Source organism: Buteo buteo, chromosome 24 (assembly GCF_964188355.1).
Source record: "Buteo buteo chromosome 24, bButBut1.hap1.1, whole genome shotgun sequence".
NCBI classification, from domain to species: Eukaryota; Metazoa; Chordata; class Aves; order Accipitriformes; family Accipitridae; genus Buteo; species Buteo buteo.
The window spans coordinates 21,445,717-21,721,850 of NC_134194.1; the positions used below are offsets into that span (position 1 = coordinate 21,445,717).

The following is a 276,134-nucleotide window of genomic DNA, read 5'->3' on the forward strand; positions in this document are numbered from 1 at the left end:
TTGTTACCTTCTCTGGGGAGCCTGTTCCAGTGACTGGCCATCCTCTCAGTGAAGAACCTTTTCCTAATGTCCAGTCAAACTTCCTCTGACAAAGCTTCCAACCATTTCCTCGTGGCTGATTGCTGGTCACCAGAGAGATGAGATCAGCACTTCCCCCTCCAAATGACCCCCTTGAGGAAGTTGTAGACTGTGATAAGGGCACCCCTCAGCCTTCTCTTCTCCAAGCTGAACAAACCAAGTGACCTCAGCCGATCCTCATATGTCTTGCACTCAGACCTTTCATTATCTTGCTCGTCCTACTCTGGACGCACTCTAGGAATATGACATCCTTCTTATGTTGAGATGCCCAAAACTGCACAAGTACTTCATGTGGGGCCACAGCAATGCAGGGTATAGTGGGACAATCACCTCCCTCAAGCAGCTAGCGGTGCTGTGCTTGATGCACCCCAGGCACAGTTGGCCCGCTTGGCTGCCAGGGCACACTGCTGACTCATATTCAGCTTGCCATCAACCCAAACCCCCAGATCTCTTTCCGTGGGGTTGCTCTCCTGCCTCTTGATCCCCAATTTGTAGGGATAAGCAAGATTACCCCATCCCACACACCGAATCCGGCACTTGCTCTTATTACATTTCATACGGTTGGGGATTGCCCAGCTCTCTAGTCTATCCAGATCCATCTGAAAGGTCTCCCTATCCTCGAGGGAGTCCACAGCTCCTCCTAATTTAGTGTCATCGGGAAACTTACTTAATGTTCATTCGACTCCTGCGTCCACATCATCTATAAAAACATTCAAGAGCACTGGCCCTAAAACTCAGCCCTGTGGAACCCCACCGGTGAACTGGCTGCCAGCCTCATGTAATCCCATTTAGTATACCTCTTTGACCCCAACCCACCAGCCAATTGCTCACCCAACACATTCTGCACTTTCTTATCACAAGTAGTATGACAGCTGCATGCTGGACATTTTATCCAGAAGGATACTACAAGAGACAGGGCCAAAAGCTTTGCTAAATTCCAAAAAACCCTAACATCTACTGGCTTCCCTTCGTCAACTAGATGGGTGACCTTGTCACAAAAGGAAATTAAGTTAGCTAACAAGGACTTGCACCTCGTGAACCCATGCTGGCTATGGCCAATGACTGCAGTGTCTCTCAAGTGGTTTTCAATAACTCCCAGAATAACCTTCTCCATAATTTCACCAGGCATTGAAGTGAGACTGACAGGCCTGTAACTACCAGGCTCTTCTCTCTTACCCTTCTGGAAAACTGGGACAACATTTGCCAGCTTCCAGTTGCCTGGCACCTCTCCAGACTCCCAAGACCATTGAAAGATAATGGAAAGAAGTCCCGCAATGACATCGGCCAGCTCTTTCAGTACCCTGTGATGAATCCCATCGGGCTCCATAGACTTCCATGTCTCCAGCTGGAGCAGCAAGTCTCAAACAAAGTCAGAGTTCACTGGAAGTTCATCATTGCCCCAGTCACAATCTTCCAACTCAGGGCTCCAGGTGTCCCAGGGCCCATCATCAGTGTTAAAGTACAGAGGTGAAGAAGGCATTAAACATCTCTGCTTTGTCTACATCCCTATTTGTGAGGTGGCCAACCTCATCCAGTAACAGACCAATGTTATCTCTCATCCTCCTTTTGCTGTTAACATGTTTGAAAAAGCCCTTTTGGTTGTCCTTCACAGTGCTGGACAGCTTGAACTCTGCTGGAGCTTTGGCCACACAAACTTTCTCCCTACAGGGGCAAACAGCATCTCTGTAGTCCTCCCGTGTCACCTGTCCTTCTTTCCAATGTCCGTACACTTTCCTTTTCCACCTAAGTTCTAGATGGTCCCTGCTCAGCTAAGCCAGCCTTCTGCCCCGCTTATTTGACCTCCGACACCCTGGAATTGCCTGCTCCTGCACTCTTACGAGATGGCTCTTCAAAAGTGAACAGCGTTCATGCACCCCAATACCTTCAAAAGCAGATTCCTATGGGACCTTACTAACTAGTTCCTTCAGCAGCCAAAGTCTGCTCTCCCTATATCCAGAGTTGAAGTTATGCTGGCAGTTTTTCTCCTGTTGACAACCATTTGAAACTCAACTACTTTGTGGTCACTGTGACCAAGACAGCCACCATCACCTCTTCGTCCACGAGTCACCCTCTGGTTACAAACAACAAAGCCAGGAGGGCACATTTGCTAGTCAGCTCCCTTACTACCTGCCCCAAGAAGTTCTCTTCAACGTGCTCCAGGAATTTCCCAGACCTGTTTCTGTCGCTCTATGATATTCCCAGCTGACATCCAGGAAGTTAAAAGCACCCATAAGGACAAGGGCAGCTGATCTAGAGATATCCCTTGACTCCTTGTAGAATAATTCATCAATGTGGTCATCCTGGCTGGGTGGTCCAGAGTAGACTCCCACAACAACATCTGCTTTATTCGCTTTTCCCTTATTCCTTACCCAGAGGCTCTCAACCGTATCCTCGCCTACTGCAAGCACCATACAGTCCAGCCCCTTCTTTATGAACAGCACCACCCACCCTGCCTAACCCTCCAGAAAAGCCTGTAACTGACCATCATGGCACACCCGTCACAGGACTCATCCCACCATGTTTCCCTTATGCCAGTGATGCCGTAGCTCTGGCAATGGGACAAAGCTTCTAGCTCCTCCTGTTTATTCCTCATGCTCCACGCATTAGCATGGAGACATTTCAAATGTGTACCAGTGTCCTCAGCATGTCATGGAGCAGACTGAAGGACCTCGCTAGCACACCGTCACTCAAATGCTGACGTGCCACCCTGTGGCTTATCACTAGCAAGCCTAGTTTTACCCCTTTCCCCTTCAAATCTAGTTTACAGCTCTTTCAAGAAGCCCTGCTAGCTGGGTTTTTTTAACAATATCAACAGCTTTGGAAGCTGCTACAGATGCCCACCACTACACAGGGACAGCAGATTGAAGCGCTACCCTCCCATAACACATTTCCCAAAACAAGAGGGAAAAGGTTCATCAGAAAAAATTCAGCAGCCTGCATCTCACCCCCTCCTACCAACACCTTCCCTATGTCAATCAGGCAGCAGCACAAGGGTCTGTGACTGGTGAGAGATACTCATAACCTCAAAAGAATCCCAGTCCACTATATAGAAATGCAAGAAGAGAACACCAGGGCACAAGGACATGCAGAACTTCTGGAGGTCCTGACAGGATTCGGGCCAAGTAGCACTCTGTGCCAGAACTCTGCTCAAGGTTTTCTACTCACATCCTCTTCCCCATGCCCTAGGAAATGGCATCTCCAGCTAAGCACACACTCTCCGGTTCTTCCCCAATGACACCATATGTGTTCTGTCCTGCACCTCCATTTCCTCAGGCAAGATTTTTTCCCTGCTCAAGGTCACCCTCCCCGTAATGGATCCCTCCAATGCAAGTCATGCCCTTCTGTGACAGAAGGCCTCCAACTCCAGACCCTTGGAAGCCTGGGAAAGGATCCTGCAAAAGAACACTCTCTGCCCTTCCTGCCTCATGCTTTCCTCTAGGCAGCCTCCATTCCCCACGCCGAGACATGTGTCCTCAAGACAAGCACATCATCTCCCATTCTTGTCTTCATATGACATGGCCCATGGTCTTCCCAAGGATTTCCAGTTCCCGCTGACAAGTCTTCCAGCTGCTCACATTCACTCTTCACAGCAAGAGATGGCCAGGCCCTACTCAGTGCCACATTCACCTCCGTGACATGCCATAGTTTCCTTGCCCACCTCAAGGCTCACTCTGGCTTTTACAGACCCTTCCATCAACAACAGCAGCATCGAAAAACACACAGGTGGTATTGTGTGCACGGTGCCCACCCGACACTCTGCAGCTGACCCATCATGTTTGGCAATGCTTCAGCTCTCTCCCATGGAAATGTTACACACTATGGTGCAATACTCTTTCTAAAGGTGATGTCGGGACAGCTCTAATGGCAATGGCATTGATTTCATGCTGTGAGACAACCACCCAAATTTTGATGAGCACAGCACTGTAATGGATGGTATCTTCTGTGTTGGACAATTTGATATGGATTTGGGGTTTTTAATTGTTTGGTTGTTTTTTTCATCAAACTGAAGATTTCTGAGTCTCTGGTACGGTTGTGCCTGCTGATGCAAATATTGAAAGAGCATCCAAACAGGCCAGCGTACATCACGCTACTTCTCTGGCCAGGAACACAAGTTGACTGTTTTGTCTCCTTTAACAAAATTTTTTCTCAAGGACTACACCACGCTCGACATGAAGCACAGGCATGCCCTTTGGCAAGAGCTCTCATTCCTCTTCCCTGCCACCTTCCAACCCTCCAGGTGAATAACAACCTCCCTGCTTTCCTCCAGCCTATACAAGACAGACAGACTACCCCTGCACCTCCCCATCCCTCCCTTCTGCAAGAAGTCCACACTCGTCAGCCCCCCAGTCCTCTCAAGGACACACCAAATAACAGAGCAAGGCAATCACATGGCAAAGAAAGATCATCACTGCTACATCAGAAAAGAATCCCCCACCCTCTGAAACACAACCCTAAGCCCCACGGACATGGACATCTCTGCCAGCAGGCTCCAAAGAGTCCAAACAACACATGCAGGGGATTTTCTTTGGGAACTCAAACCCATCACAGCCCAGCATGACGACCCTCCAGGAAGGCTGAAAAAGCAGGGGCCAACCACAGCTCCCGAGCACTCTTCATATACCTTGTGGAAGAGCTATTCTTACTGACCCTTTCTCCACCTGCACGCTGAATGGCCAGCTCATGCTTCCCCTTTCAGGTAGGCATGCTCTGCCTGAACAACGCAGCAAGAGCCTTGTTACCCAAGGGATTTAGTACCCATGGAATACCTCTCCTTCATTAGCATGACCCACGCATCACGCACCCAAACAAAAGCCACGAAGGAAACGCCACAACTTGTTCACTGAGTACGTCTCCTCAATGCCCAACACAACCACACAAAGAAAGTCATTGGGGTCCCTCCCACATATCTCCTTGCTGCCGACTGCTCACGCTGTGCCTGGAAGCAGCAGGAAAGCAACGAGAGCAGGCAGTGGTGCTTTGCTGCTTCAAACCTACAGGCATTATAATCCAGGCAACGATTGTTGATCCAACATAAAGATACCACAATTGAACAGGAACAAATGTACAGCTGTCTCTCAAACACATCCACTTCAGGTGCTGAGATACTTACCTATAGCATCACTGGTTGCCTCTTCAGAAAAGAAACTTTTTCAGGGGAGGGGAATTGCTTTTCAAGGACATTTTAAATTAACATCATAGCATTTCTGGGGGAACTGGGCAGGAAAAAACAACTCTTGTTCTGCAAAAAACTGGACAGTGCACAGTGCCCCTTATGAACTTCTATCACAGGGGAAGCAGGAAGGAGCCCTGAAAGCTAAGGACGGTCTTTCAATGCGGAACTTAGCTCAGGAGACTGGAAAAGCCATCTCCTACACTGATGGGAAATCGCCCAAACATCTGCCACCTGACAGCTGCCAAAATTCAGCACTCCGCATCTCATCCACTGTTACCAACACATTGCCAATGTGACAGAAATAAAACCAAAAGGGTGGGCGGTTTTGGTGAGGGGAGAGAAGAAAACCGAAGGATCCCATTCCGCTGTAGTGAAATGCAAATTCTGGCAGTATCTTGAATACGGAGACCCCTTCTTCCCCTCCCTAGCAAGACTAAGAGCAGAGAAGTAACCAAGGAGAAATTCAGAAAAGGCTGGCGGCATGATCCAAATTTGGAAAAGCTTCTCTTTGAGCAACAACATTCCACACCAGAAACAAGTGATTAAAGTCATGAGCAGTAGATGTCTTTGCAAGCAGTAATACCACAAAGAACAACAGCGCCCTAAGCTATGCCAAACTTCAGGAGGTTCTGAGAGGATCCCGGGCAAGCACCACTGTGTGCTGGGACGCTTTCTGAGGTTTTCTGCTGGAACCCACTATCTCGAGCCTTGGGAAATGGAATCTCCACAGCTAAGCAGACATTCTCCAGTCCTTCCCCAATGACGCAGACCGTCTTCTAACCGGCATCTCCATTTCCATCAGACAAGACTGTCCCCAGCTCAGGGCCACCCTCCCTGTGATGCTTGCCCAGGCCCTACTGGATGCCACTTGCAGGATCACTGCCACAACACTCAGATATTGCTCCAACACAGTAACATGCTCCAGCTCTAAACCCCGCTCCAAGCATGACCCAGGCCTTTGCACATCCGCACCTTCCCTCCTGATCAGCACAAAGAACGGAGGGAGGCATGCAAACCCACTCACTCTCTGGCAGACTCTTCCCAGCTGCGTGAACTCCACCCAGAATGCTTTTGCTTTTCAGCAATCTCAGGTGGAAGCACCACAGAGCTGCACATTAGAGTGCTTGAACAGTCTGTGGTTAGAGCTGTGACAGCTCTGATCCCAGTCCACACGGATTTTACTCTTTCAGAAAACCACACCAAACGCTGAAGCACAAGCGGTCTCACGATGGCCACTGGGTGAGAGAACTTCTATGATAGAAAACGCAGTGCTGGGCTGCTGTGCAGGGTTTGCCGTGCACATGCATGTATCTGAACATGTTAATACTGACAAGACAATACACCATCTCTACCGCGGCCACCTGTGCATGTGCACAAATACGGGAAGTCCAAAGATTACACTCAACTCCTCATGTGCCCTTACAAATCCCGCCTGGTGAGGTTGCCATCATGGCAACACCAACAGCTGCGGAAGCTCCTGCAGGTACCCACCACAACACAAGGACAGAAGATTGAAGCACTATCCTCCCAAAACACCCTTCCCAAAACAGCAGCAAAAATATTCATCAGAACAAATTCAGCAGTCTGCATCTCAACCCCCCTTACCAACAACACATTGCCTATGTCAATCAGGCAGCAGCACAAGGGACTGTCTCTGCTGGGAGACACTCATAACCCCAAAAGAGACACTGTGGGCACTTCAGTACCACATACTATCTCAAGATCCACAAGGCCTCATACTCCAGACCCTTGGAACCTGCAAAAAGATCCTGGGCAAGAACACTTTCTGACCTTCCTGCCTCATGCTTTTCCTCTAGGCAGCCTCCATTCCCCAATCCAAGACACGTGTCCTCAAGACAAGCACATCATCTCCCGTTCTTGTCTTCTTACACCATGCCCCATGCTCTTCCCACTTCCCTCCCACACAAGTCCTCCTGCTGCTCAAGGTCACCCTTCACATCAGCAGATGCCCAGGCCCTACTCAATGCCACTGCCACATTCACCTCCAGGAACATGCAACAGTTTCCTTGCCCACCTCAGGCCTCACTCCAGATTTTCCAGACCCTTCCCACCAAAGACAGCACCATAAATAAACATACAGATGGTATCACACACACAGCACCCAGCAGAGTCTCTGCAGCTGACCCTTCATGTTTGGCAATGCTTCAGCATTCTCAGAAGGAAATGTGGCAGACCTGGGACCAATACTCTTTATAAAGGACAGCTCGAGATGACCATGGCACTGATTTCATGCTCTGAGGGAAAAACGAACATGTTGACACGCACAGCACTGTAACGGATGATATTGACTGAGTAGGAGCATTTGGTTTAGGTTTTGTTGGGGGGGGCTGGTTTTTTGGCTTTGGGTTAGTTTGTTTATTTCTCTTTTCTTGTAAAAAAAGATGATTTTCAGTGCTTGTGAAATGATGTGACTTCTGATCTAAATATTGAAGCAACATCGAAACAGGCCAGCGTACTTCATGACACTTCACTGGTGAGGCATGCACTCCAGAACCTGGGGGGAAGGGAGAGAAGGAAAAGAAAAAGAAAATTCCCGTCTCTAACACCTACCTTGTTGGGTGACACTCCTCTCCCTGAACACTTTACACTAGCAACTAGCGTTACAACGCACTTGGAAAAAAAAACATAGGAAAAGTCTGTATTGCCTTCCCTACTTTCATAATTCCTCCAGTTGGTGAATAAAAATGCAGAAATTACACCACGGGGAGAGAACACCCTGAACACCCAACTGTCACCTTCCATCACAGCTCTCGCAGAAGGGAATCAAATCAGGACGAGGACAGAGTTTGCGACAAGAAACCACAGTTCATACCAGCATGGTCAGCAAAAAGCAACTCTAAGAAGCAGTACATAGTGCCTGCGGGACTGCCACCACCACAGCCTGCATGCCTGGCACGCCTTCAGCAAGCTCGGGTGGAAATGCTGCACACCAGCAAGCCCGAGAGTCCGCAAAGCTGATGTCGTGGCACCTCACATCGCAGTCGGCAGGGACTTCATTCCACGGGACAACAGCCCACACCCACAACAGCAAAGCTCAGCTGCGGACGGCCACCGCTGCGGGGTGCGGCAACACCTTGCTTGCTTGCTTGCTCGCTTCCCCCCCCCCCCCCCCAGCGAGAGCCCGGGGGCTCCGGCAAGGACGCCAAGGTCCCGTGAACACCCTGAAGAAGCACCCGCCAGGCCCCCACCGCCCGCGGGCCCCGGCGGCGGAGCCCGGCTCCCACCAGCGCCTGCCCAGGGCCCGGGCGACAAGGGCCACAAGAAGGGGGAAGGGGCGAGAGGCGACAAAGGGGGGGGCACTGACCGTGTCCACGAGAGCGGGCGCCTCCGGCTGCGTCTCCTTCGCCGCGGGGCCGGGCGGCGGCGGGAAGTTGGGGCTGAAAACCATCAGGTCGCTCTTGCCCGCGCCCTCCGCCACGCACAGGCTCCGGCTCTGGCGCTGCGAGTACGACCAGCTCCCCACTTCGCTGGCGCACACCAGCGTCGCCGGCCCGGGCCCCGACAGCACGGCCGCCCGCGGCGCCCACCGCGACGCCCCGTACAGCACCACCGCCAGCAGGAACAGGCTCGACACCGCGCAGATGGCCACCACCAGCCACACGTTCGTCGCCGTCGCCGCCGCCGCCGCCGCGCCGCCCTCCGCGCCCGCCGCCGGCCGCAGCCCCGCCCCCGACGAGGACGAGCCCGAGCCCGCGGCCGCCAGCGCCGCCTCGGCGCCCTCCACCAGCGACACGCTCAGCGTGGCCGTGGCCGAGCGCGCCGGCTCCCCGTGGTCCCGCACCACGATCACCAGCCTCTGCCGCGGGCCGTCCGCCTCCTCCAGCGCCCGCGCCGTGCTCACCTCGCCGCTGTACAGCCCCACGCGGAACGGGCCCTTCCCCCGCGGCTCCCACAGCTCGTAGCGCAGCCACGCGTTGTAGCCCGAGTCCGCGTCCACCGCGCGGATCTTCGCCACCACCTGCCCCGCCGGCGCCCCCCACGCCGCCCACGCCCACAGCGCCCCCGAGCCCGAGCTCGAGCCCGGCCCCGACGAGCCCGCCGCCCCGCCACCCGGCCCGCCCCCGGCAGGAGCAGGCGGGAGCAGCGCCGGCGCGTTGTCGTTCTCGTCCACCACGAAGAGCTGCACCGTGGCGTTGCCGCACAGCGGCGGCTCCCCCGCGTCCACCGCCCGCACCTCGAACTGCAGCACCTGCACCTCCTCGTAGTCCAACGGCTGCAGCGCCCACAGCCGCCCGCTCTCCGCGTCCACCGACACGTAGCTCGACGCCGCCCGCCACCCCCCGCCTGCCACCGCGCCCCCGCCGACGCCCTCCGCCACCGAGTAGCTCACGCGCCCGTTGCCCGCCTCGTCCGGGTCCCGCGCCCACAGCCGCGCCAGCTCCGCGCCCGCCGCGTTGTTCTCCCGCGCCAGCACCGTGTACACGGCCTGCGCGAACGCCGGCGCGTTGTCGTTCACGTCCGACACCGGCACCCGCACCCCGCGGCTGGCGCGCAGCGCCGGCGCCCCGCCGTCCTCCGCCCGCACCTCCACCTCGTACTCCGACACCCGCTCCCGGTCCAGCGCCTCCCGCAGCACCAGCGAGTACGAGCCCGCGAACGTCGCCACCAGCCCGAACGGCGCCGCCGGCCACACCGCGCAGCGCACCCGACCGTTCGCCCCCGAGTCCCGGTCCGACACGCTCAGCAGCGCCACCACCGTCCCCACCGCCGCGTCCTCCGGCACCGGCACCGACAGCGACGTCACCCACACCTCCGGCGCGTTGTCGTTCACGTCCAGCACTTCCACCACCACCTTGCAGTGGCCCGACAGCGGGGGCGTCCCCTTATCTGTCGCTTCGATTTGTATCTCGTATGAAGGGACGTCTTCGAAGTCCAGGGCGCCCGTGAGACGGATCTCCCCCGTCTTCGCATCTAAAATGAAAAGGTTTAATCCATTTGAGGGAAAAGTATTGCTCGCAGTGAACGTCACTGCGCTATTGCTTCCCACGTCCGGATCCGTGGCATTCACCCGCACAACTAGCGTTCCATCTGCAGCGCTCTCCGGCAGCTGCACTTTATACACCGACTGGTTGAACTGGGGCGCGTTGTCGTTGGCGTCCAGCACCGAGATCACCAGCTCCGTCGTGCCCGTCAGCGACGGACGGCCCCCGTCACTCGCCGACAACACCAAACGGTGCTCAGGCATCGTCTCGCGGTCCAGCGGTTTCCTGAGCACCAGAAACAAGGATTCTCGGTATTCTTCACTGCGCTGTAAATCCAGAGAGAAGTGCTCGCTGGGGCTGAGGGTATAGGAGAGCTGCGCGTTGGCTCCGACATCTGCATCCGACGCGCCCTCCAGCGGGAACCGAGACCCTGGGGGGGAGTTCTCCGGTAAACTGAGGTTTTTCCGGGCGGCGGGGAAGAGCGGCGCGTTGTCGTTGATGTCGGTCACCTCCAGCTCCACGTGGAAGACGCGCAGCGGCCGCTCCACCAGCACCTCCAGGCGCAGGGCGCACGGCGCGCTCTTCCCGCACAGCTCCTCCCGGTCCAGCCGCGAGCTCACCACCAGCGCCCCGCTCGCCCCGCTCACCTCCACGCTCGCCCGCCGGCCCTGCGCCACCAGACGCAGCCGACGCGCCTCCGGCTCGCCCGCCTCCAGGCCCAGGTCCTGCGCCAGCCGGCCCACCACCGTCCCGGCCTTGGCTTCCTCCGGCACCGAGTAGCGCACCTGCCCGCCGCCCAGCGCCCAGGCCGCCTGCAGCACCAGCACCCGCACCACGGGCCCCCAGCACACGCCCATCGCCGCCGCCGCCCGCACGGGCCCCGCACGGCTCCCCGCCGCCGCCCGGACGCACCGGCTCTCCTGCCCGCCCCGCGCCGCCCCCCGCGCTCACAGCCGGGCTCTCCGCCGCACCGGGGCGGAGCCGCCTCCCCGCTCCGACCCCGTTCCTGAGCCTGCAGCGACACCGTGTGCTGCTCCGACGCCTCGCACGCTCCCCACCATCGCCAGCCCGCCGCCTCTCGCCTCGCTTCCTTCCGTGCTCCTCCTGCTTTGCCCCCTTCCTTCCTTTTTCCCCTCCTCCTCGCGTCTTTGCTCTTGCCCTCGTCCTTTCTTCTTTCCTCCTTCAGTTATCTCTTCTTATGTGTTTATCGCCTTCTTCCTTCCTTTCCTGACATTTTCCTTCTCTTTTATTCTTTCTCTTTCGTCTTCTCTTTCCAACTCCTTTCTGCTTTCTTCTCTTTCCAACTTCGAGGTCCTCTTTCTGCACTTCCTTCATTTTATCATTCTTGCCCTGACGTGCCCAAGTCTTTACTCCCCTTTCCCTTCTCCTTCCATCCTTCGCTCTTCTTTACCGCCGCTGGCAGCTCGCCAGCCGCCTCCGGCGCCGCGGCGGAGACCGTCAAAGACGGAGCCAGCAGCGCTAATTACGGGCCAGCAGCGCCGGAGCGCGGTACTCTAACCACGGCGGAGGCTGTTAGGGACCAACTCTCTTCAGCGTCTACAGGTGACGTCGTGCTCGTCATCTCCTCTATCGTCTCTTCTTTCCTTCCTTTCTTCCTCTTTGCTTTCTTTTTACTTCCACCAATTCCTTCCTTGTCTTCTTCCTTCCCTTCTGCCATTTTCTCTTTCCTTTTCTCCCTTTTTTCCGTTACCCTTTCTTCTCCTGATTCTTCTTCCTTCTGCCTTTCCTTAGCTCTGTCCCTAGCTCTTCCCTTTTTCCCTGCCCTGCCTCATCTTTGCCTCCTAATCCTTTCTGTTTATACACAAACAGCCGAGCCATTGTATCTTCCTTTCTTTTTCTCCTTCAACAAAATAATTTCTAAATGGCTACAACACACTCACAATGAAGCATGGACACCCCTTCAGGCAAGACCTCTCCTTCCTCTTCCTCACCACTTTTCAACAAGCCTTACACAGCACCCTGAGTACTCAGGGTGCTGAGGACTTCCACCTCATTCATCGTGTCGATACAACGTTGGTGCATGCTGGTAATCTCCACTATCGTCTCTTCCTTCTTTCTTGTTTCTTCTTTCTTTCATTCTTTCTCGGTTTCTTTCTTGCTTGCTTGCTTCTTACTTGCATAGATTACTTCCTGTCCTTCTTCCTTTTCCTCTTCCTTCCCGTCTCATCTCCCTTTTAGTTTTTTTTTTGTCCTGCCCTATCCTTGCCTCCCATTCTTTTCTACTTCCATCCTTGCATCTTCTGTTTCGTTTTTCCGTTACCAAGAAGTTTTAAAAATGTCTACACTACACTCACCATGAAGCACAGACGTGCCCTTTGGCAAGAGCTCTCATTCACCATCCCTATCACCTTCTATCCTTCCATATAGTAAACAACCGTCCTGTTTTCCTCCAGTCTATGAATCTGCACCTGCCCTTATCTTCCTGAAGAAGAACACACCCTTCGGCATACCAGCCATCTCAAGGACCCAGCAAATCACAGAGTGAGGCAATCAAATGGCAAAGAACATCTCTGCCTCATCTGTTATGGGTTTGTGTGGCATGGGGGGTTTTGCTAGCGGGGGAGGGGTCGCAGGGGTGGCTCCTGTGAGAAGCTGCTAGAAGCTCCCCTGGCTCCAAGCCGGACCCTCCTCTGGCCCAGGCCGACCCAATCAGTGACAGTGGTAGCACCTCTGGGAGAAGGTATTAAAGAAGGGGAACCTGCAGTGAGTGGGGGTATTGGAATGTGAGAGGAACACCTCTGTGGATACCGAGGTCAGTGAAGGAGGGGGAGGAGGGGCGCCTGACAAGGTTGATGCCCCTGCAGCCCGTGGTGAGACGGCAGGCTGTCCCCCTGCAGCCCGTGGAGGTGAGCAGGAGAGCACATGCCCCTGAAGATGGCCGTCACTCCATCCAAAAGCCGACACTGGAGCAGTGCGTGGCTGAAGATCGGCCCGCGGAAAGGACCCACGCCAGGGAAGTTTGTGAGGAACTGCAGCCCGCGGAACTCACGTTGGAGAAGTTCGTGAAGGACTGTCTCCCGTGGGAGGGACCCCACGGTGGAGCAGGGGAAGAGTGAGGGGTCCTCCCCCGTGAGCAGGAAGGAGTGGCAGAGACAAGGTGTGGCAACCTGACCCCAACACCCATCCCCTGTTCCCCTGCGCCGCCAGAGGGAGGGGATAGAGAGAAACGGGAGTGGGGTTGAGCCGGGAAGGAGGGAGGGCTGGGGGGAAGGTGATCTAAGATTTCGTTTTACTTCCTAATATCCTTGTTTTGATTTGACTTGTAGTCAATTAAGTTGATTTTGTTTCTTCCCAAAACTGAGCCTACATTTTACCCGTGACCGTAAGGGGTGAGTGATCCCTCACTGTCCTTCTCTCGACCCATGAGACTGCCTTTATATTTTCTCCTCAACCCACAGTAGCTGGGGGGGGGGGGGGGGGGGCCGTGAGGAGCGGCTGCATGGTGCTTTGTTACCGGCTGGGCTGAAACCACGACACTCATCAGAACACAATCCACCACTCTCTGAAACACAAGCCCCAGATACAGGGATGTCTCATTAAAAAAAGGCTCCACAGAGCCCAAACAATACAGACAATGCAGGCGTGTCTCTCATTCAGGAACTCAAACCCAGCACAGGCGAGCAGAACCTTCCAGGAGGGCTGAAAAAGCACAGGGCAACCACAGCTCCCAAGCACTCTCCATATACCTCCATCCTTCCAGACTCATTTTCTACATGCACGCTGAATGGCAAGCTCTTGCTTCCCATTCAGGCAGGCATGCACTGCAAGAACAACACAGCAAGAACCTCAGTACCCAGGGGCATTAGTCCCCTCGGAATAGCATGACCCACCCATCACACAGCCAAACAAAAGCCACAAGGGTAACACCATGGCATTTTTACAGACAACATCTGCTCAATGCCCAAAACATCCACCCCATGAAATGGACTGTGATCGCTCCTTCATATACGCTTGCTGCCACACACTCGGGTTATGCCTCGAAGCAGCAGGAAAGCTACAAGAGCAGGCAGTGGTTCCTTGCTGCTCCAAACCTACAGGCATTACAATCCTGGCAACATACGGTTGATTCAACAGCAAGATACCACGACAAAACAGGAAGAACATTACATCTGTCTCTCAGACTCATCCACTTCAGGTATGAACAACTTAGCTGTAGAATCATTAGCTGCTTCTTCAAAATAAAAAACATTTTCAGGACAGCAGAAACAATGGCTTTAAGAGACATTTGCAACTAACATTATGAGATATTCCTGGGGAAAGTGGCCACAAAAAAATTACTCATATTCTGCAAAAGCCTGGAAAACGATACACAGTGCACAGTGCTCCCTTATGCACTTCTATCACAAGGAGAGTAGGAGGGAGACCTGAAAGCCAAGGACATTCTGTCAATGTCAAGCTCAGCTCAAGAGAGTGGAAAAGCCATCCCCCACACTGATGACAAACCGCCCAAATGTCTGCAACCTGACAGCTGCCACAATTCCGCCTCCTGCATCTCATCTGCTGTTACCAACACATTGCCAATGCGAGAGAAGAGAAAACAAAACAACGGGAGTTTTTGGTAAGAGGAAGGAAGAAAACCAAAGGAACCTCTTGCACTGTATTGAAACACAAGAGGACAACAACGGGCACAAGGCTATGCAGAAATTCTGGAGGCCCCGAAAGGATCCCAGGCAAGTAGCACTGTCTGTGGAGCCTCTTCTTGAGGTTTTCTAATGGCATCCTCTATCCCACACCCGAGGCAATGGCATCTCCAGCTAAGTGGACATTCTCCACTTCTTCCCCAATGACACAGACCATGTTCTAACCAGCATCTCCATTTCCCTCACGCAAGACTTTTCCCCACTCAAGGTCACACTCCCCATGACGCATGCCCAGGCCACACTTCAGCCACTCAAAGGATTGCAGCCACAGCACCCGGGGACTGCTCCAGCCCAACAACATGCCCCACCTCTAAGCCCCACTCTCAACATGACCCAGGCCTTTGCACATCCTCACTTTCCCTCACAAATGGCACAGAAAACATACAGAGGGCTGCAACTCCGCACAGTGTCTGACAGACTCTTCCCAGCTGCCTGAACTTCACCCTGAATGTTTTCTGGCTTTTCAAGCAATCTCAGAGGGAAACAACACTGCTGTGCATTAGAATGTAAAGATTCTTTGATTACAGCTGGACAGCTCTGACTCCTCTCCAAACAAATTTATTTTTTTTCTGCAGACAACCACACCAAATACTGAAGCAGAAGCACACTCACAATGTCGACCGCATGGGAGAATTTGTACCAGAGAAAACCACAGCTGGGCAGGCTTTGGCGTGTAAGTGCACATCTCTGAATGACTTAAGCATAACAGGACACACCATCTCTACCAAGGCCAACTGTGCAAGTGAACAGGTACAGGGAGTCAAGCACAGAAAGATTACACCCACCTCCCTACATCCCCTTACAAATCCTCCCCAAGGAGGATCAAGGAACCATCATGGCAACGCCCAACGGCTATGGAAGCTGCTATAGATGCCCACCTCTGCACAAGGACAGCAGGGTGAAGCACTACCCTCCCACAACACCCTGCCAAAACACAGGAGCAAAAAAGTTCATCAGACAGCATTCACCAGTCTGCATGTCACCCCCTCTTAACAACACATTGCCTACATCAGGCAGGCTGCAGGGGAACCTACTGACCCTGGTGGGAGACATTCATAAACTCAAAACACATTGCAGGCATTTCAGTTTCACATACTGTCCCAAGATCCAGAAGGCCTCATACTCCAGACCCTTGGAGCCTGGAAAGGATCCTGGGCAGCAACACTCTCTGCCCATCCTGCCTCATGCTTTCCTCTAGGCAGCCTCCACTCCCCACTCTGCAACATGTGTTCTCAAGACAAGCACATCACCTCCCATTCTTGCCTTCTTACAACACGGCCCACGGTCTTCCCAAGGATTTCCACTTCCCTCTGACAAGTCTTCCCACTGCTCAAGGTCAACCTTCACATCCAGAAATGGCCAGGCCCTACTCAGTACCACTGCCACGTTCACCTCCGCAACATGCCACACTCTCCTGTGGCTTCAGCAACCTTGGACGGAAACGTTACACAACTGGGAGCAATAATAGTTATAGGGGTGATATCGGAACAGCTCTAATGGCAATGGGCATAAATTGCATGCTGTGCAAGAAGAACCCAAATGCTGACAAACACACCAGTGTCACCAATGATATCTTCTGTATACAAAAACTTTCTCTCGAGTTTTTGGAGTGAGCTGTTTAGCTTGTTGGGGTTGTTTTCATTTGGTTCTTTTTCTGAAAAAAGGTTTCTCCATCGGTTTTGTAATGGTATGGCTGGTGATGCAAATATTGAAGGAACATCAAAACAGGCCAGTGTACAGTCACGCCTCCTCTCGGGCCAGGAACTCAAGTCCAAAACCCAGCATGGAGGGCAGGACAAGAAAAAGGAGATACCTGCCTTGGGCCACATGCTTCTGCCTCAATATTTTATGCGACTCACTACAGTTAAAATACACTTGGAAAAAGAACACTTGGAAAAGTCCATACAGCCTTCCCTACTTTTATAATAACTCTGTTGGGCAAATAAAAATGGAGAAACTATGCTATAGGGTAGACTCCCGATTGTCACCTTGCATCACATCTCTTGCGGAACAGAATCAAACAGGGTGAGGACAGAGTTTACAACAGGAAACCACAGCCGATACCAGCACGATCTGCAGTCAGCAAAGGTAATAAGTTCTCCCGCTGCTCAAGGTCACCCTTCACATCAGCAGATGCCCAGGCCCTACTCAATGCCACTGCCACATTCACCTCCAGGAACATGCAACAGTTTCCTTGCCCACCTCAGGCCTCACTCCAGATTTTCCAGACCCTTCCCACCAAAGACAGCACCATAAATAAACATACAGATGGCATCACACACACAGCACCCAGCAGAGTTTCTGCAGCTGACCCTTCATGTTTGGCAATGCTTCAGCATTCTCAGAAGGAAATATGGCAGACCTGGGACCAATACTCTTTATAAAGGTGACGCTGGGACAGCTCGAGAGGGCCATGGCATTGATTTCATGCTCTGAGGGAAGAACGAACACGTTGACACGCACAGCACTGTAACAGATGATATCGACTGTGTAGGGGAATTTTTTTTCAGTTTTGTTGGGGGGGGCGGTTCCTTGGATTTGGGTGGGGTTTTGTTTCTTTGTTTTTTCTTGTAAGAAAAGAAGATTTCCAGGGCTTGTGCAATGATGTGACTTCTGGTCCAAATATTGAAAGAACATCGAAACAGGCCAGCGTACTTCATGACACTTCACTGGCGAGGAATGCACTCCAGATCCTGGGGGAAAGGGGAAGCAAGAAAAGAAAAAGAAAATTCCCGTTCCTAACACCTACCTTGTGGGGTGACACTCCTCTCCCTCAACACTTTATCATACTAACTATGGTTACAACACACGTGGAGAAAGAACACTGGATTACAGCCACCTCCTTATCACTTCCGCTTACAAATCCTGCCTGAGGAGGAGAAGGAACCATCATGGCAGCATCAACGGAGGTGGAAGCTACTATGGATACCCACCACTACGTAAGGACAGCAGGCTGAAGCGCTACCCTCCCACAACACCCTGCTCAAAACAAGCGGGAAATGGATCAACAGACAACATTCAGCAGTCTGCATCTCAACCCCTCTTACCAACACATTGCCTAGGTCAGGAAGGCAGCAGCACAAATGACTGTCTCTGGTGGGAGATATTCATCAACTCAAAACACATTGTGGGCATTTCGATACCATGTAACTGTCTCACAACCCAAAAGGCCTCATACTCCAGGCCCCTGGGAGCCTGGAAAAGATCCTTGGCAAAAACACTCTGGGCCCTTCCTGCCTCATGCTTTCCTCTAGGCAGCCTCCACTCCCCACTCTGCAAAATGTGTCCTCAAGAAAAGCACATCATCTCCCATTACTGTCTGCTTATGACATGGCCCATGGTCATCCCAAGGATTTCCACTTCCTTCACACAAGCCTTCCCACTGCTCAAGGTCACCCTTCACATCAGGAGACGCCCAGGCATTACTCAACGCCACTCCCACAATCACGTCCATGAATATGCCACACTTCCCTTTCAGTCCAGCTGTTGTGGACACTTCTGTCAACGAGAGCACCACAGAAAAACATACAGATGCTATCGTATACACCGTGTCCAGCAGACTCTCCGCAGCTTACTCCTCATGGTTTGCAGTGCTTCAGCAACCTCACATGGAAACCTTACACATCTCGGAGCAATACTATTTCTAGAGGTGATCATAGAGTCATTATGTTGGAGAAGATCCTTCAGACCATCAAGTCCAACCATTAACCTAACACTGCCAAGTCCACCACTAAACCATGTCCCTAAGCACTACGTCTTCTAAATATCCCCAGGGATGGTGACTCAAGTACTTCCCTGGCCAGCCTGTCCCAATGCTTGACAACCCTTTGAGGGGAGAATTTTTTCCTAATATCCAATCTAAACCTCCCCTGGCACAACTTGAGGCCATTTCCTCTCGTCCTATCACTTGCTACTTGGGAAAACAGACCAGCAACCACCTAGTTACAATCTCCTTTCAGGCAGTTGTAGAGGTCTCCCCTCAGCCTCCTTTTCTCCAGACCAAACAACCCCGGTTCCCTCAGCTGCTCCTTGTACATCCTGTTCTCTAGAGCCTTCATCAGCTTCAGTGCTCTTCTTTGGACACGCTCCAGCACCTCAGTGTCTTTCTTGGGGTGAGGGGCCCAAAACCAAACACAGTATTCGAGGTGCGGTCTCACCAATGCCATGTACAAAGGGATGATCACTTCCCTACTCCTGCTGACCACATGATTTCTGATACAAGCCAGGAGGCTATTGGATGCCTCGGCCATCCGGGCACGCTGCCGGCTCATATTCAGCTGGCTGTTGACCAACACCCCCAGGCCCTTTTCCTCCAGGCAGCTTTCCAGTCACTCTTCCCCAAGCCTGTAGCCTTGCACTGGGTTGTTATGACCCACATGCAGGACCTGGCACTTAGCCTTCTTGAAGCTCATCCAGTTGGCCTCGGCCCATCGATCCAGCCTCTCCAGACCCCTCTGCACAGTCTCTACCCTCAAGCAGATCAACACTCCCGCACAGCTTGGTGTCGTCTGCAAACTTACTGAGGGTGCGCTCGACTCCCTCATCCAGATCACTGATAAAGATATTAAACAGAACTGCCCCAAGAATGAACCCTGGGGAACACCGCTTGTGACCGGCCGCCATCTGGATTTACCTCTCTTCACTACAACTCTTTGGGCCTGGCCAGCCAGCCAGTTGTTTACAAGGCAAACAGTACACCCGCCCAAGCCATGAGCAGCCAGTTTCTCCAGGAGAACCCTGTGGGAAACAGTGTCAAAGACTTTACTAATTCCAGGCAAACAACATCCACAGCCTTTCTCTCATCCACTAAGCGGGTCATCTTGTCAAAGAAGGAGATCAGGTTAGTCAAGCAGGACCCGCCTTTCCTAAACTCATGATATTGGGACAGCTCTAATGGTAGTGGGCATTGATTTCATGCTGTGAGAGAGCAACCCAAATGCTGACGAGCACATCACTGCCATGGATGAGATCTAACGTGTCGGACAATTTGGGGATGGTTGGGGCTTGAGGGTTGAAAAGAAGGCTTACGTGGATTCTTTAAGGTTGTCGCTGCTGATCCAAATATTGAAGGAACATCAAATTCTTTCAATTTGATGGGGGAAAGGGGGAGCAGCAAAAGAAAATTCCCATTTCTAACACCTGCCTTATTCGGTCACACCTGTCTCCCTGAAAAATTTATCTTATGAACTAGACTTACAACACAGTTGGAAGAAAACCATAGGAAAAGCCCGCATTGCCTTCCCTACTTTCATAATGACTCTGGTCAGCCAACCAAAATGGAGAAATTACACCATGGGAAGAGAAATCCCTGAAGTCTCAACTGTCACCTTCCATCACATCTCTTCCACACGACAATCAAAGAGAAGGACGACAGAGTTTGTGACAAGAAAGCACATCCGATCCAAGCACAGTCAGCAGTCGGCAACGGAAATGGCAGAAAACAGTGCCTGGGGGGCTTCCACCACCACAGCCTGCATGTCTCGCCGTTCTTCATCAATCTTGAGTGGAAATGCTACACGCCAGCAAGCAAGAGCATCTGCAAAGCTGGTGGTGTGGCACCTCTAACGCAATCGGCAGTGATTTTATTCTACGGAAGAACAATTCACACCCACAACAGCAAACCTCAGCTGGGAGAATGAAGTACTGCCCACCGCAGAAGAAGATGAGGTTGGAGACTGTGAATGTGCGCAAGTCCATGGAACCTCATGAGATACATCTGAGGGTCCTGAGGGAACTGGCAGGTGAAGTTGCCAAGCCACTATCCCTTCATATTTGAAAAGTCATGACAGACTGGTGAAGTTCCCAGTGACTGCAAAAGGGGAAACATAACCCCCATTTTGCAAAAGGGGAAAAAAGGAAGACCTGGGCAACTACAGGCCAGCCAGTCTCCCTTCTGTGCCCGGCAAGACCGTGAAGCAGATCCTCCTGGAAATTATGCTAAGGCACATGGAAAACAGAGAGGTGACTGGTGACAGCCAACGTGCCTTCACTAACGGCAAGTCGTGCCTGACAAATTTCTGGTTATCTTCTATTGCAGGGTTACAGCATTGGTGGATAAGGGAAGATGACTGACATCACCTACCTGGACCTGTGCAAAGCATTTGATACTGCCCCACACAACATCCCTGCCTCTAAAATGGAGAGACGTGGATTTGACGTGTGGACCATTTGGTGGATAAGGAATTGGATGGATGGTCACACTCAAACAGTTGCGCTTAGCGCCTCAATGTCTGGGTGGAGATCAGCAATGACTGCTGTCCTTCAGGGGTCTGTATTCAGAACAGTATTACTTAACATCTTTGTCGGGGCCATGGACAGTGGGATTGAGTGAATCCTCAGCAAGTTTGCAGATGACACCAAGCTGAGTGCTGTGGTTCGTACTCCAGAGGGAAGGGATGCCATCCAGAGGGACCATGACAGCCTTGAGAGCTGGGCCCGTGCAAACCTCATGAAGCTCAACAAGGCCAAGCACAAGGTCCTGCACCTGGGTCGGGGCAATTCCAAACATGGATACAGCCCTGGCAATGAGTGGATTGAGAGCAGCCCTGTGGACACGGACTTGGGGGTACGGGTGGATGAAAATGTGAATATGAGCCAGCAACGTGTGCTCACAGCCTAGAAAGCCAATCATGTCCACGGCGGCATTCAAAAGAAGTGTGGCTCACAGGTTGAGGAAGCTGATTCTCTCCCCCAACTCTGCTCTTGTGATGCCCCTCCTGGAGTACTCTGTTCAGCTCTGGGGCACACAGCATAAGAAAGACATGGTCCTGCTCGAGCGGGTCCAGACGAGGCCCACAAAGATGATCAGGGGGCTGCAGCACCTGCCCTATGACAGGTTGAGAGACTTGGGGTTGTTTAGCCTGGAGAAGAGAAGGCTCCACAGAGACCTTATAGCGTCCTTCCACTACTTAAAGGGGGCATACACCAAAGATAGGGAGGGACTTTCTACAAGGGAGTGTAGTGATAAGATGAAGCGTAATGGTTTTACACTGAAAGAGGGTAGTTTTAGATTAGATACTAGGAAGAAATTACCTGCTGGGAGGGTGGTGAGACACTGGAACAGGTGCCCAGAGGAGCTGTGGATGCCCCTTGCCTGGAAGTGTCCAAGGCCAGGTTGGATGGGGCTTTGAGCAACCTGATATACTGGAAAATGTCCCTGCTCATTGCAAGGGGTTTGAAACTAGATCATCTTTAAGGTGCCCGCCAACCCAAACCATTCTGTGATTCTACAATCATGGCAACATCAACAGCTGTGGAAGCTGCTACAGATACCCACCACTACACAAGGACAGCAGGTTGAAACATTACCCTCCCACAACGTCTTTCCCAAAACAGGAGCAAAAAGGTTCATCAGACAGTATTCAGCAGTCTGCATGTCACCCCCTCTTACAAACACATTGCCTACAGCAATCAGGCAGCAGCACAAGGGACTATCTTTGCTGGCAGATAGTCGTACAACACTGTGTGCGTTTCAATACCATGTAACTATCTCAAGAACCAGAAGGCCTCCAGATTCTTGGAGCCTGGAAAAGAATCCTGGGCAAAAACACTCTCTGCCCATCCTGCCTCATGCTTTCCTCTAGGCAGCCTCCACTCCCCACTCTCCAACATGCATTCTCAAGAAAAGCACACATCTCCCATTCTTGTCTTCTTACGGCATAGGCCATGGAATTCCCAAGGATTTCCGGTTCCCACAGACAAGTCTTCCCACTGCTCAGAATCACCCTTCACATCAGGAAATGCCCAGGCCCTGCTCAATGCCAGGGCCACAATCACCTCCACGACATGCCACAGTTTCCTTTCCCGGCTCAATCCATCTTTTGCTTATGCTTCCCATCAATGAGATCACCGTAGAAAACACACAGAGGTATCACGTACACAGCGTCGGCAAACTCTCTGCTGATGACCCGTCATGTCTGGCAATGTTTTGTGGGATATTTGAAAAACAAAGGACATATAGTGAACAATCCAGGCACAATGGAACTGATTATTCCATGAGCCAGAGGCCTCTGCACGCAGCAGGCCTCAAGGACATAGCAAAGATTAACTGTTGCTACAAGTTTGATGAAGCGAGCACGAAAAGTAGAACAAGGCTAACTGTTGCTACAAAGTTTGATGAAATAAGCACAAAAAGCTGAACAAAGTTGGACCTATGTGACTGAAAGAAGGACACAAGACAAGATACAGGCGGAGGGAACCATTCGCGTGATCAGAAGGCCTTATCCTATCAAATTATTGTTTTAGGCACGTGGACAGCACATGTTAACCAATCAACAGATGGCTTACGCATGAGCAGGAACTAAAATACTTATATACACCAAGCTATTTGGGCAATGAAGTGGCATCTGCTTTGATCATATTGATTGCGTGCAGTGTCCGTGACTTCTGCGTTGACAATGTTGCAGCTATCTCACAGGGAAATGTTGCAGACCTGAGAGCAAGACTATTTCTACAGGTGACATTGTGACAGCTCTAAATGGCAACAGCATCAATTTCTTGCTCTGAAAAAACAACCCAACGGTTGATGAGCACCCCACTGCAACACATGATATTGACTACATAGGAAAATCTGGTTTGGGTTTTGTTTTGTTGGGTTTATTTTGTCTGGGTTTGTTCTGCTTGTTAGGTTTTGCTTCTTTGGTGATTTTGGGTTTGTTGGGGTTTTTTTCCCCAAGAAGATGTTTCCAGAGCTTCTGCAACCATGAGGCTGTTGTTTCAAATATTAGAAGAACATCAAAACAGACCAGTGTATGTCACGTGACTTCTTTGGCCACGAACAAGAGACCAAAAACTGGGGGATGCTGGAAAAAAACAAAATGAAAAGGAAATTCCTGTCTCTAACACCTACCTTGTTGGGTGACGCTCCTCTCCCTGAACACCTTACACTAGCAACTAGCATTACAACGCACTTGGAAAAAAAAACATGGGAAAAGTCTGTATTGCCTTCCCTACTTTCATAATTCCTCCAGTTGGTGAATAAAAATGCAGAAATTACACCACGGGGAGAGAACACCCTGAACACCCAACTGTCACCTTCCATCACAGCTCTCACAGAAGGGAATCAAATCAGGATGAGGACAGAGTTTGCGACAAGAAACCACAGTTCATACCAGCATGGTCAGCAAAAAGCAACTCTAAGAAGCAGTACATAGTGCCTGCGGGACTGCCACCACCACAGCCTGCATGCCTGGCACGCCTTCAGCAAGCTCGGGTGGAAATGCTGCACACCAGCAAGTCCGGGCGTCCGCAAAGCTGATGTCGTGGCACTTCACATCGCAGTCGGCAGGGACTTCATTCCACGGGACAACAGCCCACACCCACAACAGCAAAGCTCAGCTGCGGACGGCCACCGCTGCGGGGTGCGGCAACACCTTGCTTGCTTGCTTGCTCGCTTCCCCCCCCCCACAGCGAGAGCCCGGGGGCTCCGGCAAGGACGCCAAGGTCCCGTGAACACCCTGAAGAAGCACCCGCCAGGCCCCCACCGCCCGCGGGCCCCGGCGGCGGAGCCCGGCTCCCACCAGCGCCTGCCCAGGGCCCGGGCGACAAGGGCCACAAGAAGGGGGAAGGGGCGAGAGGCGACAAAGGGGGGGGCACTGACCGTGTCCACGAGAGCGGGCGCCTCCGGCTGCGTCTCCTTCGCCGCGGGGCCGGGCGGCGGCGGGAAGTTGGGGCTGAAAACCATCAGGTCGCTCTTGCCCGCGCCCTCCGCCACGCACAGGCTCCGGCTCTGGCGCTGCGAGTACGACCAGCTCCCCACTTCGCTGGCGCACACCAGCGTCGCCGGCCCGGGCCCCGACAGCACGGCCGCCCGCGGCGCCCACCGCGACGCCCCGTACAGCACCACCGCCAGCAGGAACAGGCTCGACACCGCGCAGATGGCCACCACCAGCCACACGTTCGTCGCCGCCGCCGCCGCCGCGCCGCCCTCCGCGCCCGCCGCCGGCCGCAGCCCCGCCCCCGACGAGGACGAGCCCGAGCCCGCGGCCGCCAGCGCCGCCTCGGCGCCCTCCACCAGCGACACGCTCAGCGTGGCCGTGGCCGAGCGCGCCGGCTCCCCGTGGTCCCGCACCACGATCACCAGCCTCTGCCGCGGGCCGTCCGCCTCCTCCAGCGCCCGCGCCGTGCTCACCTCGCCGCTGTACAGCCCCACGCGGAACGGGCCCTTCCCCCGCGGCTCCCACAGCTCGTAGCGCAGCCACGCGTTGTAGCCCGAGTCCGCGTCCACCGCGCGGATCTTCGCCACCACCTGCCCCGCCGGCGCCCCCCACGCCGCCCACGCCCACAGCGCCCCCGAGCCCGAGCTCGAGCCCGGCCCCGACGAGCCCGCCGCCCCGCCACCCGGCCCGCCCCCGGCAGGAGCAGGCGGGAGCAGCGCCGGCGCGTTGTCGTTCTCGTCCACCACGAAGAGCTGCACCGTGGCGTTGCCGCACAGCGGCGGCTCCCCCGCGTCCACCGCCCGCACCTCGAACTGCAGCACCTGCACCTCCTCGTAGTCCAACGGCTGCAGCGCCCACAGCCGCCCGCTCTCCGCGTCCACCGACACGTAGCTCGACGCCGCCCGCCACCCCCCGCCCGCCACCGCGCCCCCGCCGACGCCCTCCGCCACCGAGTAGCTCACGCGCCCGTTGCCCGCCTCGTCCGGGTCCCGCGCCCACAGCCGCGCCAGCTCCGCGCCCGCCGCGTTGTTCTCCCGCGCCAGCACCGTGTACACGGCCTGCGCGAACGCCGGCGCGTTGTCGTTCACGTCCGACACCGGCACCCGCACCCCGCGGCTGGCGCGCAGCGCCGGCGCCCCGCCGTCCTCCGCCCGCACCTCCACCTCGTACTCCGACACCCGCTCCCGGTCCAGCGCCTCCCGCAGCACCAGCGAGTACGAGCCCGCGAACGTCGCCACCAGCCCGAACGGCGCCGCCGGCCACACCGCGCAGCGCACCCGACCGTTCGCCCCCGAGTCCCGGTCCGACACGCTCAGCAGCGCCACCACCGTCCCCACCGCCGCGTCCTCCGGCACCGGCACCGACAGCGACGTCACCCACACCTCCGGCGCGTTGTCGTTCACGTCCAGCACCTCTACCACCACCTTACAGTGGCCCGACAGCGGGGGCCAACCTTTATCTTTCGCCTTAACATGCAGGTCGTACAACGTTTCTGTCTCAAAGTCCAGGACGCCCGTCAGTCTGATCTCGCCGCTGTTCATGTCGATGCTGAACACATCTGAGGCCGAGGGAGGCACAAAAGTATCAATTTCATAAAGCACCTCGCCATATATTCCCAAGTCCGGATCCGTGGCGTTCACGCGCGCCACCAGCGTCCCCTCTGCAGCGCTCTCCGGCAGCTGCACTTTGTACACCGACTGGTTGAACTGGGGCGCGTTGTCATTCACGTCCAGCACCGAGATCACCAGCTCCATCGTGCCCGTCAGCGACGGACGGCCCCCGTCACTCGCCGTCAACACCAAACGGTGCTCAGGCATCGTCTCGCGGTCCAGCGGTTTCCTGAGCACCAGAAACAAAGATTCTCGGTATTCTTCAGTGCGCTGTAAATCCAGAGAGAAGTGCTCGCTGGGGCTGAGGGTATAGGAGAGCTGCGCGTTGGCTCCGACATCTGCATCCGACGCGCCCTCCAGCGGGAACCGAGAACCGGGCACCGTGGTTAATTCCGCAAGGCTGAGGTTTTTCCGGGCGGCGGGGAAGAGCGGCGCGTTGTCGTTGATGTCGGTCACCTCCAGCTCCACGTGGAAGACGCGCAGCGGCCGCTCCACCAGCACCTCCAGGCGCAGGGCGCACGGCGCGCTCTTCCCGCACAGCTCCTCCCGGTCCAGCCGCGAGCTCACCACCAGCGCCCCGCTCGCCCCGCTCACCTCCACGCTCGCCCGCCGGCCCTGCGCCACCAGACGCAGCCGACGCGCCTCCGGCTCGCCCGCCTCCAGGCCCAGGTCCTGCGCCAGCCGGCCCACCACCGTCCCGGCCTTGGCTTCCTCCGGCACCGAGTAGCGCACCTGCCCGCCGCCCAGCGCCCAGGCCGCCTGCAGCACCAGCACCCGCACCACGGGCCCCCAGCACACGCCCATCGCCGCCGCCGCCCGCACGGGCCCCGCACGGCTCCCCGCCGCCGCCCGGACGCACCGGCTCTCCTGCCCGCCCCGCGCCGCCCCCCGCGCTCACAGCCGGGCTCTCCGCCGCACCGGGGCGGAGCCGCCTCCCCGCTCCGACCCCGTTCCTGAGCCTGCAGCGACACCGTGTGCTGCTCCGACGCCTCGCACGCTCCCCACCATCGCCAGCCCGCCGCCTCTCGCCTCGCTTCCTTCCGTGCTCCTCCTGCTTTGCCCCCTTCCTTCCTTTTTCCCCTCCTCCTCGCGTCTTTGCTCTTGCCCTCGTCCTTTCTTCTTTCCTCCTTCAGTTATCTCTTCTTATGCGTTTATCGCCTTCTTCTTTCCTTTCCTGACATTTTCCTTCTCTTTTATTCTTTCTCTTTCGTCTTCTCTTTCCAACTCCTTTCTGCTTTCTTCTCTTTCCACCTTCGAGGTCCTCTTTCTGCTCTTCCTTCTCCTTTTCGTTCCTGCCCTGACGTGCCCAAGTCTTTACTCCCCTTTCCCTTCTCCTTCCATCCTTCGCTCTTCTTTACCGCCGCTGGCAGCTCGCCAGCCGCCTCCGGCGCCGCGGCGGAGACCGTCAAAGACGGAGCCAGCAGCGCTAATTACGGGCCAGCAGCGCCGGAGCGCGGTACTCTAACCACGGCGGAGGCTGTTAGGGACCAACTCTCTTCAGCGTCTACAGGTGACGTCGTGCTCGTCATCTCCTCTATCGTCTCTTCTTTCCTTCCTTTCTTCCTCTTTGCTTTCTTTTTACTTCCACCAATTCTTTCCTTGTCTTCTTCCTTCCCTTCTGCCATTTTCTCTTTCCTTTTCTCCCTTTTTTCCGTTACCCTTTCTTCTCCTGATTCTTCTTCCTTCTGCCTTTCCTTAGCTCTATCCCTAGCTCTTTCCTTTTTCCCCTGCCCTGCCTCATCTTTGCCTCCTAATCCTTTCTGTTTATACACAAACAGCCGAGCCATTGTATCTTCCTTTCTTTTTCTCCTTCACCAAAATAATTTCTAAATGGCTACAACACACTCACAATGAAGCATGGACACCCCTTCAGGCAAGGCCTCTCCTTCCTCTTCCTCACCACTTTTCACCAAGCCTGACACAGCACCCTGAGTACTCAGGGTGCTGAGGACTTCCACCTCATTCATCCTGTCAATACAACGTTGGTGCATGCTGGTAATCTCCACTATCATCTCTTCCTTCTTTCTTGTTTCTTCTTTCTTTCATTCTTTCTCGTTTTCTTGCTTGCTTGCTTGCTTCTTACTTGCATAGATTACTTCCTGTCCTTCTTCCTTTTCCTCTTCCTTCCCGTCTCATCTCCCTTTTAGTTTTTTTTTTTGTCCTGCCCTATCCTTGCCTCCCATTCTTTTCTACTTCCATCCTTGCATCTTCTATTTCGTTTTTCCGTTACCAAGAAGTTTTAAAAATGTCTACACCACACTCACCATGAAGCACAGATGTGCCCTTTGGCAAGAGCTCTCATTCACCATCCCTATCACCTTCTATCCTTCCATATAGTAAACAACCGTCCTGTTTTCCTCCAGTCTATGAATCTGCACCTGCCCTTATCTTCCTGAAGAAGAACACACCCTTTGGCATACCAGCCATCTCAAGGACCCAGCAAATCACAGAGTGAGGCAATCAAATGGCAAAGAACATCTCTGCCTCATCAGAACACAATCCACCACTCTCTGAAACACAAGCCCCGGGTACAGGGATGCCTCATTAAAAAAAAGGCTCCACAGAGTCCAATCAACACAGACAAGTCTCTCATTCGGGAACTCAAACACCAGCACAGCCGAGCACAACAACCCTCCAGGAGGGCTGAAAAAGCACAGGGCAACCACAGCTCCCAAGCACTCTCCATATACCTCCATCCTTCCAGACTCATTTTCTACATGCACGCTGAATGGCAAGCTCTTGCTTCCCATTCAGGCAGGCATGCACTGCAAGAACAACACAGCAAGAACCTCAGTACCCAGGGGCATTAGTCCCCTCGGAATAGCATGACCCACCCATCACACAGCCAAACAAAAGCCACGAGTTTAACACCATGGCATTTTTACAGACAACATCCGCTCAATGCCCAAAACATCCACCCCATGAAATGGATTGTGATCCCTCCTCCATATGTGCTTGCTGCCTCGAAGCTGTGCCTCGAAGCAGCAGGAAAGCTACGAGAGCAGGCAGCGGTGCTTTGCTGCTCCAAACCTACAGGCATTACAATCCTGGCAACATTTGGTTGATCCAACACGAAGATACCATGACATAACAGGAACAACAGTACATCTGCCTCGCAAACTCATCCTCTTCAGGTATGAACAACTTAACTGTAGAATCACTGGTTGCTTCTTCAAATTAAAAAACGTTTTCAGAAAAGCAGAAACAATGGCTTTAAGGGACATTTGCAATTAACATTATGAGAGATTCTTGGGGAAGCTGGACACAAAAAAATTACTCATCTTCTGCAAAACCTTATGCACTTCTATCACAAGGAGAGTAGGAGGGAGACCTGAAAGCCAAGGACATTCTGTCAATGTCAAGCTCAGCTCAAGAGAGTGGAAAAGCCATCCCCTGCACTGATGACAAACCGCCCAAATGTCTGCAACCTGACAGCTGCCACAATTCCGCCTCCTGCATCTCATCCGCTGTTACCAACACATTGCCAATGCGAGAGAAGAGAAAACAAAACAATGGGAGGTTTTGGTAAGAGGAAGGAAGAAAACCAAAGGAACCCCTTGCACTGTATTGAAACACAAGAGGACAACAACGGGCACAAGGCTATGCAGAAATTCTGGAGGCCCCGAAAGGATCCCAGGCAAGTAGCACTGTCTGTGGAGCCTCTTCCTGAGGTTTTCTAATGGCATCCTCTATCCCACACCCGAGGCAATGGCATCTCCAGCTAAGTGGACATTCTCCACTTCTTCCCCAATGACACAGACCACGTTCTAACCAGCATCTCCATTTCCCTCATGCAAGACTTTTCCCCACTCAAGGTCACACTCCCTATGACGCATGCCCAGGCCACACTTCAGCCACTCACAGGATTAAAGCCACAGCACCCGGGGACTGCTCCAGCCCAACAACAAGCCCCACCTCTAAGCCCCATTCTCAACATGACCCAGGCCTTTGCACATCCTCACTTTCCCTCACAAATGGCACAGAAAACATACAGAGGGCTGCAAAGCCGCACAGTGTCTGGCACACTCTTCCCAGCTGCCTGAACTTCACCCTGAATGTTTTCTGGCTTTTCAAGCAATCTCAGAGGGAAACTGTTGAGGATTTCTTGGCTGGGCAAAGGCATATGAGCAATCCAGCAGGTATTTGGGGGCGAAGCATAAGTTTACAAAGTGCTGAAACAGACAAGGACGCTGTGTCCTTGTACGCTGGGAAAAAGGAAGATAAGAAGAGCCTGATTAACAACACCTGGATGCTGAAGGATGAGATCAGTAACTGCTGGACCCCTCATGAAGAAGTTTTCACAGCCAATAGAGGATAAGATAGTGTCGCGTGAAACGGGGTATTGTACCAATTAGAGTAATGATCAAGGCGCGTGGACATAGAAGCTTAGCCAATAATAACACTGTAGTTAGCGCGTGTTATCACCTTTTTCTATATAAACCCTGTAAAAACCTTTAATAAAGGAGAACGACTATACTCATGTTGAGATTTCATCGTTACTCCGGTACTGACCCCCACTCCGACATCTGGTAGCAGAGGATGGTTGCGCCTGAGTCAATTCTCCGAGGCTGCGGTAAGCAGCGAGAGAAGGGGACTGGGGGACTAATCGGCTGGGAGAAGTGCTGCTTGGGTGCATAGTCAGAGCAGACAACGGCGCGAGTTGGCCCCTCGCCTCCCAGAAGGTAAAGCACAGCAAGGGAAATAGAAGCTGTAGCAGGATAAACCGCAGCAATGGAAGTGGAAGCTGCGGCAATGTTGCTCGCAAGTATCCTCTCTAAGAGAGGGATCGAGACAACGGTAAAACAACTTAACAAGTTGATTAAATTAGGACAGCGATGGGATCGCTTTAAAGACACGTACATGCTGTTCTCTGTTACGGAATGGCGCAAATTCGGGGAGATAATGTGGCAGAAAACTATAACTGGAGATGAGAAAGACGAAAAGGAAATAAAAGCTGTCCGCGAGTTGTGGCGAACAGTATTAGAGACTCTGAAAGCCATGAAAGCAGAACGGGAAGTAGCCTGCGCCGCGGCCCAAATGTTAGCTCCTGAGCCAGCCCCAGAGAAATCTAAAGACAATGATCCTAACCCCGGGCTTTTGCGCGAATTTTTGGGTTACCCGCGGTAAAAGGGATGACCGGGACTACATGTAAGACGGTTGCCGAGATTCGTGCAAGTGCCGACTCTGTCCCGGTCCCACAAAAGGCGGAAGAGCCATCGGACCCGCCGCAGCGCATTGAAAAACCGGAAGTTGCTGCCACTAGACCGAAACAGAGATGTGAGCCGCATGCGGAAGTAGTGCCCAAGGGAACTCCTCAGGAGGAGTGGCCGGCGCCGCTCCGTCCGCCTCCTGAGTTGGGAGGAGAAGGATGTCGGCCCCCGCCTTCGGCTCCACCTCGATACCCGCCTTTGCCGCCCTCCTCTGATTCATCCGCTCCAGTGACTCCACCTAACGGCGGCCGTGAAAAACCTTTCCAAGAAAATACAGATAAACTACTACAAACAATCTTACAGCGTCTCGATAATTTAGATCTGCGTCTAAAACAAGGATCGTCAACAACAAAACCCTTTTCACGACAAGAAGAAGCCAACCCCCCACCTTGTCCTGTAGGCCCACCGGCACCAGTAAGGCTTACACGATGGAGCGGCATCATAAGAGACGCTATCCTAGAAGGACAGTGGGGTGCAGCCGCCAACCTGGGAGGTGCCCCACCACTAGCCTTCCCGGTAGTGCAAGAAAATGGCACTGCAAAGTGGGAACCACACGACTGGAAAATTTTACAACAAGCCCGAAATACCATCTCACAATATGGAGTAAAATCTGAAGCTACTCGACAGATCATCAGTTGGATTTTTTCTGCTGATTTAATGTGTCCACATGACTGTCGAAGCCTAATGAGGCTGTTGTTAACCCCTACACAATTCTTGTTATGGGGATCTTCGTGGACCCAACGAGCAGTAAATGAGGCAGCTCGACGACAAGAACAAGGAGATCCACTCTATGGAGTGACAGCAGAAATGCTTACAGGAGAGGGACGTTATGCAAATTTGGAAGTACAATTAACATTTCCTGCTAATTTGCTACAACGATCAGCACAACTTGCTCTAGACGCCTTTCTTAGTTTACCCGGATCTTCTCTTCCTTCATTTGGGACTGTGATACAAGGAGCCACCGGAAAATATAGCAATTTTATCAACAGACTGTGGGATGCAGTGATGAATCATCCGGACTTAGGTGACGAAAATAAACAGCAAATGTTTAGAACATTGGCTTTTGACAATGCTAACAAAACTACAAAACAAATCCTAGTTAGTCTGCCAAAAGGTGCCGGGGTAGAAGAAATGTTATTGAGAGTAGAAAGAGCTAGTGCGCAAAAACAAAATGAGACAGTTGCAGCAGCAGTGCAGGGTGCAGTCAGAGAAGCTATCCGACCTTTTGCAGCTGTCGTTCAACAAAATCAACAAAAGCGCCCTCAGCGCTTGAATCAACCTTTCCGTGGAATTTGTTTTCGTTGTGGAGAAACTGGACATGCCAGGCGTAATTGTCGTAATGCGGTGTGGTGTGAAAAATGTCAGAAGAACTCCCATTTAACAAAAACCTGTGAGGGAAACTGGAAACCGAGCGCGGAGAGAGGCCGCGTGCGGAAACAAATGACTCCTCTAAGCGAAACAAAGGTTTTTTACAACAGCACCAAGCCGCAACCAGAGGTAGCCTGGGAGTCGACATGGAAACCGCAGTAGACACCACTCTCACCAGTACTGAAGTTCATAAAATTCCCAGTAATGCAATGGGGCCTTTAATTAGCCAAGACAGTGTAGTAGGAGGACTTTTGCTAGGGCGTTCCTCTGCAGGTATTAAAGGACTGCTTGTCATCCCTGGAGTTATCGATGCTGATTATACAGGATGTATCTATATTATGGCTTATACTATCTGCCCCCCTCTGTTTGTTCCGAAGGGAAGCAGAATAGCCCAAATAGTGGCATTGAACAACCCGCTTTGTCATTCGCCGGAATCAAAGAGTTATCGTGGAGATCAAGGCTTTGGCTCCACTGGACCTGCAGTGTGTTTTACTACCAGGATGGATCATCGACCCACCATGAATATAGTTCTGTCCCAAAACAACTCGTCTAAGCAAATTGTCGCCATGTTAGACACCGGAGCTGATGTCACAATTATCAACAAATCTATCTGGCCGGTGTGCTGGCCTGTAGAATTGCCCACGTCACCAATCGCAGGCGTCGGAGGACAGTCTACACCCTATGTGAGTAAACATCCTGTGTGCCTACAATTCCCTGAGGGACAAGAAGTAAGTCTTAAAGTATATGTATTACAATTACCGGGAACACTAGAAGTCTTAATTGGCCGAGATGTTCTAAGTCAAATTGGAGCCGTACTGACTACGAACCATTTTTAGTCATGGCCACTGGAGAGCAGTCGCCCAACCCACCATTGACTTGGTTTACTAATGAGCCCGTGTGGGTTGACCAGTGGCCCATGACAGAAGAGCGACTGCAAATAACGAAACAATTAGTAGCTGAACAGCTTGCAATTGGTCATATCAAACCCTCTGTTAGTCCATGGAATACTCCTATTTTTGTAATTCCAAAAAAGAATGGAAAATGGCGCCTCTTGCATGATTTACGCAGAATAAATGACCAAATGCAATCTATGGGAGCCCTACAGCCAGGCATGCCCTCCCCCGCCGTGTTGCCAGAAGGATGGCACATACTTATTGTAGATTCAAAGGACTGTTTCTTTACCATTCCTTTGCATCCTCAAGACACTCAGCGATTTGCCTTTTCTGTACCAGCTATAAACAAGGCAGCACCTGCAGACCGCTACGAGTGGGTAGTTCTACCACAAGGCATGAAAAATTCACCAACGTTGTGTCAACTATATGTAGCCTGGGCGTTACAGCCACTCAGAGCACAATGGCCTAACACAATAATCTACCATTATATGGACGATATTCTTTGTTGTCAACAAGAACCTTTTACAGGGAACTCTTTGAAGCAACTAACTACCATTTTATCGAGCAAGGGACTTGTAGTCGCTCCAGAAAAAATACAGCAAACCGCCCCCTGGAAATATCTTGGGTGGTCCATATCTGATGCGAAAATCCGACCGCAGAAATTAGAGTTAACGACCCAGTTGCATACATTAACTGACGTACAAACACTGCTTGGAGACATCCAATGGGTGCGCAATTGTGTTGGTATTTCGAACACTGAAATTGCACCCTTGACAGAACTTTTACGAGGACAACATCCTAGCACCGTCATCAGCTTGTCTGTGATACAACAAGCGGCATTACAACACATTGTACAGAAGTTACAAGCAGCTTGGTCAGCCAGACGCATTTTGGCCCTCCCTCTATCTCTACTAATATGTAATGCCAGTGAATCACCATATGCCATCATTTGCCAGTGGCAAAGCAAGAAGAAGGAACTACCATTCTGCAGTTCGTCTATCCGTGCCAATGACAAATGCACTAATACCCCTGATGAGTCTAGTGACAATTTATTTCATGTGTTAGAATGGGTATTTTTATGCGTACAACCAAAATCTAGCATTCAAACATGGCCAGAAGCAGTAGGTGAACTAATACGGAAAGGCAGAACAAGAATTATTGAAATGACGGGACAGGAACCAGATGATATCAGTATACCGGTCAACGCTGTGGATTTGGAATGGTGGCTACGGAATGCATCTCCCATACAGGAGGCCTTGTTAGGCTATGGTGGGAAGGTGCATTCACAGCAACCGAAAGGAAAGTTATGGCAAATCTTGAAACGTAATCAATGGCTAGAGAAAACTAAGGTTCAAAAGGAGCCATTAGCTGAAGGGATTACAGTATATACAGATGCAGGAAAACGTTTGCACCGAGCAGCTTGTGTCTGGCAAGAGAAGGGTCGATGGTGCCAACATATATTGCAAGGGCAGATCCACGATTCACTTCAAATGTTAGAACTAACTGCAGTGGTCTGGACTTTAACCAACTGGTTGAATGATCCTTTAAACGTAGTAACTGATTCTTTATATGTAGCTGGCGTGGTACCACGACTAGAAGATGCTCTGCTTAGGGAAACAACTAACCCTAGGCTAGGAAGATTGTTTATCCAGTTACAATCTACACTGGCTCAACGAACAGCGGCCTGCTGTATCATTCACATGCGTAGTCACCAGTGGAATCTTGGACTAGGGCAAGGTAATCAGCTTGCCAATAGCCTGGTCAGTCCAGTGTGTCATGCGCCTCCTATAGACAAATTCCAACAAGCCAGACAGAGTCATGAAAACTTTCACCAAAATGCTAAAGGCTTAAAAAGGCAATTTGAATTGACAGAAAATGAAGCCCGCTCTATTATCCAAGCTTGTCCTAAATGTGGGAATCATGGTCCAGGAATAGGACAAGGAGTAAACCCAAAAGGGTTAAAGGCATTAGAATTATGGCAAATGGATGTCACACATGTCCCAGAATTTGGGCGTTTACAGTATGTACACGTCACCATTGATACCTTTTCAAAAATGATATGGGCTACTGCCTTGCCTGGTGAGAAGGCACATTATGTTTGTAAACATTTGCTTGCTTGTTTTGCTGTATTGGGAGTACCTGAGCAAATCAAAACAGATAATGGGCCTGCGTATATTAGTCAAAAATTAAGGACATTTTTGTTGAAGTGGGGTGTTAAACACACCACAGGAATTCCACATTCACCAACAGGGCAAGGGCTTATTGAACGTACTCATCAAGTATTAAAGGACTATTTGAACAAACAAAAGGGAGCAGAGACCGATGCGCAACAGAGATTATATCGGACACTTTTCACATTGAATTATTTGTGTCTGATGGGTGATCGAGAGGAACCGCCAGTGGTTGTACATCATCAAAACCTGAAGTTTAATAATGCAACAACCCTGCCTCATTTTAAAGTGATATACCGAGACCCGGCCACCGAAGTCTGGGAGGGACCTGTTCCTGTAATCTTTAATGGTCGAGGTTATATGTGTGTTTCCACAGATCGCGGTCCAGTGTGGGTGCCCAGCCGAGCAGTGAAGCCTGCATTGGATCACCAAGGCCAGCTGTCTGAGCAGCAAAGTGAAGAATCTCTTGAAAAGAACCAAGACAACAGAGAAGTAGTACCATAAGTAGAGAAGGACTCTATGAGCGGGTACAAGGAAACGCCTATTAGCTTGTACCTCCTGTACAACCTGTGAACCCTGGGTCTTGTGTATTTGTTATACTTGTAAAAGGGAATGTTGGCATCGGGCGTCGCTTGCTAGACGCTGGTGTGACAACTGTTTGCAAAAAGAAGTTAATGTAGCTAAAGTTCTGTTTCTCACAGGGCACGAACCATTGGGGAGTAGTCGTTATTTGCATAGTTGTGGAGACTGGGCAAATTTGGTGTTTAAAAAGGGCAGAAGAAGTGTCTATTTATAAACTTAGTGCCACTATATGGGCCGTTCCCAAACCAGATTGGACTCAAATGAAAGAAAAATGCCGGAAGCAATTTGCGTGAAAATTAAAAAAGGGCAAGAAGTTATTTTAATGACCAGGATTTTGATTATCGGCATGATGGTTCCAGTGACAATGACCCTCCATCACATTGAACCCAAACAAAACATGTGGGTTACCTGGGCGAACATGACAGGTCAATCCGCTTTTTGTCTGTCTCTTGCTTCTGCAACCAAGCCTTTTCGAACCTGTTTAATAGGAGTGCCTGGCTTTCAAGCAGAAAAATTCGCCGCTTATAGCACAACAAACTGTAGTGCCACAATAAGTGTTAGTCATTGTTCTGCTATGCTTTTGAATAACTTGAACCGCACGTTACCGTGGGACCCCCAAGAATTGGACTTGTTAGGCTCAATGCGCATTGGTAACACTTCACAGAATTGGACCCAAACCTGTGTAATTTTTGGAGGACCTGGCTTCACTGGTTTGAACTATTATCGATCTTATAATTGGTCAGGATGGACGAATATCACCCCAGCTGCCACCTATTACGACTATATGGACATAGGCAGCTTTTGTGGTACAAATGACACCTCACGGCCACAGGAACTAGGAGCCCTTGGGGGAGAAGCTAGAGGTGGTCTACCCATCTGGAACAATGGTACCCCCAAGGCCCTGCCACCTGATGTCTTTTTAATATGCGGCGACAGAGCATGGCAGGGAATTCCAAAAAATGTATTTGGCGGACCGTGTTATCTGGGCAAGTTAACATTGCTGGCTCCAAACCAAAATTGGTGGAAAAGTTTAAACAGAATTAATATATCTGGTCGTCAGAAGCGAAGCGTCACAGGTCTTGCTCCTGACTGTAATGATCAGGTCACTCTACTTAGCCCCACAGAACGGGTGTTTTTATCATTGTTTGTTCCAGGTGCAGCTGCAGGAAGAGCGCTAAATGAACTAGGAAAACTAGCTTGCTGGGCAGAAAAGCAAGCCAATGTTACCATGGAAGTGTTGGAAGCACTCTTAGATGATCAAAAGAGCCTACGCCATGCAATTTTACAAAATAGAGCAGCAATAGATTTTTTATTATTGGCTCAAGGACATGGTTGTGACGATTTTGAAGGTATGTGTTGTATGAACCTGTCTGACCACAGTGAATCCATACATAAACAGTTGCAATGGTTAAAGACGCATGCCAATCGGATTCGTCAGGACCATGGCCTTCTTGACGGATGGCTGACTAACATTTTTGGGAACTTGCCAACTTGGCTGTTAGGGTTGTTTACTGAAGGCTTATGTATTTTAATTATTTTTGTAATTTTGGGTATTTTTGTGTGTGTGGCACTTAGCTGTGTTAAAAAGGCCATGATGAAAATAATAGACCAAGCCTGGATTGCTCAAAAACAAGAAAGGGGGATTGTGGAAACATGGTTGAGCGAGAACGGACACGATTTCATACCACTGAGCAAGCCAGGCGTTGAACAAGAGTTAGGCCCGAAGGAAGTGACCTTAGACTCACTTTGAAAAGTAAGATATAAAGAAATAAGTGCATGCGTCATAGATTGCAACAGAGGCAGACTTTTGGCACCCGCTGCCCACGTGTGCCAAAACCCATGCCTCTGCAAATGTATAAATACCGGGATTTTTCCAAAGAGCATCGGCTGGTGTACAGTGAGGCCATCGTTGCCTCTGTGGGGACGCCCACGAAAAGACTGGCACCTACCGATTGCTAAGCTGAGTTTGCGGAACAAGAAGACACAAGAATGTATGAATGGTTCATCTTCCTCATAATCCTCCTGGTTCGGGTCATTGGGGGTAACAAGTTAACTTAAAGAGTTATGGCCATTGTTGTAGTTATTGTAATTTTAGCTATTGTAATAATTTTATTTTGTTCAGCTTGTTGAGAAAAAATGACATCCCAAGTTATTAAGCAAGCCTGCATTGCTCAAAAAAAAAAGGGGGAATTGTTGAGGATTTCTTGGCTGGGCAAAGGCATATGAGCAATCCAGCAGGTATTTGGGAGCGAAGCATAAGTTTACAAAGTGCTGAAACGGACAAGGATGCTGTGTCCTTGTACGCTGGGAAAAAGGAAGATAAGAAGAGCCTGATTAACAACACCTGGATGCTGAAGGATGAGATCAGTAACTGCTGGACACCTCATGAAGAAGTTTTCACAGCCAATAGAGGATAAGATAGTGTCGCGTGAAACGGGGTATTGTACCAATTAGAGTAATGATCAAGGCGCGTGGACATAGAAGCTTAGCCAATAATAACACTGTAGTTAGCGCGTGTTATCACCTTTTTCTATATAAACCCTGTAAAAACCTTTAATAAAGGAGAACGACTATACTCATGTTGAGATTTCATCGTTACTCCGGTACCGACCCCCACTCCGACAGGAAACAACACTGCTGTGCATTAGAATGTAAAGACTCTTTGATTAGAGATTGACAGCTCTGACTCCTGTCCCAACAAATTTATTTTTTTTCTTCAAACAACCACACCAAATACTGAAGCAGAAGTGCAATCACAATGTCGACCACATGGGAGAATTTGTACCAGAGAAAACCACAGCTGGGCAGGCTTTGGCGTGTAAGTGCACATCTCTGAATGACTTAAGCATAACAGGACACACCATCTCTACCAAGGCCAACTGTGCAAGTGAACAGGTACAGGGAGTCAAGCACAGAAAGATTACACCCACCTCCTTACATCCCGTTACAAATCCTCCCCAAGGAGGATCAAGGAACCATCATGGCAACATCAACGGCTGTGGAAGCTGCTATAGATGCCCACCTCTGCACAAGGACAGCAGGGTGAAGCACTACCCTCCCAAAACACAGGAGCAAAAAAGTTCATCAGACAGCATTCACCCGTCTGCATGTCACCCCCTCTTAACAACACATTGCCTACATCAGGCAGGCTGCAGGGGAACCTACTGACCCTGGTGGGAGACATTCATAAACTCAAAACACATTGCAGGCATTTCAGTTTCACTGTCCCAAGATCCAGAAGGCCTCATACTCCAGACCCTTGGAGCCTGGAAAGGATCCTGGGCAGCAACACTCTCTGCCCATCCTGCCTCATGCTTTCCTCTAGGCAGCCTCCACTCCCCACTCCGCAACATGTGTTCTCAAGACAAGCACATCATCTCCCATTCTTGTCTTGTTACGACACGGCCCACGGTCTTCCCGAGGATTTCCACTTCCCTCTGACAAGTCTTCCCACTGCTCAAGGTCAAACTTCACATCCAGAAATGGCCAGGCCCTACTCAGTACAACTGCCACATTCACCTCCGCGACATGCCACACTCTCCTGTGGCTTCAGCAACCTTGGACAGAAACGTTACACAACTGGGAGCAATAATAGTTATAGGGATGATATCGGAACAGCTCTAATGGCAATGGGGATAAATTGCATGCTGTGCAAGAGGAACCCAAATGCTGACAAACACATCAGTGTCACCAATGATATCTTCTGTATACAAAAACTTTCTCTTGAGTTTTGGGGGTGAGCTGTTTAGCTTGTTGGGGTTGTTTTCATTTGGTTCTTTTTCTGAAAAGAGGTTTCTCCATCGGTTTTGTAATGGTATGGCTGGTGATGCAAATATTGAAGGAACATCAAAACAGGCCAGTGTACAGTCACGCCTCCTCTCGGGCCAGGAACTCAAGTCCAAAACCCAGCATGGAGGGCAGGACAAGAAAAAGGAGATATCTGCCTTGGGCCACACGCTTCTGCCTCAACATTTTATGCGACTCACTACAGTTAAAATACACTTGGAAAAAGAACACTTGGAAAAGTCCATACAGCCTTCCCTACTTTTATAATAAACCTGTTGGGCAAATAAAAATGGAGAAACTACGCTATAGGGTAGACTGGCGATTGTCACCTTGCATCACATCTCTTGCGGAACAGAATCAAACAGGGTGAGGACAGAGTTTACAACAGGAAACCACAACCGATACCAGCACGATCTGCAGTCAGCAAAGGTAATAAGTTCTCCTGCTGCTCAAGGTCACCCTTCACATCAGCAGATGCCCAGGCCCTACTCAATGCCACTGCCACATTCACCTCCATGAACATGCCACACTTTCCTTTCAGTCCAGATTTTGTGGACCCTTCTGTCAAGGAGAGCACCACAGAAAAACATACAGATGCTATCGCATACACCGTGTCCAGCAGACTCTCCGCAGCTTACTCCTCATGGTTTGCAGTGCTTCAGCAACCTCACATGGAAACCTTACACATCTCGGAGCAATACTATTTCCAGAGGTGATCATAGAGTCATTGATGTTGGAGAAGATCCTTCAGACCATCAAGTCCAACCATTAACCTAACACTGCCAAGTCCACCACTAAACCATGTCCCTAAGCACTACGTCTTCTAAATATCCCCAGGGATGGTGACTCAAGTACTTCCCTGGCCAGCCTGTCCCAATGCTTGACAACCCTTTGAGGGGAGAATTTTTTCCTAATATTCAATTTAAACCTCCCCTGGCACAACTTGAGGCCATTTCCTCTCATCCTATCACTTGCTACTTGGGAAAACAGACCAGCAACCACCTAGTTACAATCTCCTTTCAGGCAGTTGTAGAGGTCTCCCCTCAGCCTCCTTTTCTCCAGACCAAACAACCCCGGTTCCCTCAGCTGCTCCTTGTACATCCTGTTCTCTAGAGCCTTCATCAGCTTCAGTGCTCTTCTTTGGACACGCTCCAGCACCTCAGTGTCTTTCTTGGGGTGAGGGGCCCAAAACCAAACACAGTATTCGAGGTGCGGTCTCACCAATGCCATGTACAAAGGGATGATCACTTCCCTACTCCTGCTGACCACATGATTTCTGATACAAGCCAGGAGGCTATTGGATGCCTCGGCCATCCGGGCACGCTGCCGGCTCATATTCAGCTGGCTGTTGACCAACACCCCCAGGCCCTTTTCCTCCAGGCAGCTTTCCAGTCACTCTTCCCCAAGCCTGTAGCCTTGCACTGGGTTGTTATGACCCACATGCAGGACCTGGCACTTAGCCTTCTTGAAGCTCATCCAGTTGGCCTCGGCCCATCGATCCAGCCTCTCCAGACCCCTCTGCACAGTCTCTACCCTCAAGCAGATCAACACTCCCGCACAGCTTGGTGTCGTCTGCAAACGTACTGAGGGTGCGCTCGACTCCCTCATCCAGATCACTGATAAAGATATTAAACAGAACTGCCCCAAGAATGAACCCTGGGGAACACCGCTTGTGACCGGCCGCCATCTGGATTTACCTCTCTTCACTACAACTCTTTGGGCCTGGCCAGCCAGCCAGTTGTTTACCCGGCAAACAGTACACCCGCCCAAGCCATGAGCAGCCAGTTTCTCCAGGAGAACCCTGTGGGAAACAGTGTCAAAGACTTTACTAAATCCAGGCAAACAACATCCACAGGTTTTCTTTCATCCACTAAGCGGGTCATCTTGTCAAAGAAGGAGATCAGGTTAGTCAAGCAGGACACGCCTTTCCTAAACCCATGATATTGGGACAGCTCTAATGGTAGTGGGCATTGATTTCATGCTGTGAGAGAGCAACCCAAATGCTGACGAGCACATCACTGCCATGGATGAGATCTAATGTGTCGGACAATTTGGGGATGGTTGGCGTTTGGGGGTTGAAGAGAAGGCTTACGTGGATTCTTTAAGGTTGTCGCTGCTGATCCAAATATTGAAGGAACATCAAATTCTTTCAATTTGATGGGGGGAAAGGGGGAGCAGCAAAAGAAAATTCCCATTTCTAACACCTGCCTTATTCGGTCACACCTCTCTCCCTGAAAAATTTATCTTATGAACTAGACTTACAACACAGTTGGAAAAAAACATAGGAAAAGCCCGCATTGCCTTCCCTACTTTCATAATGACTCTGGTCAGCCAACCAAAATGGAGAAATTACACCATGGGAAGAGAAATCCCTGAAGTCTCAACTGTCACCTTCCATCACATCTCTTCCACACGACAATCAAAGAGGAGGACGACAGAGTTTGTGACAAGAAAGCACATCTAATCCAAGCACAGTCAGCAGTCGGCAACGGAAATGGCAGAAAACAGTGCCTGGGGGGCTTCCACCACCACAGCCTGCATGTCTCGCCGTTCTTCATCAATCTTGAGTGGAAATGCTACACGCCAGCAAGCAAGAGCATCTGCAAAGCTGGTGGTGTGGCACCTCTAACGCAATCGGCAGTGATTTTATTCTACGGAAGAACAATTCACACCCACAACAGCAAACCTCAGCTGGGAGAATGAAGTACTGCCCACCGCAGAAGAAGATGAGGTTGGAGACTGTGAATGTGCGCAAGTCCATGGAACCTCATGAGATACATCTGAGGGTCCTGAGGAAACTGGCAGGTGAAGTTGCCAAGCCACTATCCCTCATATTCGAAAAGTCATGACAGACTGGTGAAGTTCCCAGTGACTGCAAAAGGGGAAACATAACCCCCATTTTGCAAAAGGGGAAAAAAGGAAGACCTGGGCAACTACAGGCCAGCCAGTCTCCCTTCTGTGCCCTGCAGGACCATTGACGTGTGGACCATTTGGTGGATAAGGAATTGGATGGATGGTCACACTCAAACAGTTGCGCTTAGCGCCTCAATGTCTGGGTGGAGATCAGCAATGACTGCTGTCCTTCAGGGGTCTGTATTCAGAACAGTATTACTTAACATCTTTGTCGGGGCCATGGACAGTGGGATTGAGTGAATCCTCAGCAAGTTTGCAGATGACACCAAGCTGAGTGCTGTGGTTCGTACTCCAGAGGGAAGGGATGCCATCCAGAGGGACCATGACAGCCTTGAGAGCTGGGCCCGTGCAAACCTCATGAAGCTCAACAAGGCCAAGCACAAGGTCCTGCACCTGGGTCAGGGCAATTCCAAACATGGATACAGCCCTGGCAATGAGTGGATTGAGAGCAGCCCTGTGGACACGGACTTGGGGGTACGGGTGGATGAAAATGTGAATATGAGCCAGCAACGTGTGCTCACAGCCTAGAAAGCCAATCATGTCCACGGCGGCATTCAAAAGAAGTGTGGCTCACAGGTTGAGGAAGCTGATTCTCTCCCTCAACTCTGCTCTTGTGATGCCCCTCCTGGAGTACTCTGTTCAGCTCTGGGGCACACAGCATAAGAAAGACATGGTCCTGCTCGAGCGGGTCCAGACGAGGCCCACAAAGATGATCAGGGGGCTGCAGCACCTGCCCTATGACAGGTTGAGAGACTTGGGGTTGTTTAGCCTGGAGAAGAGAAGGCTCCACAGAGACCTTATAGCGTCCTTCCACTACTTAAAGGGGGCATACACCAAAGATAGGGAGGGACTTTCTACAAGGGAGTGTAGTGATAAGATGAAGCGTAATGGTTTTACACTGAAAGAGGGTAGTTTTAGATTAGATACTAGGAAGAAATTACCTGCTGGGAGGGTGGTGAGACACTGGAACAGGTGCCCAGAGGAGCTGTGGATGCCCCTTGCCTGGAAGTGTCCAAGGCCAGGTTGGATGGGGCTTTGAGCAACCTGATATACTGGAAAATGTCCCTGCTCATTGCAAGGGGTTTGAAACTAGATCATCTTTAAGGTGCCCGCCAACCCAAACCATTCTGTGATTCTACAATCATGGCAACATCAACAGCTGTGGAAGCTGCTACAGATACCCACCACTACACAAGGACAGCAGGTTGAAACATTACCCTCCCACAACGTCTTTCCCAAAACAGGAGCAAAAAGGTTCATCAGACAGTATTCAGCAGTCTGCATGTCACCCCCTCTTACAAACACATTGCCTACAGCAATCAGGCAGCAGCACAAGGGACTATCTTTGCTGGCAGATAGTCGTACAACACTGTGTGCGTTTCAATACCATGTAACTATCTCAAGAACCAGAAGGCCTCCAGCTCCAGATTCTTGCAGCCTGGAAAAGAATCCTGGGCAAAAACACTCTCTGCCCATCCTGCCTCATGCTTTCCTCTAGGCAGCCTCCACTCCCCACTCTCCAACATGCATTCTCAAGAAAAGCACACATCTCCCATTCTTGTCTTCTTACGGCATAGGCCATGGAATTCCCAAGGATTTCCGGTTCCCACAGACAAGTCTTCCCACTGCTCAGAATCACCCTTCACATCAGGAAATGCCCAGGCCCTGCTCAATGCCAGGGCCACAATCACCTCCACGACATGCCACAGTTTCCTTTCCCGGCTCAATCCATCTTTTGCTTATGCTTCCCATCAATGAGATCACCGTAGAAAACACACAGAGGTATCACGTACACAGCGTCGGCAAACTCTCTGCTGATGACCCGTCATGTCTGGCAATGTTTTGTGGGATATTTGAAAAACAAAGGACATATAGTGAACAATCCAGGCACAATGGAACTGATTATTCCATGAGCCAGAGGCCTCTGCACGCAGCAGGCCTCAAGGACATAGCAAAGATTAACTGTTGCTACAAGTTTGATGAAGCGAGCACGAAAAGTAGAACAAGGCTAACTGTTGCTACAAAGTTTGATGAAATAAGCACAAAAAGCTGAACAAAGTTGGACCTATGTGACTGAAAGAAGGACACAAGACAAGATACAGGCGGAGGGAACCATTCGCGTGATCAGAAGGCCTTATCCTATCAAATTATTGTTTTAGGCACGTGGACAGCACATGTTAACCAATCAACAGATGGCTTACGCATGAGCAGGAACTAAAATACTTATATACACCAAGCTATTTGGGCAATGAAGTGGCATCTGCTTTGATCATATTGATTGCGTGCAGTGTCCGTGACTTCTGCGTTGACAATGTTGCAGCTATCTCACAGGGAAATGTTGCAGACCTGAGAGCAAGACTATTTCTACAGGTGACATTGTGACAGCTCTAAATGGCAACAGCATCAATTTCTTGCTCTGAAAAAACAACCCAACGGTTGATGAGCACCCCACTGCAACACATGATATTGACTACATAGGAAAATCTGGTTTGGGTTTTGTTTTGTTGGGTTTATTTTGTCTGGGTTTGTTCTGCTTGTTAGGTTTTGCTTCTTTGGTGATTTTGGGTTTGTTGGGGTTTTTTTCCCCAAGAAGATGTTTCCAGAGCTTCTGCAACCATGAGGCTGTTGTTTCAAATATTAGAAGAACATCAAAACAGACCAGTGTATGTCACGTGACTTCTTTGGCCACGAACAAGAGACCAAAAACTGGGGGATGCTGGAAAAAAACAAAATGAAAAGGAAACTCCTGTCTCTAACACCTACCTTGTTGGGTGACGCTCCTCTCCCTGAACACCTTACACTAGCAACTAGCATTACAACGCACTTGGAAAAAAAAACATGGGAAAAGTCTGTATTGCCTTCCCTACTTTCATAATTCCTCCAGTTGGTGAATAAAAATGCAGAAATTACACCACGGGGAGAGAACACCCTGAACACCCAACTGTCACCTTCCATCACAGCTCTCGCAGAAGGGAATCAAATCAGGACGAGGACAGAGTTTGCGACAAGAAACCACAGTTCATACCAGCATGGTCAGCAAAAAGCAACTCTAAGAAGCAGTACATAGTGCCTGCGGGACTGCCACCACCACAGCCTGCATGCCTGGCACGCCTTCAGCAAGCTCGGGTGGAAATGCTGCACACCAGCAAGCCCGAGAGTCCGCAAAGCTGATGTCGTGGCACCTCACATCGCAGTCGGCAGGGACTTCATTCCACGGGACAACAGCCCACACCCACAACAGCAAAGCTCAGCTGCGGACGGCCACCGCTGCGGGGTGCGGCAACACCTTGCTTGCTTGCTTGCTCGCTTCCCCCCCCCCACAGCGAGAGCCCGGGGGCTCCGGCAAGGACGCCAAGGTCCCGTGAACACCCTGAAGAAGCACCCGCCAGGCCCCCACCGCCCGCGGGCCCCGGCGGCGGAGCCCGGCTCCCACCAGCGCCTGCCCAGGGCCCGGGCGACAAGGGCCACAAGAAGGGGGAAGGGGCGAGAGGCGACAAAGGGGGGGGCACTGACCGTGTCCACGAGAGCGGGCGCCTCCGGCTGCGTCTCCTTCGCCGCGGGGCCGGGCGGCGGCGGGAAGTTGGGGCTGAAAACCATCAGGTCGCTCTTGCCCGCGCCCTCCGCCACGCACAGGCTCCGGCTCTGGCGCTGCGAGTACGACCAGCTCCCCACTTCGCTGGCGCACACCAGCGTCGCCGGCCCGGGCCCCGACAGCACGGCCGCCCGCGGCGCCCACCGCGACGCCCCGTACAGCACCACCGCCAGCAGGAACAGGCTCGACACCGCGCAGATGGCCACCACCAGCCACACGTTCGTCGCCGCCGCCGCCGCCGCCGCCGCGCCGCCCTCCGCGCCCGCCGCCGGCCGCAGCCCCGCCCCCGACGAGGACGAGCCCGAGCCCGCGGCCGCCAGCGCCGCCTCGGCGCCCTCCACCAGCGACACGCTCAGCGTGGCCGTGGCCGAGCGCGCCGGCTCCCCGTGGTCCCGCACCACGATCACCAGCCTCTGCCGCGGGCCGTCCGCCTCCTCCAGCGCCCGCGCCGTGCTCACCTCGCCGCTGTACAGCCCCACGCGGAACGGGCCCTTCCCCCGCGGCTCCCACAGCTCGTAGCGCAGCCACGCGTTGTAGCCCGAGTCCGCGTCCACCGCGCGGATCTTCGCCACCACCTGCCCCGCCGGCGCCCCCCACGCCGCCCACGCCCACAGCGCCCCCGAGCCCGAGCTCGAGCCCGGCCCCGACGAGCCCGCCGCCCCGCCACCCGGCCCGCCCCCGGCAGGAGCAGGCGGGAGCAGCGCCGGCGCGTTGTCGTTCTCGTCCACCACGAAGAGCTGCACCGTGGCGTTGCCGCACAGCGGCGGCTCCCCCGCGTCCACCGCCCGCACCTCGAACTGCAGCACCTGCACCTCCTCGTAGTCCAACGGCTGCAGCGCCCACAGCCGCCCGCTCTCCGCGTCCACCGACACGTAGCTCGACGCCGCCCGCCACCCCCCGCCCGCCACCGCGCCCCCGCCGACGCCCTCCGCCACCGAGTAGCTCACGCGCCCGTTGCCCGCCTCGTCCGGGTCCCGCGCCCACAGCCGCGCCAGCTCCGCGCCCGCCGCGTTGTTCTCCCGCGCCAGCACCGTGTACACGGCCTGCGCGAACGCCGGCGCGTTGTCGTTCACGTCCGACACCGGCACCCGCACCCCGCGGCTGGCGCGCAGCGCCGGCGCCCCGCCGTCCTCCGCCCGCACCTCCACCTCGTACTCCGACACCCGCTCCCGGTCCAGCGCCTCCCGCAGCACCAGCGAGTACGAGCCCGCGAACGTCGCCACCAGCCCGAACGGCGCCGCCGGCCACACCGCGCAGCGCACCCGACCGTTCGCCCCCGAGTCCCGGTCCGACACGCTCAGCAGCGCCACCACCGTCCCCACCGCCGCGTCCTCCGGCACCGGCACCGACAGCGACGTCACCCACACCTCCGGCGCGTTATCGTTCACGTCCAGCACCTCCAGCTCCACGCTGCAGTGACCTGACAGCGGGGGCGAGCCTTTGTCTCTCGCCTCGATTTGTATCTCGTGTAAACGGACGTTTTCAAAGTCCAGGGCGCCCGTCAGTCTGATCTCGCCCGTCTTGGGATCAATGGTGAAGACATCTCTGTCAACAGCAGGAAGGGAACTAACCATGCTGTACGAGAACTCATTATTGAGACCTTCGTCTGGATCCGTGGCGTTCACCCGCACAACTAGCGTCCCCTCTGCAGCGCTCTCCGGCAGCTGCACTTTATACACCGACTGGTTGAACTGGGGCGCGTTGTCGTTGGCGTCCAGCACCGAGATCACCAGCTCCGTCGTGCCCGTCAGCGACGGACGGCCCCCGTCACTCGCCGACAACACCAAACGGTGCTCAGGCATCGTCTCGCGGTCCAGAGATTTCGCGAGCACCAGGAACAGGGATTTCCTGTTCTCGTCAGAGGATTTAACATCGAGCGTAAAATACTCGCTGGGGCTGAGGGTATAGGAGAGCTGCGCGTTGGCTCCGACATCTGCATCCGACGCGCCCTCCAGCGGGAACCGAGACCCTGGGGGGGAGTTCTCCGGTAAACTGAGGTTTTTCCGGGCGGCGGGGAAGAGCGGCGCGTTGTCGTTGATGTCGGTCACCTCCAGCTCCACGTGGAAGACGCGCAGCGGCCGCTCCACCAGCACCTCCAGGCGCAGGGCGCACGGCGCGCTCTTCCCGCACAGCTCCTCCCGGTCCAGCCGCGAGCTCACCACCAGCGCCCCGCTCGCCCCGCTCACCTCCACGCTCGCCCGCCGGCCCTGCGCCACCAGACGCAGCCGACGCGCCTCCGGCTCGCCCGCCTCCAGGCCCAGGTCCTGCGCCAGCCGGCCCACCACCGTCCCGGCCTTGGCTTCCTCCGGCACCGAGTAGCGCACCTGCCCGCCGCCCAGCGCCCAGGCCGCCTGCAGCACCAGCACCCGCACCACGGGCCCCCAGCACACGCCCATCGCCGCCGCCGCCCGCACGGGCCCCGCACGGCTCCCCGCCGCCGCCCGGACGCACCGGCTCTCCTGCCCGCCCCGCGCCGCCCCCCGCGCTCACAGCCGGGCTCTCCGCCGCACCGGGGCGGAGCCGCCTCCCCGCTCCGACCCCGTTCCTGAGCCTGCAGCGACACCGTGTGCTGCTCCGACGCCTCGCACGCTCCCCACCATCGCCAGCCCGCCGCCTCTCGCCTCGCTTCCTTCCGTGCTCCTCCTGCTTTGCCCCCTTCCTTCCTTTTTCCCCTCCTCCTCGCGTCTTTGCTCTTGCCCTCGTCCTTTCTTCTTTCCTCCTTCAGTTATCTCTTCTTATGCGTTTATCGCCTTCTTCTTTCCTTTCCTGACATTTTCCTTCTCTTTTATTCTTTCTCTTTCGTCTTCTCTTTCCAACTCCTTTCTGCTTTCTTCTCTTTCCACCTTCGAGGTCCTCTTTCTGCTCTTCCTTCTCCTTTTCGTTCCTGCCCTGACGTGCCCAAGTCTTTACTCCCCTTTCCCTTCTCCTTCCATCCTTCGCTCTTCTTTACCGCCGCTGGCAGCTCGCCAGCCGCCTCCGGCGCCGCGGCGGAGACCGTCAAAGACGGAGCCAGCAGCGCTAATTACGGGCCAGCAGCGCCGGAGCGCGGTACTCTAACCACGGCGGAGGCTGTTAGGGACCAACTCTCTTCAGCGTCTACAGGTGACGTCGTGCTCGTCATCTCCTCTATCGTCTCTTCTTTCCTTCCTTTCTTCCTCTTTGCTTTCTTTTTACTTCCACCAATTCTTTCCTTGTCTTCTTCCTTCCCTTCTGCCATTTTCTCTTTCCTTTTCTCCCTTTTTTCCGTTACCCTTTCTTCTCCTGATTCTTCTTCCTTCTGCCTTTCCTTAGCTCTATCCCTAGCTCTTTCCTTTTTCCCCTGCCCTGCCTCATCTTTGCCTCCTAATCCTTTCTGTTTATACACAAACAGCCGAGCCATTGTATCTTCCTTTCTTTTTCTCCTTCACCAAAATAATTTCTAAATGGCTACAACACACTCACAATGAAGCATGGACACCCCTTCAGGCAAGGCCTCTCCTTCCTCTTCCTCACCACTTTTCACCAAGCCTGACACAGCACCCTGAGTACTCAGGGTGCTGAGGACTTCCACCTCATTCATCCTGTCAATACAACGTTGGTGCATGCTGGTAATCTCCACTATCATCTCTTCCTTCTTTCTTGTTTCTTCTTTCTTTCATTCTTTCTCGTTTTCTTGCTTGCTTGCTTGCTTCTTACTTGCATAGATTACTTCCTGTCCTTCTTCCTTTTCCTCTTCCTTCCCGTCTCATCTCCCTTTTAGTTTTTTTTTTTGTCCTGCCCTATCCTTGCCTCCCATTCTTTTCTACTTCCATCCTTGCATCTTCTATTTCGTTTTTCCGTTACCAAGAAGTTTTAAAAATGTCTACACCACACTCACCATGAAGCACAGATGTGCCCTTTGGCAAGAGCTCTCATTCACCATCCCTATCACCTTCTATCCTTCCATATAGTAAACAACCGTCCTGTTTTCCTCCAGTCTATGAATCTGCACCTGCCCTTATCTTCCTGAAGAAGAACACACCCTTTGGCATACCAGCCATCTCAAGGACCCAGCAAATCACAGAGTGAGGCAATCAAATGGCAAAGAACATCTCTGCCTCATCAGAACACAATCCACCACTCTCTGAAACACAAGCCCCGGGTACAGGGATGCCTCATTAAAAAAAAGGCTCCACAGAGTCCAATCAACACAGACAAGTCTCTCATTCGGGAACTCAAACACCAGCACAGCCGAGCACAACAACCCTCCAGGAGGGCTGAAAAAGCACAGGGCAACCACAGCTCCCAAGCACTCTCCATATACCTCCATCCTTCCAGACTCATTTTCTACATGCACGCTGAATGGCAAGCTCTTGCTTCCCATTCAGGCAGGCATGCACTGCAAGAACAACACAGCAAGAACCTCAGTACCCAGGGGCATTAGTCCCCTCGGAATAGCATGACCCACCCATCACACAGCCAAACAAAAGCCACGAGTTTAACACCATGGCATTTTTACAGACAACATCCGCTCAATGCCCAAAACATCCACCCCATGAAATGGATTGTGATCCCTCCTCCATATGTGCTTGCTGCCTCGAAGCTGTGCCTCGAAGCAGCAGGAAAGCTACGAGAGCAGGCAGCGGTGCTTTGCTGCTCCAAACCTACAGGCATTACAATCCTGGCAACATTTGGTTGATCCAACACGAAGATACCATGACATAACAGGAACAACAGTACATCTGCCTCGCAAACTCATCCTCTTCAGGTATGAACAACTTAACTGTAGAATCACTGGTTGCTTCTTCAAATTAAAAAACGTTTTCAGAAAAGCAGAAACAATGGCTTTAAGGGACATTTGCAATTAACATTATGAGAGATTCTTGGGGAAGCTGGACACAAAAAAATTACTCATCTTCTGCAAAACCTTATGCACTTCTATCACAAGGAGAGTAGGAGGGAGACCTGAAAGCCAAGGACATTCTGTCAATGTCAAGCTCAGCTCAAGAGAGTGGAAAAGCCATCCCCTGCACTGATGACAAACCGCCCAAATGTCTGCAACCTGACAGCTGCCACAATTCCGCCTCCTGCATCTCATCCGCTGTTACCAACACATTGCCAATGCGAGAGAAGAGAAAACAAAACAATGGGAGGTTTTGGTAAGAGGAAGGAAGAAAACCAAAGGAACCCCTTGCACTGTATTGAAACACAAGAGGACAACAACGGGCACAAGGCTATGCAGAAATTCTGGAGGCCCCGAAAGGATCCCAGGCAAGTAGCACTGTCTGTGGAGCCTCTTCCTGAGGTTTTCTAATGGCATCCTCTATCCCACACCCGAGGCAATGGCATCTCCAGCTAAGTGGACATTCTCCACTTCTTCCCCAATGACACAGACCACGTTCTAACCAGCATCTCCATTTCCCTCATGCAAGACTTTTCCCCACTCAAGGTCACACTCCCTATGACGCATGCCCAGGCCACACTTCAGCCACTCACAGGATTAAAGCCACAGCACCCGGGGACTGCTCCAGCCCAACAACAAGCCCCACCTCTAAGCCCCATTCTCAACATGACCCAGGCCTTTGCACATCCTCACTTTCCCTCACAAATGGCACAGAAAACATACAGAGGGCTGCAAAGCCGCACAGTGTCTGGCACACTCTTCCCAGCTGCCTGAACTTCACCCTGAATGTTTTCTGGCTTTTCAAGCAATCTCAGAGGGAAACTGTTGAGGATTTCTTGGCTGGGCAAAGGCATATGAGCAATCCAGCAGGTATTTGGGGGCGAAGCATAAGTTTACAAAGTGCTGAAACAGACAAGGACGCTGTGTCCTTGTACGCTGGGAAAAAGGAAGATAAGAAGAGCCTGATTAACAACACCTGGATGCTGAAGGATGAGATCAGTAACTGCTGGACCCCTCATGAAGAAGTTTTCACAGCCAATAGAGGATAAGATAGTGTCGCGTGAAACGGGGTATTGTACCAATTAGAGTAATGATCAAGGCGCGTGGACATAGAAGCTTAGCCAATAATAACACTGTAGTTAGCGCGTGTTATCACCTTTTTCTATATAAACCCTGTAAAAACCTTTAATAAAGGAGAACGACTATACTCATGTTGAGATTTCATCGTTACTCCGGTACCGACCCCCACTCCGACATCTGGTAGCAGAGGATGGTTGCGCCTGAGTCAATTCTCCGAGGCTGCGGTAAGCAGCGAGAGAAGGGGACTGGGGGACTAATCGGCTGGGAGAAGTGCTGCTTGGGTGCATAGTCAGAGCAGACAACGGCGCGAGTTGGCCCCTCGCCTCCCAGAAGGTAAAGCACAGCAAGGGAAATAGAAGCTGTAGCAGGATAAACCGCAGCAATGGAAGTGGAAGCTGCGGCAATGTTGCTCGCAAGTATCCTCTCTAAGAGAGGGATCGAGACAACGGTAAAACAACTTAACAAGTTGATTAAATTAGGACAGCGATGGGATCGCTTTAAAGACACGTACATGCTGTTCTCTGTTACGGAATGGCGCAAATTCGGGGAGATAATGTGGCAGAAAACTATAACTGGAGATGAGAAAGACGAAAAGGAAATAAAAGCTGTCCGCGAGTTGTGGCGAACAGTATTAGAGACTCTGAAAGCCATGAAAGCAGAACGGGAAGTAGCCTGCGCCGCGGCCCAAATGTTAGCTCCTGAGCCAGCCCCAGAGAAATCTAAAGACAATGATCCTAACCCCGGGCTTTTGCGCGAATTTTTGGGTTACCCGCGGTAAAAGGGATGACCGGGACTACATGTAAGACGGTTGCCGAGATTCGTGCAAGTGCCGACTCTGTCCCGGTCCCACAAAAGGCGGAAGAGCCATCGGACCCGCCGCAGCGCATTGAAAAACCGGAAGTTGCTGCCACTAGACCGAAACAGAGATGTGAGCCGCATGCGGAAGTAGTGCCCAAGGGAACTCCTCAGGAGGAGTGGCCGGCGCCGCTCCGTCCGCCTCCTGAGTTGGGAGGAGAAGGATGTCGGCCCCCGCCTTCGGCTCCACCTCGATACCCGCCTTTGCCGCCCTCCTCTGATTCATCCGCTCCAGTGACTCCACCTAACGGCGGCCGTGAAAAACCTTTCCAAGAAAATACAGATAAACTACTACAAACAATCTTACAGCGTCTCGATAATTTAGATCTGCGTCTAAAACAAGGATCGTCAACAACAAAACCCTTTTCACGACAAGAAGAAGCCAACCCCCCACCTTGTCCTGTAGGCCCACCGGCACCAGTAAGGCTTACACGATGGAGCGGCATCATAAGAGACGCTATCCTAGAAGGACAGTGGGGTGCAGCCGCCAACCTGGGAGGTGCCCCACCACTAGCCTTCCCGGTAGTGCAAGAAAATGGCACTGCAAAGTGGGAACCACACGACTGGAAAATTTTACAACAAGCCCGAAATACCATCTCACAATATGGAGTAAAATCTGAAGCTACTCGACAGATCATCAGTTGGATTTTTTCTGCTGATTTAATGTGTCCACATGACTGTCGAAGCCTAATGAGGCTGTTGTTAACCCCTACACAATTCTTGTTATGGGGATCTTCGTGGACCCAACGAGCAGTAAATGAGGCAGCTCGACGACAAGAACAAGGAGATCCACTCTATGGAGTGACAGCAGAAATGCTTACAGGAGAGGGACGTTATGCAAATTTGGAAGTACAATTAACATTTCCTGCTAATTTGCTACAACGATCAGCACAACTTGCTCTAGACGCCTTTCTTAGTTTACCCGGATCTTCTCTTCCTTCATTTGGGACTGTGATACAAGGAGCCACCGGAAAATATAGCAATTTTATCAACAGACTGTGGGATGCAGTGATGAATCATCCGGACTTAGGTGACGAAAATAAACAGCAAATGTTTAGAACATTGGCTTTTGACAATGCTAACAAAACTACAAAACAAATCCTAGTTAGTCTGCCAAAAGGTGCCGGGGTAGAAGAAATGTTATTGAGAGTAGAAAGAGCTAGTGCGCAAAAACAAAATGAGACAGTTGCAGCAGCAGTGCAGGGTGCAGTCAGAGAAGCTATCCGACCTTTTGCAGCTGTCGTTCAACAAAATCAACAAAAGCGCCCTCAGCGCTTGAATCAACCTTTCCGTGGAATTTGTTTTCGTTGTGGAGAAACTGGACATGCCAGGCGTAATTGTCGTAATGCGGTGTGGTGTGAAAAATGTCAGAAGAACTCCCATTTAACAAAAACCTGTGAGGGAAACTGGAAACCGAGCGCGGAGAGAGGCCGCGTGCGGAAACAAATGACTCCTCTAAGCGAAACAAAGGTTTTTTACAACAGCACCAAGCCGCAACCAGAGGTAGCCTGGGAGTCGACATGGAAACCGCAGTAGACACCACTCTCACCAGTACTGAAGTTCATAAAATTCCCAGTAATGCAATGGGGCCTTTAATTAGCCAAGACAGTGTAGTAGGAGGACTTTTGCTAGGGCGTTCCTCTGCAGGTATTAAAGGACTGCTTGTCATCCCTGGAGTTATCGATGCTGATTATACAGGATGTATCTATATTATGGCTTATACTATCTGCCCCCCTCTGTTTGTTCCGAAGGGAAGCAGAATAGCCCAAATAGTGGCATTGAACAACCCGCTTTGTCATTCGCCGGAATCAAAGAGTTATCGTGGAGATCAAGGCTTTGGCTCCACTGGACCTGCAGTGTGTTTTACTACCAGGATGGATCATCGACCCACCATGAATATAGTTCTGTCCCAAAACAACTCGTCTAAGCAAATTGTCGCCATGTTAGACACCGGAGCTGATGTCACAATTATCAACAAATCTATCTGGCCGGTGTGCTGGCCTGTAGAATTGCCCACGTCACCAATCGCAGGCGTCGGAGGACAGTCTACACCCTATGTGAGTAAACATCCTGTGTGCCTACAATTCCCTGAGGGACAAGAAGTAAGTCTTAAAGTATATGTATTACAATTACCGGGAACACTAGAAGTCTTAATTGGCCGAGATGTTCTAAGTCAAATTGGAGCCGTACTGACTACGAACCATTTTTAGTCATGGCCACTGGAGAGCAGTCGCCCAACCCACCATTGACTTGGTTTACTAATGAGCCCGTGTGGGTTGACCAGTGGCCCATGACAGAAGAGCGACTGCAAATAACGAAACAATTAGTAGCTGAACAGCTTGCAATTGGTCATATCAAACCCTCTGTTAGTCCATGGAATACTCCTATTTTTGTAATTCCAAAAAAGAATGGAAAATGGCGCCTCTTGCATGATTTACGCAGAATAAATGACCAAATGCAATCTATGGGAGCCCTACAGCCAGGCATGCCCTCCCCCGCCGTGTTGCCAGAAGGATGGCACATACTTATTGTAGATTCAAAGGACTGTTTCTTTACCATTCCTTTGCATCCTCAAGACACTCAGCGATTTGCCTTTTCTGTACCAGCTATAAACAAGGCAGCACCTGCAGACCGCTACGAGTGGGTAGTTCTACCACAAGGCATGAAAAATTCACCAACGTTGTGTCAACTATATGTAGCCTGGGCGTTACAGCCACTCAGAGCACAATGGCCTAACACAATAATCTACCATTATATGGACGATATTCTTTGTTGTCAACAAGAACCTTTTACAGGGAACTCTTTGAAGCAACTAACTACCATTTTATCGAGCAAGGGACTTGTAGTCGCTCCAGAAAAAATACAGCAAACCGCCCCCTGGAAATATCTTGGGTGGTCCATATCTGATGCGAAAATCCGACCGCAGAAATTAGAGTTAACGACCCAGTTGCATACATTAACTGACGTACAAACACTGCTTGGAGACATCCAATGGGTGCGCAATTGTGTTGGTATTTCGAACACTGAAATTGCACCCTTGACAGAACTTTTACGAGGACAACATCCTAGCACCGTCATCAGCTTGTCTGTGATACAACAAGCGGCATTACAACACATTGTACAGAAGTTACAAGCAGCTTGGTCAGCCAGACGCATTTTGGCCCTCCCTCTATCTCTACTAATATGTAATGCCAGTGAATCACCATATGCCATCATTTGCCAGTGGCAAAGCAAGAAGAAGGAACTACCATTCTGCAGTTCGTCTATCCGTGCCAATGACAAATGCACTAATACCCCTGATGAGTCTAGTGACAATTTATTTCATGTGTTAGAATGGGTATTTTTATGCGTACAACCAAAATCTAGCATTCAAACATGGCCAGAAGCAGTAGGTGAACTAATACGGAAAGGCAGAACAAGAATTATTGAAATGACGGGACAGGAACCAGATGATATCAGTATACCGGTCAACGCTGTGGATTTGGAATGGTGGCTACGGAATGCATCTCCCATACAGGAGGCCTTGTTAGGCTATGGTGGGAAGGTGCATTCACAGCAACCGAAAGGAAAGTTATGGCAAATCTTGAAACGTAATCAATGGCTAGAGAAAACTAAGGTTCAAAAGGAGCCATTAGCTGAAGGGATTACAGTATATACAGATGCAGGAAAACGTTTGCACCGAGCAGCTTGTGTCTGGCAAGAGAAGGGTCGATGGTGCCAACATATATTGCAAGGGCAGATCCACGATTCACTTCAAATGTTAGAACTAACTGCAGTGGTCTGGACTTTAACCAACTGGTTGAATGATCCTTTAAACGTAGTAACTGATTCTTTATATGTAGCTGGCGTGGTACCACGACTAGAAGATGCTCTGCTTAGGGAAACAACTAACCCTAGGCTAGGAAGATTGTTTATCCAGTTACAATCTACACTGGCTCAACGAACAGCGGCCTGCTGTATCATTCACATGCGTAGTCACCAGTGGAATCTTGGACTAGGGCAAGGTAATCAGCTTGCCAATAGCCTGGTCAGTCCAGTGTGTCATGCGCCTCCTATAGACAAATTCCAACAAGCCAGACAGAGTCATGAAAACTTTCACCAAAATGCTAAAGGCTTAAAAAGGCAATTTGAATTGACAGAAAATGAAGCCCGCTCTATTATCCAAGCTTGTCCTAAATGTGGGAATCATGGTCCAGGAATAGGACAAGGAGTAAACCCAAAAGGGTTAAAGGCATTAGAATTATGGCAAATGGATGTCACACATGTCCCAGAATTTGGGCGTTTACAGTATGTACACGTCACCATTGATACCTTTTCAAAAATGATATGGGCTACTGCCTTGCCTGGTGAGAAGGCACATTATGTTTGTAAACATTTGCTTGCTTGTTTTGCTGTATTGGGAGTACCTGAGCAAATCAAAACAGATAATGGGCCTGCGTATATTAGTCAAAAATTAAGGACATTTTTGTTGAAGTGGGGTGTTAAACACACCACAGGAATTCCACATTCACCAACAGGGCAAGGGCTTATTGAACGTACTCATCAAGTATTAAAGGACTATTTGAACAAACAAAAGGGAGCAGAGACCGATGCGCAACAGAGATTATATCGGACACTTTTCACATTGAATTATTTGTGTCTGATGGGTGATCGAGAGGAACCGCCAGTGGTTGTACATCATCAAAACCTGAAGTTTAATAATGCAACAACCCTGCCTCATTTTAAAGTGATATACCGAGACCCGGCCACCGAAGTCTGGGAGGGACCTGTTCCTGTAATCTTTAATGGTCGAGGTTATATGTGTGTTTCCACAGATCGCGGTCCAGTGTGGGTGCCCAGCCGAGCAGTGAAGCCTGCATTGGATCACCAAGGCCAGCTGTCTGAGCAGCAAAGTGAAGAATCTCTTGAAAAGAACCAAGACAACAGAGAAGTAGTACCATAAGTAGAGAAGGACTCTATGAGCGGGTACAAGGAAACGCCTATTAGCTTGTACCTCCTGTACAACCTGTGAACCCTGGGTCTTGTGTATTTGTTATACTTGTAAAAGGGAATGTTGGCATCGGGCGTCGCTTGCTAGACGCTGGTGTGACAACTGTTTGCAAAAAGAAGTTAATGTAGCTAAAGTTCTGTTTCTCACAGGGCACGAACCATTGGGGAGTAGTCGTTATTTGCATAGTTGTGGAGACTGGGCAAATTTGGTGTTTAAAAAGGGCAGAAGAAGTGTCTATTTATAAACTTAGTGCCACTATATGGGCCGTTCCCAAACCAGATTGGACTCAAATGAAAGAAAAATGCCGGAAGCAATTTGCGTGAAAATTAAAAAAGGGCAAGAAGTTATTTTAATGACCAGGATTTTGATTATCGGCATGATGGTTCCAGTGACAATGACCCTCCATCACATTGAACCCAAACAAAACATGTGGGTTACCTGGGCGAACATGACAGGTCAATCCGCTTTTTGTCTGTCTCTTGCTTCTGCAACCAAGCCTTTTCGAACCTGTTTAATAGGAGTGCCTGGCTTTCAAGCAGAAAAATTCGCCGCTTATAGCACAACAAACTGTAGTGCCACAATAAGTGTTAGTCATTGTTCTGCTATGCTTTTGAATAACTTGAACCGCACGTTACCGTGGGACCCCCAAGAATTGGACTTGTTAGGCTCAATGCGCATTGGTAACACTTCACAGAATTGGACCCAAACCTGTGTAATTTTTGGAGGACCTGGCTTCACTGGTTTGAACTATTATCGATCTTATAATTGGTCAGGATGGACGAATATCACCCCAGCTGCCACCTATTACGACTATATGGACATAGGCAGCTTTTGTGGTACAAATGACACCTCACGGCCACAGGAACTAGGAGCCCTTGGGGGAGAAGCTAGAGGTGGTCTACCCATCTGGAACAATGGTACCCCCAAGGCCCTGCCACCTGATGTCTTTTTAATATGCGGCGACAGAGCATGGCAGGGAATTCCAAAAAATGTATTTGGCGGACCGTGTTATCTGGGCAAGTTAACATTGCTGGCTCCAAACCAAAATTGGTGGAAAAGTTTAAACAGAATTAATATATCTGGTCGTCAGAAGCGAAGCGTCACAGGTCTTGCTCCTGACTGTAATGATCAGGTCACTCTACTTAGCCCCACAGAACGGGTGTTTTTATCATTGTTTGTTCCAGGTGCAGCTGCAGGAAGAGCGCTAAATGAACTAGGAAAACTAGCTTGCTGGGCAGAAAAGCAAGCCAATGTTACCATGGAAGTGTTGGAAGCACTCTTAGATGATCAAAAGAGCCTACGCCATGCAATTTTACAAAATAGAGCAGCAATAGATTTTTTATTATTGGCTCAAGGACATGGTTGTGACGATTTTGAAGGTATGTGTTGTATGAACCTGTCTGACCACAGTGAATCCATACATAAACAGTTGCAATGGTTAAAGACGCATGCCAATCGGATTCGTCAGGACCATGGCCTTCTTGACGGATGGCTGACTAACATTTTTGGGAACTTGCCAACTTGGCTGTTAGGGTTGTTTACTGAAGGCTTATGTATTTTAATTATTTTTGTAATTTTGGGTATTTTTGTGTGTGTGGCACTTAGCTGTGTTAAAAAGGCCATGATGAAAATAATAGACCAAGCCTGGATTGCTCAAAAACAAGAAAGGGGGATTGTGGAAACATGGTTGAGCGAGAACGGACACGATTTCATACCACTGAGCAAGCCAGGCGTTGAACAAGAGTTAGGCCCGAAGGAAGTGACCTTAGACTCACTTTGAAAAGTAAGATATAAAGAAATAAGTGCATGCGTCATAGATTGCAACAGAGGCAGACTTTTGGCACCCGCTGCCCACGTGTGCCAAAACCCATGCCTCTGCAAATGTATAAATACCGGGATTTTTCCAAAGAGCATCGGCTGGTGTACAGTGAGGCCATCGTTGCCTCTGTGGGGACGCCCACGAAAAGACTGGCACCTACCGATTGCTAAGCTGAGTTTGCGGAACAAGAAGACACAAGAATGTATGAATGGTTCATCTTCCTCATAATCCTCCTGGTTCGGGTCATTGGGGGTAACAAGTTAACTTAAAGAGTTATGGCCATTGTTGTAGTTATTGTAATTTTAGCTATTGTAATAATTTTATTTTGTTCAGCTTGTTGAGAAAAAATGACATCCCAAGTTATTAAGCAAGCCTGCATTGCTCAAAAAAAAAAGGGGGAATTGTTGAGGATTTCTTGGCTGGGCAAAGGCATATGAGCAATCCAGCAGGTATTTGGGAGCGAAGCATAAGTTTACAAAGTGCTGAAACGGACAAGGATGCTGTGTCCTTGTACGCTGGGAAAAAGGAAGATAAGAAGAGCCTGATTAACAACACCTGGATGCTGAAGGATGAGATCAGTAACTGCTGGACACCTCATGAAGAAGTTTTCACAGCCAATAGAGGATAAGATAGTGTCGCGTGAAACGGGGTATTGTACCAATTAGAGTAATGATCAAGGCGCGTGGACATAGAAGCTTAGCCAATAATAACACTGTAGTTAGCGCGTGTTATCACCTTTTTCTATATAAACCCTGTAAAAACCTTTAATAAAGGAGAACGACTATACTCATGTTGAGATTTCATCGTTACTCCGGTACCGACCCCCACTCCGACAGGAAACAACACTGCTGTGCATTAGAATGTAAAGACTCTTTGATTAGAGATTGACAGCTCTGACTCCTGTCCCAACAAATTTATTTTTTTTCTTCAAACAACCACACCAAATACTGAAGCAGAAGTGCAATCACAATGTCGACCACATGGGAGAATTTGTACCAGAGAAAACCACAGCTGGGCAGGCTTTGGCGTGTAAGTGCACATCTCTGAATGACTTAAGCATAACAGGACACACCATCTCTACCAAGGCCAACTGTGCAAGTGAACAGGTACAGGGAGTCAAGCACAGAAAGATTACACCCACCTCCTTACATCCCCTTACAAATCCTCCCCAAGGAGGATCAAGGAACCATCATGGCAACATCAACGGCTGTGGAAGCTGCTATAGATGCCCACCTCTGCACAAGGACAGCAGGGTGAAGCACTACCCTCCCAAAACACAGGAGCAAAAAAGTTCATCAGACAGCATTCACCCGTCTGCATGTCACCCCCTCTTAACAACACATTGCCTACATCAGGCAGGCTGCAGGGGAACCTACTGACCCTGGTGGGAGACATTCATAAACTCAAAACACATTGCAGGCATTTCAGTTTCACTGTCCCAAGATCCAGAAGGCCTCATACTCCAGACCCTTGGAGCCTGGAAAGGATCCTGGGCAGCAACACTCTCTGCCCATCCTGCCTCATGCTTTCCTCTAGGCAGCCTCCACTCCCCACTCCGCAACATGTGTTCTCAAGACAAGCACATCATCTCCCATTCTTGTCTTGTTACGACACGGCCCACGGTCTTCCCGAGGATTTCCACTTCCCTCTGACAAGTCTTCCCACTGCTCAAGGTCAAACTTCACATCCAGAAATGGCCAGGCCCTACTCAGTACAACTGCCACATTCACCTCCGCGACATGCCACACTCTCCTGTGGCTTCAGCAACCTTGGACAGAAACGTTACACAACTGGGAGCAATAATAGTTATAGGGATGATATCGGAACAGCTCTAATGGCAATGGGGATAAATTGCATGCTGTGCAAGAGGAACCCAAATGCTGACAAACACATCAGTGTCACCAATGATATCTTCTGTATACAAAAACTTTCTCTTGAGTTTTGGGGGTGAGCTGTTTAGCTTGTTGGGGTTGTTTTCATTTGGTTCTTTTTCTGAAAAGAGGTTTCTCCATCGGTTTTGTAATGGTATGGCTGGTGATGCAAATATTGAAGGAACATCAAAACAGGCCAGTGTACAGTCACGCCTCCTCTCGGGCCAGGAACTCAAGTCCAAAACCCAGCATGGAGGGCAGGACAAGAAAAAGGAGATATCTGCCTTGGGCCACACGCTTCTGCCTCAACATTTTATGCGACTCACTACAGTTAAAATACACTTGGAAAAAGAACACTTGGAAAAGTCCATACAGCCTTCCCTACTTTTATAATAAACCTGTTGGGCAAATAAAAATGGAGAAACTACGCTATAGGGTAGACTGGCGATTGTCACCTTGCATCACATCTCTTGCGGAACAGAATCAAACAGGGTGAGGACAGAGTTTACAACAGGAAACCACAACCGATACCAGCACGATCTGCAGTCAGCAAAGGTAATAAGTTCTCCTGCTGCTCAAGGTCACCCTTCACATCAGCAGATGCCCAGGCCCTACTCAATGCCACTGCCACATTCACCTCCATGAACATGCCACACTTTCCTTTCAGTCCAGATTTTGTGGACCCTTCTGTCAAGGAGAGCACCACAGAAAAACATACAGATGCTATCGCATACACCGTGTCCAGCAGACTCTCCGCAGCTTACTCCTCATGGTTTGCAGTGCTTCAGCAACCTCACATGGAAACCTTACACATCTCGGAGCAATACTATTTCCAGAGGTGATCATAGAGTCATTGATGTTGGAGAAGATCCTTCAGACCATCAAGTCCAACCATTAACCTAACACTGCCAAGTCCACCACTAAACCATGTCCCTAAGCACTACGTCTTCTAAATATCCCCAGGGATGGTGACTCAAGTACTTCCCTGGCCAGCCTGTCCCAATGCTTGACAACCCTTTGAGGGGAGAATTTTTTCCTAATATTCAATTTAAACCTCCCCTGGCACAACTTGAGGCCATTTCCTCTCATCCTATCACTTGCTACTTGGGAAAACAGACCAGCAACCACCTAGTTACAATCTCCTTTCAGGCAGTTGTAGAGGTCTCCCCTCAGCCTCCTTTTCTCCACACCAAACAACCCCGGTTCCCTCAGCTGCTCCTTGTACATCCTGTTCTCTAGAGCCTTCATCAGCTTCAGTGCTCTTCTTTGGACACGCTCCAGCACCTCAGTGTCTTTCTTGGGGTGAGGGGCCCAAAACCAAACACAGTATTCGAGGTGCGGTCTCACCAATGCCATGTACAAAGGGATGATCACTTCCCTACTCCTGCTGACCACATGATTTCTGATACAAGCCAGGAGGCTATTGGATGCCTCGGCCATCCGGGCACGCTGCCGGCTCATATTCAGCTGGCTGTTGACCAACACCCCCAGGCCCTTTTCCTCCAGGCAGCTTTCCAGTCACTCTTCCCCAAGCCTGTAGCCTTGCACTGGGTTGTTATGACCCACATGCAGGACCTGGCACTTAGCCTTCTTGAAGCTCATCCAGTTGGCCTCGGCCCATCGATCCAGCCTCTCCAGACCCCTCTGCACAGTCTCTACCCTCAAGCAGATCAACACTCCCGCACAGCTTGGTGTCGTCTGCAAACGTACTGAGGGTGCGCTCGACTCCCTCATCCAGATCACTGATAAAGATATTAAACAGAACTGCCCCAAGAATGAACCCTGGGGAACACCGCTTGTGACCGGCCGCCATCTGGATTTACCTCTCTTCACTACAACTCTTTGGGCCTGGCCAGCCAGCCAGTTGTTTACCCGGCAAACAGTACACCCGCCCAAGCCATGAGCAGCCAGTTTCTCCAGGAGAACCCTGTGGGAAACAGTGTCAAAGACTTTACTAAATCCAGGCAAACAACATCCACAGGTTTTCTTTCATCCACTAAGCGGGTCATCTTGTCAAAGAAGGAGATCAGGTTAGTCAAGCAGGACACGCCTTTCCTAAACCCATGATATTGGGACAGCTCTAATGGTAGTGGGCATTGATTTCATGCTGTGAGAGAGCAACCCAAATGCTGACGAGCACATCACTGCCATGGATGAGATCTAATGTGTCGGACAATTTGGGGATGGTTGGCGTTTGGGGGTTGAAGAGAAGGCTTACGTGGATTCTTTAAGGTTGTCGCTGCTGATCCAAATATTGAAGGAACATCAAATTCTTTCAATTTGATGGGGGGAAAGGGGGAGCAGCAAAAGAAAATTCCCATTTCTAACACCTGCCTTATTCGGTCACACCTCTCTCCCTGAAAAATTTATCTTATGAACTAGACTTACAACACAGTTGGAAAAAAACATAGGAAAAGCCCGCATTGCCTTCCCTACTTTCATAATGACTCTGGTCAGCCAACCAAAATGGAGAAATTACACCATGGGAAGAGAAATCCCTGAAGTCTCAACTGTCACCTTCCATCACATCTCTTCCACACGACAATCAAAGAGGAGGACGACAGAGTTTGTGACAAGAAAGCACATCTAATCCAAGCACAGTCAGCAGTCGGCAACGGAAATGGCAGAAAACAGTGCCTGGGGGGCTTCCACCACCACAGCCTGCATGTCTCGCCGTTCTTCATCAATCTTGAGTGGAAATGCTACACGCCAGCAAGCAAGAGCATCTGCAAAGCTGGTGGTGTGGCACCTCTAACGCAATCGGCAGTGATTTTATTCTACGGAAGAACAATTCACACCCACAACAGCAAACCTCAGCTGGGAGAATGAAGTACTGCCCACCGCAGAAGAAGATGAGGTTGGAGACTGTGAATGTGCGCAAGTCCATGGAACCTCATGAGATACATCTGAGGGTCCTGAGGAAACTGGCAGGTGAAGTTGCCAAGCCACTATCCCTCATATTCGAAAAGTCATGACAGACTGGTGAAGTTCCCAGTGACTGCAAAAGGGGAAACATAACCCCCATTTTGCAAAAGGGGAAAAAAGGAAGACCTGGGCAACTACAGGCCAGCCAGTCTCCCTTCTGTGCCCTGCAGGACCATTGACGTGTGGACCATTTGGTGGATAAGGAATTGGATGGATGGTCACACTCAAACAGTTGCGCTTAGCGCCTCAATGTCTGGGTGGAGATCAGCAATGACTGCTGTCCTTCAGGGGTCTGTATTCAGAACAGTATTACTTAACATCTTTGTCGGGGCCATGGACAGTGGGATTGAGTGAATCCTCAGCAAGTTTGCAGATGACACCAAGCTGAGTGCTGTGGTTCGTACTCCAGAGGGAAGGGATGCCATCCAGAGGGACCATGACAGCCTTGAGAGCTGGGCCCATGCAAACCTCATGAAGCTCAACAAGGCCAAGCACAAGGTCCTGCACCTGGGTCGGGGCAATTCCAAACATGGATACAGCCCTGGCAATGAGTGGATTGAGAGCAGCCCTGTGGACACGGACTTGGGGGTACGGGTGGATGAAAATGTGAATATGAGCCAGCAACGTGTGCTCACAGCCTAGAAAGCCAATCATGTCCACGGCGGCATTCAAAAGAAGTGTGGCTCACAGGTTGAGGAAGCTGATTCTCTCCCTCAACTCTGCTCTTGTGATGCCCCTCCTGGAGTACTCTGTTCAGCTCTGGGGCACACAGCATAAGAAAGACATGGTCCTGCTCGAGCGGGTCCAGACGAGGCCCACAAAGATGATCAGGGGGCTGCAGCACCTGCCCTATGACAGGTTGAGAGACTTGGGGTTGTTTAGCCTGGAGAAGAGAAGGCTCCACAGAGACCTTATAGCGTCCTTCCACTACTTAAAGGGGGCATACACCAAAGATAGGGAGGGACTTTCTACAAGGGAGTGTAGTGATAAGATGAAGCGTAATGGTTTTACACTGAAAGAGGGTAGTTTTAGATTAGATACTAGGAAGAAATTACCTGCTGGGAGGGTGGTGAGACACTGGAACAGGTGCCCAGAGGAGCTGTGGATGCCCCTTGCCTGGAAGTGTCCAAGGCCAGGTTGGATGGGGCTTTGAGCAACCTGATATACTGGAAAATGTCCCTGCTCATTGCAAGGGGTTTGAAACTAGATCATCTTTAAGGTGCCCGCCAACCCAAACCATTCTGTGATTCTACAATCATGGCAACATCAACAGCTGTGGAAGCTGCTACAGATACCCACCACTACACAAGGACAGCAGGTTGAAACATTACCCTCCCACAACGTCTTTCCCAAAACAGGAGCAAAAAGGTTCATCAGACAGTATTCAGCAGTCTGCATGTCACCCCCTCTTACAAACACATTGCCTACAGCAATCAGGCAGCAGCACAAGGGACTATCTTTGCTGGCAGATAGTCGTACAACACTGTGTGCGTTTCAATACCATGTAACTATCTCAAGAACCAGAAGGCCTCCAGCTCCAGATTCTTGCAGCCTGGAAAAGAATCCTGGGCAAAAACACTCTCTGCCCATCCTGCCTCATGCTTTCCTCTAGGCAGCCTCCACTCCCCACTCTCCAACATGCATTCTCAAGAAAAGCACACATCTCCCATTCTTGTCTTCTTACGGCATAGGCCATGGAATTCCCAAGGATTTCCGGTTCCCACAGACAAGTCTTCCCACTGCTCAGAATCACCCTTCACATCAGGAAATGCCCAGGCCCTGCTCAATGCCAGGGCCACAATCACCTCCACGACATGCCACAGTTTCCTTTCCCGGCTCAATCCATCTTTTGCTTATGCTTCCCATCAATGAGATCACCGTAGAAAACACACAGAGGTATCACGTACACAGCGTCGGCAAACTCTCTGCTGATGACCCGTCATGTCTGGCAATGTTTTGTGGGATATTTGAAAAACAAAGGACATATAGTGAACAATCCAGGCACAATGGAACTGATTATTCCATGAGCCAGAGGCCTCTGCACGCAGCAGGCCTCAAGGACATAGCAAAGATTAACTGTTGCTACAAGTTTGATGAAGCGAGCACGAAAAGTAGAACAAGGCTAACTGTTGCTACAAAGTTTGATGAAATAAGCACAAAAAGCTGAACAAAGTTGGACCTATGTGACTGAAAGAAGGACACAAGACAAGATACAGGCGGAGGGAACCATTCGCGTGATCAGAAGGCCTTATCCTATCAAATTATTGTTTTAGGCACGTGGACAGCACATGTTAACCAATCAACAGATGGCTTACGCATGAGCAGGAACTAAAATACTTATATACACCAAGCTATTTGGGCAATGAAGTGGCATCTGCTTTGATCATATTGATTGCGTGCAGTGTCCGTGACTTCTGCGTTGACAATGTTGCAGCTATCTCACAGGGAAATGTTGCAGACCTGAGAGCAAGACTATTTCTACAGGTGACATTGTGACAGCTCTAAATGGCAACAGCATCAATTTCTTGCTCTGAAAAAACAACCCAACGGTTGATGAGCACCCCACTGCAACACATGATATTGACTACATAGGAAAATCTGGTTTGGGTTTTGTTTTGTTGGGTTTATTTTGTCTGGGTTTGTTCTGCTTGTTAGGTTTTGCTTCTTTGGTGATTTTGGGTTTGTTGGGGTTTTTTTCCCCAAGAAGATGTTTCCAGAGCTTCTGCAACCATGAGGCTGTTGTTTCAAATATTAGAAGAACATCAAAACAGACCAGTGTATGTCACGTGACTTCTTTGGCCACGAACAAGAGACCAAAAACTGGGGGATGCTGGAAAAAAACAAAATGAAAAGGAAACTCCTGTCTCTAACACCTACCTTGTTGGGTGACGCTCCTCTCCCTGAACACCTTACACTAGCAACTAGCATTACAACGCACTTGGAAAAAAAAACATGGGAAAAGTCTGTATTGCCTTCCCTACTTTCATAATTCCTCCAGTTGGTGAATAAAAATGCAGAAATTACACCACGGGGAGAGAACACCCTGAACACCCAACTGTCACCTTCCATCACAGCTCTCGCAGAAGGGAATCAAATCAGGACGAGGACAGAGTTTGCGACAAGAAACCACAGTTCATACCAGCATGGTCAGCAAAAAGCAACTCTAAGAAGCAGTACATAGTGCCTGCGGGACTGCCACCACCACAGCCTGCATGCCTGGCACGCCTTCAGCAAGCTCGGGTGGAAATGCTGCACACCAGCAAGCCCGAGAGTCCGCAAAGCTGATGTCGTGGCACCTCACATCGCAGTCGGCAGGGACTTCATTCCACGGGACAACAGCCCACACCCACAACAGCAAAGCTCAGCTGCGGACGGCCACCGCTGCGGGGTGCGGCAACACCTTGCTTGCTTGCTTGCTCGCTTCCCCCCCCCCACAGCGAGAGCCCGGGGGCTCCGGCAAGGACGCCAAGGTCCCGTGAACACCCTGAAGAAGCACCCGCCAGGCCCCCACCGCCCGCGGGCCCCGGCGGCGGAGCCCGGCTCCCACCAGCGCCTGCCCAGGGCCCGGGCGACAAGGGCCACAAGAAGGGGGAAGGGGCGAGAGGCGACAAAGGGGGGGGCACTGACCGTGTCCACGAGAGCGGGCGCCTCCGGCTGCGTCTCCTTCGCCGCGGGGCCGGGCGGCGGCGGGAAGTTGGGGCTGAAAACCATCAGGTCGCTCTTGCCCGCGCCCTCCGCCACGCACAGGCTCCGGCTCTGGCGCTGCGAGTACGACCAGCTCCCCACTTCGCTGGCGCACACCAGCGTCGCCGGCCCGGGCCCCGACAGCACGGCCGCCCGCGGCGCCCACCGCGACGCCCCGTACAGCACCACCGCCAGCAGGAACAGGCTCGACACCGCGCAGATGGCCACCACCAGCCACACGTTCGTCGCCGCCGCCGCCGCCGCCGCCGCGCCGCCCTCCGCGCCCGCCGCCGGCCGCAGCCCCGCCCCCGACGAGGACGAGCCCGAGCCCGCGGCCGCCAGCGCCGCCTCGGCGCCCTCCACCAGCGACACGCTCAGCGTGGCCGTGGCCGAGCGCGCCGGCTCCCCGTGGTCCCGCACCACGATCACCAGCCTCTGCCGCGGGCCGTCCGCCTCCTCCAGCGCCCGCGCCGTGCTCACCTCGCCGCTGTACAGCCCCACGCGGAACGGGCCCTTCCCCCGCGGCTCCCACAGCTCGTAGCGCAGCCACGCGTTGTAGCCCGAGTCCGCGTCCACCGCGCGGATCTTCGCCACCACCTGCCCCGCCGGCGCCCCCCACGCCGCCCACGCCCACAGCGCCCCCGAGCCCGAGCTCGAGCCCGGCCCCGACGAGCCCGCCGCCCCGCCACCCGGCCCGCCCCCGGCAGGAGCAGGCGGGAGCAGCGCCGGCGCGTTGTCGTTCTCGTCCACCACGAAGAGCTGCACCGTGGCGTTGCCGCACAGCGGCGGCTCCCCCGCGTCCACCGCCCGCACCTCGAACTGCAGCACCTGCACCTCCTCGTAGTCCAACGGCTGCAGCGCCCACAGCCGCCCGCTCTCCGCGTCCACCGACACGTAGCTCGACGCCGCCCGCCACCCCCCGCCCGCCACCGCGCCCCCGCCGACGCCCTCCGCCACCGAGTAGCTCACGCGCCCGTTGCCCGCCTCGTCCGGGTCCCGCGCCCACAGCCGCGCCAGCTCCGCGCCCGCCGCGTTGTTCTCCCGCGCCAGCACCGTGTACACGGCCTGCGCGAACGCCGGCGCGTTGTCGTTCACGTCCGACACCGGCACCCGCACCCCGCGGCTGGCGCGCAGCGCCGGCGCCCCGCCGTCCTCCGCCCGCACCTCCACCTCGTACTCCGACACCCGCTCCCGGTCCAGCGCCTCCCGCAGCACCAGCGAGTACGAGCCCGCGAACGTCGCCACCAGCCCGAACGGCGCCGCCGGCCACACCGCGCAGCGCACCCGACCGTTCGCCCCCGAGTCCCGGTCCGACACGCTCAGCAGCGCCACCACCGTCCCCACCGCCGCGTCCTCCGGCACCGGCACCGACAGCGACGTCACCCACACCTCCGGCGCGTTATCGTTCACGTCCAGCACCTCCAGCTCCACGCTGCAGTGACCTGACAGCGGGGGCGAGCCTTTGTCTCTCGCCTCGATTTGTATCTCGTGTAAACGGACGTTTTCAAAGTCCAGGGCGCCCGTCAGTCTGATCTCGCCCGTCTTGGGATCAATGGTGAAGACATCTCTGTCAACAGCAGGAAGGGAACTAACCATGCTGTACGAGAACTCATTATTGAGACCTTCGTCTGGATCCGTGGCGTTCACCCGCACAACTAGCGTCCCCTCTGCAGCGCTCTCCGGCAGCTGCACTTTATACACCGACTGGTTGAACTGGGGCGCGTTGTCGTTGGCGTCCAGCACCGAGATCACCAGCTCCGTCGTGCCCGTCAGCGACGGACGGCCCCCGTCACTCGCCGACAACACCAAACGGTGCTCAGGCATCGTCTCGCGGTCCAGAGATTTCGCGAGCACCAGGAACAGGGATTTCCTGTTCTCGTCAGAGGATTTAACATCGAGCGTAAAATACTCGCTGGGGCTGAGGGTATAGGAGAGCTGCGCGTTGGCTCCGACATCTGCATCCGACGCGCCCTCCAGCGGGAACCGAGACCCTGGGGGGGAGTTCTCCGGTAAACTGAGGTTTTTCCGGGCGGCGGGGAAGAGCGGCGCGTTGTCGTTGATGTCGGTCACCTCCAGCTCCACGTGGAAGACGCGCAGCGGCCGCTCCACCAGCACCTCCAGGCGCAGGGCGCACGGCGCGCTCTTCCCGCACAGCTCCTCCCGGTCCAGCCGCGAGCTCACCACCAGCGCCCCGCTCGCCCCGCTCACCTCCACGCTCGCCCGCCGGCCCTGCGCCACCAGACGCAGCCGACGCGCCTCCGGCTCGCCCGCCTCCAGGCCCAGGTCCTGCGCCAGCCGGCCCACCACCGTCCCGGCCTTGGCTTCCTCCGGCACCGAGTAGCGCACCTGCCCGCCGCCCAGCGCCCAGGCCGCCTGCAGCACCAGCACCCGCACCACGGGCCCCCAGCACACGCCCATCGCCGCCGCCGCCCGCACGGGCCCCGCACGGCTCCCCGCCGCCGCCCGGACGCACCGGCTCTCCTGCCCGCCCCGCGCCGCCCCCCGCGCTCACAGCCGGGCTCTCCGCCGCACCGGGGCGGAGCCGCCTCCCCGCTCCGACCCCGTTCCTGAGCCTGCAGCGACACCGTGTGCTGCTCCGACGCCTCGCACGCTCCCCACCATCGCCAGCCCGCCTCCTCTCGCCTCGCTTCCTTCCGTGCTCCTCCTGCTTTGCCCCCTTCCTTCCTTTTTCCCCTCCTCCTCGCGTCTTTGCTCTTGCCCTCGTCCTTTCTTCTTTCCTCCTTCAGTTATCTCTTCTTATGTGTTTATCGCCTTCTTCCTTCCTTTCCTGACATTTTCCTTCTCTTTTATTCTTTCTCTTTCGTCTTCTCTTTCCAACTCCTTTCTGCTTTCTTCTCTTTCCACCTTCGAGGTCCTCTTTCTGCTCTTCCTTCTCCTTTTCGTTCCTGCCCTGACGTGCCCAAGTCTTTACTCCCCTTTCCCTTCTCCTTCCATCCTTCGCTCTTCTTTACCGCCGCTGGCAGCTCGCCAGCCGCCTCCGGCGCCGCGGCGGAGACCGTCAAAGACGGAGCCAGCAGCGCTAATTACGGGCCAGCAGCGCCGGAGCGCGGTACTCTAACCACGGCGGAGGCTGTTAGGGACCAACTCTCTTCAGCGTCTACAGGTGACGTCGTGCTCGTCATCTCCTCTATCGTCTCTTCTTTCCTTCCTTTCTTCCTCTTTGCTTTCTTTTTACTTCCACCAATTCCTTCCTTGTCTTCTTCCTTCCCTTCTGCCATTTTCTCTTTCCTTTTCTCCCTTTTTTCCGTTACCCTTTCTTCTCCTGATTCTTCTTCCTTCTGCCTTTCCTTAGCTCTATCCCTAGCTCTTCCCTTTTTCCCCTGCCCTGCCTCATCTTTGCCTCCTAATCCTTTCTGTTTATACACAAACAGCCGAGCCATTGTATCTTCCTTTCTTTTTCTCCTTCACCAAAATAATTTCTAAATGGCTACAACACACTCACAATGAAGCATGGACACCCCTTCAGGCAAGGCCTCTCCTTCCTCTTCCTCACCACTTTTCAACAAGCCTGACACAGCACCCTGAGTACTCAGGGTGCTGAGGACTTCCACCTCACTCATCCTGTCAATACAACGTTGGTGCATGCTGGTAATCTCCACTATCGTCTCTTCCTTCTTTCTTGTTTCTTCTTTCTTTCATTCTTTCTCGTTTTCTTGCTTGCTTGCTTGCTTCTTACTTGCATAGATTACTTCCTGTCCTTCGTCCTTTTCCTCTTCCTTCCCGTCTCATCTCCCTTTTAGTTTTTTTTTTGTCCTGCCCTATCCTTGCCTCCCATTCTTTTCTACTTCCATCCTTGTATCTTCTGTTTCATTTTTCCGTTACCAAGAAGTTTTAAAAATGTCTACACCACACTCACCATGAAGCACAGACGTGCCCTTTGGCAAGAGCTCTCATTCACCATCCCTATCACCTTCCATCCTTCCATACAGTAAACAACCCTCCTGTTTTCCTCCAGTCTATGAATCTGCACCTGCCCTCATCTTCCTGAAGAAGAACACACCCTTCGGCATACCAGCCATCTCAAGGATCCAGCAAATCACAGAGTGACACAATCAAATGGCAAAGAACACCTCTGCCTCATCTGTTATGGGTTTGTGTGGCATGGGGGGTTTTGCTAGCGGGGGAGGGGTGGCTCCTGTGAGAAGCTGCTAGAAGCTCCCCTGGCTCCAAGCCAGACCCTCCTCTGGCCAAGGCCGACCCAGTCAGTGACGGTGGTAGCACCTCTGGGAGAAGGTATTAAAGAAGGGGAACCTGCAGTGAGTGGGGGTATTGGAATGTGAGAGGAACACCTCTGTGGATACCGAGGTCAGTGAAGGAGGGGGAGGAGGGGCGCCTGACAAGGTTGATGCCCCTGCAGCCCGTGGTGAGACGGCAGGCTGTCCCCCTGCAGCCCGTGGAGGTGAGCAGGGGAGCACATGCCCCTGAAGATGGCCGTCACTCCATCCGAAAGCCCACACTGGAGCAGTGCGTGGCTGAAGATCGGCCCGCGGAAAGGACCCACGCCAGGGAAGTTTGTGAGGAACTGCAGCCCGCGGAACTCACGTTGGAGAAGTTCGTGAAGGACTGTCTCCCGTGGGAGGGACCCCACGGTGGAGCAGGGGAAGAGTGAGCAGGAAGGAGTGGCAGAGACAAGGTGTGGCAACCTGACCCCAACACCCATCCCCTGTTCCCCTGCGCCGCCAGAGGGAGGGGATAGAGAGAAACGGGAGTGGGGTTGAGCCGGGAAGGAGGGAGGGCTGGGGGGAAGGTGTTCTAAGATTTCGTTTTACTTCCTATAATCCTCGTTTTGATTTGACTTGTAGTCAATTAAGTTGATTTTGTTTCTTCCCCAAACTAAGCCTGTCTTTTACCCGTGACTGTAAGGGGTGAGTGATCCCTCACTGTCCTTCTCCTGACCCATGAGCCTGCCTTTATATTCTCTCCCTCAACCCACCATACCTGGGGGGAGGGCAGTGAGTGAGCGGCTGCATGGTGCTTTGTTACCGCCTGGGCTGAAACCACGACACTCATCAGAACACAATCCACCACTCTCTGAAACACAAGCCCCAGATACAGGGATGTCTCATAAAAAAAGGCTCCACAGAGTCCAGACAACACAGGTGAGTCTCATTCGGGAACTCAAACCCAGCACAGCCGAGCACAACAACCCTCCAGGAGGGCTGAAAAAGCACAGGGCAACCACAGCTCCCAAGCACTCTCCATATACCTCCATCCTTCCAGACTCATTTTCTACCTGCACGCTGAATGGCAAGCTCTTGCTTCCCATTCAGGCAGGCATGCACTGCAAGAACAACACAGCAAGAACCTCAGTACCCAGGGGCATTAGTCCCCTCGGAATAGCATGACCCACCCATCACACAGCCAAACAAAAGCCACGAGTTTAACACCATGGCATTTTTACAGACAACATCCGCTCAATGCCCAAAACATCCACCCCATGAAATGGATTGTGATCCCTCCTCCATATGTGCTTGCTGCCTCGAAGCTGTGCCTCGAAGCAGCAGGAAAGCTACGAGAGCAGGCAGTGGTGCTTTGCTGCTCCAAACCTACAGGCATTACAATCCTGGCAACATACGGTTGATCCAACATGAAGATACCATGACATAACAGGAACAACAGTACATCTGCCTCGCAAACTCATCCTCTTCAGGTATGAGCAACTTAGCGGTAGAATCACTGGTTCCTTCTTCAAAATAAAAAACGTTTTCAGGACAGCAGAAACAATGGCTTTAACGGACATTTGAAATTAGGATTACGAGAGATTCCTGCAGAAGCTGGACACAAAAAAATTACTCATGTTCTGCAAAAGCCTGGAAAATGCTACACAGTGCACAGTTCTTCCTTTCTTTTTCCCTTCCTCCTCGCGTCTTTGCTCTTGCCTTCGTCCTTTCTTCTTTTCTCCTTCAGTTATCTCTTCTTATGTGTTTATCGCCTTCTTCCTTCCTTTCCTGACACTTTTCTTCTCTTTCTTCTTTCTTCTCTTCCATCTTCTTCCTCTGTCTTCTCTTTCCAACTCCTTTCTGCTTTCTTCTCTTTCCACATTCGATGTCCTCTTTCTGCTCTTCCTTCTCCTTTTCGTTCCCGCCCTGACGTGCCCAAGTCTTTACTCCCCTTTCCCTTCTCCTTCCATCCTTCGCTCTTCTCTACCCACGCTGGCGGCTTGCCAATCGCCTCCGGCACCGCGGCAGAGACCGTCAAAGACGGAGCCAGCAGCGCTAATTACGGGCCAGCAGCGCCGGAGCGCGGTACTCTAACCAAGGCGGAGGCTGTTAGGGACCAACTCTCTTCAGCGTCTAGAGGTAAGGTCGGTGCCTTTTGGTAATCTCCTCTACCGATCCTTCTTTCCTTCCTTGCTCTCCCTCACTACCTTTCTGTATACAAGTCATAGCGTCCGTGCATGCTAGCAATCTCAATTATCCTTTCTTGTTTTCTTTATCTTTCTCTCCATTGCTTGCTTCCTTCTTGTTTGATTTTCTTTCTCTCCGTTGTGTGTGCCTTCCTTCTCTGCTTTCTCTTTCTCCCTTCCCCTCTTTGCCCTGTCCGTCCCTCCCCTTTTCTTCTTCTTCCCTCTTTGCTTCTTCCTTGTCTCTTTTACCAACATGTTTTCCATATGACTACCTCACCCTCCCCATGAAGCACGGACATGCCCTCTGGCAAGAGCTATCATTTCCCTTCCTCGCCACTTCTCATCAAGCCTTGCACAGCGTCCCTTGGTCCCAAGGATGCCAAGGTCCTCACCTCCATTCGACATGTAGAGATAGCATCAGTGCATCCTGGTAATATCCTCTACCGCCTCTTCCTTACTTCTTGTCCTTCTATCTTTCTTCATTGCATACAGTCCTTTTCTTCCATCTTCCTCTCTCTTTCATTCCTTCCTATTTCCTGCTTCCTTTCTCATTACTTTTTCATCCATTTTCTTTCATCTCTTCTTTTCATCTTTTTTCTTTCCTACTTCCCTTCCTTCGCTTCCTTTTCATTTTTGTCTCACCCTGCCCTATCCTTGCTTCCCCTTCTCTTCTGCTTCCATCCTTATCTCTTCTATTCCTTTTCCCCTTTACCAAAAGATTTTCTACATGTCTACGCCACACTCGACATGAAGCACGGGCATGCCCTTTGGCAAGAGATCTCATTCCTCTTCCCTGCCACCTTCCAACCCTCCAGGTGAATAACAACCTTCCTGCTTTCCTCCAGCCGATGCAAGACACAGACACTGCTCCTGCACTTCCCCATCCCTCCCTTCTGGAAGAAGACCACACTCGTCAGCCCCCAGTCCTGTCAAGGACACAGCAAATAACAGAGCAAGCCAATCACATGGCAAAGAAAGATCATCACTGCTACATCAGAAAAGAATCCCCCACCCTCTCAAACATAAGCCCAAGCCCCATGGACTTGGACATCTCTGCCAGCAGGCTCCAAAGAGTCCAAACAATCCAGGGGAGTCTTTCTTTAGGGAAATCAAACCCATCACAGGCCAGCACAACAATCCTTCAAGAATGCTGAAAAAACACAGGGCAAACACAGCTCCCAAGCACTCTTCATGTATCTCGATGAAGAGCTATTCTTCCAGCCTCCTTTTCCACCTGCACGTGAATGGCAAACTCTTGCATTCCCTTTCAGGCAGGCATGTTCTACCAGAACAACATAGGGGCATTAGCCCCCACGGAATACCTCTCACTCATTAGCATGATCCACCTGTCACATAGGCAAACAAAAGCCACAACAGTAACACCGCAGGACTCTCACTGAGAACATCCCCTTGACTCCCCACACAGCCACTCCGTGAAAGGGATTGAGATCCCTTCTCCATCCATGCTTGCTGCCACACACTCGGGCTGTGCCTGGAAGCAGCAGAAAAGCAGTGAGAGCAGGCAGTGGTGCTTTGCTGCTCCAAACCTACAGACATTACCATCCAGGCAACATTCGGTCGATCCGACATGAAGACACCACGACTAAACAAGAATAAAAGTACAGCAGCCTCTCAAAACATATCTTCTTTCTGTACGAGCAACTTACCTGTAACATCACTACGTGCTTCTTCAGAAAACAAACATTTTCAGGACACAAGAATTGGTTTTAAAGGATATTTTTCCCTTAACAGTATGAGAGATTTTGGGGGTTGCTGGACAGAAAATAATTACTCCCGTTCTGCCAACATTTTGCAACCATTGTACAGTCTGCTCCTTGACCTCTCACAGGCTTGGTGCCTTGACCCCTTCCCTGGGGAGCCTGTTCCAGTGACTGGCCATCCTCTCAGTGAAGAACCTTTTCCTAATATCAAACCGAACTTCCTCTGACACAGCTTCCAACCATTTCCTCGTGGCTGATTGCTGGTCACCAGAGAGATGAGATCAGCACTTCCCCCTCCAAATGCCCCCCTTGAGGAAGTTGTAGACTGGGATAAGGGCACTGTAGGGGTCGGCGTTCGGAAGATCTCGCGTTGTCATGGAAAGTTAGAGGGTTAGTCGCAGCTTTGTGATGTACCTGTAACCCCACCTCCCCTTGTTAGTATAAAAGGAATTAACTGCGCAATAAAAGCCGGAAGTTGGCGCTCACACTGTGTGTGTTATCTGTCTCTTTCCCTGGTCCGGGCCGACCAGTGATCTAAGCGTGGCACCTTGATATGTAGCGAATGCTACATAGTGGTGACCCCGACGTGATCGGTTGCCATGGCGACGATGGAACTTGCGCAAGTGATTAAGGTGTTGAAAGGGTTGGCTAATGAGGTGGGTGCCCGAGGAACGATTAGGAGGGGCCCCACGGGCGAATGCATCCAATGGGTGCTGCGCCGGGGAGGGATGAGTTCTCCCACAGAAGTTTTTAGTCCCCCAAATTGGGGAGTGGTTCGGGAGATGTTGCTTCAGTCGGCGCTCGAGGGTGAGCACGGCGCTGCGGAACGATTACGAGCTTGGGACATGGTGGAGGGGGTAGTTAAGGTGGGACAAAAGGCTAGGGAGTGCAGGTCGGCGGCGCGAGCTATCCTGTTTGCGGATGAAGCGCCGGTTCGAAAACAACGGGGGATAGTGCCCCCAGAGACGGTGGGACAAGATCAGACGGAGTGGGTGGTTGTGGAGCGGGGCTCGCGGAGCGGCTCCTCTCTGACTGATAGCGTGGACTCAGAGGGTGCGGCGGAGATAGGGGTTTTTCCGGTGGAGACGGTACCTCCGAGACTGGATGGGCCCTCTCTGCGGCGGGCATGGGAGGTGTTACGGCAGGATCTTCTGAAGGAGTTGCGGGAATGCCTCCTGGACTGGGTTCCAGGCGGGGATGTTAAGGGGGAATTGTACCGTCAGGTGAAGGAATGGGAGGAAAGAACGCCCCCGGAGGGGGAGCTCAAGAAGCTGAGAGAGTTAAAAACTGTAGTAGCGGGGGAACCACCCCCCGGTGAGGGAAACCAGGCGCCCTTGCCGGGAGAGCAGGCGGAGTTTCTGCCTGCCGAGCCTATGCAGGTTGACTCTGTGCCTGCCGAGCCTATGCAGGTTGAGCCTTTGCCTGCTGAGCCTATGCAGGTTGAGCCTTTGCCTGCGCAGGCTGCGCCAGTGCCTGTGGCGGCCGAGCCTCTGCCTGCGCAGGCTGCGCCAGTGCCTGTGGAGGCTGCGCCAGTGCCTGTGGCGGCCGAGCCTCTGCCTGCGCAGGCTGCGCCAGTGCCTGTGGAGGCTGCGCCAGTGCCTGTGGCGGCTGAGCCTCTGCCTGCGCAGGCTGCGCCAGTGCCTGTGGCGGCCGAGCCTTTGCCTGTGGCGGCCGAGCCTTTGCCTGTGGCGGCCGAGCCTTTGCCTGTGGCGGCCGAGCCTTTGCCTGCGGAGGCTGCGCCAGTGCCTGCGGCGGCCGAGCCTTTGCCTGTGGCGGCCGCGCCAGTGCCTGTGGCGGCTGAGCCTATACCTGCGGCGGTCGGGCCCGTGCCTGTGAGGGCCGGGCCGTTGCCTGCGGCGGTCGGGCCCGTGCCTGTGAGGGCCGGGCCGTTGCCTGCGCGGGCCGGGCCTACTGAGCCTGTGCTGGCTGCGCCTTTGCCTGCGGGGCCTGGCCCTGTTGTGCCTATTCTTGCTGCGCCATCAACTGCGCCATCTGCCGCTCCTGGGCCGGAACGGGTTAATCCTTCGGCTGGGCCCTTCCGAAACTGGCGCTCGGTACCAGCAGCTATAGACTCCGATTATTCCGATGAGGTGAGGATGGATAGTGCGATACGGCGGTCATCAAGAAGCGCGCCACAGAGACAGGCAAGGGAGGGACAAGACACCTTACAGAGGCATTGGAGGGGAGTAAAAAAAAAAAAAAAAAAGAGAGAGAGAGGGAGAGAGAGAGAGGCGTTTCACTGGAAAGTCCTTGAGAACTTAAAGAATGCTGTGAGTCAGTGCGGAATCCACTTACTGATAAAGCCAGTAAGTGTATGTAGAACTTGCTTTAGGGAACAAGTGTGTTAAGCATACTTTGATTAAACATAGCATGAGCGAGGGTATGCCTGTGTACAAACACGTGAAGGGCTCCTGAAATGGGTTCCTAGTCGTATGATTCGTCCTGCCTTAACCTCGTAGTGTTTGAGTTTTCTTACAGATTGCTGTTATCCTGTCCTGGCTTATGACACCTTGGGTATCCGGATGACATCCCTCTCAGAGTCCATCAATACGTGCCTTTATGGGATCTGACTGTCGGAACTCGCGGCCAGGAATCTAGGTGCCTCGGACATTCAGCCTTAACATCAACACACCAACGATAAGCCTTATAGAGTAATAGAAGTAACTCTTTCCAAGTCTTAACTTTCAATCTACCTCTTGTGTGAATTTCTATAAAGGAGCTTTTTGCTCTGCAGGGTAAATGGGATATTTACGGGTGTTTAAGATAGAGTGTTTTAAAGTAGTTGTAGAGATATGTTTCTACTCATGGCACTTTATATAGTTATTTCTTTGTGTGGAATTGTTCATAACAATAGAAGCCAACTCGTCATGGGGAGGGGAGAGATGTAGGGGTCGGCGTTCGGAAGATCTCGCGTTGTCACGGAAAGTTAGAGGGTTAGTCGCAGCTTTGTGATGTACCTGTAACCCCACCTCCCCTTGTTAGTATAAAAGGAATTAACTGCGCAATAAAAGCCGGAAGTTGGCGCTCACACTATGTGTGTTATCTGTCTCTTTCCCTGGTCCGGGCTGACCAGTGATCTAAGCGTGGCACCTTGATATGTAGCGAATGCTACAGGGCACCCCTCAGCCTTCTCTTCTTCAAGCTGAACAAACCAAGTGACCTCAGCCAATCCTCATACATCTTGCACTCAGACCTTTCATTATCTTGCTCATCCTACTCTGGACGCACTCTAGGAATATGACATCTTATGTTGAGGTGCCCAAAACTGCACACAGTACTTCATGTGGGGCCACACCAGTGCAGGGTATAGTGGGAAAATCACCTCCCTCAACCAGCTAGCGGTGCTGTGCTTGATGCAGCCCAGGACACAGTTGGCCTTCTTGGCTGCCAGGGCACACTGCTGACTCATATTCAGCTTGCCATCAACCCAAACCCCCAGATGTCTTTCCGTGGGGTTGCTCTCCTGCCTCTGGATCCCCAATTTGTAGGGATAACCAAGATTACCCCATCCCACATGCAGAATCTGGCACTTGCTTTTATCACATTTCATATGGTTGAGGATTGCCCAGCTCTCTAGTTTATCCAGATCCATCTGAAAGGTCTCCCTATCCTCGAGAGTCCACAGCTGCTTCTAATTTAGTGCCATTGACAAACTTACTTAATGTGCATTTGACTCCTGCATCCACATCATCTATAAAAACATTCAAGAGCACTGGACCTAAAACTCAGCCCAGTGGAACCCCACCAGTGAACTGGCCGCCAGCCTCACGTAACCCCATTTACTATACCTGTTTGACCCCAACCCACCAGCCAATTGCTCACCCAACACATTCTGCACTTTCTTATGACAAGTAGTATGACAGCTGTATGCTGGACATTTTATCCAGAAGGATACTATGAGAGACAGGGTCAAAAGCTTTGCTAAAATCCAAAAAACCCAACATCTACTGGCTTCCCTTCGTCAACTAGATGGGTGACCTTGTCACAAAAGGAAATTAAGTTAGCTAAACAGGACTTGCCCCTCGTGAACCCATGCTGGCTATGGCCAATGACTACAATGTCTCTCAAGTGGTTTTCAATAACTCCCAGAATAACCTTCTCCATAATTTCACCAGGCATTGAAGTGAGACTGACAGGCCTGTAATTACCAGGCTCTTCTCTCTCACCCTTCTGGAAAACTGGGACAACATTTGCCAGCTTCCAGTTGCCTGGCACCTCTCCAGACTCCCAAGACCATGGAAAGAAGTCCCACAATGTCATCGGCCAGCTCTTTCAGTACCCTGTGATGAATCCCATCGGGCTCCATAGACTTTCATGCCTCCAGCTGGAGCAGCAAGTCTCAAACAAAGTCAGAGTTCACTGGGAGTTCATCATTGCCCCAGTCACAATCTTCCAACACAGGGCTCCAGGTGTCCCAGGGCCCATCATCAGTGTTAAAGTACAGAGGTGAAGAAGCATTAAACATCTCTGCTTTGTCTACATCCCTATTTGTGGGGTGGCCAACCTCATCCAGTAACAGACCAATGTTATCTCTCATCCTCCTTTTGCTGTTAACATGTTTTAAAAAGCCCTTTTGGTTGTCCTTCACAGTGCTGGACAGCTTGAACTCTGCTGGAGCTTTGGCCACACAAACTTTCTCCCTACAGGGGCAAACAGCATCTCTGTAGTCCTCCCGTGTCACCTGTCCTTCTTTCCAATGTCCGTACACTTTCCTTTTCCACCTAAGTTCTAGATGGTCCCTGCTCAGCTAAGCCAGCCTTCTGCCCCGCTTATTTGACCTCCGACACCCTGGAATTGCCTGCTCCTGCACTCTTACGAGATGGCTCTTCAAAAGTGAACAGCGTTCATGCACCCCAATACCTTCAAAAGCAGATTCCCATGGGACCTTACTAACTAGTTCCTTCAGCAGCCAAAGTCTGCTCTCCCTATATCCAGGGTTGAAGTTATGCTGGCAGTTTTTCTCCTGTTGACAGCCATTTGAAACTCAACTACTTTGTGGTCACTGTGACCAAGACAGCCACCATCACCTCTTCGCCCATGAGTCGCCCTCTGGTTACAAACAACAAAGCCAGGAGGGCACATTTGCTAGTCAGCTCCCTTACTACCTGCCCCAAGAAGTTCTCTTCAACGTGCTCCAGGAATTTCCCAGACCTGTTTGTGTCTGCTCTATGATATTCCCAGCTGATGTCCGGGAAGTTAAAGGCAACACAAGGACAAGGGCAGCTGATCTAGAGATATCCCTAGACTTCTTGTAGAATAATTCATCAGTGTGGTCATCCTGGCTGGGTGGTCCAGAGTAGACTCCCACAACAACATCTGCTTTAGTTGCTTTTCCCTTATTCCTTACCCAGAGGCTCTCAACCGTATCCTCGCCTACTGCAAGCACCATACAGTCCAGCCCCTCCTTCATGTACACCACTGCCCGCCCTGCCTAACCCTCCAGAAAAGCCTGTAGCTGTCCATCATGGCACACCCATCACAGGACTCTTCCCACCACGTTTCCCTTATGCCAGTGATGCCGTAGCTCTGGCACTGGGACAAAGCTTCTAGCTCCTCCTGTTTATTCCTCATGCTCCACACATTAGCATGGAGACATTTCAAACGTGTACCACTGTCCTCAGCATGTCGTGGAGCAGACTGAAGGACCTCGCTAGCACACCGTCCCTCAAATGCTGACGTGCCACCATGTGGCTACCACTAGCAAGCCTGGTTTTACCCCTTTCCCCTTCAAATCTAGTTTACAGCTCTTTCAAGAAGCCCTGCTAGCTGGGTTTTTTTAACAACGTCAACAGCTTTGGAAGCTGCTACAGATGCCCACCACTACACAGGGACAGCAGATTGAAGCGCTACCCTCCCATAACACATTTCCCAAAACAAGAGGGAAAAGGTTCATCAGAAAAAATTCAGCAGCCTGCATCTCACCCCCTCCTACCAACACCTTTCCTATGTCAATCAGGCAGCAGCACAAGGGTCTGTGACTGGTGAGAGATAATCATAACCTCAAAAGAATCCCAGTCCACTGTAGAGAAATGCAAGAAGAGAACACCAGGGCACAAGGATATACAGAACTTCTGGAGGTCCTGACAGGATTCGGGCCAAGTAGCACTCTGTGCCAGAACTCCACTCAAGGTTTTCTACTCACATCCTCTTCCCCATGCCCTAGGAAATGGCATCTCCAGCTAAGCACACACTCTCCGGTTCTTCCCCAATGACACCGTATGTGTTCTGTCCTGCACCTCCATTTCCTCAGGCAAGATTTTTCCCTGCTCAAGGTCACCCTCCCCGTAATGGATCCCTCCAATGCAAGTCATGCCCTTCTGTGACAGAAGGCCTCCAACTCCAGACCCTTGGAAGCCTGGGAAAGGATCCTGCAAAAGAACACTCTCTGCCCATCCTGCCTCATGCTTTCCTCTAGGCAGCCTCCATTCCCCACGCCGAGACATGTGTCCTCAAGACAAGCACATCATCTCCCATTCTTGTCTTCATATGACATGGCCCATGGTCTTCCCAAGGATTTCCAGTTCCTGCTGACAAGTCTTCCAGCTGCTCACAGTCACTCTTCACAGCAAGAGATGGCCAGGCCCTACTCAGTGCCACATTCACCTCCGTGACATGCCATAGTTTCCTTGCCCACCTCAAGGCTCACTCTGGCTTTTACAGACCCTTCCATCAACAACAGCAGCATCGAAAAACACACAGGTGGTATTGTGTGCACGGTGCCCACCCGACACTCTGCAGCTGACCCATCATGTTTGGCAATGCTTCAGCTCTCTCCCATGGAAATGTTACACACTATGGTGCAATACTCTTTCTAAAGGTGATGTCGGGACAGCTCTAATGGCAATGGCATTGATTTCATGCTGTGAGACAACCACCCAAATTTTGATGAGCACAGCACTGTAATGGATGGTATCTTCTGTGTTGGACAATTTGATATGGATTTGGGGTTTTTAATTGTTTGGTTGTTTTTTTCATCAAACTGAAGATTTCTGAGTCTCTGGTACGGTTGTGCCTGCCGATGCAAATATTGAAAGAACTTCCAAACAGGCCAGCATACACAACGCTACTTCTCTGGCCAGGAACACAAGTCGACTGTTTTGTCTCCTTTAACAAAATTTTTTCTCAAGGACTACACCATGCTCGACACGAAGCACGGGCATGCCCTTTGGCAAGAGCTCTCATTCCTCTTCCCTGCCACCTTCCAACCCTCCAGGTGAATAACAACCTCCCTGCTTTCCTCCAGCCTATACAAGACAGACAGACTACCCCTGCACCTCCCCATCCCTCCCTTCTGGAAGAAGACTACACTCGTCAGCCCCCCAGTCCTCTCAAGGACACACCAAATAACAGAGCAAGGCAATCACATGGCAAAGAAAGATCATCACTGCTACATCAGAAAAGAATCCCCCACCCTCTGAAACACAACCCTAAGCCCCACGGATATGGACATCTCTGCCAGCAGGCTCCAAAGAGTCCAAACAACACATGCAGGGGATTTTCTTTGGGAACTCAAACCCATCACAGCCCAGCATGACGACCCTCCAGGAAGGCTGAAAAAGCAGGGGCCAGCCACAGCTCCCGAGCACTCTTCATATACCTTGTGGAAGAGCTATTCTTACTGACGCTTTCTCCACCTGCACGCTGAATGGCCAGCTCATGCTTCCCCTTTCAGGTAGGCATGCTCTGCCTGAACAACACAGCAAGAGCCTTGTCACCCAAGGGATTTAGTACCCATGGAATACCTCTCCTTCATTAGCATGACCCACGCATCACACACCCAAACAAAAGCCACGAAGGAAACGCCACAACTTGTTCACTGAGTACGTCTCCTCAATGCCCAACACAACCACACAAAGAAAGGCATTGGGGTCCCTCCCACATATCTCCTTGCTGCTGACTGCTCACACTGTGCCTGGAAGCAGCAGGAAAGCAACGAGAGCAGGCAGTGGTGCTTTGCTGCTTCAAACCTACAGGCATTACAATCCAGGCAACGTTTGCTGATCCAACATAAAGATACCACAACTGAACAGGAACAAATGTACAGCTGTCTCTCAAACACATCCACTTCAGGTGCTGAGATACTTACCTGTAGCATCACTGGTTGCCTCTTCAGAAAAGAAACTTTTTCAGGGGAGGGGAATTGCTTTTCAAGGACATTTTAAATTAACATCATAGCATTTCTGGGGAAACTGGGCAGGAAAAAATGACTCATGTTCTGCACAAACTGGACAGTGCACAGTGCCCCTTATGAACTTCTATCACAGGGGAAGCAGGAAGGAGCCCTGAAAGCTAAGGACGGTCTTTCAATGCGGAACTTAGCTCAGGAGACTGGAAAAGCCATCTCCTACACTGATGGGAAATCGCCCAAACATCTGCCACCTGACAGCTGCCAAAATTCAGCACTCCGCCTCTCATCCACTGTTACCAACACATTGCCAATGTGACAGAAATAAAACCAAAAGGGTGGGCGGTTTTGGTGAGGGGAGAGAAGGAAACCAAAGGATCCCATTCTGCTGTAGTGAAATGCAAATTCTGGCAGTGTCTTGAATACGGAGACCCCTTCTTCCCCTCCCTAGCAAGACTAAGAGCAGAGAAGTAACCAAGGAGAAGTTCAGAAAAGGCTGGCAGCATGATCCAAATTTGGAAAAGCTTCTCTTTGAGCAACAGCATTCCACACCAGAAACAAGTGATTGAAGTCATGAGCAGTAGATGTCTTTGCAAGCAGTAATACCACAAGGAATAACAGCACCCTAAGCTATGCCAAACTTCAGGAGGTTCTGAGAGGATCCTGGGCAAGCACCACTGTGTGCTGGGACGCTTCCTGAGGTTTTCTACTGGAACTCACTATCTCGAGCCTTGGGAAATGGAATCTCCACAGCTAAGCAGACATTCTCCAGTCCTTCCCCAATGACGCAGACCATCTTCTAACCAGCATCTCCATTTCCATCAGACAAGACTGTCCCCAGCTCAGGGCCACCCTCCCTGTGATGCTTGCCCAGGCCCTACTGGATGCCACTTGCAGGATCACTGCCACAACACTCAGATATTGCTCCAACACAGTAACATGCTCCAGCTCTAAACCCCGCTCCAAGCATGACCCAGGCCTTTGCACATCCGCACCTTCCCTCCTGATCAGCACAAAGAACGGAGGGAGGCATGCAAACCCACTCACTCTCTGGCAGACTCTTCCCAGCTGCGTGAACTCCACCCAGAATGCTTTTGCTTTTCAGCAATCTCAGGTGGAAACACCACAGAGCTGCACATTAGAGTGCTTGAACAGTCTGTGATCAGAGCTGTGACAGCTCTGATCCCAGTCCACACGGATTTTACTCTTTCAGAAAACCACACCAAACGCTGAAGCACAAGCAGTCTCACGATGTCCAATGGTTGAGAAATTTTCTACGACAGAAAACACAGTGCGGGGTTTGCCGTGCACATGCATGTATCTGAACATGTTAATAATAACAAGACAACACACCACCTCTACCGCAGCCACCTGTGCAAGTGCACAAGTAGGGGAAGTCCAAAGATTACAAAGATTACACTCACCTCCTCATGTGCCCTTACAAATCCTGCCTGGTGAGGTTGCCATCATGGCAACACCAACAGCTGCGGAAGCTCCTGCAGGTACCCACCACAACACAAGGACAGAAGATTGAAGCACTATCCTCCCAAAACACCCTTCCCAAAACAGCAGCAAAAATATTCATCAGAACAAATTCAGCAGTCTGCATCTCAACCCCCCTTACCAACAACACATTGCCTATGTCAATCAGGCAGCAGCACAAGGGACTGTCTCTGCTGGGAGATACTCATAACCCCAAAAGAGACACTGTGGGCATTTCAGTACCACATACTATCTCAAGATCCACAAGGCCTCATACTCCAGACCCTTGGAACCTGCAAAAAGATCCTGGGCAAGAACACTCTCTGCCCTTCCTGCCTCATGCGTTCCTCTAGGCAGCCTCCATTCCCCAATCCAAGACATGTGTCCTCAAGACAAGCACATCATCTCCCGTTCTTATCTTCTTACACCATGCCCCATGCTCTTCCCACTTCCCTCCCACACAAGTCCTCCCGCTGCTCAAGGTCACCCTTCACATCAGCAGATGCCCAGGCCCTACTCAATGCCACTGCCACATTCACCTCCAGGAACATGCAACAGTTTCCTTGCCCACCTCAGGCCTCACTCCAGATTTTCCAGAGCCTTCCCACCAAAGATAGCACCATAAATAAACATACAGATGGTATCACACACACAGCACCCAGCAGAGTTTCTGCAGCTGACCCTTCATGTTTGGCAATGCTTCAGCATTCTCAGAAGGAAACGTGGCAGACCTGGGACCAATACTCTTTATAAAGGTGACGCTGGGACAGCTCGAGAGGACCATGGCACTGATTTCATGCTCTGAGGGAAAAACAAAAATGTTGACACGTACAGCACTGTAATGGATGATATCGACTGAGTAGGAGCATTTGGTTTGGGTTTTGTTGGGGGGGCTGGTTTTTTGGCTTTGGGTTAGTTTGTTTATTTCTCTTTTCTTGTAAAAAAAGATGATTTTCAATGCTTGTGAAATGATGTGACTTCTGATCTAAATATTGAAGCAACATCAAAACAGGCCAGCGTACTTCATGACACTTCACTGGTGAGGCATGCACTCCAGAACCTGGGGGGAAGGGAGAGAAGGAAAAGAAAAAGAAAATTCCCGTCTCTAACACCTACCTTGTTGGGTGACGCTCCTCTCCCTGAACACTTTACACTAGCAACTAGCATTACAACGCACTTGGAAAAACAACATGGGAAAAGTACGTATTGCCTTCCCTACTTTCATAATTCCTCCAGTTGGTGAATAAAAATGCAGAAATTACACCACGGGGAGAGAACACCCTGAACACCCAACTGTCACCTTCCATCACAGCTCTCGCAGAAGGGAATCAAATCAGGACGAGGACAGAGTTTGCGACAAGAAACCACAGTTCATACCAGCATGGTCAGCAAAAAGCAACTCTAAGAAGCAGTACATAGTGCCTGCGGGACTGCCACCACCACAGCCTGCATGCCTGGCACGCCTTCAGCAAGCTCGGGTGGAAATGCTGCACACCAGCAAGCCTGAACGTCCGCAAAGCTGATGTCGTGGCACCTCACATCGCAGTCGGCAGGGACTTCATTCCACGGGACAACAGCCCACACCCACAACAGCAAAGCTCAGCTGCGGACGGCCACCGCTGCGGGGTGCGGCAACACCTTGCTTGCTTGCTTGCTCGCTTCCCCCCCCCCCACAGCGAGAGCCCGGGGGCTCCGGCAAGGACGCCAAGGTCCCGTGAACACCCTGAAGAAGCACCCGCCAGGCCCCCACCGCCCGCGGGCCCCGGCGGCGGAGCCCGGCTCCCACCAGCGCCTGCCCAGGGCCCGGGCGACAAGGGCCACAAGAAGGGGGAAGGGGCGAGAGGCGACAAAGGGGGGGGCACTGACCGTGTCCACGAGAGCGGGCGCCTCCGGCTGCGTCTCCTTCGCCGCGGGGCCGGGCGGCGGCGGGAAGTTGGGGCTGAAAACCATCAGGTCGCTCTTGCCCGCGCCCTCCGCCACGCACAGGCTCCGGCTCTGGCGCTGCGAGTACGACCAGCTCCCCACTTCGCTGGCGCACACCAGCGTCGCCGGCCCGGGCCCCGACAGCACGGCCGCCCGCGGCGCCCACCGCGACGCCCCGTACAGCACCACCGCCAGCAGGAACAGGCTCGACACCGCGCAGATGGCCACCACCAGCCACACGTTCGTCGCCGCCGCCGCCGCCGCCGCCGCGCCGCCCTCCGCGCCCGCCGCCGGCCGCAGCCCCGCCCCCGACGAGGACGAGCCCGAGCCCGCGGCCGCCAGCGCCGCCTCGGCGCCCTCCACCAGCGACACGCTCAGCGTGGCCGTGGCCGAGCGCGCCGGCTCCCCGTGGTCCCGCACCACGATCACCAGCCTCTGCCGCGGGCCGTCCGCCTCCTCCAGCGCCCGCGCCGTGCTCACCTCGCCGCTGTACAGCCCCACGCGGAACGGGCCCTTCCCCCGCGGCTCCCACAGCTCGTAGCGCAGCCACGCGTTGTAGCCCGAGTCCGCGTCCACCGCGCGGATCTTCGCCACCACCTGCCCCGCCGGCGCCCCCCACGCCGCCCACGCCCACAGCGCCCCCGAGCCCGAGCTCGAGCCCGGCCCCGACGAGCCCGCCGCCCCGCCACCCGGCCCGCCCCCGGCAGGAGCAGGCGGGAGCAGCGCCGGCGCGTTGTCGTTCTCGTCCACCACGAAGAGCTGCACCGTGGCGTTGCCGCACAGCGGCGGCTCCCCCGCGTCCACCGCCCGCACCTCGAACTGCAGCACCTGCACCTCCTCGTAGTCCAACGGCTGCAGCGCCCACAGCCGCCCGCTCTCCGCGTCCACCGACACGTAGCTCGACGCCGCCCGCCACCCCCCGCCCGCCACCGCGCCCCCGCCGACGCCCTCCGCCACCGAGTAGCTCACGCGCCCGTTGCCCGCCTCGTCCGGGTCCCGCGCCCACAGCCGCGCCAGCTCCGCGCCCGCCGCGTTGTTCTCCCGCGCCAGCACCGTGTACACGGCCTGCGCGAACGCCGGCGCGTTGTCGTTCACGTCCGACACCGGCACCCGCACCCCGCGGCTGGCGCGCAGCGCCGGCGCCCCGCCGTCCTCCGCCCGCACCTCCACCTCGTACTCCGACACCCGCTCCCGGTCCAGCGCCTCCCGCAGCACCAGCGAGTACGAGCCCGCGAACGTCGCCACCAGCCCGAACGGCGCCGCCGGCCACACCGCGCAGCGCACCCGACCGTTCGCCCCCGAGTCCCGGTCCGACACGCTCAGCAGCGCCACCACCGTCCCCACCGCCGCGTCCTCCGGCACCGGCACCGACAGCGACGTCACCCACACCTCCGGCGCGTTGTCGTTCACGTCCAGCACCTCCAGCTCCACGCTGCAGTGACCTGACAGCGGGGGCCAACCTTTGTCTCTCGCTTCGACCTCCAGGTCATACGACTGAACGTCCTCGAAATCCAGGTCACCAGCAGTCCGTATTTCCCCGGATTTCATGTCAATTATGAAAAGTTCCTGAACTTTGCCAGAAACAGTGTCGCTAAACGAATAATATATCTCCTGATTAATTCCTTCGTCTTTATCTGTCGCTGTTAGCTGGTAAAACACAGTTCCCGGGGCAGTGCTCTCTGGCAGCTGCACTTTATAAACTGACTGGTTAAACTGGGGGGCGTTATCGTTGGCGTCCAGCACCGAGATCACCAGCTCCATCGTGCTCGTCAGCGACGGACGGCCCCCGTCACTCGCCGACAACACCAAACGGTGCTCAGGCATCGTCTCGCGGTCCAGCGGTCTCCTTAAAACAAGGACTACGAGAATTTTATTTTCGTCTTTGGATTTCACTTCCAAACCGAAGTGCTCGCTGGGGCTGAGGGTATAGGAGAGCTGCGCGTTGGCTCCGACATCTGCATCCGACGCGCCCTCCAGCGGGAACCGAGACCCTGGGGGGGAGTTCTCCGGTAAACTGAGGTTTTTCCGGGCGGCGGGGAAGAGCGGCGCGTTGTCGTTGATGTCGGTCACCTCCAGCTCCACGTGGAAGACGCGCAGCGGCCGCTCCACCAGCACCTCCAGGCGCAGGGCGCACGGCGCGCTCTTCCCGCACAGCTCCTCCCGGTCCAGCCGCGAGCTCACCACCAGCGCCCCGCTCGCCCCGCTCACCTCCACGCTCGCCCGCCGGCCCTGCGCCACCAGACGCAGCCGACGCGCCTCCGGCTCGCCCGCCTCCAGGCCCAGGTCCTGCGCCAGCCGGCCCACCACCGTCCCGGCCTTGGCTTCCTCCGGCACCGAGTAGCGCACCTGCCCGCCGCCCAGCGCCCAGGCCGCCTGCAGCACCAGCACCCGCACCACGGGCCCCCAGCACACGCCCATCGCCGCCGCCGCCCGCACGGGCCCCGCACGGCTCCCCGCCGCCGCCCGGACGCACCGGCTCTCCTGCCCGCCCCGCGCCGCCCCCCGCGCTCACAGCCGGGCTCTCCGCCGCACCGGGGCGGAGCCGCCTCCCCGCTCCGACCCCGTTCCTGAGCCTGCAGCGACACCGTGTGCTGCTCCGACGCCTCGCACGCTCCCCACCATCGCCAGCCCGCCGCCTCTCGCCTCGCTTCCTTCCGTGCTCCTCCTGCTTTGCCCCCTTCCTTCCTTTTTCCCCTCCTCCTCGCGTCTTTGCTCTTGCCTTCGTCCATTCTTCTTTCCTCCTTCAGTTATCTCTTCTTATGCGTTTATCGCCTTCTTCCTTCCTTTCCTGACACTTCTCTTCTTTCTTCCGTTCCGTCTTCTCTTTCCAACTCCTTTCTGCTTTCTTCTCTTTCCACCTTCGAGGTCCTCTTTCTGCTCTTCCTTCTCCTTTTCGTTCCCGCCCTGACGTGCCCAAGTCTTTACTCCCCTTTCCCTTCTCCTTCCATCCTTCGCTCTTCTTTACCGCCGCTGGCAGCTCGCCAGCCGCCTCCGGCGCCGCGGCGGAGACCGTCAAAGACGGAGCCAGCAGCGCTAATTACGGGCCAGCAGCGCCGGAGCGCGGTACTCTAACCAAGGCGGAGACTGTTAGGGACCAACTCTCTTCAGCGTCTAGAGGTAAGGTCGGTGCCTTTTGGTAATCTCCTCTTCCGATCCTTCTTTCCTTCCTTGCTCTCCCTCACCACCTTTCTGTATACAAGTCATAGCGTCCGTGCATGCTAGTAAACTCAATTATCCTTTCTTGTTTTCTTTATCTTTCTCTCCATTGCTTGCTTCCTTCTTGTTTGATTTTCTTTCTCTCTGTTGTGTGTGCCTTCCTTCTCTGCTTTCTCTTTCTCCCTTCCCCTCTCTGCCCTGTCCGTCCTTCCCCTTCTCTTCTTCCCTCTTTGCTTCTTCATCGTCTCCTTTACCAACATGCTTTCCATATGACTACCTCACCCTCACCACGAAGCACGGACATGCCCTGTGGCAAGAGCTATCATTTCCCTTCCTCACCAATTCTCATCAAGCCTTGCACAGCGTCCCTTGGTCCCAAGGATGCCGAGGTCCTCACCTCCATTCACCATGTAGAGATGGCATCAGTGCATCCTGGTAATATCCTCTATCGCCTCTTACTCACTTTCTTTCTTTGTCCTTCTATCTTTCTTCATTGCATACAGTCCTTTTCTTCCATCTTCCTCTCTCTTTCACTCCTTATTTCCTGCTTCCTTTCTCATTACTTTTTCATCCTTTTTCTTTCATCTCTTCTTTTCATCTTTTTTCTTTCCTACTTCTCTTCGTTTGCTTCCTTTTCCTTTTTTGCCTCACCCTGCCCTATCCTTGCTTCCCCTTCTCTTCTGTTTCCACGCTTATCTCTTCTATTCTTTTTCCCCTTTACCAAAAGATTTTCTACATGTCTACACCGCACTCGACATGAAGCACGGGCATGCCCTTTGGCAAAGGCTCTCATTCCTCTTCCCTGCCACCTTCCAACCCTCCAGGTGAATAACAACCTCCCTGCTTTCCTCCAGCCAATGCAAGACACAGGCACTGCTCCTGCATCTCCCCATCCCTCCCTTCTGCAAGAAGTCTACACTCGTCAGCCCCCAGTCCTCTCAAGGACACACCAAATAACAGAGCAAGGCAATCACATGGCAAAGAAAGATCATCACTGCTACATCAGAAAAGAATCCCCCACCCTCTCAAACATAAGCCCAAGCCCCATGGACTTGGACATCTCTGCCAGCAGGCTCCAAAGAGTCCAAACAACCCAGGGAAGACTTTCTTTAGGGAAATCAAACCCATCACAGGCCAGCACAACAATCCTTCAAGAACACTGAAGAAGCACAGGGCAAACACAGCTCCCAAGCACTCTTCATGTATCTCGATGAAGAGCTATTCTTCCAGCCTCCTTTTCCACCTGCACGTGAATGGCAAACTCTTGCATTCCCTTTCAGGCAGGCATCCACTGCCAGAACAACACAGGGGCATTAGCCCCCACGGAATACCTCTCACTCATTAGCATGATCCACCTGTCACACAGACAAACAAAAGCCACAACAGTAACACCACAGCATTCTCACTGAGAACATCCCCTTGACTCCCCACACAGCCACTCCGTGAAAAGGATTGAGATCCCTTCTCCATCCGTGATTGCTGCCACCCACTCAGGCTGTGCCTGGAAGCAGCAGAAAAGCAGTGAGAGCAGGCAGTGGTGCTTTGCTGCTCCAAACCTACAGACATTACCATCCAGGCAACATTCGGTCGATCCGACATGAAGACACCACGACTAAACAAGAACAAAACTACAGCAGCCTCTCAAAACATATCTTCTTTCTGTACGAGCAACTTACCTGTAACATCACTATGTGCTTCTTCAGAAAACAAATATTTTCAGGACACAAGAATTGGTTTTAAAGGATATTTTTCCCTTAACAGTATGAGAGATTTGGGGGGTTGCTGGACAGAAAATAATTACTCCCGTTCTCCCAACATTTTGCAACCATTGTACAGTCCGCTCCTTGACCTCTCACAGGCTTGGTGCCTTGAACCCTTCCCTGGGGAGCCTGTTCCAGTGACTGGCCATCCTCTCAGTAAAGAAGCTTTTCCTAATGTCCAGTCAAACTTCCTCTGACAAAGCTTCCAACCATTTCCTCGTGGCCAATTGCTGGTCACCAGAGAGATGAGATCAGCACTTCCCCCTCCACTGCCCGCCTTGAGGAAGTTGTAGACTGTGATAAGGGCACCCCTCAGCCTTCTCTTCTCCAAGCTGAACAAACCAAGTGACCTCAGCCGATCCTCATAGTCTTGCACTCAGACCTTTCATTATCTTGCTCATCCTACTCTGGACACACTCTAGGAATATGATATCCTTCTTATGTTGAGATGCCCAAAACCACACAGTACTTCATGTGGGGCCACACCAGTGCAGGGTACAGTGGGAAAATCACCTCCCTCAAGCAGCTAGCAGTGCTGGGCTTGATGCACCCCAAGACACATTTGGCCCGCTTGGCTGCCAGGGCACACTGCTGACTCATATTCAGCTTGCCATCAACCCAAACCCCCAGATCTCTTTCCGTGGGGTTGCTCTCCTGCCTCTTGATCCCCAATTTGTAGTGATAAGCAAGATTACCCCATCCCACACACTAAATTCGGCACTTGCTCTTTTTACATTAAATACAGTTGAGGATTGCACAGCTCTCTAGTCTATCCAGATCTCTCTGTAAGGCCTCTCTATCGTTGAGGGAGTCCACAGCTCCTCCTAATTTAGTGTCATCAGCAAACTTACTTAATGTTCATTCACATCCTGCGTCCATATCATCTATAAAAACATTCAAGAGCACTGGCCCTAAAATTCAGCCCTGCAGAACCCCACCGGTGAACTGGCCACCAGCCTCATATAATCCCATTTACTACACCTCTTTGACCCCAACCCACCAGCCAATTGCTCACCCAACACATTCTGCACTTTCTTATGACAAGTAGTATGACAGCTGTATGCTGGACATTTTATCCAGAAGGATACTATGAGAGACAGGGTCAAAAGCTTTGCTAAATTCCAAAAAACCCCAACATCTACTGGCTTAACTTCGTCAACTAGATGGGTAACCTTGTCACAAAAGGAAATTAAGTTAGCTAACGAGGACGTGCCCCTCGTGAACCCATGCTGGCTATGGCCAATGACTGCAGTGTCTCTCAAGTGGTTTTCAATAACTCCCAGAATAACCTTCTCCATAATTTCACCAGGCATTGAAGTGAGACTGACAGGCCTGTAATTACCAGGCTCTTCTCTCTTACCCTTCTGGAAAACTGGGACAACATTTGCCAGCTTCCAGTTGCCTGGCACCTCTCCAGACTCCCAAGACCATGGAAAGATAATGGAAAGAAGTCCCGCAATGACATCGGCCAGCTCTTTCAGTACCCTGCGATGAATCCCATCGGGCTCCATAGACTTTCACGCCTCCAGCTGGAGCAGCATGTCTCAAACAAAGTCAGAGTTCACTGGGAGTTCATCATTGCCCCAGTCACGATCTTCCAACACAGGGCTCCAGGTGTCCCAGGGCCCATCATCAGTGTTAAAGTACAGAGGTGAAGAAGCATTAAACATCTCTGCTTTGTCTACATCCCTATTTGTGAGGTGGCCAACCTCATCCAGTAACAGACCGATGTTATCTCTCAACCTCCTTTTGCTGTTAACATGTTTGAAAAAGCCCTTTTGGTTGTCCTTCACAGTGCTGGAGAGCTTGAACTCTAGTGGAGCTCTGGCCACACAAATTTTCTCCCTACAGGGGCAAACAGCATCTCTGTAGTCCTCCCGTGTCACCTGTCCTTCTTTCCAATGTCCATACACTTTCCTTTTCCACCTAAGTTCTAGATGGTCCCTGCTCAGCCAAGCCAGCCTTCTGTCCTGCTTATTTGACCTCTGACACCCTGGAATTGCCTGCTCCTGTGCTCTTACGAGATGGCTCTTGAAAAGTGAACAGCGTTCATGCACCCCAATACCTTCAAAAGCAGATTCCCATGGGACCTTACTAACTAGTTCCTTCAGCAGCCAAAGTCTGCTCTCCCTATATCCAGGTTGAAGTTATGCTGGCAGTTTTTCTCCTGTTGACAGCCATTTGAAACTCAACTACTTTGTGGTCACTGTGACCAAGACAGCCACCATCACCTCTTCATCCACGAGTCACCCTCTGGTTACAAACAACAAAGCCAGGAGGGCACATTTGCTAGTCAGCTCCCTTACTACCTGCCCCAAGAAGTTCTCTTCAACATACTCCAGGAATTTCCTGGACCTGTTTGCTCTATGATATTCCCAGCTGACGTCCAGGAAGTTAAAAACACCCATAAGGACAAGGGCAGCTGATCTAGAGATATCCCTTGACTCCTTGTAGAATAATTCATCAGTGTGGTCATCCTGGCTGGGTGGTCCAGAGTAGACTCCCACAACAACATCTGCTTTAGTTGCTTTTCCCTTATTCCTTACCCAGAGGCTCTCAACCGTATCCTCGCCTACTGCAAGCACCATACAGTCCAGCCCCTCCTTTATGTACAGCACCACCCGCCCTGCCTACCCCTCCACAAAAGCCTGTAACTGACCATCATGGCACACCCGTCACAGGACTCATCCCACCACGTTTCCCTTATGCCAGTGATGCCGTAGCTCTGGCAATGGGACAAAGCTTCTAGCTCCTCCTGTTTATTCCTCATCCTCCACGCATTACCATGGAGACATTTCAAATGTGTACCAGTGTCCTCAGCATGTCGTGGAACAGACTGAAGGACCTCGCTAGCACACCGTCCCTCAAATGCTGACGTGCCACCCTGTGGCTTATCGCTAGCAAGCCTGGTTTTACCCCTTTCCCCTTCAAATCTAGTTTACAGCTCTTTCAAGAAGCCCTGCTAGCTGGGTTTTTTTAACAACATCAACAGCTTTGGAAGCTGCTACAGATGCCCACCACTACACAGGGACAGCAGATTGAAGCGCTACCCTCCCATAACACATTTCCCAAAACAAGAGGGAAAAGGTTCATCAGAAAAAATTCAGCAGCCTGCATCTCACCCCCTCCTACCAACACCCTCCCTATGTCAATCAGGCAGCAGCACAAGGGTCTGTGATTGGTGAGAGATACTCATAACCTCAAAAGAATCCCAGTCCACTGTAGAGAAATGCAAGAAGAGAACACCAGGGCACAAGGATATGCAGAACTTCTGGAGGTCCTGACAGGATTCAGGCCAAGTAGCACTCTGTGCCAGAACTCTGCTCAAGGTTTTCTACTCGCATCCTCTTCCCCATGCCCTAGGAAATGGCATCTCCAGCTAAGCACACACTCTCCGGTTCTTCCCCAATGACACCGTATGTGTTCTGTCCTGCACCTCCATTTCCTCAGGCAAGACTCTTCCCTGCTCAAGGTCACCCTCCCTGTAATGGATCCCTCCAATGCAAGTCATGCCCTTCTGTGACAGAAGGCCTCCAACTCCAGACCCTTGGAAGCCTGGGAAAGGATCCTGCAAAAGAACACTCTCTGCCCTTCCTGCCTCATGCGTTCCTCTAGGCAGCCTCCATTCCCCACGCCGAGACATGTGTCCTCAAGACAAGCACATCATCTCCCATTCTGGTCTTCATGACATGGCCCATGGTCCTCCCAAGGATTTCCAGTTCCCGTTGACAAGTCTTCCAGCTGCTCACAGTCACTCTTCACAGCAAGAGATGGCCAGGCCCTACTCAGTGCCACATTCACCTCCGTGACATGCCATAGTTTCCTTGCCCACCTCCAGGCTCACTCTGGCTTTAACGGTCCATTCCATCAACAACACCACCATCGAAAAACACACAGGTGGTATCGTGTGCGCGGTGCCCACCCGACACTCTGCAGCTGGCCCATCATGTTTGGCAATGCTTCAGCTCTCTCCCATGGAAATGTTACACACTATGGTGCAACACTCTTTCTAAAGGTGATGTCAGGACAGCTCTAATGGCAATGGCATTGATTTCATGCTGTGAGACAACCACCCAAATTTTGATGAGCACAGCACTGTAATGGATGGTATCTTCTGTGTTGGACAATTTGATATGGATTTGGGGTTTTTAATTGTTTGGTTGTTTTTTTCATCAAACTGAAGATTTCTGAGTCTCTGGTACGGTTGTGCCTGCCGATGCAAATATTGAAAGAGCATCCAAACAGGCCAGCGTACATCACGCTACTTCTCTGGCCAGGAACACAAGTCGACTGTTTTGTCTCCTTTAACAAAATTTTTTCTCAAGGACTACACCACGCTCGACATGAAGCACAGGCATGCCCTTTGGAAAAGGCTCTCATTCCTCTTCCCTGCCACCTTCCAACCCTCCAGGTGAATAACAACCTCCCTGCTTTCCTCCAGTCTATACAAGACAGACAGACTACTGCTGCATCTCCCCATCCCTCCCTTCTGCAAGAAGTCCACACTCGTCAGCCCCCCAGTCCTCTCAAGGACACACCAAATAACAGAGCAAGGCAATCACATGGCAAAGAAAGATCATCACTGCTACATCAGAAAAGAATCCCCCACCCTCTGAAACACAACCCTAAGCCCCACGGATATGGACATCTCTGCCAGCAGGCTCCAAAGAGTCCAAACAACACATGCAGGGGATTTTCTTTGGGAACTCAAACCCATCACAGCCCAGCATGACGACCCTCCAGGAAGGCTGAAAAAGCAGGGGCCAACCATAGCTCCCGAGCACTCTTCATATACCTTGTGGAAGAGCTATTCTTACTGACGCTTTCTCCACCTGCACGCTGAATGGCCAGCTCATGCTTCCCCTTTCAGGTAGGCATGCTCTGCCTGAACAACGCAGCAAGAGCCTTGTTACCCAAGGGATTTAGTACCCATGGAATACCTCTCCTTCATTAGCATGACCCACGCATCACACACCCAAACAAAAGCCACGAAGGAAACGCCACAACTTGTTCACTGAGTACGTCTCCTCAATGCCCAACACAACCACACAAAGAAAGGCATTGGGGTCCCTCCCACATATGTCCTTGCTGCAGACTGCTCACGCTGTGCCTGGAAGCAGCAGGAAAGCAACGAGAGCAGGCAGTGGTGCTTTGCTGCTTCAAACCTACAGGCATTATAATCCAGGCAACGATTGTTGATCCAACATAAAGATACCACAACTGAACAGGAACAAATGTACAGCTGTCTCTCAAACACATCCACTTCAGGTGCTGAGCTACTTACCTATAGCATCACTGGTTGCCTCTTCAGAAAAGAAACTTTTTCAGGGGAGGGGAATTGCTTTTCAAGGACATTTTAAATTAACATCATAGCATTTCTGGGGAAACTGGGCAGGAAAAAATGACTCATGTTCTGCACAAACTGGACAGTGCACAGTGCCCCTTATGAACTTCTATCACAGGGGAAGCAGGAAGGAGCCCTGAAAGCTAAGGACGGTCTTTCAATGCGGAACTTAGCTCAGGAGACTGGAAGAGCCATCTCCTACACTGATGGGAAATCGCCCAAACATCTGCCACCTGACAGCTGCCAAAATTCAGCACTCCGCATCTCATCCACTGTTACCAACACATTGCCAATGTGACAGAAATAAAACCAAAAGGGTGGGCGGTTTTGGTGAGGGGAGAGAAGAAAACCGAAGGATCCCATTCCGCTGTAGTGAAATGCAAATTCTGGCAGTATCTTGAATACGGAGACCCCTTCTTCCCCTCCCTAGCAAGACTAAGAGCAGAGAAGTAACCAAGGAGAAGTTCAGAAAAGGCTGGCGGCATGATCCAAATTTGGAAAAGCTTCTCTTTGAGCAACAACATTCCACACCAGAAACAAGTGATTAAAGTCATGAGCAGTAGATGTCTTTGCAAGCAGTAATACGACAAAGAACAACAGCGCCCTAAGCTATGCCAAACTTCAGGAGGTTCTGAGAGGATCCCGGGCAAGCACCACTGTGTGCTGGGACGCTTTCTGAGGTTTTCTGCTGGAACCCACTATCTCGAGCCTTGGGAAATGGAATCTCCACAGCTAAGCAGACATTCTCCAGTCCTTCCCCAATGACGCAGACCGTCTTCTAACCGGCATCTCCATTTCCATCAGACAAGACTGTCCCCAGCTCAGGGCCACCCTCCCTGTGATGCTTGCCCAAGCCCTACTGGATGCCACTTGCAGGATCACTGCCACAACACTCAGATATTGCTCCAACACAGTAACATGCTCCAGCTCTAAACCCCGCTCCAAGCATGACCCAGGCCTTTGCACATCCGCACCTTCCCTCCTGATCAGCACAAAGAACGGAGGGAGGCATGCAAACCCACTCACTCTCTGGCAGACTCTTCCCAGCTGCGTGAACTCCACCCAGAATGCTTTTGCTTTTCAGCAATCTCAGGTGGAAGCACCACAGAGCTGCACATTAGAGTGCTTGAACAGTCTGTGGTTAGAGCTGTGACAGCTCTGATCCCAGTCCACACGGATTTTACTCTTTCAGAAAACCACACCAAACGCTGAAGCACAAGCGGTCTCACGATGGCCACTGGGTGAGAGAACTTCTATGATAGAAAACGCAGTGCTGGGCTGCTGTGCAGGGTTTGCCGTGCACATGCATGTATCTGAACATGTTAATACTGACAAGACAATACACCATCTCTACCGCGGCCACCTGTGCATGTGCACAAATACGGGAAGTCCAAAGATTACACTCAACTCCTCATGTGCCCTTACAAATCCCGCCTGGTGAGGTTGCCATCATGGCAACACCAACAGCTGCGGAAGCTCCTGCAGGTACCCACCACAACACAAGGACAGAAGATTGAAGCACTATCCTCCCAAAACACCCTTCCCAAAACAGCAGCAAAAATATTCATCAGAACAAATTCAGCAGTCTGCATCTCAACCCCCCTTACCAACAACACATTGCCTATGTCAATCAGGCAGCAGCACAAGGGACTGTCTCTGCTGGGAGACACTCATAACCCCAAAAGAGACACTGTGGGCACTTCAGTACCACATACTATCTCAAGATCCACAAGGCCTCATACTCCAGACCCTTGGAACCTGCAAAAAGATCCTGGGCAAGAACACTCTCTGACCTTCCTGCCTCATGCTTTTCCTCTAGGCAGCCTCCATTCCCCAATCCAAGACACGTGTCCTCAAGACAAGCACATCATCTCCCGTTCTTGTCTTCTTACACCATGCCCCATGCTCTTCCCACTTCCCTCCCACACAAGTCCTCCCGCTGCTCAAGGTCACCCTTCACATCAGCAGATGCCCAGGCCCTACTCAATGCCACTGCCACATTCACCTCCAGGAACATGCAACAGTTTCCTTGCCCACCTCAGGGCTCACTCCAGATTTTCCAGACCCTTCCCACCAAAGACAGCACCATAAATAAACATACAGATGGTATCACACACACAGCACCCAGCAGAGTTTCTGCAGCTGACCCTTCATGTTTGGCAATGCTTCAGCATTCTCAGAAGGAAATGTGGCAGATCTGGGACCAATACTCTTTATAAAGGACAGCTCGAGATGACCATGGCACTGATTTCATGCTCTGAGGGAAAAACAAAAATGTTGACACGCACAGCACTGTAACGGATGATATTGACTGAGTAGGAGCATTTGGTTTAGGTTTTGTTGGGGGGGGCTGGTTTTTTGGCTTTGGGTTAGTTTGTTTATTTCTCTTTTCTTGTAAAAAAAGATGATTTTCAATGCTTGTGAAATGATGTGACTTCTGATCTAAATATTGAAGCAACATCGAAACAGGCCAGCGTACTTCATGACACTTCACTGGTGAGGCATGCACTCCAGAACCTGGGGGGAAAGGAGAGAAGGAAAAGAAAAAGAAAATTCCCGTCTCTAACACCTACCTTGTTGGGTGACGCTCCTCTCCCTGAACACTTTACACTAGCAACTAGCGTTACAATGCACTTGGAAAAACAACATGGGAAAAGTCTGTATTGCCTTCCCTACTTTCATAATTCCTCCAGTTGGTGAATAAAAATGCAGAAATTACACCACGGGGAGAGAACACCCTGAACACCCAACTGTCACCTTCCATCACAGCTCTCGCAGAAGGGAATCAAATCAGGACGAGGACAGAGTTTGCGACAAGAAACCACAGTTCATACCAGCATGGTCAGCAAAAAGCAACTCTAAGAAGCAGTACATAGTGCCTGCGGGACTGCCACCACCACAGCCTGCATGCCTGGCACGCCTTCAGCAAGCTCGGGTGGAAATGCTGCACACCAGCAAGCCTGAACGTCCACAAAGCTGATGTCGTGGCACCTCACATCGCAGTCGGCAGGGACTTCATTCCACGGGACAACAGCCCACACCCACAACAGCAAAGCTCAGCTGCGGACGGCCACCGCTGCGGGGTGCGGCAACACCTTGCTTGCTTGCTTGCTCGCTTCCCCCCCCCCCACAGCGAGAGCCCGGGGGCTCCGGCAAGGACGCCAAGGTCCCGTGAACACCCTGAAGAAGCACCCGCCAGGCCCCCACCGCCCGCGGGCCCCGGCGGCGGAGCCCGGCTCCCACCAGCGCCTGCCCAGGGCCCGGGCGACAAGGGCCACAAGAAGGGGGAAGGGGCGAGAGGCGACAAAGGGGGGGGCACTGACCGTGTCCACGAGAGCGGGCGCCTCCGGCTGCGTCTCCTTCGCCGCGGGGCCGGGCGGCGGCGGGAAGTTGGGGCTGAAAACCATCAGGTCGCTCTTGCCCGCGCCCTCCGCCACGCACAGGCTCCGGCTCTGGCGCTGCGAGTACGACCAGCTCCCCACTTCGCTGGCGCACACCAGCGTCGCCGGCCCGGGCCCCGACAGCACGGCCGCCCGCGGCGCCCACCGCGACGCCCCGTACAGCACCACCGCCAGCAGGAACAGGCTCGACACCGCGCAGATGGCCACCACCAGCCACACGTTCGTCGCCGCCGCCGCCGCCGCCGCCGCGCCGCCCTCCGCGCCCGCCGCCGGCCGCAGCCCCGCCCCCGACGAGGACGAGCCCGAGCCCGCGGCCGCCAGCGCCGCCTCGGCGCCCTCCACCAGCGACACGCTCAGCGTGGCCGTGGCCGAGCGCGCCGGCTCCCCGTGGTCCCGCACCACGATCACCAGCCTCTGCCGCGGGCCGTCCGCCTCCTCCAGCGCCCGCGCCGTGCTCACCTCGCCGCTGTACAGCCCCACGCGGAACGGGCCCTTCCCCCGCGGCTCCCACAGCTCGTAGCGCAGCCACGCGTTGTAGCCCGAGTCCGCGTCCACCGCGCGGATCTTCGCCACCACCTGCCCCGCCGGCGCCCCCCACGCCGCCCACGCCCACAGCGCCCCCGAGCCCGAGCTCGAGCCCGGCCCCGACGAGCCCGCCGCCCCGCCACCCGGCCCGCCCCCGGCAGGAGCAGGCGGGAGCAGCGCCGGCGCGTTGTCGTTCTCGTCCACCACGAAGAGCTGCACCGTGGCGTTGCCGCACAGCGGCGGCTCCCCCGCGTCCACCGCCCGCACCTCGAACTGCAGCACCTGCACCTCCTCGTAGTCCAACGGCTGCAGCGCCCACAGCCGCCCGCTCTCCGCGTCCACCGACACGTAGCTCGACGCCGCCCGCCACCCCCCGCCCGCCACCGCGCCCCCGCCGACGCCCTCCGCCACCGAGTAGCTCACGCGCCCGTTGCCCGCCTCGTCCGGGTCCCGCGCCCACAGCCGCGCCAGCTCCGCGCCCGCCGCGTTGTTCTCCCGCGCCAGCACCGTGTACACGGCCTGCGCGAACGCCGGCGCGTTGTCGTTCACGTCCGACACCGGCACCCGCACCCCGCGGCTGGCGCGCAGCGCCGGCGCCCCGCCGTCCTCCGCCCGCACCTCCACCTCGTACTCCGACACCCGCTCCCGGTCCAGCGCCTCCCGCAGCACCAGCGAGTACGAGCCCGCGAACGTCGCCACCAGCCCGAACGGCGCCGCCGGCCACACCGCGCAGCGCACCCGACCGTTCGCCCCCGAGTCCCGGTCCGACACGCTCAGCAGCGCCACCACCGTCCCCACCGCCGCGTCCTCCGGCACCGGCACCGACAGCGACGTCACCCACACCTCCGGCGCGTTGTCGTTCACGTCCAGCACCTCCAGCTCCACGCTGCAGTGACCTGACAGCGGGGGCGAGCCTTTGTCTCTCGCCTCGATTTGTATCTCGTGTAAACGGACGTTTTCAAAGTCCAGGGCGCCCGTCAGTCTGATCTCGCCCGTCTTGGGATCAATGGTGAAGACATCTCTGTCAACAGCAGGAAGGGAACTAACCATGCTGTACGAGAACTCATTATTGAGACCTTCGTCTGGATCCGTGGCGTTCACCCGCACAACTAGCGTCCCCTCTGCAGCGCTCTCCGGCAGCTGCACTTTATACACCGACTGGTTGAACTGGGGCGCGTTGTCGTTGGCGTCCAGCACCGAGATCACCAGCTCCGTCGTGCCCGTCAGCGACGGACGGCCCCCGTCACTCGCCGACAACACCAAACGGTGCTCAGGCATCGTCTCGCGGTCCAGAGATTTCGCGAGCACCAGGAACAGGGATTTCCTGTTCTCGTCAGAGGATTTAACATCGAGCGTAAAATACTCGCTGGGGCTGAGGGTATAGGAGAGCTGCGCGTTGGCTCCGACATCTGCATCCGACGCGCCCTCCAGCGGGAACCGAGACCCTGGGGGGGAGTTCTCCGATAAACTGAGGTTTTTCCGGGCGGCGGGGAAGAGCGGCGCGTTGTCGTTGATGTCGGTCACCTCCAGCTCCACGTGGAAGACGCGCAGCGGCCGCTCCACCAGCACCTCCAGGCGCAGGGCGCACGGCGCGCTCTTCCCGCACAGCTCCTCCCGGTCCAGCCGCGAGCTCACCACCAGCGCCCCGCTCGCCCCGCTCACCTCCACGCTCGCCCGCCGGCCCTGCGCCACCAGACGCAGCCGACGCGCCTCCGGCTCGCCCGCCTCCAGGCCCAGGTCCTGCGCCAGCCGGCCCACCACCGTCCCGGCCTTGGCTTCCTCCGGCACCGAGTAGCGCACCTGCCCGCCGCCCAGCGCCCAGGCCGCCTGCAGCACCAGCACCCGCACCACGGGCCCCCAGCAGTGCCGTGGTGGTCCACAAATGCCCATCGCCGTCACCGATTCCTTTTTCTCCTCACCGTCTCGTTACGGATCTTTGTATGGAACCGGGTTAATTGTGCAGTGTGCAGTAATGGTTTCTCAGGGGCTGCACATCCTCTTCTGCGCTGCTCTTTTTTTCACCTGCGTTCTTTTTTACGTGTACTGGGAGGTGTTTTCCCCGCCCTTCTCTCGCTTTTATGATACGGTTTTTTAGGTCAGAGCGCCATCATGTGGCTCTCTGCACGAATTGCCTCTTACGGTATCGTGCTCTTTTGCTTCATCTTTGTCATTTTTCATTCCATGCACTGAAGTTCTTTCTCGCTTTGTTTCCGATATCTTATCCCCAGCATTTTCACTGTATTGGTTTAGGAGAAGTGCATAGGATTCCCCTCAGCTTCTTCGTAGAGCACCCTTCTGCCAGTTTGAAACATGGTGCTTTTTGCTAGCTGCCACTAATTTTGAGGCCTGAATTTTGTTCTTCAGTTAAAACAGGCAGAAAAATCCCATCCACCTTTAATTCTTCTCGGAGACGCTTTATTTTCTTTTAAACTTGTGTTTATTGTCACCTGTATTCATCTTGGAGTTTTAGCCCGTCATCAGTTTAAGTAGCCAGAAATTAATTTGTCACACTTGTTTTCCTAATGAAATGGTCTTGCCATAAGTTATATTGAACATATTTTTCAATTAATAGTATAGGTCCCACATTGACCATGATTGGGGTTCCTCTATCAGAAACACTGAGGTTTAATTAAAGTGTTTCCAAAAACAGGGGCGTTCCACATGCAGTTCTATACATTTCCAGGTATATTTTGTTGCAAGAAGTGTTTCCTAACCAAGCCATCGGGATGAGGGCGTTCACACGTTGGTGCTGTGAGCAAGTCTTGTAAGGATTGAGGGTAGAAGGAAGAGGGAAAACGGGGAAACAGATCCCCTTCCTGCGGTCGTTGCCCCCCCCCCCCCAGCATTCCTCTGAGAGAACAGGAGGGTCAAATTGTTCGGCGGTAACTCCCCCACAGGAGATACTCCCTGTTACCCATCAGGTCTGCTGACAGTGCAGGTGACCACCCTACTATGAAACACTGAGAGAAAGGGGACACAGAAGCAGAGCAGACTCTGAGAAACGCAGGTTACTCCACACTTCCTTCTACTCGGAGCCGAGGGGGACACGGGAGGGCAGAGGTAAGAGGAGACGCAGTCAACACGCGTGGTGACTCCAGTCCCTTGGGAGGAGCCAGCAAAGAGCCCAGTCATGGGCGAGATCTTCCTTTAAATGAGACAGGGCTGAGTTTTTCTATCCATTCGTGCTTGCCTCCTGCCGGAGGCTCGTCTGTGTCGCAGGATACTGGAATAAATGTTACCGTCCTCCGCTCCCCCACCTCAGCAAAGCCGGGTGCGCGGCTACGGGAGGATTTTCGACCACCATTTGAAGCTTCAGGGTAAAATCCGCCGCCTGCCCACACAGCTTTCGTCCGCCCCCGTTTGAATTCACAACCACCGGCCCCGCGGCCACTGCGCTTCCCACAGCAGGACTAAGGATGAGAGCAACTTCTGCCGTTACCTCTGCAGCTCACGTACACAGACCACAGTTCAAAAGATTATTCAACACGATTGTGCCTACTGACCTTTTTGTATTCCTGCCCGACTGATCTCCACAGCACCGCCGATTCATATGGGAATCTGCTGCTGAAGGTAGTCAGGCTTTCCGTGGACAGCAATGATGTCTTCATTCCAGATCCGTTCCGAATGCCATTTCTGTATGGCCTATGCCATCAAAACGCAAAGACAAACTCTTCCTATCCGTCTTTGTAACTTACCTGCATTTCCTTATCCCGACCAGTGACAGGGTTTTCTCTCCGAGGAAGAAATTCAGACAGATCATGTTTCATATCCCAAATCCTTGTGGAAGTTCAGCCTTTGAAGATGAAGACTGGTCTTTCCCTCCAGCGCTGCTCTTGAGCAGAGCAGCCCACGGTAAACAGCAAAAGGGACCTCTGGCAGACACTGCCGCTGTCGGGGACTTGGATTTATTAAGCCCATTAGCATCTTATCCCATTGATAACACCCACATAAGTTTTGTCATTGTCTTCCATTGTTTAGGTCTACACACGGATTTTCTGCAGTTTCACAGTCATTACCATAGACCACAGGTAAACAGACAAATCTATCCTATCAAGTGGAACAGCATTTGTTAACTTTTTCCAGGTGCAGGTGACAGAAGTGATCTTTTTGATAACAGAGGACCAACAAGTAAGATTCTACAAGGCACGATTTTTGCCAAGTTAATCTGGAGACACATTCCCGACCTCTGAGTTTCCTGAGTTTTCTGGCAGTTTAATTCCTGTAGCAAAAGGAAATAAAGGTTTGGGTAGAGATCACTGTCTTGACTCGTGGACAGGAAGAGATGCCAGGACAGATCTTCTATCAACAAATTCCTCACACTCACTCCATGTGAGTCCAGGATGAGAGGTGTTTAAGCAGGATAGGTTTGGTTTGGTTTTCTCTACTTATCCGCTTGCTAAATTAATCCACTTACCTGGAATAAGTAGATCTTCTCTGGAGGAATATTTCATGCCATATTCATAGGGATGAAAATATAATGCCAATGTCAGCAAAAAGAGCACCATTTTATTTTCAAATGTCTTAGAGCCATGCTAGGGTCTAAGTTAAGCTTGCTGTAAAATGTAGTAGGATATTTTAAATCAGTAAACAGCTCTTAATGAGATGACAAGCACTGACGTCAAGGATGTCTATTAGTGTCCCTTTTCCTGTGGTCTGAACACTTGCCTGCACTATTTCTACATCCACCAAGCAGCACTAGAATAAATGGTCCCACAACAATCTGAGCTTAGCTAGGGATAAAGGTGTTTCTGTATGCAAAGAAACAGATAAAGAATCCAGGATAACCTAGACATTGAAAGAGTTGTTTCTTGCTTACTCAAATCTAGTCCATGTGAAAGTCTCACATTCTGATGAAATCTAGCTACAACCTGAGCAGCAGTTGGTGGCATTGGCAAATCCTTAAGCATTGTAGCATTGCACTGCTATCACAGATGTACAACTAAATTGCCCTTTATAGCACCTGTATCTATAATGAGAAGCCACAAAGGTTATAAGAAAAAGCCAAGATGATCCTGCAAAAAGCACTCGAGTTAGTGGAAGGCTTAGTTTAGCTACTCCAACTTTGGTCAGTCTCAGAGTATGCCCTATGCCTCTGACTAAGCAGCAAGACGTGAGGAGTGGTGATCTACATCAAGAAAAAAATCTGTACAGAAAAATCAGTAAAAGCTACTCACCTTTACACCCCGACAGCCCACCAAGTGCCCAGGCGTTACTTTGAGCCTCCTTCAATAGACAGGAAGGGCTGAAAGCCTAGTTAAACTTGCAAAAAAATAACCACGAGTTTCGACATCCCAAGTTCAGTTCATCCATCAGAGCTCACAGAGTGAATCCTGGATTCTTAGAAAAGCAAGTACAGCCCAATAGCAGATACCAGCTGAAAGGTTCGTCTCCTGTCATTCCTCAGGCAGCAGAGGGACAAATACACTTTTCCAGGCGTATTTGGAAAGCTCTAGTTCGATCCCCGCTGAACTCAAAGCATGAGTTCAGTTACACTTTGAGACAAGAATGGGAGAATCGGCAAGAGGGAGAAAAGCAGCAGCTCCGGCAGAATCGCTGCCGTGACACAGGACGCTTCCAGCTCTACCAGCCCCGAGGTGGAAAGGGCCGCACGGCAGCTCCAGATCAGCCGGCTCAGGGCGACTGTCCCCGTCGGCGGGGCTGCGGAGGCAAGAGCCCGTCCCCTCCTGAAGGGCAGGCGAGCACCGAGCTCACCTTGTCGGATTTGCCTTCCCGCGAAGCGGGTCCTTCACGCCTCTTTAAGGCAGTTTAGCGGTTAGGGCACGGCACAGAAAAGCCGAGGTCTGGTTTCAAAGCCCTCCTGAGACCGAAAGCTTTCAAAACAGCCTCTCCCACCATTCAAGAGTGCCCTAATCACCGAGAGAGGAGGGACCACCCGTACGGGACCTCAGCGGTCCTCCAGCGGGACGTTCCGCCCTGGGCGGTGCCGGCGGTGAGGCCGGTGAAGGGGGTGACCTGGTCACTCAGCGGCCGGAGCACACACCGCCGCGGGGTTTAGTCCCCGCTTCTTCTGCGGGTCACCTTCAGCAACCACCGAACATAACGGGGGCAGGCTCAGAGAGCGGGGAACGGACACCAGACCCGTCCCATTCCACCTCCGACTTCAGGACGCTGGCAGAGCTGCAGCCTCCCTCTCCCGGCGTTTCTGGGGAAGCCGCCGGCGACGTCCCTCGCCGTGGCCCCAACCGCTGCTGGCACCCAGGCTGTCACCCGGGCGGTGACAGGACCCGTCGCGGGGTCACACAAAAACCTTCCCGCGGGCGTCCTGCTGCCGGCCCCACGCCGCCCAGCTCTCCCCGGCGAGCCCAGCGCCTGCCTTAGCGAGCCCGGCTCCTTCGGCCTGGCGCCGCTCGCCCGGGGAGCGGCCCAGCTCCCGGCTCGGTCGGGCTCCCCCGCCGCCACCCTCGGGAAGCGAATAGAGGTCCCGGTCGGAAAGCGCATTAAAAATAAAATAAAGAAAAATGATAATAATTTTTAAAAAAAGCCACTTCCAAACGGCTCCCACGCCAGCTCGTCTGTCCCCGGGAGCGGCACGGAGCTCTGCACCGCTCTCAGCCGCTCCTGCACCCCGGCCTCCCGCCTCTTCCTCCCCGCCGCCGGAAGTACCCGCCAGCCTTTCCGCCCGCCGGGCCCGGTTCCAGGCTCCAGCGGGGCGATAGCGACCAGGGGAGCGACCAGCGGCCACCCCCCGGGAGCCGGTCAGCGGGTGCTGTCGCCCCCAGCGGGTCTAGGCTCTCGCTTTCCCCCCCCTCGAAGAGGGAAGGGACGGTTTTGCCCGCTCTCGGCCGCCGGTGGGGCAAGGCTGTGCAGAGCCAGCAAGCCCGCCGGAGAGGCGGCCCTTGTTCCCTTTCTGCCTCTCTGTCCCGTCGCTGTAGGTTTTATCCTCAACTGGCCTTTAATTTAGGCAGGAGTTCCTCCGAGTGGGATTTATGGGAGCCCGGGTTTTCTCATGTGTTAGGTGTTTTAGGGGCACGGTGCCCGCGGGCTGCCCGATCATGGGTTCTTCCTCTAAAGGAATGCACGTCTGCTGGCACGGACCACCCCCCCACCCCCCCCCCGATGGCGGTCAGGGGGGATACCCTCCAGCAATAAACATTTTGGCTATTCATCCCGCGATGAGAGCTCGTATGATAACCCCTCCGCGCCCCCAGCCTTCCTCAATTAACATAACTGACATCTAGGCGTTCGCAGCACCCTACGAGTCCCCATTTTGCCGGGGGATAGCGGGTACCGACAGCCGGCGGTGGGCTGCAAGTTCGCTGCTGCCTTGCCCACCGCGCTGGCTTACAGCCAGCCCAGCCTTTCCTTCAGGCTGGCCAGCGCTGGGAGGAGCTGAACTGGAAATCCTCGCCAGCTGCTCCGAGAACACACATCAGGCATCGTTAGAAGTGGAGGATAAAACGTGGAGAATAATATTTATGGGCAGCTATTAGCACTGACGGAGAGGAAAGGCGGGTAAAACCGGCTTCCCCGCCCGGAGGTGGGGACACAAGGCAGCCCCTGGGAGCGGGGCTCTCCCTGGCTCAGGACCCTTTAATTTCTGGAACGGCTCTCGAAAGTGAGGGCGAGTTCCCCGGGGGCTGGCCGAGCCTGTGAGGTTGGACAGATGATGCCCACGCTCGGCCTGAATCCCAGTTCTCTGCGCATCCGTGCGGGATCCTGTCCCGGGGGTGGGGGACCCCCCGTCTTGTCCCACCCTGGAAAAGCTGTGCGGACACCAGGCACCCCGGGAGCCCGGCTGGCCGATCCCATTGCTTTTCATTTGCTAAATTCATTCCCCAGACACCATTAGAGCTACCGCTCGGGAGCAGATGGTTCCCCTCCGTCCCGAGGTTCATCCCGGACAGATTGCATACAATTTATTAATAACCCAACAGATGCTCGGGCACTTTCCAGCTCAGATTATATTTCCTGATTGCTCAAATCCCGGCCCGGGGGAGCTGCTCATTTATCTGCCGCCGCTCCTCTTTGTGCCTTACCAGCACCGACCTGACAAGAAGGGAAAAGGTGAAGTTCGTGTCCTCCCCGCCCCGATGCTGCCTGTAAGGGTCCGGGAGCAGAACTAGCTCTGATGCCAGCCTTAGTTTGGCCCTCCCAGCCCCCGTGTCCCGGAGAGAACCGCCTCTGCGTGTTGCCGGGGCCGCCCCGCTCCCCGCGGGCACAGCACAGACGAGCCGTCGGGGCCCTCCGGTGCCGCTCTCCGCGACGGGGCTGGAAGCCGAGGAGCCCGTTAGCAGCCCGTCTCGCCGGTGCCTGGCAGGGAGCGACATGCCGTGACTCCTAGTAAAACAGCCCGAGTCGGGACTTACGCCCTTTACTTCCCAGGGTTATGCTAATTGGGTCGCGGAGAGTCGGGTTCCGCCCCCGGAGCTGCTGTCCGAACGGTGGGGATGGCTGTATCGAGGTGAAATTAAAACAACCCCATGAAGAAAAGCGATACTGCCCTCGACGCGAACTCCCCCAGCCTTGGGCAGTACAGGCAGCGAGACAGGCAGAGCTGAGGGGCGGTGACCTCATCTCTCTCCCGGACACGGGGTCTTTAAGTGAGGAGGGGGGTGTACGGGGAGAAACTGCTTACGCCCTGTGAGACCCCTTGTGGAACTACATAAGCTGCTCTGAGGTCCAGAAAAAGCCATCACAGATCTTTCAGAAACGCTACGTTCAATTTTAATGTATAAAATGGGCTTTTCTTTGCTCTGTAGGGAGAAGCACGAAAGCAGCAGGTTGTTTATACTACTGAATAAACTAAATGCAGGTCTCTGAGGCATCTTATGCAAACCACTTACCTTGAAACACAACCTCACGGGAAAGTGAGCTATGGAGAGATGCATCATTAATGTTTTACATCTTCAGAACAACATCCAAGTGGCTGGCTCAGCACCAGTTAGCATTAGGTATCACAAAAGGTAGGGGATGTGGTTGTAATTCGCAACGTAGAAGTTGCTTGTAAGATGTAAGTAGCAGGATATTTGGGGTTGAAGTTTAGTGGAGCATGATGGATTTCACTTTAAAGGCTGAGGGCTTAAATTAAGTCTTGGAGCTGAAGGTTAATCATTAAAGAGAGAATTTGGAGGGAAAGTGCATTTATTATTAGGATGCACACCATAGTGTATTTTTTAAATAAAAATAGGAAGCGTGGCAATCTTTTCTGCTCAGTGGCAGCTGGGCTCAGTAAAAGGCACTTCACTTTCTGTGAATGCAGGTGAGAGACACTCTCAGCAGTAACAGCAGAAGAATATTAAAGTCTGTTACATTTTTCATAGCTCCTGACATTTGCAATATAATTCCACTTCCTTGCTTTCACCATGCTCCCCATGGCCAACAGATTTAGTGCAAGGGTGAGTTTTCTTAATTTCAGCCTCTGTAAATAAAGTGAGAGAATTATGCAGCTGCAGGAAAAAGAATTCCTTCCTCCTTGCTCTACAGCAATAGGGAAGAACTGCGTGAAATGATGCCAGCCACACTTGCTGTGAAAAGGAGAATCAGGATGTAAAAGCTGGGGACATTGTGTTAGGATGGCCAGTGAGCATGAGATGAAGGGGAGTTGTGGGCTATCAGACACTGAGCTTTTTGTGATTTCAGGTGGAAACTATCTAATATATTGCACCCTGCTTACATAGCAATTTTCTTTCCTATCCATAGGTTCCACTAATACCACAGATTCCCTGAAATGTCCACCAGAAAGGGAATGGAGGGAAATTCCAATGCTGGTACAGGGTTCCTGGTCAGATAGTGGCTATTTTATCCAGCTTTCAATGTTCTGCCTAACTTTCTTCCTTCTTTCTGTAACAACAACTGCAAATATTATCCCATGGCAGAAATTCTCATAGGCTGTGAAATTAGACAAATCCCCCACCATAATTTTTTTCTTTCACTTTCCTTTGCTGCACATCAGCTGTGCAGGTCCTGAATGCCATCTTCTTTTTTCTTTCACAGACCTCCCAAATACATATGTCCTCAATGCGTTTCCTAGGCCAGGTCACAGAATAAATCAGAGAATGAGCAAAACGAGCAACAGCAACAAAAATATTTTCTGCCTTGATAAAAGTTCTTCAATCACTCACCACTTTGTGCTTCTGACAAATTGTCACCACAATGAGTAAATCTTCTTAAATAACATACATATTTTAAAGCAATATATAATTATGCGATATATAGAATTATGTGATCTGTTGATGTTTTGCTAATTTTTCAGTCCCAACCTCCTCATTGTTGAACTCAGAAAAGGGGAAATATGAGGCAAATCCAAAAGAACAAAAGTTGTAAAGTAGAACCTTGTAACAAAACCAACAAACAAACAAACAAAGAAAAGTCAGAAGGATTCACTTCCTTCATTTTTTCCCTTTTTTTTCCCACCACAATTGCCTTAAGAGTGAAAAGATCAGCCACACTCTTCATCACTTGGAGAACAGACATCCCAATAAAGACAAAATGGACATGTGCTCTGATGATCAGCCAGCATATGCATGCAAAAGAGAACTTATTGGGGAACTTCAGCTCTCCCCAGAGCAAGGACATATGGAAATGTTTGGGGAAGAGAGAAAGCGATGGCACACCAGGGCTCATGGGGCAGCTATTCAAAGTAGGAAAAAACATTCATTACCTGCAAACTCTGCTTTTGCCTGTACAGATTTCTAAACAGGTACCAGAAGTGACAAGGGTGCAGAGTCGGGCCCTGGGAGTTGTCCTTGTACAATCTGAGAGGAAGGCACAAGCCTCCCATCACACAAGTTTTCTCTAAGGTACAAATCTGGTACAAACCTCTGCCCACATTGCAGGCAGAAACGGTTGAATTGTCATCACTGATTCCAGGGGCTTGGGCAGTTTGGAAAACTGCTGGGACCAGCTGGTGCTCTTCCACTTCTCTTAGGTCACGCCACAGTCTTAGCTAAAACCTCTTCTCTTCTCAATGCTTCATATTCCCCAAACTTCCAAAGTTTAAGCTTAGGTGAATGATCCTGGGCATTGTCATGGAAAGACACTTACTTCTGCTCAAGCTGTACCAAAATTACAAGGTTGCCTGATGTTTGAGGTGGGAGGCCAAAAAGCCGGGGCAGTCAGCAGAGGCCAGCTGGTGTGCAACCGGTAGCAAGGCATAGTTAGTTCAGGGTACATCCAGGCTTTGCGAGGCTTCTGGAAAGCTTGGCTCCAAATGAGAGAAACAGAAACTGGTTTGCTTGATAGCTATGCAGAATATTGCACCGGGCTATGTGTTGTAAGCAAATGTGATGCAAATACGGAAATGTCCCAGTTGTCTCCTTTCTTGCTGTGGCCACAGTGGCATGTCCATCTCTTTTGGGTTAAGGAAAGGAAAAAGCTGTGATCACAGAATCACAGAATAGTTGTGTTTGGAAGAGGTCTCTGGACAACATCTCATCCACTCCCCTCTGCTCAAAGCAGATTGCCCAGGACTGAGTCCAATCAGTGATTTTACTCCGCGTGTTGGTTTCAGCTTTCAGTGTTTGGAAGCTGAAAAAGTGGATTTGTTTGAAGAATTTTGCTTGGTTTGTTTTGTTAGAGATATGTCTGTATCATTCTTGTTTTGGAGGTCTTTCTGTGCACATGAGCTTAAAAATGTTCTCTGCCTTTGTCAAGCCTGCTGTTCTCTACTCATCTGTAAGGCAACAACCAGCTGTATGCATGCCAAAAGATTTTACTGAAAAAAACCCCCATAACGCAGCAAGCAATCCGGTTAAGCCAATGAATGACAGCACAGCAACCCCAACTTAGAAAACACTGAAAGCTGCATCTAGATTGATACTTAATTTGCCACCAAAATAAATAAATAAATCAAGCCTTAAGCACCATGACGTTCATCAGGGAAACAAAAGCTAGTGCAGATTAGCAGCTTCCTCGCTTGGAACTGAGGAAATAAAAAAAAAAGCTAACTGAAGCCTGACTCACAGTCTCAGTTCTTGTAACAAATCCAGATAACAAGGTCCACTATATTCTGCAAACTGCAGGATACCAGGGACTGCAAATTTCCATCAGCTACCCTGGTTAGACTTGCGGCATGGACACCTGTCCCTGGTCTCTAATTTTTTTTGCTTTCCTCAACCTTTCGGTCTCTTTTGGGCAGAAGCACACTCAGGCCCACCCCACGTGAAAACACCTGCTTATGAGAAAATCTGCCGTCTCTGGTTCCTGCCCAAGGCCTTAGTTTGGCCAAAGGGCTCACTAGAAAACTGTAGCTTGAGGGATTCTGCAGCTGCTTTATTTGTTCCCAAGGACATTGGGAAATGCTGTTCTCTCAATTTTTTGATAATATAAACTCCTTGTCAGGCTTAGTCCACTGCCTTGTTTACCACTTCGTGGCTTTTCTACTGAATCCCAGAAAGAACCCAGACACAATCCTAATGAAAAGCTCGGCCTGTAAAGGGAGAATTTATATTTCACTTCTTGCCTTTGCTATTGGTTTTACAAGTGATTGCTCATCAGAAACCAATTACCCCAGAAAGGCTTGGGTTTGGGTCCCTACTGATGTTAGCAGGATGAATAGCCTCATTTACAATCTCTCAACTGGAAAACAAAAAGTAATGATAATAAAAAAAAAAAGTCTTTTTCTAATCCTCTCTGCCTCTGTTGTAATTCACAAGAAAATTAAACTAATAACTCTCTCCATGAGCGTGTTATGCAGATGCCAGGAGTCAGGGATAAATGGATGAAACTATCCCAGGCAAAGTCCCAAGGGAAGGAACCTCTGAGCAGACAATTGTTATGCCTTGCAAAATTCAGAGCTTCTCCAGCAATGCAATCTATGCAGAGGGGTGTTGAATTTTTCTTTCTTCTTCCCCTCCCCCACCCCTCTTTTTCACTTGAATTCCACCTGCAGGTAGCAAAAATCTTCCATGATTTTTTGCTGGGCTCATTTCCTACTCCATCTCAATTTCCCATTTGCATGTAGTGGTCCTCTGTGAAGAAAATTCTCCATGCCAACAGGATCAAGCTTTTCACAAGTGGGTCCCAGAGTTGTCTTCCCTCCTCATTCCTTCAGCAGACAGACTGTGCTTTACTAGCAAAAGGCTTGGGGGAAAACACAAGGGTCCCCATTGTGTTCCCAAGCTCTGTGCTGTGATTTGTCCCTGCAGCTCAGATCCATGTTTTTAATTTATTTTTTATCTAAGAAGATATAACATTACAACAAAGTCTGTAACTTGCCCCTGCTGGTCTCCAAGATAGGAGGAGCAGAAATTATCTTCTAACTCCTCCCTTGCAAGATTGGAAGTGTCTTGCTGGTCAGCCTTGATACCACATGTAGATCCACCCTGGTTTTCGAACACCACAACGCTGCACCCAAGGTGGCTCAGTAGACACAAGCACAGCAGATAGGACGGTTTTGTCCCAGCTGGGTGCTGGTGGTGGTGTGCATCGTGTGGGTAACATGGAGGGGTCACAATTTCACTAAGGATTTGGCAGGTTGCAGCATGGGATCTTCACAGATTCATATGATGACTGAGACTGAAAGGGATGCCTGGAAACGATTGGGTCAGCCTTCTACTCAAAGCAGGGTCAGATTTGATCCAACCTCACTAGGAAACTATAGCAGATATAAAACTTGAGCCAAAAGAGAGGCAGAAAAGAGGGCATGAGGGTGGACCCTGCAGCAACAGCAGGAGCAAACTGAAGTCTGTTCACATGTCAAAGGAACATGACCATCACAGTGAGCACCATCTGATAGGTACTGCAGGAGTCAGATGGCTCATGTCATGTGGCACAACCAGCCAAGAGGACTCTTGGGGAACACGGGAAAAGGATTCAACACACACACACACACACACACACACCGGTAGATATCCTTACATACTGGGGCAACTACCAGACTATTTTGCAGGGGGAAACTAAGAGGAAGAAAAGGTGTTTGCAGGGGGAAACAAAGAGGAAGAAAAGATGGTTCAGGTAAACAAACTGAATATAACACTGCATTTCCTGGCAACAGAAAAATTAAGCTTCAGTTTTAGGATCTGATTTCAGGATTACATTCCTGACGTTTGGTCTTCTAGGGGAGACTCAAAGCAAATAGCAAATCTGTTCCTCTGGTCTCTGATAAAATGCCACTGACAGACAGGTGCTGGGCATGTATGGCTTTATCTCCAATTCTGGTAAATGATATTAAAGGAAGATCAAGGAGGAGACTGGGGACAAGAGGGATTCTGCAGGTGGGATTCAGCCCCAGTTCAAACTCCTTATATTTTGATACCTGGGTGGATATGTTCCGTCTGTACTCAAGGGAGCTTTGGAGATTTAGTCAATCCAGACTGAACGACTGCAGAGCAATAGCAGTCATAAACTGGGTGCAAAAGAGCAGCAGCTCTTTGACAGAAAAATTAAGCCTAGAGCCCTCAGCCCTCACCCTTGGCATTATGAAAAAAAACTTTCTGTTAGTTAAAACACCAAGAATTATGGACATGGACATGAGGAGACTCATCAATCCAGCTAGGCTTCCCTGTGATGCTAGAATCTAAACTAACCTCTGAATTTCAGATAGACTTGGGCTCAAAAAATCCCTGTGTAGAGATCTGCGTTATTGTTTGCACCACAATGAACTCCAGTGCTTTTTATGGGAAGATTTGGATACAGAAATTCAGTGACTCATTGCAATAGAAGAGAACAAATTCAGGCAGCTCTTCTTTTCCCTGGGTTCACATAGCAATTTAACCCCAATTTTTCTATTTCACATGCAGCCTGCTATCACAGAGTCTCTGCATCCTGGCCTATCAGAAATGTTACTAATGCTCGTAATAATATTCTTGATTGATGGTTGCTTTTCCTGCTTCTCCTTCTTTTGTATAAGTATGATTTATTTTCTGTGCAGGAAAAACGTATGATAAGACATTTCTGGAGCTATTTAATGATATTTTCTGTTGTAGACATTATTGAAATGAACAGATTTGATGTGAAGGCCTTAGTGACCCTTCTGGGAATCTTCACTCTCTCTACATTTCTTCTGATGCATTTTTTTCACCTGTTGTTGCAGATATTCCTAGCAATGAATTAAAATAAGTATCTCATCACAAATGCCTGCAGATCCTCTGGATGTATTTCTGATGGTTGACTGCACAAATGTTTTATTTTTCAATCCGTTTAACATGAACTTGTTTGCCCTGCTTCCTGGCATTGGAGAAACACTTTGAATTCTGAATGCTGAAATAAAAATCACTGCTATTGTTTAAAACATGCAAAAATGTATCATTTATTCAAATGTAAGATTTGTAAATCATTGAATTTCATGGGAGATGAATCATTAGTCAAAGTGCAGGCTGCACTAGAGGTCATATTTAATTTATTTTCAAAGCCTTCACTCATGCTTTTTTGTCCAGTATGTCATAAGTTATTCAATACACAAAGGTGTCTACTTATGTCTTACAATAATTAAGCTGATTAAGTCATATTATCACTAACAAGAAGCATTAATTCCACTTGAGTGAATGCTACAAACAGAGTCAGTGACATTTCCACCACTTAGACTGAAAACACATTATAGGCAAACTGGGGAGGCAAAAGCTTCGCTTAGCCCAGGCGTGTTTCTTCCTCTGATCTCTGTGGAAGACTTGGCAACTAATGTTTTCAGAGCAGTAAAAAAAAGAAAAGGTGCAAAGGAACAGAGAAAATGAGCATGTGACAATCATGTAGACCATTTTTCAGTGTGGCAGAGGCTAAATTATTATGACAAAAGCTAAAGGATATTTATTTCTACAAAAAACCTACTGAGATCAAGAAGGAAGCAGGAGGAGGGGATCCAGCCAAGAACAGCAGGCTGTTCTGTAAGGTGAGTCTAGGGACATATTTAAGACACTGAGGCAATTTGAAAAGAAATCAGCATGGACCTTGACCCAGTCTTGGCTAAATTAAGGTGCGTTTGTTCCAGCATCATCTTCAAGTGAGAAGAGAGCTCAGGAAAACAAAGCCCTAGCATCTTTGGAGACTGTAATTAACCACCAAGTGCCACAGATTTCACTGTTAATTAACCACTGAGTGCCACAGACTTTGGGCTGGATCCAGAACCCTGCAAGGTCAATGCACAGACTCCCACTGGTCCCCATGGATTTTAGCTCTGTCCTGCCGATACTGACCCCTCTGGGGAGCTGACACCACCTGTATTCAGGGCTCTACCCAGCCTAACCTGACCACATGCAGAGTGCTGCATCCCCGCTAAGGTTTCCTGTGGGCTTCATTGGCTGCTACTTGACTCCATGCATGGCGGACTGGAGTAGAGCTGAGCACCAGCCCTTCTAGGTCCTTCTCTCTGGCCTCTTTTCTTTCTACCTTTGGATTCATTTTGTCTCTTTGGTATACACTTTCAAGTCATTACAGAGATGTAAGTAATGTTTCCATCCAAAGAGTCTAGTCAGCAATAGCAAGAGCACACAAAACCCCCCCGACTTGTGCTGGTGCCCAGCAGCGCTATGTGCCTGTCTAGCATGGCCTGCAACATTTTGCAGCCAACTGCACCACATGGCAGCTTTCCTGCTGTTGTAGAAGCAAATCTCAAGCTGGCTGGCAGGTCCCTGAAAGCCAGATTTGCCTCTGGATCTCTGAGAGAGCTGGAATGTATGAGAGCAGCATATAGAGAGTGTTCTGTTGAGTATGTCTCCAAAGCAGCTCTCATGCCCAGTGCATTACCAGACTACAGAAACCAGCTAATGCTCATGAACTGTGCAGGAGTGTAAGCACAGGAAGAGTTGTAAAAATAACTGGTTGTAGGGCAAAGACCTTGCATTTTTAATGACAACCTGTCCCTGCGGGAGATCTTCAAAGGAGATCTCATCTATTAGATGGACGATTCTGACCAGGCATGCCCTTTGAAGAAGGGATAGTAGTGTTGTTGAATTAGGTTTAAGCAAGTGCTCTCTCCCCTAAAGCAAGTCCCTTTTTATTGTCCTTTTTCTCACTATGTTGATCAAGAAGAAAGATTGAAACTGAGCTCTTGTCAGTGCAGGGTTTCCTTCAACTAACCAAAAGGAGATCCTCAGGGAATGTGGGGTGTTGGGGCCAGGGCTGGGCACTGCGTTGACCCTCAAATCCCTTTTGGAAGAGGCCTGACCCGAACATGCAAACCTGGGGATCAGCAAGAGGTCCAGACGTGTGTGTGTATCTGTCTCATCTCCTGGGCTGAGGACAGCCAGGAGTAATGGAGAGGAAAGGGAGGCAATTTACTGGGCGTCAGTTGAGCCTTAGTAGTAGGGGTTAAAAAATGCCAAGAAAATACACTGCAGAGTGACACACTGCGGGGCCATGGCAAAAGCTGGCCACTTGATTGCTCATCCCCACGAAATTCCAAAGACAGGGATACAAAGTGTCGCTTTCAAATGCCTATGGTTTGGTGGATCAATTTTGAGATCAATTTCCCTTTGGGAAGCCACACCTGGGAATCTGATACAAAGCGCCAGCTCCATGTGTTCCTGTAGATTCTGGATACCATGAAGCACATGCACTGAGTGCTTTTGCTGCGTGAGCTAAAACACAGCAAATGGCTTGGCCCTGCTGCAGAGGGGATGTGGCTGAGCGCCTCTGCTGAACTTGGGCTGCAGTCCTCTCCTAATGCCTGGCCAACACCACCTGAAAATGGCAGAGAACATGTTGCAAGAGCTAATCTGGGAAAAGGAGATGCTTGCTGCCCCACAGGGAGTCAGGTCCATTTGATGCTTTTTTTACTTCTTGAGGCTGTTATTAAATTTATTGTATCACTTTACATAATTCTTTTGTTCTTTTGAAGCAGTGAAACAAGCTAATGCTGTACAGAGGTCTCAGGCAGTGGCTGTTTGGGATTCTTTTTTTAACCTTAATGCTCTGTAGAGACCATTGAAGAATGCATTCAGCAGCATAAAATCCTCCATCCTACCATCTGATTGGGACAGGGAATATTTCATCTATTCACATTCAGGCAGATGTGAGCAGGGACTGAAGTCACCAGAAGCAGCGAGGTCCCTTTCATGTCCAAAGCACTGTCCTCCTGGGTCCCTGACTCCCATGGGGTCCCTTTAAGTGTTCCCTGCGCCCCGCCTCTCCCCCCTGCTTCCACTAAAGAGCATGTTACCCACTTGTAGACAAGGACTTTCTTGGGCTAATCCCAAAAGCCACATTGCAGTCTCTCCAAGCCAGTCGCTGAGCAAGTGGGGGGTTAAGAGAAGGACAGCCATGGCGTAGCCATCTCAGGACTTCATCCAGAAGTGAACTGCTTCCCACATCAAGTCAAGAGTCATCCCACCAGCAGATACAGGCTTGCCTATTCCCAGGCAGTTGGTCCCTACACCTGGCACACATCCAGGTTATCTCTGCGACTCCCAAGGCAAGCTGGTGGGTGGCAAGCATCCAGGGGAAAGCTTAAATGAACCATAGAAAGCAATGCATGATAACAACAATAAGCCATTACTGCCAGATCCAGCCCCTCTCCCCAGCATTTCAAAGCCCTTTATGTCCATGCCTTGGTGCAAATCCCTGCAGAGTCTCTCCCCAAGCTGGAGCATGGAGCAAGGATCTGTGTGACATCTCCAGCACACGGCTCCTCCTGGCCATGACCCCAAAGTGCTCCTGAGTCCAGGGAAGGACGGAAGGGGACCTTGAGCCCCCAGCATGCAGGTGAAGTGAATAAAATGGGCTCTCCTGGGCTACTCCAGCAACTAAGGAGGCCAGAGGGACACGTGTGTCTCCTGGAGTTGTAGAGCTCTGCTCCAAGAACTGAGCAGCAATTCCTGCTGTCATGTGCAGCTCAGGGACAGCCAGGAGCCAGAGTGAGCTATTAAAATACAATTTATTGGTACAAATCAGACATTGTGAAACAAACTTGCTTTAGAAAGAGCTGTCATGTTCTGCACAGATGGATTGGAAATGAACTGTCCCGTGACAGAAGCGATTGGCAATGGTGGCAGACAGACCGGGTGGACAGGTGTAGGGTGAGCAGGGCAGGGAAGAGACGGTTCCAGGGCTGAAGTCCTGCCCTTGAGGGCTCCTGAGAGCCAGCTAAAAGTCCTCAAAGAGAAGCAGGGCACAGTGGGAGATGTCTGTCCTATGCAGGTGGGGACCCCAGTGCAGGGGTTCCCCCAGGCATTCAGGACTTGGGGAAAACAGAGAATCTGTGTGAGGGCAGAGGGAGGAGGGAAAAGGGCTGTCACCTGTGTTGGGGCCCCTCCAATGGCTGGAAACTGTCTTTCATTCAGATGATGTTGCCTTGGGCTACAGAGTTAGCCAGAAGGGCCTCACCTTGTGCATCCCTCAGCTGCGTAAGCTAACAGCTCTTCTGGCCATCCAATCTGTATGTGCTCCAGCCCATGCTGCTCCCAAAGCAAAGACCGGCTGTGTCCTAGACCCAGGCTGTTTCCCAGACTTCGGGTCTCCAGCCCTGCAAGTGTTGGGTCAGGGTTTGAAGGGAAGCACCCATAATGGCTGGGTTTTGCACTCACTTCCTGGAGAAGACAGACACCACCAGCTGCTCTAGACATGCAACACAACCCACTGGATCTCAAGGGCAGAGCAATGGTCACTGCCCCAGTATGCAGGGTCAGGTTTGACTGAACCAGACTTGGTCTGCATACATTTTCCATGCCTACTGGGACAGAAATACAGGCATGCAGCTCAGTACATTCACACAGCCAGACAAGACAAAGAAGTGACAATGTTTACAGAGATGGATGGTCCCTAAGGGGACATGGGAATGGGTAAACTCAAGGCAGATTTGCTTAAATCTGGTCATATGGACCCCCAAGAGCACCTGCTGCCAACACAGCTCTGCAGGATAAGATGGGAGAAATGCCCCCTCCCCCCTTCCCCTGCCCATCCCTATCACTTTTCAGTCTCTTGCTCCTTAAATCCTTTCCCCACACTCTGGTGAGCCACTACCCCAGCAGCCCCGCAAAGTTGAGTGATCCATACAGCAAGCTGTGTGCTGCTGGTGGACCTAGCAGCTGAAATAATGCAAGTGATTCCCAGGGCCTTGGGCAGAGCCATCCAGGCCCAGCACTGGTCACTATTTCAGGTCGTTGTTGATAACCACACTGTCATGCATGTCACAGTAAGTTGTCATCTTCTTCCTCTTGCCAAAGGTGGAGAAGCTGTTCTTGTTCTCCCGGTCCAGGAAGAGGGGCCCATCTTTGCTGGAAAGCAGAGTGGGGGTGCCGGGGATGTAGACATTGTGCTGATAATCTAGGGCTGGGATGTGGCTTGGGTACAAGGGGCTGTACTGTGGTGTCCAGATGCTGTTGGTGCCTGCTGAAGCCTTCTGAAACTCTGGAGGAAAGATGAGTGTGAGACTGGCTCAGGGGAGGTCATATCCATAGTTCAGTGGAACAGTGACATCCATGTCCCAGGGTGGAAGCCCATGGCCATGTGTCGCCAACCTTCCTTCTGGAGCCTGGATGCCCATTCCATGCCACAAACTCTGCCACTGCTAGGAACAGGGATGTGTCGTCCCCCCCCCACTGCACCTCCACCAAGCAACAAGAGGGTCTGGTCTTCCCAGCCCAGCAACCCAATACTAACCAGAGACAGGGGTCACCAGTGTGCACAGCCTCTCATGCTCCTTCTGGAGGGCCCTGCGGATTTCCCCCACATCCTCCAGGCTCTGGGAGCTAAAGAGAAGAGATCAATTCAAATCTGCGTTGGAGATAACCTCCCTGTCCCCACATCCCCCTTCCACCCGCTCCTTCTGTTCCCACAGTGCCAGATTTAGTACCTCTTCAGGGCAGGTCGTTGCATGCTTGGAGGCACCCAGTCTGTGTTGGGCTGCTTGATCTGGAAAACACAGGGAAAGGCAAGGCTGGTTATTGGGACCCTCTGTTAATCAGCCCAGCCCTGCCAGCACCAGGCTTCAGTAGCCAGGGATGCAGGACTCCATCTCCTTCCTTGTGGAGAAGCAAGCAGCACATTCCCATTTTAGGGAAACTGAGGCAGTGTTGAACCAGCCTGTTCCCTTCTGGACCTTCCCTACCTTCCTGAGACATCGGAGTTGTCTGGGGCTTGCTTTCTGTCTCTGAGAGTTTAATTGCCAAAGTCTGTCCTTCTGGGGAGAAAGAGGAGCTTTTCCTATTTCTGTTAATTTTAAAAAGCCTTTTTTGCCAGTGCGATGGTAACTTAGCCCAGGTCTCAGACACCAGAGGGTGAGAGGTGCAGAAGTTGGCTGCATACTCAATGTTGCAGGGGAGTTGCAAACAACTAGGGGAAAATCCCATTAACGTATTAGAGAAGTGAGTCCAGTGGTGCAAGGACACATGCAGGGAGAGCCTCTTGGCAGCGAGTCTTGGACTCTCCTTGGAAAGGCTGTTTTATTAAAAGAAGTCAAATGTAAGTGGATTAGACGCCTCATCACTCTCCATCCTTGTAATCGTGTTTCAGAAAGAGTCTTTCATTGGGAAAATTAGACGTTCCTTATTTCAATACCTAACAAATATTGACATCAAAATCCCACCCCAAATACCCTGCTCCCTCCCCTAAGGTGCAGCCCAGTGTGGCACAGCAGCCAGGCCTGGGTGCCAGAACTGGGGGCATGAGCAATGCTGGCAGGGCTGGGACCAGCCCCAGGTGCAGCAGCAGGACACTGCGGACCCCCGCCAGCACAGGGAAAGCAGAGCCGCAGCGATGCTCAGGCTGTCCCAGTGTGAATTGTTCACCCACATGAAGGAGATGCCACCCCCACCATCCCACCCCTCTGGGCCACCGGAGCACCCCCTTTAATGGGTGCAAAAAGGTGGCAGGAAGGGATTTCCTCTGCCTCAGCTGAGCCTGACACTTCCCCGGTAATTATATCGGTGGAGAGTTTCCCGCTGCCTGACGGCTCCTAATTCCTGCACTGATCAAAGGCACCCGTTATTCTCTGGGAAAAGCCGTGCCTGGTTTCTCTCACGGCAGAGGCTGAGGGAGGGGGCGGGGGGGACCCGTGGAGCGACGGTAAGCACTACCGGGCACGGTGTTACCTGCTTGGAGACCTGGAGATGCTGTCCCGGCTGGGACAGCTTCCCGGGATCCTTCTCATTATTCCTGGGGGGGCTGCAGGGTTTGAGGAACATGAAGTCACTCTGGGCAGACTCAGGACCAAGGCAGACCTTGTAGCAGTAGCCTGGGGGGCCGCCCCCGGGTACATCGAGGCAGGTGGCAGCTGTGGTCCCGGCGGGGGGCTGCACCATCAGGTTGGATGTCTTCAGGCCATCAGAGGAGGGTCTGGACCCGGGGCAGCAGTGGCAGCAGGGTGGTGAGCAGCCGTCACCCTGGCAGGAGCGCTGCTCTCTGCGGCACCGAATGGCTGTGAGGATGAGGATGGCGAGGAGGAAGGTGAAGGAGATGGAGCCCAGGGAAACAAGGAGGTAGAGGGTGAGTGGGGAGGATGAGGACGCCTCTGGGGGGAGGCTGAACTCCCTGAAGTCAGAGAGAGTCTGAGGCATGGTCTCCACCACCGAAAGGAGGAGAGACACGGTGGCAGAGAGGGCTGGCTGCCCACCGTCCCGCACTTGCACCACCAGCCGCTGCTGGGTTGCATCCTGCTCCAGAAAGGAGCGGAGGGTGCGCAGCTCGCCCGTGTCTGGTGCCACACTGAAGAGGGTGAAGTCAGTGGCCTGGAGGAGCTGGTAGGAGAGACGGGAGTTCAGCCCTGCATCCGCATCCACTGCTGACACTGTGCCCACGAGGTAGCCAGGCCTGGCTGATCGCGGCACCAGCTCGGTGGCCACGGAGCCGTTGCGGGGCATGGGGGAAACGATGACTGGAGCATTGTCATTCTGGTCCAGCACAAAGATGTGGACAGTGACGTTGGCGCTGAGTGGTGGGAAACCCGCGTCCTGTGCTTGTACCTCGATCTGGAAGCTGCGGATTTGCTCATAATCGAGGGAGCGCAGGGCATACATGTGCCCACTGTCCGAGTTGATAGACACATAGGTGCCCACAGGCATGCCATGGATGTGCCCATCAGCAATGGAGTAGGACAGGTAGGCGTTTTGTTGGCAGTCGGGGTCCAATGCACTGACGGAGCAGATGGAGGCACCTGGCGCATTATTCTCCATCACGTAGACGCTGTAGGAGGGCTGGAGGAAGTGTGGGGCATTGTCATTCACATCGGACACCGGGACAGTGAGGGTGCTGCGGGTCAGCAGGGCGGGGGAGCCCATGTCCCGTGCTGTGATGCTTACGTTGTACTCAGGCACAACCTCCCGGTCCAGCGCTTGCGTGGTGACCAGCGTGTAGTAGTTGCGGAAGGAGGAGCGGAGCTCAAAGGGTACATCGGGGCCAACCTCGCAGCTCACACGCCCGTTGTCCCCAGAGTCCCGGTCCAGAACACTGATGACAGCGATGACGGTGCCTGGTGGGGCATCCTCCAGCACAGGCGTAGACACAGAGGTGAGGGTCACCTCTGGCGCATTGTCATTCACATCGAGGAGGTGCACAAGCACCCGGCAGTGCACTGCCACAGCCGAGGGTCCACGGTCCTTGGCTTGCACATAGAGCTCATGGAGGCTTGCCCGCTCATAGTCCAGGGAGCCCTTCAGCAGCACCTGCCCACTCCGGGGCTCTATGTGGAAGAGCTCCCGGACATGCGGTGGTGCATGCCCACTGAAGGAGTACTCGATCTCTCCGTTGGGGCCCTCATCCAGGTCAGTGGCATTGAGCTGGATGACCAGGGTGCCAGCAGGGGCGTCCTCAGGAAGGCTCACTCCGTACGAGGGCTGGTCAAAGGCAGGCACATTGTCGTTTGCATCCAGCACAGTGACGAGGATGTGAGCTGTGCCTGAGCGCTCAGGGACACCGCCGTCAAGAGCGGTGAGCAGCACTCGGTGCACACGTTGCTGCTCGCGGTCAAGGGCGCGCTCCAGCACCAGCTCTGCAAACTTGCTGGTGTCACTGCGCGTCTGCACCTTGAGCGAAAAGAAACCGTTGGGGCTGAGCCGGTAGGTGTGCACCGAGTTGGTACCCACGTCAGGATCCTGGGCGCTCTCCAGTGGGAAGCGGGCACCGAGCACGGCGGACTCAGCCACCTCCAGCACATACTCTTGCCAGGGGAAGGTGGGCGCATGGTCATTGATGTCCAGTACCTCCACCTCGACCCGGTAGAGCTCCAGTGGGCTCTCGACGAGGAGCTGCAGGTGGAGCAGGCAGGTTCCCCTGGCTTCACACACCTCCTCCCGGTCAATCCGCTCGTTCACGAAGAGGATCCCGTTCTCCAGGTTCACCTCCAGGTGCTGCCTGGCCCCGGCCCGCGACACGATGCGGAACCGCCGTGCTGACAGGGTGGACACGTCCAGCCCCAGGTCCTCGCCCAGATTGGCCACGAAGGCTCCATGCTCCAGCTCCTCCGGCACGGCGTAGCGCAGCTGCCCGCTCGCCGGGCGCGGTGCCGGGGCCCCGGCCAGCAGGAGGAAGAGGAGGGAGCGGAGGAAGAGCTGCCCCCACGGCCCGGAGCCTGGCCCGGTCCCCATGGCCCCGCAGCCCTCCCGGGGACGCGGGGTCCCACCCGCACCGCCGGGTCCCCCCTCACCTTTGCTCATCCCTTGCACTTCCAAAGAGTTTCGGGCTCCCGGGGGCGGCGGGGGAGGGCCCTGCCCGGAGCTGGGGGGCCGAGCCGCAGCCACCGGCAGCCGCTTAACCCTTTCCCTGCTGGCCCCGGGGAGAGGACGCAGTCCGGGCCCCGGTGCCACACCAGAATCGGTCTGCTGGAGCCGGGCGCACCTGGGAAGGTGGCTAGCCCCGGGGAGGTCCCGTTAACGGCGGTGGGAGCTCCAGCGAGACCGATCGCTGCCCGGGGCACCGGTATTACCCCGCAGATGCTGCGTTCGTCCCCGCGGTAGATTAAGAGGAGCCCGGATCGCGGCGGCTGCCAAATCCCCCGGCCGCGTCCCCCGCCGTGCCGGTCCTAACCTTTACCAGATGGTTAAGCCCCTCCAGACTTGATTACATTTCCCTGCACACCGTTTTCCTTGTAATGCGGAGTTTTTAATTACCGGAGCAGGGGGGATTACAGCCCTGGATAATGCTGAGCCCATCCGTGCGGAGGCACAGAGAGAGCCCCCACCCCCCGCTCCTTCCTCGCCTGCTCCCACCCCCGACACCCCGCCTGCCCACAGCCCCGCGCCCCTAATCCCGGTCCCCCGCCGGGCACGCCAGCGTCAGCCCCCTCGGGCTCTCGGGGCACGATCCCGCCGGACACCCCAGGACCGGTCCCCCCACCCCTACGCCCCCACCCTGGCGGCAGCTCCCCCCCCCCGCGGGCACAAACTTTCCGCCCCCCGCAGAAGGCGAGGGGGAGGCGGGCGCGGACGGAGCCTCGGGTCCCCCACCGGTCCCCGGAGGGCGACAGACGGAGCCCCCTGCGACCCCCCCGCTCCCTCCCCCCGCTCCCCTGCCCGGTACCGATCACGGTCCCTCCGCTGGCCGATCCGTTCTCCCCGCAGACCGGGCTCCAGCCGCCGCCGCGCCCGGGCAGCTCCGCCCGTCACCTCCCACCGGCGCCGTCCTCGGGGGCGCTCGGTAACGGGACGGGGCGGCCGCCCCCCCCCCCGCCCCGCGGCTACTTAGGGTGCGGATAATCCCCTAACGATCTAGTTAAGGGCTCGGCGGGGCTCGGAGCGGCTTTAGCCGTGCGGTGATATCTCACCGCCTTTGTCTCTGCCTCCCGGTCCCCGGTGGGAAGGGAACCGCCGGCCCCAACCGTCCCCCCCCCCCCCGCTCCCCACGGGGACACGCGTGGGAGGCAGGATCCAGAGGCGGCCGGGAGACCGGAGGAAGCAGGAGGCGGAGGGGCTGGAGGGGTTTGTCGGGCTGGGGAAAGGGGATTTGGTCCCTGGGAGGGCAGCGCCACCCACGCGGGACGTGCCGCGCTCGTGGGGCCGCCCGTTGGGGAGAGGGGCGGGCGGGGGTTGGGTGGAGGCCGGGGCGGGGAGCAGGTGGAAGGAGGGGGGCGGCTGGGTCATGCGTGGGCTCGGGCCGCTCACGGGTGGAATCGGGACGGCAGCCGGTAAGCGAAGCCCAGGCTGCATCGGAAGCGCCGGTCACGACCGGCCCGGCCCCCGCACCATCTCCCACGCCAGGGTCACCCCTGGCGTCGTCGCTGTCACCCCCCGCCCCGATCTGTTTCTTTTCTCACCCCACAACCCCCTGTTCCTCCCCCCCAATCCCCGATCCGTCCCCCCCCCTCCCCGCCCTGTATGACCGCCCAGCCCTGCCCGGGGCTGGGACCCCGGAGGTGGGATGGTTGGGGTAGGGCTGCTCCGGGACCCCCCGGAGGGTGGCTCAGGCCAGAGGGGAATGGGGGGGGGGACACTGGACACAGAGATTTTCGGGGTCTCGTTTCCCTCCCTCCAGACCTTCCCCGTCTCCGACCAAGTGCGTTCCAGGAAATCCTCGGAGCGGCTCTCGCTCTTTTGTTTGATTCAGATTAAAATATCCATTCCCCTCCTCCCAAAAGTGCAACCCGTTCCCGGCAGGATCCGTGCCCCCCCGGCCCCCTGCCCTGTCCTGCCTGCCCTTTTTCGGCTCAGCTCGGCAATGCCCCCCCCCGCCCCGCAGCTCTCCATCCTCGCTTCCTTGGGAGGTATCTGTCCATCCCCCACCCCCTTGCTTCCCTCCCCTAAGGGAGGTCACAGAATAGTCTCATTCTGTTTCTTTTCCCCAACCCTTGCGGTCCCTTCCTGCCCCCCCCCCCCCGCAGCCCCCACGATTCCAGGGGACCAAGGTCAAAAGTGGGGGGCTTCAGAGGGGGCATAGGCTTGTTCCGAGGATCCCTTTCCTGAAGGAAACAGCACAGGTTAGGGGTGCTGCAGAGGGTTGGGGAATCCAAAAAAGAGCCTTGTTTGGGGGGGCACAGCAGAGGAGGCTGAACAGCAGGATGGGGGAGATGGCATGGGAACAGTCCAGCACCCCAGCTAACACCCCACTTCATGTCCTGTAGATTTTAAGTCCCCTCTTGTGATGCAGGGGAGTGTTCAGCTGCCAGCCCTGTTCTCTTGGGGTAAGGAATCAGGACGCAGCTAGAAGCTTGTTTTTGGAAGATGCTGGAAGCTAGAAGAAATGGGGGGGTCTCTCTGAGATGTCTTGGCACAGGCGGGTGGGTGGCCAGTTGCCACAGGTCAGTACTGATGTGCCTTGGCAAGGCCAGCCGGAGAGATCAGGGTGGGATGTAGTGGGAGATGCCACAGGCTGAGCTGCCTTGGAAAAGCCATGCAGAGAGCAAAGGGTTGGGGGACCGTCACCCAGCTGCCTGCAGGCACCAAACCTTGCCCAGCCACCACCATCACTCTGTTTTCCTGCCCGCTGCATTCTAGGGCAGCAGAAGGGTCTGCCAGAAATGCTGTCCCTGCCAGACCGCACATCCCTTCCCCCAGCTCCCCAAGGCACCCGTCTGCCCAGCCGTGCATGTGGGTTCACTGCTCCCTTGCTCAAAGCGAGAGCACTTATAGTTTGCAGTGCCCAAGAGGACAACCACAGTGGGGGGGGGGGTCTCCTGGCTGAAGATGAGAGCAGCCCTGGCCCCGCGGCTGGTAAGTCAGTCCTGGGTTGCTTGTGCGGGGTCAGGTGCTGGGGGCTCAGTCTTTGAAGCCACAAAGCTCTGTGCAGCAGGATGCCCTGATCAGTGCTCCTTCCCCTCCGAAGCTTTGGCTCCCTGCCTTCCCCAGAGGAAAAACCAGTGCCCTGAAGGGGATGGTGGCCGTCTTGGTGTGTTTATCAGGGCTGGTGAGGCACTCTGCCTGACCTTGGGTGCTGGGATGCAAAACATGAAACATGCCCAATCTCCTTTCAGAGGCGCACAGGGATGGGATAAGAAGGTATGAGCATAAGCTGGAAGAGGGAAATTCTTATTAGATGTTAAGGAAAAAATCTTCACTCTGAGGGTGGTAAAACACTGGCACAAAGACCAGACTGTGGCAGGAATTGCCATCCTTGGAGATCCTCCTGAGTGACCCGATCTACTGGCCCTGCTCTGAGCATGGATGCACCAGGGACCTCCAGAGCTCCTGACCGATCAAAACTATTGTGTGATTTGGAAAGCCCCCATCTGTAGCAACCCACAGTGAGCAGAGGTGAAGTAGTCACCAAGGCGAGGGAGACCGCTGTCCAGAGGGCCTTGGTTTCAAGAAAGTGCAGGTCCTGTGTTTGTCAAGAAGCCATTTCTTTTCACAGACCAGATGTGCGGTATGGAACAATGAAGGATTCTGGGGCTCCATTCCCACTGGAAGTCCTAGTCCATGGTCTCTGTCCTGCAAGGTGCTTGAGTTGCTCAGCACCCTCATATTCCCTGGCAGCAGTGCAGGTAGACCTTTCGCACCGGGCAGGTTTGGAGCCAGGGTGTGCCCGTAAAGTTTTCCTGACGTTCCATGTGGTTCGTAGGTGACAAGATGTAGCCGAGGTGACCAACTCAAGGGCCACTACTGGTAGAGTACATTGGATTCTCTTGGCCAGCAACACATAGGAACAAATCCCCCAACCCCTCTGCCTGTGATAGATGGAGGCCAAAACACGGCCTCAGCTCCAAGCAAACCCTCTGTAGTTGTCATCTACTTTTGAGCATTTTCAGGACATGGGGGGCCAGTCCCACTCAGCTTCTGGGTGAGCCAGTTCTGGCTCTCTGTAGGACACAGACTTCACCAGCAGCTCAGGAAGCCAACGCCTCTACTCCTGCTTCAGAGTGGGGGGATTTTCTTGCAAACCCAAGCCCACAAAGGGACCTTTTGTTCCTCTTGAAGTAAGAGACCTTGGTCGCAAAGCAGAAGAAGGGCTGTGTCCTCATTATCCTGAGGGCTGGGACTTGTACTGCCCTGGGCATCCTCTTAGAGGGTCTCCCCTAAAATGTCCTGTGGGAATGTCTCCTCTCCTCTGGGAAGGACTGAGAAGGAATGGGGGGTCAGTGAGCAGGCAAGTAAGGGTGGGCAATAGTGTGATGCTTGCATGGGGGAAGAGCAGAGGCTTTGGGACAGAGAAGATAACACTTCTCCTCTATCAGGCACCAGTGTGACTAATCTTGGAATACTGTGCAGAGTGCCTGAGACTGAAGTTTTGAAAAAAGACTAAAAAAATGACTTAAGGCTTGTAAAAATACCTTACAGGGAGAAGTGTAAGTGAAACTGCTTGAACTCTGTGCAAAAAACAAGTCGGAAGAGGTCTGATGGTAGGGCCAGGGAGGTGCCACAAGGAGGAAAAGCTGGGTGCAGCAGGACAGTTAAAGGCATCCAGACCCATGGCTTGAGCCAAGCAGCTTCACACATTGAGAGGGGATCAAGCTGTCAGAACTGTTGATGGTGTCTATGTCTCTTGGTGTCTGCAAATCCATGTGGAACAGAAGGTGTGAGTTCATCAAGCCCAAGTTCCCCAGTGTATCTTGATGAAATGGGAAGACTGGCCCTGGGAAGAGGGGTTCCAATTGACTTTACCTCCTCCAGCAGAGAAACAACTGCAGCTCTCCGCTCCATCTGGGTGATGCTACAAGAAATTTGAACTGCTCTTTCCTATGAGAAGAAGGTCCTGTAGCCACAAGGGAGTATCTCCTCTCCTCTCCTCTCCTCTCCTCTCCTCTCCTCTCCTCTCCTCTCCTCTCCTCTCCTCTCCTCTCCTCTCCTCTCCTCTCCCGCTAAATAGCAGCTGGAAATGTTGGAGTTGGGACCCCAACGAGGACGCCAAGGGGTCGGAGATGGTGTGGATGTTTTGTTGTCCTCTCCCCTGGGCATACCCTTGCATCAATGCCCAAACAACAAATGGGTGCCTGCATTTTACTTTGAAGTCCCACATCTCTGGGCTAGATCAGTGGTTTCAGAAGGGAAAGGTAGAAAAAGGCACATTCTCCTTCGTCCCCATTTCTGCTTTTTAGCTATCTGCTTCTATGGAGCCATCCTGGATCTCTGGGGATGCATCTCTGGAGAAGAAATTCCAGTTCTTCCAGTCCTGGACAGATATGTGGATCCTGCTTCCCTGTCCCCACTTTCACTTCATTTCTCTGTCCCCATTCCCAGGATAGGGACCACCTATACCTTCCCACCCTCCCCTAGCCCCTGCTGGGGACTGTGTGGCCCCTGAGACACCCACCAACATCCCCATCTGCTCCCAGGAGCTTTGCAGATCCTCCAGGTCTCCCTTTTCTCCCCCACCAGCCCTACTTCTTTCCTCTCTGTCTGGGAGATCAGTCATCGAGGGTGTCAACACGCACGCACCCGACTCCCCCGGGAGGATGGGGAGCGTGAAGCTGGGGGTGGTGTTCTGCTGCGAGAAGGCAAAGCTGCCATCAGCAGGCGCTTTGATCTACAGACAATTACAGACGAGTGTAGGACCTCGCTCTGCTCAGCCAATAAATAATGGAATTTGTGTGTTGACACAGACAGATTTCCCCCAAACTGTCAGAGAAGGGGAGACAGAGAGTGAGCGAATGGGAGCCCAAGCAGCTGGAGGGAAGGAAGAGGAGCGGGCAGGGGAAGGGACAAGGAGGGCCTGTGGGAAAACAGGGAGAGGGGGCAAGGGAGGAAAAAAAAGGACAAGTTGACAAGTTTGGGGAGGCAATGCTGATGAGGGGTGCTGGGCAGGGAGGATAAGGAGCCTAAGGAACACATATTTGTAGAGGGGAAGGAAAATCAAGACAGGAACTGTGGGTGGAAAGGCGGGGGGGGGGGAGTGCTGCATACGCATCAGGCTGGAAGCAGAGGGGAAAAAAAAATCTGAAGGTGGAAAAGAAAGAGAAGGAGGAACAAAGGCATGGCAGTGCCCCCGGGGCTCCCCGGCTGCCTGGCAGATCACATGCTTTTGAGCAGGGACCATATTCCTGCAGCCCTCCACAGAGCGGCCCTGGCCCCCCCAGGCACTCAGCACGGCGAAGCTGGCGATGGGGAGCCACGCGTGAGTTGGCGAAATGGTGCCGCTGGTGCACAGCCAACAGCAGGAATTTGTTCTGAGATCACAAGTCCCCGAAAAACCTCCTGCAGATGCCCTGTCCCTGTGCTCCCCCTGCTCCTCCCCATCACCCTCCCCATCTCGCCCTCTCCCTGATCCTTCTCCAGCCTGGAGCTGTTTGTTCTCTGGCTGATGATGGTTTTTTACTTTGCTTGCTACAAAGCAATACCTCCCCCTCGCTCAGGAGCCCCACCACTGAGCCCAGCAGAAACCATCCATCCTGCCAACAACCCTCCAGCCCAGCCTGACTATGGCAGCAGATCTGACAGGGATGGGGGGAGCCACTGGGGCTGTCTCCTTCCTCCCAATTTGGAGCATTCAAGAACACTGTTCCCTCTTGGCCCCATCTGTGGCCTGACCTGGCTCAGCCCTGAATATTGTGTAGAGAGTGGCCCAACTTGCCGACGTCTCCAAACCAAGCAGCACTTTCCTGTAGGTGTCTCCCACTCCTTGCTTGGTCCTTTTAGAAAAAATGGGTGTCCAAGTTTCCCATCCAAGCTCCAGATGGGAAGCAAACACCTCCCAGCCCAGGGACAGCCCCCCCAAGTCTACCTTCTCCTACCCCAACCCTTCCTGCTCCCTTCTGCAGAAACACCACCTCCCAACAGGGTTTGGACCTTTGCCCTTGCACAGATTGGGCTCTTCCTTGGGGAGACCTTGTCCCCCCATGTGAGGAAAGCAGGACAGGTTACAGGTTGGGCCAAGGGTTGACTCATCGAGGTGGCACTTAGTAAACGGGGTGTCCATAGAGCCGGGGGGCAGAGGAGGGCAGAGCAAAACTGGCTCCAGGGTTGCATGGGATGATACCACAGCAGAAGGTCATTGGACAGGGCATGGGAGACCCAGGAGCCCCACAGCCCGTCCTCAGCAGAGCAGGGGTTTGATGGTAACATCCTCCTGGCACTGCCATATACCAGGTGAAAGCGAAGCAGGAGAGGGGGGTTTCCAGGGATATCACCTATGGATGTTGTTTAGCTTAATGATGGCAAGTGGCAAGAACAGCTGCCTAACTGGGGCAGCAGTTGCTTATGGCCTGAGCAGAGGGAGGACTGGAGCTCCTGCCAAGCTCTTAAACCTCTCTTTCAGGATAGTGGGATGTAAAACTGGTGTAAATCACTAAAAAGCTGGGTCTTTTTGCTAATAAAGTCACTGAAGCAGGTAATGATTCAGCTGGCCCAGGCAGAGTAACACATGGGGCCAGGCTGGGACCTCTTCCTCTCCAGAATCACTCCGGGTCCCTGATCCCAGTCATTTTACCAGGATAGTGGGGATGCTGGGCTGGATCCAGCTGCTGCTGCCCTAGTCCCAAGCAGGACCTGAAGAGACTGAGGGGAAGGTGGGCCAGCAGGAGAGGGCAGGGTTGAGGGGGTGTCCAACAGTGTCCTACATCCCTCTGAAGGAAGGAAAGGGGAAAAGCAGCTGGGTGTTGGTGCTTAGCCACTCCATGAGGCTCAGTCCTCCTTCCCAGGATAAGGCCAGGGAGGAAGATGGCTGGGAGAGAAGTGGTGGGGGCAAGATCGATTTGTGTTTTCTCTAGGGTCTTCTGTGGTGCCCGAGTGTTACTCCAAACACTGCCATCACTATTTAATGGGATGGAGCCATAGCAGTCTGGCTTAGGCTGAGCACAGTCCCCAGCACAGCTGGGACAGAGGGGGTGCAGGCAGGTCTGCTGAACCAGGAGATCCTTCCCCCAGGTCCTCAGAGCTGCATGCTGTGAGGAACTGCTCTGTGGACAGGGCAGAGCCTTGCACCCTCTGCCCAGGCACTGAGAACAAGCACCAAGCCGGCTCCAGGCACCTCAAAACACTTTCACTGTGAGACCAGGCAGGATACCCCAGCCTGGATGCGAGAACCATGAGAAACACCCCTCCTTACTCCACCAGTTTTAACTCGTGCAAGAGCTGCATCCCCTTTTGGCAAGAGTAAAGTGGGAATCAGCAGGCACAGAGCACGCCGGCCCTGTTTGCTGCTGGGGGGAAGCAGGAAGGAGAGCTGCACAGCTGGGGCCTCCCTCTCTCCAATTAAAACCCCAAGCCCTGACATACATAGGCACATCCAGCACCAGCAGCCTTACAATTCAGCATGGAGATGGCAAGCACTAATGAAGTCACAGAGAACCACTGCTCCAGCGTTGTGGGCAGCAAGCAAGGGGTTAACGCAGCGGGTGCAGGGAATGTTATCTGTCTCTTCTCTAAATATTATTTCCTCCCATGAAACCAGCTTTTCATCCTTGGCTAGAGGCAGCTCCCGCTGCTGGGAATCCAGCAAGAGCTTGTATCTGCTGCCGCACACACCACTGCTCCCAGCAAGCTGCTGAGACAAAGAGCCGGGCTCCCCTGGCGAGAGCAGCCCCAGCGCTGGGACCAGGCGGAAGCAGCAGCACAGAGATGCTGGGGCTGGGGATTCAGCCCAGAGGATGCAGATGGCCTCGGGATGGAGTTTGGGTATGACAGGCTTTTTACCAAAGAGGAATCTCGTTAATGAAAGCCCTCTGCCACTCTGCTGTGCCGCGGAGGGATTTCCTCCCCGGACCGAAAGCAGCAGGCAGAGAAGAGCAGGGCGCTCGGAGAGGCTGGGTCAGGCCTGGGCAGGCTCCAGCCCGGGGGCAGGAGGCTGCACAACCCGGCAGCCTCCCTGGGAAGGTTTTTCAGGGGCTGCCCATTTCACACCTTGCCCCTTGTGAGCACCAGGATGGACAAGAATGGCTGGATGCTCTGTGGGGAAACCAAGGTCACTGGCTCCAAGGTCACAACCTGAGAAAGAGGGAGGGTGCAGGGCAGTCGCTGCCCCTACCCCAGAAGCACAAACCAAATTCAGGATGCAGCGAGGGTCTGGTTGTCTGCAGAGCTGGTGGCTGGGATTAAATGGCTGCTGCTAAATCTTCTCTGAAACATCCTAAACTTTTAATGTGTATGAAACCACGGCAGCATCCCTTTCACACCCCGGAGGGCACAAAGGCACAAGCATCTCCTCTCTCCCATTCGGCCGGAGCCACGTGCTGCAGTCTGAACAGCACTAGGTACGTGGCTGGAATGAAAGTCGCCCTTCCAGCTTGTGTGCTCAGAGAGCGTTTGCCGAAGTCAAAGGATTGCCAAGTTAAAAGGGTCAAACCTCCAAGGACAGTTGTATCTGACTGGCTATATATCATTTCAATAGCATCTTCAACGGGGATTATAATCTGAATTGAAGCGGAAAGACCTGAGGCAATGAAGCTGTCAGCAGTCTAAGATTAAGGAATTAAAACAGCAGCACAACATTACAGGATTTGTTCTAGACATATTAGAAAGAGCAGGCTAAACACACTGCAGCCTTCCTTGGGTTGGAAATTTCATACAAGTACAGAGAAGGGCAAGAGCGAGGATTTCATCAATATACATAAAAAGAGAGAGGAGAGTGAGACAGAGCTACAAAAGCCCAGCCACACAAAATATAAATCCTAACTGTAGATGGAAATGAGTCACACAAGGTTTGACTGAAGTAAATAAAAGCAGAAATGAAGTGGATTTAGGGGAGGGCAGAGGTGAAAAGACACTGATAGCCAGTAGACAGGAAAAAAATGGCCCTTAATATACTAAGGCTGGTAAATTCTGGAACGCGACCCAGGCTGCTCTTGCATTGCCTGATGGAAATGCAGGTCTCCGGTCCTGTCCTCCCTTTCCCTTTCCCCTCTCATGTTCTTACACTCATCTCCAGAATTACTTTAAAAAGACAATAATGATGGCAATTGCCTGCATAGGGCAGCTGAGCCACGAGAGAGGAGGGCACAAGCCTTGCCTTGGCCTCTGTTGAGGTCCCCAGAAAGCCACCACCAGCTCTGCACAGCTTGGGAGATATCAGCAGCTCTTCTCAGTGGGAGGCAGAAGCTCTCGAAACAAAGAAGGAATCAAACTCCCACCAAGGGACCCATTAAAACAATCCATTTATTTCTGGCAAATTGCACACACCTTTCTTTCATTCGCTCTATCCTAGATCAGTTGTGGGGAGGAATTTCTCCCCTGCCTTAAAGATACCAAAGTTATGGGATGAAACACAAAGAAAAGCAGGGAAGTATCCCTTGCAGATAAAATACACAGGAAAGTGTCGGCAACCCAGACTCCATGCAGCCACCAGCTCTGCTCAGCACAAGCCATAAAGATGCAGGTTGTACCACTCAACACCACTTGCCGCAGCACATTTCCTTCAGTTACATGGTCCAAAAAGAAACTGAATCACTCCCTGCGTCTCAAACACACAGCCCAGTTGACAATTAAAACAACTAGGGCCCAGAACAATGATGCCTGGTTGACAACTAGATTAATCCTGAACCAGGCCATCTGTACAGAACTGTTGCACTTTATTGACACAAAAACGTACCCAGCAGAACACTTCCCTGCACACACAAGGCCATAGAGCAGTGATGAGCAGCCAGATCTAGGACACAGAAGGAGATGGGAAGCTAATGACAGGCGGAGCTTGTTCTGCAGCACAGGTAGAGCATGGAATCACTTTTTGACTCCTCCAGCCAACTTCTACTGGGAGATTTACATACAAGTCCTCAATCAAGTCTTTTAAGAGTTATCCAGAGTCCCCTGGGTAAAAACAATCTGTTTCAAGAAAGAGGAGAGTCCAGAGCTGCTCAGTGATTCTTTTTGGTTGAGCCGAAACCAGAGAAACCCATCACAGCTGCCATTTCATCATCCTCTTCAAATGTCAAATCTTCCTCTGCCCGCCTTTTCTTCTCTCTCTGCTTCTCCTTCTTGTAGGCTTTGGCCTTCTCCTCCTGCAGCAAGGAACAGAAGAGCAAAGTAATTTGAACCTCCTGAGCTGAGTAAGCTTTTGAGACACCAAGCACCGCACAGTTAACCCAAGTCCTACCAACAGCACCCAAGTTGCGTCTGAGAAGATAAAAAAGCCGGCAGAAATCCTGGCCTGCAGTCTCCCAGGAGGAAGTTTCCCACTGTTTCCAGACCACCCCACAGACCACCCCAAGAGCAGAGTCACACACACAAGATGTAGCCAAAAAGAAGTGTTCTGATACTCTCTCTTCTGAATAGACATCAAAATTTCATCTAGAAGACTGAGGCAAGAAGGAGCTGTTTTTAAAGTAGGAGGCCTTTCCTTCATACGATGCCCTGTTCCCGTGACTGTGATGCCAAATGTTGCTGCCTGTTGGCTTTCAGCCTGGCAGAGTGACAGCTGCTCACTGGAACAGAAGCTGAAGCTCTGAGCAGCTTTGGGGGGTTTTGGCATCAAAGAGTTTGCACTGCTCTAATCAAAGTGTTTTGCTCTGCAAGGATCACAAGCCCTGGAACAGTGCCAGGCTTGTACCAGGCGACATAGAAGCATGGCTTCGGCTCCCAACTTAGCAACTGCTCCTGCCATTCCCATCACCGTCCGCTGTGCTGCAGCTACTGAAGACAGCCGTGCCCTGGAGAAAGCTACACCAGAAGTTGCTGCTGCTTTCTTTGTTGCCATACATTGACTGGCAGTAGCTTTTCAACCCATAGCACTCCCTGCACTGCTGGGGCACCTGTCTCCTACCTCCCCCAAACAGATCAGGCTCAGCAGCACCAAAGTCTGCTCAAGAGCAAAGCACAGGGCTGCTCTGTGTGCACTCCAACAGAGCGCCCCTATGGTGAAGCAAAGCTCAGGACTTGGGCAGGGAGACTTAAATGGGCAGCAATTTTTAACATTTGGTTGTTATGTGACTGCTGATGGAGGAGAAGCATCCGTAGAACCTCCTCGACTGTCAGAACCTTGACAGATTTTCAAATAAACTCAATCTCGGTGTCAGGTAGCTGACACCTAAGCCCAGGTTTGAGAGGAATCTACTGTCTTTCATTGCCTCCACACACATCTCACACCACAGCATGCTGCTCACAAAGCCCTTCCACACTCAGGGAGGCCACATAGAAACAACTATGCCACATGGAGAAGGATCCCAGCAATCCTGAGAACCATGGAAGATAAGGAACAAAGACACAGATCTGCTTATCAGAGCACACAAGTTCAAACACAACTCATGGGAGACAAAAAATGGGTGCATTGTCAGGCTTGTGCTGCTCTCAATGGAAATCTGAAGCATCAGAAGTTATCCTCACACAGGAAGAGGGGAAAAGGGACAGCAGCAGAAAACTTTTTCAAAAGCAAACAGCAAAGAAAAAAAACCACTCATAGCAGCAGACGAGAAGCCCATGCTACCAAGAACAAGGCTTCTGTGGAACAAGATTAGGAACCAGGGTTGATTTCCTCACAAAAACATATTTCTGGGGGTCTTTGCTTCATCAGCCGTTGCCCAGACTCACCTCCTCGCGGAGTTCCTTCATCCTCTCCTCAAAGTCATAGTCCTTTTGCTTCTCCTCCATCTTCTTCTTGTTCACCTCAAAGCGTTTCTTCACCTGGTCCAGTGTGGAGCGCTCCACCCGCATGGACATGCCCAGATTTCTCTGGTCTAGAAAACAGGAGTGGAATCAGCCGTGTTCAGCAACACTCGTAGCCTTTGACAGTCTGCACATAGTCCCCGTCCCTAATCCCAATTTAAATATCTCAGCACAGCAGCCTCTTCCTACCTGTCATCCATCCCCTCAAAGCAGCTTCCAGGGCCAGACTACACTCATGCAACAAGGCCATACGCCCTCAAGGCTCAGTGCTCCAACCTGACTCGCAGGCCACCCACCACTCAAAACACAGGGAGCAGCGCTATCCCCCGTATTCCCGAGCGACAGAGCCTGGCACAGCCCAGCCTTCAGGCACTCCTCTCCACACCACGTCTCACCACAGACATGCCGGGTAACCCAGAAACAGCTTGAGGAGTGTGACACAGCAGTGCCTCCTCCCCCAGAGAGGAACGCACTTTCTGTCCTCATCTGGTCCCATATTCCTAAAAAGACTGGGATTTCTTATGTTAGAGGGGATGGGCTTTAGGGAGACACCATGACATAAACCAGCCAGTGACTAAAACAATCCGTACATTACTTATAACAAGAAGGAGGACACAGTCTATTCTTTTAAGGTTCCCTGTTAGGATGCTCCCCATCACCTTGGTGTTCTGAAACTTCAGGAAATTTAATCTTGGACGAGTGGGAAAAAAAGGTTGGAGTGTTGAAGAAGGGGCCAGAATAAAACTGGAAAGCTGGCATCTCTCAGCTGCAGCAGAAGCTAAACAAGACATCAGTGGCTCTCAGTAAGAGTTCACGCTTGCATAGGACATTTCTAGCTAAAGCAGAGACAAGAAATATTAAGCCAGGCCTCTGTTTCAGTGGCTGTTTAGAGCAGATTCCCAAGTTTCTGCTCGTGAGTGAGCTTAGGTTGAAGGGGCTGCCCCTGGCAATGCCTCCAACCTGCATTGCCTGGTGGATCCAAACAGCCTGTTGACCCCAGCAGCTGTGCACAGGTTTGTCCCAGGGATGCAAGCAGCACTTGGAAGCTCAAACTACACACCAGGAACTAGCAAAAGGGCTGCCAAGAACAAGCAGGTTTCAGGCAGGTTTATGGACCAGATCGAAAGCTCCCAAACTTACTCTGTAAAGCATATTGTAGCAAAGAGCTATGCATCAGCCACTTTCCAATTCCAGCTCAACCCTTCATCTCAGGCCCAAGCACAAAGTCATGCCAGGATTTTTGATTCCAGATTCTCTTATATGGGCTTATTGGTAATCTCCCAACATGCCAAACATGGTACTTCAGTGTCCTCCTCCCATTCACATAAAAGCACAGGGCTTTAATGCGTTGGGTTTTCTTCTCCTAGCTACAGAAAACTGGCCCTCAGGTCCTCTTCTGAACTCCCCATTTCTCAAAGGTTCAAGCAGCCAAGTGTGGAGGTCTGGATCGCATTCACCACTGCCTTTTTGTAAAGGGGCCATTTGTTGACTTCCACAAAGAGCCAAAATCACCTTCAGGAGCAGAACAACAGGGCAAGAGTGTGTCAGTGTGTCCTGCTGCTCCTTTACTTTCTCCACTTTCCCCACTCTCTGAAGATGTTAAGGACAAGCAATGCCCACAGTAATGAAATGAAAGTCAGTTCAACGAGGGTACAGTCCTCTTTTTCAAGTTAAACACAGTAAGGGAACAGACTGATAAACTGGGAATTCTTTTCTCTTGTCTTCATCTTGGCCTAAGTTAACTGCATCATTACAGCAATGGAGAGAAGAACTAGAGATAGGTACAGGACAATAACACCAGCACACTGCTGGATCCAACTCCGGGGTCAAACCGCCCCACTCCTGTCTCTGCTCATCCTCAGCAAACCACAGCCTCCACCCTTCTAAACTCTGATCCGTACCCTGGAGCTCCGGGACCAGCTAGTTTTGAGCTTCATACTCAACTTCTACAAAGAGAAGCTTCCAATCCAAAAATGGGCTAGTCCCATACCTTTTACTTGTCTAAGAATATCTTTAAAGTTTCGGTGCTGTAAAAAAGCCTCTCTCCAGATTTTCAGAGCAGACATCAGGATTTGCTGAGCCTAGGCTTCTTGCAGTGCAGACACTGTGAGTGGAGAAAATACATACTCTAACCTGAGTAAAACAACCACTATTTCTACCGGGCTTTTTCCATGAAAATGGTCCACCAGCCTGGAAGGTGCCAGGAGATAAAGACAGCACCTCCACAGCTCTCATGAGCAAACATTGCCTCAATCCTGATCTCCAAAGCACACTTTGATCCACGTGTAAGTGTTCAGCCCTCAGGCATGAAGGGATGCATGAAGGGAACAGCCCAGAGCCTTGCAGCAGCCCTCCAACTCAACCAACCCTCCAACAAGGCAGAAAAGTTATCCTTACGTTTTTTGCCATTGATGTGATCCAAGAAGTTAATAGAATCTTTCACCACGCAGTCGCATACGTTACAGTAATATCTGGCAGGAGAGAGAGGAAAAATTAACTACAAAGCATGAGACAAACCTCATCTCACAGAACAACTATTTGAGATAATCTACAGTGTGAAATCTGCATGTCACTTGGGATACGGGTCCTTTCTCCAGTGCAAGAGGCAAGCTACTTCCATTACAGAGAGCCCCAGTGAAAAGAAATGTGCAAGTGCATACCCCAGACTGACAGAGCTGCCCCAGTTAACACTGGAGGTACCAACCCTTATGCTGATGCCACTCTGACAGATGACAGAAACCAAATTATGAGCTGATCTGTAATATGTCAGCCACAGCATCTTCCCCTTCCAGCCACAACAGGGTGGGATGGACTCCGTGACACCGCAGGACTTGGCTGCCCTCCTCCAAGGCAGGACTGGCCATGCAGCTCAGGCTTCTGGACTGCAGCCTGCTGAAGGCTCTGACCTGGCTGCAAGGTAAGTCCTCCCATCCCCATCACCTCACAGCAGCAACTCCCTGCTTTATACAGCAGTGCTTTCTGCCCATCTTAAGAGCTGTTGTAAAAACCCAGCCAGAGCCTGCACTTCCATCCCTGGATGCTGTTCAGGGCTGCGCATCTCACTGGCACTGCTGGCTATTAGGCTACAACAGTGAGACACTAACAGGCTTACTCTTACGATGGCACAAACTTAATTTATTCTTTTCAACCTCTCGAGAGCTTAGGATGAGCTAAGAATCTTTCAGCCTTCGGCCAAACATGATCCGCACAAGCAGTGGCCAAATACCATTCCTAAGGACAGGTATTTGGATGTTTCTCCCATTCCCAGTGCGCAGATATCCAAATTAGAAACTCAAATCAACAGCTGGGTCTCACTGCAAGCAGGCCTCCTGGCTAACAAAACCCAAGTGGGCAGCAGAGATCTGCCTCAGTTGTTTCTACAGGTGGGCAAAGCAACACTGATGTCAAGTAACAGTGTCAGAAGGGGCTCAGCCTGCTGCATGTCTTCCATGCGTTACCCCAGAAGAGCCAGTTTTGGTGCAATACTGTGCAGCACCATTGCACCAGGCTTAAAACACAGGAGGAAATCACCACCTGGTGCACCGTAAGGGCTCGCTGCCGTATCACAGCCCCTGGTCTCACCAGCACAACTCTGAGACTCCAAACAAAAAGACCATGACCTACCCTCCCATCTCTGACTGAGGGGTAGTTTTGGTGATGACAATGGTTTTCCCCAGCTTTGATTCCAGGTCCACTTTGTAGTCTCGGTGCCGCAGAAGTTCCCTTTTGACAGGCTGAGCTGGTTTGCCTGGAACATACGCAAAAAAACGAAGTGTTTATCAGAAAAGCTCAAGCTCAACATGCTGGATTTCACATTGCCCGTGATGAAGAGGGGCCTGCCAGGAACCTGGGAACTACCTGATTCATGCAGAAATTGCACCTTTTTTTTAAAAATCAGTAAAGGATATGATTTCCTCCTCACTATTTCCAGTTCCTATTAGAACCAGGTAGATCTGTGAGGTATCTCCAGCTCTGACTTGGGTCATACTCTGAGATCTCCTTGTGTCCAAGGGCTGATTGTTCCTCTCCCTCTCCAAAGAACAGGCAGGCAGAGGCAAAGGTTCTCAGTAATTACTTTTGTCAAAAAAATATATTCGGTGGGAAGCACAGGAAAAGGGATTGGAACAAGCCAGCCTTGAATTGCTGCTATTTCCCTCCGGGATTTCACTTCTAGCTGCTCTCTCCCTCTTAAACTCAAAGGGTTTGGGTGACTCACTGCCAAATGAGCAAAGCTTGCCTGGAGTCAGTACACTACGCACCATCTTTCTTTTCTCTCTCTTCTGTGAGCCGCTTCTCTGCAAGTTTCTCATATTCATCTTTGTCCCACTTTCGGCGGAAGTCCAAGTTCTTAGTCTGAGAAGGAAACAAAGTGTATTAACATTTATTATACTAGCTATATATTTGACTAGCTCTGAGGGGAGACTGGGGAAAGAGGTGGAATCACTTGGCCTGTGAGGCCACAGTAGTAAATTAGGGGGACTATGTTATATCCCCATGCCCTCTGTTTTCGTATCTAGGAACTAAGGATATAGCTTAAGAGAATAACACTCAGCATGCCTACATCTACTTCTTCTAGAAGGATTTCAAAGCAGAAAGAAAAGGAACGAGTTTATCTTAATAGCTCCTGAGATGATCACCCAGGCTTTCGCTTTGAAAACCAGACACAAACGGGATTTAAACCCATTGATCTAAGACTGCAGAAGTGCCACCTGACAAACACAGCACAGTCGTTAGCAGATTACACATACTTCTTCCAAAAGTCAATTAAACCCAAGTTGCAAAGATCAGATGAGGAAGCCGTGAAACACAACATGAGCTATAAAGAGTTTGGTTAAAATGCAGGAGTACAGAAGGCTGCGTATACCTGCTCTCAAAGAGATCAGCAGTATGTCTATGCATTACAGGAATCAAGGCGCTGAGTTTGCTATGAAATCATAGGAACCAGTATGAGTTTTTCAAGCAAACCAGAAAAAGCTCTGAAATGCCCATCTGTCAAGGCAGGGCGTGGAGACACCAGGGAAGCACCTGTACAAAATGCAGGGTAAGATGTCCCACTCCCGCAGCTTCACAGGGAAGGGAAAAAACCCCTCTGAGGCAGACTGGCCCTTTGTCAGCTCACCAGAGTGCTCTACACTGGCAGCGACAGGATAAGTTGCAGGAAGAGAAGCTGAATTCAGGTGAAGCCAGCACCGAAGAATACAAAACCTGTTCTTTTTAGGGGGGATTTTTACCTTGTCACCAACGCTGAGGGTAGAACTGACTGGGCAAGAATCCCATTTCCATTCAAGTCTACTCTCACCAAACCAGGATAGCCTCTTCGCAGTGCCTGCCTCATGTGCAGTTAAGGCCCCTGCACCTGGTAACCGTCATGGCTTATAACTCAGTCACTCTTTTTTTTTTTCTAGGGAGGTAACTCTAGTTTGGTTAGAAAGCTGCCTTTCAATCAGCATGGCAGTGAGAGGCTCTCGGTTTCATATTAAAAAAAAGGTTGTATGTATTTTAAAACACCTCCGGGAAAGATGGACCCCCCCATACCCCACCGCCTTCTCTGTTCAGCCAAATCAAGAATCCAATCACAATCCAAAGGAAATAAATCCCATTTGAAGCTATAGCAGCAGCACAGTCATTTAACGTTTTCTCCTCTGGCAATCCTTCAAATGGAACGAACAACTACTGATAGGAATGAAAATGCCTTAGGGAGGCGTAGAAAAATTCTCATTTATTCCCAGAGCTTCTTAAACACTTTAAGCATGTCATAACAGGTTTTATTAACCACCCTGAGCAAAAGAAAAGAAAATATCACGGACTGTAAATTAACGTTTGGGGGTATTTTCCAGAATCTAGACTCTCCTGCATACCAGCGCATTATCACAAATCATAGCTGGTGGGAGCCCAGGGACGAGGCAATTTACTTGCTGCTTCATTCTCCTGTTGTAATAAAAGGGAAAGAGTCTTTTGCAGCTTTTACCAATCTCCCTCATCGATGCACACGACAAGAAATTAAACCCAGCTGTGTAACAAGATCTTGGCTAGACATTATCCAAAGGAACTTTTCTTAACTAGTCTTGTGGAAGCGAGGGTGGCTGCAAGCCCTAAAATTTTTATCTAAGAACTTCTTTGGGCAACAGAGAGTATTTCCCAAATAAGTAACAACAAATAAAAACCAGAAGTGTCCCACAGCCTCCTGTTCCCTCTGGAGGTGAACACTGAACGATCTGGCCAGTATCAGCATCAAAGCCTGTAAAATAACACAGGAGGCTCAAGTCTGGCTCAGTCTAACAGGAACACAACTGCCAGCAGCTGAGAATAAACCACAGGCCCCAACTCAGTCCCGGGCAGACATCCTGCTCTTGACCTTTCAGCACCGCTCACATCTCAACAAGTGGCTTCAAGTGAAGGAAAGATCAGCCAAGAAAGCAGAAAAGCACAGTCCCTGCAGTGCTGACAGCTGTCTGGGGTATTACTGGTGGTGTTTAAACCAGCCTGGCTCTCCAGTCAGGCTACACCAATGGCATCCACCTTACTCATCCGATCTCAGCATTCCCAACACCAAATCCTGTACGATCCACAAAGGCAGAAAGACCTCACTGCCACACTACACAAGCTGAGCAACACCAATAAAATAATCAAGTTACACAGGAGCCATCAGAGATTCCAGAATGACAGTCACGGAAAGGGCAGTTTCACTATCCAGGGCAGATGGCAGCAAGCAGCAACTTCAGCAGGACAGCGTGAGAGACAGCCGGTGAACAAGCAAACATTTTCCAGAGGAGCTAAGAAGCAACAGGGCAGGACAAGAAGGGGAACGGAAGGAGGGAGCTGCCTGAGTGCACCATCACCCAGCTCCAGGAGGCCCCTGGGATGGGCTGGTCCGCCCCGGGGGGCTGAAGGTGGGTGGGCATCCCCACCCCGGAGGGTTGGGGCAGGTTCAGATCTCCTTACACCGCCTGGCTGAAACAGGGGCTCGCACGGTGGTGGCCTGGCCCTAGGAAGGGAAGATCGGGGTGGGGTCCAGCCCCCTTCTAGCCCGGAAGGCATCGGGGCCTCTCAGGAGGGCCCCAAATCTCCCACCGCCCATACACAGAGGGCACGGCGGTATGAAAAGCAGGGATGGGGCCTCCCCCGGGGGCCCCTGCTCACCCGGGCATCCCCGGCCCCGCCACGTCTCCCCCGGAGGGGTCCCTCACCCCGCGGCCTGGCAGCAGGCCCCGAGCGCGGCCCGGCCGAGCGGTGCAGCCCTGCTCCTCCAGACCGGCCCCAGCCGCCGCGGCCCTGCCCCCGGCACGGCCCAGGGCCTACCGAGGAAAAGAGAAAACGACGGGCTCGGCCCCGCCGCCGCCGCCAGCACCTACCCCGCTGCCCGACGCCATGTTGAGGGTGCGAGCGACGAGGGAACGGAAACTGTCGCGCGGTGGCGCCCGGGCCGTAAAGCGAGGCAGTCCGCCGGAGCACCAACGAGTGCCCGCCGCTGTGGCCTAGAGCGCCGCGAGGCAGCGGCGCCGGGTGGTCACGTGGAGTTCGGCCGCTTCCGGGTTCCCCGGGACCGGCCATGCTGCGGATGGGTCCGCTCGCCGCCGCCGGGCGCCTGCTGCCCGCGGGTCCCCGCCTCGGGCCGCCGCGCCCCTCTGGGGGCCGGGTAAGCCTCTCCCGGTCCCGGCCGCCGGGGCCGGTCGGTGACCGCGGCCTCCTGGCCCGGCAGGTGCGGGCGGCTGCGGGCTCAGCCGGCGGCGGGCGGAGCCCGGCTCTGAAGACGCCCAAGGTAACGGGGGGAGCGGGGGCCGCGCCGGCGGTTACCGGGCGTTGTTCCCCCGCCTCGCCTGGTCCTCGTCGCTAACGGCCGCTCTCCGTCCCGGGCCAGGGCACCCGCGACCACCCCCCCGCCCACGTAGCCCTCCGTGACCGGCTCCTCGCCGCCGTGGTGACCTGTTTCAAGAGGCACGGGGCGGCCGCCATCGACACCCCCGTGCTGGAGCTGCGGGTGAGGCGGCGCCGGGGGGTCCCCTTGTTGGGGGGGTGACTCCCGCCGGGGCTGTGGGGCCCCCCCTTCAGCTCCCCCGGGAGTCTCTCCTCCTGCGGGACTGGGGAACACCCCCTTTCTCCGGGGCTGAGGGGATCCCCCCTCCGTGTGGGACATGGGGGGGGGCGGCCGTGACCGTCCCTCTTGGGCCCCTGTTGAGGGGGGGGACGACAGGGCCCCCCTTTTCTACCCCAGGTCAGATGGGGCTGGAGGGGAGATGTGTGTCATGCTACTCCCATCCCCCACCCTCCCTGGCCTGACTTATGGGGCTCAGAGGGGGGGTCTGGGCTTCCTGCTCTGTCCCCTGTCCCGGGGGGGGCCCCGTGCCCCAGAGCCGCCCCACCAGCCCCCTTGCTTCTCCCCAGGAGACGCTAACGGGGAAGTACGGGGAGGACACGAAGCTCATCTACGAGCTGCAGGACCAGGGAGGGGAGCTGCTGGCCCTGCGCTACGACCTGACTGTATCCTGCGCTCGCCCCTGCCACCCTGCGGCACACGCGGAGGGGATGGTGGCACACCGAGGTCGCTGCCACCCCCACCTTGTTGGGTTGCCCTTGCCCTGCCCTGCCTGTGAGTCCCAGCGGGGTGACGGGAAACCCCCATCCTGCCCAGCAGCGGATGCCCCAGCTGGTCTGGCTGCTGTTGGCATGACCTCACCTCAAAACACCCCACAGCCAGTCCAGGATCCGCAGCAAAGTGGCTCTTTTTTTCCATGGGCTGTAGACGTGCACCAGAATGCTCCACCGTACTGGTTTCACCTTCTCCCAGTTACAGTCCCCACCTCCATGCTTTCCTGTCCTGCCCATCCCACCTTTCCAGTGCCTCGGTAGTTGCTCTGAAAGAGCAGTGGTGTTTGCTGTGGGTACAAAGCAGGCGTCCATCCCAGGCCTTGACGTCTCACCAAAAACCTCTCCGCTTTAATGTCTGTATGTCTGTGCCATATGTTGAATTCTCCCTGATTGCACCGTAAGAGGATGAAATGACCTAGTAAAGATCTGTGTGTGTAAGGTATTGACGTACTGTGGTTCGGAAGAAGGAGATGGAGTTGTCCCAGTGTTGAAGGAGCTCAGCATGGTTCATCGTACTCCTCGTCAGCCTGGGCTGATGATCTCCCTAGAGAACAGGGAGCAGCTAGCAAAGCAAATGGGGGGCAGGGGCGCTTTTCTGCAACTCAGGGGATCTCCATGTTCCTGTCCTTAACTCCTCGGCCCCCCAGGTGCCCTTCGCTCGCTATTTGGCGATGAACAAGATCACCAACATGAAGCGCTACCACGTTGCTAAGGTCTACAGGCGGGACAACCCGGCCACGACCAGGGGCCGCTACAGGGAGTTCTACCAGTGCGTGAGTGTTGCGGCAGCCACCGCGGGTTTTACCAGCTGAACTGCCTTCAGCTGCTGCGGGGCCGTGTGGCATGGCTGGCAGAGCCAAAGCACCTCAGCTGTGCCAGGAGTATCTGCTGCTTCTTCTGCCCCCAGGATTTTGACATCGCTGGCCAGTTTGACCCGATGATTCCTGATGCTGAGTGCCTGAAGATCGTGCATGAGATCCTGAGTGACCTGCAGCTTGGGGACTTCATCATTAAGGTGAGATCAGAGCCGTGTGGTTTTCATACCTCTGTGCCTTCCCTTCCTGTGGGATTGAGGCGCTGGTGAAAAGGCACAAGGAAACGCCAACAGCTGCAGCTTCCCACACCTCTGGGGCAAGAAGAAATGGTGGCGGGGGATCTCCCCTGAGCTAAGCGTGCCTCTCCCACCCCCAGGTCAATGACAGACGGATTTTGAATGGCGTGTTTGCCGTCTGCGGCATCCCAGAGAGCAAGTTCATAACTATGTGCTCTACTGTGGACAAGCTGGACAAGGTAAGCATTGTGCTGGTGGGGAGACCGCTTCAAGTCTCAGGGAGTGGGTGTCTCAGGCTGGGCAGTGTCATGGCTGCTCTCATCACAAAAAAGGTTCATGGCAGCAAAGCCATTGGTGTTTGTAAAGGATTTGGGAAGCTCTTGGGCATGGTTAAGAATAAAGCCTGGCATTTCCAGTGGTTTCTGTTAACAATTCCTGTGAGAGAGATGCAGATCATTAGTGACATTGCTAACCGCTGTCTTCCCACATGCGTTGCGAATACATGGGCTGGTGGAGACTGGGTGATGAGAACGTCCTGCAGCAACGGATGTTCTTCTCTCCCCTTGCAGATGCCATGGGAAGAAGTGAGGAGTGAGATGGTAGGAGAGAAGGGGCTCTCTCCTGAGGCTGCAGATCACATCGGGGAATATGTCCAGCTTCATGGTGAGCACTGTGGGGTCAAGCCCTTTTTCTCATTCTTCCAGGCCAGGCAGGGAGGGCCAGCAACAGAGGGGTGCAGGGCACATACACGGCTGGCCGGGCCCATCGTTGCTGGTACTGCTGCGCTGGCAGACGTAAGGAATGTCTCGTTCCCACAGGTGGCCTGGACCTGGTCGAACAGCTTCTCCAGGACCCAAAGCTGTCCCAGAACAAGCTGGCCAAGGAGGGGCTGGGGGACATGAAGCTGCTGTTTGAGTACCTGACCCTGTTTGGCATCACGGGGAAGGTGAGGAGGTGCAGAGGCAGGAGCAGGTGCTGCCCTCGTTCCCAGGCAGCCTGGGCCGCCAAGTGCACCCAGTGACGGGCCTTCCCTTGCGTCCTACAGATCTCTTTCGACCTGAGCCTGGCACGGGGTCTGGACTATTACACGGGGGTGATCTTTGAGGCTGTCCTGCTGCAGCCGGAGAATGACCATGTGGAGGAGCCAGTCAGTGTTGGGAGCGTGGCTGGAGGCGGTCGCTATGATGGGCTGGTGGGGATGTTTGATCCCAAGGGACGGAAGGTGCCCTGCGTGGGAGTCAGCATTGGGATTGAGCGGATCTTCTCCATCCTAGAGCAGAGAGTGAAGGTAGGTACTGCAGGTGGTGTTGCAGGGGGGAGGGCTCTAGGAAGCCAGCTATGGTTTATTACAGAGCTCTACAGCTCCACAGTGTTCGAGGGGAAAGAATTTGGGGGGGAGAGGGTGGCTCCTCCCATGCCTAAATGTCCATGCACAGAAGACAGCCCTGTTCTGCAGCCCATCAGGATGCAGGTGTGGGCAGCTGAGAGCAGCATTTTGTAGCAGATGCCAAGGAAGCATTGGAGACAGGCCCTGAGCTCTGGTCCTGGCCCTGAACTTTGTGCCCCAGTCACTTTGTTCTCCTTTCTTGCCTGTGAAGTTTTCTGTCCTGGGGATTGTGAAGTGATGAGTTTGGTAACAGCTGTGGCACTCACACTGTGAAGAGCACCCTGAGAAAGCCTTTGAGGAAATTCATCACTCTGTGTTTAGTTCTGAGCTTGTGATTCACAGCAAGTGAGGCTAAGGCAATGTGTTTGTACCTGAAGAATCAAAGGAGACATTGGAAAGCTGTCCAGGTCCCATCCGGGAGGGAGGGAGGAAAGCAGGCCAAGGTCCCACAGGAACAGCAGCACACCATTAAGTAGTGTGTCACAATGCAGATTCTCTGGGGGACTCATTAAATGTGCCCAGGTTGTCTTATCTGTGCACTCTTTTTGCTTCTGGAAGGTTAGCCTTGCTCAGTAACATTCACTGAATGGTGATGGTTAGCTTTTAAGCGTACTTGTTTTGGCGAGCTAAGTTAAGGTCTGAAGATGACGTGAGATGAGCTTCTGTTGTGAGCTGCGGATTCCCTCAGAGCCAGTCACTCCCACCAGTGCCTTGTCCCTGCAGGCTTCTGGGGAGAAGGTTCGAACAACTGAGACACAAGTGCTGGTAGCTACACCTCAGAAACACTTACTCGCTGCGAGACTGAAACTCATCTCGGAGCTGTGGGACGCAGGGATCAAGGTAAAGTAAGGACTTGAGCTCAGCACTGGTATGGGTGAGGGAGGGAGAGTCTGCAGGGAGCTGTAGCACAGCAAGACCAACTCCATTAGTTGTGTGTCTCTTCAAGATCTGGGCCTATCTGAGATCTAGCAGGCAGAGAAGGAGAACAGCTGAGAGCACTAAAGGCAACTGCTCGCTGCAGGAATAATGAGGCAGAGTTTTCTGTGGGGTTTTGGTGCTGGCTCTTTTGCTCCAAGATCCATCAGAGCAAATTCTGCATTAATGATTCACCTTTTCCACTCCCTCCTAGGCAGAGATACTGTACAAGAAGGACCCTAAACTGCTGAAGCAGCTGCAGTATTGTGAGGACACGGGGATCCCCCTTGCTGCCATTATAGGAGAGCAAGAGCTGACAGATGGAGTTGTCAAGCTACGAGATGTCGCAACAAGAGAGGAGGTGAGAATGCCTTTTTACACCAGGTTTCAAAAGTGCTTCCAAAATCTAGAGGTTACTGAAAGGCTCTGGGTTTTCCTTCAGTGATGTTGTTCATTTGGGGAGCTGTAGCACAGATCTGTCGAATGACTGCTCCAGAAAACCAGTCACAAACTGGGTTGGTATCCACAGCAAGTCCTTAGGGCCATATCGAACCATGCTCTGCTCAGAGTTCCAGTGCTGCTACCTCCCTCCTTTCTGTTTGCTTCGTAGGTTGATATCCCACGAGAAAAGCTTGTTGATGAGATCAGAAGGCGGCTGGAGCCCTAGGACTTCTGGCCAGAGGTGCTTGACTGAACTGCTGTACAACTGGAACCCTCCAGCACCCTTAGCCATTCACTTCCCGCTGAAGTCTGGTCACCATCTACTGGCCTGAAGCTTATCTGCCTGGGCTAAGGCAGTGTCAACATGGGGTATCTGCTTGGAAAGGAACAAGCGCGTTTTAAAAGTTACGGATGGTGCAGTCACCAGGTTAACCTTCTGGTTAACTGCTCTGAAGGACAGGTCAAGCTTGTGGGTTCCTAATATTGCAGTACCCGTAACTGTACAGCCATTTCCATCCACTGTAGGTGGTTGTGGTGGTGGCACGGCAAAGATGGACGTGGCGCAGCTCAAGCAGGATCAGGCTGAGCTCTGGACTTGGGTTTGGGAAATCTGGGGGGCGTTGGGCGTCTGCAGGCTCAGGATGTAGAGAGAGGGTGGCAGTGGAAGGCCACCCCCACCCCTCTGAGGACTGCAAGGGCCAGCCGCGGCCTGCAGCCAGGCTCTGCGGGCGGGCGTGGGGCCAGGCGGCCTGAGGGGAGCGTGGGCCTCCCCTCGGGGAGGGACACCGCGGGGGGCTGGTGCCTGCGCGGGCAGGCTCCGGCTGGGGCGAGCGTGAAGGAGCTGTGCATTTTTATGTATTAAAAACCCAAAACGAAAGGCAGACACCCACCCTCGGGCATTTATTGGAGCTCCGCGACGCCGGCGCCTCTTCCCCGCGGTCGCCGCTGCGCCCGGCTGAGGGGCGGCGGCGCGCGAGCGCGGCAGTGCGCCGGCGCGCCCCCGCGGCCACGGCAACCCGCGGGCGGCAGCGCGCAGGCGCGTCGCCGGGGCGGCGGCGGTGCGCAGGCGCGGGCCGGTAATGGCGGCGGAGGAGGCGGCGGTGCGGGCGCAGGCGGAGGCGGTTCGGCGGCTCAAGCAGGATAAGGCCGATCCCGACGAGGTGTGGCTGGTCCCAGCGTTCGCCCGCGGGGCTGGGAAGGGGTTGGTGGCGGGGGGAGAGAGGCTCGGGTATTGCTGGGAGTGGGGGGCTGGGGGAGGACCAGTATGACTGGGAGCGGGGGGCTGGGAGACTGGTGTGACTGGGAGGAGGGGATCTGGCCTGAGGAGAGGGGACTGGGGCACTGGGGGTGTTGGGATGGGGAAGAGGGGCTCAGGGGGGAACTGGGGGTACTGGTGCTGGGCTGGAGAGAGGGCTGCTGAGGTGACTGGGGTGTGATTGGGGTTGCTGGGCTTAGGGGCAGGGTGCTGGGGGGAACTGGGAATACTGGTGTAGGTATTGCTGGGCTAGGGGTGGTGGCACTGGGAAGAGAGGTGTTGGGGAGGATGGGAGTACTGGGCTGGGCTGGAGAGTGGAGGGGCTGAGGGGCCTGGGGGGAGGGTGAAGGGGGGACTGGGAGTGGGAACTGGTGATATTGGTGTTAGATTGGAGAGAAGGATGCTTAGAGGTGCTAGGGTTGGGAGGAGGATGCTGGAGACTGCTGATGCTGGGATGCACATAGCAGGAGCTGGTGGTGCTGGGCCTGGGGGTGGTGCGGAGGCTGGTAGGACGGGCGGTGTGGGGACTGGGGAGGCAGATGTTGAGGGTAATGGAGGCTGTGGGAGTCAGAGAATGGTGGGGGTGTTGGGGGTGTTGAGATTGGGGTGCTTGTGGCAGAAGTAGGGAGTACTGGAGAGGAGCAGGGAGTGCTCCTCTGGTTGTTGTGCGAGACCACGAATAGTGGATGTACTGTGGTTGGGGAATCTGCATGTACTGGGAATGCTGAGGCTGAAGGTATTGGGGAAGGCCTGTGGGCTGGGCCTGGCAGGTAGGCTTATTCCCAGCTCCTTCCTTGTTCCTTCACCAGATTGCAAAGGAGGTGGCGAAACTGCTGGAGATGAAGGCACAGCTGGGGGGAGATGAGGGGAAACACAAGTTTGTTCTCAAGACCCCGAAGGTAACTACCCCAGTGCACACACACTTGCATGCCTCTCCGTATGCACGACCTAATCCCATGTGCATGCACAGCAGCACACACCTGTGTGTGCAAAATCTCAGGACAGACTTGCCTGTCTTTTTTCTCATTTCTGTTTCCCTTTTCACTTTTAGCAGCAGGGGAGAGAGGGATGAAAATGTCCCTGACAGCATCTGATCCAAATACCCTACTGACTTAAAGCCTTTCTGGTGCTTCTGTGACAAGCCAACCACTAGCTGGTGTGGTCAGGAAATTAAATTCAAATTCCCTTTTGGTCGAGTTTTATAGTAGCTGCCCAGCATGAGAGGTCTCATATCTGCTTGGATTGCAGTATTTGAAGTAAAGTTATGACTTGCATTGCCCCAATGAGTTTAGGGTTGGGACTCTTCAGCTCTTATAGCACTGACCCCACTAGTACCTGCAGACATTGGCTCTCACGGATCAAGGATCCTCAAGCTGGTCCTGTTCTCTGTTAACCTGGACAGAGTGGATGAAGCTGCTGGTAGGCTGGGTGAGCACGGAGTGCTGTGAAGTGAAGCTCTGCTGGTGTGAGGGTCATTGTGGGGGAACTGCAAAGCTTAAGCCAGCCAAAGAAACCCATATGCCTCTCAGTGTTTGCCAGGAATGTTCAGCACATGTTGAAGTGTGGGGAGCAAGAAAGATCTTGTGGCTTTTGATCTTGTCTTAGTCTGTGGGGGTGGGTAGTCCTGTTTACTGAGCAAGTCTGGGCAGCTGCTGACATTTCTGTGTCCTCCTGCAGAAGGACCTTTCCTTCAGGGGTAGCTTTGCAGTCTCCAGGCCCCTGAGAATAGTGTCCATGACGCAATTTATGCTGAAATTTTTTGTAACCTGAATGTTTCATCACTAGCAGCTGACCAGAGACCAGCTGTGCTTCTATGCTGTGACATGGAGACGGTTATGAATGTTGCTCACAAATAGGTTATGCTAATGCCACTGATTTAGGAAATGTATCAAAACTGTCTCCCTTGTCCATTTGCTTTATCGTATGTTTTGGTAAATGTAATTGTGCTATGAGACCTGGAAAGTGGAAGGGTATTTCACTGTTTAAAAATGTGGAGAGAGGATTTTGCAGCGCTTTCAGTGCCAGGGGAGCACTGCTTGGATTTCCAGCCTGTCTGAGCCACGTCAGTGTACTGCTGAAAGCTGCTTTTTGCTGTGCAACCTGCAGGTGGGGTGTTACGAAGTGCCTGCTCTCTGCTTCCTCCTGCCTAACTGCCAGTCCATAGAAAATGAAAGTGGGAGGTCTAGTTAATTAACAGTGATTTATGTGTTGGTGAGAGACTAAAGGTGGTCATGGAAATAATTCAATGACTCTTAACAGCGAAGAAATTAAAAGGGAGCACATCCCAGTGAACAGTAGATGGGCACTTCACAGGTATTGCGCTTTTCAAAGATGTTTCCTCCGTATGTGTGTTTGGAAATTGTAGAGCTGCTGGTTGTTCCACAGCTTCAAAGCATGCTTGTCCCCTGATTCCACCTCTCAGGGTGGCTTCTTGTGCCGGGGTCTGGCTAACGTATCTGAATCAGAGCTGTGGACAGATCCCAGCTGCACTGTCGTGCTTGAAAGCACTGAACTCTGTGACTGTTGGATCTGTGTAAACTCCTGTGTTTCCTGCATTGTGAAACTCCTGACTTAGATATAGCTCAGCAGACCGTGGCAGATCAAGTCTGAGCTGTGTCCTGATGTGTTTGAGTGGTTTTTGGTGCTGCTTTTTACCACCTCTCCCGATATCTGGTGTCTGGACCTGATCTCTCTGGTTTTGTTAGCACTATGATAGCTTCTTCACATTGCCTCTCACGTCTGTCTCCACTGCATGCCTCTAACCCAATGTGTCCTTTGCTCTTCTTTTCCTTATGTCACCCCAGGGCACACGGGACTACAGCCCCAAGCAAATGGCCATTCGTGAGAGAGTCTTCAATGCGATCATCACCTGCTTCAAGCGCCACGGAGCAGAAGTCATTGATACTCCAGTGTTTGAGCTGAAGGTGGGTGAAGACACAGCAAGTTGGCTGAGCTGATGAGGATCCTGCAGTTGAAAGCATGCCATATGTTGAGGGCTAAGTTTTCTTCTTCCATATCCTAGGTGTCCTCCCTTTATCTCCTTTTTTTCTGTGTGCTCTAGGCCTGATCCCCTGTCACTGAAGATGCTGTTTGTTCGTGTGTCCTTTTGTTGTAGGAGACGCTGACAGGGAAATACGGTGAAGACTCAAAGCTTATCTACGATCTGAAAGATCAAGGAGGAGAGCTGCTGTCCCTGCGCTACGACCTGACAGTATCCTGCCACAGCCAGTGCTGAGGGGTCTTGTCACCTTTGCAACTCTCCTTTTGGGCCAGTGCTGTCCAGAGGGCAAGGGAGGAGGGGGGCAGACAGTCTTTTGGCTCTGATCCTGTACTGACAGGGAGAGCGTGAGCAGACACTGTGGTTCAGAACCCTTGCTTAGTTTTTTACTGTATGTTGCTTCTGTTTGGCAAAGTAACTCTTGTACGTGGAGGTAAGGAAGATCTGTACTGAGTAGGGTTTCTTCTACAGCAGGGTACTCGGACTAGGCTGCTGCAGTACACAGCCTGTATGAGACTGAGATCCAACCTAAGGTGTTGCTGGAAGATGCCTGCAGGGACGCTTAATGGCAGCATGTGTAGTCCATGTCTTGGACAGTTGAGACCTTGGGGAGCTGTGGCAAGTCCAGCCATCTCTTAGCAGTTGCTTTGCCCCACGGGTGTGCCCCACAGCGTGCTGGGTGTTGGGGAGATAGTGAGGACCCAGCACTGTCTGTGACTGATAACTGGGTGGGGTGATCCCTCCCCGTTCCAATCCTTAACCCTACTGTCTCAGGTGCCCTTTGCTCGCTATTTGGCGATGAACAAGATCACCAACATTAAGCGCTACCACATTGCTAAGGTCTACAGGCGGGACAACCCGGCCATGACCAGGGGCCGCTACAGGGAGTTCTACCAGTGTGTGAGTTTGGCTATTGACAGGGATGCTGCTGAGTGATGCTGTAGGCTGGGCAGTGCTTGTGGGGATGTAGCACCATAAAAACATAGGACTAAAGGCTGTGTTACCCTGTGCGGCTGTGGAAAGCTCAGGAGCATCCACTAATCTTATCCTTAGCATGCCCTTATCGGTGTGAAAAAGAGCTTGAGAGTGCGGATGATGGCTATGACACAGGGTGCTGATGTATCAGGGAACTTTGTAATACATCCCCCAGGTGCCCCAGCTATCTGGCCTGCTTTGCACTGTGGAGGAGGACAGCTTCTTGCTCCATCCCACAGTGCTTACCGCCTGGTGGAGGGGAAGAACTTCCTTCTGATCCCAGATCTGGCAACAGTTGAACTCCTGGGTGTGTTAGCAGGACACATGAACCAGGCGAGTGAGTGACTCGGCTGTAGCATATGTTACTTCTGTCCCTGTGCTTAGTTAGTCTTTATTTCAAAGGAAGGGAAAAAACCCAGAGGCCAAATTACAGAACAGGTAAGAAAGCAATTTCCTTTGTGGCTTTCTCAGATGAGTGTGGTAGCCCCAAGGAATGGTTTTGTTCTGCTGTACTAACGCAGTCCCCAGGGCCTCATTGCAAACAAATTCCTGTTTGAGAATACTCCTGTTTCATCATACAACCCCTGTGGATACCTTCTAGCTCCAGCTTGGTGAATTCCCATTTCCAGACAACTTGAGGTCTTTACCTGCTGTCTCGTCTGAAAGACTGTTCCAAGATCTCACTCCTAGGATAGCTAGAAATAGTCTTCTAATATCCAGGCTAAACTTCCTTGTGTCTGATAGTTTACTTCTCCTTGTACTAGTGCAGCTCTTTAAATGTTAACTGTTATCCCTTGATATGGATTCTTTCCCTTTCCCAGATAAACATTTGGGAAGTGTTTAGAGAAATCTTCCTCTCCTTAGGCCACGTAAATCAAGCTCTGTTACCTGGAGATGCTTTGCTCAGCCTGGTGGCTTTTTCTGCATCTTTTCTTAAATGTAATTCACCAGCCCTTGGTTGGGTTTTTTTTCAGTGAGATTTCACCTGTGCCACATACAGTGGTAGCGGTGTTTTCTGACTGTACCAGACCTTGCCCAACTTCCATGGGGATTGCATCAGCCTTTCTTGCACTCAGCTGATCAGGGATTAACTGATGTGATCTCATCTCTTTCCTCCTCCATTGCCCCCATTTATTTTGGAAGTTTGGTAAAGCCATGTTGAAATTTACCCACGTAATTAAAATTATTCTTGTACTCAAAATCTCATTGTATACTTTGCATTTGGGGATTCATAAAAGGGAGCCGAATAAGAGGTCTCTTGTTGCTTCTGTGTTTTATTTCTCTCTGAACGTTGATGTTGTCTTTGCTATTTTCCAGTCATGGTGTACCAGCCTATTAAAACACCTTGCTGCTGGGCTTTAGTTCTACATGCTAGTTCATCTGGTAATCTCTGGTGGACACCACTCAGACATTCTGATTTCTTTTTCTGTCTTGGCAGCTGAAACTTTGCTTTTGCCTCTGTTGAGATCGCTTCTCTTGTCTTCTTCCCTGATCATTAACTTGACTGGCATATGTATTAAAAAAAGAACATCCTAACAATCAAGGTGAAACATCTGGCATTTAGGTCATACCACATAATAAGTAGTTTTTTCTTTCCCTTCCTGGTTCCTTTGTTCTATTTATTTACAGCTGATGATCACTCTGCTATCTCCTTTTTGTTGTTTTTCAAGGATCTCTGTTTCAAAGTGAATCACACAGTAATCTGATCTGTCAGAGGCAGGGAGCAGGTCATGCACCTCCAGAAGCAGAAAGTGCGGAGAAGCAGAATGGCTTATTGCAGACTGTCTGCACTGGCCACAGCACAGTATACAAACACTTTGCAATGCAGTGGACACAAAAGCACTGCTGCCTTTGATGAAGGAGGGTCATAACCCACATCCTGTCCCTTCTGGATCCTAATAGCGAGGGCTAGTGTTCCCTTACATCCCATTTCTGTTGCTTTTTGTAAGCAAACTGCTGTTAAAAGCAGAGTTGAAGCTGTTTTGCTGCAGCCACGCCAGTGGTGCTGAATTGCTCACTGCCTTTTCCTGTGCCCCAGGATTTTGACATCGCTGGCCAGTTTGACCCGATGATTCCCGATGCTGAGTGCCTGAAGATCGTGCATGAGATCCTGAGTGACCTGCAGCTCGGGGACTTTCTCATTAAGGTGAGTCCGGGTGGGTTTCTCTGTGCCACGGTGGGAAGCAGTGGTCATTGTTCCTGCGTTTTTACGCAGCAGCGCCTGTTCCCACTCTAACACCCGCTAAGGCCTGATCCAGAAGTTCATCCTGCCTCTCTGCCTTCTCATGGTATATATGCTAAAAGACTGGACCTCAGCTCAGACTTGCCTTTAGCTGGGAGTACAAGGAGGTTTCCTGAGGCTGCAGTTAGCAGAGTTCTCTGTAGCACTAACTACAGTCCTCTGCAAAACGTCCAGCAGCCAACTAACCAGGTGACGTTCATTCACTGCCTGCAGTAAAACACAGGCTCTGGCCCAGGATCCCTGCCCTTGTCCCAGCTCCCGATGCCCCCTTAGTAGGGACATCTGCTCAGTGTGTGCGCTGTGTTGTTTGCAGACTCCTGCCTTCCCACCAAGTTCTTCCTGGGGCTGAGGCCTTTCTTTTGAGAAGAAGAGTCATGCCCTACTGTAGGTTGAGCTTGCTATTTGCTTCAAAAGACCTATGTTATCTTGGTGTGGTAGCAAATGGTGCTAGGTGTGCAGGTCAGGCAGAATGGGGAAGAGTGTACAGCAGTAGGAGAGCCATGGGTATGAGTGCCTGATGTGCAGGAGGGTAGTGGGATTTCTGAAAGGGACCCAGATCTGGGTCATTGCTGGGGTCTGCAGAGGAGGTGAGCAGTGCGGGCTGGGTGTTGCACTCCTATGTGCAGCCCCCATTGGGTAGGGGAGCAGTTACCTGCCCTTGAACCTGTCTGAGATGAGCTGAAGAGCTGCGCACAGGAACTGCCTGTCCAACTACTGTGTGTTTGGGCAGTAGTGAAAGCAGATGCCTTTGAAGATGAGAAGGCACCCCTGCAATGGGTGACAGCAGAATAACCTGCCTGCGGTTATTCTTGTCTTCCATGAGGTACTGTCTGGTTAATGTTGATGCTGGAGGATTACAAACTCCTGAGCAGTCTTTGTTTCTATCTAATTTAATTGTAGATGTTCTCACTACCCATGGAAATGTTGAATCCAGCTGAGCCTTTGGCCTCAATTACCTACTATTACAGAGCATAATTAAACTATGGAATTCACTATACTATCAAAAAAAAAATCCTTAGTGAGGTTTTAACATAATAATCAGATGTCCCTTTGCTCTTACGCTGAGAGATCAGGGTTGCACAGTGAATTAATCTCCTTAGTCCGTGGTCTGCTTCTGAGCTGTTTTTATGTGTCCACACAAGAGGACTCGTAGACCCCATTGGTTTTTCTTCTCTGTTGAGTGGAGGTGTCTGTGGGTCTAGAAGGAGAATGTGATAGCTCTACCCAGGCTTGGTAGGAGTCAGTTCTGCTAGTTGGCCTGCTGTGGGCAGAAAGGCAGCTTAGCTCCCTAGGAATGGGAAAGAGACAGAAACTGCAAACAGCAAAAAAATCTTGGCAGACATCTGCAACTTTCTCTTCCATGCTTAAAAAACTAGAAAGGAGACAAACCGGACACAGCTGAAGCATCTGTTTGAGTTCATAGTTAATGACTTTCTCCCTCTCCCCCAGGTCAACGATCGGCGCATCCTTGACGGGATGTTTGCAGTTTGCGGTGTCCCAGACAGCAAGTTCCGAACAATCTGCTCCAGTGTTGACAAACTGGATAAGGTATGGGCTGGAGCCCTGGGCTGCAACTGCTGCTACTGGAGTTTCTGTGAGTCTCTGTCCCTCTGGGCTGCTCTTACCATGGTCCATGAGAACTGGCTGGAAAATGCTGATAAACATTGAGTGGTTCCCCCCTTTCTCTGGAGGGGAGGCATACAGGGCACAGCAGTCACATAGGAAAAATGGATCCTGTGCTTCTCCAGTATCCCACAAGGTCCTGACAAACAGAAAGGAGGGAGGGAAAAATGCTATTCACGTGGGAGATTCAACATCCCAAACCTTAGCCTTCCTAAGGTGCTGCTGCTTATGAACTAGGATCATGAAAACCTGCCCCCAGACTGGGTCAGGGCATTGAAAAACCTTTTCAAATGCATCAGGTTCTGTTGGGTGGTGTGAGGAATCACACTTGTGTCCTGGAATCGTAGAACAGCCCAGACTGGAAGGGATCTCAAAAGATCATCTGGTCCAACCTTTATGAAAATTTCAGACCTTAGTTGCAAGGTGAGCGTGACATAAACGGTAAATCTCTGTGGTAACGCAGGAGTAGAGAAGTGCAATCATAAGTGATAGTCTGTAAGGCAGTTAGCTTGCAGATGACAGGGCTGAGTGAAATGGAAGTCTGTAGGCGAGTAGGCTGCCAGAGTTGTGTTGTCTAGGACCCTATTCATAAATACTGTCCTGCAAGCTGGTGCTATTCTTGATTGGCGATGCGATATCTAGCATCCCTGCTGAGGACGTGGAGTCTGCAGCATGCATGTGTTGCTGGCCAGATTGTTTCAGCGTGATTAGGGCACCACTGGACAGTGTGTGCCTCTGGCTGTTTGTGGGACCCTCAGGAGGTGGTGAGCAGCAGCGGGGAGACAGCAAAGAGAAGTGAGGTGGACATGTATGGATGAGGTTTCTATATTTTGCCTGGAAGTAGAGAAAAGGATTTGGAGTGAGAAGGAGTAAGAGATCAGAAATGCAGACCTGAAAAATAACCCAGCAGCACACTCCTGCCCCCTAGGCAGGGGAAGGCTGGTCTGTCTCGTGTTGTGCTGCACTGTGTGCCCCCACAGCATGTCTTCACACTCATCTGTGGCTGTCCATCAGTGCGAGCATGTTTTGCTAGGAACAGGGCTCCTTGGGGCTGGCCTAGACTGTGCAGCATTCTCGCAGGAAGGACACAGTCACAGGAACAACATGCTGCTCAGTGCTGTAATCTCTCTTCCCAGTGCTGTGAGATGGTGGTAGCCCATCCCACATCTCCTGGTCACTTCATCACACCTCTGCTGATTTGGGCATGTAGCACAGGTGCTTTTATAGAACATCCCGTATGTAGACATCGCTGTTTGTATGGCTTACTCAGGCTTGGTGTGACACAGAACAACCCCCCGTATGCGCAGCTGCTCCTGTAAGACACAAGGCAGGAGGTACCCGTAGGTTTGTGCTCAGCAAACTGCCTCAGGAGTGCTGGCTGTTGTGAAGGTCTCTAAAGGATTCAGGCCTTTATGTGGATTGGGAGGAGCGAAAGGTGCCAGTGTAGGTACAACTTTTTATTTGCAGCTGATTGTCTTGACTGTAGGCCCTAGTCAGATATAAAGATGCTGGAGATCAGTCTGTAATGTATATACAGTCCACCACTAATAGTGAAGGAAGAGGAACCTTAAAATAAAATGCAATCTAAAAACTTGGTTTTTTGGGCTCAGGATCTGAAGTAGAATTTGGAGGTGAATTTCTGTGTGTGCTCAGAGTCATGTGGAGGACATTGTGGGCTGACTGCTTAAAGGAGTGCTCCTAATCTTCCTGTGAAACCCAGTTAAACAAAGCAGCCTTGTATCTCATCTTGTGTGTTCACGTTGCTTTCTTCAAGGATGAGCCATGTTTTCCTTTGGAGGCCTCGTCTGATGGTTGAATGAAGTCAACTAGAGGAAGGCTCGCTTAAAGTCCTGTTAGCCGTGAGATCTATTGCAAAGGCATGACCAAACTCTAGGTTTTGGGGCTGTGTATGCACGGAAAAGCAATAGGAAGGGAGGATAGGGCTTTTTTAGAATGGGATCATTTCCTTGGTTTTGTACTGAAATGCTGTGATTTATCTCAGTGCAGCTGGACATGATCAAGACTCTGGTTCTCTTTGACACCTTGGTCAGTGGGAAACTGCAGCGTATTCTGCTTACGTTGGGTTTTTGCATCACCCAGCCATCTCTTCACAACTTTCTGGGTGGTAGGCATGACCAGCAATGCTTTCTTGACTGGTGTTTATGACTAAGTACGTAACCAGGGAAACCAGAGCAGCAAGACATCTCTCAGACTCGGTGCTTTTACAGTACCAATGTTTGATTCTGGCCAGAAATCAAAACCAAAGTATTTGTCCTGGGGCTTCAAGTTTTGGGGCAGCTTTGCTGAGTGTAGGGTTGGGATACTAACAGACTGTGCAGAGGTACAAGAAATGGAGTTAAGACTATATGACCATGCTCTTGAGAGCATCTGATCTGCTGCTTCTCTCATGCACCTCTTAACCACGCTGGCACTGATGGGGTTGTGCAGTGTAAAGATCTGTTGAGGGCAGATATGTCTGTTCTTTTGTATTGGGCAGGACCGCCAGTGACCTTCCCCAGGAGAGACCATGTCCCTGGAGCAGTGGCTGATGTTCTTCTCTCCCCTTGCAGATGCCATGGGAAGAAGTGAGGAGTGAGATGGTAGGAGAGAAGGGGCTCTCTCCTGAGGCTGCAGATCACATCGGGGAATATGTCCAGCTTCATGGTGAGCACTGTGGGGTCAAGCCCTTTTTCTCGTTCTTCCAGGCCAGGCAGGGAGGGCCAGCAACAGAGGGGTGCAGGGCACATACACGGCTGGCCGGGCCCATCGTTGCTGGTACTGCTGCGCTGGCAGACGTAAGGAATGTCTCGTTCCCACAGGTGGCCTGGACCTGATCGAACAGCTTCTCCAGGACCCAAAGCTGTCCCAGAACAAGCTGGCCAAGGAGGGGCTGGGGGACATGAAGCTGCTGTTTGAGTACCTGACCCTGTTTGGCATCACGGGGAAGGTGAGGAGGTGCAGAGGCAGGAGCAGGTGCTGCCCTCGTTCCCAGGCAGCCTGGGCCGCCAAGTGCACCCAGTGACGGGCCTTCCCTTGCGTCCTACAGATCTCTTTCGACCTGAGCCTGGCACGGGGTCTGGACTATTACACGGGGGTGATCTTTGAGGCTGTCCTGCTGCAGCCGGAGAATGACCATGTGGAGGAGCCAGTCAGTGTTGGGAGCGTGGCTGGAGGCGGTCGCTATGACGGGCTGGTGGGGATGTTTGATCCCAAGGGACGGAAGGTGCCCTGTGTGGGAGTCAGCATTGGGATCGAGCGGATCTTCTCCATCCTAGAGCAGAGAGTGGAGGTAGGTGCCTTTGGTGCTCAACTAAGCATGGAGAAATAGTAAGGATTTACATCTTCCCTGCATACCCCCAGTCCAGCAGATGCTGAAGTGAGTCTTCCTTGCTGCACTCTGATGGAGAATCCAGCCAGGCCTCTGCTGTGCTCTGCAGCAGGAGTCAGAACCAGGACATAATCTGCAATTTTCTCTATCTTGGGGATGATCTTTGGGGCTCCCACTGGAGACAAGACCCCTCTTCCAGTGGCCCTCAGACATGGCTCGTTCAGCTGCAGCTGGAGGGGGCACTTTAATCCTCAGTAGTACCAGGTATGCAGGTTAGGTGCCTTAGTGTTCCCCACTGCATTAGGCATCAGTGTAACTCCACGTCCTCCTTGGCAAGGCGGCACTACTCTGCAAGGCTGGCAGGGAGACAACAGCCTTGGATGCCTACTTGTCCTGCCCAAGGCACTACAGAGACCAGATAGCGGTCGGATGTCCCAGGGCAGGAAGTGCAGTGCCTCTGGGGGTTTCCCAGATACCTTTTTCCCATTCCCCCTCTCCTCAGAGTTGCTGTACCAATGTATTGTCCTCCATCCCAATCAGCGGGTGTTAAATAGGTCTTTGTAGGCTCCCAAAACACTGCCACACATTTCCCTGCCCCAGAGGCCTGTTGTGGGGAGTTCTCTCTTGGCAGCCAGACACAACTGGGATTTCTAAGTGGAAATTGAATTCTTCCCCCACCACTTCCAGTCCTGGCCAGATTTGTTCCTCTGCAGGTGACCTTTTAAAGGCTTCTCCCTTCAGCAAAAGCAGCAGCAGGAAAATGCCACTTTGAGTATCCAGCATCTGCCACAGGAGCAGGTGTCTCCTGACAGCACTGGAGCATCTCAGCTTGCTGCTGTTAATCTAACCCATAGTTACCAGCTCAGCTGTAGAGCAAGCAGCTGCCTCTGTCCAGCTTCTGCCGGGCTTGCTGCTCCTGAGCTGCTTGGAGCAGATCTCTAGGAGGCCCTTGGGTGTGGAGGAACAGTCTCTAGGCAGAAGCTCATTCTCAGCACATCCTCCAGTCTGTGCACACCTGCAGCGCAGGAGAGAGGTTGTGTTAAGCCCCCATCATGGAACAACTGCAGAAGATGAGATACTGCTCCAGGATGGGGTCTGTGGGACCTCCCTGACCCTCCTGAGTTTATGTTGTTCATCCCACGGAGCCTGATCCTCTTCACTGCTGAACAGATGGGCCTGGGGTGGTGACCCATCCTGCTCATAGGGTCTCAGATATCTTTGTCCATGGCATCTTTTGAGTTTTGTCCCCTCTGTAGGCCTCTGAGGAAAAGATCAGGACAACAGAGACGCAGGTGCTGGTAGCCTCTGCCCAAAAGAAGCTCCTTGAAGAGCGGCTGAAGCTCATCTCCGAGCTGTGGAATGCTGGAATCAAGGTATGACCAGGTGATGGCAAAGTCAGGAGCTGCCTGGTCCACTCTCTGTGCCAGGAATGGACCAGATCTGGCTTTGCTTTGGGAGGAAGGAGTGATAGGGAGAAGGTGAGCAGTAGACTACCTTCCTGAATGAAGTCTGCCTCTTCTCGGTGTCCCAAATCAGGTGTTCTCCAGGAAGGGCTGGGCAGCATGACCTGGTTAGCCCTGTAACACTGCAAGGGCTGCTCTGTGTTTGTTACCTCAGGACAGATTCTCAGAGCAGGCAACACACCAGCCCCTGCTGCATGGCAGCTGGGATACCATGCTGCTTCCAATGCTGCAAAGAAACTGCGGAGCCTTGCAAAGAGGGGAGAGTGGGGCCAGGGAGCAGCCTGGGCTGTTTTCAGCAGACCAAAGGCAAGCTGTGTGGCAGAGCCCTGTTCCCTGCCTGCTGTGGGTAGACTCCCTTGATGGCTGAGTGGAGAAGAATGAGAATGCCTGGGTGCTCTGCCGGGCTTCTGACCCTCTAGGGACACCACAGGTGTCAGCCCTGGTCTGACACAGACTAGAGCTAATGACCTGGTGCTCTCCCAGGATAAGCAGTGTCTTGTGAGTACCTGTGAGCTGTGTTGCATTACTCCTTAGCTGTAATGCCCAGCCTTCTCCAGTAGCCCATCTTCCCCACCACACACCCCCATGCTCACCAGATGGCAATTAGCAGACTGGCCCAGCAATGCCTGGTTAAGGGGGTGCAGAGAAATAGGCCCGTGCTGATCATGGTCGTGTGCTCTGGTTCTCTTCCAGGCAGAAGTGCTGTACAAGAAGAACCCCAAGCTGCTGAATCAGCTGCAGTACTGCGAGGACACGGGCATCCCTCTTGTTGCCATTGTGGGTGAGCAGGAGCTCAAGGATGGAGTCGTCAAGCTGCGAGTTGTGGCCACCAGGGAGGAGGTAAGGCCCATGGTAGCTTGGCGTGAGGGGCATTGGCTACTTGACCCTTCATCTCAGCTCAGGCCAGGCCTCCAGACCTGTCCATACCCTGCTCTGCAGTGGTGCTGTCGGGTTGTATGCAGCAAGGTGGCTTCGCTGGCCCACATAGAGTATAGTGCCCGAAGGGGTGATCAGAGGAGTAAGGCACTTCCACCTGAGGTGAAAAGCCTCCAAGGCTTAACAAAGCTGCTTATGTAGAAGGTGTGGTGAGGGGAAGGCTCTTCACGTGCAGTAGGCAGAGGAGCACGAGCCAGGGCTGGCAGACTCGAGGTGAGGCCTGTGGACAGATGGTAGTGGCCTTGCAGGTGCACTTTTGGAGACTGGGTGCAGTGACTTTCCTCAGCCCCTCTTGACTTGCTGTGGAGCACGTGCCCTGGTGTCACTTTGCCACCAACACCCCTATAACAGGTAATCAGGATTTTATATGTTGGCTTCCTCATTAGATCTTTTCAAGCAGTGGTCTTTCCAGGGGCACCTCACGTTCCAGTTCCTCATCCCATGCTGTTTCCTGGAGCCGTGGAGCACTGTTGTCTCCAGCTCTGGATAGTTTCCCATCATGTGGCCTCCTTGAACTCCCAGCTATTCCTCAGTTCAGGAGCTTGGAACGTGGAGGGGTGATTCAGTGGGCTGTATGACTGCTTGCACTTTCCATCCAGGGTGCAGGACCATTGCTGAAGGTCCTGCAGGTGCCCTCTTGGAATGAGGGGGACCAGTGCTGATCTATGCACTGGTCTTGGCTTTGGAACTGGTAGGAAAGAGTGGGAAGAGCATTGCTCTCATGATAGTTGGCTAGGAGAGGGCTTGGCAGGCTTGCAGGCAGGTGCTTGCTCTCACAGGTTCAGCTCTGCGTGTGTTGCAGCCCACTCAATCCCCATGGAGGACTGGTGACAGCACCATGGTGTGATCTCTTGAGACACAGGGCCACGAATGGCAGTGCAGGCCATCCCTCTGGGACCAGAGAGGGTCACAATATGTCAAGCTGCCTGTGTTGTATTGAAGCAACTTTGTGCTCCCCCTGTGTAGGTCAACGTTCGCAGGGAGAGCCTGGTTGAGGAGATCAGGATGCGAACGAGCCGGCCTTAACCCCCTCCCGGACACATCTACTTGTTTGTTGGATTCTGGCTGACAGATTTCCTCCTGTAAATGCCTTCGCCAGGCCACGTGGCAGCGGGTGCGGAGTTGGGGGGAGTCTTTGAAAGCTGTATTTATTCTTGTTTTGTGCCCTCCCTTTCCTGGCAAGAGCAGGGAGACTGCGCTGACTCGTACAACGTGCCCTGGCCCTCGAGTATGTCGCTGCAAAGATGTTTTGCAAGTGGCTCTGGCAGACGCCGGCCTCCCGTCTGCTGCTGCTGCAGTGACATGTGGAGCCTCGTGCTGTCAGCAGACCCTGGGGTCTTGGCTACAGCTTCTTGTTCCCGTCGCTTTGAATAAACATCCCGCCCCGTCTCTCTGCTCTGGCTGCAGGGAGCTGACCTTATCCCAAGCAAAATGTAAAGGCGCTGCTCCCAGAAACATAATAAATCTGTCTCTCCCACTCTGTGACTCCTGTCCCTACTTTCCGCTCGGGGCAGGGATTTGCCCACCTGCCTCGCTGAGCGAGAGCTGGTTTTTAAAGGTCACGGTGGACATTTCTTCAGCTGCGCTGCCCCCTTCTTGCCTCCGCGTCTGACCGCTGCTGCCACCCCCTGAGCCATGTGCAGAGCAAAGCCCCCCGCCAGCCAGGCCGGAGCTGCCCCAGCAGCCCTGCGTGGGCTCCCCGTGCCCCAGTCACGGGTGAAAAGGGTCTCCCTCCGGTCTCCTGCGGGTGACTTGGGGTGCCCTCCATCCCCTCGCTGCTGACCCACGCGTCTCGCCCAGCTTGGTGCCCCAAACCAGGTAGTTTTTTAAATCCACGCCTTCCCGGCGTGGAAATGCCGCGACGGCGGAGCTCTGGGGCGGAGCGGGGGGCAGTTCGCTGCTCCCCGGTGGCGGGGCGGGCGCTGCCGGCGGGTCGCCCCCCGCCCCGCCCGGGGCGGAGCGGCCGCGACGCGATGGGTGGAGCGGCGGCGCTGGAACCTTCCAGAGCTCGGCCCGGGCGGCGAGGAGGTGCGGGAGGAGCGGCGGCGGCGGCGGCGATGGAGGCGGAGGTGGGTGCCGTCGGGGGGCACGGCGCTGCCGGGGGCGCGGGGGGGGAGCCCCGGTGCGGAGCACGGCTCGCCTCGGGGCGTCCCTTCCCGGGGCGGGGGGGACCCGGGGGGGGTCTCTCGGGGAGCCGCGGCCCCCGAGACCCGTGGCGGTGCGTTGCCCCGGCGGGCGGTGCCGGTCCCGAGCCCGGTCCCAGCCCCAGAGCGGAGCCGCCCCCGTCCCACGCCTTCCTCCCTCCCCCGCGGCGAGCCGGGGCTGGCGGCGCCCGTGGAGACCGTGGGGGTGACGACAGCCCCCTTAGCACCTCATCGGTGGGGGCTGCGGGCTCCGCTGGGAAGAGCCGGGTCCCGCCTCTCCCAAGAGCCCCCCCGAGCCCTCCCCCGGCCCGCACCTCCCCGTAGCGGGGCGGGCAAGGAGGTGCCCTGTGGTGGGACCCAGCCCTGGGAGCTGCAGAGCCGTGGCAGGGGGCTTTGTGGGGTGCGTGGCTGGTGTTCCTGTGCCCTCTCAGCAGAGGTTTCCCCCGTACGGGTCCCCGCCTTGGTCCAAAGGTGTTTCCTGGTCTTCAGGGAAGGTGAAGCCCCTGGGAGATAGAAAGGAGGCACCACCTGGTGATGCACCTGGAGGTGCACGAGGCGAGGGTGCAGCCAAACTGCATTTTAGCCTGAGCTGGGGTTAGTCCCACTCAGTGTATGGTTTCAGAGGCCCTAATGAGACTTCACAGTACTTAATGAGCTAAAACCTGATGATATCGCCACATGGATGGCATTTCCAGATCCTCTTTGATGTCCTTAGAAGCCTGAGGAGACAGTGGTAGAAGACAGTTGGCTGTCTTGGGGTTCCAGCCTGCCTGGGATCTCACGATGTGTTGGGTCACCTTGGTGCTGTGCTCCAGCCTCCTCTTGCAGTGCCAGCCAGCTGCTGCCTGTGTCTTGGCTTTCAAAGCCCTTGCAGGCATCCATGGAGGAACTGTTGGTGTCCTTGTGCTCTACCAAAGTTGCTGGACTTAGTCACGTGGAGCAGGCTTGGACAGGGGGCCGGGTAGTCCTTTGGATGTGCAGTGTTGAGAGGCTCCTCAGGTTTACTGAGGGCAGAGAGTTTCAGCATTTGCACCTCCATGCGCTGGCTGGTATTAGGCCTTGCGGTTGCTTCCTGGGGTTGGGATGCCTCCAGCTGGGAGGTTGGAAACTCTTTGCCTGGACGAGCACCAACGTCATCTCCCTCCTCAGACATGGATCAACAGTATCAACCAGACCAATAAGGCGGCCCTGCTTGCCTGGGCAAAAGAAACCGGCATCGACCTGGTGCAGATCAACGGGCAGAGGCGATATGGTGGCCCCCCTCCAGGTATGTGAGAAGACCATCTCAGCGCCATGGTGCCCTGGGAGCTTGGCACATAGGGTGCTTGGCAGGCATGGAGGTGAGATGGGTCTCACTCATGTGCACCATGTTGCTGTGTGCCTGCAGGCTGGGTGGGCGACCCCCCGCCGGCTGGCACAGAGGTGTTCATCGGGAGGCTGCCGCAGGATATGTACGAGAACACATTGATCCCACTCTTCCAGAGAGTGGGAAAGCTCTATGAGTTTCGCCTCATGATGACATTCAGCGGGCTCAACCGGGGCTTTGCCTATGCCAAGTACAGCAACCGGCACGGCGCCAAGGAGGCCATTGCTGCCTTCAACAACTTTGAGGTGAAGGAGGGCTACGCCATTGTGGTGTGCAAGAGCACGGAGAAGTGTGAGCTGAGCATGGATGGCTTGGCCACCTCAGTGAGCCAGCAAGAGCTGGAGGCTGTGCTGCGGCGAGTCACGAAGGGGGTCCTCAGTGTCACCCTGTACACCAGCCCCTGGCGGAAACGGGCCCAGCTCGCTGTGCTGAAATACACGTCGCACCAGGCTGCTGCCATGGCCAAGAAAACCCTGATGGAAGGTAAGTGGGAGGCCAGGGTGCTGTGGGATACTGCTTGGGCTTGTCTTCCTGGTGTCCCTAAGGAAGGACTGGTCCCACCTTGAGACTCAGCTGTGAGGTGACTTCAGCCTTGAGACATCCCTTGTTCTCTCCCTGTGTCCCATGGGAGGCCGGCTGTCCTCAGTGGGGTTAATCCCCAGCAGTCCTTGTGCTGACCTAGTGGTGGTGGTGGAGTAAAGGGGCTGCTGGAGGTCTTCAGGTAGCTGCCTGCTCAGAGCAGGAGCATCACCAGTACTAGTCCAGGGCATTCAGAACTTTGACCAAGTTGTTAAACCCTCCTGATGAAGATGCTCTACCCCTCAGTACCCCATCCAGTGATTGTATTTGCCCTCTGATGGGACATGTATCCCAGACATCCAACTGGAACCTCCGAAGTCCTGATTTGTACTTATTTGTGCCCCAGCTGAGAAGCATTTGGCTTTGATGTCTTTGCACCTGTCCCTAAAGGCAGGCTGTCCCTAAAATCCCCTGAGCTTTGCAGGCCCGAGCCTGCCTTGGTAGCAAAAGGAGATGGAGAAACAACTGCCCTGTGGCTGTGTTGAGGGGTTGTGGAGGCAGGGGAAAGGATCCTGTGCAGTTCGTGCACTGTGGGTCAGTGCCAAACCACCTGTGGGGATCACTGTGCCAGATGCTGGGGGACAGGATGGGGTGGGATGGGGTGATACTGGAGGGCTGGTGTGTGATCGTCTCCTGCCAGCTGCTGCTGGTCTCTCTTAGGGAGCATGAGGTTCAGTGGGCTGGAGATGCGGGTGGACTGGCTGAACCCCGATATGAAGCAGAAACTGCAGTCGTGTGAGAAGAAGCCATCATCCAGCCAGGTACAAGGGAGCAAGTGCCTGGGAGTCCCCAAGCAGGTGCCCCAGTCTCCAGTGCTGCACAACGTGCTGGACCGCCTGAACACCCTGTGCCAGAGGCAGTACCTGGGGACCCCCCTGTTTCTCACCAAGTGTGTCCAGGCAAACGCCAACGGGTGGCTGTGGTTCTGGTGCTGGGTGGTAATCCCAGGGTGCCCTGTGCCCTTCAGTGGGTTCGCATGGGTCCGGCAAGATGGGACAGGCAGGAGCGGGCATGAGGAGGCGAAGATTGCACTGGCGCTGCAGGTTCTCCGGATGCTAGGTGAGTCCTCGCACAGTATCGGTGCCAACCCCCTGCCTTTCCCAAAGTCTTGGAGCATTTCCTGGGAGTGTGGAGCTGTAGTGTTTCTGGTGCATGGGGGGACCCAGCCTGGCAGGCAGGGCTGAAACAGTCACTGCCAACCCCACCAGATGTGACCCCGGTGGCTCTGAGCGGGATTCCTGGTTGGAAGCAGAGGACACAAGGGGAGGGCTTTTTGGGGTGCTGCTCCCCGCGGCACTGCACAGAGCCTCACGCTTTCCTCCCCACTGCAGGGTGCCAGCTGACGTAGGCAGCCGTTCTGCCCAAACCATGAGTTGACCCTGAGCAACCAGCCTCGGTGCCGCTGGCCGAAGGAGCGGCGTGCGAGCCTTGCTGGGGACCTGTTCGAGTTTGTTTGGGTTTGTTTTGAGAGCTGGCTGTGGAGGATAGGGCTGCTGGCCTGATCCATGACAGCTGCCCTGTCCCCAGCCAGCCCCTGGGGACAGTTCTGGGTTTTTGGGATGTAGGTTTACATGCCCAGTTTGGCTTCTTTTAAGTTGGTTTGTGTTGCTCTGCTGCAGTGGAGGGGTCCAGTGCAGGTTTTGGGAGAAGCAGCAGCTGCTTGGAGAGACTGCCAGTGTCGGCTGGGGAGGCAGAGGGGACATTGGGGGTTGCCTGGGCTCACTGGGGGACCGTCTCTCCTCTGCTGGCATGCCTGGTTCCTGAAGAACAGCCTCAGGTGAGGACAAGGCCACACGTGGTGACCGTCCTGGTGAATGGGGGATGTTCCATGGGCAGGTGGAGCTGCTTTTTAATGAGGGAAGTGTCTGCAGGTTCTGGGAGGTGCAGGGCTGTTTGTGTTGCAGGGAAGCAGCCGTGGGGTTACTGGCTGTCTATGAATGATTCCTTGGGACCAGGAGGTCTGGCCACGATGTTGTTCAAATGGTATTAAAGTAGCCTGGAAGGCACTGGTTGTGTCATGTCATCTTTTGCTCCTCCATCCTCAGCTCCCTGCCTATCCAGTGCCATCTTGGTGCTCTCCCCTCACACCAGGAAGCCTGCCTTCTCCAGCGGCAGAAGGGATGGGGTGTGATTTGGATCTATCCTGTAGCCCCCAGGCTCTGGAGCCACAGCCTGCTGGGCCCCTTGAAAGCAGCATTTGCTCCTGTGGGAAGCAGCAGTCCCTGGCACCGAGAGCTTTGTGTCCCCAGCTTCTCACCGGGGTCTTTCTGACTGCCTTTCAGTATGCCCCAGCCTCCTTTGAGCACCTCTTGATGAGGCCCCTGTGGTCTTTGACTGCCTTTGGGTGCGCATCTGGGACATTGTAGCACCTTTACACCCTTCTCTGGGGTCTCCAGTGCCTTTCAGCATCCCCAGTGGTCTAAAAGTGGTTTCTGATGAACAGCGGGGGCTTCCATGTGCATTTCAGGGCATACCTGAGTGCCCCCGAGTACAGAGCTCTACTAGTCTCCTTCTCCTGTGGAAAGGGCCCAGGTGCCTTCCTGTTAGTCCCTGGAGGCCTCCAAGGGCCTTCCTCTGCTCACTATGGTCCTGAGTGCCTTCTGGTGCACTTAAGGGGACTCCATCTGCCTTTCTAAGCTGCCCAGGTGCCTTGCAGTGCAGCAGGAGGCAACTCTGAAGTGCCTTCAGGTGTCTTCCAGTGGCTGTTCTGTGCTCAACACTGGTGAACCAGTGCTTTTTGTAGTGCCCCAAGGGCCTCCCAGAGCTCTGGGATGTGGCCTCATGGGTTTCTGAGTCAATTTGGTGCACCTCAAATGGCCCTGCACGCTGTCTCTGCTTCCCAGAGCTCTACCAATACCTTCTGATGCGCGTCTGGATCCTCCGAGTCCCTTTGGCAGCACCCAGGTGCCATCCTTATTCCTTTTGGAGATCCCTGGGGGGATCCTCCAGGAGCCTTTTGGTGCACCCTCAGGTGCTGCCTGGTGCCTTTTTGTACTCATTGAAGATCTGTCTGTTCCTTCTGCTGTACACCAAGACCCTCACCATCTCTGTGCACCTGCAAGAGCCTCTGAGTGAATTTTGGTGTCTTCAGAGTGTTTCTCATTGCACTGTAGGGGCTTCAATATGCCTTTTCTTGTGACACCCTCCTCTGGGACGTCCATGGGCCATTCTATGCCCCACCAGAGGTCTACTGCTAACATTTGAGCCACACCAAAGGCCTCAGGGGCTGTGCTGGCCCTGGGGATGTGTCCCAGCCTTGGTGTGGCTCAGGACCACATGGGAGTCTGTGATTGCCCAGAAGCAGGGCTGGAAGAAGGGTCACCCCAGCTTCCAAAGCAGCCAGATCTTTTTATTAGGAATGTCTGGAATGAGAGACACAAGCCTGGCCGTGGTGAGCACCCTGGAGAGAGGGAATCCCCCTTCCTGGGAAGCCCACCTATCTGCATCCACCACATACAGATACACTACATCTTCAGAGCTATCTTAAGATATATCTACAGAAATATCATTGCTTCATCTTCTTCACAAGAGGAGCCTGGATGTCCAGCTGGGTGATGGTGATGGGGCAGCACTGCCTGATCCTCTTGCTGATGGTCTCCACCTGGAGCACAAGGCACCATGAGCCTAGGGGCACCAGCATGGCCCAGTAGATTTTCTCATAGTCCAGCTCCTGGAAGAACACTGGAGGGGAGCTGCCAAGGGTGGGAACTGGGGCCGAGAGTAGCCCTGGACTGCAGTAGCTGAGGGGCTCTGCCAATGGGAAATCCTGGTGGCCACCTGGGTGGAGGTAGAGACTCCATGGGGCAAATCAGAGCCAAAGGGTGAGGAACAGGCAGAGCTGACATCTGAAAGGACTAGTCCCAAGGGCACCAAGTCCTTCCTGCTACCATGGCCAAGGCTGGAGCATCTTACCTTGAAGTCAATGTGCAGATGCACCAGTGCAGAAGATGATGGCATGGGTGTTGCCACAGGTTTTGTAGGGATCTGAGGCAATGCAGAGCAGGCTGAGCAAGGGCTCAGGAGGAGAGCATCCAGCAGATCTTCAGTGCCAATACCAAGTCCAACTTGTCCTTCCAGGTGTGATACAGGTGGGCAATAGAGACTACGCAAGAGGGAAACCGGCACAGTCACAGCAGGGTGCTGCTCCCAGGGACACAACTGCCAGGCCTGGAATGGCACCAGGGACCTGCTCTGAGTCTGGAGCTGGGGAGTACCAATGGCTTGTAGTCCTGGCCACCCCAGGGGTGCGCTGGCCCTACCCCTCAGCTGAGGCAATGGACTGGGACATGGCTGGCACGATCTGCTCATTCTTCACCCTGAGGCTGTAAGTGTGCAGGTGGGCACCCTCATCCATCTGGTACTTGCTGATGGGGATGCTGAATGAATACCTGGGCCAAGAGGGCAAGCTGAGCTGCGCTGGGCCCCAAGGTGTAAATCCTCTTCCTGCTGCTGCTTCAAGGTGGAGCTGCAGTGATGGGGCCACTCATCACTTAAGTGACTGAAGAACAACTGCAGGCAGGGGAATGGGCCTACTCAGCTGTTCATCCTCAACCCTGCCCAGCCAGTACCTTGTGTTTCCCCATGTCCATTCGGAAGGTGAACCCAACAGCATGATCTTCTTGGCTGTGATGGTGTTGAAGAGGCAGGCAACGATGCAGGCAGTGATGTAGCAGCACCAGCACTCTTTGAGCTCAAGGACCTGGCAGGAGATGTAGCAGCAGGTCAGCCAGGAGCTGAGCTGCCAGTGCTGAGCCACCTCCAGTGGGCTGAGAACGTCAGAGACAGACCAGGTTGAGGACATCTTTCCGGAGATGGCTGCATCCCCCCCAAAGCTGCTCTGGCAGAGCACAGTCCCAGACAGTGCCAGCTGGGGACAGCACAGGTTCCCTTAGGGATGGTGACACTGCAAGCTTCCCCCTCTACCCCCAGCATCGAGAGGCAGGTGACAAGCTGGAACAAACCCAGGGACCACCAAGGATGATAAGGGACAAGCCAGTTGCCAGGTAGATTTGTCCCACCACGCTAGATGGTGTCCCAGCCTGGATGCTGGTGTGGACCCAGGGACCTTCCTTGTGCTTCCCAGGACAAAGCAGCAGGGACAGCCTGAAGCAGCACGCAGGCCCCAGAGGGGACACCCATGGGGACAGAGGGGGCAGGACCCACCCATGCTGCCCTTGGTCCATGCCAATGGTATGGGCTGCTTCCTCCATGTTGGCCGCCATCACCTTACCCAGGACACTGATGGAGTTGGTGCTACTGCTCCTCTGAGCCAGGAACATGATGGCAGCCTGGGCAAGGACAGTGTGTGGGACCCTCAACCCCACCTCCTGTGCCAGCACATAGCAGCTTGGAGAGCCCCAAGGCCCACGCATTGGGTTTTGGGCACCCAGTGCACGTAAGCAATGCTTGTCCCCTCAGGTGTCTCATTGCCACCAAGGAGGACTTCAGGTCAGAGGTGGCCATGCCTTCAGCCAGGACCTCGACACGATGGGGGGGGCACAAGATGGCATGGGAACACTGCAGACCCAGACGCCCCTTTCTCCTGGTCCGTGCTGCCTGTCGGCCACCAGTGAGATACATGGGCCACCTTGTGCCACCCCCTAACCCACAGTCTCCTGCCTTGCACCGCAACAGGTTGGACTTAGTGTTGGCATTGAAGAGCCGCTGGATGCTCTCGCTGCTCACACCAGCACTGTGCTCTTCTCCACACGGGTCAACCACCTGGCTCTTGCTGAGTCGAGAAGTCGATGCCACCCAGGGCTGGGCTGCGAGGGAAGGGGAGAGGGCAGGGTCTGGCCCCTGGGCAGGAGAGCTGGGTGCTAGCAGTGACCCCCTTGCTGTACCCAGAGCCTCGCTTAACCTGGAGATGCCCAACCGCTGGGCACATCTGGCTCCCCAGCCCAGGGCACCGCTCAAAGGCAGTGTGCCGCGGCTGAGGGGCTGTCGGGAAAGCGCTGCCTCTGGCCAGGGCCACTCCACGGGTGTGGATGTCACCCAGCCCACAGGCGCCCACACGGCAGGGGAAGGTGCTGCTGGTCCCCTGCCCCGGTCCACGCTGCCTGCAGCCTCCCCAGGCCACCAGCCACCCTGCCCAGTGGGGACCAGTCAGTGCCTGATGCTCTGCCCAGGGCCAAGCCGGGCATCCCCATGGTAGCACTGGGGAAAAAAAAAACAACCAACCTGGCTCCCTCCTAAGTCACAACACCCAGGCACAGGGTGGTCTCCCCCCCCCCCCCGCCCCGTGTCCCCCGCTCCCTACCCCATCCCCCAGCACCCTGCAGGCAGGTCGCGGACGTGCCGAGGGGTGCCGGGGAAGATGGGGTGAGGCGAACCATCGGCACAAGGCGCTAGGAACTGAAAGGCACCGAGTTTATTTGTAATAGAGCTGATGACTAAATTAATTAACAAAGGCTAATTGACACACCTGCTTGGACTGCAGTGCAGGCACAGTGGGGACCAGGCCCTCAGAAATGGAATGGAGCCATTTGCCCAGGCCAGGCACCCCCAGGACCCCATGTCACCCCACCCCCACCTCGAGCAAGGCCCTGCCTCACTCCCCCCCCCAAGACCCCCAAATACACCACCAGCAAACCCCAGCCTTAGCCACATCCACACCACCCCCTCTGCTCCCCCCTCCCCCCAGGCTGCATCCCCACCAGGGACCCCCAGCCGTGTCCCCCCCATATCTCAGAGCCCCCTCCACATCCACCAGGGATCCGCAATCATGACTCCCCCCAACCCCTCCACCAGGGACCCTCAGCCAGGTCCCCCCATCCCTGGACCCCCCCCCCCACATACCAGGGACCCTCAGTCACGACCCTCCCGCCTCCAGTCCCTTTCACCCGGGACCCCCGAGCCAAGTCCTCCCCACCAAAGCCCCCCCACATACCGGGACCCCCCCCTCCAGGTCCCTCCTATGTCAGAGACACCCCCCCTCCCACCAGACCCTCAGCCACACCATCTCCAACCCCCTCCCCAACCCGCGGCTACCCCCGGGCTCCTTCCTCCCGGGCCTCCGACACCCCCACAAGCGCTGCTCACCCCGTACGAGGGACCCACCGTGGGGCAACCCCCCCTCCCACGCCAGCCCAGCCCCCCACCCCGACACCCTCTGTCCCTTTAAGAACTCGCCTGCAGCCCAGCCTGAGCGGCAACCCTGAGAACCAATCAGAACGCCGACGGTGGCAGCAGGGCCCGCCCACGCGGGGGCCACCGGCCAGCGCCACGCCCCGCTCCCGCTGGGCCCACCCAGGAGGCGTGGCCGACCAGAGCTCCGCCCCCGCTCTCAGCGCGGGCCGCGCTGCCCGGCCCCGGCCCCTCAGTCGCTGCCGTCGCTGTCGCTCCCCGCCGCCGCCTCCGGCTCGGCCTCGTCCCGCAGATCGGCGAAGAAATCCTCCCCGCTGCCCGCCGCCTTGCCGCTGAGGGCCCGCAGCGGCCCCCCCTTCTTCTTCTTCTTTCGATAGTCGTCCACCACCAGCCCCCCCAGGGCGGAGACGTCCCAGAACTTCACCTTCTGGTCGTGGGCGCAGCTGGCCAGGAGCTGCCCCCCCGGGGCCACCGCCAGCTGCTCGATGGGCTCCCCCAGGTGCTGCCCAACGCAGCCCAGCACCCGGTTCGGCAGGACGTTCACCGCCCTGGGGACGGGGACGGGCCCCAGTGAGGACCTCGCAGGGAGGCAGGGCCCCAGTCCGCCACCAGCCCTCCTGCGGGCACCAGCGCAGGCTCGGCTTGCCCTCCCTCCCCTTGTTCCTGACCAAGGCTGAGCTCGTCCCACAGCCTCCCCATCGCATCCCCCTGACCTGATGACTCCATCCAGGGACCCCACGCATACGATGCTGTCTGTGACGGGGACCATGCAGTCAACGGACTCGGCCCTCAGAGCGAAGCGGTCGCTGGCGGCCCCGAAGCCGTCCCAGTTGAAGAGGTAGATGGTGCCTTCGCTGGAGCCACACGCCACTTTCTTCCCCCTCTAAGCAAGATGGAGGACAGTAAGGCAGAGGCAGAAGAAGAAACCCGGGGCGTGGGGAGGGATCCGCAGGGTCCTGCTCCGCGGCAGAGCCCAGCACCAACCTTCAGCAGCACGACAGACGTCAGGTCCCCGTTCTGTGGCTCTGAGAGCAGGTCAAAGCGCCGCCTCTTCACATTGAAGACACCCAGGGTGCCATCACCGCTGTGGGAGATGGAAGAGGTGTGTCGTGAGCATGGGACATGGTGCAGGGCACTTCCCCCAGCCCTAACGGAAGGCCCTGCGGGGGCACAGGGGAGCCTGACCCCACGGAGCCCCCCATACCTGGCGGTCAGCAGGATCTTCCCATTACCATCCACAGCCATGGCGCTGATGTACTCCTCCTGCTGACGGGCCTCCAAGATGGCGTCCCCCTTGCGCAGGTCCCACACCTTCAGCGCCCCGCTGTCGTCGCCCGTGGCAAAGATGTGGTTATCGATGGGCAGCACGCAGTTGAGGGCTGAGCTGCAGAGACCCCAGCCCCACACCAGCACAGTCACGGCTCACGCCATGGGCCAACGGCTCCCACAGCATCAAGGATGATGCTCCAGCCTCTGCCTGTCCGGCTCGGGGCTGTGTGGCCCCAGCAGGGGAGGGAAGGGGACACTGCCCCGGCAGTCGCTGCCTGGGGCGAGCCGCCTGTGCAGACCTACCTGTGGGCCTTGGGGAAGCGCGTTTCCAGCCGTCCCTCCTCCACCGTCAGGATGTGGACAGACTTGTCCTTGGACACGGTGAAAAGCTCTGGAGAGCCGTGTCAGCACCCCCAGCCCCGGCATTCCCCGCTGTGTCCCGGTGCCACCCCACGTCCCCCGCACTTACTCTGCCCGTCCTGGGAGAAGGCCACATCCCGGCACGACTTGAGGTGATGCCCCGAAGACCAGAGCTGCCGGTTCTCCCCCTCGGTGCAGGAGTACGAGTACCTGCCAGCACCGGGTCGGGCTCGCCGGGGCCCGTAGTAGGACGGGGAGCCCCGACGGCCGGTTCCCGGCGGTTCCTACACCCGGGACATCCCCCCAAGCCCCGGCTGAGCCCCCACGGCCCCACTCACAGGTAGACGTCGCCGTCCACATCCCCCGCCGCCAGCAAGGGCCGGGCCGGGTGCAGGGCGATGGCGTTGGCCGTCGCCTCGAAGCAAATGTCCTCGGGGGTGTCCCGCAGCCGCGGCTCCCTCCCCGCTGGCTCCGAGCACCCCTGGGGGAGAGCGGGGCAGTGGGGCCGGGGCCGGTGGGGGCCGGGGCCGCGCTGCCCCCACGCCCGCTCACCTCCCCCGGCGCCGCCATGGCGGCTGGGCGCAGGCGCTGTGCTCGTTTTGCATAGCACCGCCCCTTCATTTGCATGGCCGTCCCCTCCCCCCGGGGCCGCGCGGTCCTCTAGTGGCGCGCGGCGGTGGCGTCACGAGTGGGCCGGCCAGACACCCGCGGCGACTTCGTCGCGTCATAACCTCGTCGCGTCTCGCCCCGTCGGCGCCTCTGGCCCCATTTTGCCGGGACTCGGCCCGGCCGCTTCATGGTTTTTTTCCTGTTTTTTAGGTGTTCAGCAGCGGGAGCCCCCACGGGCTCCCGAATTTGCACCACCGCGGCCTCCTCCTTCTGCGTCCCAGGGGAGGGGGCGGCCAGGGACCTGGCGTCGCTTCGGCCCCTTTCAAAGTCTGGGGGTGGCAGGGCACCCCGAGGTCCTGCCCAGGGCCCTAGCCCAGCCAGGGGTCACCAGCAACATCCCCATCCAGCTTTGCCGGGTGCTGGTCCCATCGCACCCAGCCCGCTGCTGGTCTGGTTGGAGGCGATCGCCGGTCCCACGCCACACACAGCCCCACCGCTGCCACCCGTCACGGCAGCTTGTGCAGGGGAAGCGGTACGAGTCCTCTGCTTCAGGCCCTTCCTCTTACTGTACCCTACGCAAAGGTCCCATTTCTTCCCCACGTGCTGAGGCGCAGGCTGCTCGGCTGGGATTATTTCCCCTAAATAGGCTTATTTGCTATTTTTATCCAGGGCTTGACATGGGGTGCCTACCCCCCACCACAAAAGGCTCCCACAATAAACATCCTTAGCTAGGGCTCACTCTGTTAGACTCAAAAGGGCCTGGCCCCCCTGCTGATCGCACCTTCTCTCTGCCCATACAAACACGCAAATTTAATGCAGTTTTATTACGGCTACAACAATTACACGTCACAGGCTATACATCAAAACACGAGGAGAGAGCCTCAGCACGGCCCCACAGCACACGGCTGGGGGACACACGTGCTGCCCAGCCCAGAGGAGAAAGTGGACGGCTTAGGGGCAAGAAGAACACACCAGCAATCTCCAGGAAGGCAGCAGCCAGCAGGCCAGGGTTCCAGGAGCTGGAGGAGAAGATACTGGAGACATCAGTACTTGGGACGTTTCACCTCAACCCTGGAAGAGACAGAGGGGCAAGACAGTGGTGAGAATGCAGGGCAGACAGCTCCATCGCTCTCCCATCCAGAGCTCAGCACTGAGGTCCACAGTTTCACCCCACAGAAGAGTGGGCAGCGGGCCCAACAGCTCCTCAGGGCACCCAGCTGGATGGGGCAGAACTGTCTGGTCAAGGAAGAGCCCCAACAGGGCACCAGGGTCTGCTCAGCACCCACCCATGGCCCAGGGGAGAGATGCCCTGCAGGCTCCGCTGAGCTGAACAGGGCAGGAGCACCCCGAAGGAACCAAATGTTCTCCACTCCCCTTCAAGCCCCACTGCCAAAAGCCAGCAGGGAGGTCTCTGCCCCCTGCAGTCCCTGGGTGAGGTGGCAGGAGACAGCCAGGCCCCAGCACTGCCCTGCAGCTGAGCCAAGAGCAGAGACAATTTTACTAACCCATCAGCCTCCAACTTCTTCCTCTTCTCAATGATCTGCAAAGAAAGCACAAAGTCCCGTTACCCTCAGGGTAGCTGGCTGCCCACAGCCACAGCAGAGGGGTTGTAGAGTGCAAGATACTCCCAGGGAGAGCTGTAGCCAGGCCAGAGCAAGCTGAGGTGAGCTAAAGTTGTCCACAAGCTGCCCAAAGTTTGGAGAAGCTTGGCCTGTTCCCCCTTTGCTCCATTTTGGCCACCAAAGACCCTTTGTTCTCAACTGCCCCTAGCCCCTCCCGTACTGTTGGGGTGCTCATAGCCCGCTCACCCTGCCAGGATAACCCCCAGCTCTGCCAGTTAGAAAACAGGGAGCCGCTAAATATGCCTTGTCCCCTCCAAGCCCCTTTGGATGGCTCTGAGCTGCCGGTTTCGGACACATTCATCTGCTGCAGAGCCTACAGCAAAAAGCCCCCGATTGGGACTGCTCCCACGGCAACAGCTCTGAATGCAGCTCCAGATGCCTCTGCAGTCCTGAAGCCTCAAGTATTTGGCTGATGCTCCCACAAGGAGCAAATCCAGCTTCTAGAGAGCCAGCCCGTGGGCTGGACCGAAGAGCCATGACTAGGACAGCAAGGGCAGGACTAGGTGGGAGCTCTCCTGGGCTGCGCTGGCAGCTCACAGCCCAAACAGATGATAGCCCAGCACTGGGCACTCACCGCACTGATCTTCTTCCACTGCCGGTCCAGTTCTGCCTTGTCATTCGTCTCCTTGAAGCGACGGGTTTTGCGTCCCTCAGACATCTTGATCCCATACTGAAAGGCTGCCCTGGGGAAGGAGCAAGACAAGAGCTCAGTGCTCGCAGGGGATCCACAGCCTGCTGAGGGAACGGACATATCTGTCCCAGCCACGAGCCCATACTCCAGAGCTGGCTTGGGCCTCTGAAAGCAGCGGCTGTGCAGGAGTCCTCAAGAGTGATACTAAGAGCAAAGACAAGCCACCAGGCCCAGGATCCACAGGTCCTCCTCAGGTCCTCACCAGGGAACCCCCTTATTGCTTTAAGCTCCCCCAGCACCCAGGTTTGGCCAGGATGGCCACCTGCATCCAAAATCCTTGCTCAACCTTTCTCAAGGGCTGCACTCACTTGGGCAGAGCCTCTTTGTTGTTCATGTATTCGCTGTACTCCTCCTGGGTATCGAAGTCCCAGCGGCCCAGAGGTCCTTTCTTGTTACCCTGCAGTGAAAGAACAACTGAGAGCAGCTCCTTAGTCGACGCTGACCAGGGCTTCTCATGCAGCCCCACATGCCCAGGCAAGGTCTCAATCTCCCACTGGCCCCAGTTCAATGGGCTTGTGCACCCAGTCTGGCCTTGGCTCCACGATCCCCTCCCTGAGAAGCCCCAGACAGGAGAGTCCATGGAAAAGGGAGTCAAGACGGACTAGCACACCTCCCCAACATCTCCTGGTCGAGTGCCAGAGTGTCACAAATTTGCTGCCTGGGACAACAGATCCCACCCAGACCCAGGCACACAGCAGATCAGCAAACCCCAGAACACATTCAACACCCAGCTCCAAGGCACTCAGTGCCTCTGTAGAAGCCTGTTTGTCTCTTGTGGGATCCTCTCAGCCTGCACTGATGCCTAGTTCGCTGGCTGGTCCTAAAAGCTGGTGATGGCGTACCTGATCCATTTTGCTGTAGTCCACCTCTTCATCGCTGTCCACAGCCATATCATCCATTCTGTAAAGAAAAGCAAAGCAAGAAAAAGGTTCAGAGTGGGTCCATGGGACACAGATCAGAGCCAGGCTGGGAGCCATCTCTCATGGCCTCAGACCGAACACACTCAGTTCCTGGACCAGAGAGAAGTTCCTCCAACTGCAAGCCCTGCAGGTGAGCTGCACCACAAGGGCATCCAAGATTGCAAATGTTCCTAACATGACTCTGCAGCCTGAAAGCTGTTCCTCTTCAGCCGAGTGACTGCATTGTGTCCAGAGCTCAATGAGCACATGAATTACCAGGGAAACCGGCAGACTCCCAGCCACCTCGGCCTCTCCCTGGCACTGAGGGGCAGCAGACTCCAGGTAGCCATTTACAGCAGAGACCAGCTAAGAAAAGGCCAGGTCTACCAGAACCAAGGACTCAGGGAGCATTTTAACAGTAGGTTGCAACCCCAGACAAAGCCAGGCCGGCTCCTCCCAACAAGCAGCGAGCTGATGTTCAAGTTCTTGCTGCCAGAGAACAGAAGCTCCCTCGGCACACCCTGCTCCCATCCCGCAGCTTCTTGCTGCTTCCTTACGTAGCAGGGTAGCACTCGGCATAGCTGTTCGACATGCCAAAGAAGTCCCCGAGCTGCTTCTTGTCTTCTGGCTTCTTCAACGTGACAACAGTCAAGGAAAGCACCACCACAGAGCCTTACAGCTAAGGGCTGAGCACAGCCAGCCAAATAGCCACCTCCTGCCCTAACACAACCAAATTGGAGTCTGCAGAGCTTTTATTTGGTGTACGAGCAGCAGTGTTTGGGTGGCATTGCTCTGCTACAGGAGGAAAAGCCCTCCCAAGTAAGAAAGGACAGCCACACAGCCATGCTCAGGCAAGGCCTGCCTGCAAGAGAAGCCCAGCCCCACAGCTGGCCAGGCTGGCACAGACAGTAAAGGATATGACTCTGCTCCTTCCCAGCCAGCGGCTCCAGCAAACTTCTCGTTGATGGACTTGATGAGCTCCTTGGCTGACCCGGGTCCTGGGGTACAGAGAGCAGCAGGCTGAGCTTGGGGGAGGAACAGCTCACCGCAATACACATGGGGCTGGGGAGAGCCCCCTTCTGCATGACCAATTCACTGGGACAGGGTAACAGGCAGAAGGACAGGCTGCATATGAGGTAGAAGAGGAGGAGCCAGGAGAACACCAAGGAGCAGCAAACCAATTTGAGTATAGATGGGGGCGGGCTGATCCTAGGAGACCCTGAATCCTCCTCAGCTTACAGCCAGCATAAGGATGGTTGAGCAGGTCTGCTGCCAGGGAAGGATCTGCACACACACTCAACCCAGGCTGGCATGCAGCAGCCTGTAGGCACAAGACCACCCCAAAACCCTCAGAGCAGGCAATTCCCTCTGTCATAGCAGTCTCTGGGAGAACAGGGAGCTCACACAGGCCAGCGAGCCAAGCAGTTCTGAAATCTGCAACCCCATACCTCTGAGCAAAACCGTCCAGCCTCATTCAAATGTCCACACCACTTGACTCACCTTTGTCGATGTCGGTGGGCTGCAAAGAAGAGGGAGAGATACCATGTCACCCAGGAGGGTTGAAAGCAGGCAACTAACAGTACTGCAAGACTTGCAGCTCCACCTTAAGACTCTGTGGCAAGCACACAGCTGAACTATAAAAGCTACTAGCTCATGCTAGTCCTGCCTTACTTGCTAAAGGAGAGAACAAGCACCCCGCCACCCACCAGCCCCTAGCTGGAGAGACAGAGCTCAGTGACTGACATGTATGGGAGCACAACCAGAGACACCCGAAGCCACTGGGGTGACCCCACCAACCCCACAGCTGCATTCCCCAAGGGGCAGAGACCAGGTAGGACAGTCCAGGCTTCACGAGCAGCGGCTCACCTCATCATCAGCCTTGGGCTTCTCAAAGTAGCTGTGCCTCTTCTTTTCCTCCTCCCGCTCACGGTCACGCTCCCGGTCCCTGTCACGCTCCCGGTCCCTGTCACGCTCCCGGTCCCTGTCACGCTCCCGGTCCCTGTCACGCTCTCTCTCACGGTACCTCTCCCGCTCCTTCTCCCGTGGCATCTTTGCAGTGGAAGGCACATAATCCCCAATGTCTTCAAAGATGCTAGAAGTGGAAAAGAGCCTGCAGTTACAGGTGCTGCAAGTGAAGAGGCTACAACCACCTCCCTTTGAACTAGAACCTAATAAAAGAGCACACAGCACCAACACTGAGAGCTAAGGACTCCCACTAGAACTGGCCTCTACATCTGTCAGAGGTATTGCTGCATTTCTGCTCTCTTCTGTGACTGGACCTGCTTCTTGTAGTCCAGGATAAGAGAGAGCCCTTGCCTGCCTCAAGCCTGAAATCAAAAAACAGAGCTTGCCTCCAGCCTTGTCCTACAAACAAAGGTTTGCCTGCCAAAAAGGCACCTCGCTGCAGAAGCACTAACCCCAGCCCTCTCCAAATGTGGTGGGCCCAAAAGACATTCCTCAAGGCAGAAACCTGTGACCCCACAACCTGTGGGCAGGGAGGCACTTACTTCATATCAGCTTCAGGGGGCTTCTTCTCATCCAGCTTCCCTGCAAGGACACAACAGCAGTGAGAGGCACATCAACCACTCCACCACCCGCACCGTTTCCCTGTCCCAAATCTGGTTTCCAAGCCCCAAGAGTGGTAGGCCTGGAGGATGTCCTGACCTCCTCTTCGGTTACATCATATCTAGCCCCCTCAGGAAGCCATTTTGTCCCTCCCTAACAGGGGACATTTCCCCAAGGAACTGGGCCTTAACCAGGAAGAGTAGAGCAGCACAAGGCACCTTCACAGCTGTAATTTCTCAGCAGCCAGTCCCCTGTGGTCCTGCCACAGAACAGCCTGCCTTCAGGACGCAGTGCTCAGGGAGCTGTAGGAAATCGCTGGCCTCTAAGTCTACTGCCTCATTGCACAGGGGAATGCAGCAAATCAGAACACATCTCATTCTCTTGGTATATGCTTCAAGCATTAACTCCTACTACTTGGTTCCCTTCAGCTCCTACCTTTGTCTTTCTTCTTGAGCTTCTTGTTGCGGGTCCCTTGTCTGAGATAGGAGAGGATCTGCGTCAGTTTGCTGATGACAATGTCATTGGTGGTCAGCGTGGTCTGTGCCTGAAAGAGAAATCCTCGAGGAAGTATCCAACTCCTTTGACAGGGAACCCCTCCTGGCAAGACCTGCTCTGGCCAATTCAGACCAATGAAGTCAAGCAACCTGGACACTAGCTGCGTACCTCCATGGTGGGGCAGTCAGCCTTGCTCCGGATCAGCGTGGTTGGGATATCAGTGTCGGCATATTCATCATCCAGATCTACCACATAGGCCATCCTCCCTGGCAGGAACAGCTCATTCCGCTCGTAGGCCTTGTTCTTGAACAGAATGCGGTAGATGTTGCGACCTGGAGGGGAAGTAAATGCGTGGGAGAGCTACTCTTACAAGAGCAATGGACAAACCCATAGTGAAGCATATTTAAGTTATCAGAATCACCTCCTAAGAGACACGCTTCCTCCAGCCCTCAGGTTCAGGATGCCTATACCTCAGACTCCCCCTCTCCAATGACTAAAGGTCCATTCACCCTCCAGGATTTCTCCCACATTCATGGCACAACACAAGGTGGGGAACAGCCACATCCACACAGTCTTACCCAGCCGGGTCTTAAACTCAATTTTATTCTCAGGATCTTCATCTTTCCTGAACAGAAACAGAAAAGAAACAGAAGCATTATGCTAAGTGTATGCCTCCTCTGCATCCTCCTCTCTGTGACGCAGCTGCACTCAGGAATGCAAAATCCTCAATCACTCACTTAGTTTCTTTCTGGGGCTTCTCCATCATTTCCTCCTCTTCCTTCTCCTTGCTGGCAATCTCAGCTCGTACCTGGCCACAGAGTAAATCCATGCATTACAGACAAATCCATGCCACTGCTGCCTATCAGAACCAGTAAGCCCACTTCCACTAGCTCCCTGTCCTGGTTTCAGCTAGGATGGAGTTAACTGTCTTCCTAGTAGCTGGTACAGTGCTATCTTTTTGAGTTAGGTATGAGAAGAACGTTGACAACACTGATGTTTTCTGTTGTTGCCAAGTAGTGTTTATACTAAGGCAATGATTTTTCAGCTTCTCATGCCCAGCCAACAAGAAGGCTGGAGGGGCACAAGAAGCTGGGAGGGAACACAGCCAAGGCAGCTGACCCAAAGTGGCCAATGGGGTATTCCATACCATGTGATGTCACGTCTAGTATATAAACTAGGGGAAGTGGGGGTGGACAGGATCACCACTCGGGGACTAACTGGGCGTCGGTAAGCAGGTGGTGAGCAACTGTATTGTGCATCACTTGTATATTCCAATCCTTTTATTATTACTATTGTCATTTTATTAGTGTTATCATTATTAGTTTCTTCTTTTCTCTTCTATTAAACTGTTCTTATCTCAACCCAGGAATTTTTCTTCTTTTCCTTATTCTCTCCCCCATCCTACTGTGGGGGGAAGTGAGTGAGCAGCTGCGTGGTGCCTAGTTGCTGGCTGAGGTTAAACCATGACACTCCCCAATCCTTCATAAATCTTTCCCAGACTGACAAGATTGAAGCACCCATAAGTGGTAGCTGCTACCCTCTGCCCACCCCCTCCGCCTTTGGGAGTGGACAGGGTAGAAGAGCAGCATAGTGATATCTGTGCTCACCTTCTGCAACAGCGCAAAGTCCAGACCCTTCACCAAGTGAGTGTGCTCCATGTCACCACCCAAGAACTTGGACTCCTGGATCAACTGTCTCCTCTTCTCCGCAGCGGATTTATCCCTGTGCAACAAAAATGGAGGCAGTTAGGAGACAGCCACTCTGGAGCAGACTGGCTAGACAAGGCCATGCCGCGGGTTCACGTACGCCTCTGCTGTCGGCCCCACAGCCCTGTAGTTGGCAGTTGTGCTGATCAGCTCTGTTTCCTCATAGTCCTTGTTCACACCATCTCTCCTCTCCTTGGCTCGATCCCTGTACTTCTCGGCCAACTCCCTCTCGCGCTCTATCTCCTGCTGGCGCAGCTTTGCATAATAGCTGGGGTTGGAAAAACAGCTCAGTGTTAGAGTGACACATTCACACTTTTGATGCATCCATCAAGTAACAGCCCCCAAGGCCCCACACATGCCTGTTCTGCTCCCAAACCCTTCCCCAAAAACGTACTAAAGCACCATGGGACACAACATGCCTGGAGGACACCAGGCAAGATGAAACTGCTGTACTGAGACTAATTAAAGAGGAGCTCGGTCTTCCCGTCCAAAGGGAAGAGGTCAAGTGCAGTCCTGCTGCACAGACATGCCCCAAAAGACACAGTCATCAGTGTAGATGTCCCACCACTGCCCTGCTCTGCCAGACACCTGCAAAGCCTCTCCCGCTTCTTCTGGAGGTGAAGCTTCACCCCCATCCTGCTGCCACCCTCCCACCCCACATCTGTTCCCACAAGCAGTGACAGTCACTCAGTCTGAGCTCACTCTGCTTGGGTCTGAAGCCCCAAAATAATCCAGGCCACTCAGGGTTCTCAGGTAGCCCAAGAGCTCAGAAGCTGCTTCCAAGGGAGGGACGTGATGTACGAAGACAAGTGCTGATGCATTGCTTTCCCCATTTACCTTTTCTTCTTCCTCCTGCGAGCAGCTGGGTCTTCATCTTCATTGTACTCCCGGGGCATCCTGGAAAAGGGCGAGAAACCACACGTACAGTCTGCAGAGCCATACAAACACAGGCAGCTAGGCAGAACAGTCCCGCAGACACAGCAGGGCACCGAGATGCTCAAAGATGGGAACAGTACAGTCCCATTTCTCCCTAATTCCACTCTATCAGCAGGGAGACGAGGGGAAAGCACTGATTTTCACAGAACAAAAACTAAATCTCCCTCTTGTGCAAAGCATCTTAACAGGCATGCAAGACTCGCTCTGTTATTTACAGCAGTCCTGACCCACCTGTTTCCCCACTTAACACATACATGTACAGCTTGCATGGACCCAAGCACAAAGCAAGGCTGAGGTCTGCTCCTCGGGCCCTGTCTGCACACTCATTAGCAAAAGCCCCTTTAGATACCCCACTGCAAAGTAAGGCAGGAACGGAACCCCAGAGGGAAAGCGGACATGCTTTGTCCCACAGTCCTGTGAAACAGAGTCCTACTCACTCATGGTGGCGAGATTTGGATGGTGGCGCAGATGTTGGCGCAGCCCGCGGGGTCATGAGAAGCTTTCTGAAGTCTTCATTGGTCAGCTTAGACCTTCAAGGAAGAGAGGAAACAGAAACTGTCATCCCCCAATAGGTTTTGGCAGCCTGACTGCTTCTGAGGAGGCAGAGGGTTTACCAACACATCCTGTGCGATGGAGTCGGATACCGGGTCCCCATGGAGGGAGCCCAAAGGCTGCATTGCACCAGTCACTCCCAGCCTCTAGAAGGGGGAATTGGCCTTGGGCCCCATAGCCCCAGTCCAGTCCCATCCCAGTGTCATACTCACTGGTGGAAGGAGTGCGAGTCATCCACATCGTGGCCATCAGGGGCCAGGGGGTTGGAGAACGGTTCATCTGGGGAACAGGAGGAAAGACAGCGCTCAGAGTCTGCCTGCATGGCTTCAACCCCCTGCCAGCCCCCACAATCCTCCCAGCTTAGTCCCTGCTCAGGAACAGGGAAGGGAGCAGTGGTCACCCACCACCCTGCTCCTCTGCCAAGCCCGGGCCACTGACACCCGGGGGTAGCCTCACCAGGGCACATGGGACAAAAGGGTCTTGGTGTCACTGCCCACCACGGGACCTTGCTGCCCTCCCAACCCGAGTGACTCCTCACCCTCCCGGTGGCTGTTCTCGTGCCCCCCCGGGGGTCTCCCGTCCCCCCGTCCCGCGACTGCCCTTGCATCCCCTCTACCCCCAGAAACACCCTACTGCCCCACCCCGAGCGTACCGCAGTGTAAGTGCCCCGCGCAGGCGTTTCCCCCCAAACACACCCCCAGTTTATCCCCGAGTCCCCCCCTCCCAAGCATCTCCTCACCCCCTGAGCTGCCCCAGAGCCCCATCCCGGGAGCTCCCCTCCCTCCGACTCCTCAAGCCGTCACCGTACCCCCTCCCCTAGCAGGGCTCTTCTTCTCACCAGGCTGGACGTGTGCCGGGCCCCCCCCGGGGGGTCCCCCCCGCTCCCCCGCCGCAGCCCGGTACCCCAGGCCCAGGGTGGGCCTACACCGCCCTCCCCCATGCCGCTCCCCCGAGGGTCGGACGCCCCGGCCCCTGGGGTGTCCCGGAGCCCCGCGGTGTGCCCTGTCCCCCCGCCCCGCTCACTGTCGCGTTCCGGCATCGCTCCCCGCTCGGCAGCCCGACGCCACAGCCCCTCCGCACCGCCGCTCCCCTTCCCAGAACCCTCCGCGGCCGGCCGGCCCGTCCCCCCGCCCGCATTGGCCGGCCTCTGGCCGGCGGGCGCCGCGATTGGCGGGCGCCGCGATTGGCGGACGCCGCGATTGGCGGGCGTCGAAGTCGCACCCCCGTGTTGTTGTCAGGTTTAGAGAGAAGATGGCGGCGGTTGTGAGGGGCATCGGGGGCGGGTTGGGTCGCAGCCTGCGGGAGCTTCGCATCCATCTGTGCCAGCGCTCCCCGGGCAGCCGCGGCGTCAGGTGAGTCGGGGCCGGGCGGCTGCTCCGCGGGCGGGCCCGGCGAGGGGGGAGCGTGAGGTACCGGCCTGCTGTCAGCCTGCCCGGTCCCAGCGGACTCAGCCACGGGGATCCACCGTTCCCCCTTCCTTCCCCAGAGACTTCATCGAGCAGCACTATGTAACCCTGAAGAAGGCAAATCCCGACTTCCCCATCCTGATCCGCGAGTGCTCCGGTGTCCAGCCCAAGCTCTGGGCTCGGTACGGTAAGTGGGGGCCGCCCGCCGGGTCTGCAGCAAGTGGGGGGGTTCGGCAGTTACAGTAAGGGACATTGGCAGAGAGGGAGCAGCTGTCTGCGAGGCAAGGCGGGGACTGACTACAGACAAGTGTGTTACGGCTGCGTGACCTGGTGGGAGGTAAAAAAGGGACCTGCGGCTCAGAAGGTGGTTTGCCAGCTTGTGGCTGCCATTTCCCACCACGGTAGGATTCCTATACAGAAAAATGTTTCTGGTTTTAATTTGTTTTCCCTGCATTCTCAGTGAAATGCCAAGGAGGAAGCAGAAAAGCTCCTTTGTAAAGGCTTTGTTTTCTTCCTAAAGCCATCTGGGCTGGACAAAAATAGCTTAGAAACTTTCTTTCAGAGATGCAATGACTCTTTAAGCACAAGTTTCCCAGTGCGAGTGCACAGGGCAGTAGAGCCTGCTGATGTAGTGCCTGTCTCTTGTGTGTATGTGACTTGCTGGGAAATATACCCCTGGGTAGGACCTGCTGTAGGAACAAGTTTTTTCAGCACGATTTTACTGAAGCGTTGGTGAGCATCTTGATGTGACCAGGCTGAAAGCCATCAGGTTGTTTTGGGATGTGGTGGTGGCCTCTGCCCAGCTGCTGCGCAGCAAAAGTTAACAAAAAGAGGCAAGGAAATGTGTTGGGCTGCACTGGCTTCTCTCCAATGGAAAGGCTGAGAAAGAGAAGGTGGAAACAATAACTTGGGCACAGGGAGGCACTCTGGGGAGTGGTGGGTGCGAAAGGGTGGTGGTAGGAACCTGGGCTGTGACACCAGTGGCGCTTGGGAAACCTAAACCAGGGCTTTGGGTTGCCCTTGCTCTGGAAAAGGACCAAGGCACCTGCCCCCTCTCTCACCCTCTCTCTTTCCTGCAGAGTTTGGCAAGGAGAAGAGCGTGCCGCTGAACAACCTTACCGTGGACGAAGTGGCCAAGGTCTTGGAGAACATTGTGAAAAGCAAGGTGTGAAGACAGACAGTAAATATGTGTGCGCTGGAGACTTGACTGATGATCTTTAATGTAAAACATGTATCTTTTAATTTATCAATCACATAAATGCAATGTGCTTACCCTGAGCTTCACAAGTTGGGTTTAAAGTCAAGAGGAGATGTGGAGGGAACAGCCAATTCAGGAGGGTTTACACACCACCTCCCCATCATCAAGAGCCCATCTGCCCAGGTTGCAGCTCAGCTCTGCCCCTGCACCAAGCTCTGCAGAGGCACGAGGCAGCCTGCTGGTAGCTATGAGGTGGCAACAAGGATGGAAACACCCATATCTTGCCAAGGGCCAGTGTCCCCATGCAGCCAGCATTGGTACTTACAGCTGGCGGTTAGACCCCTAACCAGCCCTTGGGAATGCAGGGCACAGGGTGAACGAACAGTTTACTCCTCCTTGGAGTGCAGGGGGAGGGAAGGGAGGTGGGGTGGCCTAGGAGAAGGCAGACAACGTGGCATGGCAAGGACTGAAGGTGGAGGCTCCCAGGGGCTGCCCAACCATGTCCAGCAGTGCTCGTGCCCGATCCTGGAGTTCTGGGGTGCTCTGGTGCTGCTCAAGGGCCCGGTGCCCGCCTTGCCTGACAAAGTCAGCAGCAGCCTGTGCAAGAGGTGGGGTGAGACCTGGCTGCCTGCCACCTAAGTATAGCTGCTACAGCTGATCCTGTCTGCCCAGAGCCACCACTGTACAGCCCAGGGAACGGGGCTGAAGGAATTCCCCAGAGCCCTACTAGATGCTAAATTCCCAAGCCAGCTAAATCCAGCCATGCTGATTGCTGGCTGGGAGTGCACAGGGCTTGAAGTCAGTACAACTGAATCAAAAGAATTCCCCCATAATAACCTCAAAGGGTACAAACAACCTGCCTAAAAAACAGTCATTGTCAATGAAAAGGAACTCCTCAGAGAAACAAGAAGGGTTTCCACCCTCTGCATCACACAAGTGCCCCCTTCAGGCACATGTTTGGGTGCTGAAGAGTGGGGGGCTAGCGTGGCAATGACTGAAAGCAGTGTTATTTAAATAATAGTAATCATCCCCATCCACAGCTTTATGATGTCATGCCTGATTCTGGGGCAGGTACCCCCCTGCTCTTACCTCTGGCCAGTGCAGGAAGAGGAGGTGCAGCAGCTCGAGGCACTGCCCCACCACTTCAGGGTTGGGCAGTGTGAGGGTGGGCAGCAGCAGGGGCAGGGCAGGCTGCTGGTGCAGCTGCTGGCAGTAGCCTGGCCCCTTCTCTGCTATATTGCACAGAACTGTCAGGACCTGGACAGAGAAGCCGTGAGAGGGAGTGAGCAATGAACACTTCATTAGTAGGCAGATTCCTGACAGGCTTAGGACGGCTCTCCTCCCCATGTTCTCCCTGGAGGTCCTGCCAGCTGCTTCCCCAAAGCCATGTGCCCATCAACCAGCTGGATTTTGAATGGTCTTTAAAAGCCGCCTCCATCACCACTCGAAGGCACTGTTCATCCCTGTGCCAAGCAGATGCAGCTGTACCACCCACCCCTTGGCAAAGCATCCCTCCAGGACCCCCTAAAGCTTTAGGGTTTTCCAAAAGAAGGTGGCAGCAGCCTCCCTGGGCCTGCTGCAGCTGCTGGCAGGCCTGGCCCCAAGTGAACATCTGCCTTGGGATCCCTTTTCTGCTGGGGCAAGACTCCGTCAAGGGTAAATACAGACACAGTGACTTCAGGGGAGGTGGATGGTGACTCTATCACAACATGAGACCTTCTGCCAAGCTGTTGCTACTGCCCCAAGCCAACCTCCAACTTCAGCACTGTGTGTGTGGGATTCATGCTCCTTAAAGTCCAGCTCTTCCCCCCAGACCTGGGACACAAGGCGAGGTCTTACCAGCACACTGGCCATCTGGGAACATGGCAGGAGCTGCAGCAGGGCTGGGAGCAAGTCCAGGCCCAGCAGAGTGGAGCAGAAGAAGGGCTTGTCTGCTAGGGTGGGCAGAGAAGGAACATGTCAATAAAAACAAGGTTTCTGAGGGAGGTCTCTGTAGACAAGATGCCATGAGTCTGCCAGCAATCAAGGCAGGTCCCAGCAGCAGCTCCGGCTCTGCTGACAGCCCCGCGGGACACTCACCTGTAAGGTTGTTCAGCAGCCAGAGACACTCCTGTACGATGAACGGGTGCTGCTGGAGGAAGCACTGCAGGATGAGGAAGAGGGCGATGAGCAGGCGCTCATCCTGGATCTGGACTTCACAGTCTGTCTCCTCCGCGAGCAGGTTGCTGAGACACCGCAGCACTGGACAGACGAGCTGTGACAGTGGGAAACACAGAGCCCTTTAGCTGGACCAAATCCCCACAGCAGTGCTGAGAACAGCCAGCACCCTGCCTGCGTCTTACCAGCTCCAGGCCCTCGGGAGCATCTTGGGGGATTTCAGAAGCCAGGTCGAGCAAGAGTGAGGTGAGGGCAGGCAAGGCCCCCAGTGACAGCAATGCCGCGTTGGCTGTATGGCTGCAAAGGGAAGGGACAGCATGGTTGCTTTCAGCACTCAGAGAGGGAAAACTGCTGCAGCTGTTGCCTAACAATGGGGCCTGGAAATTCAGAGCAATCTCCTGAACCACCATAGGGCTTGTTTCATGTTTGAATAGCAGCTTGTTTCTGAGTTTATGAGAAAGTTTAAAAGCCAGTTTAAAAACAGATCCACTGGAATTATCTGTGCGGGTCTGGAAACAACAGCCCCGATCCTTCTTTGAGTACCTACACATTTCTTTCTGCTGGGGCTGCTGAAAGAGATGGCACTGGAGCAGCCATGCCAAGGCAGACAGAGACTGTTGGCAGCAGCCAGCCTGGCCAGGTGACACTGAGCCAACCCCAGAAGCATGAGGATTCAGGGAGCTTGCCTTGCGGGGTGCAGGGGACAACTCCAGATACGGGGAGGCGATTGGGGGGGGTTTGGAGGGCTAGGAACAGCCTTCTCAGGTTTATCACCTGTTATTATCCTGTAAAGAAACTCAGTGACGCTGCAAATAGCATGTGTGTCCTCAGATACGAGAGCTGGAATGCCCAGGAGGGCAGGGAAATTGCTTTCCGAAGGGAAAGGGGCAAGGGAAGGCAATCCTGGTCCCCTCACAGGACCCTGGGCCTTCATGCCTCTCTCTTTGGCTGCCCCCAGGGAATTCAAAATGAGGAGAAAAGCATGTTTACCTACAAATGATGTAGTGGAGACACCATGCAAATTCCACAGCTGCTCCTATCCCAGCCTTGAGGCCGGAGCAAACCAGTCGAAGCATGTGCTGGGGGAGAACAGAGTCCAGAACCAAGCTGGGGTCAGAACAGCAGAGTTAATGGGAGGCACAGGCCAGAGCACAAGCAGGACAAACAACTGGCAGAAAGACACTAGCCCTGGCCACCAAGCAGAGAGTTGCTCTTGCCCATACTGGGGGCCTCATGCTCCAAAAACACACCTAGAGGAGACTCTTAAGGGCTGCAGCCTCAGGCACCACTAAGGCCCAGCACGAGCTGTAGCTGTCCATGGCAGGGCCTGAGGGCACTCAGAACACCTTGGCTGGGGTCACATTTTTTGCACTGGGGGCTGTCAAGCTGATCTTTTCCTCCGCAGGAGGAATACAGCCAGAATTCCCCTGCGAGCCTTCCCTACTCAACACTGTCCTTTGCTGAAATACCAGAGCTGTCTGCTCAGATGAGGCTGAGGGAAAAAAGTCAAGCCCTGCACCCTGATCTGCAACAGAACCTCCACAGTTCTGATAGGATTCTGCTCTGAACTATTAATATCACTGGGATGAGAAAGGCGTTGCTGTCCCTGGCATGCAAATACCATGCTGGGCCCCAGGGCCCATCCTGATGCAGGGTTAAGAGGCTGTCATGGTTTAACCCCAGCCAGCAACTAAGCACCGTGCAGCCACTCACTCACTCCCCCTCCACCCAGTGGGATGGGGGAGAGAATTGTGAAAAAAACAAAAAACCAGTAAAACTCGTGGGTTGAAATAAGAACAGTTTCATAGAACAGAAAGGAAAAAAAGAATAACAATAATGAAATGACAATAATAATAAAAGAATTGGAATATACAAACCAAGTGATGCACAATGCAATTGCTCACCACTCGCCGACCACTGCCCAGTTAGTTCCCAAGCAGCGATCCGCCCCCAGGCCAACTACCCCCAGTTTATATACTGGGCATGACATCACATGGTATGGAATACCCCTTTGGCCAGTTTGGGTCAGCTGCCCTGGCTGTGTCCCCTCCCAACTTCTTGTGCTCCTCCAGCCTTCTTGCTGGCTGGTCATGAGAAGCTGAAAAATCCTTGTCTTAGTATAAACACTAGTTAGCAACAACTGAAAATATCAGTGTGTTATCAACATTCTTCTCATACTGAATCCAAAACATAACACTATACCAGCTACTAGAAAGAAAATTAACTCTATCCCAGCCGAAACCAGGACAGAGGCTTGGACTCACGGTATGATCTCTGTGGGGGCTTCCTTGGCTTGGAGGAGCTGTGAGAGGACGTAGCCCAGACCTTCCAGCACAGCCTCATGTGGGGACTGCAATCAAACAGAACAAAGCTAATCCTGCATGACACAGCCAGGGGATCCCTGGGTGCCAGCTGCCGTGCTGGTGAGAGGGCGATACCTCTTTTTCACACCAAACCAAGCAGGTGATCCATGGAGTCTCTCCATGCTGGAGAAAAGGGGGCATAGCAGGGGACCAGGGGTGACAGAGCAATCTGTGGCCACACCAAAGCTGAGCTGTTCCCCCTCCCCACACTCAACATGGGCTGCAGCTGTAGGGATCCAGGAACCCAAACACAGCAGCAGTGCTGCTTTGAGCATTCAGATCTGCAAACGACAGCCCTGCTCACTGTGTTGGTCTCATATGCCTGCTGGACCCAAGACGTGCAGAGGGGAGAAGCCTCCAGCTCCCCATGTTACAGACTGGTTATCGGCAAGCCGCAGTTACGGATATGAGACATTCAGCTGCAGAAGAGCACAGGGTGGTCACCCGAGCCCCAAAAATGGAGTGCAGGAGAGCCCATGAGAGACCCTCCCCTGCAGGGGAACAGCCCTCTGCAGAGGGGTCTCTGCCGGTGGCCACAGCTGGAAGGAGGGCTGGTAACTCAGTACCGTCAGCCAGCACCTCAAGGGCATAAGAAAAGATGTCTTTCTGGGGCAGGGCAGGGGAAGAGTGTGACTGAGCTATTTCACCCACCTGGATGCAGGACGCCAGCACTGGAATGATGCCCTGAGGCAGAAGCTGCTTCCTCACAGCTTTGCTTTCTACTACCAGGTTCCCCAGCGTGTACAAACACAGCTCCTGAAACATGCCCAAGAGAGCAAGTTACCTCCTCTGCACTCCACAGGGGGACTGTGGCCAGCCAGCAAGGCCTCTAGGTCCCTGCACCCTGGGACTAGGGCACACACTTCCCCTGAGCAGGGCAGAAGCTGTGTTCAGAGGGGTAAACAGAGATGGATACTGCTGGATTCTCCAGCTACCCCATTCCCAGCTGTATCAGCTTCAATTTATTCTTTTTCTATCTGGCTCAGGTCAGGATCTGATCACTTCTACTTTGGAGGTTTTTCGGGCTTCTAATTATTGCTACAACATTTCTCTGAGACACCTCTAATTCCACAGTATTCTGGAGACTGCTGGTGTGCTGCATTAAAATGTGATCATCACCTTGGGGTTGCTCCCCGTCTTGGTCCTTAGCTCTGATCCTGTCTGCTTCTCAAAGGAGCACAGTGCACTGCAGAAGGCGCACTGCTCGGCAGCTGGAAAAACACATGGGTGTTCCAGAGCTACTCCAACTGTTCGCTCCTTCGCCCAGATCAAACTGCACAGCTTGGAACCACAGACGCTCTGCTCTTCCTCCCGACCTGGCCAAAAGCCTGCCTGCTTGTTGCAGGAAGGTAAGCTGACAAAGTAGCTGTTCCTGCATCCCAGACTGCTGCTGCCCATCTCTTTCACTTCTCCAAGATCTTTTAAAACACCTAAACTGGCCCGCATCTAGTATTTCTGCTTTACCCGCCACACAGACACCAAGGTACCTCCCGTCCAGGTCCAGCCTGCATCAAGAGGCCAGACCACGTGTCTGATGATGGAGTCCAACTGCCACAGCCTGCAGTTCCTGCTTCCCTAAACAGAGCTTGGAGCTCAAGAGGAGGAACCCACTGCAAGTGGGGCAAACCACTGCGTCCTGGGCTGTGGCAGGAGGATTTGCCTGGCCCAGATAAGGCTTGGGAGCATTAAAAGCAGCCTGCAGCTACCTGGAAGGAGGTGCAAACACAATGGATCCAAACTCCTCTTGGTGTTGGGACAGGCCACAGTGTAGGGGGTCTCCATATTTCCAAGACTTGGCCAGACAAAGCCTTGCTGCCCCGGGCTAGCACTGGGGACAGTCCTGCTCCAAGGGGAAGGCTGGACTAGAGACTCCCAGAGGGCCCCTTCCCACCAGCACTCCTATGTGAGCCATGTTAGGCTAAGGTTGGCCAAAAAAGGTCAACACCCAGCTGCTACCAAAAGCTTATCAGGTGCCAGAGCCCCGGCAAACGTAAGCACGGATCTTACCGTGAACTCAACGCTGTGTCCTGAGAGGTAGGTGAGGAGATAGGAGGTCACTGGCAGACATGCCTCAGCCACAGCAGGGTCACTGGAGTGGGAGAGCTCGTGGAGACAGCGGGCTGCCTCCATCTGCATGTCAGCCAGGCTGCTGGTGAAGAGCCCGATGAGTGTCCGGATGCTGCCGTCCAGCCTGGTGGAACCCAAAGGGTGTTGTCACCTCCTGCCTTCCACCCTCGGCCACACACCAGCTCACCCACACAACAACCGCGACAAAGAGCCACTCTGGACATGCCCTTGGTAACAGCCATGCAGTGCCAGACCTGGGCTGACCTGACAAACTTCTGCTGAGTCTCCTTGTTCTGCAGAGCCCAGCGGAGACGGGTGAGTGATCTTTTCCTGTCTTCTGAAGCCCTCTGCACGCCTCTGAGCAGCTCAAGAACCTATCCGAAAATTAAAAGATGGGTGAATTTCAAGCAGTGCCAGGGTTAAGATTTCATCCCATTAATCCTGGAGGCAGAGAAACGCAGGGTGCAAAGATGGTCACAAAGAACCTTACTGTTTCCCACCATGTCTGGCAGTGACTTAGAAAACACTCCCAAACCCACCTCTGCCCAGGCTCCTCCACATGCCTAGAGGCTGGGGAAGACCCCAGGGACCCCCATCACCACAGAGAACGTCATGCTTTTCACCTCATCCTCTGAGAGAGGGTCCGGCACGATCTCTGCTCCATCCTGTCCACCCTCCTCTGCTGCGGTGTCCTCCCGCAGAAGCCGCTTGCTGACCAGCTGCTCCTGCCGCCGGGCTTTCCTGAGAGCTGTGATCGAATCGGTCCCCGTCACCACCTGCCTAGGTCAAGATGCTTTTCCATCCACCAAAGAGCCTCATCCCTTTTAACAGGGAGAAACTGCCAGTTCCTTCTTGTGCGAGCCAGGGAGAGATACACGAGACCGTGACTGCGCTCAGACCTTGCACGCCGCAGGGCTGCGGGGTTGGGCACTCACTCATCAACGGGCAAAGCCACGGCTGGGCAAACTGGCATGAAAGCAGGACAGAGGCGTGAGGACCATAGCGGCCGCACCGGGAGGGACCCAAGGCTGGTTTTACATAGGCGAGACCTTGGAAAACCCAAACTGCAGGGAGGTGGTTGAGGAAATGGGGCATCCAGGGCAGAAAACTCACGTGGATTAAAAAAACCCAACAAACCACTGTAAAATGCTACCCCGAGTGGGCAGGGCGCCCGCAGATGCCAACCATCCTGTGCACCCCCAGACGTGGCGGGGGGGCCGGGGCTCTGTTTGGGTCCCGCTGTGGGGCAGAGCCGGCGGCCGCGGGGACTCCCACCAGCGGCCCCCGTCACCCACGGCGGGGGGGGCCGAACCCGCCCGGGCCCCTCCGGCCCCGAGACCTCGGCCCAGGGCCCGGCCCCGTCCTGCCGCGCTGCCCCCTCCCCGGTCCCGGTCCCGGTCCCGGTCCGGACCTGCCTCTCGCTCTCGCCGCCGGGCCCGCAGCTCCTCCGCGCCGCCGCCGCTGGGCCCGACGCCGCGCCGCCGCCGGCCCCACATGGCGGCGGAGAGAGGAGGAGGAGGAGGAGGCCGGGCCGGGGCGGGGAGAAGGGCGGGCAGGGCAGCGGGGAGGAGGCCGGGCGGAGCCGGGCCGGATCGCGGAGGTGCCGCCGGGCAGCCTCGGGAAGGGGGGCCGCGGCCCCGCTCTTCCCCCAGAGGGCTCGGCCGCCGGGGTCCGCCCGCAGCCCGGGGAGCCCCGGGGCCCGAGGCCCAGTCCCCCCCCTTCTCCTGCCCGGCTCCCAGCCCGGCAGGGCCAGGATCGGCCCTTCCCGGGGCAGGGGCTCTGCTGGGGCATCTCCCACCGTCCTGCTGCTGCGGCTTCAGGAGGGCGCTTGGGCGGCCCCGCTGCGGGGCGAGCGCATGGTGACCCTCTTCGGTGCGGTCAGCGGTCACGGCACTGGCTCCGGGGACGGGGCACAGGGCCTGCATGCGGGGACACGGACACGAGTGTGCACAGCGAGGCGGGGGGAAACCAGAGGATGAAGCCCTCCTGCCTTGCAGGGTTGAAACCAGCCAGCCTCTGGGCTCAGGCACGGTTTCTGTCCCCACAGGGCTGGAGTGCATCTTTGTTGAAGCCAAAAAAAGCCCAGAGACTCACCAGAAACGTAAGACAACAGGGTCTCGGTGTCCTGGGATCTTCCACGGTGGTGATGAGAACAAGAAAGTTGTCACACAAAAGGTGCTTCCAAAACCACATGTCTTTGAAGCAGGGTGTGGCTGGCCACCGAGGAGATAGAAGAGCTCATTTTTCCCCAGAAAGGCATTTGGGGGAATTTGCAGCTGGTGGCCAGGAATGAGCAATTAAAAGGTACCAGACCCAGAGAGAGCTGCCGACCTCACCAAAAGGAGTAGTGAGGAGAACTCAGAAAGGCTGCTGTGATTTTTCCATGTTGCATACAGCAGCAGTTTTGTGTAACCCGAGGATGGAGAAGAGGAATCATAGAATGGCTGAACCCCTCTACACAAGAAGTTGCTCAAGGAAAGGCAGCAAAGCAGTGCAGCGCTCCACTCGAGATGCCAGGAATAAGAAAATGAGCTGCAGTAGATCTAACAACAAAAAGGAGACTTTCCCTTCACCCACCCAGCATCAGAGTGCGTGGGACAGGCAGCTCTGGCCCCAGCTGTTGTCGCACTGATAGTGTCTCTCTGTAATGCTGCGTTAACAACAAACTGGGAATTGCATCTTCTAGCTGTGCAGTTTTGTTGCCTTTCTGAAACCAACACAGGCAGAGAAATCCCCAGGGAAGAAAAAATCCCTGACAGATCTTTCCAAATGCCTGGTGGTCTCTGCTCGCTGATGGAGAGCGTTAACATCTTGGTGCAGGGACAACCACCAGCTGCCAAAGGAGCATGGGACAAGTGATTTGAGTTCCTTGGCCAAGCCTAGTAGCTATCTTGCCAAGGAAGCCGAGCTTGGGTGAAGAAGTGCCCTTTGCAGCATTGGGCTGCGCACACAGCAGATGGGAATTTGTCCTGTCCCCACTCTACATGGGACACAGCCATCTGGGGATGGTCTGGATACTGGGTATGACAGTCCTGTACCCTTCTGCATTGCCTTGTGCAGGGTGCTCAGCAGCTGGTGGGCTCCAAGGCACATCAAGCCCAGAGCATCTGGAAGCAAAGGTGTGTTTGGACTGGTCCCGAGAGTGCATTTAGGGCACCTTGACTGCACTCTCTTCCCTCATCCTTCCTAGGAAAGTAAGCAGAATTGACACTCGGACCAAAATCCTTCCCAGCCCATGGCTGTGGGCAGCTGCAAGAGTCCCTTGCTGCAGGGAAGCGAAGCAGAAGTGAATTGGGCGGCTGCTGCGTGGAGCGTTGCTTCCTGTGGCACAGCCAGCCCTGTCCTGCTTAGGAAGTCACGCAGCGGGAGCAAGGGCAGTGCCCAGGAGCCTGCCTCGAGGTGCCCATCAGCCCCGAACACGTGGATCTAAACACAGCCAGGACAGGCTGCGGAAGCACCAACGGCAGCTGGAAGACACCTGCAGGCACTGAGGTCTCATCCGGCTGGAGGCAGAGGAGGTTCAGGCGCCGGAGACAGCCAAGCACTAGCAGAGCCTTTGGCACCTAAGCCGTAGGTTTGGCAGCAGCTAGAGGAAGCAGCCGTGGGGCAAGGAAACGTTTCGGTGTGAGTTGCCTGGTGAGTCACTGGACAAACCCACCCCGCTTCGTGCTGCCCCCCGCAGTGAGGGAGATTTCACCTAAGTGCTGGAGGAGAGCTTCTCCCCGGGAGGGTGGTGCAGCCCCCGTGACAGCACAGAGAGCTCCGTCCTGGGAGATTTTTGAGACGCAGCCAGAAAAAGCCGTGGCTGATCCGGGCTAGTGCTGGCAACAGACCTGCTGGAAGCAGGAGGTTGGACTGGAGACCCCCAAAGACTGCTCGCCACTGCCCTGTCTGGGTGCTCAGGTAGAGCTAAGTCAGCACATTCTTAGGAGCTTTTAATCTTTGCTTGCTGCTTTTCTGCGATCTGTTTTATAAGACTTTCCCGTCAGCTGGACAGCAAAACAATACTCGCTGCTGACAGATGCATACAGACCCTCAGAAATTATTTTCTACCATCCTCTTGGAGGCTGGTAATGAATCAAATCTCTGAGTGAGAAAAAGGAAAATATGAAGCCCTCTGTTGCAATTTCCTGCCCCAGATTACAGAGTGCACCATGCAGAGAAACAAACAGAGCTGTGGCTCTCCCATCCTGCGGTCAGACTGATATAGCTGGCTTCACTGTCTGTAACTCAACATTTCTAGTTTCTCCTGATCTGTGAGATTTCCTGGTTGCTTAGGAATGGGAGTCTGCAGCAAAGCAGCCCAGGCCAGAAAGCGCAGAGCCCGGTAGCTGCTGCCTCAGGAGGAGCCACCCTGCTTCGCTGAAACCCTGCTTTTGGGGTGGGGTGAGACCACTGCCACCGGCTCCCCACCGAGGAGCGGGTGGCAGAGGTGTAGCTTTTGGGTGTTTCACTGGTGATTTGAGCTTTGCCCTGAGTCGTGGCTGAGTAGCCAGGCAGGTGCTGGTGGGGTGTGCTGGACCCACACGAAGGGCAGTGGGGCAGGAGGGACGAGGGCAGCGCCGTCTGCCTGAGGGGCGGCTCTCTGGGGCCGAACCTGCCCAAGGCAGCCCTCCAGTTGGCTGGATCTGAACGGTCTCCTCAGCTGTCACAAGAGTGCTGCCTTTCACCATTGCTCTCCTCATTTCTAGGTTGTTCACCATGAACGTGGCTGCTCTCCTCCTCCTGGGGCTGGGGCTGTTGGAGGCAGAAGGCAGGTGTTTCTTCAATCGCACTCAGGAGCACTGTGTGTGCTATAACCTGTCCCAGGAAAGCGTAAGCAGCATCATCCAGTGCCTCCCAGCCTCTGTTGTGGAGTTTTTGGGGGGAGAGCTGGAGAGATACATAGCCTTCCCAGTCAGCAACCTGGACCCCTCTGCCATTGAAATGCTGGGCTCCCTTGTCATCAGGAAAATAATTTTTGGTGATCTCCTGGTGCCTGAGATACTCCTTGCCCGAGTCCTAAGGCTCTTCTCCTACACCCAGGTGCAGGAGCTGGTGTTTGAGCGCTGCATTTTCAAGGGGAGAGGCGACTGGGATGAAATGGCCCGCCAGGACTTGCCCATATTGTCCCTGCACTTCCACAACGTGACATCTGCCCCGCTGACAGGCCGTGAGCAGGACTTCTCTAGTCTAAGCAGCTGGCTGGAGACCCTGCAGGAGCTGGCTGTCACTGGCTCCCATGTCACCAACCTGCCCTGTGGCATCGGAAGGGTGTTCAGGGCTCTGCGCTCCCTGGACATGGCACAAAACAGTGTTGGGGATGAGAGCTTGATGCTCGCCTTCTGCAAGGGGGCTTTCCCTCAGCTTCAGGTACTGAGTCTGCAACGCAACAACCTGACATCCTACCACAGCGTGTGTGAAAGCGTGCAGCTGCTGCGTGAGCTCCAGCATCTAGATCTCAGCCAGAACAAGCTCATGGCAGACCTGTCCTCCTCCTGCCAGTGGCCAGCGTCCCTCCGAATTTTTAACTTGTCCGACACTGGCTTGGATAAAGTCCTCACACCTCTGCCTCCCAGTCTAGAAGTGTTGGACATGGGCTGCAACCACCTCCATACTGTAGACATCTCCCTCAGCTCCCTGAAGAAGCTCTTCCTGAGCCAAAACATGCTGCAGGCTTCCCCCTCCATCAGGAATTGCCCCATGTTGGAGACCCTCCACCTAGACAACAACTTGATCACAGAGCTGCCATGGGATGAGGTGAAGCTCCTGGGGCGCCTGTGGGATGTGGCTGCGGCTGGCAACCCCTACAACTGCTCGTGCTCTGGGGCCGGGGGGCTCCAGGCGCTGGCGGGCATGGGGCACCTTGCGCAGGGCTGGCCCCAGGACTACACGTGTCACTCCCCACCTCAGTACCAGGGCAGGCTGGTGAGGGACGTGCCGGTCTCAGTGCTGCAGTGTAACAGTGCTGCAGTTATTGCCCCTGTCTGCGTTGCCCTCGCCCTGCTTGGGGTAGCCGGGGCCATCTGCCTGGTCAGATCCAGGCCTGGGCTCACCCGGCCCTGCCGCAGAGTGTGAAGGGGATATGTGACCGTTCCCACCAGTGCTTCCACACAGGGGCTTAGCCCCAGGGGCTGCAAGGCCAGGATCTCTGTGGGAAGACTCACAGGACCCCCAAGTTCTGGTGAGGGGCTGTCTTGATATCCCCATTCCAGGCTCCCCTGTGGAGCAGGACTGTCCCCAGCATTATCCCACAGTGGCTGTAGCTCTGCCTGTCCAAGTTTTAGGGAAACCCCCAAGCAAAGCTCCTTGCCTTGCGTTGTCTCAGGGCTGCATCCTCCCAGAGGGGTTTTCCTTATGGCCAGCTCTAACTCCCCAAGCCCCAAGAGGCACCCATTGGCTCTGTGATATCATCTGCCCTGAACAAGAGATGTTCAGCTCCGTCATATTTGCACCGCTGCAGGTGGTGCTCAGATGCCCCAAGCCTCACTGGGGTCTGGTGGTCCCCACCCAGAGCCCCCCCCCGCCCCTCCTTGTAGCCCTGTGCCCCCCAGCCCAGCTGTTCTTGCAGCCCCCGTGGCCCCTTTGCTGATCCTCCACCTCTCCTTACCTGGGGCTATGGCTGGGCATGGCTGTGAGGATACCTGGGTTGTGAGGATGTCTGCTTAACTGCTATTTAGCATAAGAGAAAAACCACAAAAGACAGGAAAATTAATAAATTAAACACCCCTATACACAAACACTAACAAGCGGGAGGTAACACAGACAGCAACCAAGACCTGAGCTCTCAAGGCGCTGGTGGACAAACCCCTCAAGTGTGACCTTGAAGAGGTTCACTCAGAAACTTTTTAACTGGTAGGAAGAAAACGGGTTTATTCTAGGTTCTGGGTTATTCAGAAAATGTCTCATAGGAAAGAGAAAATTGATTATGGGATACTGAGGGAGACTGGGGGAATGCAAAACTTACTGGGGAATGTTTATGGAAAGCATCAAAGGGAGGGTCATGGTGGGTGGGTAGGGAAGGAACAAGCATAGGAAAATGGGGATGGGGAAGAAGGGGGCTGGTGGTAGGTAGGCCACACTTGCTTGGCAAAGCCCTGTGCTTTGTTCCCATGGTCTGTCCTGCCTTCTCATTAAAATCCATTCCTGGGTATTTTCCATGTCACCTCACTCTCTATTCTGTTTGTGCACATGTGTGATCTGTGAGCAAACACAGGCTGGGACTAGCCGGTGAGTGGGAAACCAGAGTGTGGGAAGACCCAAGGCTGGAGCTAGAGAGTGGCTAAACAGGGCCTTGGGTCCAGCCATGGATCTGTGGTGGATTTGGGGTCTGTTGCGTGTTTGAGGGCACACGGGTGTGCACCTGCCTGTGGGTTGAGGGTGGGGTTGTGGGATTGTGCCACCAGCCCACATCACCCCTGAGCAGCTGGAGAGGAGGGATGGGGCTGTGCTGCCTGTGTGCTTGTGTTCGTGGGAGCACCGTTGGTGGTTAGATGGGTGCAGGCAAAGGCACTGCTCAGCTTGTGTTGACCCGTGTGGACACCACGTGTCTGCGTTTGCATCTTGGAGATTGGTGCTTAGCCTTGCTGCTGGCTGGACCTGGGAATAGGGAGCAGCAGCCGCTGTCTAATGGATGAGGAAGGAGAAATCCCTGTGTCCCAGAACCCTAGTATTTGCTTTCCCTTAGCAGCATCCACGTGAAGCACAACCCCACCCCTTGCTCTGCTCCTGATGGAGCCCCAGGTGCTGCTTGCTCCATTTGCAATGATGGCTCATGTCCAGCCTAGCATCACCCTCACGCCTGAAGACATTTGGGCAGGCAGGGGCTCAGGGAGGCAGGGGCAGTGTTGTAATCTCATTCTATAGGGCGAATGGTGGCAGACGGAGGGACGCGTGTGCATCTCCTCATTGTGCCTGGTCCTGTCGAAATGCAAGGGACAGGGGCTGTCCTGGGACCTCTCTTCTGTCTCCCACAGTCTGCATTTCCACAGACCACAAAGATCCTCAGCGTCAGCATTTCCTTCTGTGCTTGCTTGGTATGACTGATCTCCAATAAATGTGATTCTGTGGTTTGTGGTTGCTTCTCGTGTCTAGAAAACCTTCATGATAGTCCAAGGTCCCTCATCTCCTGTCCCCGGCTTGCAAAGATGTCCCTCTTGGAGCCAGGAGCATGCCAATGGTGCGAGTGGGTCCAGGAGCCCACTTGTGTCCCACGGTCCCGCTGACTCCTTGCCCAGCAGGGCTCAGCCTCCAGAATATGGTGCCTCTGGGTTGGGCCTGGCTCTGCCCGGCTCTGCCCACACAACTGTGCCTGACATCCCTTAATAATGCAAGGGAACAGGATCCCTCTGTGTAACCCCATCCCCTGTCCTGTCTGAAACAGCAGCTCAAGGGCTGCTGCTGCTGAGCTGGCTATGGACGCCAGGAAGGTGAGTGCCATCGTGGGGGACATTACAGGGTGGTTTGGAGGGATCTGTCCCCTGCCTTCAGTGCAGCATGGCCGGGCGCTGCCCAGCTCCCCAGGGGCTCATCCAGTTCCTGGCAGGTGCTGGGTGCGTGGAGCTGGACCTGTCTCATTCCCCCTCCGTCCTGTGTCCCAGCAGGCTGAGCAGGATATCTGCGTACGAACAGCCGTGGGACTCCACCAGGCAGAAGGTAGAGCTGGGGCTCAGGACACCTGCAGCGTCCCAGTGCCTTCAGCCCAAACCCCCATGTCAGGGAGCCAGGCTGGGGCAGAGCCACAGCTGTGGTGGCACTGGGACCACTGGCCATGCTGGTGGGCCTGGCCTGGGCAGTGGTGATGGGGAGGGGGTGTCCTCCCCACCCTGGTGGCTCTGAGCACCGTGGTTGTAGCAGGAGGGCTCTGGAATGATGTGAAGCCCTGCAATGCGGCCCCAGGCTGCGGGGTGGAGGGAACAGAGCTGGGGTAGGTGAGGATGACACCCCCGCCCCCCCCCACACCACCCCATGCTCAGTGTTTTCAGGGCCGGGGGAAAGCTGGGTGGCCAGCAGCGAAGACCCCCTGCAGCTTCTCTTCGCTGGGAAGGAGGTCCAGGTGAGAGTGACAGGGACATGGGCATCAAGGGGACAAGAGTCCCTGGGGAACCAGACAGGAGCAGGGGGCTCTGTCCCAACTACCTGCCACGCTCGGGACCCTGATGGGTGCTGAGGTCTTGGGCTGATCCTGCCCTACACCTCTATAGGCCCCTCTCTTGTGGGGGGCTCCTGGGGATTACAAGATTTCAGGGGAAGGGAGGGGGGTCTCCCCCCACCCCTGCCTGTGCCAGGCTCTCAAAGCTACCCCTGCCATCTCCATCTCACTGTGCCCAGTCCCTCCTTTACCCTGCACTGGTCATACTGGGATGGGGGAAAGCTGAACATTATCACCCTCCCTCCCTTGTTGCCAGGACAGCTTCTTGACTATCAATGATGTCTTCCACTTGGATGCAGGACAGGTATCCTTCTTCTGCGCCCCTGTCCCCAGCCAGATAAGCCAGGGACATGCTGGCCCAAGCTGTGGGCTGGGGCACCCAACTGTGGTCCCGGGGGCACTGGGCACCTCTGCCAGCTCCTCAGGTGTACAGGCAGTGCTGGGGACCTGGGGCTTGGTCCTATGTGTGGGTCTGCTGGTGTTTCTCACCCCTTCCCCATTTCCTCTTGGGTGCTGTGCCATGGCTGCCATGCTGTCTATGCCTTACTGCCCGTGTCGTGCTCTCTCTGGTGTGCTGTGCACCACTGTGCCATGCCATCTGTGCTGTGTCATGCCATGTATGCTGTGCATCTACGCTGTGCCATCCATACTGGGCTATCCGTGCTGTGCTACCCATGTCATACCATCAGTCTTGTGCTGGGCCCGATCCATGCCAATGCCCTCTGTGCTGGCCATCTGCACTGTGCTGTCCATGCCAGGCCATGCTGGCTGTGCCATGCTGGCTGTGCCATGCCATCCCTACTCTGCTGGCTACATCTCTCCTCCCAGGAGAAGGTCCTGGAGTTGGCAAGACCACAGCTGGCTCTGGTTCCCCTTGGCTACAGCATGTCCCTTCTGCTGTGGGACCCCCATGGCCCTGGGACCCAGCTACCCTTCCAGAGCATCATCTGGCAGGTGAGGGCACAGGGCATGGCAGGGGAGGCGACAGTGCAACTGCACAGTGCTGGGCTCCTGGGTTGTCCAGCTGACCCAGGTCCTGCTGGTATGGGTGTGAGACCCAGCCACGGGTGTCAAGAACCAATGGCTCCCAGCTTGACCAGCTTGTCCCCAGGTGATTGACACCATCTTCCAAGAACTAGAGGCTTTGGGGGGCGATGCGCAGAGCCTGCAAACTGTCAGCCTGGTCCAGGTAGGGTAGGAGCAGGGCTGGCCACGATGCCCTGGGGTGGGGGCTCCCCTTCCCTCTCTGCAACTGGCCAGACCCTGCTGTGCCAAGGGGCATATATTGCCCCAGTACTGGAATCCAGTCCCCTATGCCGGAGGGTGACCAGGGGCTGGAGACCTTTGGATCCCAGGTTTTCTCACCTCTTCACAGGACTTCCCAGGCATGGGAAGCCTTGGCTGCCCACGGGGTGTCTCCCAGGCTCCAGCAGCATGGTGGGAACAGAGGAGCCCTCTGACACCTTCCTGCCCACCTCATGGCTGGGCTTTTCCTGCCAGTCACTGCTCCCTGTGGCCTGAAGGTCCCTCTGGTGTGTCCTTGGTTGGCACAAGAGCAATGCCAGCTCCTGCCACCGGGCTGGGCCCTGCCCTTTGGCTCCGGGATGCTGCCAGGGACTTGGCAATCTCCACACAGGACTTGGACATTCCCAGGACTCTGCATTTCCCTGGCCCGTGGGAGTGACCCTGAGATCTCTCCCTTCTCAGCCTTACCTGTGCATGGTCACGAACAGCCTGCATCCCCAGTGAGTGTGGGATGCCAGCAGCCCCCTCTTTCTGCCCCTCTGCCTAACGCAGCCCCATTCCAGGTCTGCGCCCATGACAAAGCCTGGGACCTGCTCCGTCCTAACGGCCGAGCCCTGCAAGTGATGGATGTTGCACCCCTGGGCCTGTAGGTACCTGATGCTCCATGGTCGGGCAGGTACTCCTGGGGGGCTGGTACCCCAACATCAAGTGTGGGGCTGGGCAGGGAGCATGGTGCCCAGCCAGAGGATGGCCAGGGGTATCCCTCAGGGAACCCAGGCATGCAGGAGGTGGGTGGACATGGCCGTCCTCACTCGCTCTTGTCTCCCTCTGCTTCCAGGATTGTGGAGGAGGCAATAGAAATCGCCGTGCCCGATGCCCAAGCTGCCATCAGCGTCTACACGTGGGGGCTGGGTGCCATCCCGGCACTGTTCCAGGGGTGTGCACAGCAGCCCCCCGCAGACGGGTGCTCAGCCATGCAGGGGTGAGGGATTCGGCAGATATCCCACAGGGTCGGGAAGGATTGGGCCATGGGGCACTGGGGCTGGCTCCGGCCACTGCTAGAGCCCCACTCCTGCACTGGCCTCTCCCTAGTGCCGGCAGCCTCTTCACTCTCATCGTGGAGCGGGAGCTGGAGGGTGGCAGACGCCAGCGCTCGGCCCTCAGGATCCTGGCACCTGGTGGGGCCATTGGGCCCTGCCCCAAGCCGTATGTACTGCAGCTGCACCTCTGCACTGGGGCTGAGCCACGTCCCCTCTGGCACCCCTATGGTGCCTGCTGCGGGGTTGGGGGGGGGGGTTGGTACCCGGAGGCGAAGCAGGAGGGACCCTGACACACCAGCAGAAGCTCACGGCTGGGACCCAAGGGGGTGCCACTACCTCCTGGGGACGTGGGCTTGTTCCCAGAGCGGCCAACCCATCCTTGGGCTGCCACGGGTCGGGGCTCAGCCTGCCCGACGCGTGGGTCCCACCTTCATCCCTCTCCTGGGGCGTCTCTCGCCCCACATTCAGGGCACCGGCTGCCAGCCACCCTCTGCCTGACACTGGCTGCTTGCCCTGGATCGTTGAGCGGATGCTGGAGGGGAACAGCCTGACGTTCCTGCTGCTGTGTGTCACGCTGCCAGGTAGCCCCTCGGACTGGGATGCTGCTTTGGGGTGCCCCCTCCCTCAAGTTTCCCCCCATCCCGCCCCACAACTGGCACTTCGTCCCTGGGCACTGCCCGGGGATACCCGCCATCGTCGGAAGCTGGACACATGTAAAGCACATGAGCTTTACCCATCCCCATCAGCCCCAACCCTGGGCCAGGCACTGGGATGTCCCCGTGTTGGTGGACCCCCGTGGCCCCTGCCCAGGGCTTGGTGCTCTCCCAGACACCTCCAGAGAAGAGATGCTGGCAGCCCTGCAGCTCGCCAAGCGGGTGAAGGGGCTGGCCAAGACGATCTCAGCCACATTCTGGGACCCTGTGCAAGAGGTCGCGGCACGTCGGAGGGAGATCCGAGGGCTGCGGATGGAGCTGCTGGCTGGAGCTGGCCTCCCTGAGCAGAAGATGGCTGTGGCCCAGCTGCGGAGAGCCCTGCGGGAGCTGCAGGTTGGGGAATGCCCCTGGCCACCAGATGGGACCAGGATGGCACCGATACCCCTCCGGTTGTATGAGGTCCGGGCTCCATCCTGGTGTCAAGACCCTTGTCTGGCACTGAGGGCAGGGGCTGGGCACTGCCTGCTGGGGGGGGGGCGGAGACAGTGGGGGTGGGATGTGTCTCTGGAGCTTTGCCATGCCTGGAGGTCTCCAGCACCCCAGCAAGGACCCCCAGCCCCTTTTTCCAGGTGCTGAAGAGCCAAGGCTGGGAGAAGAAACAGGCAGCGGCCGAGGTGCTCAGGACAAGTCAGATGCATCAGCCCAGTGCCAAGGTGGGCACAGGTCAGGCTGCGGCCCCCCCAACCAGGGACAACCCAGGTGCAGGAGAAGCCCTGAATCCTGGCTGCATCCCCATAACATCTCCTCCTGCTCCCACAGGACTGGGTCTCCACAGGAAATACAGCACTGGGCCAGCAGCCTGGGACCCAAACGCCTCTGACCAGTGCCAGCCTGGAGCCAGCAAGTCGGGAGCGTGGGGACAGGCACACACCCCATGCCTGGGTGGCTGACATGTGGGCACGGACCGTCACTTTACATGGTGGGAAAAAGCTTCGCTCGGGCTGGAAGAGGCCTCAGTCCTTCATTTAAACTGCTTTCTTCAGCCACAGCATGTCACAATCATTCTCCTTCTCTTTCCCCACCCAGGACTGGGTGTCAGTGAGAGCAGCCGGGAAGGGGAGAGCCAAACCCCAGCGAGCGCAGGGCAGGGTCTGCCAGAGGAGCCCTCACCGAGCGAAGCACCGCAGCCGTGGCCAATGACCAGGGGTGACACAGTGAGTGGAAGCCCACTGGGTCCCTGCCTGCTGCTCCTGGGAAGGAGCAGTGCCCAGGGCCCGCAGCCCTCTGCACCAGCAGCACTGGGTCCCCCAGATGCTGTCCAAGCCTGCTCTGCCCTCTGCCAGGCAGGGAGCCGGCGCCAGCCATGCCCGTCCCTGGAGGTGCAGTACGCCCTGGCCAAGGCGCAGAGGCAGCGGCTGCGAGCTCAGCACTGCCTGCTCCTCCAGCGAGAGCTTGGGGATGGGGCAGTGTCAGGCCAGGAGGCGAGCAGAGAGGTGGGCACCAGGCTCTCCTTCCCTGGCACTGCTCTCCCAGGGCAGGGTAGCCCCAGGGAGAAAAGACACCCCAGAGCTGCCCTGTCCTCGTCCCTGTTCCCCACAGTGGGATGCAGCTCGCTGGCAAAAGGAGGTGGCCACGCTGGGCCTGAGCCTGGAGGCAGCACGGAGGGAGCGGGAGGCAGCCGAGTGCGACCTGGAGGCCTTGCTGCAGAGCCACCGGCAGGAGATGCAGGCCTGCAGACAGCACCTGCTGCAGGTTGGCAGGGAGGGCTGGGGATGCACTTTCAGGCTGCCAGGGCTGTGCCAGGTAGCCCCAGGCATCCCTGCAGGTGCTTCAGGACCAGCAGCGCCTGGCAGAGGAGCAGAGGGAAGCCCTGGACCGTAGGCACCGGGTGCTGCTGCAGGAGGTGCTCTGTGACGCCGTGGAGCTTGCTGCGCACAATCAGCGGTTGCGGGACACCAGATGGCTGGGCTCGGCTGATGCCACCACACAGACACCCTGAGCCAGCATCCCAGAGTGGTGGGGACAGCTGCCCTGGCAGGCAGGCAGGACGGGGTCCCTGCAGACCCCTGCCACCTCAACCCCCCCCCTCCCTGGAGCGAGCCACCAGCCCGGATGTCAGGCAACTGGCCAGCTCCAGCTGCAGCCATTCCACAGGGCAAGGCCTCCTGTCCGGCCTGCCGAGAGCTGCTCCCTGAAGAAACCTGGCCCCAGGGAGGGTGCTTCCTGGCAGAAGCGAGGGAGCACTTCACCCCTCTGCCCCCAAGGGAAAAACCCTGCTCTGCTGCTGGGCACCTGCATGCAGGAGCATAGGCTCAGGCACAGCCCTGCAACAGGAGCAGAGCGGGCACGGTGAGAAGGCTGGTGGCTCCCCAGCTGCTGCCATGTGGAATAAAGTGGGTGCCCTTCACCAATGAGTGTTGTCAGACTCGGACATGCCCCTGGCCCCCAAACCTCTGCCAAGCGCAACAGATGCCTTCCTGCAGGGAGGACAGACACACGCATGCTGTTGAACCGCAACTTTAATAATCCTGGCCAGAGCCAGCAGTGACTTCTGCCTGCCAAGAACTCACTAGCTGCAGCATTGGTAGAAATTTGGGTGCAGTCTCCCTTTTGGGGAGCAGGTGAAACAGTTCCCACATCCCCCCATTCCCCATCTGCTCCGCACACAGCAGCGACACCATGTCTGAGAAGGGGAAATGGGGCCTAAGGACAGCAGCCCTTCAGCCAGGGGCTGGTGCAAGGGGTGGGCTGGAAAACTGCAGAGGTGGGAGAGATGCCCCCGGATGCAGCATCAGGCTCTCCAGGTAGCAGCACCCAGCCTTGTGCAGATGGCTGCAGGAAACACCATCCACAGGAGTTGAAAGCATGTCAGACCAACACTGGCCTGGCAGCAATTGTGCAGCAGGGCTGCCTGTGCACAGATGAGCTCGCAACACAGTGGAGCTAACCGCTGTAGGAGCATTTACAGGCTCTGGTGCAGGGAAGATGGGGGAAGCAGCTTGAGAATATGAGACACCACATAAACAAGGGGGTCAGAACACACCCTTGAAGCTGGGCACACCTGATCGCATGGGAACCCTGTGGCACAGAGCCCAGCTAGGCTGGAGCAGGGCCCAGCTTCCCCTCTGGAAACAGGGACAGGGCGCTCTCATTCTCAGCACTCCCCTCCGGGGGCTCCTTGCTAGTTGTGCGTGCACCCACCAGTAACAACTCCCTGCAAACACCAGGGTGGGGAGGCCGACAGCCAAAGCACTGCTGTGCTTCTAACACCAGCCCCAGCACAAGCACTAAATACCCCTGAGGAACGACTAAAAGCTGCCCTGGTGCACACAAGGCAGGAAGGCAGCAGCTACGTGACGCCATAGTACAAGTGAACAGCAAGGCCGATGCATGAGACAGCAATGAAGAAGAGCAAGGTGAGCTGCAGATTGAAGAGGGTGACAGACAGGAGGGCGTTGACCAGGATAGAGCAGGAGATCACGAAGAGCCTGGTGATGTTACTGCTGTGCTTCATGACCACAGACATGATCAAACCGTTCAAGGCCTGGCTGACCACAATCACCAGCACCCAGGAAGAAAATCCCTCCAAGAAACCGCCCTCTGCGCTGCTCCAGAAGTAGCCAATCAAGTTGAGCAGGACCCCAAAGAAGTAAAGGAAGAGGTTCTGAAGGCTGAGAGGCAGTGCCTGAGTTTTCAGGATGGCTTCTGTGTAGACAGCAGACAAGCCTGATATCAGGCAGTACACTGAGATCAGCAACAAGCCCACCAGCGTGATGTGCAGCTGCATCTTGGAGGGGCTGCCAGGGTCCTGCAGGCCACCACAGCTGTAGCTCACCCCAGCAGCCACCAGCAGGAGAAGAGCCAGCCATTTGCGCATGCTGAGTCTTTGGCGCAGGAAGAGGCTGTAGAGGAGCGCGGTGGTGACGATCTTTAAGTTACTCAAGACCTGGTAGGTGCTGGGATCCATGAAGAGCTGCATGTGAACCACCAGGTTGTTGTTGGCAGCATACAGCAGGGCAGAGAGGGCGAAGGGGGCAATGTGGCGCCACGACACGGCGACTCCCAGCAGCTCCCGGTCCCAGGTCAGCAGGAACAGGAGGGAGAACACCAGCTTTGTCAGCTCGACAAGAACCACGACAGATGTGGAGCTGAAGGGGATTATCCCGTCCACCTTGCACTGGGTCAGGAGGGGAGCATGTGAGCCATATATGGCTACAGACAAGACCAGCATCAGTCCCCACAGTCCCCTCCGGAGCACCCAGTTTGCAGAGCCAGCAGCATTACCAAACATTACCATTTTCAGGCGGTAGCCAGCAAGGGCGAGCTGCTATCAGTGCAGAGAGGCCAGACAGACTCGCACCCTAGAACGTTCAAGAAGAGACCAAATACCATCAATTTAATGAGCCTGATTAAAACAGGATGTTACCTGCTACATTTCTGATGCAGTAGAAGAGAATGGTTTTGTCTTTCATTAAGAAAATAACTACAAGCCTCCCCAGGAAGCCACACAAAGCATGTTCCTAGGGCAAAGCGTGTGTTCAGTAGAAGGGCGTACAGGTGGTGAGCGTGATGACATGACACAGGCAGCTTTTCAATCTGCAGGGGCACAGGGATAGAGCTGAGGGGGAAAGGCAGCTGGCAAACCATTGGCCACTGGTGCTTCCAAGCTACTGTGGGTTAGTGGAGTGATCACTGCTGCCACGATGCTCCAATAAATACCCCATAACCAGACCCGCTGATGTCTTGCAATGATGTGGTGTAAAGCCCTTTTCCAGTGGAAAAGAATGGTGTATGGGACGTGCCTCTGAAAGCCCTAAGAATCTTCTGCACCTGCTAACTAAGGAGTACTGTTCCTACAGTCGCTGCCACGAAAAGGCTCCTCACTAGTCCCGACCTTTTTTCAGCGAACTGAAATAGTCCCGGACTGTCTTTTCAACATTGGGAATGGCGTAGTTCTGAGCAGCATATATTCCTGTGCAGGTCCCAGCCACGAATCCCAGGACAGCCGAGAAGCGAAGTTTGGCTACAAGATAGCCTGCCAGGAAGCCTTTGAGAAAGGGCGAGGCCAGCAGAGAGCCATCCTGAGGAAAAGAGCAAAGAGTGAGGCCACGGGGTAGGGTGGGCTTGTGCAGGGAATGCAGAGCAGGGACGTGCCCCGGGGATTTTTTAAATTTTTTCTTTCTTTTTACTAAGCCCCCTCAAGACGGGTGACTGGTCCGCCCCGAGACACACGGATCACCACACCGGCGGAGGAAGTGCGTTACCTGCCCCACGCCAGCGTGCACCTCGTCCTCCACCCTGCGCTGCAGGCTCTCCAGCTGGTCCTTCAAGAAGGCGAGGTCCTTCAGCTTGGGCAGAGGGTCCTGGGGGAGACACGTAGGCTGCTGACCGGCCCCCCAGGCAGCACCCGGGGACAGGGAACCAGCCCAGCGCTCCCTCAGCCCCGGGTCGAGCCCGTCCCGCCATTCCCTTCCCTTCCCGGCCCGGCCCGGCCCAGCCCAGCCCGCCGCACCGCCCCACTCACCTTATCGTCCGCCATCTTAGCGCAGGCGCTGCCCGCCGCGCAGTCGTCGCCCGCCGCGGATTGGGCCGCGGGGATGCACGTGATCCCTGACGCACCCCGGCCGCCGGCGCGCCCGGCGCCATTTTGAGACGCGGCGGGGGGTGGCTGCCGCCATGACGGCGGGGTCGTCGCTTCCTTCCTGAGGTCCGGCCCGGCTCCGGGGGCGGAGGCCGGTACCGAGCTCCGCAGAGTCAGTGGGAGCTCTGGGGCCGCTCCTGGGAGGGGCAGCTAGGCCTCATGGCCGCCCCTAGCGCGGTGCGGACTCCTCAGAGCGCCTGCTGGGGCCCAGCTGCCTTCCCGGTCTCCGGGGTGGGGGCTCTGGCTGCTGCTGACGGGGCCCCGGGGGGGCGGTGGCTGGTGCTGGGGAAGGCGAGCCACAGAGGAACTGTTTGGCCTGTCTGTGTGGTAGGGAAGGGTCTCAGTGGCCCTAGAGTGGGGATGGGGTCGGGGCAAGCTGCTTGTGCCTGTGGCCCAGCTGTGTCCCGAGTGGGTGGGAGCTGCTGGGGGGGTGGGGTGTGTGTGTGCACAAGTGCAGTTGCTCTCCTGGGATGGCTGGGGCATAGGGGCCTTCAGCGCTGCATAGATGCGCACGCCTGTGTCTCTGTTCTCAGAGGTATCAGTTTGTGTGACTGTTACTGTTGTGAAGGTCTGAGGATTGGCCCAGCATCCACCCTGGGCATCATGGGGCATTTCTTGCCCTGGTCTAGCAAGCTAGCAGAGAGAAGACCCGGTGGCTTGCCAGACCTCGGCAGAGCATTTGTCAGAGCTCAGTGTTTGGGAGCCCCCTTGGCTCTGTCCCAGAAAATGCTGCCATGGTGCTGGGGTTGGCTGCAGTGTTGGAGTGGCCCCACGTATCATTGCCCCTCTGCTTTCCCCGCCTGCCCTCTTTCCCCGTGTCCTGATTTCAGCTGGGATAGAGTTACTTTTCTTTCTAGTAGCTGGTATAGTGTTGTGGTTTGGATTTAGGATGAGAATAATGTTGATAACACTGATGTTTTCAGTTTTTGCTAAGTAGTGTTTGTACGAAGTCAAGGATTTTTCAGCTTCCCATGCCCAGCCAGCAAGAAGGCTGGAGGGGCAGAAGAAGCTGGGAGGGGACACAGCCAGGGCAGCTGACCCAAAGTGGCGAAATGGGTATTCCACACCATGTGACATCACGCCCAGTATATAAACTGGGGGTAGTTGGCCTGGGAGGGGATCTCTGCTTGGGAACTAACTGGGCAGTGGCTGGCGAGTGGTGAGCAATTGCATTGTGCATCACTTGGTTTGTATATTCCAATCATTTAATTATTGTTATTTTTTTATTATTGTTATTATAATTTTCTTCCTTTCTGTTCTATTAAACTGTCTTTATCTCAACCCATGAGTTTTACCTTTTTTTTTTCCCCCCCCTGATTCTCCCCTCTCATCCCACTGGGTGGGGGGGAAGCAAGCGAGCAGCTACGTGGTGCCTAGTTGCTGGCTGGGGTTAAACCACGACACCCCACCCAGGCAAAGCTCTGCCTTGGGGTTCCAGTTACACCCCGGTGGGACAGACACATCCTGACACTGGGTGTTTGTTTGTATCTGGGGAGGGAGCAGCAGAAGATGAGCAGGGTGTCCTGTGCGGGGTGCAGGGAAGAAGTGATGGTGGGATGCTGCTGCCTTAGGTTTCTTGCTGGCTGGTGGAGGACAAGGTGCAGCACGGTGTGGGAGCAGCCTTCCCCTGCCAGTCCCGCAGGGACAGTTTTGGGAAGTGAAGATCACTGCAGGAGCATCATGTCTGCTGCACAGTAAGTGACAGAGGGATAGGAGCAGGCTGGTCCCAGCCTTTGGGTCACTGCCTTTCATCTTGCTCCCACTGCCTGAACTGAACAGGGAGGTACGTGGGGTGCCTCATGATAGAAACCTCTGTTGTCTTCTGTCCTCGTGCTTCATGGCCTCTGAGTGTTGGGCTGTGGCTTTTCGGCGTAGCTCAGAAGTTAGCTGAGGTGACAGCAAGTTGTATGGAGCTGTGGCTGAAGGAATCACTTCTTGGACTGTTTGCCTTTGCCTGCAGTCTCCCAAAGATGCTGTGACCCGCTTGTGGGCAGGGGCTGCTGTCAGAAGAGGGGATGTGAAGGAAAATGTCAAGGTATGAAATGGAGTGAAGGCAGCTGGGTGAGAGAGAGAAAGTTCAGAGCCGGGGTTTGAAGGAAGCACTGTCAAGGCTGGCAGGGCCCAGCTGTGACCCTGGACTGCCACGACCTGCCCCTCTGCAGCCCCTTGACCCTCAGGGTCTGTTCCCTGGGATGGCTGGGGACCAGTCTGAGGAGATCTCTGCTGGTTTGCCCGCAGCTGTGGCATGGGGGACCATCTGGCACCTCGGTGCAGATGCGTGCTCTGAGGATGGTGGTGTCTTGCTGTGCTGGTGAGCAGAGGGCCCCACGCCTTGGCTGATGTGGTCCTGCAAAGCAGTGACATGGGGCTTGGGCTGTCCTTCATAGCAGTGAGGATATTTTCCAAATGGATGAGTGTTTCTCCCTTGCCAGCCTAAGAGGGAGGAGATGTTCCCTTGTGACTTGGGCTGCACCTGGCCAGTATGTGTTGCCTGTTGCAGGGTACCGTGCCTTCAGGCCCACATGGGCCAGCTCTTGTGTCCCTAAGGGCCCTGCTGAGTAAGTCTGTGGGAATGGATGCTGTGGGTGTGGACGGAGAAATAGGTGCCACAGAGGAAAAGTGCATGCTGACAGGCAGTCTGTGAAAGTCCCCCAGGAACTGAGGAGTGGCTGGAGGTTGGCAGTGGTTTTGAATCCATGGGAGCTGATGAGCGTAGGACACCATGAGGCTTCTGGCAGAGGTGAGCATCAGCTGGGGGTTTTGTAACTCCGGCCGGGTACGTTGCACACAGCAGGATTTTATACAAGCATCTAATAAGAGAAGAGCCCCTGAGGGATGTTGTGAGCACCTTCCTGGTGGGCTCTGGTGTGTCAGCGCAACGCTCCACTCCGGGGAGCAGCTGGGGTTGGCCTCCAGGTGCTGCTGCCTGAGTGGGTGTGAGTGACCCTGTGAGTCCGTGACTGTACTGTGGGACTCGTTATCTGTGGTTGGTACCAGCTTGAGTCTGTTAATAGCAAATGCTTAGCAGTCTTCTAATGGATCTTCTTAAAGGTCTTCCAGTAAATACCAACTCTGACTTGATCCCTTCTCAGGTAAAAGGGAATTTACACTGCTTGAGCACCCCTCCATGTCCCCCTCAGAGGGGGAGCGCTAGAAAGCTGCAGAGCTGGGGGCCCCTCTCCATCTGTGTATGCCATGGTGCCTCCAGGCACTCCAGGCCATCAGAGAAAAGCCCAGGGCCACCAAAGGCAACCCCCCAAATGTAGCCAACAGTTGTCAATGTGTGTGCAATCCTTGTACCGCCAGAGCAGGTCAGGGGTTGTTCACTCCATAGGGCTGGCCAGGATGAGTGTGCTGTCCCCTCAGCCCGCGCAGGAGACGGGGCAGCCCTCGGCTAAGGGTGTGCTGTCCCTGGTGCATGGAGGGGAGCTGAGCCCTGGGGATCACTGTCTGCAACGTGTTTATTAGTGAAAAGCTGTGTGTGAGGGTGAACGTGTGCTAGTGCAGCTCCAGCCTCGAGTGATGTAGAGCACAGAAACGTAGAAAGCAGCTTGCAGTGCAGGGACTGAGAGCAGCCCTGAGGAGAAGGACTTGGGGGTGTTGGTTGACGTTGGATGTTGGTGGCTCAACATGACCCACCAATGTGTGTTTGCAGCTCAGAAAGCCAACCGTATCCTGGGCTGCATCAAAAGAAGCGTGGCCAGCAGGTTGAGGGAGGTGATTCTGCCCCTCTACTCCACTCTGGTGAGACCTCACCTGCAGTACTGTGTTCAGCTCTGGGGCCCCCAACATAAGAAGGACATGGACTTGTTGGAGCGAGTCCGGAGGAGAGACACAGAGATGATCAGAGGGCTGGAGCACCTCTCCTGTGAAGACAAGCTGGGAGAGTTTGGGTTGTTCAGCCTGGAGAAGAGAAGGCTCCGGGGAGACCTTAATAGCAGCCTTCAGTACCTAAAGGGCGCCTACAGGAAAGATGGAGGGAGACTTTTTACAAGGGCATGTAGTGACAGGACAAGGGGTAATGGCTTTAAACTGAAGGAAGGCAGATTTAGATTAGATGTAAAGAAGCAGCTCTTTACTGTGAGGGTGGTGAGGCACTGGAACAGGTTGCCCAGAGAGACTGCGGATGCCCCATCCCTGGCAGTGTTCAAGGCCAGGTTGGACGGGGCTTTGAGCAACCTGGTCTGGTGGAAAGTGTCCCTGCCCATGGCAGGGGGGTTGGAACTAGATGATAATTTCATTAAGGTCCCTTCCAACCCAAACCATTCTATGACTCTATGATCCATACCAAAATATTAAGGGCTTGAGTCTGTGTCTTATTCCATCTCTGCTCCTGCTCTCATGGCAAGCCCTCGCCTGGCAGACAGCTGCACTGGAGGCTCCAGTGACTGGTCCTGTGGCTGCTATCAGGCACAAGTGGCAGGACATGTTTGGTCCCAAGTGTGGTGCCTCATCCTGTGGCTCAAAATCCCACCCACTCTCACCCTGGCCCTAGGCCATAGTACCAAGACAGCCTTCCTTTTCCCAATAGGAGGGGTGGAGGGAATCCTGCTGCTGATTTCAGGGCAAAGATAACGGTCTCTGGCCTCAGGAGGCTGTGTCCAGCCCAGGAGCAGTACCAAACGCAGGAAAAAGAGACAAAACGTGTCCCAACCTAATTAACCCCTCTTCCTCTCCCTTTCATGAGCAGGATGTGTTTGTGCAGACAATACTGTGGTCTCTTTCCTCAGTGGTCAAAGCAGCTCAGATGTCAGTGCTGTTTTGCTGGGGATGAGACAGCGACTCAGGGCATCCTCTCTGCATCGATGTCTGCCATGGTTAGCCAGGTCACTGCTGCCCTCAACAGCTACGTGCCATACTGGCCAGGTCTGGGGGGATGCGCAGCTATGATGGGAGCAGCAGCCTGGCTGTGCTGGCTGGCTCCTGCTCTTGCTGCAGACCCCAGCACCAGAGGCCAGAACAAAATTGGTAAGGAACAAAAACGACTCCCTAAAACTAACACCTTGAAGTTACTATCTAAAGGCTAGAGCTGGCAGTTCTCTCTTTCCTGGTAAGAGTCTTGGCTTAGTAAACAGCTGTCACAAAAAAGGACCCTGTTTGGGTCCTCTGAGCCACTTGTGACCCCAGATTGGCACCCAGAAATAACCCTTCTTCCCTACTTGGGGCTTTAAGTTGCTTTTCCACTTCTTTGTCTGTTCAGCTTTCTGTGAGACCTAAGCACTGCGCAGTCATGCTAGGGACCATACTAACTCATCTGTTGACGATGCCAGCAAAACATGAACTGCCGCACTTTCAGCTTGGGAAACAGGCACTACAGAACTACGAGCAAGACTGAGGAATTGTGAGAAATGCACGTTTCAGATCCTGGGCTAACAAATTAATTAAAAATTGGGATGTTGGGTTTTACATATATGTCACCCCCATGGATGCTACACTGGGATTTAAGGGCTCAAGGATTTAAAAGTGTGAATTTTCAGGCAGAGCTGTGCACTAAAACAGGCAGCATGCAAGAGCATGGAGACAGCTCTGTGAAGGCTTCTGGACTCTCAGGCTTCTGGCTCTCAAATTGAATTTGTACACATTTCCCATATATATTACACTGCTCCCACTGAGTCACTGGAAAGAGGAAATGAAAGGGTCTGTGGAGTCAGTAGCAGGTGCAGAGGCAGTTAATTAATAGCCAGTTTAAGTCCAAGAGATGTAAGAGTCCAATGATTGCTGACAGCCGAAGCGCTGAGCTGCTGTTTTCCTTGCTTTGCAGGATGCCAAACTTTAACCACAGACAGGCATAAACTTAGTGAACCTGGCATTTTCCTCAGCCACTTCAAACAAGCCCACTTTTCAAGTAGGATTTTTACTACATGAAAGGTTAAAAAAAAAAATAAAAAATCAGTGTAATTGCAAAGGCCTTTGTGCTCCAAGGAGCACAACGACAAAACTTGGAAAATGCAACTTAGTGCAGGCTGACTGAAAATTTGGATATTGCTGAAAAGCAACACTTGAGGGCAGCATAGCACTATTGAGCAGTCATTGCTGCTCACCTCCTGTAGCTGTTTCCTCGTGAAAGGTGTACCCATCGCCAGCCAGCCTCAGCAGAAGACAATGTTCACATTTTTCTCCATCGAAGCACACAACCCTCCCTGGCTGGCATGCACACCTATTTGCCAATAACTTGTTTTATTTCAGCCTCCTGAAGTGACCACCACTGCACAAGCTGGTCGTAAAGCATCATCACGCACAAAGTACTCTTTGTGCATGATGACCTGCACAGTTATCAACCAAACTGACCTGCTCTTCAGTAATTACATGGATATAAGATTTAAGGATACAAATAAAAGTAGGTCCTGATGAATCTTTTTAGCTATTGTCAAGCTTCAGAAAGTTACTTTTGGCTGCTTCTCCCCTCCTGCCCCCGATACCGAAGCATCCTGCATCTGCAAGGCTCCATAATTTGACCTTTTCAAACAATCAAATCAAAACAGTGCTCAAAGGCTTCACAGCCCAAGTGTCAGAGTGGGCTTGCAGCTCTCAGGGGTGGGAGCACAAACACAGCTGAGAATGCTTCCTGCCTCTCAGCACCAGAGATGGCCTTACAGTGGGTCAGGTTTGGGGGTCTTCTAGATCTGTTTTGTTAATGCCAGCATTTATATTCAAGCCACTGCATAAAATTTTTAAAGCATCAAAATTTGCTCTGGCTCTTCTATTAGAAGGAAATGTTACAGCCAAGGTGTATGCTTGGCATAAGACTTCAAGACACAACAGACAGTAGTTACCAGGAATGTAATAAAAAATGAGAAATCTCAACTTATTTTCCACGATCCGGTCGTTAACCACCAACTTTATAAGAATACTCTCTTTATCAGCCTTTGCAGAGACAAGGTCCCATAAGCACAGCCAGCAAGACAGAGAAAAGCGGCATCTGGATCAGCTGCTCAGATTCACAAATAAGTAAGTGAGAGTATAGACAAGAGCAAGGACCGCTGCATCTTTTCTCTTTCTTCTTCTTTTAAGCCACATGTCTTTCCTTAAGCTGCTGATAAAGATACATGAGTACATAAGCATTTTGTACAGCACTGGATCAACTCTGGTTCCCACCACAAACTGAATGAATTTAAATGACTCAGTAAGTTCTTCTGATTTTGAGCAAAGCAGTGATTTAAGCACAGTCTTGGGGCCAGAGAAACTGTGCAAATGCTTAAATCTGGAGGCAAAAATGGTCATTTCCCTGTGGCAAGTAGCAATGCACCCCCAAACTCTTTAAGTGATGCTGGATGCCAAGGAATTGATATCTAGGCATGTTTGAGAGGACTTAAAGTCAGTGCTGAAGCCAGCCAAGAAGAGTCACGAGATTGAAGGAACCAGTTTGCAATAAGGGCCACATTTTGTTGATGAGCAACACAAGGTATCTTTTTACAGTTTTCTTGCTGTTCAGCGCTGGAAGCAGAAGCAACCCAAATGCATCTGAGGTGCCAACATCCATCGCAAACCAGCAAGAAAATGGACGAGATTTCCCAGAAGAGCTGGATGATATTTCTTGCTCCCAAACCATTTTGTCTCTCAAAGAGAGCATCCCAGAGCAGGGGGGCCATAGGTGCACAGCAGACTGGATGCGGTCACTCCCGTGGCCACATGTGACACCGCTCTGATACTACTTCCCATGAGCATCTGCCACACAAGCAACAGTTTCTTCCTCTCAGTGTGGGTCCTGCATAGTGTAGGCTGAACTGCAGTTCTGCACCACCTCCTCTTTGAGGGGATTAGCGAAAGGAGGCAGACATCTCCAGTTTATTGGTGTGTTCATGACATTGAAAGTGGAAACTGGACAGTTAAAACAAGCAGGTAACTGCAATAAAGATGACAGTTCACCAACTTTTATATGAATCAGAGCCCAGGTGAGTGGCCAGGTTTGCTGAAGTTAAACAGCAATGACAGATTGATGCCACTTCCCAGAGATCAGTGGCTCACAATGGTGGCAGGGAACCCTGCCCTCCCGCACCAAGCAAACCTTTGCCAACAGAGGAATGAGACCATTCCTGATTCTCCAAAGCAGCACAGAAAAAACAGGAGGGATATTTCTCTGCTGATGTTCCAGCACTTTTTTGTACAGGAAGCGGGATGGCATGGGGCATCTTTTAATTGCCAATAGTTGTTCTTGAAATTATTTAGCACCGAGCTGAATGATGGTGCCTGCTACCACTGTCATTTACGGGGTCAGGCTCTCAGTAGTCCTACAGACACTGACCTCTCAACCCCAAAACCCAGCAGTAAAACAGAAGGAGAGGAACTCTCCTTCCTAGCCTTAAGCCCAGAGTCACAGAGATGCCAGCATCAGCTGGGAGTTATGGGCAAAAGAGGTAAGAGCTAAAAAAAAAACAAACCCAAAGGACACCTGGGAAAGGCAACTCCTTAGAGGTGCTGCCCTGCTTTCGGCAGACTGCAGCCTCCTGGGCAACGTGTTCACCCTCCCAAAGGATGCTTGTGTGCCTGACGCCAGGCTGCTGCTGAATGCTCAGCGCTCCTGCTGACTTCTGCCATCCACCATGGCCATGTGGGATGGAAATGGCTCCTGGGCCAAAACCATTTCTCGTCCTAATCCTAATGAGGACAAGGCAGCTTTCAGCTCCATCCCCTTAAAGAAGGGGATATTTAAAGAAATATAGGTCCACGTAGCTGGCATTAGCCTGAAAATTCCTGGGACTTCCAGTACAGTGATATTTAATACACACTTCCCTCCAGAGATCTTTTAGGCAGTAAGGGGAATGCAACCTCCATAAAAAAAAATCCTAACTTTTGCCCAAACCAAAAGGCAAGAATTCAAGAGCACTCTTTCTCTATCCTCCCCATCTGTCTGACCCAGACAATTGCTGTATTTGTGCAAATGGCAGATCAGACTGCACTGGTCTTTTCATTTGAGGTAAAGGAGAAGATGTATAAGGGCAGGATTAAAGACACTCTTGTAATAGGCACATGCATCTCCTGCAGAAAAACTGACAATCATTTTTTCTAAGTTCATGGTAAAAGCCCAAGCACCTGTTCTGCAATGGGTCTTTGAGAAAACTCACATATCAGCCACCCTGAGATTTAAAACAAGAAGTCTCTTTGCTGTATGGAGCAGGACAGATAGATCTCTACAGGCAGTTAATAGTGATTTCTGGTAACCCACAAAGAGAAAAAAAACCAAGGTGTGCCTCAGAAAGGACTGCTGACCTGGCTAGCTCTGTGGTTGCAAATGAACAGGAGCTGGGCTTATTTACATCCAAATGGCACTAACAAAACCTGATAGGAAAACAGCTAAGATGTGAGAAGCCTTGTCCTTGCTGCATCCAAGCCTAGCCCTGGCCCAAGCCCTGGCTGGAGGGAGGGTGCAGCTTTGCTCTGCCTGGCTCTGTGCCCTGCTCACCCAGACCTGATTGTGAACCTGCCTCCCTGGTCGGCCTAGGACCTGCCTCGTTATTAGTGGATGGTGGTAGACCTTGGACCTGCTCAGCTCACTTTGCTGAGGTATGGTGGCATTGCTGCTCCCTATGGCTCAGGTATGGGTCTGCTCCTCCTCCCTAACACCTCTTCATCCTGAGGGCAGAGAAAAGCTTCTTCAGCTCTGGAGCAGTCTGGGTGTTGGGGAAAAATGTTTGGCAAGAGCACCCTGCTGCTGATGGGACTGATGGCTGTGACTGGCTTAGTCTTTAGCTCTTTGATGCCTGGATGCCTGGGACGCAGAAATCCCACTGCAGAGCTGGCTGTAAAGCTCAGCTCCTCATCCCATACATCCTTCCCGAGTGGAGAAGCAGTGGGAAGAGAAAAAGGCAGGGCAAGAGCAGTGCCAGCCACCTCTCATTGCTGCACTGGGCCCATCCACGAAGTCATGCCTGTGGCTCCGTGCTTGCCCCGGTGATGAGCTATAGCTGGGGCTCATAGCCCTGTGCCAGGCACCTCTCCAAGATGGTTAGGCTTGGGGCCATGCTCCTATGCCCCACAGCTTGTGCTTGGGGGGCTCAGGTTGAAGATGCCCCCTAAATCTACTCATCACCCCTCATGGCCCTGGCAGTCCCTGCAGATTGGGCTCCAGATGGGGGTAGTGCCTGTGCCCCTCGCACACCTCTGTCTCCTGCTGGCAGCCATGGCACTGGAGCATGGGGCATCGCTGAAGCAAGGCTGTGCCCGAGCACTCTGTGATGACCAGGGACATCCAGGGCTTTTGCTCCCCTCATGGCGGTGTGCACAGTGGCGATGAGGGCATGGGGCTGGGGGGGGTGGGATGACACTGCCGTGCTGGTGCTTGCCAGCAGTGGGCCAGGCTGCGTCTGTGCTGCTGACACCCTGCAGCACCTTCAACCACCCCAGCAGCTGGCGAGTCCTGAGTCAGGTCTGATGTGGAACGCTGCAATTAGCGCAAAAGCTGAGCTGATTTGTGCTGTTAGGGAGCTCAAGGGGAAACTGGTTATCCTGTTTGCCAGCTTGGGCAGCAAGCTTCCACTTCTTCTGAGGTTTGATTTTCCTGCCTCTGATTCAGCTCTGCTTGCAATTCACTCTGTTAGCAAAGGCTTTCACCTTGCCGTTTGCTTGGCTCTGGCTTTGCCCTTGAGCAGTGGCAGGAGCTGAGCCTTTGGCTGGCAGCATGGTTTCTGCCGGAACAAGGTTGTACTGTCAGGTTTCTTCTGGGCTTGTACCTGTCTTTCTACCTGTCCCCTGCTAATATGGGCTGAGCTTATCAGCCATCTCAGCCCAACCTGACTGAAGACGGTGATGGGCAAGATAAGAAGCACCCATATGGGAAGGGAGCAGGGCATCAGGAAGGAGATGGTGTTTGTGCTCCACGAGGATCCCCAGTGGGTTTGAAGGCACAAATCCTCGGGGACTGCAGTGGTGCTGGCTTTGCTGCTCACGCAGCTGCTCCTGGCCGTTCCTGTGTTGCTGAGCTCAGCCCTGATGCCATGCATTTACCTTGAATCTCAGCAAGTGCCCACAGCATTTGCTCTGTGCCCTTGGGAACGCTGCTCCAAAACAGGAGGTGGGTGATCAGGACCCACGTCCACCCGCCCACGCCCCAGGGCCAGACCCCTCTGGCGCAGCACCCTGCTCCCTGCAGCTGGGGGTATCCGCTTCCTACCGCAACCAGGAGGTCCCTTGCCCGCAGCAGGACAGCTCTCCCCTCTCCCTCTTGGGCCAGTGCAGCACCAGGCGCTCGGCACGTCCTGGAGGCCTTGGCAAAGATCTCCGACACCTCTCCAAACCAGCAGGCTGAAAGGAGATGGCTCTTTGCAGCGGCCTTTGCTGTCACGAACCCTCCCTTAACAGCCCCGTCATCTGTCTTTTTTGTCTTTTGCACAGATGTAGTACCCAGAGATTAGGCTGCAGATTAAGGTTTTACTGAATCCTGAAATGGGTTCCAATTTCCAGTCCCAGCGGGACCAACATGCAGCCAAATCTCCTCTGAAAGCTTGCTGGGCTGGAGCTGGGGAGAGGCATCTCCCACTGTGCTGTCCCATATGCATGAGAGATGGAGCCCTGATATTCACCTGGGGTGCTTTGCTGAGAGGCAGCTGCCAGGTAGGAGCAGTTTTATCCTGGGAAGGAAAGCTTGGGAGAGATGGAAGGAATTGGAGCTGTTTCAGGAGTGGCTTTGGATGAGAGAGCAATAAGCTGTAGCTGATCCCTCTTTACTCAGGGTCACGCTGGGGGCAGAAGGTCTCAGCACAGAGCACACTTCCAGGCCAGGAGAGTGGTACCAGCTTGTCAGGCCCAGCAAATGCTGTCCTACAGGGCTCGCAGGGCTTGCAGGCATCCCTGGAGACTTGCCACATTGGCACTGTGTGAGGGGAAAGGCTGTCCAGGTGCTCGCTGGTCCTGGGCTGCCTATTGCCCAGGAGCCTGAGCAGGTCCTAGGGGGCCTTTTGAATCCCAGAGGCTTCAAAAGGTGGTTAAGGAGCTGGGTTACAGGCTCTCTGTGCCTTGGTGTGCCAGCTGGGCTTAGCAGCGCTGCCAGGTCTCCTCGGGCGGCTGTGAAGCACTTGGCTCCGCAGGCTTCATGTGCCTGAGCCGCTGGTGGCTCGCGGTGGCTGACAGCAGGGTGAGGGTTTTCCAGGCTGCCTTCTTCCCGAGAGAAATTGCAGTCATCCAACCTTTCATCCAACTGTTCAAAAGAGTACACCCAGGTTTTTCTCCTTCCACTCGGAGGGGAATACTGGGTGGTGTGGCTACGCTTCTGAGACGAGCCCAGTGAGCTCTCTGTGGAGCAGACAAGGCTGAAGCAGCACTGTCGTGTTGGAGCCCTTTGAGCTGCCCTTGGAGGCAGCGCAGGCAGGCTGCTCTTAAACCAGGCTCTTGGCAGCATCTGCTGCTGTGCCATGTTGCCCGCTGGAGCTGCCTTCTCTCCTGCTGGGACCCCCCCCGCCCCGCACACAGCCCCCCGTCAGCACCAAAGCTGTTCTACCAGGTATGTGAAGAAGCGGTGAAATAAATGTCCAGCTGTTTAGTTTGTCTCAGGATTGCTCCCCGGGACCTCTGCCTCCCAGCCTGGGGGTCTGCCTGGGGCACCCGTCTTCCTGCTGAAGGCTGAAGCATTGGCCCGTGGCTTTTCCCAGCTCAAGGAGGTGCAAGTTGTCCAAGCATAACGATTCCCTTGGGAGCCACGGGCAGAGGAAAGTGCATCCAGCATCTTTGGGATAGGAGCGGCAAGCACAGGTAGGTATCAGGGTAAAAGGAGATGGGCAGCCAAGGGCAGGAGTGGGGCTGTGTGCCTGTGCCCACCCAGCCCTTTCCATCAGCGTCTCTCCATCCCGGCTGAGCCTGCTCAGCCACAAACACTTTCACCTTGGCCTGGGAGTGACAAAGAAACCCAGGTGCCCTGCTGTGACCCTGGTAGCCGCGGTTGGGTCTGTCCTCTTGGCCGGTTTTGTTATCCTTGCAGTGCATCATGGCCCTTGCACAGGCTGCGCACACTCGGACTGGTGGAGGCCGGGCTATCGGAAGGAGCGGCTTGCTGGGTGCTGCTGGCAGGAGCCATGCGGCAAGGACATGGCGAGGCTGGGCAGCCACGGCTCCGGTAAGGAGCCTGGGCCTCCTGTTAGGGAGACCACATACCTGGCACCAGACAGACCACTGGCCAACAGGTCCAGTCAGGACTTGAGGGACCTTAACCATATTGGAAAAGTAGTGGCAGGAAAGCAGACTTAGCTGGAGCCTCACCAGTATCCAGAAGGAGAGGTAGTAGCATCCCCTAGGGTGCTTTTGTGTGTCTGGCTCCAGGCAAAGCCACCCAGGAAGCTACGAGTGGAGCCAGGAGGGAGCCAGGCACAGCACTCTTGTCGCCATCCTCAGCCATGCAGCCAGGTCATCTCCTGTGGGCCCTTGGACTATGCAGTCCCCTCAGAGTCTCCATGGCTGGCCCAGAGGATGGTCACAGCTGTTTCTAGGCCCTGGTGCTGGGAGTTCAGGCTGGGGGCAAGCACCTAGGACCTCTCAAGGGACCTCATTCTTTTGCCAAAGTCCTGGGAGTTGGGAGGGACGAAAGGGTAGGTATGCTGCAACATCAGAGGGTAACAAGGCAACTGAGCTGCCGCCTGTTCCCCCTTCCCTCCCAGGGCAGAACTGGCTGGCTAGATCCTCCTTCAGCTCTTGGAAAAAGGGGAAACTGAGGCATGGAGCAGTGGGTGCACAGCTCTGGCCCCTGCTCTGTGGCTTTGCCAAGCTGCACCATGGCAAAGCTCTGCCACGGTCTCTGGCAACCTGGCAAGCAACAAGCCCCAGGGCCACCATCCTGCCCCATGGCACACAGCTCTGGCCACACTGCGTTACTTGTGCTTGGTTGCCTGAGGGACTGGCTGGCTCGCCTGCCCCATGGCCAGCCCAGGTCATTTGGGGCACCTTTGGGATTTTGCTGTCTTGGCTGGGAAGGCTCCTGGCAGCAGCCTGCCACAGGGACTGTATTTCTCAGCTGCTTCCTTGGCGCTGGCAGTCCCTTGGGAGCTCCGTCCCCTTGCAAGCTGAGTCTCTTCAGCAAGTGTGGCTTTAAGCAGGGTGTGCAGGCATTGGGGCTGGCCTGGGAACAGCCCCTTTTTCAGCCTAGGCATCTCCAGGCAGACCCTGGAGGAGCACATAGATGGGTAGAGCCAAGAAATCATCTGTCTCAGAGCCACACTGAGCAGACCCGCTGCACATCCTCTGCCCTGCTTCTACCTGACCACATGGGGTCCAAGTAGGCAGGGAGGGCCCAGCTTGCTGGGCTTGTTGGGGGTACCTCACCCCCAGACACAGAGGGCTGGGCAGCCCAACATGTGATGCCTTGCACCAAAAACCCCATGCAAGTTGTCCCAGGACTGCGTCCTACCCCTTTCCCAGAGCTCCAGGGCATCTGGTGTATCTTTTGGGGCTGGAGAAACACTTCTGCAGAGTACTTGGGAGGAATGTGGGCATGAAGGGCATCAGCAGGCACCACAGATGGCTCTCAGCACAAAATTACCAGATGGAGCAAAAGCAGGGAGGTTTCTTGCACTGTGGGACCACTGAATGTCGGAGTTCCCCAGGCTCGACCTCCTCTTCTTCCACTCCACCTCCCGAATGGGTAGAAAGCAAGGCTGTTCATGTGTGACTGCACAGTGGGTGCGTCAGGCTGGAGGGTACCCTGGATGTCCTGCACATACTCCTTGTGCCTGCAGAAGCCATCAGATTAGTCAGGCTGTACTGGCTGGATGTGTTGGACCCAGCACACACATACACGCTTGTGGCTGGGATTTCCAAAGCCCCATCCAACACCACAGGATGCCCAAGGATAGACTGCACATTGTGCCCAAGATTCAGGGTAATGCAACTTGTCCCAGAGGAAAATGCTTTATATGACACAAATCAAAGCAGATTAAAAAAAAAACCACCCACAGCTTAATATATGAGAGATACATAAAGAAAATGGGAAGCATGTCACAGGACTGTGGTTTGAGTCAGCTGTTTTCAATAAAAACGATGCACAGGAGGTTTTGGTGGGCAGTTCCTGCAGGAGGTTGGGGATCGCTGCCATGGGCAGCACTTGCTGCAAGAGCAAGGGGCTTGGGGAAGGGGGACTGGAGCCCCGAGGTGGTGTGGGGCTGGACAGCACTGGTGTTTTAGAAGCAGCCACTTCTCAGAGGCTGCGGCACGTCAGACTGGCTTATCTGGAGGTTGAGGTCTGTTGAGTTGAGGGTCGCGGATGGGGTGTGTGGGTGGTTCCCCTCGTACACGGTGTACTCGTGATGCTGCTGCCGGAGGTGCCAGAGGATCTCTCTGGACAAGAAGTGGGTCTCTGCTTCTCCTGACTCTGGAACAGAAGAAAGACAAAAGCCACCTTCACTGGTCCAGCCCAAGGCAGGGGTCTGGGCGGGCAGCAGAGTCTCTGGGAAATGCCCCAAAATATGCAGAATTTCCAGAGAAGTCAAAATATGGTTCTTATTTCCCCCCTTTCAGCATGCCAGAAGAGAGAAGTTAAAACACAAAGTGCAGGAAGTGAAGTAAAATACAGGCACTATGTGCTGGACTCCCAGTAGTGCTTGTGATGGGAACTACCTTATTGGATAGTAATGATTCTCCCCATCAGGGAGAGCGCTGAATTTCCCCTAAAAAAACGAGATTCATTTCAGCAAGAAGCAGGAAGCTGTTTTCAAGCCCTGCTGCTCTGGCAGAGGTGAGGAGAAGGGAAATGAAAGGAAGATGGGAAGAAGGGAAAGTCTTGCTCCGTCCCATCCCCTGTCAGAAGGAATGCCACTGAGCCACACTGGTACACCCGCCCCACTGCTGGGGCCAGGACCAGCAGCAGTGAAGAGAGCTGCTCCTTCCCCTGGAAGCTCACTGTTACACTTAATCCCTGAGGGAGTGTTCTTGCTGCCCCAGTGGAAGACTGCTTGTTTCAGATGCCTTTGGGGACTTCAAAAGGGACCAGCTCTGCCAGTATCCTGCCCGCTTCTCTGAGACCTACAGCAAGAAGTCCTTCTGTGTCGAGAGGCAGCCTTTTCCTCCCACTGCAGCAGGGACCCCCGCCACGGCCATCTGAGTGGGGATACCAGCCAAGCGGTGCACAGATCCTGCCTCCTTCCCCTTGTTTGCCCTGATCTGAGGTCACTCAAAGGGCTGGGAGAACACAGCCACCACGCTGGGTGCTCAGCTTCTCCTCCTCACTCACCCTCGTACACAATGAGCCGGTAGGTACCCGCACACTCCTTGGAGCCTTTCAGGATCTCCTCCAAGGTCCTGTAGAAAAGCTTGGCCTGCTCCAGGCGGTCCTCCCGGCTGAAGGCTGCACACTCATCCTGGGACATGGCGTAGAGGGACTGCAGCGGGGTGGCATACTCCACTGCACAGTGCCAGAGCTGCAGGGATGGAAGGAAAAGACACGGGAGCACCGAGCACCTGGCAAAGGGCAGCCGGGAGACCCTGGCGCTGGGCAGAGCCCTTGAGACCCCTTGGCGGCTCTGTAGCCTGCCCTGCACTGGTGCTGTGTGCTGGACCACTGGGACAGGGACACTGGTTCTGGCCCCAGTGTCCCCCTGCCCCGTGTCGGGCAGGGAAAGAGCAACTGGCCTGGCAGGTAGAGCCATGCCCTGTGTGCCGGGTGGGCTCGGGGAGCTGCCTCCTTCCCACAGGACCCAGGGGTGCAGCCACCGGCTTTGTCAGTGCTCCTAGGCTGCAGCCTGGGTGGTGATTTTCCCCATGGAATTTGGTCCCCTATGGAGACACCCCTGGCCCGTGTCTGATCACACCTTCTTGGTGGCTTTTCTGCTAGACAAGGGGAAGTCTGAGCATCCTGATGGGGAGTAGGAGAACAGAGAAGAGGATCTAGCTGGCAAGATGAATGCACAGCTAGAAGGAGGGTGATCAAACAAATGAGGAGAGATTTGTTAAAGCCATAAAAATTCCAAGGAGGAGCAGGGTTACCAGTAAGTCTTATACTAGGTAAACTGGAAAGTTTAATAAAGGAAGAGGGATGGGATCCCTGGGTAATGCAGGGTAGCAGGAAGAGCTACCAGCCTCGGCAGGCAGTTGCCACAGTGACCTGGAGCAGATGCAAGGATGGGAGCTAGCATCACTGCCATGCATGCGTTCACCAGCAACCAGGCAGCAAGCTGAGGGACAGATTTTACTGGCAACACACAGCAGGTCAGGACAGGTCCAGGCTGCCGAGCTGCTGGAGCTCACTTGGTGCTGAGTGACTCAGCAGGAGACTGGCAGATGAAACACAGCATCAGTACGCTGACTGTGCTTCCCCAGGAGTAGGGCCAGGAAAGAGGCTCTGGGGCCCCTGCAGACAGGGCTTTAAAAGCAGCAGCTCAGCACTCAGCCAGCACCAAAAGGCAAATTAGGGGGACCTGGGTGAGAAGCATCGCTCTGCCAATGTCTCCATCCACAGACATGTCAGCAGGACCAGTGCGTTCCCTCCTCCAAGGGTGCAGAGGCAGAGGCCCATCTGCCTGGAGATGTAGAAGGAGATTAATGCAATGTGAGATGGAGGGATTTAGGGCTTGTCAGCCTGGAAAAGAGGTGTCTGGGGGAATGGGAGTCAAATTATATAATGACTCACACAGACATTTTCAAGCACCTCTTCAAAACAAAAGGAAATATTTGTTCATCCCATGGGAATTGAAGCTCTGTACCCCACATCTGCTTTTTTCTGCCCAGTTTTCAGCTGTTTTCTGGACTTAAATCAACTCCAGGAGGGGTTAAGTGAGCCCAACATCCCTGCAAGGGCTAAGCCTGGGAGGAGGCAGCCGGGAGGAAGGGGTGCAGATGTCCAGTATGAACAGGACCTCTCCATCCCACAGAAGCCTGCTGAAAAGCTCTCTAATAGGAGAGATGACACTGTCCTGCCCTTATGGCCACTTCTGGGCCAGGAGGACCTTTGGGCTGATGCATGCCAACTGCTCTCCCAACACTGCACTCAGTATACCTTGTTGTCTTCATCCCTGATTGCATAGAGGCTGTGTTTGTAGACCCTTTTTTTAGTGCCAGCTCGGGTCAGGGTGATTTCAGTGAGGTCTGTCAGGTACTGGATATTGCTGTCAGCTTTCTCCAGGTCATCACAGACGTCACAGCTCAGAGGGACCAAGATGTGGAGCTTCCAGGTCTCCCTGCATGCCAGCAAGTTGGGGTTGGCTCTGCTGAATTCCTCCATCGACTTTTTCACCCCTGGTGGAATACAGCATCAGGCAGAGGTGCCTGGCGTGAGTACAGCTGCTTTCTACCTTGCTCCCCGTTTCCCTGCTAGCACTGTAGAAGGGGGAGGATTGTTATAAGGAGCTATTTCTATCTGTGGGCATGATAATGCAGGGAAACAGCTACGTACGTGGCAGGACTATTTTTAGGTACCCAACATAGTAAGACCAGGCAAGCCCATGAGCGACATTCTGCTTGGACTTCTCAGACATCTCAGAAACTTCCACTGCTGAGGGCTTCTGTGAAGGGAAAGAAAGACGGAGCAGCAGTGAGGAAAGCAGCCACCTGGGCTCTTCTGCAACATCTCTACAGGGACCGAAGAGCAGCCGCCCTCTCCAAAGAGATCTGGACAGTGAGCAGCCTTGCTGCCCCCTTCCACCACCATGTCGGGCAGCAGGGCCAAGAGCCCTTGATGGCCCATACGGCCCCTACAGATGAGGACGCTGATGGTGGGGTGAGCCGGGCACTTTTCTGGCTGTACCCTCCATTGGGATCGTGTGTCCCAGCGCAACTTGTGCATCTGCCTAGTGCTTCAAGCATGCGGATGGAGACAGCGCAGCGCCTGATGGTGGGATTTCCAGGGCCATCGGTGGTCCCTGCCAGCTCTGTGTGTTCATTTAGGTGGAAATGGGTGTTCAGTCCCCACAGGCACCTAAGGGCTGCCCTCCCCAAAGCACCTTTCTGTAACCTGTGTGACCCTTCTCCCCTTCCAGCTCTGCTGGGGTAAAGCAGAGCCCTCCCAATGCTGCAGAGTTACCTGGAGCTTGGCTCTGCCACCCACAGCACGCCTGATAATTAACCCTTTGGAGACCACACAGGCAACACTTTCCTCTCAAGCTCCAGCTTGACTGACAGATTTTAAAATACCCATTTTTTTTGTGTCAGCGGGGCTCTGGCTGTGACAGGGCTGCTGCCAGCGCCCCAGGGCGGCTGTGCTCATTAAAAGGCAGCCTGGCCCTCCTGCCGACATGGACCGCAGTACGGGGCCTCGGAAATCAGCTCCTCAGGGCTGAGCTAACGAGAGCGTTTCTCCCGCTGTGGGGCTGCGTGCGAGTGGGCTGTACGTGCGAGGGGCCACGCAGAGCTGGGCCACGTGCCCCTACGACTGCTTAGGGCTGAAGTGCTCCCTGGGAAGCTGGCCAGGCGAGAGGTGTCGGTGCCTTACGTGGAGCCCCAGAGCAAGGATGAGGAGCTGGCACAAGCTGGCCAGGCTGAGGTGGAGGCCGAACGGCTGCCCATCTCCATCGTGAAGAGCCACGTAGGCTGAGCCACAAACAAGCAGCATGGGCCCGTGCCAGTGCAGGGGGAAGCAGGCGCTCAGGGCCCTCCAGAAGCTGCCACGGTGCCTGGGTGGGAGAGGGAGACAGGAGACAGGCTGGTGGCCACCCACCCGCCATCTGTAGCCCACAGGACACTGGCCAGGGGATGCTCCCACCTCCCTGCCAGTGCCACTGACCTTCTAGAGCAGTATGGAGCCAGAGAGCCCTGTGGGACCCTGCTAAGCACACCCCGGCTGCCCCCAGCCAGGAGAGCGCTTGGGTCTCTTGCAGCACCCGTGGGTCTCAGAGGGGAGCGGGTGCAATGTCACCTTGGACAGCCAGGGGAGACTATCTCCAACAGACCCCCTGCCCTCCAGCACTGGGTGGTGGGGAAAGGCTGGGGGCCGAGATCTGTCCCCAGGAAAGGGCACACGAGGGAGCCACCATGGAGAGGAGGAGAGGTCCACAGACATATGGGTGAGCTGGGCAGGCAGGAGAGGGGGGAAGAGATGAAAGAGGCAGGAGGCTGGTGGGGAGCAGCGTGTGCTTCCAGGGCACAGCACAGCATTTCCACAGAGGGCACGCGTGAGAGTAGAGGCAAAGAGCAGATCCTCCCACAAACCCCGTAGGCTACTACGCTTTTGCCCCCAGAGTGGTCCCAGGCACCCAGGAGACAGCCACCCCCATGCTGGCTCACCTGGATTGGAGGTGGAAGACCTCCTCCGCGAGGTAGCAGGTTCCCTTGAGCAGCGCCCCGATCTGCAGGGCTGCCAAGTGGTCGGTGAAGCTGCGGGCGGTGGGCACGAGGGGCTCCCCGGCGAGGTACAGGGCTGCAGCGCACAGAGCCAGGAGCAGGTACACGGCACGCTGCGCTCGCCCTCCACGGGCCTGGGGGATGAGCGAGGCGGCGGGGTGGCTCGGCCGCCGCGATTCCTGAGACATCTGCGGCAGAGTGGCGGGGGGGCGGTCAGCAGCGAGTGTTGTACCCAGTGCCCGCAGCAGCCCTGTGGGGAGCGGAGAAGGGGGGACAGATGCACATCCAGCGCTCAGTGAGCGCCCCAAAGCACGGAACGGAGCCCGCCCTTTGCACGCTGCTGAAACGCAGCCGCTTCTGGGGAGGTTCCCTTGCGTGCTGCCCAGGCCACCTTGGGACTGCCGCCCGTGCCCAGATGGGCTCAGCAAGATAAAGTCAATCCCACATTGATGCCCACTCCATGTCAGCCCTCCCTGCTCCGCAGCCGTGGGGCCATCCCTCACTCCTCTTGCCGCACTCACCGGAGCAGTTACCAGCCACGACACCAGACGCTGCCTGGGTTTTCCTGCACCGGGGTTAATGGGTTCTGTGCTCCAGCCTGGGCAGCCACAGCTCTTTTTGGGCCGCAGACAGAGACCTGGAGCCTCTGCACTGTACAGGCTTCTGGTGCCACGGGTGGAGCTGCGCAGTTCCCAGCACCAAGAAAAATGAAAATGAAAGGAGCTACCGAGGCTGCAGGCGGCTTGCAGAAAGCACCAGAGCCCTCCCACGCAGGTTACTCGTGAGGTTTCCCTGTCCACGGGAAATCCAGGCACTGGGCAGTGCTGGGTGGATGTGGCAGGTTTCGCCATCCATGAGCTTACACCTCTGGAAAGCCCCAACGTATCTGTCAGGTCTTTGTGGGGCTGAACTGAGCTGGAATGAGGAAGGAAATTGAGATTTAATTCATTAAGTGCAGCAGATTTCAAAGATTGAATTCATTAAGTGCAGCAGGTTTCAAAGATTGAATTTATTAAGTGCAGCATGTTTCCAGGGGTGAAACAGAAGCAAATTCCTTCTAGTAGAGAGGGTGACTCATAGCATCCTGGATCCCCCCACCCCATGCAGCTCCAGGAGATGCTGGCGCAGGAGTAAGTGTCCGCAGGCACTGGCAACACAGCAGGGGCTTCCTGCAGCCGGGCTTTTGCTGGCCAGTAAGGCCCTCAAGCCTCTCAGGTCCCTGGTCCTAGTGACCACAGACCCAGAGTAGCCCAAATGCTGGTTCACAGCAGAAGTGAAAGAGACAGAAATATCACAGGTGTTAGCTGAAGGTGCTGAAGGTAGAACTGAAAGCATAAGGCCAGGCTCCATGGGCAGGAGAGCCACCCGGCTGCTCAGGGACCCACAAGAAGAGGGCTGGGGAGCCAGGCAGCCTCCTCCACCACACCGCAAGGGCCAGCTGGAGCTGGTGAGTGAAGCCCCAGTGGCAGGGACAACCCAGCACAGGAGGAGGAAGTGATTTACTTGATGTTTTAGCCAACCTTTGTGCTGAAAAACCAAACAACACGTTGGCTATATCCACAAGCCCTCCCCAGGCTAGGAACACAGGTCAGATGTGCTGTAAAGCGGGTTTGCTAGGGTTTCTAAGGTACCACCGAAACAGACTCCAACAACCTTGAGAGAGACCCAGAGCAGCACTAACCTCCCACCCCAGCCTGGGCTTGCTGGTTTCCACACTGCTGTTGTGCTGCTGTGAGTGGAGATGGGCCAGGAGCAGGGCAGCTCCGCAGCTGGCTCTTATCTGGGTGCCTATTCTTGGCCTCTGCAACCTGCTCTGCCTCACCTTTCTGGGCACCCGAAGGACCCTACAGCATCCCTTTGAGTAGCTGTTCTATTTATATACGCCTGGGCAGAGATGTAGGAGCTTGTGGTCCAAACCATCCATAGTTTAATCACTGTCCAAACACAGCAAGAACGAAGCTGTCCGCTGTGGCGGCAAAGCTGCTTGCAAAGGCAGGGAAAGACAACTTCCACCCTTGGGAGCATCCAAAAGAGCTGAGCTGGCCTGTAACACAACACAGGCTGGTTTCTAGAAGGGCCTTTGTGTACTGGTTGGGTCTGGGGAAGGGATCAGCCTCTCCTGAGATCCCAATGGCCACAGGCAGAGTGGACAGCTGTAGCCAGGGCTTGGTTCAGACAGGGAAAAGTCTCAGTGAAACGCCTGAGAACTTGTAATAACCTGGAAAAAGAATGTAAAAATGCTGTAGCAATAGGAGGTAAGATCCCTTGCAGGTAGCCAGATGCTGTGAATTTTCTTGAAGTCTCCCCTGACCTCTGGAGACCCACTGGCTGCTCTGTATGAGGTGCCTTAGGTATAAGTTGGATTAACCCAGGAGCTGGGCCTGGCCACTGGCCCTGTGCGAGACTGAAGGTGGGTAGGAGCAGGTACTGGATGCACGTGGCATGCCCCCAACCAAAAGCCAGCCCAGGAACATGGTGCTTTCCCCGGTGTCTCCTGGGTAAAGGATTGCTCCTGGAGAGCAGGCAGGCAGCAGACATAACGGAGCCTGCTCCTGCTGCAGGATGGGCACTGCAGCAGTGCTTGCTTACTCCTGATTTTTTTGCATCATGTGCTGTTGTCCTGCAAAAGCCGGTAGAGCTGCTGGCTTCAGCCGAAAGGCAGGCTGCCCAGTGACAGCTTTACACTCGGGATGCCTGCAGGGATGGGGTTTGGATGCCAGGCTGGTTAACACCAGTGGCTTTGATTCCTTGGCTAAAAAGTGCTGCAGTTGGTGTTTTTAGTGCTGCAGTTGCACCACCAGCGTACCCTCAGAGCCCTGCACACTGACAGGTCTTGCTTTGCTGCCCGCCCTACCAAAAATAAAGTGTTCTGCAGTATTCTGTGTTGCACTGGGTTGTGTGAACTGGATCAGTCTCTCTGATGCAGTGAGGAGCCATCTGTGTGCTTGGTAAAATCCTGTGGAAGCAGGTGACCTGCTTCCTCCAGCTCTCAAGCACGTTGTCTCTCACTCATTCAGCAAAGCAGTTTCGATGCAGGACAAAAGAGGTGACAGTCAGGGCAGCCAGGGAGGTGTTCTGGCCAAAGGATTTGTAATTGTCCCCTCTGTCTCCAGATTATGCAGGGCCCTGAACTTCACTCACAAAGTCCATGTGGAGATGGGACGCCTTTCCAGGGACGTGCCCAGCTTGGGAGATCCTTTGCCTCACCCTGACCCCAGGCTGTGACTCCTCAGCAATGATGAGCTCAAAATCCTGACAGCAGCATGGACCATCCTTCCATCCCTGGATTGTGGGGCTGCTCTGAGTGCTGCACGTCCCTTATCCATTAAGGTTCTTCCTTCCTTTGTGGCACCAGAACTTCCTGCCTAAGAGAAAGTTTTTATCCATTTAATAAACTTCAGTGGATCAATCTGTGATTTATGCAGTTTTCTTTTGATCCTCTGTAAACTGTCTGCACCTGCAGTGTCCTGTGGCACTGAGTCCCCAGTTACACATTGGGTGGAGAAGTCATTTTTGCCTGTTTTGAAGCTGTCACAGGCTAGCGTTGTTTGGGGTGCCACTGTTCTTGTGCTGGCAGTCATTTCTTTCCCAGGCTGGAGCATCTCAGATACTCAGCTGTTCTTCAAAAAGAAGCTGGTTTCTGCTTGATTGTACTGGTCAAAATGCTTTGAATAGCTCCTCCAGGTCCCTTCCAGGTCTGGCTCTTCCAGGTTACACGTGTTAAGCTGCCCAGGTCTCAGCACAGACCCCTGGGGGCTCCCACTGGGACCCCTCCACTCACACACAGGTGTACTCTTGCCCTCTGTCCTCTAACAGTCATGTACTTTCCTGCCCTTTGTCACCAGTCACCCTGGCACCGAGACTGCGGAAAGGGAAGTGGCTGTCCGTGTCTCCTCTGGCCTCCTACCACGTGTCCCCTGGGGACCCGACTGGGCTGAGCTGAGAAGAAGTAAAACTACTACAGAATAAATGGCTGTGTACATGCATGCCTTTTGGTTGCTTTTGCGGGTTTTTTTATAGGTATCTTCCAGCCTGCAGGACAGGCAAATCTGGCTTTGGGCATGGAGCCACCAAAAGCTTGCTGATAGCGGGTGGTTGGTCAGTGCTGCAGTCCCAGGGACCCCTGGAAAGCTGGTCTTGCCCTAATGCATCCTGACTCCCACCTCTGCAGCAAGGGAGGGGACAGCCTTCGCAAAGATGGGATCCCGTGACTGGGGAGCCACAGGAGCTGACAGAGCATCTCCCGAACTGGGTGAGAGACCTCGAGCAAAACAGTGCTCCTTGCCTGAACCTGCTTTTCAGTGACGGTATTCCTCCTTCCTCTGCAGCAGCAGGCTTGCAGCCTTGCTGGGATTGTCCTGTGTAACAAGGCAGCACAGAAACCCCAAGTGAGGCCAGATCCCCCTGGGAAAGTGCTATAAAGGCACAGAAGAAGACCTGGCAGCTGACCCTAGAAGGCTGCCATTCATACAGCCAGGGAGGATGAAAGGAGAATAAAACAGCTTGGGCATGAAGAGAGGAGAAGGTGAGCATGTGGTATGGAGGGAGGTTGTCTCCCTGAAAAAAGTACTTCAGGGAATTGAAGGTGGCAGGAGCAGCGTGGGAACTGTGCTTGTAGCTCCTGGTGGTCTCCTCTGTAAGCTCCCACGCAGAAGGAGGCAGCCATGGCGGGGAGATGCTGTATGGAGGTGAGGAGGTGCAGGGGTGAGTGGGGACCTCTGGGAGGGCAGCGGGCATGCAGGGGGCAGCCCGTGGGGTTGGAGCAAGAGGCAATGGCTGGGTGGAAAATGGAGCCAGAACCTGACTACCAGAGGGGGATGCCAGGCTTTCTTTTCCCATGCAAGCAGATGCAATGACATGCGTGAATATCCTATTTCTTTCCTTGTTCCTCCTCTCTCCACCACTTACAGGAAATTTATTGTTGCATTCTTGGTCAGGACATGCATCCAAGGGAGATTTATTGGTGCTCTCATGGCCAGAAAGGAGAGATTTATAGGAGCCCGTCTCCACAGCACAGACAGGTAGACCCAGGGCATAACACGGAAGTTTCTGATTTACTATGGCAAAGGATGGAGATACAAGCAGGCTGACTAGCATGGCTGAGATGCTCACTCAAATACCCATGGAAGCCCAAACTGCCCAGAAGGTTTTTAGCAAGCTGAGAACATGGGAATGAACAATTCAGGACCTGCCTATAGCTGTCAGCACTGCCTGGATTTCTGCCTGAAAAGATGTTTCTCATGTTGTTTCTCTTTGACTATGTTTAACCATTCCACGACTGCCCTGTCACTGTCGTCAATATCCCATGGAGAGCTCTGCAATGCTGGCTGAGCTCAGCAGCTTCCCAGCCTGGGACTGAGCTAGAAAATCTGGGTCTACCCCTATTCTTTTATTTCCTGCCTCTGATGCCTATCCCCCAGGCTCCTGCTGAGATCGGCATGGCTCCAAGCTTGAAGAGAGGCAAGACTCTGGCATTGTTTGCTCCAGAAACATGTGCCTAGAGAAGGGGAGTTGGAGAGGACGAATCTGATCTTGAGCTTTTGACCATCTTGGTCAAGCGAAGTCTTGGTATTCAAGTTTGTCTCCTGCATCCCACATGGTGGCAGCGGCAGGGTGAGGTCCCCCCATGCTCAGAGCTGCTTGTGGGCCTGTGCTGTGAGCTACATCCATGTTTGCACCAAAACCAGCAAAAGCCTACAAAAGAAAAATCAGTGTTTGAGAGAAGACGGGGTGGTAAATATCAAAAAAGAAAACCACATCAGCAAAACAGCAAGATGAGCTTTTTGCATCTGTAAAACCTGGCAATACTTTTTTTCAGGTTTGGATCTTTTTACACTGAAATTTCCGTTAATACCTTTTTTTCTTGTAGAAAAATCCATTAAGTTTAAAATAAAAAAACCAAAACCCACAACCCCGCTTTATTTAAAGAATAAAAGTTTTCAGTGTTTCTTGGACTAACTTAGTTTTAAACACATTTAACTGAGAACAAGAGCAATTCACTTTAAAAGTTAGTTTTATTTAGGTTTTAAAATTGTGACAATCCTGGATTTGATTCATTCAGCACATGGCAAAGGACTCTAGAAATGGAAAATCCCTTTGGAGCAGGGCTTTGTGACACCATGGGGTTTGTTAAAGACCTTTCAACTTGTTTGGCCACTGCTGGACTTCTGCTGCCAGGGTCCCTCTGCAGATCCAGCCCCTCTACACACCTCTGTAGCAGAGAAAAATGCTGGATCTGTGTAAGGAGCTCTAGCAGCTACTTTGAGCATCTGTTAACCCAGACAGTCAAAGAGGGATGAGAAGGCGGGGAGGAGATGCTCTGCAAGCCCCAGCAGAGCCTGCTGCTGATGGGCAGCTTCAGGAGGGCAGATGACAATGTGGTCAGGGGCTAAGGAGGCCCAAACAGAGACAGAGTATGGAAAAAGGCACAATAAAAGCTAACGGGGGGCAATGAGAAAGGAAGGAAAGAAGTGTACCTCAAGGAAGAGATGTCAGACCTGGAAGAGCTGATGAGGGGGAACATGGCTCAGATCTGGGAACAGTCCCGGGTGCATGTGTGTGTGCTGCAGGCAGAGGAGGTGGGCTCAGCATCAGGGGACTCCGGGGCTTGGCTGCTGGCTTTGTTTTCACAAACCAGACTGCTGGTGGATAGCAGGTTTGGTGACTACTGATGGGAACCTTCTCTGGGACACCCCCAAGCAGCCTGAAATGCAACTGAGGAAGTTCCTCAGTGCTCCTCTTTGCATTGCATGAATTTTCAGGCAATGCTGCCAGTGACAGAGATGGTTTTGTCCACTTCTGGGGGGCTTCCTCCAGCCTGTTTCCAGCCCGTTGGCATGAGTGATTTCAAAGAGAACCAGATCAGCTCACAGCCCTAGATGCCAAGTAATGCTGGGTGAAAGTAGAAATTACTTTTGGATCAGGTGATCCAACTTAAGCACAACCGGGTGTCAGAAAACAGCTAGCCATTTGCTTGGGGGGGGTGTGGGGCAGGACTGCTTCTTTCAGCAACAGTTTGTAGTTAGATCATTTAAATCCAATTGTGAATTTATATCTTCTGCCTCCAACGCCAGAGACTACGATGCATAATAATACACAAAGAGAAGGGTTATGTCCTGCTAGAAGCAGCTTGTTACAACAGGTCCAGGATATCCAGAGTCCTGAGAGAGCTAGAGATAGGCACCATGCCTCTTCTGCGACAACAGGGAAAGTGCCAGTTATTTTGAGATTTATAGATTATATATATTTATGAGATTTACAGTTATGACACCTTCAGCCCACAGCAATGCATCGCTTGCTGGAAATTTTCTTGTGGACAAGGTGGTGGTGGTAAATTGTGGATTTTCCTTTGTGGTTGTTTCAGTTTGTTCTTTGCCTTTCTCTGAAGCTTAAGTTCCCAGGTTTTTCTGTGGCAGCATGCTAGACTGGAAGAGTTTATAATGATGTGTTATAAGAAATCCTATCTACTATGTTCCTATACCTGGCAATCTTTTGGTCATGTTCAAGCCTGGGATAGCTGGTGCCACAGGACAGATTAGCAGAGACCTTGCTGCTGTGTTGCCTCAGTGGGTGACAGAGGGTACATCTGTTGGGCTCAGGTGGCCAGTTTCACCTTCCTGCCATATACCATCATAAACAGGGCTCCCTGACTGTTCCTAAGCTTCTATTTTCAGGTTTGACTTGGAGAACAATCTTGAAAGGAGTCCAATCATTTTATAGTAAGACTCATTTGCGGATTTCAAAACTAATATGGGAATGATTCCATGTATTTTTTTCACTGTCTAACAAAGGCCTTGCTGGTTACCAAAGCCTAGAAAGAGCAGATTTAGCCAGCTAGGCTGGGAAGTTTGTACTCTTTTCAATTTTTGTGCCTTTGCCTAAGCATGTCTAGGGTTTTTTTCCCTAATACAGTACTGCAGCCTGACCCTGTTTAGCAGAGTTGGCCAGAGGAAGATGGTGAAGGAAAGGCACATGGAGGCAAGAGTCATCTGAGGATAAGGCAGGACTTGACTAACTCCTCCAGTGATGCTCTGCTGTCTTGTAGTGGGTGATGTTGGCATGGGATGATGTTGGCAGGCATAGACAGATCACTCGCTGCTTCTCTTTGGAACAGAAGATCAGAGCACAGCGGTGCTCCTGGGATGAGAGACCACAGTACCTCACAGTGCCCTGGGTCTGCAGGACCAGCTCTGTCCCTGAGAGAGAAGGCAGAAAGCTGCAGGTGGAATGCCTCCTAAAGTGCCGTGACAGGGTGCTGTGTGAGGGGCCAGCAGCAACCCCTGCAGGGAGACAGCATCTGCCTAACAAGCAACGCTTTCTCTGCATAAGGGGCTGCTGTGGATGGGGACCAGCCATCCATTTTCAGAGCAGATGCAGCCCAAAGCATCTTCTCTGGTGCTGGTGACCAGAACTCACCCTTTTGGAGAAGAGGACTAGGATACGATCCAATGTGGGATACAGAAAAGTGCGTATGGGTCAATCCCACTGTCTTAATGTTCGGGCAGGGGTGGGAAGAGACTGAAACCTGCAGAAGGACACCTGCAAAAGTCACAGGCGAGGTAGAAGAGAAGCAAGGGAGAAAGGCAGCAGGTGGGATAAGGAAGTCCTAACAAGAGAAAGTAGAAATCAAGAGACAGCAGGGAGACAGGCAGTGAGAAAGTGCTGCAGACAGGACCATGAAGGGGAAATCTAACCAACAAACCTCAGCAAAGAGAGAAAGCAAAGGAAAAGAGAAGCAAAAGATATGAAAACCATAGAGTGAGGGGGTGAAAAGCTAGGAGGAGAAATCCTGACCTCGAGCTCAACAGGGCCAGGTATTTCCTGGCTCTGCTCCCTGTGATCTTAGGTTAATGTTTATTTGTGCCTGATCTTTTTTGCATCTCATGGCATTTTTAGACATGTCCGAGCTCTGGTGGAAAGCGTTTAGTCTATTGCCACATCAGACAGAGATCTAACTGTGAATCTTGAGGAAAATACCTTCTGGATAAGACACATCCCAGTCTTCAGTTCCCTGCAGCCTACACCAAGTTAACATCTATCTGTTCACAGCTACAGGCCAAATGGCAGAAGCTGCAATTGAGATTTGCCTTTCAGCAATTCTAAGGGGACTGACCTCGTGAATAACAATGATGAAAATGACTTTTCTACTTCCATTTCTTATCTCTTAGAGAAGTTCTTGTCCATCTGGTAAGAAACAGCAGATCATAGTTATCCCTAGTACTAAAACCACAACAAAAGTATTTTCCTCTCTCTTTTTATTTTCAAAATTGTTTATTCTCTGGATTGAGTTTTACAATGCTTTACTACTCAGAGAGGACTTTTCAAAGCTTGACAAAGAAAAGTAGCAATCCAGACTGTTTCTGTTGCTACTGTGAGCCCAAAATAATTTTCCAATTTGGGGACAAAATCCAACACTTTTCCTGAGAATACTGGAAAAAGATTACTTTAATCTTGGCTGACAGGGAGACCTCTGAGAAGTGAAGTCCTTAGAGGCTGTGACTTGAAGGTATTTTGAAAACTGCCCCAGAAACGAGAAGGTTGCTTCCTGAGAGATGCGTGAGAAGGAAGGAAGCCTTTTGTCCCCCCAGCAGTCACTGGTATGACTGCAGTTCCAGACATGATGTTTGCCCTGTCGAGAGATGGGCCAAGTTTGAGTGAGGGGCAAAGCTACTGTGGCTGTACTGCTCTCTGGGATGAAGGGAGCATCTCCTAGTAAAGTGGAATCTGCAAAGTCCCTTCTAGTAGGTGGGATCAGACTGCCTGACCGGGATCAGATGTTGGCTGGGCAATAAGAGAGGAAAGCAGAAAACGTTGGAAGAAAAGCAGTTTCGCCTCTGCCCCAGAACTGGGGGGAGCCTTAAGGGCCAGGACTACTTGGGATTAGTATTTGAGCATTTCCAGCTCCCCATGCTGGTGGAGACTGGTGTGGCAAGGAAGGACAGCAGGCTCCCTTGTGCTGGGCTTCACAGAGCAATGAGCCGGCGCAGGGTTGTTTGCTCTTCTGCAACTGAGGGGTGTCCAGCAACCCAAAAGGCAACAGAAAGAGGGAAAAGAGCAAGAAGCCACAAAATGAACCAAAGAAGTTGAAAAAAAAAAACCCAGAAAACCATTTTTATGAATCTGTGATTTATTTTCTCCATACCAAATGTAGAGGAGGAAAGAGAAATTAATTCAAAACACACCCTATGCTAAAGCCACCAGAAATCTTGAATTGTTGCAGAAAGGCTGGCAGCAAAGTCAGCATGAGAACAGACCACAGCTATCACTGGGAGGCAGCAGTCCCCAGGCTCGTGAGAGGCCAGGGCGAGCGCTACCCTGAGATCCTCACTCCCACCCTGAGCAGCAGCTATGCAGGCAGGAGGAAGGAGCAGGCGTTTTGGGAGGAGCAGGCATGAGTTTGTCATCACCAACACATCAGAAGTAGTGTGAGGTTTCCAAACCTTGCCTGTTCAAAAGCAGCAGGTGAATTAATCCTGTGGGTAGCTCTGCCGGCTACAGGGACCAGCTGGCAGAAGGGTGCTTTAGCAAAGGGACAGTCTGACCCCAGGGGAAGTTTTGGAGCTGAGCTCCAAGCCCAGAGCTACTGCTTGCTGGAGTTGAGTATTTTATTTACCTCTAAAGTTTCCTGTTTAAGCCTTTCATCCCTCTTTGCCAAGAGATGCACAGGAGGTGTGGGATTGACAAGAACAGTGGAAAACAACCCTGTTGCAGTACTAGGTGAGAAGACGGGCAACAACAGAAAATCGTAGTATAATTCACTAAAAATGTTAGCTACACAAGAGAGAAATCCATAGGAAACCAGGCTTTCCTGTAAAGGAACAAAACCTAGTGCCTTCTTGGAAAGTCTTACAACTTCCAACCCTGATTAAAAGTGCTCTTGCCATTTTTCTTACTTGACTCGGTAGCAGGACTGCCAGCTTGGAAGGCTCCAGACAGCATAAGGCACCAGCCACCACGTCCAGTCCCAATTAATGATCCAAAGCCGGCAGTGGGAAGAGAAGCAGGACCAACAGGGAAGACTGCAATTTGATGTAATTTTAAAATGTGTTACTATTACAAGATGCCTCACGGGTTTGTGTACATGCAGGCAGTTTGGTTGTTAGGCTGAACTCCCCTGCAGAGGTACCTTGTTTGAATGTGTGCACAAAGTCCTTGTCACACACAAGCAGTGTCCTGTTCCCAGCCCCGTTTGCTCAGTTTCTGATGATTCAGACCTGAAGGGAAGTTGCCCTTTTGTTTGAGCTGGCTGTTTACAGTGATTGCCCATTCATGCTTTGATTGTGCAGTTACACAAACAGGACGTGGTTACAGGGCTCAGAAGTTTGCTGAAGCTGCGCAGAACCCTTCAGCTTGTTGGCAGCCATCAGAAGGATTATTTGATGAACTTTTGTGCTGGTTTTGGCTGGGATAGAGTTAGTCTTCTTCACTGTAGTGGGTATGGGGCTATGTTTTGGATTTGTGCTGAAAACAGCTGATAACACAGGGATGTTTTCGTTATTGCTGAGCAGTGCTTACACAGAGTCAAGGCCTTTTCTGCCTCTCACCCCACCCCACCAGCGAGGAGGCTGGGGGTGCACAAGAAGTTGGGAGGAGACACAGCTGGGACAGCTGACCCTAATAGACCAAAGGGATATTCCAGACCATATGACGTCATGCTCAGTATATAAAGCTGGGGGAAGAAGGAAGCGGGGGGGACATTGGGAGTGATGGTGCTTGCCTTCCCAAGTCAGTTACGCGTGATGGAGCCCTGCTTTCCTGGAGATGGCTGAACACCTGCCTGCCCATGGGAAGTGGTGAATGAATTCCTTGTTTGCTCTGCTTGTGTGCATAGCTTTTGCTTTACTTATTAAACTGTCTTTATCTCAGCCCACAAGTTTTCTCACTTTTACTCTTCTGATTCTCTCCCCCATCCCACTGTGAGGGACGGGAGTGAGCGGCTGCGTGGTGCTTAGTTGCCGGCTGGGGTTAAACCACTTTTTGTGATACGAGCTGCTCAGTCGTCTGAGAACAATCGTTATTTTTGCTCGTATTGGTGTTGTCCATGGGTATGCTGGATGGAGACAAACTTTTCTTCCATCTCTGGCCACCAGGGCTCTGGATGATGTCTCTGCTTGAGAGCCTTTGCCTCCCTCCATGATGCCACCAGCCTGCTGGGTACCCAGCCCTTGGTTGCTTGCCTCGTGTTCTTCACTCTACACCGTGGTTTTGGTATGCTCAGTAAGCCTGACATTTGAGGTACTTTGCTATGTAAATACAATCCCTTTTGACAATCCAAACCTTTATTACACAGCCACGTTGGGATCTACTCGGTGTACTTCATCCATCCGTCCTCCCAGGCCTAAAAATGAATTCCTGTGTGCCAGCCCCATGCCGCTACCCGCGGGGAAGGTATGCTGAGCCACGCGCCGCCCCCACGAGCTACCAGGTGTCACCAGCATTCCTCTTAGTGCCACTTCACGCGTTCTCGGAAGGCCTCGGCCCATCCCGGATGCCCTCCCTGCCTCCTCGGGGACGGTACGCCGCCGGCCCGTACCCCGCAGGCCCCGACCCTCCTCCAGGAAGGGGCCTCGGGCCCGCGCCTGGGGCCAGCCCACCACCTCCCGGGGCAGGGAGCGCCGCAGGGGCGGCGGCGGTTCCCCACCAAGCTGCCGGGGCGGGGGGGTGGGGGCAGTCCCGCCCGGGCCACCGGCACCGGCTCAGACCCGTCCCGGCCCCGGCCCGCGGCGCCTCAGGCCCTCACCGGCCCCACGGCGGCGGCGCGACCGGGACTTCTTCCCGTCCCGCCTTCTCGCGAGAAGCCGCCGTCACGCGCTCCGCCGTATCCTTCCGCGCTCTCCCCCTCCCCCTTCTGGAGAGTTCTGCACGGCGGCCGCAGGACAAATAGTCCCCGCCGTGTGTTCCCCCCCACCCCCGGCCTCCTGTCTCTCCCGTCGCTCCCAGCCCGGCCTCGGTCCCCGGCCGCGGCGGCCGCCTCCGCTTCGCCAACCGGCCTCCACCCGGCAGCGGCGGAGCGCGGCGGGCGGCAGGAGGGCCGCGGCGGAGTGATACGCGGAAGGCCGGCGAGGAGGCGCCAGCGCATAAAGAGGCGGCGGAGGGATGCGGTAGGAGCTGCGGCAGCGGCAGCCAGCTCCAGCCCCGCGGCGCCGCCAGGGGAGCAGCGCGCCAGGCCGGCCCGCCCGCAGGCCCCGCCGCCGCCCCCCCCTCCCCTCCGCCGCTGCCTTCTGGGGGGGCCCCCTTCCCCTCCCTCCCTCCCCCCCTTCTCTCTCTCCTTCCCCTCCCCCCTTCCCCTCCCCCCCTCCTTCCGCGCCGCCGCCACCTCCGCGCTCCTCCTCCCCCCCTCCCCCTCGGAAAATAGTCCCCGCGGGCTGCCCCCTCCCCGCCCGCCCGCCCCTCCTCGCCGCCTTCGCGCACACAATGGCGCTGAAGAGAATCCACAAGGTAAGGGCAGGGCAGGGCCCCGCCGCGCCGGGCCCGGCCCCGCGCCCGCCCGCCCCGGCCTAGCGCTCGCCTTACATAACCCGGGTAGGCCGCCGCCGCCCCGGGCCGGGCTTGCGGGGGGGGGGGGGGTTGGGAAGGCCGGGCCGGGCCCTGCCCCGGCGGCGCGGGGTCCCTCCGGTGCCCGCCTCGGCTGGGGCTGGGGCGGGGGGGGAAGGTTCCGGGCGCTTTTCCCCGGCCGCGCTTGCGGCCCCGCCGTCAGGAGTAGACGGTAGCCGGGCCCGGGGAGGTGGGAAGGGAGGAGAAGTTCCCCGGTCGCCCTCGGCGGCGCGGGCCGGGCCGCGGCTGCCGGAGCGGGGTCCGGCCCGTCCCGGCGGGCCGCTTTTGTTCGTTCCTCCCCCCCTCCCCGGGGTTGGGGGGCCGTTACCCGCGGCCGGGAGGAGGCCGAGGCCGGCGGTGGTCTCGGTGGTGGCCGGGTCCCTCCGAAGCAACGTGGCCCCCGGAGCCCGGGCCCTGGGGCCGCGAGGGGGCGCCGGCGCCGGGGCCCGGCCGCGGGCCCGGGGGTGGGCAGCAGCAGCAGCAGCCGCCGGCAGCTGTTGTAGCTTCGGGGGGCTGCTCTTCGCCCTCCGGAATCGCTCGGGGCGTGGGAGTGGACACGCATGGGGTGGGGGCAGAGAGGAGCCCCGCACCGGAGCGGGGACCGCCGCGCTTGGGAGAAGGCGCCCGGAGGAGCGAAACGCTGCCCGCCTGCCTGGCAAGTTTTGGCGTAGCTCCTTTGGGAGCTTCGTGGTGAAAGGCTCTTCTGGTTCCTCAAGGAGCGACGATCTCGGGTGTTGGATACTGAAGCTCTAAGCATAGTAAAGTTGTCACGTTCACCTGATCAGAATAGTCTGATTTATTGTTGTAATGGAGCCAGTGCTGTTCTACAACCTGAGTCATCTAGTAAAGGCATGCGAGGTGCCTTCTCCTCCTGGAGCAAGAGGTGCACCACGCTTGGTGTCCTAGGCTTTTAGGAAAACACTGCTGCTCAATCCCCTGCAGTCTTAAAACCATACTTGGCTTGATCATCCTAGTATCCTTTACTAGGAAAAGGAAAAAAGAGGGGATTATTGAAGTATGCTTTTATTACCTTGGTGAGTCAGGCAGGCAATTTATATCCTTTTCCCCACAAAACATGTAGCTTCAGTTTGGAGTCTCCATGCAAAGTTCAGGTGTAGAAGCTAGTCCTCCCATAGGGTTTCTGGTCTCGAATACTATGTAAATCTCAATTTTGTCTAGAACCAGATGTGAACCTGCTACCTAATAGTTAAGATCGGTTTGCTAGCTCTGTTTTGTTAAGTATGTAGCATCAGACTTGGCTTATGTGTTAACTCCTTTGCTTTGATTGTAGGTTATCTTGGAAGTTTTTGTGAAGCTGCGTGTGTCATACTGGTCAAATTAAAGCTAAGGTGGAGAAGAAAATTGAAGAGAGTTTGAAGGCTTACATATGCTCATGGAATAGGTAGAGCTTGAAAGGGAAGGATTTTGAGTGTAACTTTATTGAAATTTCCAGATAAGTGTACGGTAGCGGGTTACATAAGGAAGTTGCCCTCCAGCTGAGTATCGCTTGTCTGCAACATTCTGTCACTCACTTTAGCGATACTCAATACTCCGTGAAGACTGTTTGACAGTGCGTTTGTGGGCTTGCAGGTGTTTTGAAAGAGCGCTTCCTCCTTGGGAGCGCATTGTATGCCTGCTGCCAGAATAGATCTAGGAGACATGGCAGCGAATGCTGAACAGGGTAAATGTGACTGCTGGGGGCGGGGGGCACGCACAGGTAGTGCAGGGCTTTTGTGGGGAGGGTATATCTTCTATCAGGTGACTTGGGAAGCAGGGAAAGCTGCTTTATTGTAGTTTAGTGTGTGCTGAGGTTCGGGGTTTGACATTCTCTCAGCTTGTTTCTGTTTCTAGTCTGTAGTTTTTAACAGGAGAGAAGCCGAACGCGTTGAGTCTTTGTTAACATTGGGTGCTCGTGGACTGATTCTTCATGTTCCTTTTCAAAGGTCAAGAATCCTGAGGGATAATGGGGACTGTGTAAGGTTAAGAGTCTTTAAAGCCTTGGGAAGTAGTGAGAGCATCACCAAAGCACTGGTGTATATTGAGCTCTGTAAAGAACCAAGTGTTTCAGTGGAGTAAGTATGGTGGCTGTTGAGGAGAGGGAAGGTGATGGGGTTGTAGGCAACATTTCCAACAAACAAAGTACATGAAGGGAAATAAAACTGCTTGTTCTAGCAGTCCAGGTGCTTTAAAAGTTAGATGGGAGTTAAGGTACAGACTAGGAAGGAGCACTTCGCAAATTGAGTTAAACGTGGTTGTCTCGCTTAACTAATTAAGTAATAATCACTGGTTGTTCACACACCAGCTATTTTAAACCCCGTGGAGAGTGTTCATATCATCATCTTGTTTTTGTTCTGGTCTCTGGGAAAAGCAGTGGTATCTTATGTGTAGTGACCGTTCCTGTCAGGATAATGAGGGGAACAGGAAGTTTCTGACCTTTGCTGTTGCCCCTTGTGGCAATAAAACCTGCAGAATGTGGATCAAGTATAAGTAATCCCAATAGACTTGAGTACAAGGAAGTGATGGGAAGGAAAGCTGCTGCTTAGGCATTTTTAGAGGGTACTATCAGTCTCGATATATCAGTGTTCAGGTCTCAATCTTGCCACAGGTTCTTTTGCTTGGAACTTGGGGTTTTATGCTTGACCACAGACAATGAGGTTTTCTCCAAAATTTTTGTGTCTTTGGATAATACAGGGATGGGAACTTGGAAACAAGCAGAAAACCTCAAGAGTAAACCTTTGATACAGTGTCAGCCGTGTTACCTGAAATGGCCTCTTGCATGTTGAACTCCTGGGCTGGAAGGGGGCAGAACAAGAAGGTTTCTTGGAGCTGGATAAGTAGTGTTGTGGCTGGCGCAGGAGGTGGTGCAAGAACCTGCATGGTCCGTCCCAGTGTGTCTCTGGTGGCATGGTTGCTTTTGGGGTTGCCCAGGGACTCAAGCCCGGCTAGGGTGTCTGCACGAAGCAGCAGCTGTTCTTTAAGTAGATGCTCCGAAAGATCTCAGACTTGCGACCTGCTATCAGATTGCTGCTTGTATTATTCACTGCAGTCTTTCAGGCAGTGGTGTGTTTAATTCTTGCTTAGGTGCTTACTGGCTTGCAGGTCTAGAACTTGGAACTCTTTTTTTTTTTCTTGTGAGAAATGTTTGGGATGTAAGCAGTGATGCTAGCCAGAGTCCGTGTGAAGTGTGGTGATAACAAGTATAACAACTTCATCATTCCTTTTATATATATAATGATGATCTATTTTATCGTGGGTATATTTTATAAGAAATGCAATGTGGAGATATCTGGGGTAGGATGGGAGTGATACTGGAGGACCATAATGAATTGCTTCCATTTTAATGTTTAAGCCAAAGCACTTTGGATTCAGCTGCATCCCTATCTGTGTTGCTTATCTTGAAGAAATGTGTTACCTATAACTGAGTAACTAGGGCACTGTTTGGGTTTGGAGTTCTTTGAAGGGGAGAGCAAGTAAAAGGTTAGTTCATTGTCTTTTATGGGTTCACCCATATGAACTGCTTGATGGACCCTACAGTGAGGGGAAAGGGGAAATCAGAAGCTGTGCTTCAGTCCTGCTGAAGTAAAACATTTTCTTACAGCAGAGGAATGGTGGGTTATTACTGCTTATAATGTAGAGGCCCCCAAAACAGGTAATGCTTTGCAGAACTAAACTGTATATTCCATAGTGATGTCCCTGTTCAGCTGCAGAAGACAATGGGCTTGCCTGCAGTCCAGAGCTGCTTGACCTCCCAAGATGTTTCAGTATCTCTTCTGCTGAAATGAACACTACCTGTGGATGGGGTGCGTTAGATTAATTGGCTAGTTGAACAATGTTACTGTTCACTGAGTTGTACCTGTGCTACCTGTGCTGAGCAAACTTTGTGTTATTTCTGCGCTACCAGTTCTGCTACAGCAGCCAGTGGGAACAACTTGTTTCTTCCGTTACGGCCTCTTGCTGCGTTCGTGGAGCTGCCAGCGCAGCCCATCTGTGTTAAATATCTGGTGTGTTGCTAGTACAAAGAATACTGGTTAAGCTTCTGTTAGTTAACTAGGCATTTTGATACTACACCAGGAGGAAGTTATACATTGCTTTGGTTTTCTTGCTGTTCAGGCTTTAAAAAAAAAAAAGAAGTGTGACAGTTACATTGGAGCTTGTTTATAACCTGTACCTTGGTTATTCCTGTATTTCATGCAGTTTGACTCTTCTCATGCTACTCAATTAACTGCTTGCCTTCTAACTTTGACTTCTTACAAGACTCTGCAAAAGTCAGTGGATCTGAGCCATTTCAAACATTGAAAAAGCAGATTCTGTCAAAGGGAAAGGATTAAAATCTTTCTGAAGATTAAAGTGCTTCTGTTAATAGGGGTAGTAGCCTTAGAATGGCAGATAGATACTCTGGAATCACAAAAGTCCTGGAGACCAGGAGAGCACCTATGGGTGCTGTAGGGAGTTGGTGATCTGGCCTTGGTGTGTGTGTGTGAGCACAACCTTGTACAGAGGGACTGCTTGGCAAGTAGAGAGCAGAGCTGAGTGAAATGCGTGGTGGATGTAGGCTCTTACACCTCACCCTACACAGTACCTCCAGCGACCAGTAAAGGTAGAACCTTCCTGGCCCAAGGAATGTGCAGCAGGTTCTTGCCCAAACTAACATCTGCATCGGACCTCTGCAGGTAGCTGGCAGCTGCTTGTCTGCACTGTGGTCCTGCTGCTGAGGTAAGGCAGAGTGCTGTCGAGTTGACTTGGGAGCCCTGATTCCATAGTGCTTGGCGGTGCTCTCTTGAAAGCTTCTAACAATTCATGGCTAAGTGGCTGAAAGTTCCTTTTTGGTTAGATGAATCACAATTTTGTAACATAGCCCTAGACTGCCTGTCACAGAAGGATGCAGGGGCTTCAGGCATATAAGCTTGCTAAAGTTGGGTTAAAAGCTTGTTTCACAGCAGCAACCTGAAGCAAAAATCAGGCTTATAATCAAGCTAATGATGTGGTCTCTGAGTAAATTACAGTTTGAAAACAGCTCAAACTGTAGTAGGAAGGAAAGACCATGGAGTCCAAGCTAAAAGGACTTTGTACAATCTTTGACTGTTTGGAGGCATACATCTAGTGTGTTGGAGTGTATTTGGGGAACCCTGCTGTGTACTAAGGTTTATTAAAATTGCTGGAATTGACTGCTAAAGGATGCTGGCTTTTTATTCGCTTAATTGGCGGCTTGATGTTGCTGGTTATGTTGGTTATTCTTGCTAAAGTCTGTATTGGCATTAACTTAATCCTTAAAACTGATCTTCTGGCCAGGACAGTTTCTACCAGGAACATGTTAGGCTGTGGAGGGAATTATTGTCTAGAGGAATAAATTTGAACTGCTCTAACAAAGGTCTTTGGAGTTTACAATTAAAACTAATTGTAACTTGAAACATGTGCAGGGTTAAACTTTAAGGTAAGACTTAAAGCACTTGTGTTTGATAGTGCTTTAAAAACTTATTGTGCAGTTCATGAACTCCTTGATCAAGATGCATTTTAAGTGCAGTGTACTAGCTGCTGGGAGGTAGACTAACGGGAGGAGGGTAGCATGGGTCTGAGTGGGACTTGTGGCACTTGTGGCACTGGCTTTCCTGTGTGCCCTGAGGCCCCCCTGGCAGCTAATGCCTTTCATGACTTGGGAAGCGGAGCTAGGGGATCTGTGGCATCAGTGCACTCCATTCTTCCTTAAAATGCTTTCCTGGAACCCCTGAGTAGGGAGGTGTTTGTTTTGCTGGGAACTTGGGAACACAATTAAATCTGCTTTTGGAGCCTAAATGTCAGTTTCTTGTGTGAGTTCTGTAGCTTTTAGGATACCTAGTTCATGGATGTAATGGTAGTAGTTTCATTCAACTTGGCCTTTGGGCAAGACACCTTGAACCTTGCTTTGCTTTGTGCCATGCTTCCACATCCTCATTTTTGCTGAGCAACTAATTAATACTTTTAACTGTAAGATGGGTCAAGTTAATGGTATGATCTGCAGCAGTTGGCCCAACCCCAGGGTTGTTTTGCTGTAGGGGAGATGGCAGAAAGTTCTGTAAGTGGGCTTTCCAGCTAGAAGGCAATTCATGGTGAGGTAGCCTCCTGGGAGCTGAGTAACTACAACGGAAATTTCCTCTAAAGGCAGCTTGAGTTTTCGCTTTTAAGTTCCTAAAGCAAAACCTTCTGCATGTGCTTAAGGATCAGAAACTGTCTCAAATGGATTACCAGCTACGGCTTTCTTCAGGTTTTGGTTTAAAATCAGCATTGTCAAGATCAGACTTGGTCATTGACCAGCAAGCGTTCCCAGATCACAGGGAAATACAGCAGGCCTTGCAGCTTAGGATCTGATATATGCAGTAATGGCTGGTTTGTAGATGATACCAAACTGTAATTGAATCCTCCATGTATTATGAGTTCCAGTTTTATGTGAACTCCAGAGTCATTTGTTCTGAGTTACAAACCAGCTGGTTCTCAAGAGTCTCCCTCAGCAACATCTGGAAGCAAAGACCTTGCTAGGTTTGGTGTTGTGCTAGCAGTACTTTGGAAACAGCACAGGAGCCTTCAAAAGGCAAAGTAACCTCTCAGACAGATGCAAAAGCTTGGTACTGTGCTGCAGCAGTGGATGCTCCTCTCCATTTGTACCTGGATAAATGCAGCTGTATGTAGCTACCATTCCTGTTTTTAAACTTGGCCTTGCAGGTCTGACAAGCGAGTAGTGGAGTCTTTCTAGCATGCTGGCAGCTTGAGGAGAATGATGTGTTAAAGTGATCATCTGTGCCCTGCTGGGAAATCTGGTAATGCGTTACCCTCTCTGGTGTGCAAAGGTAACTGGTAGTCTGCTGCAGCTAAGTAACTGTGCTCCAGAGGTGTCTTGTGGAGTTTCAGCTTCCTCACTGTTATGCAAGCTGTTGTTCTACAAAAGGTGGGAGGTTTTGTATCTCAGGGTGTCCTGGTTTTGGCTGGGATAGAGTTAATTTTCTTCCTAGTAGCTGGTATAGTGCTGTGTTTCGGATTTAGGATGAGAAGAATGTGGGTAATACACTGATGTTTTAGTTGTTGCTGAGCAGTGCTTACACTAACTCAAGGACTTCTCAGCTTCCCGTGCTGTCCTGCCAGTGAGGACGCTGGGTGTGTGTAAGAAGCTGGGGGGACAGCTGACCCCAACTGGCCGAGGGGATATTCCATACCATATGATGTCATGCTGACCAATAAAAAAACCTGGGGGGAGTTAGCTGGGGGATGGCAGCCCACTGCTTGGGGACTGGCTGGGCATTGGTCAGTGGGTGGTGAGCAATCACATTGTGCAGCACTTGTTTTGTATATTCTCTTATTATTTTCCCTTCCTTTTCTGTCCTCTTAAACTGTTTTTATCTCAACCTGCAAGTTTTACCTTTTTTCTGATTCTTTCCCCCACCCACTGTGGGGGAGTGAGCGAATGTTTGTATGGTGTTTAGCTGTCTGCTGGGTTAAGCCACAACACTGGGGCTTGAATTGAGAGTTGTTGCTAAACTTTTCCAAGCACAAGGAGCTTATGCATTGCTTTTTACATGGGCGTTTTAATCTGTGATGTTTCAATCTGAATTTATAGAGTAGAACCTGAAATGCTGCCCTAGGTGAGAGCTGCATCACTGAGACAAGTGGTATGAGTGTTGTAAGTCAGCTCTTTCCAGTGAGATACTATATACGGCTTCAGAAAACCAAAGTATTCCTGCTAGGTGGAACTGAAGATTGAAGAGAAAGGAATAGTATTTTGATGAGAAACAGGGCTGCTACTAACTGAACTTCATTGTTACCTCTGCATCTGTTGTGAGACTTAACCTCATGGTATCACTGAAGGTGTGTTGTTCCACACAGTTTGAAGCGGCACTTTTGAGCAGTGGGATGTAGGGTGAATGTTGGGGCAGCTTTGGAGCTGTGTATTCTACTAGGTGGTAGAATATGTTGTCAAGCTGCAGCCTGTGTTTGTAACTCTTTCCCCTTTATAGTAGGGAAGGTGCATGCTGGGTTCTTAAATATAATCCATAGTAGGTTGTGATATTACATGGAGAATGTGGATTCTTACAATTGTACTCCTTCTGAGTCTAGTGTTGTTGCATTGTATTTATGCATAAAACAGGAGTGAAGGGGATGAGAAAGTGGTAAGGAAGAGAGGTTTAGATGTAGGGTTTTTTTTGGTAATAGATGTGTTTGGGGTTTTGAGTACTGTAGCATTAAATTGTCTTTTTCAGAAGATTAGGGTCCAATAGTATTTGGAAGTGGACTGTACTCTATTCACCTTTAGAAAGAGTAGTGTATTCCTGAGTTTTCATGCCTGTACTTCTGAATTTGTGCATGTGAAGACTGACTTCATTCTTTGTAGCTGTGACTAAACTGACCACGAAGAAGGTGTGAGGTCCTTCAGGTGCTGGTGAAGTTGTGTGTAAGTGGCTGCATGTTCCTTTGCACTGATTGCACAAGGTGTTTCTTGGCTTACTGATGCTAAAGCAGAGCACAGTGCAGTCTGCTACTCTATTTTTCAGACTTTATAGTACATGCACTTCTCTATGGTGGAGCAGTATTCTTTTGTTGCTCGGGATGATACTCAACATATTTAAAGTTCTGGAGTTAAAGCAGAGACGTATACAGCAGGTGGTGTGAAGTGTGTTGGTGGGGAGGGAGAATGCATTACTGATCTTAATTCTAACTGATACTTGCAACCAGGAGGTAAGGAGGGAGACCTCAGTTGGGCGAAGTTAGCTACTCCGAACTGACATGCATAACTGACAAAACTGAAGGGCTTTCCTCCTTTAGAGGATATCTGGAGATGCTCCCCACCTTCAGGAGGGGGTAGGCTCTTCAGCAGGTGATGCATGCGTAATATCTGCACCTGTCCAAGTCCATGCTGAACCATGAAGTGTGGGAGCAAGGTCTGTATGGGTCAGCACTCTTAAGAAGTTCAGTAGGAGGACTAGAAAAGCGTCAGTAGTCTGGTGTCAAGTCAGAAGCTTTCAGCTGGGCTCTTGAGAAGTTGGGAGCTGCTGAGAGCAAAACCAAACTTATGTGTGCAAAAAAGTAGTCAGGGTATATGAAGGTTTGTATCTCCACTGCAAGACTTCTGGGGGACTGCATGCTGAGGGGAAAATCCTGAGATTAACCTGTTTGGTGTAAGGCAGGGTTCTTGTGTTGCAACAGAAGAGAAGAGGGTTTGGTTAGTGGTGGCCTCCCAGTTAGTTCATGGGAAGTAGAAGCTGGAAAATCCCAGAGATCATCTATTCAAGAGCTTAAATACTGCCTGTAAATAACAAAAGGCCATTAAGTGGCAAGCTTTTTCCATTCCTGCAATCAGCTTGTCTTGATCATTGTCCTTAAATGTTTTGTCTATCAAAAGCTTCAGATAAGCCTGGTATCTGAGATTCCTGTTGCTGGTAACCCTTGCAGGCTGTGACGTGAAAAGCTGAATGCACGATGGGCCAACGGCAGCATTGGAGTGTTCCCTGAATGCTGGATTTAGTTGTCCTCATAATGGTTGTCTGGTGTTTACGTTTAGCTTTCTAGACTGAGCTAGCACAGAAAAAAGTTAATATGTTTGGGCCCATCATGCAAAGCAGGTCAGTGGCTGAGCCAGAAATAGAGCAGGCAAAGTTTGACTTTGAAGTTTTACTCTATTTGCACTTCCCACTAAATGTCCACTTCCTGAGCAAATTGGTAATTCTGGTGACAATGTGTGGACTATCTTTCTGATCTGGGCTAAAACTTTGCTTCGAATGGAAACTTGGTATAGTTAGAAGTGTTCTGAATTACTCAACCTGTTCAGCCAGAGCAATTGAGACTCATAATAGGATTTCTTCAGAGGAAAATTTGACTGACACAGCTGCTTGAAAAGTGAGGATTTCCATTCACAGGCTAGCAGTTCTATAGGTACAGAAGGCCTTGCATTTTATTCCATTTAACCACCTATATTCACTGATGCATACATTTGGAGACAAAACAACCATAGGTTATTGAAGTCTTGTATACTGCAAAAAGGATACTGCAGGCTTGAGATTATAAACTAGATTACTATTGGTGGAGCAGCCTGCGAGCTGTTGCAATACAGGGGATAAAATAAGACTGATACTGAGAGTCATTAGATTGAGGCCATCTTGTCTCTCTGTGACCTGGAGATAGTGGAATATGTAATACCTTGGTACTGCTTGGGATCTCTTTAAGTTCTATTATCAGTGAAGGTGAAGTTGGTAGACCCTATGACTTGATGAGTATTGCTGTGACTTAATACAGTGTAGAAACCTAGAGAGGTGACTGATGCATATGCCAAATGTGTTACCTGGATTTAAGATGCAACTTTGCTTTCTGGGGTCCTGAGTATTAGTTTTGTGGTGTTGCCATTCTTGTGGTTTCAGGAAACTCACTAGTGTGAGCATTATGTTCATGAGCAAGAATGGTAGCCAGAGTGCCCCTAACAGCTTTTTAAGCAATAACATGATTAGTTTTGAAATTAAATGAAATAAACTGTTCCTGTTTTTTAGGAGTTGAATGATCTGGCACGTGATCCTCCAGCACAGTGTTCAGCAGGGCCTGTTGGTGATGACAGTAAGTATGATACTATTGGCAAACACCTGCAGTCTCGTAACTTTTTTCCTTTTTCTTCTGAAGTGAAATATCCAGTTCCTTAGCAAGGAGAACCCTTCTGTTTCTTTTGATTAGAGTACTAGATACTACTTCATGTACTAATCTTAAATTTGTTGCTCTTCTGTATCTCCTAATACCTTCCTTGTATATCATGGGAGACCTGTGTTATTCCCATTTTATTGATAGGGCAACTCTGTACACTGAGGACATCTTGAGTTACATCTTTTGAATTAACTGTTCTGGCATTCTCATAGGGCATGAAGTTCATAAACTTGAGTAGCTCTGTGGTCAAACCAGCAAGCAGCTTTCTGAACTTCTTTGACGTATAAACTGTATGTGGTGTAGTCACATGGTCCTGTAGAAGTAAAACAATCTACTCCAAATACTAGGTGTTAGTACGGCAAGGTCAAGGTTAACTATATTTTACACAGGAGTTAGTTAACACTAACATTTTTTTTAGAGAGTTACAGGTAGTCCTTGAGGCTGAGAGGTTAAAATGTGAACAGAAGGAAAATGAGTTGGTAAATTAAAGCTTGAATAATGAAGTAATGCTAGATTTTTTTAAAAAGTTTAATAGTTAATGTGGTCAAATGAGTTACAGGAACACTGGAAACATTGCTTGTTCTTTAATCTGGTTTGTGCTAGTGTATTATAGAGCACACCAGAGTATAAGAACTGACAAACAGGTTTGGCTCTTAATCTTTAGGCAGGATTTCACTCAGTTTGGAATACTACTTGTGGCTTTCTCAATAAGCAAAATCAGAATGTCTAAATCCTGCTGTTGTGACTAACTTGTCACTTGATATGGACATAGCTGCTTAGTATGAGACAGGAAGTGCAGGTGGAGCATCTTTAAATCACACAGTACTGTTATTTTTGAACACTGTACTCAAATCAGTTGGCCCTGCCAGGTTCAATATAAGGGATAGCCTAGGACAGTCTTTTTTTGACCTACACATCAGCTGGTCGTCTTTCCTGTGTTGTTCACCTGGTGTGTCATTTGGAGTTGTTACTGTGTCCTCCTGAAGCTCCACGAGCTGTGTTGAAGCAGACAAAAAGCAGTCTTTAAAGTCCTACCTTGATTTTTTTGTCTAATATCATTTTATGGTAAGATCTACTGTCACCTTGTGTGTGTATTTTTGCTTAGGGAGGAGGGCAAGATACATTGTGTGACTTGACTTAATGGTGTTTATATGGATGCTTCTTTATCTAAGTTGTAGGTAGTGTTCCCCAGTCTGCTTTGATTAGCTATGAATAAGGCAACTTAATTGTTGCCCTGTACTTTGTGGTGGTTTTCTGAGAGGCCTTTAAACTGCAGTGGTTTTACAAGCTGTACAGTATTCTCCATATTAACTAGGATCTTACACTTTCTGGTGAACTACTTTTTTTTTTTTTTTTTATAGCAGCCTTAAACTCTTGGTTATAGCTTAGGTGAGCAAGAGCAGTAGGATGTTTGCAATGAGACAAGAACACTTGCAAATTCACCTTTTGCTTTATAACTTTACCACGGGCCCTGATGTAAATTCAGGTACTTGCATTATGCATTAAATGCCTTGGCTTAATGCATAAAATGCCTGAGATGAGGGAATGTGTTTATTCTTTCTTGTAGCAGCTCTGTAGAAAAGGCTACATGAGAACGTGTGGAAGCTTTGACTGGGATGCCTGTTAAACAGCATGCATTGAACTTGCTGTGCAACCTGGTGTCTCTGACAAGTGTGCTGTTCAGCGAAGCATCCAAGCTCATGAGAGTAGGGGATATTTAAGTAGGGAAACCCTCCATCTATGTGCCAAGAGCTCTAAGCTTAGGTATCCTTTCTAGAAGGAAAAAATTAGCTGCCAAGATCTTTCTGAATCATTTCTGACCTGTTCAGAAGTGGTGAAGTGTATAGAAACTTACACATTCCTACAGAAATCTAGGACTAGACTAAAAAAAGCACTTGAAATCTGAGAATGAAAATACTGAAATTAGTGGACATGTTACTGTTCAGCAATGCTTTCAAACAAGTGAAAGCTGTGTTTGGTTTTGAGGGTTTTTAGCAGTAGTGTCAAGCTTCTAGTTATTCACAACTTATTTCTGCTTTCAAAATAGTATTTCAAAGAAGCTTGTAGTTTCATGGAAGAGAAATTACTAAGATGTAGAGCAAGTCTGAGGCTTTTCTTCCATTAAATTAAGAAATGGGATTTGTGACATGATAAACTACTTCATAGTTTCCAAAGACTATCAAAGGTGATAGAGATTGCCTGGTGGAGGAGGTGGTAACATAAGTTGGTGAATGCTTATAATGGAAAGTTACTACTGAATGCAGAAAGCTTTAAAGTAATATTTGATTGTTCTCCTTGTGCCACCTTTCTGAAAGACCTCTAATGAAAGACTTTCACTATTGAGACCAACACTTGGGGTGTATGTAAGTGGATAGCAGTGGCAGCAACAGAAAGGTGCCTTCTCTGAGATGCCTCTAGGTCTGCCTCAATTGCCTTGTCAGAATGACATGTCTCGGAGATCAGGACATGCTGTGCTTGCAGAGTGGTATCCTGTGGCTAGTCCAGCCAATGTAAACTGTCCCCAGTTAGAAGCTTCTCATCCCTGTAGTTCATAAACTTTGGGAAGTGAAGAGCTGTTTTTGCCTTGTTAACTGTAGGGACAGGATTTTCTTTCTCTTGGTAATGTAGTTTTAGCCCTCTTCCACCACCTCTGGCCTTTGTTTTGGGAATATGCTTGGGACTGAATTACACTAGTAACTTCCAGGGTGCTATGCAGTGGCTTAGTTCACTTTCAAACATGTACCTGTGCTTAGTTACTGAAAGTCAGCAAGCCCTTTACTTTGTAAGTAACTTTTTGAATGGCTGACTTCAAAGTAAAGAATCAGTTGAAATAAGCTCTGCATGACAAATCCATCTTTTAGTTCATCAAACTTGTCCCAAGTGTTGTGAGACTCTAAAGCTTAGGTTAAACAAGCACTTTCCTTGAGTCTGGGGTGGGAATTGGGGGAAGGGGTGGGAACCCAACCCAACCAAACCACCCTTCTAGCTTGTACTGTGAAAGCGTTTTTCTTTCTGGTTTCTTGTTGGGTATAAGACAATAGTTTGTTACATCAGCTTCTGTTTTCAGTGTGCAGAGGTACACAGGTTAAGGTCCAGTGCTGTCTGTGTATTCAGTGCAGTCATAGTGAATCTTATCAGCATCTCCTGATGCCTGTTAAATTCCTGGTGGTTTTTCTGTGATTAGCCACAATCTTCACTGCTGGGTTTCTGCTGCCCCTTTGTCTTCTTGTTCTGGGTTTCTTGTTCTGGGTTTCTCGGTGTCCTGCTACAGGCAATATGGACTTCCTGTGAAGCTGTCTGAACCCTTTTAAAATGGGTGAACACTACATATGAACATGTGAACCACTGTCTTGATTTCCTGACTCTGCATTGAATGTAGAGTTTCTCAAAAGGCTAGTTGGTGTTACCAGCTGCAATACCCTTTGTAACAAACCTGCTGCTCTAACCAAACACTCCTCTCCCCTTGCCTTGGCAGGGCTGTTCCCACTCTTCTTTTTTTTTACCTTGTATGAGATCATTCCCAGCTGTAATACCTGTACCACATGTTCTAAACTAGCATGAGCAGTTTTTAATTACAAGTAGTGCCACTCTGGGCCAAAATTACTTTTGGCCCAGGTAGTCTTGAAAGCTGTAGACACCAGTTGCAAGTCAAGTACACAGCTGCAGGTGGTTTCAACTTCTGTGGCTTGAAGACTTACCTTGCAACAACTGGAGTCTTCTGTACTGCTCCCCAGTTCTGAAGATGAGATGTAGCTGACATCCATGCAGAGGGAAACTTCCCCTGGTACTGTTTCACAAATAATGTTTTAGGCTGGTGGTTTTTGCACAGGCTAGCATTAGAGCCTTTGGAGAATGCAGGAACCCCAAGAACTTCCTAACATGTCTCATACAGATTAACAGCTTTGATTGTTTTCCTTATGTTCTGCAGCATAAAGATGTTCTTAATGAATCTTCTGTATTACCAGATTAAGATGTTCTCTTGGGCAGATGCATACAAGTGAGATTTAATTTTTGTCCATTTAACCTAAAGTGTGTACTAGCACATCCTGGTCCTAAGTATTGAACAGACTGTCATTCTAGCATTCTCTTAAGACTTGTATTGTCATTCAAGCAGCAGAAAGCATCTTGAGACCTCTGTGGAGACTAAGCTTAAACATTCAGTCAAGATACCACTGGCTTAGGTTACCTCTTTACGTATGGTACGTACAAAGCTTAGGCTTACTCTCCATTTGACTAAGGAGCTGTGTAGGGGAGATCCTACCTAAGAAAAGCATGAGTTCATACTGTACTTTTGCTGTAGCTTGCTCTAAGAGGGCAGTCATTGGAAACGGGGCTTTGATTCAGGTGCATCATTAGAAACTACAAAGTTGAACTCACAAATTTGTTGGGTCTGAAAAGTTGACTATAACTGTCTGGATTTTTCTTGTAATGGGATTTTTTGCAGGGCATGTGTGTGGTACCACAACAATGCCAAAGTGTGGACCAAGTGAATGTGGAGTGTCGAGTACTTCGCTCTGTCTCTGTTTAATTCTTTGGCTTGCTTCCCTGCAGCCTTTAAGAAAGCTTTGTTTTTAAAATAGACTTTTCTGTGCTGCTTTGTTTGGAAGAAAGTAGTTCATTACTTGAGCTTCTCCAAACTGAAGTAAATCTTTCTCTTTTTCAGTGTTCCATTGGCAAGCTACAATAATGGGACCAGTAAGTATGAGAGAGTTGATGTTCATAGCTTTTCATGACTAGTCATCTTGTAATAACTCCTCAAACTGCAATGATTCTTTTTCATTAACAGAATGACAGTCCCTATCAAGGTGGAGTATTTTTCTTGACAATTCACTTCCCAACAGATTATCCCTTCAAACCACCTAAGGTGAGTGGCTTGTACCATAAATCTATTCATTACTGTGTGGTGTAATGTGTATTTCTGAGCCTACACTGAAATTTTCCTTCTTCTGCAGGTTGCATTTACAACAAGAATCTATCATCCAAATATTAACAGTAATGGCAGCATTTGTCTTGATATTCTACGATCACAGTGGTCCCCAGCACTAACTATTTCAAAAGGTACCTCTAATGCTCATTTAATTTTACTCTGCTGAAATGAATTACTGATTTGGATTTAGAATGTAAAAACTGCTACGTTCCTGCTGTCAACCATTTCTCTGGTCACTACTTCAGTTTTGTGACTCTACATCTAGCTTACAGCCAATTCATGAGTGTAGGGTGCTCTGGACATCCAATTTCCCTGTGACCATAGGGAGACTGTTCAACTTTGCCAGTGGATCAGATAAGTCTTACTACACTAAGTACGTAGTCTTGCCACCTCAACTCAGAGTCCGAACACTTTAACTAAAAAAAAAAATAAAAATAAAAATTAAACAAATTAAACTTAGTATATGACAATGGAAGACTTCAATGCTCAAGATGCACACCAAGTAAAATACATAGGGGAATAGCTGTGGCTTTTAAAAAACAGTAAAGCTGCTTTGATTCTTTGTCCTCTTAAAAAAAAAAAAAAGTCCCTTTTTCAAGGGAACATCAGAACTCCATGTTGGTAATTTTTTAACAAAACTTTCAATGATATGGACTATTAAAACATGTTTCAAAACTTAACTAGCTTGCACTATCTTAATGTTTTGGGGTTTTTTTAGCTAAAACAATCTTGGTCCCTGTGAACTGTGTTAGCTTGTGGGGCCCTGGAATATATCCTTTGCCTGGTAAAACAGTATTGATGTTTAATGTAAATAGGAGGCTTTAAACACCTTGAAGACCCAGGCTTGAATTTTATTGATTTTTGTGGCTATTGGAACTGTAGATCTACAGTTTGTAGGTCTAGCCATGGCTGTTGAGGAATATTTGTGGTTTTCTTCTGTGCATGGATCATGTCTTGACCATTCTGTTTTGTAGCTTCACCCTGTCTTTGTAATTAAATGCTGCAGTTATCACATTTAATTACAGCATCCTTCACATCATGTCCCAGCTGTATGAGGCTATCCTGTTGCCTGTAATTCTTTTCTCCAGCTGTGATGTTGTGATGTTCCCAGACACTTTTTGGTTCAGACAGATCAGTCCTGGTACCCTGATGTCCCTTGGACATCAGAACTGTCTCCCTTTTATTGAACTCAACAAAAGTTCCTGCCACCTCTGTCCAGCTAAAGGCTTCTGCATTTGTAGAAACAGCTGGAAAGGCAAAACAGTATCTTGACTTGTCTCTTGACAGAAATGAATTTCCTAGTGTACGAAGCTGAAAGTCCTCACTGTGAGTTGAAAGAACTGAAGAAATGGCGTTGGTAAAGGGAAAATGATTGTCAGGTTGACGCAGCTTTCCTTACAAATGCTTTCAGTCAAGTACTGGCTACTGTTAGAAGCACTAAGTTAGTACTATGTGCTGCTGTCTGTTATGTTTTGATTAAATTGCTGTATAACTGGTTAGAATACTATAGTTGAAGAATATGTAATGTGGCATGGTATCTTTCGTTCGTTTTAGAGAGTCTGAAATAACTGTATAGGCAGTGGGGTGATAGTATGTTTGGAAATACTGGAAGGTAGACTGGAATTAGGACAGTTGGAAAAAGATGGGGCAAGAATTTAAGAAGCTAGTTAAGGGCATCAGTGCGCTGCCTATTAATGGCTGTCTGCTTTAATCACTCACAAAATATATTGTAACGTTAATTTTGCAACCCAAATACAGTTGCAGTATGCTCTTAACATCTCCATCTCCTTCTGTTTTCTGCCTTGAACTCCTTTTTCTTACCCTCTTCAAACTGCATCATTGTGACTTAGCTAGAGTAAGCCATGGTAGCAGTGTGGTCATTCTGTGCTACTTAGCCCATCTATTGCCCCATCTTCCTCTTAAAGTATGCTCCTTGAGATTAGGTGTCTTTATATTGCTGATCACTTTTCACTCATTGCAGAAGAGTTCATATGAATGCACAAACTCTCCTGCATATAGCACAAAACACGTCCAGATCTAACCTGTGAGAAAACAATCTTGTCTGAGTTCCTTTGGTGCTCATTTCATGAAGGAATTGAAGGCAGCAAAAAAATTCTTACAGGTGACTTCATAGAAATTCAGAATATTTCCCTCAGAAGTAACAGGGATATTTTGTCAGAAAACAGATCTCAACGTAAGTGAGAGCTGATACTTAGAAGAAGCATTCCCATCTTGAACAGCTATAAATTCCACAAAGGCAACTTGAATCTTTTTAGGATGGAAATCTTGTTTTCAGTCTGGTTAGAAGTGTGTCATTAGAGACTTTGGGGCTATTTCAGCTCTCTAGTAACTCTTTGATTAGCCTTATCAAAGAATAAATGTGTTGCTAGTAGGAAGAGCTGTTGGGTTAGGTAGCTTAAAGTGAATAACAAGTTATTCAGCATGAAGCTTACCTCCCTTCCAGAGCAGCAATTTAGTATTTATTTTATTATTTTAGTAGCGTAGGTTTCTTAGAGTATTTCCTAAGTTGTGCCACCCTTTAAAAGGGGATGCTATTGGGAGCAAACTGTTTGAATTTAAAATCTGTGAGCAGATAACTAGAACACAGCTATAAAAAAAATTATACTTTCCACTGATGGAGAAATTGGGGAAGACTAGAAACAGTCCTTCTAGGAAACAGCTTATCCTACACAGTTTCCTCCTCCTGAGGCATCTGGTAGGCAACATTGTCAGCAACTTGCATGGGCTAGAAGTTATGTTGCAATTAATGTGTAGTACACAAACATGTTTTTCACCCTAACCTGCAAGCAGAAAGGTGAAGGGGTATGCAGTGACTTCTTTTTAATCTACAGTGCCACTTCTTGGTGGAAAGACTGTGGAAAAATAACATCAATGCTACTTAGTCATCCCAGTTCAGTGGTAAAGGTAGGGGTCATGTCGTCTTGTGCTCTGGAGGATGGTAGGCTGACTTGGGAGTCTGCCGCTGCCCTCTTTGCTACGTAAGATAGCGAAGGCCTGAGTGTGGGGGCTATTGGAGCAGTTTTGTTTCCACTGAATAAATAAGGAAGTTTCTCTCCCTCTGTAAGCAACTTGATAAAGTGATCTTGGCTACAATAGTAGAGGTGACTAGTATCTTGGGTTTTTGCTCTGTCTTTCTAAATGTTTGTCCCTCCTGGACCTGTTAAAACAGGTTCTGAAGAATTGGGAGAACAACACTGAGTGTCTCAGTAGAATAGCCAACTTGCTTATATTAGTAATTCTGAAGTAAGTATTCCTTAAAGGATACATATTGTAAAATAAATCATCTCAAAATACAGTCTTAAACACACCTTGGTGGTTAATAGAAACTCGAAAGCTTAAACAGAATGTGTAGGCTTAAATTTAAAATGTCATCTCAAAGTCTGCATAAATAAGAATCCCTGTTGCCTTAAACAGGAGAATGACTTGTTTTAACATGATGATAAATATTCTCAGTCACTTTGGAAAATCCCACTTTCTCTTGAATTTAGCAAGTGGATGTGCAAGAGTTAATACTAAACTGAAGTACTTCAGTAAAGGTCAGGCTAACTTGCTCTGTCCCATCCCACTTCTCCCCATTGTGTTTTATAACTAATGAACCATGGAGCTTATATTAAGTGTGTTGGAAGACCCTGCCTGGTGAGTGGCAGTGAGTAACTTCAGTCTCATTCATTCAAGAGTTTAGCTCATGCTGTTCAAACTCTTCCATGCCCAGTGCAGTGTGAATTTTCTGTGATTTTGCTCTTACAGGTGTTCCAGAATTGCTTTGCTAAGACTTACTGGGTGGGAATTCCCAAGTACCCAGCAACCTAAATGAACCTGATCTTCACAGTGCAGTTTTCAAAATCATGGAGCTGGTTTCTGATCATCCTCTTGGCTTTTAATTTGCCTGTTGTAATGCTTACCCAGATAACTGGTGGACAGGTGTGACTTTGTCACATAGCATGGATCAGTCTCTCCATTTGTGCTGAGTTAGGGTTCTAAGGGAAACTGTCATTCTTGCATTTCAGCTCTCTTGTATCTTGCAACTTCAATGTAGTTACTTGCGTAGCTTCCCAGGTGTTGCCCTTGCTGCAAAGAAGGCTGCACTAGGAGGAGTGTTGCTGGCAGGTCAAAAGAGGTGATCCTTTCCCTCTGCTTGGCACTGGTGAGGCTGCACCTGGAGCAGGTGTCCAGTGCTGGGCTCCCCAGAACAAGAAAGGCATGGATGTACTGGAGAGAGTCCAGTGAAGGGTCATGAACGTGATGAAGGGACTGGAGGATCTCCCATTATGAGGATAGGCTGAGGTAGTTGGGACTATTCAGCCTGGAGGAGAGGAGGCTTAGGGGGATCTTATCAATGTATATAAATACTTGAAGGGAGGGTACAGAGATGACAGAGCCAGACCCTTCTCAGTGGTGCCCAGTGGCAGGACAAGAGGTGATGGGCACAAACTGAAACACAGGAGGGTCCCTCTGAACGTCAGGAAACACTTTTTTTTTTTACTTTGAGGATGCTGAGCACTGACACAAGTTGCCTTGGGAGATTGTGGGGTCTCGCACATTGGAGATACTCAAGCCATCTGGACATGGTCATGGGCAACCTGCTCTAGGTGGACCTGCTTGAGCAGGGGGGTTGAACAAGACGATCTTCACAGATGCCTTCCAACCTCAACCAGTCTGTGATAACACTGGGCAAAACTTAACTTTTTTTCTCTTGTCACCAGAAATTGTTGAACTGACTTAGCAGGAATTCAAGTTGCTTGGAAGCAAGAAGTTTAAACTGCTCAGATTTAAAGGTACACTTCCTGTGAGACTAGGTAAGATTGCTGGAAGAGTTTGAAATGGGACTGTGGTTAAGAAATAGGATTTAACTCGAGCAGAGTCCAGAGTTGCTTTACTCAGATGCATCTTGCCCATTCACAGTAAGAGACCAGTCATTTGGTAGTTAGCACTTGAACTTGTTGGACAGTAGTGTTTTCAGTTGTGTTTTAATGTTACAAGCTTAATGTTTGTCAGTGCTGATAAAACTTTGACAACTGTATGCCTCAAAGCTTTCAAGGGTCCAGGGCCTGAAACTCAAAAGTAGTGGTAGTATAGGTGAACATCCCTCCCAGGAGTCAGATTTCTTCCTATTTTTGAGGAGTAGAGGTCTAAGTATTAGTGGACCTTGATGTGGAGGCTTTTGGCTGTCAGACTGATGATTAGCAGAGGAGGAGCCCTAGCTGGTGTGAGAAGCAGGACAGCCAGATAAAGCTTCTGAAATGGAATTAAGAATTCCTCAGCAGCCATGTGTGTCCAAAGCTCAAATTTATGCTAGCAGAGATGTTTTGTAATCCCCAGAGTACCAGGCTGAATTAGATGTGAGCTGGCAAACTTTGTTGCTTTCACATTCAGAAACTTGACTGGATCAAAAAGCACAGCACTGTGGGAGCCTGTGGCCTGGTCTCTAGGAGGATGACAAATTGCTTTCCATAGAAAGAACTTACTGGCATAATATTTGTCATTCACTGGGGGCAGAGCAGGCAGGATGGGCTGCTTCTATTACTGTGAACTCAAGATACTGGCATGGTGTCCAAGAATTGTACTTCCTTGTTTTATCTGACTGCTTCATGTCAGTGCACGAGCTTTTTGATTACATGGTGATCTTGAGACTACTGTGTGACTTCAGCCAGGATGGATAGCTGAGTAAGTATCATCCTGCTATCCTGACAACCTGGCATATGAAGTAACTGTCTCATCACCTTCTTGGTACTTCTAACAAAATTTTTATTGATGCAGTCTCTATGCTTGCTTAGAGATGGGCCTTCCTTTGGTGGGAGAAGACTGGCTTGGGTTCTGCTGAGGCCTTTTGCCCCATGCAGGAGTTGAGCCTACAGGAATAACTTCTTCTATTAAAAGGCAACTTACTATTCCTCTCATTCTACTGATTTAATGATTTGCTCTTTGCCTTTAATAAAAGTGAAGATGGCAGGGGCCTTCAAGGAGAGAGCTAAGGCTTTCGCTCATGATCTGTTTTTGACCTAAGCTGCTTGGTGCCCAAGAAAACCCTTTACTCCTAGGTGAATTCTAAATTGGCTCATCTTTGGAGAGCAGTAACTGCACCAAACTGCTGTTGAATCAGAATGCACCAGTTAAGATGTTTCTTCTGGGTAGCTTATTACCTTAGAAGAATTGATGCTTGGTTTTTATCTCCCTGCTGTGAATCAGCTGGAGACTCTATTGCTCCTCAGTTGCTTTTCCTTATCCTAAAGTGTCCCATAGATGAGTGCTTTACTGGAGCAAGTTTTGTTTGCAATTCCAGCTAGACTTAAATAGTAGTATCTATAGTGCCTAGTACCCCATGTTAAGGGGACAGCTGAAAGTGATGGATATTAGACTCATTCGGGCTTTGCAAACAAAGTGTATGATTTGAGTTTTGCATTTGAAAGATGACTTCTGCATTGAGAAAGTGGAGAAAATAATCAGCTGCTTTTGGCAATCTTTTGGAAGTCGGTGCCTTACCTGTCATGTCTTAGGCTTCTACATGAAAAGCATCTATGCTTCTTGATTAACTGGGATCACTGTCTCAGTACAGGGTGATAGGGCAGAACTGATATTTGCCTTTCTAGTGCTGATATCTAAAGAAACTAGACGGTGTAGCTTTTGGGTCTTATGTCATGCCCTAACAAGGCTTAAACAGTTTTTCAGTGATGACCTGGACTGAGCTTCTGTAGAAATCAGCTTAGCCCAGTTGACTTGGACATGAACACAATGTGTACAAAGGTGTGTTAAACACTGTGCCTCATACACAGCTGCTCCTGGTTCCTAAAGACCACTTTCAGCTGCAACTACATGCTGTGGACATAGGAGGGTGTGTCATAGCTGCATGATGCACTTGGTTATAAAGTCATCCCTGACTTCAAGAGAAACTAATTGCAATGTATAAATTGCTAGGCACCTTTGACTTCCTTCCACTGTTGACACTTTAGGAAAGATGTCTGTCTTCTGGCTGTGGAGCTTACTCCCTCCACCTGGAGCTGGAGTCTTATGGCTTTTAAAAGAGTCTCTTCTCTGAATTCCAGGAGCTTTGACATGCATCTTAGATTTGTATGGGCCAATAGATGCTCCAGCAGACAGATGGGGGTTTAAATTGTTTTCCATAATTGCTCATTTGGCTAGTGCTGAAAGGATCTGTGGAGAGCTGACTTCATGGGTTGTCCTGACTAATGATTGAGCTGTTTCATAGCAGAAGAAACTCAGCCATGGAGTTACATATTGAATTTGCATCTACTTGCACATTGTCTGAGGTGTGGCAAAACCAGGAAGACAAAATTGCTCATCAGAAATGGCAGACTACTCTTCCTGGTGTAAGAGCACAGCACAGAAGGCTGTTGAGAAGATGAGGTGGATCATCCAGTGGTAAACTGTAGCTAAACTTGTTGACAAGCTGTAAATGGCATGATTCTCTGCACAGAGGAGCTGCCTTGAGAAAGATTGTCCTTGAATTTTGGAGTGTTATGTACCCTGTAAAGGGAAGTCTTGCAGTGGAGACTTGGATCAGTTGTTCTGCATTATGCTGGTAGACCTCATTGTGCCTCAAAGAGCACGTTGCTGGGGCATTAATATTAAGTGTTAAGTGATCATTCTGCTTGATGAGACTGCATTTGTATCACTGCTCTATGGGGAAGCTAAGTCTATTACTTTTTTAGAAACACTTCGTTAGCAGTCTTTCTACTTGGTTACTTTGGTTCTCACAGTTCCTTGGTTGTTGTGAAGTACTTGGTCCATGCTAGTCCATAGCATTAGGAAGCCCACTAAAGGATAAGTTGTGTTTGTTGTCTGTAGTAGATAAATGGGGGTCACAGCTGAAGTATTGGAGTTAAGCAGGCTGCATGGTTGGTGAAATAAACCAATTTTTGAATGAAAGGGAGCTTTAAACCAATGATGTTTTAAGTTGCTTAATGTTTTGCTACAGACTGGACTGCTCTGACAGAGTAAAGAGATGAGAAATAACTCTGTACTTGAACCCCTTGAATCAATGGGAAGTAAAATTTATCTATTTCGCTATTACTGACAAAAATCCGTACTTAAATTCTGAAGAGTGCACACTTATACTACTGTATCTCTTTCAGTGAAAGACTTGAGAAGGCATGCTGTCAAACTGATACCACTAGAGCAGCTTTGCCTGTGGTCATGCAGGATGAATAGGACAAGGTGTAAAACAAGTCACTTACTGTCTTGTGTAATTATTCAGCCTGGTTCTGTGGTTACAAAACTTGACTTTTGTGGATTATTTTCTAATCGTCTTCTGCTAATGTTGTAGTCGTTTGACTAGTAAATGTGAAGGCTTTGCTATGAAGTTCATTGCAATAATACTTGATTGCAGAAGGTGGTCTGGTGATTCTCTATTCCACAGTGTTGGTTTAATTAGTTACTCTGGTGCTTCAAAGAACTCCTATACACAACTGACATTTTTAAGGATTACCTCCTCTTTCCTTTTGCATTTGGCTCCTTAAACTTTGTGAGAAGGTACCTTTTTCCAAGGGGTTTTTCCTAGCGGTCTGGAGGCTTCTTATGTTGTTTGGTCTAAAATGTGTGTATATGCAGTGTTCTGGTAGAAAAACTTGAGAGAAACGTCCTGAGTTTATTTGGACAAATAGCTGGGTTCAGCAGGCTATTAAAATTAAACCAGTTTAGATAATGCAGTTAAAGATGTTTTTCTTGTTGAGGCTATAGAGATAAAAAGGGAAAGATGTGAAGCTACCAGCAAGAGCAAGCATAATGGAGAATAGTTTTGATTAATGAAGGCTTACAAAAATAAAACAAAGCAGCTGAATGTGGCAGTGCAGCTTGAAGCCAAATAATTGTGTCCATTTTTATTCCATGTTTTTGGAGTGATGCTTCCTATAAAATAAGTGAACTGCTGAGGAATGAAATCTAGAAATGTTTTTTGAAGTGACTAGATTGAAAGAATTTATTGCGGGAAGCATTTAGCTACTGACTGACTTCTAACAAGCCACAGCCCATTTTAGAAAAGAGTATTAGCAGTGTGGGATTTTTTTTTTAATGGCCAGCAAGTAGCTATGGTACACTTGTAAACCAAGAACTAAAACTCCTAGACTGGGATGGGATAACTCTGCCTTTCCTTTCAGCAAAGGAGGTGCTGTTCAAGGCAGAGTTGCATCTTGCCAGACAAAACTGACTAGTGGGGCAACATCAGCCTGTTGGACTGCTGTTGCTCTGGAGGTCACAAAGCAACACCCTGGTTATCCTGGTGCCCATGCTGACCAACAGCTGAACACCACCTTTGCCTGGCCTGGTGCTTAGAGCACCAGTGGTGGGGGGTGTTTTGCAAGGCTGATGTGAGGTATGCAAGCAGAAACTTCCACCAAATACAATGAGCGTTGGGGAAAGGGGTGTTATGGTGGTTGAAGAAGGTAGACAGAGAGGACTGGACAGACTTGCAACATGGTCCTGCTGATGAAGGGTGAGCCATCTTGTTCAGAAAAGTCCTTGGTTATTAAAGGACTGTGGTAAGATAAAACCTGAGGGAGCAGTTGTAATAGTTGACCAGAAAACTTTGACTGGATTTCCTGCAGCTTCTGTTAAAGGGGGGGGGGGGGGATGACAGACATACACAGATGTTAGCTGTTTTACTCATCCTACCAGCTGCAAAAACTTCAGTGACTAGAGCAGTGGAGTCTGACAGATACAAAGTGAGCTACAGGAAAATAGCTGGAGAAATGACTGTGTTTTGAAGCTGAACTGACTGGCAGCAGGTGGGTGTAAGGTGGCAGAGAGATTCCCATTATTGAACACTGAGTTTTACTCAGTGTACGTGGGGCGGAAAAAACAGTGCTGAAGCTGATGGAGAGTGCCACAGGTACTAAACATGCTGTGTCCCTTGCTAAGGGGCAGCAGTTCAGGACTAGTGGCTTCTATGTGCCTCCAGCACAAAATTAAAAGTCTTCCTACTCTGAAGCTGTATTCTGAGGGGTAGTTGAATAAATGGTCCAAGTGTCAGTTGATGGTAGAGAATAATTAAGCTCTTAACTCTTTCACAAGTGTACAGTAGAAAATCAGGAAAAGGAGGAAGAGGTTGTTCTTTATTGTAGAAGAAATATGTTCACTTAAATCAAGAACAGT

At 52.8% G+C, this 276,134-nt stretch overlaps 20 protein-coding genes across 30 annotated transcripts in view; 6 read left to right on the forward strand and 14 right to left on the reverse strand.

The window, feature by feature from the left end:
• Positions 1-8,306: 8,306 nt before the first annotated feature.
• Positions 8,307-11,326, reverse strand: LOC142044550 (protocadherin alpha-2-like). Its single transcript, XM_075057139.1, has one exon. The coding sequence runs from the start codon at positions 11,049-11,051 to the stop codon at positions 8,307-8,309; it is 2,745 nt and encodes a 914-aa protein (XP_074913240.1). The 5' UTR covers positions 11,052-11,326.
• A 12,664-nt stretch (positions 11,327-23,990) lies between these two features.
• Positions 23,991-27,194, reverse strand: LOC142044188 (protocadherin alpha-13-like). Its single transcript, XM_075056360.1, has one exon. The coding sequence runs from the start codon at positions 26,923-26,925 to the stop codon at positions 24,124-24,126; it is 2,802 nt and encodes a 933-aa protein (XP_074912461.1). The 5' UTR covers positions 26,926-27,194; the 3' UTR covers positions 23,991-24,123.
• A 19,033-nt stretch (positions 27,195-46,227) lies between these two features.
• LOC142044551 (protocadherin alpha-2-like) lies at positions 46,228-49,301 on the reverse strand. Its single transcript, XM_075057140.1, has one exon. It carries the CDS (start codon positions 49,030-49,032, stop codon positions 46,228-46,230), a length of 2,805 nt encoding a protein of 934 aa, XP_074913241.1. The 5' UTR covers positions 49,033-49,301.
• A 4,041-nt stretch (positions 49,302-53,342) lies between these two features.
• Positions 53,343-77,052, reverse strand: LOC142044552 (protocadherin alpha-2-like). Its single transcript, XM_075057141.1, has 4 exons — positions 77,023-77,052; positions 76,756-76,776; positions 68,411-71,094; positions 53,343-53,577 (listed from the first exon to the last, which is right to left on the reverse strand). The coding sequence occupies exons 1-4, from the start codon at positions 77,050-77,052 to the stop codon at positions 53,343-53,345; spliced, it is 2,970 nt and encodes a 989-aa protein (XP_074913242.1).
• Positions 77,053-88,015: 10,963 nt separating this feature from the next.
• Positions 88,016-90,999, reverse strand: LOC142044554 (protocadherin alpha-2-like). Its single transcript, XM_075057142.1, has one exon. It carries the CDS (start codon positions 90,755-90,757, stop codon positions 88,016-88,018), a length of 2,742 nt encoding a protein of 913 aa, XP_074913243.1. The 5' UTR covers positions 90,758-90,999.
• Positions 91,000-101,655: 10,656 nt separating this feature from the next.
• On the reverse strand, positions 101,656-104,415 carry LOC142044555 (protocadherin alpha-2-like). The gene has a single exon (XM_075057143.1). The coding sequence runs from the start codon at positions 104,413-104,415 to the stop codon at positions 101,656-101,658; it is 2,760 nt and encodes a 919-aa protein (XP_074913244.1).
• Positions 104,416-122,503: 18,088 nt separating this feature from the next.
• LOC142044556 (protocadherin-10-like) lies at positions 122,504-126,935 on the reverse strand. Its single transcript, XM_075057144.1, has 4 exons — positions 124,446-126,935; positions 123,209-123,267; positions 123,016-123,104; positions 122,504-122,763 (listed from the first exon to the last, which is right to left on the reverse strand). Exons 1-4 carry the CDS (start codon positions 126,933-126,935, stop codon positions 122,504-122,506), a joined length of 2,898 nt encoding a protein of 965 aa, XP_074913245.1.
• Positions 126,936-137,285: 10,350 nt separating this feature from the next.
• Positions 137,286-147,228, reverse strand: ZMAT2 (zinc finger matrin-type 2). The gene is made up of 6 exons (XM_075056231.1): positions 147,095-147,228; positions 144,002-144,095; positions 143,367-143,490; positions 142,140-142,213; positions 139,668-139,813; positions 137,286-138,142 (listed from the first exon to the last, which is right to left on the reverse strand). The coding sequence occupies exons 1-6, from the start codon at positions 147,110-147,112 to the stop codon at positions 137,999-138,001; spliced, it is 600 nt and encodes a 199-aa protein (XP_074912332.1). The 5' UTR covers positions 147,113-147,228; the 3' UTR covers positions 137,286-137,998.
• Positions 147,229-147,276: 48 nt separating this feature from the next.
• LOC142044127 (histidine--tRNA ligase, cytoplasmic-like) lies at positions 147,277-152,998 on the forward strand. Of its 3 annotated transcripts, XM_075056230.1 has the most exons (12): positions 147,277-147,501; positions 147,601-147,720; positions 148,125-148,220; positions 148,976-149,101; positions 149,236-149,343; positions 149,520-149,618; positions 149,949-150,042; positions 150,198-150,325; positions 150,425-150,667; positions 151,490-151,606; positions 151,896-152,042; positions 152,292-152,998. In XM_075056230.1, the coding sequence occupies exons 1-12, from the start codon at positions 147,292-147,294 to the stop codon at positions 152,346-152,348; spliced, it is 1,545 nt and encodes a 514-aa protein (XP_074912331.1). In that variant the 5' UTR covers positions 147,277-147,291; the 3' UTR covers positions 152,349-152,998. The 3 variants fall into 3 exon arrangements, with proteins under 3 accessions (XP_074912331.1, XP_074912328.1, XP_074912330.1); XM_075056227.1 differs by lacking the exon at positions 151,490-151,606; XM_075056229.1 differs by lacking the exons at positions 151,896-152,042; positions 152,292-152,998 and having other exon boundaries at positions 151,398-151,606.
• A 183-nt stretch (positions 152,999-153,181) lies between these two features.
• On the forward strand, positions 153,182-168,419 carry LOC142044194 (histidine--tRNA ligase, cytoplasmic). Of its 2 annotated transcripts, XM_075056379.1 has the most exons (13): positions 153,182-153,282; positions 154,187-154,276; positions 156,182-156,301; positions 156,493-156,588; positions 157,150-157,275; positions 159,389-159,496; positions 161,042-161,140; positions 163,786-163,879; positions 164,035-164,162; positions 164,262-164,504; positions 165,800-165,916; positions 166,700-166,846; positions 167,909-168,419. In XM_075056379.1, the coding sequence occupies exons 1-13, from the start codon at positions 153,202-153,204 to the stop codon at positions 167,966-167,968; spliced, it is 1,509 nt and encodes a 502-aa protein (XP_074912480.1). In that variant the 5' UTR covers positions 153,182-153,201; the 3' UTR covers positions 167,969-168,419. The 2 variants fall into 2 exon arrangements, with proteins under 2 accessions (XP_074912480.1, XP_074912481.1); XM_075056380.1 differs by lacking the exons at positions 153,182-153,282; positions 154,187-154,276; positions 156,182-156,301; positions 156,493-156,588; positions 157,150-157,275 and adding an exon at positions 157,358-157,683.
• A 469-nt stretch (positions 168,420-168,888) lies between these two features.
• On the forward strand, positions 168,889-173,018 carry DND1 (DND microRNA-mediated repression inhibitor 1). Of its 3 annotated transcripts, none has more exons than XM_075056331.1 (5): positions 168,889-169,011; positions 170,236-170,353; positions 170,474-170,935; positions 171,692-171,792; positions 171,922-173,018. In XM_075056331.1, exons 1-5 carry the CDS (start codon positions 168,916-168,918, stop codon positions 172,213-172,215), a joined length of 1,071 nt encoding a protein of 356 aa, XP_074912432.1. In that variant the 5' UTR covers positions 168,889-168,915; the 3' UTR covers positions 172,216-173,018. The 3 variants fall into 3 exon arrangements, with proteins under 3 accessions (XP_074912432.1, XP_074912431.1, XP_074912430.1); XM_075056330.1 differs by having other exon boundaries at positions 171,692-172,090; positions 172,363-173,016; XM_075056329.1 differs by having other exon boundaries at positions 171,692-173,017.
• Positions 173,019-178,141: 5,123 nt separating this feature from the next.
• Positions 178,142-180,335, reverse strand: WDR55 (WD repeat domain 55). Its single transcript, XM_075056302.1, has 8 exons — positions 180,299-180,335; positions 180,085-180,227; positions 179,856-179,956; positions 179,690-179,777; positions 179,322-179,501; positions 179,102-179,201; positions 178,831-179,000; positions 178,142-178,665 (listed from the first exon to the last, which is right to left on the reverse strand). The coding sequence occupies exons 1-8, from the start codon at positions 180,314-180,316 to the stop codon at positions 178,350-178,352; spliced, it is 1,116 nt and encodes a 371-aa protein (XP_074912403.1). The 5' UTR covers positions 180,317-180,335; the 3' UTR covers positions 178,142-178,349.
• An 825-nt stretch (positions 180,336-181,160) lies between these two features.
• IK (IK cytokine) lies at positions 181,161-190,925 on the reverse strand. The gene is made up of 20 exons (XM_075056552.1): positions 190,845-190,925; positions 190,034-190,100; positions 189,707-189,799; positions 189,171-189,230; positions 188,434-188,601; positions 188,235-188,349; positions 187,365-187,435; positions 187,206-187,252; positions 186,796-186,959; positions 186,568-186,676; positions 186,075-186,114; positions 185,434-185,659; positions 185,068-185,086; positions 184,487-184,565; positions 184,125-184,205; positions 183,511-183,568; positions 182,977-183,065; positions 182,552-182,660; positions 181,861-181,895; positions 181,161-181,426 (listed from the first exon to the last, which is right to left on the reverse strand). Exons 1-20 carry the CDS (start codon positions 190,858-190,860, stop codon positions 181,399-181,401), a joined length of 1,674 nt encoding a protein of 557 aa, XP_074912653.1. The 5' UTR covers positions 190,861-190,925; the 3' UTR covers positions 181,161-181,398.
• Positions 190,926-191,022: 97 nt separating this feature from the next.
• Positions 191,023-192,505, forward strand: NDUFA2 (NADH:ubiquinone oxidoreductase subunit A2). Its single transcript, XM_075056459.1, has 3 exons — positions 191,023-191,173; positions 191,308-191,414; positions 192,307-192,505. The coding sequence occupies exons 1-3, from the start codon at positions 191,073-191,075 to the stop codon at positions 192,396-192,398; spliced, it is 300 nt and encodes a 99-aa protein (XP_074912560.1). The 5' UTR covers positions 191,023-191,072; the 3' UTR covers positions 192,399-192,505.
• A 64-nt stretch (positions 192,506-192,569) lies between these two features.
• On the reverse strand, positions 192,570-200,511 carry TMCO6 (transmembrane and coiled-coil domains 6). 2 transcript variants are annotated; one of them, XM_075056454.1, is made up of 12 exons: positions 200,424-200,511; positions 199,636-199,760; positions 199,277-199,386; positions 198,953-199,136; positions 197,597-197,701; positions 196,847-196,932; positions 195,573-195,689; positions 194,768-194,879; positions 194,505-194,679; positions 194,265-194,356; positions 193,515-193,682; positions 192,570-193,022 (listed from the first exon to the last, which is right to left on the reverse strand). In XM_075056454.1, the coding sequence occupies exons 1-12, from the start codon at positions 200,506-200,508 to the stop codon at positions 192,858-192,860; spliced, it is 1,524 nt and encodes a 507-aa protein (XP_074912555.1). In that variant the 5' UTR covers positions 200,509-200,511; the 3' UTR covers positions 192,570-192,857. The 2 variants fall into 2 exon arrangements, with proteins under 2 accessions (XP_074912555.1, XP_074912554.1); XM_075056453.1 differs by having other exon boundaries at positions 194,265-194,359.
• CD14 (CD14 molecule) lies at positions 197,990-207,144 on the forward strand. Of its 3 annotated transcripts, XM_075056456.1 has the most exons (3): positions 197,990-198,294; positions 201,060-202,648; positions 203,704-207,144. In XM_075056456.1, the coding sequence occupies exon 3, from the start codon at positions 203,714-203,716 to the stop codon at positions 205,067-205,069; it is 1,356 nt and encodes a 451-aa protein (XP_074912557.1). In that variant the 5' UTR covers positions 197,990-198,294; positions 201,060-202,648; positions 203,704-203,713; the 3' UTR covers positions 205,070-207,144. The 3 variants fall into 3 exon arrangements, with proteins under 3 accessions (XP_074912557.1, XP_074912558.1, XP_074912559.1); XM_075056457.1 differs by lacking the exon at positions 197,990-198,294 and having other exon boundaries at positions 201,029-202,648; XM_075056458.1 differs by lacking the exons at positions 197,990-198,294; positions 201,060-202,648 and adding an exon at positions 202,655-202,915.
• Positions 207,145-213,587: 6,443 nt separating this feature from the next.
• SLC35A4 (solute carrier family 35 member A4) lies at positions 213,588-216,119 on the reverse strand. The gene is made up of 2 exons (XM_075056663.1): positions 215,975-216,119; positions 213,588-215,441 (listed from the first exon to the last, which is right to left on the reverse strand). Exon 2 carries the CDS (start codon positions 215,375-215,377, stop codon positions 214,430-214,432), a length of 948 nt encoding a protein of 315 aa, XP_074912764.1. The 5' UTR covers positions 215,378-215,441; positions 215,975-216,119; the 3' UTR covers positions 213,588-214,429.
• On the reverse strand, positions 215,456-216,663 carry LOC142044346 (SLC35A4 upstream open reading frame protein). Its single transcript, XM_075056664.1, has 3 exons — positions 216,605-216,663; positions 216,345-216,443; positions 215,456-216,161 (listed from the first exon to the last, which is right to left on the reverse strand). The coding sequence occupies exons 1-3, from the start codon at positions 216,617-216,619 to the stop codon at positions 215,964-215,966; spliced, it is 312 nt and encodes a 103-aa protein (XP_074912765.1). The 5' UTR covers positions 216,620-216,663; the 3' UTR covers positions 215,456-215,963.
• Positions 216,664-231,643: 14,980 nt separating this feature from the next.
• STING1 (stimulator of interferon response cGAMP interactor 1) lies at positions 231,644-237,557 on the reverse strand. The gene is made up of 7 exons (XM_075056524.1): positions 237,427-237,557; positions 236,849-237,155; positions 236,058-236,238; positions 235,023-235,131; positions 234,627-234,865; positions 232,866-233,052; positions 231,644-232,007 (listed from the first exon to the last, which is right to left on the reverse strand). Exons 2-7 carry the CDS (start codon positions 237,091-237,093, stop codon positions 231,817-231,819), a joined length of 1,152 nt encoding a protein of 383 aa, XP_074912625.1. The 5' UTR covers positions 237,094-237,155; positions 237,427-237,557; the 3' UTR covers positions 231,644-231,816.
• A 12,215-nt stretch (positions 237,558-249,772) lies between these two features.
• Positions 249,773-276,134, forward strand: part of UBE2D2 (ubiquitin conjugating enzyme E2 D2) — a 31,462-nt gene continuing 5,100 nt past the window's right edge. The window contains exons 1-5 of one of the 3 annotated variants that reach the window (XM_075056805.1): positions 249,773-250,342; positions 260,938-261,001; positions 265,746-265,777; positions 265,869-265,946; positions 266,035-266,140. In XM_075056805.1, coding sequence (XP_074912906.1) covers positions 250,319-250,342; positions 260,938-261,001; positions 265,746-265,777; positions 265,869-265,946; positions 266,035-266,140 — 304 coding nt within the window. In that variant the 5' untranslated portion in view covers positions 249,773-250,318. Of the gene's footprint in view, positions 250,343-251,009; positions 251,094-260,937; positions 261,002-265,745; positions 265,778-265,868; positions 265,947-266,034; positions 266,141-276,134 lie in introns of those variants that run through there. The other 2 variants (XM_075056804.1, XM_075056806.1) reach the window with 2 other exon arrangements.

Excerpts from the sequence above, each read along its gene's own strand:
- LOC142044550 (XM_075057139.1), bottom strand. The coding sequence starts at position 11,051 with ATGGGCGTGTGCTGGGGGCCCGTGGTGCGGGTGCTGGTGCTGCAGGCG.
- LOC142044188 (XM_075056360.1), bottom strand. The coding sequence starts at position 26,925 with ATGGGCGTGTGCTGGGGGCCCGTGGTGCGGGTGCTGGTGCTGCAGGCG.
- LOC142044551 (XM_075057140.1), bottom strand. The coding sequence starts at position 49,032 with ATGGGCGTGTGCTGGGGGCCCGTGGTGCGGGTGCTGGTGCTGCAGGCG.
- LOC142044552 (XM_075057141.1), bottom strand. The coding sequence starts at position 77,052 with ATGGTTGGAAGCTGTGTCAGAGGAAGTTCG. Across the intron at positions 71,095-76,755 it reads AGCACGTAGTGATGTTACAG|GCGGCCTGGGCGCTGGGCGG; the intron begins GTAAGTTGCTCG and ends CTGGTGCTGCAG. Across the intron at positions 53,578-68,410 it reads CGCACCCCGCAGCGGTGGCC|GAGGCGGACGGAGCGGCGCC; the intron begins GTCCGCAGCTGA and ends CTCCCAACTCAG.
- LOC142044554 (XM_075057142.1), bottom strand. The coding sequence starts at position 90,757 with ATGGGCGTGTGCTGGGGGCCCGTGGTGCGGGTGCTGGTGCTGCAGGCG.
- LOC142044555 (XM_075057143.1), bottom strand. The coding sequence starts at position 104,415 with ATGGGCATTTGTGGACCACCACGGCACTGCTGGGGGCCCGTGGTGCGG.
- LOC142044556 (XM_075057144.1), bottom strand. The coding sequence starts at position 126,935 with ATGGGGACCGGGCCAGGCTCCGGGCCGTGGGGGCAGCTCTTCCTCCGC. Across the intron at positions 123,268-124,445 it reads ATCTCCAGGTCTCCAAGCAG|ATCAAGCAGCCCAACACAGA; the intron begins GTAACACCGTGC and ends TGTGTTTTCCAG. Across the intron at positions 122,764-123,015 it reads ACTGGTGACCCCTGTCTCTG|AGTTTCAGAAGGCTTCAGCA; the intron begins GTTAGTATTGGG and ends TCTTTCCTCCAG.
- ZMAT2 (XM_075056231.1), bottom strand. Across the intron at positions 143,491-144,001 it reads AGAGAGAGAAAAGAAAGATG|GCAAACCAGCTCAGCCTGTC; the intron begins GTGCGTAGTGTA and ends CGTATGTTCCAG. Across the intron at positions 139,814-142,139 it reads TCACATCAATGGCAAAAAAC|ACCAGAGAAATCTGGGCATG; the intron begins GTAAGGATAACT and ends CCTGTTTTCTAG.
- LOC142044127 (XM_075056230.1), top strand. The coding sequence starts at position 147,292 with ATGCTGCGGATGGGTCCGCTCGCCGCCGCCGGGCGCCTGCTGCCCGCG. Across the intron at positions 147,502-147,600 it reads CGGCTCTGAAGACGCCCAAG|GGCACCCGCGACCACCCCCC; the intron begins GTAACGGGGGGA and ends GTCCCGGGCCAG. Across the intron at positions 150,668-151,489 it reads TCCTAGAGCAGAGAGTGAAG|GCTTCTGGGGAGAAGGTTCG; the intron begins GTAGGTACTGCA and ends TTGTCCCTGCAG.
- LOC142044194 (XM_075056379.1), top strand. The coding sequence starts at position 153,202 with ATGGCGGCGGAGGAGGCGGCGGTGCGGGCGCAGGCGGAGGCGGTTCGG. Across the intron at positions 156,589-157,149 it reads CCCTGCGCTACGACCTGACA|GTGCCCTTTGCTCGCTATTT; the intron begins GTATCCTGCCAC and ends CTACTGTCTCAG. Across the intron at positions 165,917-166,699 it reads TGTGGAATGCTGGAATCAAG|GCAGAAGTGCTGTACAAGAA; the intron begins GTATGACCAGGT and ends GTTCTCTTCCAG.
- DND1 (XM_075056329.1), top strand. The coding sequence starts at position 168,916 with ATGGGTGGAGCGGCGGCGCTGGAACCTTCCAGAGCTCGGCCCGGGCGG. Across the intron at positions 169,012-170,235 it reads CGGCGGCGATGGAGGCGGAG|ACATGGATCAACAGTATCAA; the intron begins GTGGGTGCCGTC and ends CTCCCTCCTCAG. Across the intron at positions 170,354-170,473 it reads ATATGGTGGCCCCCCTCCAG|GCTGGGTGGGCGACCCCCCG; the intron begins GTATGTGAGAAG and ends GTGTGCCTGCAG.
- WDR55 (XM_075056302.1), bottom strand. Across the intron at positions 179,502-179,689 it reads CGCTTCCCCAAGGCCCACAG|CTCAGCCCTCAACTGCGTGC; the intron begins GTAGGTCTGCAC and ends GGGTCTCTGCAG. Across the intron at positions 178,666-178,830 it reads TCCCTGGATGGAGTCATCAG|GGCGGTGAACGTCCTGCCGA; the intron begins GTCAGGGGGATG and ends CCCCGTCCCCAG.
- IK (XM_075056552.1), bottom strand. Across the intron at positions 186,677-186,795 it reads CTGACTGCCCCACCATGGAG|GCACAGACCACGCTGACCAC; the intron begins GTACGCAGCTAG and ends TTTCTCTTTCAG. Across the intron at positions 185,660-186,074 it reads CCCCCTGAAGCTGATATGAA|CATCTTTGAAGACATTGGGG; the intron begins GTAAGTGCCTCC and ends TTCCACTTCTAG.
- NDUFA2 (XM_075056459.1), top strand. The coding sequence starts at position 191,073 with ATGGCGGCGGTTGTGAGGGGCATCGGGGGCGGGTTGGGTCGCAGCCTG. Across the intron at positions 191,174-191,307 it reads CCGGGCAGCCGCGGCGTCAG|AGACTTCATCGAGCAGCACT; the intron begins GTGAGTCGGGGC and ends TTCCTTCCCCAG. Across the intron at positions 191,415-192,306 it reads CAAGCTCTGGGCTCGGTACG|AGTTTGGCAAGGAGAAGAGC; the intron begins GTAAGTGGGGGC and ends TCTTTCCTGCAG.
- TMCO6 (XM_075056453.1), bottom strand. The coding sequence starts at position 200,508 with ATGTGGGGCCGGCGGCGGCGCGGCGTCGGGCCCAGCGGCGGCGGCGCG. Across the intron at positions 194,360-194,504 it reads GCTGCTGAACAACCTTACAG|CAGACAAGCCCTTCTTCTGC; the intron begins GTGAGTGTCCCG and ends TGCCCACCCTAG. Across the intron at positions 193,683-194,264 it reads CCCAGATGGCCAGTGTGCTG|GTCCTGACAGTTCTGTGCAA; the intron begins GTAAGACCTCGC and ends TTCTCTGTCCAG.
- CD14 (XM_075056456.1), top strand. The coding sequence starts at position 203,714 with ATGAACGTGGCTGCTCTCCTCCTCCTGGGGCTGGGGCTGTTGGAGGCA.
- SLC35A4 (XM_075056663.1), bottom strand. The coding sequence starts at position 215,377 with ATGGTAATGTTTGGTAATGCTGCTGGCTCTGCAAACTGGGTGCTCCGG.
- LOC142044346 (XM_075056664.1), bottom strand. Across the intron at positions 216,162-216,344 it reads TGCACGCTGGCGTGGGGCAG|GATGGCTCTCTGCTGGCCTC; the intron begins GTAACGCACTTC and ends TCTTTTCCTCAG.
- STING1 (XM_075056524.1), bottom strand. The coding sequence starts at position 237,093 with ATGTCTCAGGAATCGCGGCGGCCGAGCCACCCCGCCGCCTCGCTCATC. Across the intron at positions 233,053-234,626 it reads TCAGGGATGAAGACAACAAG|CTCTGGCACTGTGCAGTGGA; the intron begins GTATACTGAGTG and ends CCATCCCTGCAG. Across the intron at positions 232,008-232,865 it reads CCGGCTCATTGTGTACGAGG|AGTCAGGAGAAGCAGAGACC; the intron begins GTGAGTGAGGAG and ends CTTCTGTTCCAG.